The 281,411-nt window shown below is 53.9% G+C and overlaps 4 protein-coding genes across 13 annotated transcripts; 3 read left to right on the forward strand and 1 right to left on the reverse strand.

Moving 5' to 3' along the window:
- The first annotated feature begins 3,001 nt into the window (after nucleotides 1–3,001).
- On the forward strand, nucleotides 3,002–100,085 carry RGS12 (regulator of G protein signaling 12). Of its 7 annotated transcripts, XM_063107569.1 has the most exons (17): nucleotides 3,002–4,893; nucleotides 19,209–19,325; nucleotides 48,139–48,160; nucleotides 76,122–76,291; nucleotides 76,920–77,012; nucleotides 78,041–78,184; nucleotides 79,401–79,580; nucleotides 79,929–80,082; nucleotides 82,045–82,121; nucleotides 83,782–83,976; nucleotides 84,262–84,335; nucleotides 84,868–84,994; nucleotides 87,809–87,922; nucleotides 89,678–89,740; nucleotides 90,114–90,267; nucleotides 91,729–92,253; nucleotides 99,859–100,085. In XM_063107569.1, exons 1-17 carry the CDS (start codon nucleotides 3,016–3,018, stop codon nucleotides 100,083–100,085), a joined length of 4,314 nt encoding a protein of 1,437 aa, XP_062963639.1. In that variant the 5' UTR covers nucleotides 3,002–3,015. The 7 variants fall into 7 exon arrangements, with proteins under 7 accessions (XP_062963639.1, XP_062963641.1, XP_062963640.1 ...); XM_063107571.1 differs by lacking the exon at nucleotides 99,859–100,085 and having other exon boundaries at nucleotides 87,809–87,905; nucleotides 89,661–89,740; nucleotides 91,729–93,302; XM_063107570.1 differs by lacking the exon at nucleotides 99,859–100,085 and having other exon boundaries at nucleotides 87,809–87,905; nucleotides 89,670–89,740; nucleotides 91,729–93,302.
- Nucleotides 100,086–102,469: 2,384 nt separating this feature from the next.
- Nucleotides 102,470–110,759, forward strand: HGFAC (HGF activator). Its single transcript, XM_063108740.1, has 14 exons — nucleotides 102,470–102,577; nucleotides 103,032–103,218; nucleotides 103,325–103,421; nucleotides 103,530–103,609; nucleotides 104,268–104,390; nucleotides 104,562–104,693; nucleotides 104,909–105,019; nucleotides 105,138–105,312; nucleotides 105,612–105,697; nucleotides 106,338–106,593; nucleotides 108,673–108,812; nucleotides 109,042–109,182; nucleotides 109,280–109,428; nucleotides 110,577–110,759. The coding sequence occupies exons 1-14, from the start codon at nucleotides 102,470–102,472 to the stop codon at nucleotides 110,757–110,759; spliced, it is 1,968 nt and encodes a 655-aa protein (XP_062964810.1).
- A 6,297-nt stretch (nucleotides 110,760–117,056) lies between these two features.
- On the forward strand, nucleotides 117,057–155,040 carry DOK7 (docking protein 7). Of its 4 annotated transcripts, none has more exons than XM_063107969.1 (10): nucleotides 117,057–117,140; nucleotides 117,234–117,279; nucleotides 128,025–128,255; nucleotides 128,670–128,870; nucleotides 139,765–139,884; nucleotides 144,467–144,586; nucleotides 146,247–146,950; nucleotides 150,360–150,402; nucleotides 153,617–153,745; nucleotides 154,069–155,040. In XM_063107969.1, exons 1-10 carry the CDS (start codon nucleotides 117,111–117,113, stop codon nucleotides 154,203–154,205), a joined length of 1,761 nt encoding a protein of 586 aa, XP_062964039.1. In that variant the 5' UTR covers nucleotides 117,057–117,110; the 3' UTR covers nucleotides 154,206–155,040. The 4 variants fall into 4 exon arrangements, with proteins under 4 accessions (XP_062964039.1, XP_062964038.1, XP_062964042.1 ...); XM_063107968.1 differs by having other exon boundaries at nucleotides 117,062–117,164; XM_063107972.1 differs by lacking the exon at nucleotides 153,617–153,745 and having other exon boundaries at nucleotides 117,062–117,164; nucleotides 154,069–155,039.
- Nucleotides 155,041–164,734: 9,694 nt separating this feature from the next.
- LRPAP1 (LDL receptor related protein associated protein 1) lies at nucleotides 164,735–179,121 on the reverse strand. Its single transcript, XM_063108212.1, has 8 exons — nucleotides 178,890–179,121; nucleotides 173,913–174,057; nucleotides 172,006–172,130; nucleotides 170,668–170,788; nucleotides 169,905–170,063; nucleotides 168,071–168,153; nucleotides 166,716–166,892; nucleotides 164,735–165,205 (listed from the first exon to the last, which is right to left on the reverse strand). The coding sequence occupies exons 1-8, from the start codon at nucleotides 179,088–179,090 to the stop codon at nucleotides 165,143–165,145; spliced, it is 1,074 nt and encodes a 357-aa protein (XP_062964282.1). The 5' UTR covers nucleotides 179,091–179,121; the 3' UTR covers nucleotides 164,735–165,142.
- Between the last annotated feature and the right edge of the window lie 102,290 nt (nucleotides 179,122–281,411).

A 281,411-nucleotide genomic window follows, 5' to 3' on the forward strand; every position in this document is an offset into this window, starting at 1 on the left:
AGTGAAGAGAAGGTATTGATTGTTGGTGGCAATAAAATGTCCTGGAAGTGGCCCTGGTGATTCACGGATCTGCCAGGTCATTCCCTTTCGTGTTGTGTCCTGCTGTGTCCTGGGAGGGCAGGTCCAGTGTAGGTCAGTGGCCGGGGACCCAGGAGGGCTCTAGAGGGTGGGCCTGTGGGGTTGGTGTCAGGCTGCTGGAGTGGGTTGAGGAGGGCTAGGGGCCAGACAGGGACGTCAGCGTGGGTCTGCGTGGTTGGGTCTTCTGGGGTGTGTGTGTTTCTGGTGTGGGTGTTGGGGAGACATGGTGCCTGGTGGGTGTTTGGCAGCCATGGGCATTGCTGGGGTGGTTGGGAGGAAGCTGTTGGAACATGATGGCTATGGGAAGGGTGTGGGTGGGCAGGGGTCTGCTGGGAGGGGGGTGTCCCAGTTGGAGAAGGTGGCAGGGCGTTCTCTGCACTGATGGGGGCCAGGCTGATGGGGTGTCCCCAGCTTTGGGGGACCGTCGGTGTGGACAGTGCCCTGCTGTTTGAGGACAGTGCTTCTCTGCCTAATCAACCTCCTCCTTCTTCTAAGAGTCCATGTAAGTGGGTAAGCCAGGAGGCAGATGGCCTAGGGTCAAGTCCCCCTCTTTTGGTAACTAGCTGTGTGATGGTAGAAAAGTCACTTGACTTCTCCATCTCCATTTCCTCATCTGCAAAGCAGGAATAATAATAGTACTACCTTGGAGTGACATTTGTGATGACATTGGTCATGTGTGTCAGGTCCTGGAGGAGCACTGGCCGCAGGAAGCTGTGCAGCCGCCATGTTACTGTGATTGCTCTTGCTGGACTTCCCTCTCCTCCGCAGTGTGTCGGGGCTCTCTGCCTTCGGGGGCTCCGCTTCTTTCCCTCATGGCACATTTTTGTGTGCCACCAGTGCTGTGTTTTATTGTTTTGGTCTTCATCCCTATGCTTAGCACAGACCTCACCCCCATCTTTGGATGTGGAGCACCACCTGGCACAGGGTCAATGCTCACTCAGTGCATGAGTGGAGGGATTCATCAGAATAGGACAAATTTTATATCAAGTTTAAACTCTGGAAAGGAGCAGGGAAGTGTCAGGGCACCTAGTGCTTGCTTCTTGACCACCCCGGTTTCAAGAGTGAGTGAGTGCAGGTGTGACAGTGTCACATGGTGGCAGCTGTGGGCTGCAGTGAGACACAGTGGGTGCGGTTTTTGTGTTGCACCCCATCTGTGCTTCCAGGAAGCTTTGTGACTTGATGTGGGTGGGTTGTTTCTTTCATCAAGGCAGCATCTCTTGCTGTTGGGAAAGAAAGCTGAGAGGTTTTCTGTTGCGGAGGAGACTGGCAGGGTCTGGCTGACCTCTGTCCTGGAGGAGTTTGTAGTGATGGCTATGCTTGCGGTAACATCGCACAGCAGCACCTCCAATGTGTTGTGTCTACCTCAAGCCAGATATGGTTCTGCGCATGTTTCAGACAGATGATTTCTTGCGTGCACTGTGTTCTCTTCTTGCACCCTCAGTAAGGTGACTTCCCCTTGTATTCCTTTCCTGTGGCTGCTGACACAGGTCACCACAAACTAGGTGACTTAAAACATGGCATGGTTACCCTCCTGCAGTTTCGGAGGTCAGATGGCTGGTATCACTGTGAGAGGGCTAACATTGAGGTGTCGGCAGGGCTGCGTCCTTCTCCTTGACTTCCGCAGCTCTAGGGGCACTGGCCTGCCTTGGCTCATGGCCTTGTCTTCCTGTCTGTGTAAGCCATATGGCTCGTGCTGAACACCTGCCTTCCCTCTGGGAGTCTGGAGTCTTGGTATATGCCAGGCAGAGGGTGCCCATGTGACCTGAAAGCCCTGCGCACTGGGAATCTAATGGGCTTCCCTGGCTGGCAGCATTTCTCAGGTATTGTTGTAACTAGATGCTGGAGGAATTCTGCGTGTCCCTTGCAGCTCTGCTGGGAGAAGATTCTGGAAGCTCCTGTCTGGTTTCCTCTGTTCTTTGCTACTGTGCCTTTTCCCTGTGGTGATTTTACTTTGAATCCAGTCACTGTCATAAGTCTTAGCTCTGAGTGTGCCTATGTTCTGAGTCCTATGTGTCCTCCTACGGGATCATCGAACCTGTGGGTGATTTAGGGGGTCCCTGACAGACTTCTTTTCAGTGACAACCAATACTTTTAATTACAAAGTAATACCCCCGGGATAATTAAATCAGTATTACATTTCTTTGCTTTATTTTGGTGGTGTTTTTGTCTCTGACCTCTGCAGTGTTATTGCTTGAGGTTGTTTCAGACTATGTGTTTCCCCACACATACTTTGTTCAACATAAATGAGCTGCGAGAGGGTAAGGTGACCCCTCTCCTTAAAGAGAACTTTCGGTAGCAGCGACTGGTGGGGGGTTGGACTAGGTCATCTGCAGGTGCCTTTGGACCTGAAGTCTGTAGCAGGCCCTGCTTTTCACACTCGGACTCTGCACATCCTGTTAAATGCAGATGTGGATGCACTTGGTCTGCGGTGGAGCCTGAGATCCACATTTCTGACAGGCTGCCAATCCATGGACCATAATTTGAGTAGTAAAGGTCTCTTTTCATCGGAACAGGGTGTTGAAACAGTGTCAGGAAGCCACTGTTGCTAGAGTTCATATTGTCAATTCCAAGGTGGATTAGTCTGATAGGAATCGGTGTTGTAACAAGACAGCAAACCCACAACACGTCTTCTACTTTGAAAAGATGTTTCTTAGCCTGACTTTAAGATTTATCGTATATAGACTCTACTTCTCCTTTACTTTGACATTTATGTGGTAAGTAGAGACTCGTTTTCTGTGATGGTTTTTTGTTATGAATTATCTTTTGGTGTTTAAATCTTACCAGTAAACAGTAGAAATGTGGATCTTTAGTAACGAGCTATTTATTTTTCTTCCTTAGGGCATTATTTTAAGAAAAAACATGTAGCATCAAGTATTCCCTGAAATATGGATCCACTGGAATAAGGAAATATGTGCGTGGTCTTGGAAGCACAGCAGAATGTATAGAGTGGGGGAGCCAGGGCGGCGGCCACTTCATGGGCCAGCACCCCCTCGCCTGCGGAGCGTGGAGGTGGCCCGCGGGCGAGCTGGCTATGGATTCACTTTGACTGGACAGGCGCCATGTGTGCTGAGCTGCGTCATGCGAGGGAGTCCTGCAGATTTTGTTGGCCTCCGTGCTGGAGACCAGATATTTGCTGTCAATGAAATCAACGTGAAGAAAGCTTCCCATGAAGACGTAGTGAAATTAATTGGGAAATGCTCTGGTGTCCTGCACATGGTGATTGGGGAAGGCATCGGCCACTTAGAGTCCTGCTCCAGTGACGAAGAAGGTGGATTGTATGAAGGAAAAGGCTGGCTGAAGCCCAAACTTGATTCCAAAGCTTTAGGTATAAACAGAGCAGAGAGAGTGGTAGAAGAAATGCAGTCTGGCGGAATTTTTAATATGATTTTTGAAAATCCTAGCCTTTGCACAAGCAGTTCAGAACCCTCGAAATTGAAACAGAGATCCCTTTCAGAGTCAGCTGCTGCTCAATTTGAGGTTGGACATGAAAGTATAAATGATCCAAATCCCAATGGGCTTTCTAAGAAGGAAATATCAAAAGTTATTCATGATGATTCGGTTTTCAGTATTGGGCTAGAAAATCATGAGGATTTTGGGTTGGATGCAAGTATTTTAAACGTTGCCATGGTCGTGGGCTATTTGGGTTCTATTGAGCTTCCTTCCACAAGCTGCAGCCTGGAGTGTGACAGTTTGCAAGCGATCCGTGGCTGTATGCGGCGCCTGCGGGCGGAACAGAAGATCCATTCGCTGGTGACGATGAAGATCGCGCATGATCGGGTGCAGCTGTGTACCGACAAAGCTGGCGTTGTGGCCGAGTACCCCGCCGAGAAGCTGGCCTTCAGCGCTGTGTGCCCAGATGACAGGCGCTTTTTTGGGCTGGTGACCATGCAGACAAATGACGACGGGAGCGTAGTGCAGGAGGAGGAAGGTGCCTTGCGGACTTCCTGCCACGTGTTTATGGTGGATCCAGACTTATTTAGCCACAAGATCCACCAGGGCATTGCTCGGCGGTTTGGGTTTGAGTGCACGGCCGATCCTGACACCAATGGCTGTTTAGAATTCCCTGCATCCTCTCTCCCTGTCCTTCAGTTCATCTCGGTCCTGTACCGAGACATGGGTGAGCTGATTGAGGGGGTGCGGGCCCGTGCCTTTCTGGATGGGGATGCTGACGCCCACCAGAACAACAGCACTAGCAGCAACAGTGATAGTGGCATTGGAAATTTCAACCAGGAGGAGAAGAGCAACCGGGTCCTCGTGGTCGACCTGGGTGGGAGCTCAAGCAGGCACTGCCCCAGCAGCAGCACTGGGTGGGAGGGTGCAGGCGGGAGGGGCCCACAGCCCTGGGGAGCCCCCTGGAATGGGGCCTTCTGCTCTGACCCTGAGGGGAGCTCCCCATTGGAGGCCACTTCCCAGACTGACAGGTTCCGTGACATAAACAAGCATTTAGGACCAGCCTCTCAGGTGGAGGTTGCTCCGGCTGCCTTGCGGAGTTCAGTCCCTCCTTCAAAGAGGGGCACTGCGGGCTGTGGTTTCAACCAGCGATGGCTCCCAGTTCACGTGCTCCAGGAGTGGCAGTGCGGACACGCCAGCGACCAGGAGTCATACACAGATTCCACCGATGGGTGGTCCAGCGTCAACTGTGGCACACTGCCCCCTCCTATGAGCAAGATTCCTGCCGACCGCTACAGGGTCGAGGGCAGCTTCGCGCAGCCCCCGCTGAACACCCAGAAAAGGGACTGGTCCAAGAAGGCTTTTGGAATGCAAAATGTTTTTGGTCCCCATCGAAATGTTAGAAAGACTAAAGAAGACAAAAAGGTAAGCTGTTAGGAGTAGTGCAGTACAAATACACTGACTTTATACCTTAGCCAGTTACTGATGGAATGACATGGTAATTGCAAAATTTGCAGTCCTAGTTTCCTCTGGCTGACCTTGTGGCCTCTGTCTGCTTTGCTTCTGTGCCACAGACTCTGTCTTGCCCGGAAGCCTCACCCTCACTCCCTGCCGGCCCTGGGGCTGGCCCTGGCTCTGGCAGTTGTCTCGGCTGGTGTGGGCAGAATGTCTGGGCAGGACAGGTGGTAATGAGAGGGCAGTTGACTTCTCATGGCCCAGGTCAGGCCTTCTACCCTCTGCCCACTCCTCCCAACTGCAGCAGTAGGGGCTCCTCTTGCAGCCCCTTCGAAGCCCATTTTGTTTCTGACCCCACAGTCTTTGTCTCAGTGTCTGAGACAACATGTCCTTTTTGAGGTGAGAAAATTCTTGGAGTGCAGAGAACTGGGTCACTTCAGGAAAGGGGGCTTGCCCACAGCGTAAATCCTTGTGCTGCTTCCTTCAGGGACAAAATCCTGCTGGAAGAAAATGCAGCTGAAGTCCAAGCTGGGCCCAGTGGCTCAGACTCCTTGCCTGCCTGCTGATGGTGGACCCCACTGAGCACACACCCTAGGACCCAGACCCAGAAGCGTCACTTTGGGGCTGTGCCTTCCCATAGGAGCTAAGTTTGGAGAATGAGAGAAAGAATGAGAAAACCAGGGAGCCCTTGACAGGGACTTGGTTTAGCAGAAGGTGACGGGGCTTCGAGGCCAGGCGAGCCTCTGTTCAGAGTAGTGTGTGTTGGTGACCGGCGAGGGGAGGTTGGCCACTTAGCTCCGTTTGTTTCAAAGAAACTTCTCAGAGTATGTTTATGATTTTAGAATACCTTTTCTGTGTTTGGTCACATTTTCATTCTCGATGGCTGAAAATATCCTGAGAAAACCCTCCAAAGGCTACCGGCTGGTCAGGGCAGGGTCAGGGAGGGAGCAGAAGCCGTGGGGCAGGGCTGAGTGCTGGATGGGTGTTTTCACTCAGGACCCCCTACCCAATTCTTAGTGTTGTTTCATCATGAAATACATTAAAGAAAATTTAAAGATGGGGGAAAGGACAGATCTTCCATAGTTTTCCTCCCCAAGTGACCACGGGCAACATTTGGTTGTCTCTAAGCGTAGAATTTTTTTTTTACATGGTTGTAATTGTGTGGGTTTTCAACCTAATTCTTAACCAGGTCGTCTAGTGGGAGGTCTGCAGTGGTGTGGCCACCCGCCCCGTCTTGTCTTCTATGGCGGCTCTGAACCTGGGGCTGGATTCTTGGGGCACTGCCCCTCCTGCCCTCCTGGTGGTATCGCCTCTGTTCCTGCAGAGCCCCCTGTGGTGTGGTCAGGACGCAGCAAGCTGGCCACAGTGTGGGCTGTCCTTGTTGGGTGGGGCACGGAGGTGAAGGGCCCTGAAATGTGGCTAAAATGTTATTTGAAATTGGGAAATTCATCAGCTCTTTGAATACATATTCAGAAATGTGTTTATCTGTTGCTGTTGCATAAGTGATTTATTTCACTGTTAGAAATAAATAGTACGTGTGTGTGTCTTTGTAGATTACAGTGCACTTTGACATACATTCTCACTGAAGTTGAACATGATTTACACACTGCAGAGCATCGTGCTATTTTAGATGATTAACAGTGGTAGTTGTGAACATCAGGATACCCAGGAGACAGATAATTTTACAAGTGCAGTGACTGATCCTCGAGGGGTTAGTGACTTGAGAAAGGCTCAGAGGGATCATGACCCAAACCTTGGCCTTCTTTTTAATGGTCTCTCACTTTGATCAAAAATGTATTGAAAATGAGGGTATTGGCTGTTACTGTATACACTGGAACAAAACAGAAGAACGGAATACTTTTGTAGAATTGATATGTCTCTAGCGTTAGAAAATAATAGTTCCATGTTCGCCATGTTACAAAGTGCTTTATTACCTTGATAGCAATTCTGTGAGATCACCAGGCCCGGTGCTTTATTTTCATTTTACTGACAAGGAAACTAAGGTTATGCGTCTTAAGTGACTTGCCTACAGTCCATGGGAAGTCAGTACTGAGACAAAGACAGACCTCCTGCAGGGAGACTCCTGTATGTGACTCATGGTCGCTGTTGTCATGTGAGGGGCTACCTGTTTTTCCAGAAGTGAATAGTAACAACTTGTGTTTCATTGGGTTCCTGCTGTAATCTCTCGAAGTTTATCTGCTGCCTTTACTTTGCTGAATGGGTTTCTCTGTATTATTAGTTCATTCTTATCCCACACTCCCCCCCACTGGAGTGGCACAAACACGCAGTGGTCATGAGGTGGATGAAGGGGTGGGTCCCGATGTCCCTGCTGGCAGGTTTGTTGGCCGAGCAGGTGGCAGTGACTGTCCCACAGCAATTGGGGCCATCACCCGGGCACTGGCTTTTGTGGGGCCAGAGGCTTGTCAGGAAAAGCAGAGGAGAGGCCAGAGGGATGCGGGAGGTGCCTGGAGATGGGGAGAGGAAGAGGATACAGTAGGGGCTGCAGAGAGAGGAGTGGTTGAGACTCATGTCACTCTAAATTCTTCTCAGTGGCAGCAGTGGCCTAAATGCCTTACTGTGCACAGCTCAGGCTGGTCAGCCAGCATCGGCCAGGAGGCAGAGAGCTTTCTTAATTCTGTATGCAAAAGGGCTGACACTAGAAGAAATACATTGCTGCATTAGTTACGGGTTGGTCTCTAAGTCCTATCGGTTCTGTGTCCCAGCCGTCACTAGATGCATCTCTTCATTACTCTTCTTTGCCAGTGCTTTTGTCCTGCCTCCTCAGACCCCTGCCCCCCAAGCTCAATGTGCATTTTGACTTCCAATACCAGCTGCTCCCGTGGAAGCCCACTTTTCCCACTCCTCCCTGCTCAGGGGGGCGCCTCTCTGCCTAGGCCTCGTTATTATAACTGCCCAGTGGGAGGGTGCAGAAATGGACCTGCCCCTCCGCTTAGCATTTTGACCTCTACCTGGTGATGTCAGAAGGTTTAACTCCCCATACATGGACCCAGTAATGTTCTTGAATCAACTCATCCTCCTCAGTGTTCTTGCTCCTTTGGGGAGGAATGAGGAGTTGGGAGCTCAGTCCTCTCTGACTTAGCCAAGTGTATGAACTTCTTGAAGTGAATTAAATAATGTTCACAAATAGATGCTTTTCCATTTTGTTTACTTTGCCTTTTCTTCTTGCTTAATGTCTGTAACCAGCAGAAGCTGATACTAGTGGAGATAAATTTTAAAGTCTATGACTAACAAAAGGGATTGATATGAGAGAGAGAAAGTCTGTGATCCTGAAATACTGTCTGTATCATCAAAAATATTTAATTTGAGGTCAGGCTATTTAATTCTGCTTCTTTAAAAACAGATATTCTAAGAATAATGTTAATTAAAATATTTGGTTAAGTAGCAAAATCCAAATTTTTAAACTTTCCATATAGTGGATTTTGGAAAACTTTAAAATGAAAATGTTATTTATGATAACTTGTAAAGGGTTTATTGTTGTTGTCTGGAAATGAATGAATAAATATCTAAAAATTTCTCAGTTTGATTTCTGTGGAAAATATCAACAGATGAAACCCAGAAAGACAAAAGCTCTGAGGGTGCTCAGTGGTTTTTCAGGGCTTGCAGGTGTCCTGAGGCCGCAGCGTGTGACACTGCTGCCACGGAGGGCCTCTCGCGGGTCACAGATGCATCGATGGACATCCAGGAGGGAGTCGGCTCCAAACCGTTTCTTTCTAAGAATAAGACCCATTAACAGGAGAGTGGGAGAACAGATTATGGGGCGCACTTGAATACCAAAGAATTACATCTGTCGTCAGGGCGTCAGGGCCGGGCTGGAGGCAGACTCGGTCGGTTCCTACGCTCCTGTGTTCCTGAGGGCGGGTGTGCACACGGGCTCATCACCTTGCTCTCTATTGCTTATGTGCAGCAAAAATACCTAAAAGTTGAGTATGATTCTGAGAATGAGAGAAACAAACCGCGAGGAAGCGTGAACCGAGCGTGCTGTGTCCGCCTCTCCTCCCCCTGATGCCTGAGCTCACTGCAGCCACGGCTCCCAGTCTCCTCCGCGGACTTGCCATGTCAGGTGACCTCCCACATCCTCTCCCTCTTCCCTGCTGTCTCCTAGGACAGCTGCTCATGCACGCGGCTGTGCATCTGTTCACACAGCTGTGCCTCATTCGTTAGGTGGCACATCGTGTTACGCTGCATACCTGTGCCACCTTTCATTTAACCCGTCGCCACTTGATGGGCGCTTTAGGTTGTTTCCAGACTTCATTATAAACTGTGCTGCAGTAAAAATCTTTAAGTTAATATCTTTGCGTATATGTGAGTATATCTTTGGGGTAAATTCTAGATGTGGAATGGCTGTTTTTAAAAGCATAAGTGCATTTTTAATTTTGCCAAATTGCCCATCAAAGAGGTTTTCCAATTTATATTTCTATCAGTAGTGTGTGTGCGAGAATGCCCATTTCTTTTTTCTTTTTTTAAGGAGAATTTTTATTATTTTTAAGTACAGGAAACTCAACAGTGTACATTTAAGCCAGTTCAGTGGTGAGTTCTTTGGCTGTTGCCTTTTCCAACTTGGCTGTGCAAGCTGGAGTCTGGACACAGAATGTCACTTCCCCAGCGATGGTGTGTCTTGTCATTTCCTCCATTGCAGGTGGTCCTGACAGCTTCTACCAGCCCAGCCAGCGTGCCACTGTCTCCGAGTTAACCTGTGTGAAGGCCCTGGTGGAGAAATATGCCAAAAGAAAGGGGCAACAGGTCCCAAAGAAGCTCAAAACCCAGCAGGGCAGGCATCAAACCTCAGAGCTGAAGAATGACCTCTCTTGACTCCCCATCCAGCATCTTCTGCACACTGGTGTGGGGGTTGGGCCTCCATGTCCTCAGGCCGCCCTGCTGAAATTAGATGTAAATGAGAGGAGCTTAGTGGGAACTGGGTTATCCTTGTTATGAACTGGCAAAGAACTTGGCTGAGAAGAACCTGAACAGACAGGCCTTGCTGGGTTTCCCCATCTAGTTTGTTAGTGTTAGATCAGACCCTTTTTGTCCAACTGCATCTATACACAGTTGTCCATGCTTCAATCCTGCCTACGTAATAAAGCTTCCATAAAAACCCAAGAGCACAGGGTTTAGGGAGCTTCCGGATAGCTGAACACATGGAGGTTCCTGGAGGGTGGTGCACCTGGGGAGGCCTGGAAGCTCTGCACCGTTCCCCTATGCCTTGCACTCTGCATCCCTTTATCTCTATCCTCTGTAATATCCGTTATAATAAACTCGTAAATATATGTATGTGTTTCTCTGAGTTGTGTGAGCCGCTATAGCAAACTAATCAAACCCAGAAAAGGGTTCGTGGCAGCCCTGATTTATAGCTGGTGGGTCAGAAGTTCCAGAGACCTGACTTACAACTGGCCTCTGAAAGGTGGGGGGGCAGTCTAGGGGACTAAGCCCTCACCCTGTTGGATTTGATGCTATCTACAGGTCGACAGTGTTGGAATTGAATTGGAGGACACCCAGCTGGTGTCCACTGTGGAACTGCTGGCTTGCTTGCTAGCGTGGAGAAATCCCCACACATTTGGTTACAGAAGTCAGAAGTCGGTCTTCTGTGTTTTTTGTTGTTGAATAAGACAACAGAAAAAAACAGTTGTGTTTTGTTTTACCCATACAGTTAGAAAATGAAATTGGGTTATATAAAATAAGGGTACATTTTAAAGTTAAATTCTTTGTATGCCTGAATCTACGAATGCAAAATTTTAGTCTGTCACATTTAATCAAGTAGAGAGTGAGAGAATGAGTTCCTTTGCCTTTTTTTCCCTTAATTTAAGAGAACACATAAGATTGTTTGATCAAACTAAGAATCACAGATGTTATTGAATATCAAGTTTCCTAACAATTTTCCGGATATATGTAATTGGGAGGCACAAGAGAAGCAGGGAGAAGTCGTCTGCCAGTGCCACTGCCTGGTTCTCTGTTACTCCCTGAGGATGTGCTTTGGCCCACATTTCACATGGGAGGTCTCTGAGCTACGTATGTGCTCACATCACTCACACAGAAGGGAGCTGATGACCACAAAACATCTCATTTTATTATACTCTGAGAGCTGTGTAGTTTAGGTGACACTTTTCAGGGAGCCATATAACCTATAACTCCTAGGGTTCCAAGTTTATTTGTAATGAGCAATCACAGAAACACCAGGTGTATCCTGCTGAAAGTATTCCATAGATTCTCCCACTAGCAAATAACCACAATTGTGTTTGCCAAGAGGTCTTTCATTAGCAAGTTCACAAGGAGGTTTGGTCAGGACACCTTTCTTCTCCATGGAAGCCCCAGGTAGAGGGAGGGGATGGAGTGGAGGCCACTGCTCCTTCCCTCCCTCCTGCTCAGCAGTTCTGCTTTAGACATCTGTCCTAGGGAGGCACAGTCATGATCCAGGATATTTACTGCAGCATTGTTTGCAATCATAGAACAGCGCTTGATGGTCGGTAGGCACTTAATGAATAAAAAATGCTTATTGACAATGGAGTAAACAGAAACATGGTATTTCCATACTATCGAACACATGTACTCATTTAAAAGTAATACTAGTTTCAATATTGTGACAGCAGAACTTAAAATAGTGGTCTAAGCAAGGTGGAGGCACAGTTCTCCCTCCCATGACAGCTGGGGCAGGCCATCCAGGGCTAGTATGGAGGTTCTGCCTCATCAGGAACCTTCTGTTTTGCCTTCTGTGTGTTGTCACCAACCCCCATGTGGGGCTTCCGTCCTGAACTTTAATATAGCTGCCCTCGCTCACTTCCCCACTGCAACCAGCAGGAACCAGAAAAGGGAGGTGGAGTCACATCCATCAGTGGCAGACGTCATTTCTGCCCGCGTCCCTTTAGTCACATGACTGCACCTGGTGCAGGGGAGACTGGGGATTCAGGCTTTAGCTGGGCAGCCAGGTGTCTGGTGGGAGTTTCTGTTACTGTGTAAGATGGGAGAGTGGCACTTGCAGGATCAGTGGGCAATCTGCCGTGTGAGGTGCATCAATGTGTGGCTGATGCAGAAAGCTCCCCAACGCATATTAGGTGAAAAAGCAGGTCACAATGCACTTGTTTAATATGATCCCGTTTTTGTGTAAAAAATTTCAACACCCCTTGAACCTATACATTTAAAAGTGTACGTATGTTTATATGTAAATACAGAGAAAAATACAAAGGAAACAGTCCAAACTGATAGCAGCAGTTGCCTCAGGAGCAGTAAGGGAAAACCGGGAAGGGTCCAAGAAGGTATCTTGTGTTGTTTCAATTTTTTATGATGAAAATGTGAACATTTTACATACTAAAGAAATTCCTTTGGAGAAAAATCTAAAAATAATTTTTTCTTTTAATTCTTCTAATAAAGACGAAGTAAATGAGACGTAGCATTGGAAACCACAAGCTGTATTTATCTGGCGCAGCTGATTCCAGGCTCATCAGATACTAAGTCAGGAGTCTTGGGTTCAAGAAACAGACTTCTGTGCGGTTTTTCCAGGACAATGAGAAAAAGTTTTGAAATAGATTGTAAAAAGGTGTCTGGAGAGTTCTGGAAAGAACGCCACTACGGTGCCCTGTGGGACAAGGCAGCGCCGATCGCCGGCCTGTGTGCACGTGGTCCCCGGCCGAGCGCTGCGGGCCTGTGGGAGGGCGCAAGCTGGGGGTAGTGTGGGAGCGGCTGGAGGGCTCCGGGGCTCCCGGGCCAAGAGTTGGAGCCCCAGCAATGGCGCGGCCGGCTGCAGGAGAGGGGCTTGATGGCACCCACACCAAAGGCCAGGGCTGGGACCCCGCCGGCCTCCCGCCAAAAAATAAAAAAGGCTGGTGACATTCAGTGTGGCCTCAAAGATTCGTCCATGGTGCATCTGTGGCTGCAGCTCACTCATTCTAACAACATGCATGTTGTGTGTGTGGACACACCACTACCCACACACACAGGTGTACAAACACACACACACACACACGGTGCATCTATAGCTGCAGCTCACTCATTCTAACTCCACCCATGTTCTGTGTGTGGATACACCACTATCCCCCCACATGCACACACATGCACACACACACACACACACACACACACACGCACGGCCATTAAAAACTACCAGGATTGCTACTGTGGATGTTCTTGTAGACGTCTCCAGGTGTGATCGTCAGCGTTGCTGTTTTGCCAGCCTTGTAGCTGAAAATGGTATCTCACTATGGTTTTAATTTGCATTCCCTTGATTATAGAGATTTGTTGCAGTGCTTGCTTTTCACCCTGTTTCTTTTGGGTGATCTTTTTCTCATGGATTTGTAGGAAGCAGATACTGGCTATTATCCCTTTGCTGATTATTGGTATGGCATGTGTCCCTTCCCTCTCCGGGGCTGGTGTCTTTTGATTAACCAGAGTTCCTAACTTTAATGTAGCCAGATGAGTAATCTTTTCTCTTATGGTTTACGCTTTTGTGTCTTGTGTAATAAGTTTATTATTACCCCAAGATCAGAAAGATTTTCTCCTTAAAGTTTCTTGGAGTTGATTTTTATGAATAGCGTTAGGTGGGATGAAAGTTAATTGTTTTCCTCTGTGGATTACCAGTTGTTCCAGCACTAAATTCACCGCTTCCTGTGGATTAGTAGTGCCCCTCTGTCATGGATCATGTGTTCATGTATGTGTGGGTCTGTTTCTCTGTTCTCTGTTCTCTCCCATTGTCAATACCCCCAATAATACTTTACTTTAAAAAGTTATTTTAACCCGATAATAAGTCTTTATGTCTGATAAAGCAAGTCCCCTTACATTACCTTGGCTGTGCTTGGGCCTTGCTCTTTTCTATAGATTTTACAATCAGTTTATAAATTCCCCCAAATGCTGTTGATATTTTCATGGCAGTTTCATTTCCACCTGCCAATGGATTTGGGAGAATTGACCTCTTTAGAATATTGAGATTTCCTATTTGTGATGATGGTTATCTTTTTCTATGTGTTTAGGTTTTATTTTCGTTCAGTAAAATTTTATAGTTCCCTTCATAAACATCTTTAATTAGATTAATTATTTAGTTAGATTTATTCCTTGTATAATTTTGTTGCTATTATAAATGGTACCTTTTTAAAATTATAAATGCTAGCCCTTGAGATGTACAGAAGTATAATTATTTGTTGCTCTTTTTATGGAGCTGCCCTGTTAAGGCTAAGAAGTTTCCTTTTTATTCCTATTTGTTAATTTCTTATCATGTATGGGTGTTAAATTTTAACTTTTCTTTTTTGGTCATTTTATATTCATTGAGAAGATCATGTGGGTTTCTTCCTTTTGATGCTAACCTGGCAAGTTACAGTGACAGAGCTCTGTGTGTTGGCTGTGCTTGGGTTCCCCAGGTAAACCTCACTTACCGTGATTATCTTTTTACACATTGATGTGCGTGATTTGCTAATACTTTTGTAGAATTTTAGAGTCTGTGGTTATGTGTGAGACTGTCTTATAATTTTCCCTTCTCTCATTGTCTCCGTCTGGTTTTGGTATCAAGAGTCCTCTAGTCTCATAAAATTATAAAATTAATAATAGAGTTTGTCTCCCTCTTTTTCTTTTCTTCCTCCTTTTCTTCTTCTATTTTATTACATCTTAAATTTAAAAAATTCTTACTATGGATAAAGTCTGTTTTGTCTGTTATTAATATAGTTCAACCAGCTTTCTCTGAGTCAGTCCTTTCTGTCCTTTTATTTAAGCTTTTCCATTTCTCCCTGTTTTAGGATTATTACTGTAAGTGGTAGATAGTTGGATTTTTTCCTAATCCAATTTGAGATTCTCTTGACAGTTTAAGAATAAGATCAAAATAAATTGGCAAATTTAGTCCATTTATACATTACGATGACTGGCATATTGACTCTTGGTTCCAGCGTATTGGTCTCTGCTTCCTGTAAACCTGGTTTTTCCTAGGCTTTCCCTCCCTGCTTTCTTGCCTTCATTTTTAGTTCATGATAGAGTTTGGATGTGTTGTACCACCAAAACTCATGGAAATCTGATCCCCAATGTGGCGATGTTGGGAGCGGTTTGGGTTGTGGGGCAGATCCCTCATAAATGGATTAGAGCTTGCCCTGGGGTGGGGTAGTGAGTGAGTTCTCCCTCTATTAGTTCTGTGAGTGCTGGTTGTTTAAAAGACCCTGCCCCCCACCCCCCATACACACACACCTCTTGCTTTCTCTCGCCATTTGATTTGCTCGTTGGCTGCCCGCCGCTTTCCACCATGAGTAGAAGCAGCCTGAGGCCCACACCAGATGCAGCTGTCCCAGAATCGTAAGCCAAATACACCTCTGTTCTTTATAAATTACCCAGTCTCGGTTATTCTGTTATAGCAACACAAACGGACTAATAGAGTTCAGTTTTGTTTTCAAGGCTATTTGGTTTGTTTCTTTGCTCCATTTCTCCTCCTTTATTGGTGTGGAAATCACAAGCTTTGTCTCTGTCTAGTTCTAGTCCTAGCTGCTTGCTTGGCCCTTAGATATTCGTTGAATAATTTAATTTACTGTCTCAAATATCCCTTTCTTATGTATTCATCCTTTTCTTTTTCTTTTTTTGAATGGGAGACCCAGTCTTTGTACATTTTTGTCTTTCCTTTCTCCCTATGGCGAGTCACCCTAACCAGGCCACCTTTCTTCTGCTCCTTACATATGACTCCATAGCTACTGCTACAAGTTTGTCCACTTTTATGTTTGGAATGGGATTTTCTTGACTCTAAAATTGTTTTGATTTTGGGCTGAGAAATCTTCCCGGCATATGGGGTTTTGTTGTAACAGAATTTGACCAGAGGTGCAGCTGCTGCCTCTAGCTCGAGCCTCGCTTCTGCACCAGCGAGTCCCTGCTGGCCCTGCGCCTTCTTCTGCAGCCCCCGAGTCCCGTTTGCTGTTCCCCTCACACACCGAGCCAACCCTGTGGCCCCTCAGAGACAACAGATGTGGCCCCACGCCCCCTCTGATGTCTGGGTCCCTATGCTGAGTTTCGGGGTCCCTCTTCTTTCCAGGGTCTCCCCGCCCGAGGGGCAGCTGCTGGCCACATGGCTGCCTCCACCGCAGCCTCATCTCTTCTTGCCTTTGTGGTCCTTCTGGACCTGGGTAATGCTTCTCTGCGCTGACTTCTCTCTTTAAAACTACGGCGTGGTTTCTGTTGTCTGACTAGACCTTTACTAATATGTCAGGAGAAGTAAATATGTGAGCTGGAAATCTCACTCCTCATAATTCTTTATATTACCGCTCTTTGGAAAAACCTTCATATGATCTGGTCCCTATTTTAAGCTAAATAGTCTCTTGCTTAGAATTTATTTGTTCGGGAAATATTTGTAGAGTACTTACGATGTACCAAGCCCTGTGGGAGGGAGCGGGTACAGTGGTGACCAGGACAGACACAGTTCTTGCCCTGCTGATGCTTATGTTCTAGTGTGTAGACTGTTTGGGCTAGGAATTTTTAGTTCTAGTAGTGTGGACAACACAAGAAAAATATACTTAAGTTGTATTAGATCAAATCAACAGACTGAAAAGTCACCCCACAGAATGGGAGAAAATATTTGCAAACCATATATCTGATAAGGGGTTAATATCCAGAATATATGAAGAACTCCTCCAGCTCAACAACAAAAAAGCAAACAACTCAATTAAAAAATGGGCAAAGGACTTGAGTAGACATTTCTACAAGGAAAATATACAAATGCACAACAAGCACATGAAAAGGTGCTCAACATCCCTAGTCATTAGGGAGATGCAAATACCAACTAGAATGGCTTACCCCTTGTACCATTAGGATGGCTACTATCAAAAACAAAAAACAACAAAAACCAGAAAACCAGAAAGTAACAAGTGTGGGCCAGGACGTGGAGAAAGTGGAACGCTTGTGTACTGTTGGTGCAGCTGCTATGGAAGACAGATGGTGGTTCCCCCCAAAATTAAAAATAGAATTACGATATGATCCAGGAATTCCACTTCTGGGTATATACCCAAAGAATGGAAAGCAGAGACTTGAGCAGATATCTGTACACCTGTGCAGCATTATTCACAATGCCCAAAAGGTAGAAGTAACCCAAGTGTCCATCTATAGATGAACAGATAAGCAAACAGTGGTATATCCATACAGTAGGATAGTATTCAGCCTTGAAAAGGAAGGAAATTCTGACACATGCTACAACATGGATGAACCATGGCCTGGTCTCCCCAGCAGCTGGCTCTTCTGTTGCGCCGTGGTCAGCACCCCCAGTGAGGCCCCAGGGTCTCCAGGTTCTTCCTGTGAGCAAAATACATGGCTCCGGGCCTTCATTCCCCTCACCAGGAGCCTCCAGGGGCGAGTGTGGAGCCTAGGAGATGCTTGTGGGGAACACAGCGGCGTGGGGCGTTGAGCGATCGGCTATGGTGGGCACCTGCCTGTGTGTTCACAATAGTCAGGGCCGAACCACTGTGCTCTTGGCCCCGCTGCATGACCCAGCAATTCTGGGGAGAGGCTGAGGCCTCCAGCAAAGGAGAGTGATGGGCGTAGCTGTGGGGCCAGGAAGAGGGGAGAGGATACGACCAGCAGGTCAGGATGCCCCGGGCACCCTACCCCTGCCTAACAGGAGCAGGGAGAGGGCAGGAGGGACTTGTGATGAGGAGCATGGTTGTCCTTTGCTGTTAGGAATGACCGCAGATGGCATGCTGTCCTGAGCAGGTGAGGGGATGCTCTTGGGCTCAGTGCAGCTGGGTGGGGAGATGCTGGTCGGGGTGGATCTAATGGTGGGAGCACATGGAACTCCCTTCTAGTAATGTCCATTTATTAATGACATAATCAAAGATTATTAACTGAGAGGAGGGGGCATTGGAGATGTGGCGGCTTGGTGGAGAAGAGGCTGAAGTGATCTGGGGTGAGTGAGGGAAAGGTAGTCACATTGCTGGGGTTGGTGTCAGAATGGTCAAGTGGGAGGAGCCCCCTGGCTGTTTGTCCACCAGACACATGGCTTGGGTGAAGGTGCAGACGAGGCGGAGAGTTTAATTTAAGGGCCAGGCTTTACCAGGCACGTGCATGAGGAGAGGGACGGGTGCTGCAAGTGCATACAAGGGTGGGTTTCATGATGATCTGTGCGTGGCCCTAGGTTGGCTGAGGGGGCTGTGAGGACAGGCGCCATCAGTGGACTGGAGTCCTGGTAAAGAGGGTTGGGGCAGGGACACCAGAAGGATTAGGCTGGGAAGTTGGAGGTGTGGGGTGGAGGGGCACTTGGCAGAGGGCCAGGAATGAGCATGGGAGGATTTTGAAATTGGAGGAGGTTCCTGGAGGGATGTGGATCTGAGGAGACTTGGAGTTGGGGAGGGGCGTCCACACAGCAGGGAGCTGGGAAGGAAGAGGTGGGCTGGAGCTGGAGGGTAGTGTGAGAGTGGGCTGGTGGCTGTGAGCGCAAGTGCCTCTCTGGACTCTGGAAGCCTGGTGGTGTCCTCCTTCACAATCCCAGTTGTGGGCAGGGACTGCCCAAGTTTAAAAGCTCCTAGAGTTCAACGAAGAATCGCTGCAGGGTCTTCTACAAGATGCACAGGATTCTTAGTCAGGTGGAGACACAGAGGAAGTCAAAGAGCCACGCAACCTTTAGATAAACACGTTAGCTTCCTTTATGCCCAAACTGGTCACATAGGATTCCAAGTAGTCAGAAAATCAGAGCTTGCCAGCTGTGATGCTTTTTATTTTTAAGATGAGATGATTTATTTGCTGGAACCAACATTGTATTTGGGGAAGTGTCTGGCATAATAATAGGCACAAAATAGATGTTTGGTGAATTGAATTAATTCTGGTCATTTCCTGGAGGAAGAACACAGGGTGTTTTAATAGCCAGTTATTTTATGCATCAGGGTTGGTTTGGTCTTCAGACACCAGCTGCATGTTTAGGCATTCTTTCATTTCCTAAAATGCTCATAAAATTACGTAACAGCACGACCTTGCTGAACACCAGCCTTTATATTAATAACGATTACTCTTACTGTACACTGCATGCTTTCCAAACATTCGCATTCGCACGTGTTATTTTATTTGATCTTGGTAACAGCCGCTCAAGGTAGGCTGTAGTCATCCTGTGTTGTGATTACGGAGACCGAGGCCGGAGACGTTGTCTAGAGTGCACGGTTGGCAGAGCCAGTAAGTGAAGATCCTGGCATGACTCTTTTCTTCAGTTTTGCATTGTTTTGTTGTGTGAAACATGCCTGACAGACGTGCACGGTCCCCTCGGCTCTCTCCCGTGCAGTGCGTCGGGCAAAGCCACGCATCTCTGCCCAAGAGGATAATGGATACATTTTTTTCTTTGTGTTTAGGGCTCAAAATTTGGGCGGGGAATTGGACCCGTGCACACTTCTCAACGCGCCTCTGCCCGGAGATCGTTTGGAAGATCCAAGAGATTCAGTATCACCCGCTCCCTTGATGATCTGGAGGTAATTTTAGTTTAGTTTTTCTTCTTCAAGGTTTTAAAAATGGAAACCACAGATGTGCCCGACTCTCCTTCAGGTTCCACCTGAGTCCCCCTCCCCTCTGCAGTGTCACCACTCCTTCCCAGGCAGCTCCGCCGCACAGTTCTGTGCCTTCTCTGCCCCTCGGTGCATCTGTAGACCACCGTGGTGCGCAGCGCTCTCTTTGGCGCACCAGGTGCTGTCGTAAACACTTGCAGAAATGAACCTGTTTAATCCTCAGAAGATCTACCGAGGCAGGTCCTATCTTGTCCCTTTTTGCAGATATGGTTTTGAGCCACAGACGCAGAGTATCATTTTGTGTGCTCTTTTTTTTGTTTGTTAAATCTATATTCCTTTTAAAATATGAATAGATTTTATTTTTTTAGAGCAGTTTCAGGTTTAAGAAAACTTGGGCAGAAAGTACAGAGAGTTCCCATATACTCCCTCTCCTCTCGTCCCACCAATAAGAATGCACCGGTTATTACCATCTTGCATTAGTGCGATAATTTGTTACAAGAGATGGGTCGGTATGGATACACTATGAGTAACTAAAGCCCATAGTTTACGTGAGGGCTCCTGCTCTGTGTTGCACTGACCACAGGTTTGCAGAAGTGTACAACACTGCATCCACCACTATAGTGTCGTACAGAGTAGAGTCACTGCCCTAAAGTCCTGTGTGTCCTGCCTATTCGGTTCCATCATCTTACTTGCTATATGGAATCCCATTATGAGTATATGACAATTTTTAATCCATTCTGCTATTGACAGACACTCAGTGGAAAATTGGAAATAGTCAACTCTGGAGGGAACTTCAGGTACATTCCAGTGCATGCCTCTGTGAGCACATGCGTGGACTGCAAGAATGTTCCTGGATGTGAAGGAGCTACCCGGCATGTATTTGTGGGTGTGGCAAACACTCCTCTGTAGTAGCTGTCCCTCCTCGCACTCTTCAAGGAGAAGAGAGGTGGCAGGGCACAGGGGAGGGCGAGGGATGTGGTGGCTGGGAAGAGGAATCGGCTATTGGACACTGTGCCTGCTTGGTCTCAAGCTAGCTCAAGGGCACGTCAGGCCAGGCAGCAGTTGGGATTGCTGCCCATGCTGTTGCTGCTGCGACAGAAGGTGTGTGCTGTGCTACCTGCTTGCAGACAGGGCGACCCTCACAGCAGTGGTGGTCCCAGCTGGAAAGCTGCACCACGGCCCTCTCCGTGTAGGGTTTTGCCAAGTAGGGTGAATCTGCAGCTGGGTGAAGGTCTCTGCAGGGGTCTGAGCCCCCAAGAGATGGGGAGCCCTGTGTGTGCCGTTCAGCTCAGCTTCTGTTGATCTTTGACTTGTCTTCACCTTGGGCACCTGCTGGGACATCTGCCTACAAAAAGCCAGGGGTTGTGCCATATCAGTTGTGAGCAACTTAATGCAGGCTGGCACTTTATGTCTTTTATCTGCAGTCGTCCGAGGAGTCCAGCAAGGCGATGTCACTATCTCCATTTTATAGACTAGAAAACCGAGATGCAGAAGGTTCAGTAGTACTTTTTAGGCCACGTTGGGCTGTGCAGCATGTGATCTTTCTGTCATGTACACAGCCTCTTACTTTTCTAAGAACAGCACATTAGGGACTGGGGATGGGATCTTTCCTAATTTTTTGCCTGAAGATTTCAAAATGTGGAAGCTACAGATAACTCGAACGCTTACTCGTTGGTAGGGCTGTTGAAGGGAAGCCTGTGGAAAGCTTGCCCGACTGAACTTCTCTTTTCTACTCTGGGGCAGGTGTGCTAGGCAGCCTGAAGATGCCTGTGACCTGCACCCTGGTCTTCACATCCTGTGGGATCCCCTCCCCTTGGATGTGGGCTGCACCTAGTGACTTGGTTCTTACCGATGGAATATGTCACACTAATGGGATGTCACTTCCAAGATGAGGTTATAAGAAGACTGTAAAGAGACTCGTCTCTCCACCTGGAGCCTCACTCTGGGGGACAGTGGCCAGGTTGTGAGTGGCCCTGTGGAGAGGCCTGTGTGGCAAGCAGCCAGTGTCTCTGACAGGTCCTAAGCCCACCAAGATGTGGGGCTGCATGGCTGCTCTGTTCCTGCACCTCTGGGCTAGGTGGTCTGTGCCTGGTCCTCCTGACAACTTGGCTGCATGGCGCCCCTTCTGTGGGGGATGTCCCTGGAGGGTGTGGGCATATGGGGCCGGCACTTCCGCATCCTGCTCACGTCCTATGGGTCCAGCCTCTTGCCTCTTTGTGAGGCCTTCCTGTCCCTCATCTTCCACCTGCCTCCTTCTGGGCCCTTGGCCCACCAGCCAGGCCATTTGCCCTGGACTGTGAGTCCTTGTGTATTGCTACCTTGGGCCACTTCTCTTTCCACATAGAGTAGACGACCAGGCACTGTCTCGGGCTCTGGCCGCTGTCTTTCAGGGTGTCCATTTCTGACTCACACTGTCACACTGAACTGACCCTCCTATGTCCGATCTCCTTCATTTCCTCCTCTTTCAGCTGGCGATGAGGAATCCCTGTGTGGCCCTTGGTGTGAGCTGACAGAGTGGTGTGGGGGCCCTGGTGGTGACTGACATGGGTCTAGATGTGCAGCTTCTGTCTTGCAGTGGGTTGCTGTGAGGTTTGGTCTACAACAGGACCAAGCCCACACTCATGACAGACAGTTCATGTCTGGTGACTGAATGTCCCCACCAGGGAACAGTAGCAGCCCATGGGGGCTGCTTTTCCGGTGATGTGAGTTCCCCACTGCCTTTGGCATGGCCTTGCTCCAGACCCTAAACTTCTTGGCTGTGAGCTCTTACTGAGGCTTGCCATCAACTCTATGGTATCTTTCCCACTGCAGATGTCTCTGGTATTACACGTTCTGCCAAGTAGGACAGCCCCAGTAGCAGGGCTGCCTGCCTCTTCCTGCCTGACCCTGCTCAGTGCTGGCAGCCTTCCACGATGCCTGGGGTAGGGATCTGAGTGGCATTCCCAAGTGAGGGACAGTCTGCTTCTGGAACCCAAAGAGGCCTACCAAGAATTGGCTTCTCTCTGTGATGAAGAGTTGTGATTTATAATAATTTGTCCTTTTCCATGGAAGGGATGTCCTGTTCTTAAAAACTTCACTGATGGGCAGACTCCTGAGTCTCCGTAGGGTCTGTCTCCTGCCCTCCGAGGTCTTGTGCCATCGAAGGCTCCCGTGCACTTGCCACTTCTTGCTCATCTGGTCTCATTAGTGAGCCTGCTGCTAAAGCTGTAATGAACCACTGCAATCTTCTGAGGTGAACTAGATCCTATGGGTCCTCTCTAATCCTGCTGTGGCAGAGGATGGAAGGGTTAACGTAGGCCTGGGGCGAGACTGTAAACCCATACTGTTGCCTGACCTGTGTGAATGCAAGGTGCATTTCATATTCTTTCTGATAGGATGGAAAAGAAGACATTCCCAGACAGTGTGTGCATGCCGCGTGCTGGGGGACGTCACTCTGCTCTGGCAAAGGCCCCGCATCTGGCACAGCAGCAGTGATTGGCACTGCTCTTTAGTTAAGTTTGTGGTAGCTCATGGTCATTGCTGTGATCCATCTGGGCTTTGTAGGACCAGACTGGTGTGAATGACAGGGGCCACCACTCTCTCACTTTTTGAAGTCTTTGAGGATGGCACTAACCTGCGCTGCCCCCTGGGTGTGACATTGTTTCTCATTAACTCTCTTGGCTGGGGCTGGGGAAGGAGACAGTTTCAGAGTCGTTTTCTTGGCCTTCCCCACCTCAGTATCTCTTGCCCCCTGGGTCAAGGGGCCAATGCAAGGGTTCTGCCAGCCATCAAATGCATCCATTCCATTTGTACAGTTGGGAACCAGGGAAGTGACCACGGGTGGGGCCGTGGATTTGCTGTGGGCTGGGCTGCGGCCAGGACTCCCTTCATAACCTAGCTCCTGTATTTACCCTCTTTAACAGGGAGGACATGGTGGCACTTTGGATACCCAAGTAGCAATGTCAATTCAGACTCTGAGTTCAACAAAACCAGAAAGGTCTGGCCATTTCCCTTTCCCTAATATACCATTTCCCAAGTAGACAATAGTCCCTGTGGGAAAGACCAGGGAATTTCTATTGATGGCACTTGCCTTGGTGTTATAAGGACCTTCCTAATTGTTTTCTGGCCTCTTCTCTAATCAGTGGCTTCCAGGTTTGAGAAATGGCTTAAGTTTGCAAATTGGTCAAAGGATCATGACTTTATTGGGGTGGCTGCCCTTGGCCTCCTGATTATCCATCCTTGATTTCTTTTAATTGTGTAAATTAAACCATATCTTCTTTGGCTGCCCAGCCAGCGTTCCTCAGGAACACCTCACTTTCTTCCTTTGACATGGAAAACCTGTTGCAGTTCAATGTTAAAGTTATTGGGATTCTAATGGGATTGCATTAAATCTGTAGATTGCTTTGGGTAGTACTGACATCTTAATATTAAGACTTCCAATCCATGAATGTGGGATGTGTTTCCATTTACCTATGTCTTCTTTAATTTCTTTCAGCAATGTTTTATAGTTTGTACTATATAGGTCTTTTACCTCCTTGGTCAATTCCTAACTATTTTATTCTTTTTTATACTATTGTAAATGGAATTGTTTTTGTAATTTCCTTTTCAGATTGTTCATTGTTAGTGTATAGAAATGCAACTTGTTTTTGTGTGTTGACTTTGTATTCTGCTACTTTGCTGAATTTATTTATTAGTTCTAATAGGTTTTTATGGAATCTTTAGGGTTTTCTACACATAAGATCTTACTGTTTGTAAACAGATATAGTTTTACTTCTTCCTTTCCAATTTGGATGCCTTTTCTTTCTTTTTCCTGCCTAATTGCTCTGGCTAGGATCTCCAGTGCTGTGCTGGATAGCAGTGGTGAGAGTGGGCATCCTCGTCTTGTCCCTCATCTTAAAGAAAAAACTTTGAGTCATTTGCCATTGAATGTGATGTTTTCTATGATCTTTTCATATATGGCTTTTGCTATGTTTAGGTAGTTTCTTCCTATTCCTAGTTTGTTGAGTGTTTTTGTCATGAAATGGTGCTGAATTTTGTGAAATGCTTTTTCTGCATCAATTGTGATAATCATGTGGGTTTTTCCCTTCATTCCATTAATGAGGTGTGATTACATTGATTGATTTTCATGTGTTGAACCATTCTTGCATTCCAGGAGTGAATCCCACTTGGTCGTGGTGTATACTCCTTTTAAGATGCTGCTGAATTTGATTTGATAGTATTTTGTTGAGCATTTTTGCATCAGTGTTTATAAGGGATATTGGTCTGTAGTTTTCTTTTCATGTAGTATCTTTGTCTGCCTGTGGTATCAGGGTAGTGCTGGTCTCACAGAGTAGGTTTGGAAGTATTCCCTCCTTTCCAATTTTTTGGAAGAGTTTGAGAAGGATTGGTATTAGTTCTTCTTTAAATGTGTGGTAGCATTCAGTGAAGCCATCAGGTCATTGTTGGAAGATGTTTGATTACCGATTTAGTCTCCCTACTAGTCTGTTCTGATTTGCTATTTCGTCATGATTTAGTCTTGGTGGATTTTGTGTTTCTAGGAATTTGTCCATTTCATCTAGGTTGTACAATTTGTTGGTTTACAATTGTTCATGGTACTCTCTGATAATCTTTTCTGGGATGGCCAGTTAACTCAGTTGGTTATAGCGTGGTGCTGATAATACCAAGGTCCAGGGTTTGATCCCTGTATGGCCAGCTGCCCGAAAGAAAGAAAACGCTTTTTATTTCTGTAGAACTGGTAGTACAGCCCCCATTTTAATTTCTGTTTTGGTAATTTGAGTCCTCTCTCTCTCTCTCTTTTTTTTAATAGTCTATCTAGCTAAAGGTTTGTCAAATCTGTTGATCTTTTCAAAAAAATAACTTTTGGTTTCACTCATTTACTGATTTTTCTCGTTTTTCTATTTTCTATGTCATTGATCTCTGCTACCTTTGGGTTTAGTTTGTCCTTTTTCTAGTTCCTTAAGTTGGAAGATTAGGTTGTTGATTTGAGATCTTTCTTATTTCTTAATGTAAACATTTATAGCTGTAAATTTCCTTCTCAGTAGTGCTTTGGCTGAATCCCATAAGTTTTGGTATGTTGTGTTTACAGTTTCACTTGTCTCTGGTATTTTCTAATTTCATTTGTGATTTCTTCACTGACCCATTGTAGTCAGAGAAGATATTCTGTATGTTATCTGCCTTTTAAATCTATTGAGAATTAATTTGTGGACTAACAACATATGATCTCTTCTGGAAAATGTCCCATGTACACTTGAGAAGAATGTGTATGTTGCTGTTATTGGTAGCGTGTTCTGTATATATCTGTTAGATCTAATGAAGAGATTCTTGAAGAGGGTAAGGCAGGAGGACTTCCTCCAAAACTCATTGTACAGCACCGTAAGACTGTGTAAATGTCGGCACGTGGACCGACAGTGGAGGAGGAGAGAGAGCACAGAAGCTGGTCCAGTGCCCGCAGACGCACGGGCTGTGTGTGCAGCACGCGGGGTGTGGTCTTCTCAGTGAGGCTGGAGCAAGTAAAGGTCTACGTGGAAACAGACAGAGAGAAGGCATCCTGGCTCTCCTTGTGTGGGGATTTGACTATGAGGGCGATAGGAGGAGGCCACAGACACATGTCTTCATGAGGCTGGGGTGGGGAGGCATGTTAAACCAGATACAGAAAGCACTAACCATGAAGGCAAAGACTGATGATTTTGATTAAATGAATATCAGGAACCCACATTCATCAAAACACCATTCCTAGAGAGAACCGGGAGAAGACCCCTGCCATGTGCATGACCCACCAGGCCCACGCATCCTGAGAATGCAGACGCCTCCGTTAGAAAATGACGGACAGCCCGAAAGCAAGGCAGAGATTTGCGTAGGCATTTTACCAAAGGTGTTGTCCCAACGGCAAGTCAGCACGAGAAGTTTTCTAACATGTTAGTCATTGGGGAAGTGCAAATTATAGCCATGGAGAGGTCTGAGCGCCAGGACAGCTAAACAGAAAAAGGCTGACAATGTCGGATGCCGGCATGGGTGTGCAGCACCAGAACCCTTGTGAGCTCCTAGGGGAGTGTTTGACATCACGGGTTACATTTCAAGGTACGGGAGCCTGTGATTCAGTGGTTCCATTCCTGCAATATCCATGATGTGTATCAGAGACACGTACAAGATTTCAAAACAGCATTATTCATAACATTCCTAAGCTGAGGCAATCTTACTGTCCACCAGCAGTGGAGGGATAAATAAATTGTGCTTTATTTACACTGTGGAATGCTCTATGGCTGTGCAAGTTAACGGACTGTGGGTATCTTCACAACACATATAAATATCACAGAAAGGAGGCAGACACGAAAGCAAGCACCTGTATGATTCCATTTATATAAATCTGAAACAGGCAAAACTGTTGAAAACCATGGTTTTTAGGTTGTGTGCTTCAGTGGTAGCACCATAAAGAAAAGCTGGAACCTTGCTAAGTTTTTCATTTGAACTGGGTGGGGGCTATGTGGGCTTCACTTTGAGATAAATCACTAAGCTTTCTACATATTTCTGTTTTGTACTCTTCTCTAAATTTGGGTTACAGTTGATAACAAAAAATAGCAGACGATTGTGTATATTTTTTCTAGACTTGTTGAGCTGCTGGAACATAGGCTTGGAGCCAGCAGCGCAAACGGCCAGGATTGGGTTTTGCAAAGGATCCTGAGAGGAAGATAGGGCCGAGGGCCTGAGCTGCCTGGGGAGGAAATTGAGGAGGAGAGCTGGTGGCAGGTGGTGGGAAGGAGAGAAGGGCCTTACGGTTAGAATACTTGTTGGAGGAGCTCTTGAGGCAGGAGGTGAATGTCAGCCACCATGGGAATTTCAGAGGCGAGTTTTTATTTTGGTTATGACCATGGCAACAGTGACCCTAGAGGGTTGTCCAGGAAGGATGCAGTCAGAGGGAAGTTCTCTGCCCTCTAGGTGTTAAAGTCAGGTGCAGAACAAGAGGTGTGAATCAATGGTCTTAAGTGTTTGTGAAATACCTTCCAGGTACACGGAGGGCCGGAAGAGGAAAGGCGCCTGTGCAGTGGTTCCGAACTGAATGCTTGTAAATGCTTCTCATAGGCCAGGCCCCTGGTGGGACCATGCTGTGTCCTTGCTCAAGACTGAGGCTTAAAAGGGAACAGTGCTCCACCAGTGTGGGAAGGTAAATATTGGGCGACAGGAGCCAGCATGTAGGAGTTCTCCCTCCCTTGTCACCCACTGCGGGCTCTTGACCCACGGGAACCCGGAGCAGCCTGCTGCATGTGTCTGGAGCTGGGCTCGTCCACGTGGGATTCTGTTCGCAGACCTTTCTCTACAAATGCTCCCTTGTTCACATGGTGGTGCAGCGAGTGGGCAGGATGCTGTGACTGAGGTGGAGGAAGTTGGGGGGGGTCCCCAGGCCCCACCTGAGACAGGCAGGAGTGGGTCTGCAGCACCTCCTGGGAGCCCAGGTTGGGGGCATTTTTCCTTAGCTGCCCTAACCAACATATGGGGCCTCAGGTCACGGAGCACACGGGAGTGGGTGGAGAGGGTAGGTGTGGCTAGCAGCTCTCTCCCTCTTCTTACCCCATCCTAAATCCAGTGTCTGCGGGGCAGGAGTACTCCTGCTGAGTTGCACCGCGTGAAAATGGAAAGTGCAGCCAGCAATTACTGTTATTCCCTGCTCTTTGCTCTTGCCCTCACCAGCGAGCTTCAGCTGTTTTCAAGAGCACTAACAATAAAAAGGAATAATTCTAGGTCAAGGCCGGCTTCATGGTTTCTGTTTTTTTGAATTCTGTTTCAATTCTCAGAGTTCCCCAGAGCCCCCTGTATTGCAGTGCACTGACTCCTGGTCAGCAGCCTATGGAGGCTGGCTGGCAGCTCGCTGGCTAGGGACAAGTGGGATGGCGAGTCCACCTGGGAACCCAAGGGCTGCCCCGCTGTGGCAGTGGTGGTAGCACTGGCCTGGGGTGGCTGACTCTGACTCACTCTTCTAGGAGCGTGGGCGAGGTTGGGTGCTGTCCCCGGGTGTGCTGGGACACGCCGACATTCTCAACAGCTTGGGCATTAATTAATGCTGCAAATAGTTTTTATTCATACCTGTCCTGCTTTCAAAAAAAAGGGAAGATTCAAGGCAGCAGAGGTACAAGAGTACTTCAAAAAGTGCATGGAAAGACAGAATTACAAGATAATACGAATCTTTACACGAAGACCCTAAGCCATTAAAACAACAGAAATATAAAAGCTGAATTGTAAAGGGAAAGGGGGTGGGGTAAATTTTCTCTCAAATCCTGGTTGAGGCAAACCATACCTGTTAGTCCTGGCCCCCAGCAGCTGGGCAGGAAGAGAACACAGGAATGGCTGCTGCTTCTGTCTGTCTAGAGGTATCTTCCTGAGAAACATACTGCCTGGCTCCAGGAGCACAGACTGTGCTGATTCATAGTGGTTGAAATGATGGAAAATGGCCTTTTCAGACATTTTACCTAATTTCATATCGAAACATCAAGACTTGCTTTTTTGCTGCTGTTTGTTCTGTTGTGAATACTTTCAGCCACTTGAGCATGCTGGTGCTGGGCTCCGCCCATGCTGCGGGCCGGGCAGCGCTGGGTCTCCTCACTTCCTGCACCCACACATGCCCACGCAGAGGGCCCGTGGTTAATGTCTGAGGTCACATGGCTGCAACAGCACGATGCAAGTCTGTGGAGTCCACAGCCGTTGCCACTGTTGCAGACACAACAAACCCTGCACAGCAGGAACTGTTATTTCTGTTTTGCGGAGTGGTCAACGGAGGCAAGGTGCCAGGCTGAGCAGTTTGTCCAAGGCCAGAAAGAGTGTGAGGGCTGCAGCCGGGACGTTTCCCTGGTAGGCTCCTGGGCATACACTTTCCTGCCGCACCTCCCAGGACACCCTGAGCTCCATGGGGTGGGGCCATGGGTGTTGTCCTTCCAGCCCTCCATCGTCCTGCACGGTTCCTGGTATGGCATGATTGACCCAGGTGAGGTCCTGCTGTCTGGGAACTTGCTGTCCACTTGGGAGAGATGAATAAACAAATAATCAACAGGGAAATGCTAGGCAGGGTGATGGCGGTGGTAAATAAGGCCAAGTGCTGTTCGGGAGCAGCAGGGTTGGCCTTTCTGAGGGGGGGACATTCACACCAGCCCTTGATGCTGAAAGGGAGCCAGCCACATGGTGGTCTTGGGACAAAGTACAACTGCCCAGGAGACAGCTGGCATATCTGAGGGACACAGGGAGGGAGGGCCAGGCTGAGACCTTGGATTTTATTCTAAGACTGATGGGTCTTTGGTTAGATTTACAAGAGGGAGCTGAGGGAGAGTGACTGTCCTTGTGCTCAGCATGGAGGACTTGGGGTCTTTTTGCTTACCTATCATCGCCTGACTTTGTGGGCCCTAACGGGGATGCTGGGGCGAGGTCCACCTGCAGGAGGAGGCTTAGTGTGTAGAAGGGCACTTCTGGAAGCAAGAGGCTGGGCAGGGTCTGCAGACCAGCCAGGAGAGCAGTGCAGGAGGGACACCCAGAGCTCCCACGAAGCAGCTGGGGTCCAAGTAGCCACTACCCGGAGCAGGAGCCCTTGAAATGCAGTTGGGGAGGAAGTGATGATGCTTCCACATGACCAGGAGGGGCCACTGCTGATAGGAGATTGCAGGAGGTGGGAGCCTGGGCTGGAGCCCAGGAGAGAGACTGGGGCAGGGACTAGGCAGAGAGAGACAATCAGGGTCAGGGACGCAATCCATGGCCCCCGGCCAGACCCGCTTCCTGTTCTCATAAATAAAGCTTTGTGGAACACAGGCATGCCCCTGAGGACTGGCTGTCTGCTGTTTCCACTGCAACAGCAGAGTTGAGAGTGTGGTATTGCCCCCAAATGTGCTCTTGGCCCTTCACAGAGGAGCTGGAGCCACAGCAGCGTTTCCGAGCATCTCCAGTGGTCAGTGGTCAGAGACCCTCCTCCAATTCATGCCTCCTATCATCCACTCGCCAAGCCCTGGGCAAGTCTGACACAGCTGTGAGCAGGGGCCTGCCCCATGCCTTGTCCCCCTCGTGGTGGGGGAGATGGAGCCTGCTCCTGAGGCCCCCGGTTGTCTCATCATCTGCTGCTTCCTGTGCTCACCACCTTTTGTTATCTCAAAGCCTTTAGTAGGGCACATGTTCCCATTACCCCCAGACCCAGCCGTGCCCCAAGAATGGGTGGCAGACTTGGGAGTTCTGACCAGGCATTAAGGGGACGTGCCTCCCGTCAAAGGCTGGCATGGGAGAGGAGGCAGTAACTTGTGAGGGGCGCTTGGGGAGGCAGGTGACTGTGAGGAGGCCCAGAATCAAGGAGGAGCTCCTGGGCAGGCCCTGAAGACCCTGTACCACCCATAGCCCCTTCACCTTCACTGGAGCTTTCCAGATGGCCAGGCCTCCTCCTGGCCCTGGGACACACATCACGTGGGCTGTCACTTCTGCCCCGGCTGGCCTCTCTTCTCATTGGAACGTCCTCCATGCCCCTCTTCACCCCACTGTTATGGCTGGACACTTCGCTCACATCCCCAACCCTGTCATTCCCAAGTGCTTCCCAGCTGAGGAGGCAAGGGGCACCCGGAATAAAGGGCCTCTCTGCTTCCTCTAGGTGCTCAACAAGTACTTCCTGTCATCCACCCAGGCGACAGTGTGCCGGGTGCTCCCGGGGCCATAACACCTCACAGGCTCCGCAGCTGGTTCCAGGCTTGCAGGCTCTCTTGTTATGTGCCCTGTGTGGTGGCTTTTGCTTTGCTCTGGAACCCCAGGCAGGCTTGAGTGGGGGGTTGAGGACTCGCCCTGCTGAGGCAGTGCTTTCCACCCCCCACGGTTGTCCAGGCCATGCCTGGGCAGCATCACGTGCTGCTGCTGCCACCTGGCAGCGTTCTTCCTCTCGTGCCGAGACTGGGTGGTGGTCTGTGTTTGTGACGGGCTGTGCTGGGGTTTGCGGGCCAGGGTCTGCACCCAGCCCCACCAGGCATGGAGTACACACATCCATCTGAGCAACAGAGCAGAGGCAGGCTGCTGCTCAGGCCTCCTGAGGCCTCATTATCCACGGCTCCTAGCTCTTTGATAACCTGGCAGATGCTGACCTCTCCTTGCCCAGAGCACGTGCCTCAGGGAGCCAGGAAACGACACAACACGGTGGTGCCCGGGCCCTTGGGAGTCTGCCTGGTGCTCCTCAACCAACAGAGGGTAGGGGAGGGGGTGGGTGAACTCGCCAGCTCCAGAAAAGGACAGGCTCATAGCAAGAGAGGAAGTGGAGAAAGCCTCAAAAAAGACAGAAGAACCTGGAAGGGCCAAGTGTAAGTGGCAGAGTGGCCATGCACAGACCTGAGAGGCCCGAGAATGCTTTTTGGGCCAAAAGCGATAAACCACATGGACAAGGTCAAGTCACGTTTCTTCCTTTTCAGTCCTTGATTGAACATGCTGAGACAGATATTTCTGTCTGAAATGATTAAAATGAAAATAAGTTTGGTACTTTAGTGATAAAGGTCCCGCCACGCACACTCACTGTGCGCCCTATCCACGTGGGTGAGGCCTGCCCTGCGGCCGCTTTAGCTTCCTCATCACTGGTGGCTGCTGCCAGGTTTGGCAAGCCTGTGGGGCCAGGTTCTGATGTCCTCTGCTCTGGCCTGGAGGCCATCATCTCCTTTAAAACTCTGTAAATTAGTACAGGCCCTGGGGTGCCAGGGAGGGAAGCAGCCCGATCACAGAATCCCGGTCAGCTGCTGCTGCAAGAACTGACAGCTATCTTTCCAGAACCCTTTGGCGTGTGTTCTTTGAAAGTGTGTGTGCATCGGGGTGCTCGTGTGTGTGTGTTGAGGGTGAAATTGGACAGGGGGAACAGGGGAGTGGAAGGGAAGATTGCTCACTGGAGGACTAGCTGTAGTACCCTGGGCTCGGCCTGGCCGTGGGCCGCCATCCGTGGCTCTCAGCCAGGTCCCATGTCTTAGCCATGGGCCACTCTTGGGGGGGGGGGGCGCTGTGGCATTGTGGATCTATAGTATATATCTGACAGATAAGGTTTAGCCTAAGGTGACATTGTCCGAGTGTCTGGGGACCTGGTGTGAAAGTGATGGCCCCCCAGATACTCTGTCACACTGCCTGACTGTTGAGCTTGATTTAGACCCTTTGGTGAAGTGGGTGGAGTGATGGGACTTAACAGGTGAGGCCCTGCCAAGGAACAGGGCTTCTGAGGCAAGGCCAGGCTGGAGGACTGACCACAGGTCCTAGTAGCCCAGCCTGGACTTGAGCCACTTGCAGAGCTGAGGACAGGAGTGGAGGAGCAGCAGTTATGCAGGAGAGTTGCGGCTGCCTGGGCCATTCCCACCCCACGCCAGCGTCTGGCAGAGAGCAAGCCCAGCTGGTGTGGGTTGCTCCCATCTGCCTCTCTCCCCCACAAGTCTCAGCACACTAATCCCCAGCCTGGAGTGTGGGCACCTCCACGGTGCTGGTGAGTTGGCGAAGGCGAGTCCCCCCTTCCCTGCTCTTGCTCACGCATTTCATACCTTTATGTGTGTGCAGATCTCTTGAGAAAAGCTGTCTAAGGAAGCTTGAGCTGATGCTGTCTGTGGTCGGTGAGCTTTCACCTTTGCAGGCAACCATCGTACGTTTCTGCATGAGACACGGCCATGTGCCTGGTGCTGCGGATTCTGTTCACTGAATATTCTTGCTGGGAATGCTCATGTTTCTCCCATGGACAAGCAGAAGGCTGGTTCAGCACGTTCCCAGCTGGTGGCCTGACCCCAGACCCAAGGGCCATGGTCCCAGTCCACCGGCCCCTTGCACTGATAAGAAGCTTGCTCAGTTGGCTCCAGCCTGAGCATTCCCAGAGCCCCTTCTGAGGAGACCCTTGATGTCCAATGCTGTAAGGCTTTGGCAGTGAGGACACACTTTGGGGTGAGCGGTTTACCCCTAAATCTCCAGAAAATTAACAGGGAATTTTGCAATGGTGCCTAGGTTCTAGAAACGGTTTTCTTTTACTTTCCTTCTCCCTTTTTAAAGCAAGGACCCATCAAGGTTCACTCACTGTCTGGTTGGTTCAGATGTGAAAAGCAGAGCAGAGCATGGAATACAGATGGCACCAAGAGGGTTTTTCAGGAATAAGCCAGATCCTGTGGCTGGCACTGAGTAAGCTTGCACACATGGAGGCTTATAATAGAATCGTCAGCAACTGTAATTAAGGTTGTGATCTGCATCATGCTGCTAGAAAAACAAATTCTCTGCAGCTGCTGTACTGACTGAGAAATTGCCCCTATCAGCCTAAGTTTTATTCTTCTGATTTGGTAGAGGAAATACTTTAAAAATGATCTCACAGCGTGATTTACGTAACGGCTTTTTTTCTTTGTAAGAGATAATCGAGATAGAGTCTGAATCCCTGGCAGACCACAGCTTGCTGAAGTGTCCTGTCGCTATGGCTACAAAGGGAGCAAAATGGAACGTCACCTGAAATGTCTTTAAACTTTTCTGACACATACAGGCATGCTGCGGCGTTAAATGGCATGTCTTAGATCTGGGTGCCTGGCGTGGTATGGAGCTTTTCTTGTGTTAAGATGAATTTGGGGAAAGGGTCATCAGACGAAACACACATTTGTAATGACCAGCAGGTAAGTTATTCCAGCTGTTTCTTGTCATTTAAACAATTGCTATAAGAAAACTTGGCATCCTGGTTACTGCTTTATCTTCAGCCTGTTTAGTGAATTGTAGCTGTGGAATTTCCAAATGCTTTTAGTATAAACTTTGAAAATGCTTCTCTTGTGTCTGCATCATGGAGCTTGAAGCGAGTGCTGCAGAGGCAGGTGCCGAGGCTGCTGGGCCACAGCACTGACGTCCAGAGCTGGGTTGGTGTCCGGAGTCAGTCACCAGGGTCCAGCCTCAACCACTCGGGAGCCCAAGCTGCCAGGTTTTAAGTCAGCCCTACAGAAAGCATCAAATGTTTTGTTTTTCTTTCCCTTACCATAGTAATTCTAATAGATTTTAAAGATGTGAGTGAATTAATTTTGTTGAAACACTAAATTTCAACTAAATATATTAAAATCTATCATACTCTTTAAATTACTACCTTATATAGCTTACATTTTTTAAAGCGATGAGTTGATTCTCTACATGTACATACATATGTAACAATCGCATTTAATGATTATTGTATCAGCTTATAAAGTTGAACTTACTGTAAAATGTTTTTTAAAAAGGTTTGAGATTAATTAAAAAGAATAATTTTTGTTTTCCTCTTGTGGCTGTGCCACGTTGATGTAAAGGTAAAAATAAATATAAATTATGTACAGAAGATTGTCACTAATTACTGGGTACCAGTTTTAAACTCATTAATTTTTGGTAATTATTTAATCTTAATAGTTTTTCTGCAATATCTAATTAAAATCTCCTGTAGAGAACTGAAGTAGAAGCTGCTAGTTCAGGAGTGACCGGCACGGATGCCCGGTGTAGGAACACGAAACGCATCCGTCCTTTTAGGAAAAGGAGCAAACAGAAACAGGTCTGCTGGACAGGCCGAGAATTAGCCTTGTGGTAGGAGGGTACCTGACACGGTTGTGGAACGATGTGCGTTCTCTTCTTGATTCCATTTTCAACGAGTTTCCCGAGGCATCCGGAGAGCCGCGGGCACCGGCAGCGGCCTCCGGAGGTGGGAGGGGCAGCTTCTTTCCTGGGCGTGGTCGCTGCTCGGCGCCGCCGCCTGTGTGCGCGGAAAGGGCCGTCTCCGGTCGGTCCCGCGTGGAAGGACGCGTTTTAGAGCTGTCCCTAATGCACCGACTAGTCACTTGGCTGTTTGCACATGTACATAGGCAGCACTTTCATTTCAACAGCACCTTAAGGCAAGTTTCAGAAAATTTTGTTCTTTATTGAGTAAAAAGAAATGACACCAGAAATCTGCCTTTGTACTTGCCCGTCTAAAGAATTTGGGTCCCTTTTGAAATTTTTGCAGAAGGTTAGTCTGTCAAGTAAGCGGCTCACGTGAGCGTGATGACCTGCGGTCTGAGCAGCAGGCAGCGGGCGGCCCGCCCTGGGGGCGGCGGGGAGAGGGCGCGCTGGAGAGCGCAGACGTCAGCCGCCGCTTCCCCCAAATGGGCTGTCGCGGCCCGTGCACGCCGCACGTGCCCAGGGAAAGCCCTGCCTGCCGCTGCGCTTCACAAGCCCGCAAGGCCCCTGCGTGTGTGCGGAGGCCCCTTCGTGCTTCCCGGGCCGCGCGGAGGCGCGCTGGGGGACCGGAGGCGGCCGCCGCGTCGTGGTCAGGGACGCAGCCCGAAAGAAGTGCGCGTGGCCACGGGAAAAAGCTCTCGTAGAGCCCGCCCAGCGCCCGCGGCGGCCCGGGGCTGCGCGGGAGGTGCCCTCGGCTGCGGCCCGCCCGCGTCCCGCCGCCCGGCGTGGGTTCTGCGCGCGGGGCTCGTCTGGGGCGCCGGGACGCGCGTCGGGAGCCGCGGCCGCTGGAGCGCCAGGGCAGCACCCTCTGGAGACCGCGCGGGCTCTGTGGCATGTGCGCGTCGCGGGAGAGCCACCGCACAGACGCACGGCCAGCCTTCGGCGCGGGGGCGCGGGGGCGCGGGGGCGCGGGACCCCGGTGGCTGTCGCGGGGTTGCTCTGCATTTGAGTGAGTTTCTCTTTCTCAGCCCACACTGGCGAGCGTCCCCGGTCAGTCCGACCCCGGGTGTGCGGGGCATAAGGCCTCTCTCCACGGGCTCCCCACCTCCGCCGCTGCCCCACCCTGTCGCCCCCCAAACGGGGTGGGACCCTCTGCTTATCTCGCTCGTGCGTTGGGGGCACGGACTGTTTTCTCATATGGTAACGCTCTCACCCCTGGAAGCCGTATAAAAAGACCTCAGCACGTGGGAGGGAAACTATTGGCATTTCTTCTTTCACATCACTGGGAGATTGGCGACCTTGAGCTACAGGCACCTGCCCTACCAGGTAGGAGCTGGGAGGTGGGTCCTGTTTCCTCCTCGCTCTCGGTCCTGCAGAGCGGAGCGGCCACACCCGTGCTGAGACCCCGACCCGGGTCGGAGAGGGAGGGCAGTGACAAGTGGACAGACATTTCAGAGTCAGCTGTCCACACAGACTCAGTGCTGTCAGTGTGCCAGCTGCACGCCCCGCATCAGGGTTCTACGGTGAATTATCTTAGGCTTCGCCAAGGGTAGGAGAGGAATGTCAGCTCTTCAATTATTTGGAAGATGCTGTCCTTGTCGTTTTCGCCCTGATTCGTTTTCTTCTGGTTTACTGAAGGTCAAGCTCCTTGGGACACACACACGCGCCCGGGCACATTTTAAGAAGAGAAGGAGATTTTCCCTGCTGGGTTGGTCGGCCTGTCCCAGGCAGGCTCTGACCCCACCCCGGTCTCTAGCCGCACCCCTCTCTCCAGCTGTCCTGTTTGTCCCTGGGCACATGGAACAGCCCTGTGGTGCTGGCACTGCATGTCTTCCCTGTCTCTTGCATCACAGATTCTTGACAGTCCACAGTGTGGGTCTAGCACGGTGCACCTCTGCTTTGCCTCCACGTAGGCCCTGTCTCCAGTGTCTCTGGTTGAACCTGCTAGTTTGTTAAAATTAAAAAAAAAAAAAGAAACTGTGCATTTGCATGTGTATGTGTGTGTGTGTGCAAGAGCAGAAAAAAAGCTGGTGGCACCTCCTGGTTATCGGCTGGAAACCCTCTCACATGTCCTGGTGCCAGGATCAGCCGGGGTGCAGGCCTATTTGGGGTCCATGGAGTGGTACTTTCCTGTGTCCCAAAGCCTGGGAAACTGTGGCTGTTCTGCGAGGACAGTCATCATGGCTATGGCTGGGCCTGTCCCGGGGACCAGGCCTGGGCAGAGGGTAGCAAGGAAGGCTTGCCAGGGAAAGTGTTCATGAGACTGAACTCAGGTGGGCAAGCCCTAAGTGAGGTCGCAGATGAGATTTGGGGCATAGACAGGGGTGTTCCACTGGAGGGCTGGAGATGCAGACAGAGCACAAAGGGATCAGGCTCCTCCTTGGTGCGGCCAGCCGGGCCCTTGGACTACCACACACCTGGTGACACACACACACATGCACACACTTAGACATGCAGCGTGGATGCCAAGTCCAAGAACAGCATAGACCCTGGGATGTATTTCATATTTCTCTTTCTTGTTCTGTTCCACTTTCATCTTTTAACAAATGCTGGTCACGACTGGGTCTGAAGACTGTGTTAGCAGAGCAGGGAGCAGGCCCGAGCTCAGGAGTGCAAGGAGCAGGTGCCCCTGTCCCCAGGCGAAGGAGATGGGTATCCAAGGCAGGTCATCAGCTCCTGGAGGGTCACAGGGGTGGCAGAGTCCTGTGTGCCACCAGTGTAGCCCTTGGCCTGGACACCCCAAGCCCTGCCCCTCAGAGGTCTGCAGTACCCTGCATGGATCCTGCTCTCCCTACAGTGGGTCCAGCAAGGAACTGTCTTATAAACGGTAAAGTTTTGAATGGTAAGATAAATATATATTAGATGTGATTGGATTGTTAAATTCTTAATGTTTTTAAAATTAAATTATTTGTATTTCTTCACTTAGTATGCAGAACGTTTAATACATTTGAGCAACTTACAGGCCTCTGGTCTTTTATTTAGGAATATTATGTTATTGTTTAATATTTTCTATGTCCAAGGTAGGAAACTTTGTCAGTGGCTCAAAATGAAAAGTTTATGCTACTGTATATAATTGTATGCCAATGTAGTTTGGAAGTTATTTTTTGTAATAATTCCTTTTGTTTAATGTTACTCACCCAGTCAACCCTGACAAAGATTAGATTCATCATATAACATTCTATAAAAATTATTTAAAACTTTCAAAAACATTAATTCAAAATAAAATATACATGGAAGATGTGTAGTTCAGACAGTTTTCTTGCCCAGGATAAATTCAAATTAATTTCCACTGAACTATCAAGTTTAAGAGACTGACTCCAAGAAATGAAGATTGTTTGAACTTAAATTACTTATCTAAAATAATTTGTTTCTTTAAAACAGAAATATATTTAGTGTAAAATTCCAATCTTGGAGGCATGTTATAGAAATTTTTAGAGCTGTTTAATTATGGTATGTGTTTAAATTGTAAGTACAGAAAAATGCCAGTGACTGGGACCTTTTTTCACTGGTGGCTTTGTTTTTGTGGCTGCCCTTTTTTGGTAAGTATAACAAGTAGATATGGAAATTTGGGAAGAATTCAAGATAGGCTAACAAAAACAAGTTATTAATACAAATAGTACTGGGTCTCAGAGTAAATGTTAGGAAAATGTTATGTTTTAATTTATAAAAAATCTTATAGTGGTTCAAGTATGCCATGAAAGTTGGCAATGCCTAACTTTAAAAGTCATGTTGAGAAATTCGATCCTTATCTTATACCTTAGACAAAAATCAACTCGAAATGGATTAAAGACTGAACTGTAAGATGGAAACCATAAATCTCCTAGAAGGAAACATAGTGGAAAAGCTCAATTATGTTGGTCCTGGTGGTGACGTTCTGGGACACAACAAAAGTGAAAAGATACAATGGGATTACATCAAATGAAAAGTTTCTGCGTGGCAGAGGAGACCCCAGAATGAGAGACAGCCTGTGGGTGTGAGAAATACTTGCAAACCATATATCCACTTAGGGGTTAATATCCAAAATATATTAGAAACTCATATAACTCAATAGCAAAAAAACAAATAATCCGACTAAAAAATGGCCGAGTAGACATTTTTCAGAGAAGACATACAAATGGCCAACAGGTCTATGAAAAGGTGCTCCACATGGCCAATGATCAGACAAATGCAGTCAGAACCAGGATGAGGTGTCCCCTTTCCCCTGTTGGCATGGCTGTTATCAAAAAGATAAATTGTAACAAGCGTTGGTGAGGATGTGGAGAAAAGGAAGTCCTGCACACTGTTGGTGGGCATGTAAATTAGGGTAGCCGTTCTGGAAAACGGTATGGAGGTTCCCTGAAAAATTAAATATGGAACTACCATGTGATCCAGTGATCCCGCTTCTGGTATACATCCGAAAGGAAATGAAGTCAGCATCTCTACGAGCTGGCTACGCGCTGTGTTTGTTCAAGCATTATTTGCAATAGTCGAGATATGGGAACAATCTAAGTGTCTGTTGACAGATGAATGGATAAAGAAAATGTGATGTGTATATTTATATATACAAGAGAATATGGTTCTCCCTTAAAAAAGAAGGAAATCCTGTCATTTGCAACAACATGGATGAATCTGGAGCGCATTATGTTAAGTGAAATAGGCCAGACACAAAAAGACGAATACGACATGATCTCCCTTATATGTGGAAACATCAGATTTAGAGAAGTGCAGAGTAGAAGAGTGGCTCCAGAGGCTGGCTGTGTCGTGGGGGAAACGGGGGGCTGTGGTTGAAGGGTGCATGGTTTCAGTTAAGGATGAATCGTTCTTGAGATCTAATGTACAGCATGGTGACTATAGTTAATAATACTGTAATGTGCAGATGAAATTTTCTAAGTAGATTTTCATCACACAAAGAAAACTGATAGGATTGTGTTAATCATATTATAGCATATATGTATATCAGAATATCACATTGTACACCTAAAATATATTCAATTTTTATTCATCAAAAAAAAAAAATTCATAACCCCATCATCCAAGGGCAGTTGACAGCTGTTACCTTTTGATGTTGTTCCTCTGTGGATAGTTATGTCTTTTCAGTATTTGAAAGTGTTTTATATTTCACATATTTTAAAAATCTTTTACAAAAATTTTACATATTTGTGCTCAAAATATAGAAGTCATTTTGCATTTTTTTCCAGTTATATTGATGACATAACTTAAAATTTCTCATCAGAGATAGAATGTAACTCTTTCAAGTTAAAAATGGAACCACAAGGTGTTCCCTGCCCCCTGGGGCCATGAGGCAGGGCCTTCAGTTATTCTGGTGCCACCTCATGTTGCTCCTGAACACAGGCGAGTCCAGTCGTGGTCCTGATAATTAATAGAAGAGTGACGTGAACCAGCATGTGCTAACCCATTGTGTGAATGATCTCTCGGTTCCCGCAGCCATCACAGGAGATGTATGTTATGGGAATCACATTTAAAAAGAAAATTGTCAAGTTGAACTGCTGTTAGTCTTACTTGTTTGTGAATGATGTTCTTTGGGAATTATCTGTGGTGATTTCTGAATCTTTGCCATCTTGGACTGCTTCCTTCTCTGTCAGCCAGGATGTGCTTGAAAAAATGCAAACCAGGCTCTGAGGGTAATTTGGTCAGAATAGGGCATGTCATTAATCTCAAGGCAAACAAATGATTTGGAAGTTACCTGCTTCTTCCATTCCCTCCCCTGTGGTCAGAAGGTTGCCTCATCCCCACCATCACCTGCCCCTGCCCCCTGTACACACACCTCCCTCTAGCTCTGGTCCTGCCCCTGCCTGCACCTGTGGCCTGCAGCAGTGCCCAGTGCCTCACCTGCTTTACTTCTTACCACCTTTAGTTACTTGTGCTTTTGAGGTCTTATTCATAAAGTCTTTGCCCAGTTCAACTTTCTGAATTGTTTCTCCTATGTTTTCTTTTAGTAACTTCATGGTTTCGGTCTTATACCCAAGTCTTTAATCTATTTTGAGTTGATTTTGGTATATGGCAAGAGGTACAGGTCTAGTTTCATTCTTCTACATATAGGAGTCCAATTTTCCTGGCACCATTTATTGAAGAGGCAGTCTTTTTCCCAATGTAGATTCTTGTTGCCTTTGTCAAAGATCAGTTGGCTGTAGGTATGTGGGTTGGTTTCTGGGTTTTCTATTCTGTTCCATTGGTCCAAGTGTCTGTTTTTATGCCAAATGGGATTATATCAAACTACAAAGCTTCTGCACAGCAAAGGAAACAACAGAGTTGAAAAAGAAAACCTACAGAATGGGAGAAAATATTTGCAAACTATACACCTGACAAGGGATTAATATCCAGAATATATAAGGAACTCAAACAACTTCACAGTAAAAAACCAAATATTCCAATTAAAAAATGAGCAAAGGAATTGAATAGACGTTTTTCAAAGGAAGATATACAAATGGCCAACAGGTACATGAAAAAATGTTCAACATCACTAATCATTCGAGAAATGCAAATCAAAATCACATTGAGATATCATCTCATGCCAGTTAGACTGGCCAGTATTAAAAAGACCGAGAGGGCCAGCCTGTGGCTCACTTGGGAGAGTGTGGTGCTGATAACACCAAGGCCACGGGTTCGGATCCCATATAGGGATGGCTGGTTGGCTCACTTGGGAGGGTGTGGTGCTGACAACACCAGGTCAAGGGTTGAGATCCCCTTACTGGTCATCTTAAAAAAAAAAAAAAAAAGACAGAATAACAAGTGCTGGTGAGGATGTGGAGAAAGGGGGAACCCTCCTACCTACACTGTTGGTGGGACTGTAAATTAGTGCAGCCATTATGGAAAACAGTATGGAGGTTCCTCAAACAACTACAGACAGAACTACCGTACGATCCAGCAATCCCACTGCTGGGTATATACCCAGAGGAATGGAAATCTTCATGTTGAAGGGATACCTGCACCCCCATGTTCATGGCAGCTCTGTTTACAATAGCCAAAATATGGAACCAACATAAATGTCCATCAACAGATGACTGGATAAGGAAACTGTGGCATATATACACAATGGAATACTACTCAGCCATAAAAAGAATGAAATTCTGCCATTTGCAGCAACATGGATGAGCTTGGAGAAAATTATGTTAAGCGAAATAAGCCAGACACTGAAAGAGAAATACCACATGTTCTCACTCATAAGTGGGTGCTAAGAAAGAAGGAAAGAAAAAGAAAGAAAAGACCACAATATCACATTGATCTTTCAGAAGGAGAGAACAAACCTATGGTTACTAGAGGTTGGACAGGGGAGAGAGAGGGGGGAGAGGAGAGATTAGGTAAGGGGCATAGAGAATAATTACGATTTGTAGTAGTTAACGTGCAAATAATATTGATTGGATCAACACATGTTGTACACAGGTGATGGTAGTCAACGTTGTACCCCCCAAATACATATAATCGATCATGCTTCAATTAAAAAAAAATTCTTCCCTCCTGTGAGAGCAAAGCCCCTCAGAGAGAGGCTCCTCAGCTGCTGTGTCGTGTCCTTGTCAAAGGGCGAGGAGCTGGCAGCTGACGAGGGAGGTGAGGCTCTGTCACCCTCGGGTGTGTTCCTATAAATAGATGTCAGACATTAACAAAAGTAATTTTATTAATGGTCATTATAAATTGTTTCTTTGCGAATTAAGTAATCTCGTCCGGAAACGTTGTCACCTGTTTCTCTGTAAGTATGTAAACTTGGAGTGTGGTGGTTTTTATGTCCAGGCAGTGTTAAACTATGTTCCTGTTGGTCTTTACTTCTCGGTTGATGTTTGGTTGGGATATAAACAGTTGTCAGGGTAAAAAGTGGTGAGCAGAGAAGATGGAAAACCGTGAGTGAAAAGGGCTGTGTGATGAGTTTTCACGTGATCTGCTTCATGTTAATATGCGTTAGGAGCAATTCCAGTGGGAATCACCTTTCATCAAGCATTTATATGCAGAATGTAGGGGCCTTGAGAAGAAATGTGCTGGGTGGGGGTTGTTTGTGACCTTCCAGTCCTTACTGGCCCCCCAGGTGAACCCTCAGAGCACAGAGCCCACCAGCCCGTGGGTCCCCAGATGCTTGCAGCTTTGTTTAGAGTTTGGGTTAGGACTTCAGGAAATAGGACTGGGCACAGACTTCATGAATACGACCCCAAAAGCACGGGCAACCAAAGGAAAAATAAACAAATGGGATTATATCAAACTAAAAAGCTTCTGCACAGCAAAAGAAACAATTAACAGAGTTAAAAGACAACCAACAGAGTGGGAGAAAATATTTGCAAAATATACATCTGACAAAGGATTAATATCCAGAATATATAAGGAACTCAAACAACTTTACAAGAAGAAAACAAGCAACCCAATTAAAAAATGGGCAAAAGAGCTAAGTAGGCATTTCTCTAAGGAAGATATACAAATGGCCAACAGACATATGAAAAAATGCTCAACATCACTCAGCATCCGGGAAATGCAAATCAAAACCACATTGAGATACCATCTAACCCCAGTTAGGATGGCTAAAATCCAAAAGACTCTGAACGATAAATGCTGGCGAGGTTGCGGAGAAAAAGGAACTCTCATACATTGCTGGTGGGACTGCAAAATGGTGCAGCCTCTATGGAAAATGGTATGGAGGTTCCTCAAACAATTGCAGATAGATCTACCATATGACCCAGCTATCCCACTGTTGGGAATATACCCAGAGGAATGGAAATCATCAAGTCGAAGGTATACCTGTTCCCCAGTGTTCATCACAGCACTCTTTACAATAGCCAAGAGTTGGAACCAGCCCAAATGTCCATCATCAGATGAGTGGATACGGAAAATGTGGTACATCTACACAGTGGAATACTACTCAGCTATAAAAACGAATGAAATACTGCCATTTGCAACAACATGGATGGACCTTGAGAGAATTATATTAAGTGAAACAAGTCAGGCACAGAAAGAGAAATACCACATGTTCTCACTGATTGGTGGGAGCTAAAAATTAATATATAAATTCACACACACACACACACACACACACACACACACACACACACACACACACACACACACACACACACACACACACACACACACACACACAAACCGGGGGGGGGGAAGAAGATATAACAACCACAACTACTTGAAGTTGATACGACAAGCAAACAGAAAGGACATTGTTGTGGGGGAGGGGGGGAGGGAGAAGGGAGGGAGGTTTTGGTGATGAGGAGCAATAATCAGCCACAATGTATATCGACAAAATAAAACTTAAAAAAAAAAAAAAAAAAGTTTCAATCACAAATAAAAAAATAAATAAAGATACTGAGAAATTGCTATATGGAAAAAAAAAAAAAAAAGTTTGGGTTAGGAAAGTGTGTTTTTGGAACAGCTACCCGAACTGGCAGCGGGGATGGAAATACCAGAGTCCCCTTATCCGAGGTTGTGCTCTCCTAAGTTTCAGGTACCCAGGGTCAAGTACTGCCTGCAAGTGTTCCAGAGATAAACATTCACGTAGATCTTATTCTAGTGTATTGTTATAATTGTTGTTTTTTCTAGTTGTTGCTGTTAATCTCTCACTATGCCTAATTCATAAATTAAACTTTTTCACAGGTATTTATGTGTAGGAAAACATCATATATATGAGATCCTGTGCTCTCCGTGGTTTCAGGCATCCACTGGGGGTCTTGGAATGTGCTCCCTGTGGACAAGGGGAGACTGCTGTAGTCACTTGAGGCAATGGCTCAGAGACTTTGAGTCCCTCTTGGAAATTGCTGGATAATAGAGACACAGATGGAACCCCTGGGGAGCCTCTTAACTCAGAGTCTGGGTCATGGGCCTCTTCCTGGTGGTGTCCTCAAGAAGTTCCCGGGATGGCCTGTGGGGCAAGCTCTTTCCAGGCGGCTGTGTGACTACGTGCTGCCCAGGCCGTCTCTGTTCGCCCTGCTGTTTTCTGTGCCCTGTCTCTGAGCCTCAAGCAGTGGGTTTCTTGGTTCTGTCTTCTAATTTCCAAATTCTCTCCACCCTCTAATCTCGGTGTCACTCCTCTGTGGGGTCTTCAACATCTGTGTTTCTCACTGCCAGACATTCCATACAGTAAGTTTTCAAATCCGCCGCCTTACTTCCTCTTTTTTCCCAACTTTTACTGCTGTACGATTTCATAGACAGTCACTTGACATTCCGTATCACACCTTCCCTGTGTCTGAGAGTCTGTCACTTGTTGTCTCCACTGACTCTTACTTTGGGTGGTTTCCCTTGAGTTTTTGCTGGTGAGCTCATATTTGGGTGGGCTCGCTTTTTGGAGCTCCTGAGGGCCTCAGTTGGGCACTTTCTTCCAGAAGGATTTGTGATTGCTGTTGCCTGGAGGTGGGGCACTTGGCCCCTGGACGGCGCCATCCCCTTGGAGGCCTCGGCTGGACTGGAGGGTGTCAGGTCGGGGATGGCACACTGTGGCCGAGGCGGCCTGGGTTCCTGGCTCTGGCAGCCTTGGCATTTGCTGGCTGCTCACGGTTCCCTTCCCTTCTTGTCTCTTTCAGGGACTCCCCTTACGATCATGGAGCAGCTGTATGTTAAAAAGCGTGTTTGACTCTGTATTGTCTTTTTTCCATATATATTTTCTGTAAGTCTAAAACTGAAAAATTAAGTTTACTTTAAGAAAAGCGTGCTGTGGAACTTTACCTGGATCCAGCAGTACTGCCCTGAAGGGCCTCCCAGAGCCTCTGTCCAGCAGCCCTGCCCGTTTGCCCCTCAGCCGCGCCCTCCTCAGATGGGTATGGCTCTGTCCCTCTCCCCACCTTCTTCAGCCTCGTGGTGCACCACACACTCAATGGCCACCTTCTCCTTAGTTCTCTCTTTGGCTTCTGGGACACCCCCTCTTCCGGGTCTTGAGTTTAGTTTGTTTGGGGTGTAAATGCTGCATCGTAGAGACCTTCTGGTGCACTTTGTTCTGTCTGCCGCACTCTGAGATTGTAGTTTCAATTATGAGTATGCCGTGAAGTGAGCCCTCCTTCATACTTCTGAAGTTTGCATTTTGTGATTTATTTTTCCGACCTTATTACGGGCAGTATATTTGATTTTGTTTATGGCCTTGCAGATTTACCTCTCATAATCTCAAGGGAATAATTTGCTTTTATTTAGCTTTTTAACAAGGTCGTAGATGATTTATTGTGGGTGTGGAAAGAATAGCAGCTTTCCAAGGTGTGTTTATGGCGCCTGCGAAGGAGACCCATGCCTCAGCTTCTGCAATAAAAATCAGAGCCTTGCGGGTGCGGTCTCCTGGCCAGGCGCTGGCTTGCTAGCCGTCTGCTCTTTCACTTCCCGTCTGACAAGATGAGAGTGAAAAGTGGACGCACAGCTGTGCACGTTTTTACTATTGGAAAATGTGTCAAGGTGCCAGGCTACTCTGAAACTGGGTTTTTATGTTTCTGGACTCAGGACCCATGGTGGTTTGAAACTGACTGTTTGTCTGGGCGGAGAAGGATGGTCACTTAGGTGGGCTCTCTCAGTCCTGCAGGTGTGAGTCAGCCAGGTGAGGGCTGAAGCGGGGCTCCATGACAACACCAAGTCTGCTTGGAATGCAGAGGGTCACTGTCTTCCGTGGCGGGCGGGGGCCAGGGTTTGCGGCCCTGGTGCTGGGGGGTGGATGGTCACACTGGAAGTACAAAATACCAGTTTATATGTGTCACTTGTTTTAAAATTTGAATTGCATATGTATCCTTTTGCTCCTTGGGGTGGAGGGTGGATGGTGCCTCCATGGCAGTAGGCAAGGGAGGCTTTAGCTGGAAGTCCTGGCTCCTCCTTTCCTTGGTCACCTCCCCCTCAGCCTTGCTTATTTGGATTTTGGTCTTAACCCCTAATGACTTCCAATTTTGGGGGATGGCCTGGGATTTAGGAGGAGGCGTTGGTTGTAGCCTCACGCTGAAGAGGCACAGCTCTGCTTTGTGAACCAGGTTGTCTGGTTATGGTGCTGTCCCCTGGCAGCCTGTGCCTATGGCACAGAGAGAGGATATGAGGGCGAGCCCTTCCTGGGCCTGGGAGGCCTCGGTGAGGATCAGGTCCTGGGGAGACAGGTCCTGGGGTACGAGCCCTGGGAGGCTTCCCCATAGCCAACCAGAAGCAGAAGATTCGTTCTTACTTACGACATCATGGTCCTGTGCTGTGGACATCAGTCACCTGCTTGTCCGGCACAGCTGCTTGCGGGGCTTTTACCTGTGCAGTCTCTCAGGTCTGCCACACACCTGCTCTCAGAGCAGGGGCCTATGTGGGGGCCAGCATGCCTGAGCAAAGGCGTAGGTCCCTTGGCCCCTCACCTGCCCCCCAGCCCCTCAGCTTCCCCCACCCCCCTGGCCTGTGCTCCCTGGATGCCTGCACATCCCAGCTCCTTCTCTGGATTCCCCTCCCTCCTGGCCTCAGTCCCGGGGCTATCACCATATCCCCAACTGACTGCCTTGGAACTGGCGTCCCTGATGGGTTCAAGTGCCCCCCAGATAGTCTTTCCCAGACACTTCTAACGCACGATTCCCCTTAAGGAACTACCTGTGGCTTTTTTTTATTCTGCTTGTCCATGTCAGCAAAGCTGCAAGCTCCCCAGCCTCCTCCTCACCACCAGCCTGCCTTCCGGAACCACCTGCGTCTCTGCTGCAGGGCTTGTCTGTTCTTGTCCCTGTGCCTTAGACCAGCCACCTCATCTCCTTCAGCCTCTTGTGCTCTTCCAGGCTTCCCCCTGGAAGCTTCTCCCTGACCTGTTTCTTGTGGCTGCTCCTCCACCACCTGGGTGGGCAGGTGTGGAGTCCAGATCTGGGTCCAGGCTTGACTCCCTCTCTGCCATCACCTCAGGGTCATCTGGCTTCTCTGGGCCTGGTGAGTGCTGAGGCCTGTGCGTGATCGCCTCCTCCTGGATGTGGTGTGTCACATGCAGAGTGGGAGACATCTGCTCATCCTGAAGTTTATGAATTTGTTTTCATTGAGGCTGTTACTAAGACTGTGATGTCAGACATGCTGGGATTTGTTCTTTTCAAATGAAAATGACGATGACTTCCTCATGGGTGTCACCCAGTCTGGGTGGAGCTTGCCCGGGCATTGGGGCCACGGCGCCTACCTCACTGCCCGTCCGGCTGTCCTCAGACACCTGCACCTGGATGGCATCTCTTAAGAGCCTTCCCAAGTGCCTTCCCATTTTGTCCCGTCCGTCTTCCTGAGTTTTGTCATGAGGCTTAATTAACTCATGTCTCTCTCTCTTTTCTTTCAGTCTGCAACTGTGTCTGATGGTGGTAAGTCACAATTTCTGATGTATATTTTTAATGTTTTAAATGAAGTTTTTGATTGTGAAAATGTATTTGCCATTTGATGCACTCAAAAAAGATGTTTCTTTGCCTTTTCCTATCCTCTTGTGGGAGGGTTTTAGTTGGAGATAACTTGGGGGGAGCTCCCTGGTGGCTGCAACGTGTGCTTTGGAGTCTGTTCGTTGCAGAGAGATTTTATGAACCTACACTTCGGAGTGACAGAGTGTCTGTGTGTCCAGGTGCGGCAGTGTGCTTGGGCCGCAGCACATCCTGTGGTGTGTGACAAGTTAAAGCATGTTTCTGCTATTCCTGTGTTGTATAACCAGCTTTTAAACCAGCAAGTTCAGATTTCAAAGCACTTGCTGAATCTGAGCAACTCTGGAAATTTGGGCGAGACTCTCAGTTGCTAAGTTTTTCTTTTCTTAGGAAAAGTGTAGCAGATGAGTCAAGCGTGTGGGATGACGAGGAATCAAAAACTTTCTGTCTTTTAAGTCATTTTATGTGCAGGAATTCTTTTAACAGGACTGATCCAAAAGGACATAGTCAGAAATGTCTTATTTCACTTAAGGTTTCTCTGATGTAATCCTTATCATTTTAGTTCAATGATATTTTTTAAACTCCAAAATGATTTGGAGAGTTTTTTCCAAATATTCCTCATTTCTTATAATACTCATAAAGTCCTTATGATCCCAAGTTTTGTTGTTGTTTTCTACAGCCTTAACCTATTCCCCTGTCTTTGAGAGTTGGGTTATACGGTGTCTTAAGGGGCACCAGCTCTTCATTTTCTTTTACATACTGGGTATGGTCTGGATCCAGACAATAGCTGCAGAGGCTGCTGGGCTGGGGCAGGAGTGAGGTCCAAGGCTGCCCTCTTTTATAGTGAGTTAAAGAGACACAAAGTGCAGTTTTCTGTAAACTTTCTATTGTCCCACACCTGCCGACCTCAGTCCTTGGCCTTAGAAAGAGCCGCTTTCGCCTGGCGGAACGTGGAGCATTAAGGCCTTGCACACGGAGGTGCCGGCCACCACGCTCTGCTGGGCTGGGCGTCTCCACGGGAAGCTCGGGAAGGGTTACATCCTGCGGTACACCAGGCTGCTTCCTAACGCTGCGACCAGAACGACCCTAAAGCTTCTGTGTTTGGGGTGCATTTCTTTGGATAAAAGGAATTATATTTCCTATATTGTGTACAATCATCATCATGTCATTTAATCAGTCTGAGGCTGGGAGTGGGAGGAACTTCCTTTATGAAAAGAAATAGCCCCTGTAACCAAATCCAAGATAAAAGCGAATGGTCTTTATAATATTCTGTTCATGCTTACCCTTTCCACTGTGTTCTAACTTCTCTTTTCTGGTAGGAGACATTGATCTCTATAGGAAATTTATAAATTCGAGAGGTTTACTTAATATGTTCAGTTTAATCATATTAATAATCTTTATTCACCTCTAAAAGTTTTTTTCTGTCAGCAGTGAATGCAGGAACCCCAGGGACCTTCGTTACGTAGACCATTTTATAATTTTTTAAAAAGCTACACTTTCCGAGTGTGGGAAGTCCCTGGCTCCCAGCCCTCGCCAGCTCTGCGTGTCCTTTTTGAGGAAGTGGTGCTGGCTGGGTGGCGGTGACTCCCCTGCCTCTGGGGGCTTTCCATCCCAGCCCTTCCCACTCTTCTCCAGTGCAGACCCTGGGGCCACTAGGGACAGGCCCGCCCCTTCTGTGTGGAGTCCCACTGAGGCAGAGAGGGAAGCAGGGAGGAGATAGTGTTTCATGAGCACATCCTGCCTGTCAGGAACTGCACCAGGTGGCTTGTTTGTGTTTTATTCGGTAACGTTTCATGTCTTATTATTTTTCCATCTTCAGTTTCTTTTCTGACTATAAGAGTAAAAGCAGCAAGTTCTCTTGTTTAGTTAGTGTGTTAATTCTGGAAGGTCTGTGTTATATTCTGCCATTATTGCAGGTAGGGCACTGAGGCAGAGCAAGGAGAAATCGATCCCAATCATATAGACACCAGGTGGAGTGACCAGGGCTCAGGCCTGGCTGCAGGGCTCACTGTACTCTGCACCCCTCCCTGCCCTGGCCCTCCAAATCCCCACCTCGCCTGTGACCACCAGCCCCATCTTACGGGGGAGTTCCAGCTCCAGACCTGGACACTCAGTTCCTGGAGCCCCCTGCCCCATCCCTTCTGACGCCCCCTTCCCCTGCGACTCCTGCTTCAGGTAGAAATGGGACCCCACCCTGCCTCCACAGCAGTGGGCAGGAGCTTGTTGAGAGGGTCTTGCTGGAAACTTGGAATGCGTTTCCACACAGCAATGTTTTTATAGTCCGTGGTGAGTAGCAGGTTCACGCTCACCAAGGGGGGCCTGGGAACTCCAGCAGCACAGTTTCCGTGGGAAGAATGCACTCTGAGTTCCACATGGGGACTTAGGAACCAGCTTTGGAAAGCAACCTGTTCACACATTGGGGGCTGTCTCTACCTAGCCGTCCAGTCTGGTTTGGTGATCAATAAATCATCCTTTCAGAAGTATTTCATGTTTATTTAACCATTCCAGTGAGGTAACACGGACTCATTTAACTGTTCCCGTGTCATGTATTATACTTTTATTGTATATGTCCTAACCGTACAGTTTTGTGGCTTTAAGGAAATTGGACAAAGCTATTTTTGCAATCGTTGTCAACCTGAAGTGTGTTTTTTCACTTTCTCAGAAGGAAAGGACCTATCATGGCTGCCCACCCGTGGCCTCAGATCACCCGATGAAAGACGGATTAGTGGTTGGTACCTGTAGAGGGCAAACCAGGGCCCCAGGGTTAGGGGCAGGGAGCAGATTCTGGCTCGAGAGGAAGAAGAACATTCTAGCATTACAGAGAATCTTGATGTGTAATGATCTGCCTTGTGGGAAATTATTGAAACATACGTTCAAACAGAATACCAACAGTGTTCAAAAGCAGTGTGATGTCGACCTGCCGAGGAGATTGTAACTTGTTGAGAAATGTGTAAAAGTAAGACCTTCTGATTGTTAGTGGAAGAAAGAACCTTCCAGTTCTCTGGTTCTGGGTGTTTGCTGGGTGCTGTTTTCTGGTGATAAGTGCGTATTCTCTGATTTGGGTCCGTTGTTGATAGCTCTGTGCCAAGCAGCTCTGCCAGGTTTTCCCTCCCACCCACCTCGACATGCTCAAAAGGGGATGTTTCCTGCCATTGCTGGGTATGTTTTTTGAAGTCGAGAAGTTCAGTTGAGGAGTTACGTCCATGTCCTTAGCACCTGTCAGTCTGTGACAGGAGGACAGTCAGTGGATGAGTGTGGCTTGGCTCTGGGGGACGGTGGCGCATCCCCGTGGCACCTGCACTTTGGTTGCTTCGCATGTGCTCTGCACTGGCCGGCCTCACTCCTGGCTTTCCCCTCCAGACTCTGGTCCCGAGTCTCCCCCTCCCTTTGTCCTCCTCAGGCTGGATGCCTTGACTGCCCAGTCCCACTCTGTCCATGCAGTCAGCGCGTCCATCTATTCCTCCAGGTTCCTGGGCCTCCCCGTCCCTGCGGCCGTCTCTCCCGCTCCCGTGCCCTAGTGCCTGCCCCTTTATCACTTCCCCAAGGCAGCAGCTGCAATCTGGTTGGCACTTGCTCAGAGCCACTGGGCCCAGTCACCCCCTCTCCAACATGCTGTCACACAACGATCTGTCCAAGGAGAGTTGTGGCAATTGGGATGCCCAACAGACACCAGCCAGAGCCTGGAGTAAGACGGGTCAGGACAGTGGCCTTCCAAGTTTTTTCTGTCAAGTAGTGACGCCCTCTCAAAAAACAAGTAAACACTTAGTGGGATCCCCTTATGAAGCACACCAGTGCAGAAGTGTCTGGTTGAACCCCGACCACTTGGCCAGAGCCCCAACGTCCCACCTATCCGTGGGACGCTCCGGACTGCGGGCTCCCCTTTCTCCCCCGGCCTGTGTGCGGGGACTCAGGGTGGTCCAGACGCAGACCCTGTCAGAACCTTTCTTTCACCTTGGCTTCTTTTTCCCTTTTGTCTTTTTCTTATTTGAGGCTTGTGGTGTGAGATTGCGCCCTCTTCTTTGGTTGCGTTTGCAAAGTTTGTGGCTGGTTTTAATCCTGCCGCCCCACCGCCATCTGCAGCGTGATGGGAAAGGAAGGCCCGTGTCCCTCTCCACTTACCCATGCTTACTTGAGTGGCCATCACCTTTGGGGTGTGTTTGGTTCTGTTTGAAACGGGACTTTATTAGGAAGTGAAATGGGAAATAGCTGGCTGAAGCGAGGCCGCAGCCAGGGCTCTCCGGGGCTCAGCAGCGGCTCTGCTCCCACAACCTGAACAGGGCTGGCTAGGGCTGAGCAGGGCTCCCTGCGAGTGGCTGCCGGGCCATCTCTCCCCTGTTTCTGCCCCTGCATCAGCCAGCTGGACACTAGTGACCAGTGGTGGGCCTGGGTCTAGCTCAGATCTGAAGAATCCCCAATTCCCACTTTAAGGCGTGGGATCCTCCTCCCACCTGAAGTCCAGCCCCCAGCTCTGTCTGGACCTGCTTGCAACTCTACTTTCCATGCCTTTGCATTGCACCTTAAATTTGCTTCCTAGAAGGGACTCTTGCTGTTCCAGGTGTTTGATATTTAGAAGGCCTCCTCTGTGACACCCATCCCTGACTGTGCAAGTGACAGACCATCAGTGTGCCTTGACTGATTCTCCCCTGGGCTCTACTCCCACAAGTGGAACGCTGGCATGGGGTGGAGCCCTGGTTCTGCCCACAGTTCTCAGGCTGAGCTCATCTCTACTGCAGGATGAACAGGGTCTCCTCAGCCTGTCTGGTGGGATCATTGCTGGGCAGCGGCACTGAGGGTGTAGCCTCGGTGAGCTGTTACTAGCGGCTGCCTCACGGTGAAGGGTTGCTAGTATTGCTAGATTAATTTGGGGAAAACTAAACTGCATTCGTCTTTAAAATATAAAGTATTATAATTGTTAATATTTTTGGCAAATGAATTTGTATTCTATAAATACAAATTGAGTAATGCCATGGGTATTTATACAGAATTATTTGGTAAATTCACATTTTTCTCATCAGAAAAACGGTATAGCCTAATTGCACATTTTTCAAAAATGTTTACTAAATAGCAGAAACAGGATGTTAATTTGCAATGTGCTGTGTGAGAACTGTTGTTTTAACCAGAACCCTTTACTTTGGTTTAAAGTATCACATTCTTTATAGTTTGCTTTTGGACCTAAAAATTATACCAAGAATAACATTGTGTATTTTTGTAGGATATGGAATAATGTTTTAGTATTTGTAAACGTGAGTCAGATTGTAGATTTTCCTTTTTGGAAGCATGGAGACTTTTGATTTCTGCCAAGATGTCTTCCAACATACTTATTTCTTTCCAGTTCTACAAGATTTTTGGAGCGAGTTTTTATTAGTAATTATTTATACTGTGAAAATTTTTTTAAGCAAACAGAAGTTCAAAAGTAATAAATCTAACCACATTCCTACCTCCCCAAATTAGCACATGTTACATCTGGGCATATTTGCTTCAAAACTTTATTCTGAAGCGTAGAGTGAGAGTGGACGTCTGCCTTGGACCCCTCCTGCCTCCACTTCTTCTCCTCCTCAGATTCCAAGGGTATTTATTAGTTTGATTCTTGGGGGGAAAAACGAAACAAAAAGAAACCTCTCTTATGAAACCTCAGGCATGAGAAACAGTGTAGGTACTGGTTTAGTAATCCACGATGTTGCAATCAGAGAGCAGTTACCTGGCGGGGGCTTCTGGGAGCTGCTGCCGTTCTGCTTCTCCATCTGGGAGCTGATTACATGCGTGCGTTTGCTTGTGAAAATCTGTGGAGCTGTACCCGTATGATTTGTGCACTTTTTATGTGCTATGCCTTAATAAAGAGTTTACTAAAATAATATATATTGTTTCAAACTTAGGAAACATTTTACCCAAGAACTTTCAAAATGGTCTGAAAACTAATAGATTCACTCTCAGGAGAATATGTACAAAGGTGTTGAACGAAAGCATTATACAGATTGGGTTAAAAGTATGAGTGGCCAAAATAATTCAAGGACAAGGTCTAGAAGCAGATCCTGAGGTTGGGGTGGGCTCAGTGGGTTTCCTCAAGGGCTCTGCCTGGGTAGACTTTGTGCCACTGAGGCAAAGCCCTTCCCAACCCTGAAGCTAGAGAACCGCAGGAAGGTGTCGCCTCTTGGCATACCACTTAGAAGAGAGCTTAAGATTCCTCTCTGTCATTGGTGTTCGGCGATTTGATCGTGAGGAGTCCTGCGTTAGCTGGGTCTGTGTGCATGCTCTCTGGGGTTGTTGAGGCTCAGCTGTTTTTTCCTCATTTCCTGTTTTGGGGACTAATCACAAGTACATTCAACCACTTGATTTTTCCTGCAAGTTATTGAGCGCTCTCATTTTCAGTCTTTTTTTTTTTCCTGTATGGGCTTCATGTTTTGTAGTTTTGCTTTGTCTTTATGTTCACTGATCTTGATCCTCTGCAGTGTTAAATATGTTGTTGATTCTGTCCTGTGAACTCTTCATTTCAGAGACTGTGTGTTTATCTCCAGCAGTTCCTCCTGCTCTTTCATCTCTTTCCTCATTGTCTTCATGCTTTCCTTTAAATCCTTGAGTGTGCTGTAATATTTGTAAGCCTTTTAAAGTCCTCGTATGCCACTTCCTTCATCTCTGTCATTCTGGGTCCACTCATTGGCTGGTCTTTCTCCTGGTTCTGGGTCACATTTTCCGTGTCTTTGTTTGTCTGGTGACTGACCAGGTGCTGGATTCTGTTTTCTTCCTTCAAAGATTTAGAGGTTTGTTTTGATAGGCAGTTTAGCTACTTGTGGGTTGGCTTGATCCCTTTAAGGCTTTTTTTCCCCTTTAACAGCAAATCTAAAGCACATCCTAGCTTTTACTCTAGGGCTAGCTTAGCCCTGCTACTTAGCACACAGCCTGACACAGGTATGGACTCCTTTGGAGGCCTGGCTATCCAGCAGAAGCTGGGTAGAATCAAAAACCTTCCAACCCTGTGTGAGCTCTGGCAGCTGCTCAGCCTGCGGCTTCCTGACTGTTTTGCAGCGTCATGGGGTTCACCTGTGTTGCACAACTTAGAATTCAGTAGCAGACCCATGGGGCTCCCAGGAGGTCTCTGGAGCTCTTTCATGAGCTCTCTTCTGCATCCGCAGATTCCAGTGGCTCTGGCCTTCCCTCATTCAGATCCCTGGCTCTTTAGTTCAGTGACAAGTCATCATCTACTTGTGGCCCCTTCCCTGTGCTGCAGGTCATAAAGTGCCTCCTGGCAGACAGCTGGGGCATCAGAAGGCTCACTTCATTGATTTCATTTCCAACAGGAATTACAGTCTGTGGTGACTGTGGTCCAGTGGTTGAGAATCCTTGCTTCATATATTTTGTCTAGTTTTCTAGTACTATATGCAGGAAGGGAAGTCCAGACAGAATTCTGTGATATGTTTTTTTACTGTGCTGTGGGGTATGGTCTATAAAACTCAGAACAAAACTCAGGTCATGACAGTGCCTTGCATAAGAGCTTCAGTGACTTCCCACAACCTACAGGATAAATGTTGTCTTAACAGTGTAGACAGAGTTGGGCTCTCAGCCCTCTGAGCCCATCTCTGGAGTATCTGGTACCTACGTGGTCTCAGGTGCGGGAGGGAGTCAGCAGTCAGTGAATAAACAAACACCTCCTTCTGGAACCAGTGACTCTGGCTGCCTTCTCACTCCTGCAGCATTCTGGCAGTGTCTACAGAGCACTCTGTTGTGAAAAGCTGGCGTCAGATGAAGTGGTGAAAGGAAGTAATGAGGCACTGCCCTGAGTGCACCAGTGACTGACCTCCCCCAGTCGCCTCATGTCATGCTGGTGCTGGGGGATGTCAAGCCTTTCAGGTCCTCAGAAGCACCCCGGTTCTTGCCAGGAGACAGTGTAGGGCCCCGACTATTGCCCTCCTGCCAATCGGAGAACCTGTGGGTGGCTGACCTCCCTGGGAGAGACTTGTGGCCCATCCAGCACCTGTGGAGGAGCACCAGAGAAACAACTGTAGATTATTTAGTGTATTCCTCAGCCTGAGAGAGACTGGATGCCACTGCTGGCACATGTGGCCAGTGCTCCACGTGCTTCCTTCATCCAGTCCTATGCAGCCCGGCCAGCTGGGTGCTGTGGGCGCCTGTCCACAGTTAGAGCTCAGGCACCACGAGGTCAGGAGGGGCCAGGGTTCCGGTCCCCAGGAGCTGGCGCTGGCCATGCGTTCACCCAGTGCACAGTGTGTTGGTATTAATGCCACTGTTTGCTCAAACAAGAGCTCTGTGTGTGGCCCCTGGCAGCGCAGGGACCTGGATGGAGCATGGACAGGAACTCAGGAGTAGCTGAGGTCTGTCACTGCTGCCAAACATGTAACTTAGGTCACCTTTGTCGCCACTGTCTACATGTTGGCTTCTTGTCCACGGGGCTCTTCCTCCGGGGGCACTTGAGCCGCCAGGTCTGCACTTACTCGTTATGTCAGGAGGGGGTTGGGATCTTGGTGAATGAGTGGGAGGTGAACAGAAGTGACCTGGGTTAGCTCTAGCCTCCTTGAAGTGTTCCTACCACTAACAGCAAATCTCTGTGATCATCCTTAGTCCTGGTTTTGCGGTGATGAAAAGCTTTCACATAAATGTTTCAAAATGCCAGGAATACCCAAATCTGAGAATTCTGACATAAGGTACTGTTTTCCCAGCTTTAGAAAGGCATCCTTTGAGTTAGTTCACATCGATTGAGCTCGAGGTGATCTGGTCCAGGGTGATCTGTCTTTGAGAGCGTACCATGGAGAGACGGTTAGAGTGTGGGAGGAAGGTGTCCATCCCAGGCTGCACTTGGCCTGGCTCTCTGTGTGTGTCTTGCCTGTGGCCAGGAAGCAGAAGGGGCAGACACTAAGCCTCTGCCCAGTCCCCAGGGTGCTGGTGACCCTTCCTGCCAGCTTTGCTCTGAACTTGGTCTTCCATCCTCAGATGACTGCCCTTTCGTGGCGTTTCACTGTCCACTCATTCAGTGGGTCTTTTTTGTGTTGGTCACTTTCCCAGGTACTGGGTAAGGACACAAGCACAAGTGCACACCCTTCCCTACCACGTGCCCGATCCGCCTGGACACGCTGGTGCCATCACTTTTTGACATAGGACAGTCCTTATTTTCTTCCAATGACAAGCCCCCAAAACTCAATCTCAGCCAATTTGAATATGTAAAATGTAGACAACAAATCTGGAAAGGAGTGCAGGCAGCACGTCTAATTAGAATACTTTATTTCATTATGCAAAATTCCATTTTGTATAAAATGATACTAACTTAGGAAGGCCATTCTTTCCTTCTTTTCTCATATTTCATGATGCTATTTTGTTCAAACACTGCAGATGCATTTTTATTACAAGTTTTCTTCAAGTAATGAAAAACTTTATTGGAGAATAACTACACACCAACAAGTACACACACTGTCAATGAACTGTTTGAGGGGTTTTCACAAAATGAACACACCTGTGTTACTGGCACCTTTGACCAAGAAACAGAACATTTCTGGCACCCCAAAAGCCCCGTGGGCACCCTCAGTCACCACCCCACAAAGGGGACCACTAACCTGACTGCTGCCGCACTGGTGAGATGTGTGCAGGGCACACTCTAGGGTCTGGCCTCTTTGACCTAACGTCAAGTGTGTGAGCTTTGTGCCTGGTGAGTGTGTCAGCTGTGTACTCTCATTGCCACGTATGTTTCCACTGCATAAATGTGTCACTGTTCATCCATCTTGTTGATGACATCTGAGCTGGTTTTGACTTTCAGCTGCTACATATGGTGCTGCCGTATAACATGCTTGTATGGGTCTTTTGGTGGACATCAGTATCCATTTCTGCTGGGATAGGCTGGGCCACAGGATTTGTGTACATTCAGCTATAGTGAATACTGCTGATTTTCTAAAACGGTTTGACATTGTATGCGCTGAGCAGCAGTGTATGAGAATTCTAGGTGTTCCGCATCCTCTCAGCACTTGATATTGTCTGTTTTCATTTTTGCCATGCAAATGTGTTTATGGGCATGGATTGTAGCTTTGGTTTGCAGCCTCTTATGGGTAGTGGATTGAGCACCTTTTCATGTGTGTTTGGCCATTTGAATATTGTCTTTTGTGAAGTGTCTGTTCAAGACTTTTGCATACTTTTCTATTAGCTTATTTGCCTTTCCTTATTGATTTACAGAACACTAAAAAATGTATATTGTGGAAATGATTTTTGTGTTGGATTTATGTATGTAGCTTATTTTGGATTTACATAGTTATGTTGGATTTATGTATGCAGGTAAACTCTTCTGTAGCTTACCTGTTCATTCTCTTAGTGATGTATTTTGATGACTAAAAGTTCTTAATATAATCCCATCTATCATTTTCACTTTAGGGTAAGGCTTTTTGCCCTTCCCAGGATCATGAAGGTAAAACCATTATTGTTTTATCTTTCACATTTAAATCTCTGATCCACCTGCAATTGATTTTTTTTGTGTATGGTGTAAGGTAGGGGTAAAGTTCATTTTTTTCCATGTGGTATCCAGTTGTACCAGCTCCATTTATTGAAAAGACTGACTTGAAGCACCACCTTTATCAGGTAGTCATATATTTGCAGGTCTGTTTCTGGCCTCTCTATTCTGTTCCATTGGACTTCATGTTGTAATTACTGTCACTTTGTAGTACATTTGGATATCTGGAAGTATAGTCCTCATTTTGCTTGTCTTTAAGACTGCCTTGGTTATTCCAGGCCTTTGCATTTTCTTATATGTTTTAAAGCTAAGTTTTAAGTCACTGGAAGCTTTCCAGAGTTATCTTCATTTCTGTCTAAGCTGGTTGAGATATAGCACTTTTGGACTCTGTGTATGATGCTTTCACTAGAAATGTTATCACAAGCCACAAATAGCCATTGACATTAGGACAACTGGGTTTTTAAGATTGTTGTAATTGTACAATTGTGATCTTTGTGATGTAGCCACTTACTAATTTGCTCTTAAAGTCTTGAGGCCATTTCCCCAGGAATAAATACTAGATCTGGTTTGTTTGCCTTTCAAAAAAAGTCTCTCTTAGATGAATGATCTCTGTAATTATCTAAAACCAGCATTAATTGAGATTATTCAGGCTAATGTGTCACCCACCCTCAAGTAGACTCTGTTGTTCAGAAGAAGGTGAGGGAGAAGCTGTAATATACCAAACTTTGCAAGGGCTTGAGAGTAAGGGGACCTGTCACATTGGAGAGAAGCCAGTGGAAAGGCCATGCATGCTTCTGGGTAACTGTGGCACGTTGTAGTAGCTGTGATGCTAGTTCTGGTGTGTGACAAGGCCTAATCCAGCCTAGTGCTCAGGGCAGCCAAGCGAGCTGAGCCCTGAAAGGTGAGTTGAGGTTAACACTGTTATGAGTTTGGGGAGATAGGAGGAACCAGGAAAAACTGAGAACAAGCAGAAACAAGCAGCTGAGAGAGAGCGGTTGTGAGTGTGTGTCTGTGGTGAGGGCAGCCTAAGTGAAGTGAGAGGGGTCCCAAAAGTGACCTCGGGTTTTTGGCTTGGGCAACTGGGGATGATAATGGTGTTTGCAGATTTGGGAAAGACTAGGGTGGAGAGAAACAGATAATGGGGCAATAACTAAGAATTCTGCTGGGACATGTGATTTTTGAGATGCTTATTCAAAATCCAAGTGGAGATGTTATGTAAACAGACAGTTGGATAAGTGAGTATGGAATGTAGAAAAAGTAGTTGGGCTTGGAGGTATAAATTCTGGGATCAACAGTATATTATCGAAATTTAATGCCTTGGTAAACTTGTGTAATTGGACATCATGCAGAAGAGATGAGTCACAAACCCACGAGATACATGGGAAATCAGAAGAGGACTGGAGAATTGATCTGGGAGGTGATAGGAAGTATAATAAGTAAGAGCTTGGATTCTGGGGCCAGACTACATGGGTTTAAATCCTGATTCTGCTGCTAGCTCGCTGCAGGGCTCAGTTCTGTCATCTGTAAAACGGACATAATAATAAGACAGTTCTTTTAGAGTTATTGTGAGAATTAGATGAATTAATATGAGAAATACTTAGCTCAATACCTGGTAATAAGGAGCTATATAAATGATAGCTATTATTAGTATCACTACTATTGCTTTAATTGTGTTTCCAAAAAATAAAATTACCTAGAGGGACTGGGTGGGGAAAAGAGCCTAGGACAAGTCCTGAAGAAGATTATAAGATCAATGGAAAAGAAAGAGTATCCAAGGCGAAAAACCTTCTACTTAGATTGTTAAAAATCCAATTATAAAACAAAGCAACACAGGAGGACTGAAAATAATTAAATGAAAGAAGATATAACAAGCAACATTAAGAAAAAAGAAAACTGGTAAAGTAATATTAATATCAGACAAAGTAATTCAAAGTGAAAAAACAGTAAAAACAACGAGGACAGTGTGTACATTTGTGAAGCAGAATTAGATAGAGCTATGAGCACCCCAGGGGAGACTATTGTATACCTTTTTCAAAAACCGAGAGATCAAGCTGATGAAAAAGTAAAATTACAGAGTATTTGAATGACCAAATGAACAAATTAAATCTAACAGATATACAATATACAGAACTTTACACCCAATAGAGAATATACTTTTTTTCAAAGGTACATTGAACATTTACCTAAGTTGTGCCATATCCTATGTCACAAGTGCAGTTGCTACAAATTAAAAAAAAATTTTATAGCATACAAACAGCAGTGTAATTAAATAGAAGTCAATCACAAAAAGTTAACAAAAAATAATCCATACATTTGAAAGTTTAAAACTATACTTCAAAATAACCCGTGGGTCAAGGAACAAATTAAAGTGGAAATTCTAATATAATTTAGAACTGTTTAGCAACTATAGTTTTATATACCAACACCAGTGGAATATAGCCAAAGTAGTTTTCAGAGAAAATTTTGTAGCATTAACTGTATGTATAAGACAAAAAGTTTGAAAATACAGGAAATAAGTTTTTAATATAAGAAAGTTGGGGAAAAACTAGAACAAAATAAATGCAAGTTAGGTTTAAGGAAAAATGAGAATTAGAGCAGAAATTAAAATGGAAAGTAAAACAAATAGTATATAATTAATTAATAAAACCAAAAGATAAGTCTTTGGAAAGTATGATCAAGAAAAGGAGAGAAAAGAGAAAGATAACATCAAGAATAAAATAACTATAGTTAGAGAATAAGAAGTGAAGCTATATGAAAATTCTATGAATAACTTTATATTAATATGTACATTTGATTACCCATATCAATTGGACAACTTTTGGGAAAATATAAATTACCAATGTGGCCTGAGAAGAAGTAGAAACTTTGATTTGATAGATCAACATAGACAAAAAATGATTTGTAAGTCAGAGATCTCCCATAAGACACCATGCCCAAACAAATTTGTAGGTGAGTGTATTAGTCAGCTTAGGTTAAGTAGTGCTGCAATAAAAAATAACATCAAAATCCTAGTGAATTTAACAAAGCAAAAGTCTAGTTTTTACTTACGTTACATTACATACCCACTGCTATTTGGCTTTGTTTTTGTTCAAAGTGTTTTTCCTCCAGGAGCCAGGCTATTGGAGCAGGTCCTATATGGGACACTGCGGGCCTTGTGGCAGAGGGAAAAGATAACACGGCAGAACCAGGTGATGCCCCAAAGCTTCTCCTCTGAAGGGGCACATGTCATACTCTCTCACATTCACTGACAACAGGAGATCACACGGCCAATCCTGATATCAGTGCAGAGGGCATGAATAATCTGCCCTCAGGGAGAGGCAGCAGATATTTTGAACTTAATATTGTCTCCCACACAGGGTATAGAAGATGAGAAGCTACTCAGCTCATTTTGCAAGACTAGCATATCCTTGATACTAAAATTGAACACACATGGTACAAGAAGCAAATTATTGGCCAGTTTCACTTACGAACAAGTATAGAAAATTCCTAAATGAAATATGAGTAAATTAAATCTACCAGGGTTTTTTTTTTTTTTTTAAAAATCCATCCTTAAGAAGTGTAGTTTATGCAAGGAATGCAAGGATGGTTCAACATTAGGGACCTTCCCATTCAAGTCACTGTTCATTCAACAATTTTTTTTTTTTTTTTTTGAGTTCCCACTTTCTTCAAAAAACTGTTCTAGGCACCAGAGATACATTGGTGAACAAAACAAAGTCCCCGCCTTCTAGAGCTTTCTTTTCAGTAGAGGAATTTTACAGGAATAAGCAGTTTGTGTTATATCAATAGATTAAAAGAGTAAAACCATATGAATATCACAAGAGAGGCGAAAGTAGCATCTAATAAAATTAAGTACTCATTCAGTTTTTGTTGTTGTTGTTGTTTTTAAGTTATACAGAAAACCCTGGGACCACACAGATTTGAACTGCATGGGTCCACTTATATGTGGATTTTTTTTTTCAGTGACTATATTGGAAAATTTTTGGTTAGCATGTCATGAGTGCAGTGTGGCATGGCTGTGACCTGGGGGGAGTGTACAATGTACCTACATTGTAGTAGCTAAGTTTTGGGGGAGTCAAAAGTTATACACAGATTTTCAACTGTGTAGGAGTTGCAGCTCCTAACCCCTGCATTGTTCAAGGATTGACTGTACTTAATAGTCAAACATTAGAAGCATTCCTATTAGAACCAGGAAGAAGACAAGGGCATTCCCTATTTCAGCAACTGTTTAATATTGTATTGTAGATTCTGGCCAACACTGTAAGACAAGAAAAATAAATTTCAAAATTTGGAAAGAAAGAAACCAAATAATCATTGTTTGCAAATGATATTATCATTTAGCTATAAAACTCAAAGCATATCATATGGCCAGACCTAACTTTTAGAACTAATGGCGTTCAGTAAGATAAAAATTGTGGCTTTTCTAAAACAATATGCAGTTTCTATGAGCGTATATATATGTTGGTAAAAGTGTAAAAATGTATGGAAGGATCAATGCCAAATTAATAAGTTGGGTTATCTGTGGCAGGGGTGGATAGGACCTGGATTTTAGGTAATAATCAATAGGGATTTTAGATTTATGTTTACATTTTTTAAAGGATAAAATACTTTGTGAATTGTGCATTAAAACTTCAAGATATAAATAATTTGAAGTTATATGCCTTTCAACCTGTACTATTTTATTAGCTTGTATTTGGGATGAATGATCCACTCATTCAACCAGTATTATTGAATGACTACTGTGTACCTAATAGTGTTTGTCACAATATTCCTATGATGTCAGCCTATAATAATTACTACCACAGTTTTATAAAAAGGCTAAGTGACATTAAGTTACTTAGTAAGGAGTGGAGTTCTCACAATATCCCTGTGGAGTCAGTGTACTATTATTACCACTTGGTCCTTGCAGAAGCCCTATAAAGTCAGTATACTATTATTACGACAGTTTTACAGAAAGGTGGAGTATCTTGCCTAGCTACGAAGGAGTGGAGCTGGGATTCGAATCCAGGTGGTGTGACTCAGCACCCACACAGTGAGCCACCACATTTTGGCCCAGGCGAGGCTGGGCTGGAGAATCCAGCTGCTGGAACAGGGCTTGCTGTCGAGTGACACTCGGCCAGTTTCTGCTGAGTTAACGAGAGTGAGGCGGTGGCCCCACTTGCCACTCACTCTCTTAAGCCTCTTGTATTAGTCCATTTTGTGTTGCTATAACAGAAATACCCGAAACTGGGTAGTTTATAAAGAACAGAGGTTTATTTGTCTTACGATTCTGGGACAGCTGCGTCTGGCACGGGCCTCAGGCTGCTTCTATTCATGGTGGAAAGTGTCAGGCAGTCAGCGGGTACAAGCAGATCACATGGCGAGAGGAAGCAAGAGAGAGAGAGAGAGGAGATGACAGGGTCTTTTAAACAATCAGCTCTGGTGGGAACTAACAGAGCAAGATCTCATTCATTAATTCCCCGTCTCCCAGGGAGAGCATTGATCCATTCATGAGGGATCCGCCCCCATGACTCAATCAGTTTCCAACACTGCCGCATTGGGGATCAAATTTCCACATGAGTTTTGCGGGGACAACACATCCAAATTCCATCACCTCCCCACTCAGTTTTAGGGAGCACATGGAGGGCATGGCTGGCTTCCCCCGTGTAACCTCACCTGCTTTCTCCACTGACAGGCCAAGGCTTTGCAGATCCCTATGGCAAGCGGGAGGGAGAGAGATCGAGCCCATTGGGGTGAGTGCCCCATACCTCCCCTCCACCTGGGGGACACCAGACCCACAGCAGCAGGCATGGAGCAGGCCAGGGAACGCAGGACCCCAGTTATGGCAAACGACTTTTAAAACTTGACTGTTTTCTGTCAGAAGTCATATAAAAGGTACAAACATTACATTGTGTTTACTTTAACATCTAACATATTATCTTTACTATTAAAATTATGTGAAATCATAACCGTCACAGAAAACCTGGCTATATAGTTATCATAGCTAAAAATTTCCAGTTTATACCCGATATATAAAGTCGGTCTTTGTCTCATTTTACCTCTTTTCCACTTAAAGGGGTGGCCTCTGCATGTCATCCTTAATGAAGGAGGCACCTTCCCCATGAATCCTTTACAATTTTGTGCACTCAGCTCCCTTTTCCTTCCCCAATGGCGGGTCCTGCAGCTCCTGTCCTGCGGTGGAAGGTGCCCTTCCCTTGTCTTCATCCCAGCGCAGGGCTCAGGGCTGTGTCTTTAGTTTCCGGTGGCGGTGGTCCCACCTTGGCTTTGGGGGAGGGCTTAGGACCATTTATGAGTCTTCCTCGTGAGCCTAGAATTTTGGCCCTTTGGCCTCTGCACTGGGCAGTGTTCTCTAGAAGGAGCCAGGCCACAGCTGGAGGGTCTAAACTTCATATGTGTCCACTGGCACAAGAAAAGAAGAAGGATATCTTCATAAAGTGTAAATATTTTATTCCTTGAAATGGATAAACCAGTTCCAGAAAGGAATTGACCGGTAAATGAATAATGTAAATTTTTTTCAGTTCAAGTTAGCATAATAAATGAATTCAGTTACGGCTGACCTTTGAAAAATGTCCTGTGTTCCTTTTTGGTGAGTCCTGGGGGCTCCCTGTGATCAGATGTGACCTTTAGTCTAGCAGCCACTTATGGTCATGGTTGACAGCTCTAAGCTTGGAATCCCAAAAATTCAGTGTGACAAGTGACAGAACTCACTCGTCTCCCCTCATCACTGAACACTTCCCACACTGACCCTTTTTGGTTGCAGTTCTGCCCACTCACGTGGCCTCGTGGCTCGTCCAGCATTTTACCCCATCTGCTTGGCATTTCACTCTGCAAAAGGACTTTGTGTCATTTCAGATGTAGAAAGTTTTTTTTTGCTGTGCTCTGCCAGAACAGCTATAAATCTGACTTTCTAGTACTGACTCCAGGAAAGACCCAGATTTAGATTTCTCCTGTTGAGGCCACATTTCTTCTGGCCCTCTGAAGTCTCCAGAAGTCTACTGTGCATTGGGGGCTTCAACCAGTGTTGTTGGGCATGGTGCCTCCTCTGCAGGGCTGTGAAGTCTGGCTGTGGGGGCCAGACTCACCGTGAGCATGGGAAGAACAGAAGGGGCACTGGGACCCTCACCATGGAGACAGTCGAGTCTGGGCCCAGCTCAGTCACTGATGTGATCTCAGGCAGATCATGGCATGTCTTTAGATCTCAGCAAGTTTATCTATAAAATGGACAGATGGTATTGGATCAGTGGTATCTAAACTCTGTTCTGAGGAGGTGCTGTAGATTTCCAAAAACATTTTATTGTAATGATCAATAGGGCTCTGTAATTAGTGGCAGATTTTTGCTAAGATGAGGAGCCAGGCTGGCCTCCCTCAGGCCTGTGCTGGTTGGAGCAGAGAAGGGACCTGTGGTCTGTGTTACCTCTTCCTGTCCTGTGCCCTCATCCTTCCCAGCGAGCCAGCCCACTAGAGGATACTCCTAAGATTTCTTTGGAGTTAAAGGCCTCACTGCTTTAAATTTGAAGAGCATTCCCCAGTCGATAACTGGGGAGTGAAGTAGATACTTACAGGCCCAAAGGGTGGCTGTGGGGGGTAGGGGTGATGCTCCAGAATTTGGACATGCAGCTTATGAGAATGGAGCTGGGTGCAAAGCGCAGGGGCTGGGGGTGGGCTGTGCGCCAAGGCAGCCCTTCCCGTGCCCTCTCCGTCCAGCGCCAATTCAGCAAGTTCCAGGATTCTGAATTCGAACCTGGACTTCCAGGTTGCTCGAAGGTAGGAAGATAGAATATATCTTATTTCACAGAATGTTAGCTTCTGTTATAATTTTCCAACATTAGATATATACTATGAGATCCTTCATTTGTATTCTGGCCCCAAGCCTTGCAAATGTTAGTTTTTCCCCCATGAGAAAACCCAGGCACAAAGATGCTCAAGCCATGTGATCTGTCACGTCACATCACCCAAAGATAGAAGAATCATCCTAGGGCCTGAGTCTCCACCTGGGTTTTCCCCCAGAACTGAAGTTTGTCATTATGGAGAGTGACCTTATGGCAGATATTCACAAGGTCTGCCTGTTTTGAAGGGTGAACAAGTTCACTTTGGTGAAAAGTGCAGGCTTTAAGAAGTAGATGGGTCTGGCCGGTTGTCTTGGTTAGAGCATGTTGTTACAACACTAGTGTCCAGGATTCGATCCTGGTACTGGCAAGACACAGACACACATGCATACACACACACAAAGTAGTAGATGATATGATTTTAAAACTCAGTGAGCTGTGCACTTAAGACTGCATTTCACTCTGTGAATTTTATCTGGAAGAGAACTGTGGATAAATACGGAACTCCAGTTGGTAGGTTGGTTTTTGCAGTGGTATGGGTTGGTAAGTTCTAAAACTTCTTTCTGTGTAGGCTAGGATCGAGCAGATGAACAAGTACCTCAGGGCCCTGGGAGCCAGACCCCACTGCTGGGAGAGAGCTCCATGCACGAAGAGGAGCGGGTGAGAACGTATGAGCTCACGGTTTTCAATAGGTGTATAGAGGTAGAAATAGATGCATGAGCACCCACATTTCCTGGCTCCATCCATGGGGAGGGCTGGAGGCAGTGGCCGTCCAGTGGCAGTGAGCAACCGCAGGTCCAGATCGTGGTGTCTGTCACCACTCTTCAGTAAAAGGAATCGGGCTTCTTGGAGCAGGGACTAGGTCCTGGGCTGGAGCAGGGCAAGCACAAGATGAACCTGGATCTTCTTTCACACCAGAAGATAAGCTGTGCGCAACGCATGGTGAGGACTTGTCAGAAGGACCCTGGTGGAGCCTGTGGAGCCTGAAGGAGCCTGTGGAGCGTAAGCCATTGACTAAAACAAAGATCCGTGGGGTCCACGTTGATGTAGACAATGAACTGATAACAGCGGGTGGAGGCGTTGGGATGTCATTGGTGGTGCTCACCGAAATAGTGGCACAGGCTTGATGAGGAACAGATGTTTCCAAAGTCTTGAGGAGTTCCCCCACAAATGTCACTGTGACGAGAGAGGGACAGAAGCTCTGCAGTGGAACACCTGGTGTCCTAACAGATGTCAGAGCAGATGTCACCAACGTTGCCATAAACTGACATCCTGCACATCCTTGGAGGATGCAGCGTCACTTCCGGGGTGTTCCTGCCAGATCACAAAGAAACGTCAAACAAACCCAAATGGAGGGATAGTCTTAAAAAATAACTGGCTTCCTTTAAAGTCTAGAAACACAAAGAAAGGCTGAGAACATCCCAGATTAAAGGATACTGAAGAGACAGTACAACCAAGTAATCCTGAGTTCGATCCTGGATTGGAAGAAAAATAGCTGTAAAGGACATGACTAATGAAATTGAAATAGGGACTGTGTTAAATTTCCTATGTTAATAACTGTACAAGGTTATAAAAGAGAATGTTCTTGTTCTTAGGAAACACACACTGACATATTTAGGGGCAAAGAGGCATGCTGGCTCCAAATTGATCTCAGATTGTTTGGGAAAAATCATGCGTGTGTGGGAGTGAGTGTTCAGAGAGAGCAGGAGGAAGGTGGGGAGACAGAAGGTCACAGCAAGCAGAGCAGAGTGCAGACCCTTGGTGGATCTGAGTAAAGGGATTGGGGTTCCTTTCACTATACTTATAACTCTTCTGCGAGTTTGAAATAATATCAAAATAAAAATTTGCCCCCCAAAAGGATGGTGCCAATTACCAAAGAAAAGGGCCATTTTAGTGCAAATGAGGGTCTCACGCATGTCACTGACATGGACCCTGCCCCCATCTGGTCTCATAACCAACAGGCCCCCTCATTGGGCGCTGCTGGCTGGGCCAGTGATGGCTCCCATGACTTAGGCATCTTCACTCAAGCCATCCTCACAGCAGTCCCATGAACGCCCAGCGAGCCTCGGACACAGGGACTGAGGCCCCAGAGGACATGGCCAGAGAGGAACAGAGCAGGACACAGGCCCAGCTGGTGGCCCCAGGCCTCAGGATCCATGCTGCCTGCCTCCTGCCGCCTCGGATGGGTTCTGTGAGGTGTCTGCCTGTGCCTCAGAAAGTACGTTCAGGGCAGGGGAGGCCCAGTTGAGGCCAAGCTTCATCTTTAAACACTTTTCGTGTATCTTTTTTCCTTGGGAAATGTTGAAATTGGTTTAATACCTTTTTAATAGAACCACAAAGTTGTGATTGTTGATGCAGCAGTGTCCGTCCAAGAATCTGCTGCAGGGTCAAACCCAACCCCTGGCCAATTTTGGTAAATAAGGCTTTATTGGAATACAGGCATGCCCATTCCTTTACAAATTGGCTAAGACTGCTTCTGAAATTGCTCCGGAGACTGTAATTGGCCCAGAAAACTGAGAGTATTTATTGCCTGGCCCTTTACAGAAGAAAGTTGCAGAGCCCTTACCTGTGGTGTTTGTAGGAAATTTCCTAACCCTTGAAAACCCTAGAGATGGGTGCAGGGATCAGTCTGTGGGCAAGAAGAGCAGCGGCTGGGCGAGATGGACTTGGTGTCCTCTCTCCGCAAAGGGCCAGGCCCTACAGCATGGCACCGGCCTCCGGAACACCGCGGGGTCTCCAGAAATGTCTGCAATTGATTTGGCGTGTTTTGCGTTGACATAAAAATGCTCCTTATGATTCAAAAATGGTTCCATTTGGTATAGCTGCTTCTTACCTAGCTAAATGTGTTCCTTATGCCACGGAGTTTTTATTGATCACCTTCTCATTTAAAAAGACAGGTTTTGTGTTTATGGGATTTAAAAACTTTTAATTTAGACATGTATGGAACTAAGAGTTTAAAAAGCTCATAATGTTATAAAAAGTCACCTGTACTTATTTTTCCTCCACAAGGCTAGCTTAGCAAAGAACCAGCTGCCAAAGGAGGGTGGCGTGTCAGGAGGCCCCGGGCTTCATCTTTGGCCTGTGCCCGAGTCTTCCTGACTGAATAATTCACCTCCGCTGGCAACAGCAGCTGCAGGTCTTCGCTGTGAATTATGCATGCATCTTCTGCAGGGCTCTGTGTGCGCGTCCTGTTGGCTTCCTCTCCCTGAGAGCAGGCAGGGCAGAGCTGCCTTTGTCAAGCTGTGTGCTGGATCACTGGAGAAACTGCAGTAATTTGCCCTCCTGGGAAGCGTGAGCTAAGGAACAATGTCCCGGTGTGTGGCCCGAACCTTTGCCCGGGGCTGCCTGGGCTGTGCCGACTGACCCTGGTATGGATTCAGAGGGGTGGTTTACAGTGAATGGTTGGAAGTATTTGGTTAAATGGCATCACAGTGGCTCTTATCAGCTCTACCCAGGTAAAGTCCCTCATTCCGGTCCGTGCTCCTTGTCATGGTTGTCAGGGGCAGACTGACTTGTGCAGTCTTCAGGTATGTTTGCTGGGGGGGCATCAGGTCAGCAGAGTGGGAGGACCCTGCAGGGGTGCCTGTGCCGTGACCAGCTCCACACCCCGACTGGGAGTCGTGACTCCAGTATTTAAAGTGTTTGACATTCTGACTTGGATGAGATATTCTGCTGAGATAATAATGGAATAAGGCCACGTGTTACAGAATTAACTACAAACTTTTAATTTTAAGGTATTCTTAAAACTTGTAATATGTAGTCTACATGTTTAATCAACCAATATAAATGTGGTGGCTTTTTGAGTTTTCAGCAAATCTGAAACAGGCTTTAAAAAACTTTCTCACCAGGAAGGATTTCTTTGTCTCAAACTGGTCAATTGAAAAGAAAGACCCCATGACAGTAATAGAAACTAGGAAATGTTTTCTATAGTGATGATTTAACTCGGGTGTGTTTCATGGGTTTCTTTTTTTCTCTGGCTTACAATACAAGTGTGTGGGTTTCCCACAGACATGTAACACTGGAGAATCAGGCAGATAATTCCAAGCAGGCCAATGACTTACAGGCACATTGGCGTGTTCGTCTCACTGCCTCATGGTCTGGCCTTGTGTTTGAGGTGGGAATTGTGGCTTTTGCAAAGCAGGCAAATGCTGCTTTGTGTCCAAGGTCAGGCTTACATAAAGGTGCACTGTTTTCCTGAGACAAGAATAGTTCCGGAGCACACTGAGGTGTTGTGAATCATGAAATTCATCATTGAAAATGGGTGTCAAAGAGGAGAAGACTTGCCGTGTGTGCTGAACCAAATTGAGAGGAAGACTGCTAAGATTTTGTGACCCATATGAGCGTCCCCTGCCCCAGCCTCCCTCGCTCTTCTGTATTCTGCAAGTCATGTGCACATATTTTGTCCAAATAGAATCATAAAAAGTCATCAGGAGATCTTATGATTTAAAGGAATTCTGTATTGACATTTTTTATGTAGCTAACAACTGTCTCTAATTTTCCCACTTTGAAGAACGTGTGTGTTCCTAGAGATTTGACTGTCATAAGGGAAATGGCTGGAATCAGATAGGAAGGCATGTGCGCCTGCATGTTCCGCCTGTGCCCTTGGGGAGCTGGGGGGCCAGGTCATGAGGCGCCTCCCCATCCTCAGGCAGACAGTCACCCAGAGCATCTTTTTACTGTCTCCTTCACCTCCTGTGTCCTCGTCCTTCACTCTAAGTCCCTAGTGCTTGAGTCAAGACCCACATCCTGGTTGTGGTCTCAGCTGTCAGGGGGGAGTTACTGGGGAGTCATCTGTTCCTTGCATCGTCGTCCGAAGGAGATAGATGGGGTTGTGTGAGGATGCTGTGCTCACCCCGGCAGTGCTGATGTGCTGTCAGGCAAGAGCAGGCCCCAGCCCTTGCATGGATGTGGTTTATTTGCAGCTAGAGTGACTCGTCTCTTCATTTCCTGAGGGTCCCACCTGAGCGGGTCCCTGAACCTGGGCTAGACCCAAGAGAGGGTCTGGTGGGCACGCAGCCCCCGCGCCCCCCGGCCCCTCCCTGTGTCTGCTCTCTGCAGTTCTCCTCAGCACTGGAGGCTGCGCCTGCTCAGGCACTGGTGTGATCTGTCTGTACACAACGTCCATGCCTGCAAGAGCCAGGGCAGAGCTGACATGCACCTAAGAATACACGCAGAGGCCAGCGTGAGGACACTTGGTGGTCACAAGAGCCTAATGCGTTGGGCCGGTCAGTCATTTGCTTTCTTTAAAAGGTTAAAGTTTCTTTTTTGATTAGACCTTTAAAGTGTCAGTTGTTGATTTTTGAGTCTTAGAAAATATTTAGTTTTTGGCAAACCTTATAAAAATGAGTTTAGGGGCCGAGCCCGTGGCGCACTCGGGAGAGTGCAGCGCTGGGAGCGCGGCGATGCTCCTGCCGTGGGTTCGGATCCTATGTAAGAATGGCCGGTGCACTCACTGGCTGAGTGCCGGTCACGAAAATGACAAAAAACAAACAAACAAACAAAAAAAAAAAAAAAAAAATGAGTTTAGTCAACATACGAATCATCTTTCACTTGAAATTTATATTCAGTCGGCATTCATTCATTCATTCCTTCCACAAACGCGTGGCACCTCCCGCAGCCAGCGCTGGGGGAGCAGCGAGCACAGCCCTATGCACAGCTGGCCCTATGCACAGCTGGCCCGTAGTTGAGCGGGGCTGTGGGGCGGGAGGCCGGCCTGGTGAGTTTGTAGCTGCACAGTGGGGAGGCCCCGCTCTCCTCCCCACAGCCTGCGTGCCCTGGCAGCAAGGGAGGCAGGGGGTTCACATCACTGTACGGAGCCGCCTCGACTTATGGTGGGCTCGTGTCCTGATAAACCCAGCGCAAGTCGAGAAGTTGTAAGCTGAACCATTGTAAGTTGGGGACCATCTGTACTAATGTTGTTGGAATCCAGACACCTTTTACTTGAGAAACGACAGACCTCAGCACACTGGGTAGGGGCAGCTGTGCTGTCTATACTTTGTAGTGGGTCAGCCCCCGTGCCACCTGCCCTGCCCACACACCCAGGCCCCTTCACCCCTCAGCTGGGCCCCCAGTGGCAGCCAGAGGGACCTGTGGGGAACTCAAGGCCCTTCTCACCTTTCCTGTGCTTGTCACTGCCCCAGGGGTAAAAGCCACACTGCTCGGGTGCCTGTGGCCCTACCAGCTCTCCCTTGTGTTGGCTAGCTGTGTGCTGTGCATCTGCTGCCACAGGCCCCTTGCGTGTGCTCATCCTGTTGCAGAAGACGCTTCCCTGCTCCCTGCACTTGGCTAACATCTGCTCATCCTGAGAAGAGTCTGGAGCAGCAGTGTTGTAGTGCTCATATTTTACAGGGCATTTTAAAAACATTATTATGTTTTGTAAGCATCACCTTCAGTTATCAACATAAAGTGCAGGAAGGCTGGAGATATCGTTACCCTCACTTGGGGAAACCGGAGTCCCCGAAGGCCACACCCAGAAAGTGTGTGAATTCCGTCCCCCCACCGCCCTTGCTTTTTTGTTCCAGTTACCTCCCCGCAGCCTGGCACTCAAGGAGCCCAGCAGAGCCTGGACGCCACCTGGCCTCTAGTCCTGTGTGGGTTTCCCATGGGCGGGAGTCAGGCGGAATAGCTGTTGCCACCCGTCAGGGACATGATCTCAGCCACTTAGATGCAACAGGACAGTTCGCAGCTTTTTTTTTTTTCCTGGCGGCTGGCCAGTACGGGGGTCCAGACCCTTGACCTTGGTGTTACAACACCGTGCTCTAACCATCGGACTAAACGGCCAGCCCCTAGCTTAAATTCGGTTTAGCTGACTGTAGGGGAGGCTGAACATGCCTGCTCCATCCAGGCCTCCTCCTCGCTGACGGCTCACAGCCTCTGCTTGCGTTACTGACTGCTTTTACACCGATGTGCAGTGCTCTTACGTAGAAAGACCAGCCCTTGGTCTGTGTGAAGTGTTAGGTGTACTCTCCCCAGTTCCTTGTCTTTGGACTTGGCATGTGGTGCTTCTAACAGATTTAAATCTCTGTGCTGCCTGCTGTATCCATGTTGTACTTCTGGCTCTCGGCTTGTGTCTTCCTGAGGCTTTCGCACTCAGATACCTCGAGACGTTATCTTGCATTTTCTTCCAGCATTTCTCCAGTTTCATTTTTTACATTTAAATCTTTGATCCAAGTGTGATTTATTTCGGTATGTGTTGGAAAGGAGGGGTCCAACTTGATTATTTTTCAGATGTAATCTGGCCCTGCCCCCTACTCTCTTAATCATGAAGTAAACATTTTGGGGTCTGTTTCTGCAGCAGCTCTGCCATCCCACCGTGAGGACTGTGGGTTGTCGCATGCTGGGATGTCGGGTCGAGCTGGCCCTGCCTTGGTGCTCTCTGTGTTTTGTTTCTCTGTTATTTCGTGTTTGCTCTTCCACGTGGACTTTCACACTCAGCTAGTCCGGTCCTAACAGAGCGTCTGTTGGAAAGCATGTAGGGATTATATGTTCATTTAGGGGAATTAATATCTGTGATGTTCTGCCCCTAAGTGCTCAGTTACTGGACACATGTCACACATAAAGAGCTGCCCCTCCGAGGAACCCAGCCCCAGAGCCAGCAGGAGCAGGACTGAGCAAGCGAACACATGTGAGAGTGTGTTTCTACCTGCACACGTGTGAAATGGGGGCACTTTCCACATGGGGAAGTCTTGTATGTTGTGATTCTTTCAGCTAGGCATTTCCAGAAGGTTCCGTCACACGGCAGAGTTGCTGCGTTCGGTGGAAGCTTCATAGCCTCTCATTCTGGCTCCGAGTGGCTCCCTGACAGTGGCCGTGTGCCCTGTGTTTGCTCGTGGCGAGTTCAGCCAGCTCCTGTGTGACATCCCCCTGCCCCCGCAGCCTCCCCTGGGCCTCAGCGAGAGCTGGTGGCCGACGCTGTGCCAGTGCTTTATCTCAGAAAGAGCAAGTACCGCGTGGTGGATCCAAAAGGAAAAGGAAAGTTGTGCTTTCCTGGTTCTGTCGTATCACTTCCTTTGAGTCTTATTTTAATTTTTTCTATAGCACTTTAAATTGTTTGATTGCTCTTTGACTTATTCCTTTCTTTTTTAATCTAAATGTTTTTTGAGCTTTGAGTGATTCCTGCTGAGTGCGGCCTCTGGTTGCCACATGGTGCAAAAGTTTTCTCATGGCCTGTGGAAGTCCGCTCTTCTCTCCTGGAGGTCTGCTCTTCTCTCTGGGAGGCCCACTCTTCTCTGGATGAGTGGTGTCAGCACTGGGGCCTCCTTGGAAGCCCTTTGGGCTCCGGCCTGGGTTGCAGGCATGGAGGATGTCGGCCAGCCTCTGCCTGCTGCTCTCAGTGAGTGTCTATGGCCTGGGCTTATTCTGGAAGATTTAGCATCACCTCTGTCCCTAGAGGGATTGATGTGCTTCACTGACCCCCTGATCAGTCTCCTCCCAGCACTGGTCCTTTGTAGCTAATAAGACACATTTTAATGGTTGTCCCGGAGCTGGAGCCAGTTAACTAGTCCACTGAGATTAGTCCTATGACCCTGACTTTGCAGCATGGCCAGCCCAGATGGCTTGTCCTGTGCACTGCGCCATGAGTCAAGGCCATTTAGTGCTTGAAACAGATGAGGGGCAAAACAGGAAGATTTGAGATGATTTTTCATTAGGCTGCTGAAAACATTTTGTCAAGTGACTGTATTAGTCAGCTTTGCCACAGAGAGTGCAGTAGCAGACCAAACCCAAATCCCAGAGCCTTCTGACGGCACAGAGTTAGTGGCGGCTCCTGTCCTGCCTCATCTGTGGCTGGTGCCCATGTGGGATGTGCTGTGGCTCACTGTGGCAGCATGTAGGACGGCTCTTCAAACTGCAGCTCTGGCTGTGTCCCGGCCTCTCAGGCTTCGGTGGCTAGGCTGCCCTCTGGGGGACAGGGACACCCACTGTGCTGCTCACAGCATGGAGACAAGGGGTGTCCTGGGTACTTCCCCTTCTCTTTGAGAGTTTACTTAGAAGATAGTGGAATCAATGGCTGTTTAGTGCCATTTTGTAGATAACTCAGGAGCAAGCCTTCTGGAGTACGTGTCATGATGTAATTGCACATTGGGATCACCTACAAATGATCTGACGAGCTCACACGTGTGATTTAGTCCTCAAATGTGGACACTGCACCTGAACACTTTGTATTGAGAAGTAGCCACATGCAGAAAGCGCACGTCTCGCTCCGTGTTGAGGAGGGTGCCTTGTCTGCAGCCTCTGTTCACAGGGCTCGGCCTGCCCCGCCACCAGCACTGGGTGCACTGGAGCCGTGGTCCTTCGTGCTTGCTGCCTGTGTGTGCACTTCTATTCAAGGCCACGTGCTTCTCCCGTCCTTCTCCATGACCACAGCCTGTCTCTGCCTGAGTGACAGTGTGTGTGTGAGAGCATGTGCATGCATGCGCATGTGGGCATGAGTGTATGGAGCTATACAAGACCGTGCTTGGCATGCTCACAGCTCTGTCCCTGTGTCCCCTGCATGCTGAGCAGGTTGCAGGTGTGTGGTGCCTGTGCTGACTGAGCAGGTTGTAGAGAACAACTTGGCGTGGGTGCCCCAGGGGCCTCCCATCGGGCGGACAGGGTGCCAGCTGGGTGGGAGTGGAGGGCAGGGGTGCAGGTGCGCTCTGTGCTGGTCCTGCAGAGTTGACCGGCGCTGACCTGAAGGACTGCGTGAGCAACAACAGCCTGAGCAGCAATGCCAGCCTCCCCAGTGTGCAGAGCTGCCGGCACCTGCGTGAGCGGAGGGTCGCCAGCTGGGCCGTGTCCTTCGAGCGCCTGCTGCAGGATCCCCTCGGAGTCCGCTACTTCTCTGTGAGTGGGAAAGAGCCTCAAGGCCAGCTGGGGGGTGGCGGTCTGCACTTGTTGCTGAGGCTGCTTGAGCAGGGTGTGTTGCTCACCCTAAAGCGGTGGTGCTCCGCAAGCCCCTCATGGGCTCAGCCAACCATTGCAGGCCTCTCATCCTCTTGCACCTGCTCTGAACCCTTGGGCCTGGGGGAGGAGGGCGCATTCTCAGCCCTACCTTCCTGCCCCACTCTCCACTCCACAGCCCACTGGGGAGAGACCTCTGGGCTCTCCCTGCTGTCTGCCTGAGAGCTCTCCAAAACAAGAAGCACTGGAGCTTCCTCAATGCTCAGAAGCCAGGTGCTTGCTGCCAAGTCCCGCTGTTGAAAAAAGATGTTTAGTTCTTAAGAAAACAACTGTGAATGCGGAGCAGTGGCCTTAAAGTGTTGGGTAGCTTTCAAGCTTATCTTTTAAGGCCCTTGGGTAAATCATCCAGAGGTACTTGTAACCTTGTGGTTTCTGCAGAAGGTAAAAACGAGAAAAAAGTAGGAATGAAGAAATAATCAGAGCTCAAGTAGAGGACAAGCCGCAATGAGTCACTACCAAGTTATTTTTTCTTGATCCTTTTATCTATGTTAATTGATGGTGTTTTTCCTAGGATTTTCTAAGGAAGGAATTCAGTGAAGAAAACATTTTATTCTGGCAGGCCTGTGAATATTTTAATCATGTTCCTGCACATGACAAAAAAGAGGTAAATTTCTTCATGCCTTGGAAGTGTAGGTTGTTAAAGAGCAGGATGGTTTCATTATCAGTTAGTTTAGCATGTGGTTAACATCTTGTACAGTCTGAAAAGTTGATGTAAAAATATTTTTACATGATTTGAGAAAAGTCATTTCTTTTTCAGAATACATTTTAAAATATATATGATATTTAATTTTGCCTAAATGTAGTCTGTGTAAAATGCCTTTAGCCACAGAACATTCATCAGCAGACGTGTTGCTACCCAGTATGTTGAAATTAAGAGGAAGGAACGTGTGCTTAAAGGGGAACTTAAAAGAAAGTCCAAGCAGAAGAGTCTCCCAAGAATCAGTTTTTGCAGCTCCTCCTCCATGCCACACATGGAATCCCGGCTGGTCCTGGTCCCCAGCTGCTCTTTTCTAAGGCGGACTGTGGTCCTCGGTTCCAGTCCACAAATAGATGAATGGTCACCCCCACCCTGGAGGCCTTCCCCATCTGCTCTTTAGGCTCAGAGGTTTCGCTTTCTTGTGCCCCACTTTACTAAGAGCAGGCGTGTGAACCACCATGCACAAGTGCTGCACATGTGCAGTTGCCTCTCCTGGGGTAGCAGCGCCTGAGTCTTCTGAACACCTAAAGTATCCACTTAAAACATTTGTGAAGGGGCTGAGTCAGTGAGATTTCAACCTGGCTTGTGCTTTGATTTATTTATTCAAGTAAGAAATTTTTTTTTTTTGAAGATGACCGGTAAGGAGATCTTAACCCTTGACTTGGTGTTGTCAGCACCACGCTCACCCAGTGAGCTAACCGGCCATCCCTATATAGGATCCAAACCCGTGGCCTTGGTGTTACCAGCACCGCACTCTCCCGAGTGAGCCACAGACCTGCCCTTCAAGTAAGAAATATTTATTGGGGCCCATGACAATATGTCTCCAGTGCCTGGAGCTGTTTTGGTCATGGGAGTACAGCCATGCAACAAGTAGGAGCGCATGTGTGGAGGAAGCTTGCAGGCCACATGCCTGCTCTGACATTTTTACCTGTCAGCTTTCCTACAGGGCCCGGGAGATTTTCAGTAAATTTCTGTGCAGCAAAGCCACCACCCCAGTCAACATCGACAGCCAGGCTCAGCTGGCTGATGACATTCTCAACGCCCCTCACCCTGACATGTTCAAGGAACAGCAGCTCCAGGTAACTCTGTGTGCCTCACCTTCTTTTGGGGAATCCCAGCTAGGGCTCGGGATGTGGGACCCATTGTGCAGGAGAGCTGCAGAGGCATGAGCCTACCTTGCCCCACTGGGCTCTGGCTCAGAGGGACACAGATGGAGTTTGAGGATTTCAGGAGGGCCGTGATCTAAGAGGTCCTGACCAACTGTATACTGTCTACAGATGGCCTGGCTGTTTACACTTTTACATGTATATATACATATGGATTTGTGCAAAGTCACATACTCATGGGAGACTGTAATAGTCCATTTCCGTTTCTTATAAATACCGAGACTGGGTAATTTGTAGAGAAACAATATTTATTGCTTACAGTTTCAGAGGCTGGGGAGTTCAAAGTCCAGGGAACACATCTGGTGAGGGCCTTGGTGATGGTGACTCTACAGCAATGCAGGGTGTCATGTGGCAGATGGTGGAGCTAGAGAGAGCGAGTTTCTTATGTGCTCTCCTTTTAAAGCCATCAGAACCACACACATGACCACCATTACACCATAAATGGATCAATCCATCCACTACAGCATGGTCCTCACAGTCAATCCAGTCACCTCTTCCAGGCCCCACCTTCAGTGTCTGTAGTAGGACTTCCCACACACTGTCTTAATGCTATCACAGTGGGGATTAAGTTTTTAATACATGAAAGTTTGGGGAACATGATTCAATCCATAGCAGTGGTGATGTAACTTCCTTTAATCTTAGGACATCACTGTGATGAACAACGTATGCTAGATTTAATCCTGTTTAGAGCACATGTTCCGCTGGCCTCTTCATAAACTATTCTGTTGCTAAGCCATACGAATAATGTCTTAATAAAATTGGTGGAGAGTATTTTCAAGGCCTTGCTTGCACGAGAGTTCCAGTTGCTCTCGGTTTCATTCTTGTACAACACAATAGAGGTCCCAGGACCGCACATCACCCTTCCTGCCTTTATGAATGCTCTCGGAGCCTGCGAACTGTAAGAGTGATGGGGGCAAGGCTGGCTCGTCATGAGGAACAGTAAGCAGGCAGAGGAGACCCTGGAAGACAACGCGAGACTGCTCTAGGGGCCCGTGGGTGGAGGAGGGGCTGAAATGGCATCCTCGTAAAAGAGGCCAGTTCATGCTGTAGGTCCCCACAAAACGTGTGCCTTCAGAGCCGAGCACTCCAGTTGCTTCTGTAACTATGTCGTGTTGCGTTTGCTCCCCAGATTTTCAATCTGATGAAGTTTGATAGCTACACTCGCTTCCTGAAATCCCAGCTGTACCAAGAGTGCATCCTGGCGGAAGTGGAGGGCCGGGCTCTCCCCGACTCGCAGCAGGTGCCCAGCAGCCCGGCCTCCAAGCACAGCATCAGCTCAGACCACTCCAACGTGTCCACGCCAAAAAAGGTGCCCTTCTGCTGAGACCCGCCTCGGCTGCTGCTGCGCCACGTTCCATCAGACGGAAGCTGCTCTGTGGGAAATGAGAGCACGCGCCCGTGTCAGTCTGTTCCTTCCCCAGCAGTGGGTGGGAGACGTGCCAGGGACACGGACGTCCCAGCTGTCCCATGCGAGGCCCACAGGGTGGAGGCTCTCAGTGTGGTTCGGTAGCCTTGTCAGGGCTGCCCCTTCGACCTGTTGGGGGGTCGCTTTCATTCCACAGAGGACTCGGGTTAACAGCTCAGTGTTCAGTCTCCATTTACATTTAATGTAACAGTAAAATAAATTGTTTTAACAAAGGTTTCCATTTGATGACAGTTAAGTGGAAAATCGAAATCAGGAAGGTCCCTGAACGAAGAACTGGGGGATGAGGACAGCGAGAAGAAACGAAAAGGAGCATTTTTCTCTTGGTCAAGGAATAGGAGCACGGGGAGGTCCCAGAAGAAGAAGGAACACGGCGACCATCCAAACGGTGTGTGGGGTCGGCCTGTTCCGTCATGGGCTGCTGTCCTGGGTGGCAGGGGAGTAGGTTGTGGGCAGGCCGTGCAGTGAGATGCGGCTCGAGGAGGTTCCCTGAGTGCACAGGAAATGCCACGAAGTCTGGGAGCCTGGCCCTTGGGGCCGGTGAGCCAGGGCGGAGCATGATGGCTCGAGTCTTCCGGAGAACATGCTGTGCATTCCAGCCAGCACCTGAGGCCCAGCCCCGCAGTGGTGGGCCGAGCGTCCATGTTCCTCTCCTGCTTGCTGCTTGCTATAAAGTGACAGGTGCTTTTGGTAGAAAATTTGGAATCAAGTAAAAAGAAGAAAATACAAATGTTCTATCAGTTGTCCACCTAGATGGCATCTTGTTTTTCCCCCTATATGTTTTTCTAGATACTTGTATATGCACATGTGCCCTTTACATTTTTTAAAAAATGTAACACCATAGTTTGCATATCAAGCATTTTAAAAGATATAATTCTTAAATACTGTAGATCTTAAAGGTGGGCCTAGCTTGGGTAGCTGTTGGGAAAATAGGATAGTTTAGTCAGGTCCCTCACCTCAGGTCCAGTTGGGGGTGGTTCAGTAAACAATTGGTGTGTATGTGGGTGGAGTTAGTGCACCTGCACGGCGCCACCACCTTGGCTGATTACTGCCTTGGGCGGCCACCGCCACAAGCAGCCATGCTTTCCAACCTATGGCTTCCGAGGTCCTGTTTGCTGGGTACCTAGCTCACAGACCTGCATGTGAGGGATCTGGTGACCCAGCCTGGCATGTAAAGAGTTCGTGACCCAGTCTGTGAATGGGCTTGAGGAGTCTGTGAGCTCCAGACCCAGCCCTAGCTCGACAGTTGGCTCAGTTGGCAGGATTACGGGCAAGTAGAAGAGCCCAACAACTGGCAACATCGGCAGGATTCTAACATTAGCCATAGCGCGACAGTGGCCTACACTCCTTGTTGTGCCGTGAGGTGATCTTTTCAAAGTGAAGGCAGCAGGCAGTTGTAGAACTCACCTTAGTGAAAAGCGAGGCCACCTGGGGGCTGGACTCTGTGCCATGAGATGGGGCCGGGCTTTCAAGTGCCTGGGAGCTGAGGTGAGTGTCTGCTCTACAGTCTGTCCATACGAGTAGGTCCCCATGCCTGGCAGATCTTTAGAGAGACATCTAGACGGGGCTTTCAGAGTCCTGATTGTAGGGTACTCTCCAGAATTCAGGTGTTCGGCCTCAGATGGGGTCTAGGAATCTCCCCCTTTGAGAAGGTGGGCCATGCCCCAACCCCAGAGACCATACACAGCAGCACGATTGGGGAGTAGGGCCTATGTTTTAAAAAGCCCTTTCTGTGTCAGAGTTTTTGGATTTTTAAATTAGTCTAAGGTTATGGTTAGTATGAGCAACAGCTTACAGTTGGTTGTTGGTTCACATTAGCACTTCAAAGGAAAAAGATGTGAATTAGTCGTGGACAAAGAGTAGCCACTGGCCCAGAGCGTTGCTGCTATCCACAGAGGAATGGTTTTCGTTTAGGCCCAGAAACTGCATCTTGAGATAAAAATTCTGGATTGAATGAGGGAGGGGCAGGCTGGCCTGGGCCTGTGTCTGTTCATGCTGTGTCGTAAGAGCATGCTGGTGCTGTCTGTCGAGCTGCTGCTGTGAGCCAGCACAGCTTAGGAGCTGGGATGTGGCGGTGACAGAGTGGGCAGGAGCTGCTCCGTGGTGGGCAGGGCCGGTTAACCCTCACCTTGGCATTTGCGCTTAGGAAGACGCAGCTCCATCTCGGTGAGGCGGGTGGTGCCTGGCAAGGGCTTTTGGATGTCTGTCTTCTGTCCTTCATGTCTGTCTGTTCAGCCTAAAGGGGGTGGGGGTGAGGAGTTGTGGCCACACAGATGGGATTTCTGTACTAAGTGAGGAAAATTGAAGCTGCCGCTTCCAATTCACCTGAGTTCCTGTATTTCCCGTCAAGACCCCCTTCACGCCAATGGAGGCCTGTGCCGCCGGGAGTCCCAGGGCTCTGTGTCCTCTGCAGGGAGCCTAGACCTGGTGAGTAGCCCCCCTCCTCTGGTCCCAGAGGTCACAGGGAAGAACCGACCTGTCTCTTATGAGAAACCCATGTTTACAAAGCCCAAAATTCACTTTGTAAGCATGGGGTACGAGGCCCGGGCCAGCAAGGGCCCCAGCCTTGTGGTCCCCCAGCTCAGGGTTGCTGAGACAGCATGAGAAAGTATTTCATGTATGGGAGAGGTGTGCTCCTTGAGTACTGAAAGTATCTCCGGATTTATTTCTTAATCCCTTTGTTCTAATTTAGTGAGCATTTTTTGAACTCACCCTAAGAGCAAACCAAACGCTGCAAATCCAGTGTGGTCTTTGCTGCGCCGTGTGAGCATCCCGCTAATCCAGCGATCTTGCATTTGTGCATCTGCTGCTCCCCCGACCCCCAGCCCAGCTGGGAGCCAGGGCATGAGCCCTGTGTCCTGCCTCGCCCAGTCTCCCCAGCACCCTGCCCCTGCTGGCTGACTGCTGGTTCTGGCCCCCATTTCCAGGCAGGCTTGGGGAGGGCCTGCTCGTGTGTTGACTGTGGTCTGATATGGATCATGGAAGACTGTATCGGCTGCCCACATCTTAGTTATGTGAAATTGTCCAGCAGCAATTAATGTAGAATGTTATTTCTTCTTCACTTCTACCAAACAGCCCTTAAAGCTGTAAGGATTCACCATGTACCAGTTAGCTATTGCTGCCTAAAATGCCCTCCCCACCCCCACAACTCTGTGGCTTAAACCAACAAATACTCACTGCTGCACTGGTGTCTGTGGGTCACTGGTGTCCTGCCCATCCTGGCTGTCCCGGGTCCCCTCACTTCCATGTCTGGCCCTTGGCCAGCTGTTGATGGGGGCGGTGAGGCTGGCTGGACCGCATGTTGTCACCCAGCAGGTGGCTGGTCCTGCTCCCACGGTGGTCTCAGGGACCAAGAGGGCCAGCAGAGCATGTGGCCTCCTGGGACCAGGCCCCAAGAGCCAGTATGAACCCTCCTGCCTCACCCTGCCAGCTAAGGCCTCAGGTCTGTGATGGACACTACTTCCTTAAGGGGGAGACTGTGGACACAGGGAAGGAAGTAGTCAGGCCACTTTTGTCTTTAGTCCACCACCCTGCAGACTAGTTCTCTGAAATGATGCTTGGGTGTGAGACTTGCAGACCATCAGGAAGAGACAGTGGTAGTGAAATGATGGTGAAGGAGTCTCAGTTAGAAATCACATGTGGGGAGCTGCTTCTAACCAGGACATGATAGTGTAGCCACGAGACTCAGGAGGACCACGTACCATGTTCAGGCGGCTCCTCCTCGTGGAGTAGCTGGCTGCTTCTGGTTGGAGAGGCCAGGTTGTGACCATGCACACAGCATGTGAAGGGCCATCCCGAGCAGGACTGGTAGCTGTGCTTAGATTAAGAGATTGAACAGCGCCCGCAGTTACAAGAGAGGTGATCGCTGTCCCCGTGATAACAGAAAATGATGGGATGGACTGTTTGTGCTAATAGTACTGTGTAGACAGACCCTGAGGTCGAGCACGTGAGGGGCTACATGGGGGTGGTGAGAGGGGTGTAGGTTTTCCCGAGCTCGTGCAGCTAGGGCTGGCCAGATCTTCTCCAGGAGGGCCCGGCACCCCCATAATGCTGCTGCCGCACAGCTGCTTACCTCCCTGCTCCCCAGCCGGAGGCCTGCAGAACCTTGGTGCCTGACAGGGACAAGACTGCAAAGCACTGCTGCATCCATCTCCCAGATGGGACGTCCTGTGTGGTGGCCGTCAAGCCGGGCTTCTCCATCAAGGAGATCCTGTCGGGACTCTGCGAGCGACACGGCATCAATGGGGCTGCTGTGGATCTCTTCCTGGTGGGCGGGGACAAGGTACGGGCTCACACAGGTCCCTGGGCCCCTGTCCGAGGCTGCTCCCCACGGCATTGTCGGCCTCAGCATGCCATCCTGCGCTCCCCACATGAGCACTGCGTTGGGGGCGGGCCCTCTAGTCACTCTGTGCTGTTGGCAGCAGTTTGCATGCTAACACCAGGCTGGTGTTGAGAGAGCCACAGCTGTCTCTTCTGTTCCGCATGGCTCTGCGCACCCTGCACATTGCTCTGCACTCCGAGGGTGCTTGCTTGTTCCTGCTTTAATTCCAGTCTTTTTGTTCCGAAGCCTCTAGTGCTGCATCAGGACAGCAGCATCTTGGAGTCAAGGGATCTGCGCCTAGAAAAGCGTGCTTTGTTTCGGTAAGAGAAAAATGCAGTCTCCATTTGTGTAAGGTTTCCGAGAGCCTCCCAGAGCCTCTGCACTCTGCTCCCAGCAACCCTGCTGTTCTCTCCCTTACAGAGTAGGTGGCAGGCATCCCAACACCCCTGTCAGGAGCTTGGCAACAGGGCACAGGGGGTGGGGGATGGCAGACATGAGGCAGCTCCCACGAACCCCTGAGCTAGAGGGGCACTCTTCCTTCCTGTCCCACAGCAGGGAGGGAGGCAGGAGCTAGGCACCCCATGTGGGGGGTCAGACCGCCCTGCAGGGCTCTTCCTGCCTGTGAAGGATGATGTCCACATCGTGGCTCAGCCCAGCCATGCATATGGGAACATCCCTGCAGACCGTCATCTGCTCACAGGAGAAAGGAGCTGAGCGACCAGAGGCTGGGCCAAACGGTGCGGCACAGCAGGCGTGAAGCGCCGCGCGCACTGTGGGGCTGTGGTCTGCCCTTGGGGCCAGTCTCCTACTGAAGAGCCATGTGTGTGTGGTCAATGTTTTCATGCCCTCCAGGCTGGACCTCGTTCCTATTAACCGGTCAGTGGGACTCAAGGCCAAGCCCACCAAGCCTGTGACGGAGGTGCTGCGGCCTGTGGTGGCCAAGTACGGCCTGGACCTGAGCAGCCTGCTGGTGCGGCTGGTGAGTGTCACTGCACCAGGAAGCAGCCTGTCACAGGCGGCTCGTCTTGGTGGCCTCCGTGTTCTCCAGGAAGGAGCTGGGGCTCACCCTCGCACTGTGTTCCTCCCTACGTCAGAGGACATGGCCTTTGGGTTCCGTCTTCTCCTTCTCTTGAGGGGAAGTGATCATTCTTCAGTTGTACCTGGTCATTTGAAAAAGGATTAACGTGTGACATGGTTTTTCTCCAGAAAAAACAAAATGAGAAACAAACAAACTCTGACCTGCCCCCCCCATTTGCAACTGATCAGACAACACAGAGCTGAAGGCCATCTTACTGCACGCCTGCCCGTGCCGTGTCCCCTCAGTACATGCCTGCCCGTGCCGTGTCCCCTCAGTACACACCTGCCCGTGCTGTGCTGTGTCCCCTTGGTACACGCCTGCCCATGCTGTGCCGTGTCCCCTCGGTACACGCCTGCCCCTGCTGTGCCGTGTCCCCTCAGTACACGCCTGCCCGTGCTGTGCCATGGCCCGTCAGTACACGCCTGCTCCTGCTGTGCCGTGTCCCCTCAGTACACGCCTGCCTGCTCGGTGCCGTGACCCCTCAGTACACGCCTGCCCGTGCTGTGCTGTGTCCCCTCGGTACACGCCTGCCCGTGCTGTGCTGTGTCCCCTCGGTACACGCCTGCCCCTGCTGTGCCGTGTCCCCTCAGTACACGCCTGCCTGCTCGGTGCCGTGACCCTTCAGTACACGTCTGCCCGTGCTGTGCTGTGTCCCCTCGGTACACGCCTGCCCGTGCTGTGCTGTGTCCCCTCAGTACACGCCTGCCCGTGCTGTGCCGTGACCCCTCAGTACACGCCTGCCCGTGCTGTGCCATGGCCTGTCAGTACACGCCTGCCCCTGCTGTGCCGTGTCCCCTCAGTACACGCCTGCCTGCTTGGTGCCGTGACCCTTCAGTACACGCCTGCCCGTGCTGTGCCGTGACCCCTTAGTACACGCCTGCCCGTGCTGTGCCGTGACCCCTCAGTACACGCCTGCCCGTGCTGTGTCCCCTCAGTACACGCCTGCCTGCTCGGTGCCGTGACCCCTCAGTACACGCCTGCCCGTGCTGTGCTGTGACCCCTCAGTACACGCCTGTCCCTGCTGTGCTGTGACCCCTCAGTACACGCCTGCCCGTGCTGTGACCCCTCAGTACACACCTGCCCGCGCTGTGCTCATGGCTCAGGTGCATTATCTCTGGTAAATTTCCTAATTCTCATCGGCACTCAGGGATTTAGAAATTAAATCTGGCATGTTCGAGCTGGTGCCCTCCATTACTATGTGAATGAAGGTTCGGAAGAAAAGTGTGTTTGAGGCAGAAGGACAGAGGGCGTGGGCCGGGCGGTCTCCTGTCCTTTCTCTATGCCTGTCCCCGGAGGGCATTTGTGGCCTGGCAAGCGACCCATGCTGCACTCTGTGCTCAGCCCAGGGCCCGGGCTTCAGGGCAGCTCTGGCCTTGCGTTCTCCTCCGTTCCTTATCAATGTCATTGGAGCTTGGGCTTCAGGTATTTTTAGGGTTTTGATTTCCTCTGAGACCGATGTCAGAACATCCTAGGACTTTGAGGTGAACAAGAGACTATTAAGTTATTTATGTCACCAGCTCTGAGGGGCCTGGAGCCTCCTGTCTCCCCGACTGCCCTCTCCCAGCAGGTTCATCCTAGAGTCCAGAAAAGTGCCAGGTGGGGACAGGCCTGGCTGGCCTCCAGATGTGCCCTCTACTCCTGCTCTACTGAGACCCTGAGTAATTGCTCCGCCCCTCCTCGCCTCAGTGTCCCTTTCTGTAGAAGGGCTAGTCCTGGTCGTGTGCCCATGGGGTTGTTGTGGGACTTGCAGTATGGGAGGGCTGGCTTTTTCTTGGCCTCTTCTGCGACCCTCTTCAGTGAGTTTTGTGGGCCCACCAACATCCAGGAATGCATGAGTGATGCGGACCCCGTTAGCAGGTCGCCCACGGCTTCAGCCAGCAGGTAGCCGTGCTCCTGCTGCTCAGCAGGCTCTACTGCGGCTCCCAGCTACAAGCGTGCCCTGGCCTGGCCCTGCCCTGCCTGCTGCAGGAGCCTGTGGTCATGCCGAGTCTGGCATGAGGTCACTTCTCCTGACTGACAGGGAATTTAAAATGCTAAACTACAAGTTCACATTTCTTGTTTTGAACTGTGATTGAGGTCCATGAATAGCAAGATTGTGTACCAAAGGAGAAGAGAGCTCCCCACAGAGCAGGAGCTCTGGTTCTGTAGCTAACGATACTTCGTTTGGATCTTGCACCTGTTCCTAAAATTCTCTCACTGCTTCCTTATTTACAAATGGGAACATTTTGCTCTCAATAGTCACCTAACAGTGTTCGAGGGCAGCAGAAGGATTTTTAGGTAAACCATTATCCCAGTCGTGAGCAACATTGAGAACTTTATGCCGACTTAAATTACTCTGAGTATTTTTACACCTATTTGATATTAAATTTGTGGGTTATGGTGTTTTCAGTGCTGTATTTACCCAGTGCTGTTCTGCCCCGGGTCTTTGATTCTGCACAGAGTAGGCCAGCAGAGAGAGCTGCCCTTGCAGATCTTTAGGTGCCGGCATGCCGCAGGCCTGGAATGCCTGTTCCTCCATGTCAGGAATCTGGCCAGGCCCCAAGCCCTTTGTGTGGGACCCACGTGCGTTGGCTGGACAGCTCTGATCCCAGGGCCTGCTGGTGTGTGATTCTGTCAAGCCCTGGACAGTCTTGCTCTCGGTGGCTAGATCACACGTAACTATCCCAGAAAGTGCCAATCTTGGTAAATTATTCAGTGTACCATCTCTGCCTCTAGAGTGGAGAGAAGGAGCCCCTGGACCTTGGTGCCCCTATATCCAGTCTGGATGGACAGCGGGTCATCTTGGAGGAGAAGGACCCTTCCAGAGGAAAAGGTGAGCGTGACCGGCATGTCACCCTGATCCTCCAGCCTCCGAGCCCTGCAGCCTGGTGTTGAGTACCTGCTGTCTTGTAACTGACAGACAAATGGCCTCCACTGGGGTTGGGGCCTCACTGGGGCTGGTCACCCCTGCATGGTAGAGTTTGACCCTTAATGCAGTGTTTCTCAAACTGGGTGTCTAGGGGCTAAGACCAGTCCAGCCCTCCTTGTGGAGGAGGAACCAGGACTGGAAGAATAAGGACCTTGACCTCCCAGAGTGTCTGCTCAGCTGTAAAAAGGGGTGATGGTCCCTGGCCCAGCCACTTCTAGGATTGCCCGGAGGCACTCATGTGCCCACGTGTCAGAGCATTTTAACTAGAAAGTGCTCGAAAGTGCCCTCTTCTTGGGAGGCCTTTGCATCACCTAACAATAGGGAAACAGGGACCCCAAGGGCCCATGGCAGCCCAGTCTGGGCCTACTGGTCCTTTGTCCAGTGTCCTGATCTGGTGCCCGTCCCTCTGGGCACAAAACAGGAGGTGAGGATGGTTGGCTGACTATGCTCCGCCCAGAAGGAGCTGTGGCTGTGGACTCAGTCAATGTGCCAGTTTTGTGGCTCATTGCGTGTGGTGAGTCTGGTGGGTTACAGAGCTATTGCCCCCACGGGCCTCGGTTGCCACAGTCCTGCCCTGGGAAGCTGGGGTCCGCACAGCTTGGAGCCTTGCACTGGGCCAGTGCACGCCAAGCTGTGCTCCAGGGCACTTGCGTCAGAACCCGTGTGGAAGGGTTCAGAGCAGGGGGCGAAGGTCCTGTTTTAGCTGCCACTGTGGGCTGGCAGCAGTGTCTCCCTGAAGACTGTCCAGGTGCAGGGACAGTAGGAAGTATGTCCCCTGGAGAGAGCTTTCTGGAAACCCACCTGTGGCTAACCTGGTGGAGAAGATCCTTCTCCTTCATAAGGAGCTACTTCAGGCAGTGCTGGGCCTTGTTCTTTTCGGCACTTCGGCCCAGGAGGGTTTCAGCCCAGATGGTTTCTGAGGGCTGGTTCCGAGGCACACAGCACAGAGCGTGGTGTTCAGGCAGAAGCCACTGCTGTGGCCCTTGGGGTTCCAGTCCCTGCTTCCCCTCCCCGCTTCCTCAGAGGGGAGACCCCTCCTTCCACTCTCCCTCTGCTCTAGGGAAGGCTGCGCTGTCACCCCAGGCCGGTAGCCAGGCAGGCTGAGCGTGTGCGGCCCAAGCAGGGTGGCCCGCAGGGTCAGGTCTGCTGAGCTTCCACCCGGTGGCTGTTTGTGCACGAGCCCTGCGGAGGGCCAGAGTGTGCAGCATGATCGCCACCCTCTAGTTGTGGAGAGGTGGTCTTAGCCTGTTAGTGCTGCCGAGGCCCCGACGGGGGGCAAAGGCCGGATTTGAAAACATGTAATAAACGTGAGACTGCTCTGCTTCCTAAAAAACATTCATGCCAACTAGCATATGGCACGAGCCTTTCAACACCACTCTTCCAAAAGTCTCCAGTTAAATTTTTGGAGAAACCGCTGGGCCTAGCATCACCGTCACACAGTGGCATGTCCCGCCCCAAAGGGCAGCGGCGGGAGCAGGGGCCTTGGGTCTGCACTGGGCAGGGGCCGCGCCTCCGTTACCTGGCATGGGTCAGTGTCGGGTAGCAGCACCATTTGGCTTCTCTGCAGCTTTGCTCTCGAGACAAGAAACAGGTTCTGCTCACCTGCTCAGATGGATTTGTGGTGCACTGTGATGATAAAGCTCATCTCACTATGTTTGATATCCACAGATAAACAGAAAGGGGCACCAGTGAGGCAGAGCACAGCTGTAAGCTCTAGCTCCAGAAGTCACTCGGCCACGGTAATCCCCTCACGCCTCGCCCGCTCGGCCCCCTGCTCCGCTCAGTGCAGCGCCACCTGCTCTGCCGTGGCGCCCTGGCCCTGGGCCCCCATGTGCCTTTGGGGGTTTCTCCTCAGTTCCCTCTGGCGTCTGGCCCCCACCTAGCTGTGAACGGCCAGCTCTCGGCTTTCTTCCCTCCTGTGGTGGGGGCGGTTGTGCCTTGAATGCTGCTCTTGTTTGTAATCTTCATTGTTGTGGTTGACGTTTCTGCAGTGCATGTGAATTCTATGTCAGTGCAATCTGTGTTTCATAGATCCTGTCTGTCTACACCTGATGAATTGTGTACTGTCCTGTGTTGAAACGAAAGTAGACTTTGACTTTCCTTCCAATGCAGGGAGAGGAAAGAACACTAGGCAAGTCTAATTCTATTAAAATAAGAGGAGAAAATGGAAAAAATGCTAGGGATCCCCGGCTTTCAAAGAGAGAAGAATCTATTGCAAAGATTGGGAAAAAAAAAAATCAGAGAATTAATTTGGACGAAGCAGAGGGTATGTGTACTTTTTAAAACTTCCACACTTTTTAGTAAATGCACTGTCAGTTTAGTAAATGCACTGTCAGCACCATCATTAAAATCTACTGTGACCTAATGACATCCAGGTGACCTCAGTTGCTGTCATGCCAAGGACGTGCTCCTCCCTGGTCAGTCTGTGGGCTGCTGGTATCACCTTTGCAACCCCCAGTTTTCAGGCTGAGCACCGGGCCTCCTGGGGAGTCAGGGAGCCCCCCGAGACAGCAGCCCTGTCTGCTGAGGTGCCGCAGGTCCTGCAGCTTCAGCCTGTCCTCTCCTGGCCCGCCGCCTGTCGTCAGTCAGGGTCCCCAGCTTGGTGGAGTCACAGTTAGTGTTGAAGAGTCCGCAGGCCTGAGGGTCCTCCTCAGGCAGAGCTGGAGCCAGGTGAGGGCCACGGGGCCTTGTTGGTCATGGGAGGCCCGGACGAAGGTCAGCCTGAAAGACGTGCCCGGGAGACAGAGGGAGAGGCGAGCCCTTTAGTGAAACTTCGTTTTCTTCCAAAAGCTTCTAACAAAGAGAAGCCTTGACAGCAGAGTCAGACAAACAGCTGTCACTGTGACCTGAACTTTAGTCCAGGCAGTGCTGGCTAGTTGCCGTCCTGGCCCAGCTCACTATGGAGTCCACTTCACAGTAAAACCACAGTACACGCCGCCTACAGCCCTTGATGTCCCCGAGCAGAAGTGAAACACACCCCTTCTTTGGAGCTTCTGTGTTTCTGAGAACCGTTAAAATCTGAGATTTTGGATTCCTCGTAGTTGTTTTAACACTCAGAGTATAATTTAAATACTACAGAAATCTCAGTTTTAGGCACATCTACTTTGAATGATCTTCTTGAGTTAGATAAAAAAAAACCCAGCACGGGTAAGAAAAGCATTCTGAAGCAGTCCTGGAAGAAGCAGGTCCTGGGCAGGCGGCAGCCCCAGGGGTCCCTGTCCTTCCCCGGGAGGTGTGGCGCTTCAGGTGGGAGCGAGTCCTCACGCTGCCTCCTCTCACACAGGCCTGAGAGGTGGTGTCCCCAAGAGGCAGTGCAGCCGGGACTCCCGGGCCTGTCGTGCCTCAGACCTCGTCCTAATAGGGGAGCCAGACTCAAGTATAAAAGGGCCCTGGGTGTTAAATGTAAAAACTGGGCCAAAGCACAGGCCGGCGCCCTCCTGGAATGCCATCGGCGCCCCGCCGTGCTGGCTCCGGGGCGTCGTTTTTCCAAGTGTGTACCTCACACGCTTTAACTTTCAGGGAGGTAGCCAGCTATTGCAGGCTCCTGAGAACAGTTGTTCTGTGGCTGAAGACAGCATAGAGTAAAGCCGCCCCTCCTTGGCCTGCCACCGTCAGTGCAAGGGAGTAGGACAGCCCGTGATGGGAGCTCTCCAGATAGAATTTTCTGCTGTGGCGTGCATCCACACGACTCTCTAATACATGATCGATGTGGGTTTTCTTCCACTAGAGTTTTTTGAGCTCATTTCCAAAGCTCAGAGCAACAGAGCAGACGACCAGCGTGGGCTGCTGAGGAAGGAAGACCTGGTGCTGCCGGAGTTTCTTCGCTTGCCCCCTGGTCCCACAGAACACGCCCTCGCCACCCCGGCTGCAGCCGTGGGAGGTAGGGGGAGAATCGCCACGAGTGTGATGTGGGAGCCAGCCCAGGACTGCAGCGACAGCTCGGCCACCAGCCCTGGCTCAGCCACCAGCCCTGGCTCGGCCCACAGCCCTCCCGGGATGGCCCCGCCCAGGCAGGAGCCTCCCAACGGGCCCTTCCACGCCCCCTTGCCCCCTGCCCCCCCCACACAGGAGGGTGCCGCGCAGGTCTGGAGGAGGCAGCCATGGGCAGCAGAGGCCGGGGGCGTCCAGACTGTGGAGGAGGAGCACGTGGCCGACCTGACCCTGGTGGGGGAGGGGGACATCAGCAGCCCCAACAGCACACTGCTGCCGCCACCCTCCAGCCCCCAGGACACACCGGGACCTCTGAGACCAGGTACCTCCCAATTCTGACCCCCACACCTTTGGCTCCGTCCAGCTCTGCTGCCCCTCAGCGTGGTCCACGTGGTTTTTAATAGACAAGAGCAGCTTTGTCGGTGGGCTGCCCTCAGGCCACCACTCGTTCAACGAGGCACTTCCATGGGATTCTCCTCCCCAGTACTGTGTTGTGGTTTCCTCTGCCTTTTCTGAAAGGAGGGGCTCAGGTGGCAGCCAAGGTCAGCTTTGCCAGGATGGGTCACTGAGGGCCCAGAGCAGGTGCACTGGCACCGTGTGCTCTCACAGGGCTGATGAGGGAGCAGCGCTGCCCCCACATTCCTAATGCCACTGAGCAAGACCTGGCAGGTTATGAAAACCTGGATAGCTAGCACCTTCTGTGTTTTAGTCTCAAGACTAAAAAAAAATAGTTTTTGGAGCAAGAAAGTAAAGGCCCTCTGACCTGTAGCAGAAGGCCAGGGTTCTGCTGCAGGAGGGTGTTAGGACCATGTCGTGAAAGCCACTTCAGTGCTGTCCCTGACTGCACATGTGTCTCAGGTGGCTCTCAGGTGCAGCCGTGACATTTCGTGTGTGTGAATGTGGATAGTGGGGACTGGCGGCAGTAACCTTCCCTTGAGACACAGGTGTTAGACACTGAAGCGAGGCTCCCCAGCAGCAGCCATGGGGAAGGTGTTTCCAGGACCCTGTTGGTGTGTGTCACACAGAGCTCGCCCAGCGGCGTGTGGGCACCAGTTATGATCTGCCACTGGGGGGACGAGAACACCCCTCTTTGCTCAGAGTCCTGTTGCAGGATCAGGTCTTGTTGGGCCTATAGCTTGGACCTGGTTGGGGGGCACGGATTTGCATTGCTCCACTACATTCTGTATTCCTGTACATAGCTGGGCACTGTGGAGGGCATGCGCAGGGTGGGCTGGGCTCCCTGTGCCCTTCCCAGTGAGGTGCCGCAGCATCTGCACGCATGCGCGGGCCGTGCGGGCTCCCACCGCGGCCTCAACCTCCCTTTCTGCTCTTTTCTGTAGATACCTGTGTGTACTTTCCACCTGTGTTTTGAGTCTGTTCTTCCGAGGGTAATAAACTCTAAATCTCATCACTGACTGGTTTAAAACTCTTTTCTTTTTCATTTAAAAATTTGTTTCCGCTTTAGAAAACTATACTCATGGGTATATTTTAATCTAGGGGAAACAATACACATCTTTAGGAAATTAAATGGGTTTATGTTAATATACTGGCTTTTAAAAAATATATCATTCACTCAACAAAATCCTAGAGCACCTTGTACACACCCGCCAAACACAGTTACACACCAGGGCAGTCACAGATGTTCCACTGGGAGCGGGCTCACCGGCTCGGCCTGGGGACAGAGATAGGGGTGCACCTCCATCTGAGGCAGCCCAGTGGGCGCTCTCCTTCCTTGGGGTGCTCAGGACAGAAGACCTGGCTGAAGCCGAGGTCAGCTGGCCGGGCTCGCTGGTGAGCCTGCACCCCGGCCCTGCCAGCTCTGGGCTGCTGGTGCTGGCTCTGCCTACCACATATGTGGCCTGTCAGGTGGGGGGGCACATCGGCTGCCCTGGGAGGACTAGTGTGGTTTACACATGTGAGACTCAGTTTCCCCACCAAAAAGGGCCTGGCCAAGTGACCTCTGCTGTGGCACCAGCCTTGTAGGAAGCAAGTCCTCCCTGCACCCTGGCAAGCTGCTCCTTACTGCCACTGGCCAGGACCAGTTCCAGGGCCCCAGAAGTTCCCCAACCCCCAGGGAGAGGGGGACCCTGAACCCTTGGTGCTCAGGCTCTGTCCTGGCAGGGGGAGGGTAGCAGGGTCTTTGGCCAAAGGTGTGTGTCCCTGGCGTCTCTGGACAGCTGCAGGTGCCATTGACCTGCCCCGTCCTCCTGGAGGTGATAGCCCCAGTCTGCTGGGAGGGCCTCAGGATGGAAATTCCTTTGTGCAGCCCACTTTCTGAAAACCCATAGTTAGGCTCCAGCAGGGATTCTCTAGATTGGCAATTCCATGTTGCATAAGCCTGGCTCGGTTGCCTGTGCATGGTGGTCCCTTGGCCGACGGGTGTCTTCCACACCCCCTGGCCACAGTGCGCCTGCACTGAACACCAGCACGCACTTCTCTGGGTCTGGAAGTTCAGATTTCATCCAGTTACTCTAACAGATCCTGACTGTTGCCATGTGCCATGACATATTTCTTAGTGACACGGTGGCCACTGTGGACCCACTGACCAGGGTGAGAAATAGAATGTGTGAGTGCAGCCAGGCTTGCCCTCCAGCCACGGCCAGCATGGGGGTGGCCCGCAGCATGCCCCAAAGTGGGGGGCCCTGAGAGCTGTGCTTGACCGCCTGCCTCCCACCTCAGCTCCCACGGCCGGGCAGCCCACCTGTGAGGGAGCCACTGGGGCTGGGGAGTCCGGTCCTGCAGAGCCTGAGTGACCACCTGCTGCCAAGCAGCCAGGCATGTCCTTCCTGGCCTCAGTGTTTCTGACACGTGAAGCAGAGATGTCAAATGAGAGCAGTATTGGAGCCTCTCGTGAGCGTCCAGGCGCTGAGGTGGTGTGCGTGTGGCCTGTGTCTGTGCAAACGTGCATGTGTGGGAAAGGCCAGATGGCCATCCTTGGTGGTGAAACCTTGCCTGGAGCGTCATTGTAAGCCCTGGACTGAAGCAGGAGTGCTTTGTTTTTCATCCTTGTTTGTACCAAGGAGAGGTTGTCCAAGGACCTGTGGACCCAGAACCAAGCTTTCCAATGCAAAGTGCTCCTTGAATGGCCTGGATCTCAAGACGCACCCTCTGGCTGTTTTGATAGCACTTCCTGCCTCATCCTGACCCTCACCTCTGTGGTTTCCAGCAGAGGCCAGGGCAGGGATTGCCTGGCTCTCCTGGGCCTGCAAAAAAGTGGATTTCCGCACATGGGGAGGGAGTGGTAACTGTGCCCTAAAGGACACCTTTCTCCTACTGAGGAAAATGGATTTGTGGAACTGAATTTGTGGTGAGCGCTCGGCCCGCAGCCAGTGCTGAGACAGGGTCGGCCACCTGCAGCCTGGCTCTCTAGCCGCCCTCCTCCCCTAACGACGGACAGGCAGCTGACCTGGCCCTCCTCTCCGGCCCAGCGCCTGGCCTGCCCTCACCATCTCCATGCACGGCTCATGGCTGCCCAGCCACACTGCCACCGGAGCTGGGGTGCCGGCCAAAGACAGGCTGAGCTCCCTGCCTTCCTCAGCTGACAGCTGTAGCCCCACAGGAGGCCCCCCAGGGGATGCAGGCTCTGGAGCTGCCAGCCTGGGCAAGGAACACACCTCTTGGGGAAGGGTCCTCACAAAGCCATCTAAGGGCTGGGGTCCATGGGGACAGCTCACTGGATGGGGGGCAGGGGTCGCCCAAGCCAGAAGCCTCGTGCCCCAGTGTCACAGCTGCCAGGGTCCCCAAAAGGCACATCCAGTCAGAGCCCACAGCTGGGCCTCCCACCAGCTCCCCATGCACACCCACTGAGTGGCCTTGGAACGTGGTTTCAGGGGCCATGCCCCTCCTCCTGGGGGTGAAGAGAGCCAGACCACTGCCCTTGTGTGGCAAGAGTCCCAGGAGCCTGTCTGCACTGGGCTGGCCTGGATCCTGGCACTGCCGTGGCATAGCACCTGCTGAGGCCCAGGGAAGGACACAGCCCTGCCTGGCCCCAGCTCTGCCAGAACAACACCCACCGATGAGGCCTCCTCGGCAGGTCCTGTGCAGCCCCAAGTGCCCCTCAAGTCTATGAGGAGAGACAGTGGGCACCTACAGGTGGCACCTTTTGGGGGCAGAAAGCCCAGCCCTTTCCAGGCACAAATGCAGCTCAGATTCCCTCCTCCAATGATGGGGGGTTTGGGGGATCCTGGCTTTCTCGGGGACATAGCCCCTGGGGCCTCTCGAGCCCCTTCTCCCCAGAGTGGGTCCTAGTGCCAAGTGGACCTCCACGGTGAGCACCATGTCCTGCTGATGCCGGAGGCCCTGCACCTGCCCAAGCCCTGCTTCCAGGCCCCAGCCCAGGTTGTGACAACTCTGTCTTCCAGCTGCTCCCACCATACGCCCAACCTCAGCTGCTCACCCTCAGCTGCCCACCTCGCCTGCAGCCTATCTCAGAGTGGAAGCCTCAGGCCTGCAGGTGGCCCCCCCGCATCCCCTCTCCCTGGCCTCCGCAGTCCCAAGCCTCTCTAGTCCCTGGCTCCCCATGCACCACACTGGGTGCCTGCGGGGTGTGCATGTTTTTGAGCTGCCACAGTCCTGATGCCTGGTAAATATTTGCTGAATGAGGAACCTTAATCCGGTGCCACCCCATCACAGACAGCCATGGTCCCGGGCTGGGGACCTGTGTGGAGGGGGCGACCTTGGGAGTCAGAGCCGGAACCAGAGCTTTGTCGGGGGCTCCCCCGTCAGCAGGTGCTCTCGGGCCTCGGGGATACCTGCAGAGAGGGCTGCAGTGGGGAGGCCTGGGGCGGCCGGAGGCCAGTGGCAGACGGCAGGGTCCCTGGCCTGTGTCCCCTCTGCTGCCCTGCACTCTGTGTTTCCTCAATCTCCTCATGCTCTTGAGCTTGAGAGGTGCTGGGGAGGCTTTGCAGGGGAGGTGGCAGGACCAGGCCTCGGGAAAGGCTCAGAGGTGGAAACCAAGCTTCGGAGGACAGAGTGTCCTCCTCAGGGCAGGAAGGGCCGAGGGGCAGGCAGCTGGGGCTGGACACTGAGGGGAGCTGGGGAGATGACGGAGGGGGTCAGCCCTGTTCCCCGCGGCCCTGCCCAGCCAGTGTGGCCAGGGGCTCAGTGCTCCTGCTACCCCCACGATGAGGGCCCTGACTCGACAGTGGCTTTCCCAGGATGTGGAGCCTTGAGGTCCAGGGCAGGGGGTGGGGGGCTTGAGCTCTGCTGGCCCAGGTCCAGCCCAGAGCAGACGGCAGAGGCTGGTGCTGGGAACGGTAGTGGGTGAGTGAAAGGGTCCTACGGGGCGAGGGCAGCGGCGAGGGCTGACCACAGGCAGAGGGAGGGTTTCAGGCTCCTGCCAAGGGGCTCGCATGGTTTGGATCCTGGTAGAGGCTCCAGCAGGGAGGGCCTGACAGCGTGGAGTCAGAACCAACAGAGAGACTGGTCACCGTGGGGCAGGAGCCGAGATCCTGGCGCATGCAGCCTGTGTCTGGGGCACTAGGGCCTGAGTGAGCTGGCACCAGGAGCAAGACCAGGCAGCGGGGCCCTACGGAGACAGCCGGAGCTCAATGGGGCACAGGCCCTGCCTGGGGAACGCTGAGGGAGCCTCAGAGGCCAGGCAGGCCCTGGCACGCAGGCCATGCCACTGAGTCACGGTGCTCAGGAGAGCGAGTCTGGGCTGGGCGGGCAGGAAGGATGACGTGCACATCCTTGGCCCTTCCCCAGAAGCAGGTGACCCACCCCATCCTGAGACACTGGGCTGCCCGGGGAACAGAGGGGCTGGCCAGGGACAGCGGGGCTCCCAGAACCAAATGAAAGCTCTAGGTCAATGCCCACGATGGTGACCCATGATCGGGGGCAAACTCCTGCCTCTCCCCACACCTCATCACCTCCTGGCCCTGCAGCCTGGCATTTGGAGCCATGGGGACCTGGTGACAAGAAGGGGACTGGTGGAGCTGCCCCCTGGCCACCACGTGGGGGCAAGGCCGGACTCCAGCCGGCCCTAGCAGAATGTTTGCTGTGTGACTAGAAGACTAACTGGGAGAAGCTTCTAGTGTCGGCCTCTCCATGTGGACCCAGTGGCAGCTTGGGCGGCATCTCCGCCGGATGTGCCCAGATAGGATGCCGTGGCCCGGCAGCGCCCCTCTGGGCCTTGCCATGTGCTGGCGGGTGCCCTGGCGCTGACGTGTCGTTGGGCTGGGCTGAGCGCCTCCTCCTGCCACCTCGGCCTGCCTGCCAGCGTGGGCTGGGTGCCCGGCGGGTCGCCCCACGTCTCCCACAGGCTGGGACTTGCTCCTTGATGCCTTGTGGAAGCAGCTTCTGAAGCTTGAGGCTGAGGTGGGGTGGGGGACTTCAGGGCCATGGCATGTGTGACGAATCTCCCCCTAGTCCCCACTCCTCTGGTCAGTGCTGTCACCTCCATGTGACAGATGGGAGAAAGAGCCGTGGGGGGGAAGGCTTGCCTGGGCCCCGGGTGGTCAGGGGGCTCCGTGGCAGCTGAGACGGACCCCGGATAGAATCATGAGCACCTGCTGGAGGCCCTGTGCTGGTCCCTGGGGACTCCACCCTGGCAAAGGATCTAGAAGCTTCCAGGGCACTTTTGGGCATCTGGGAACTCCAGGAGTTGAGTGGGGATTGGAGTCAGAGGTGGGGCCAATGTCACTGAGCAGCCCAGAGGAAGGGCCTCAGCAAGGGGGGTGGGGACCGTGGGTGGAGTGGAGGGCGCATGGCTGGAGGTGCTGTTGACACCACGAGCCCGGGGGGACCCTGAGTTTGTGAGGGTGAGGACATGGCCCCAGGCAGGTGACTGCCAAGAGGCCGGGATAGGGGGAGCAGCGGCGTCTGAGTGCGGGACTGAGGTCTGTGGGTGGAGGCGGCTTGTCCTCCCGGGAGGGCCTTTCCCGAGGGTCCAGCCCAGCCTGGAGCCACCCCACCCCAGTGTGTGTCCCAAGCCCAGGCAGGGGCGCCAACTCAACCTGGGCCCCTGGGCCTGAGGGGAGCCGTGCCATGGCCCCTCCAGGAGGGACTGGGGGCTGTTCCTGAGCTCAGTGCGGGGAAGGAGGGGCGTGGGGTGCTGGGGTGGGGGGTGGTTCTTGTGGACACGGCCCCCCCACTCTGCTTTCCAGAGGCCGGCTGGGTCCCAGTGCACTGTCCTGGAGCCCTCTAGGGGCCTGAGACCCCAGCCCTTGCCTCTCCCTCCATTTCCTCTGCCACCACAGCCCCCACCTGGGACAGAGGGACCTGGATGGGACACCACGTCCTTGTTTCCACATCATAAACCCTGTGCTGGACACACCCAACCCCTCCCCACTCACAGCTCCATCAGGGCTATTGGGAGCCCAGTCCAGTGGGGGACGGGTGTCCACATGTCACCGGGGAAGAGGAGGAGGTGGCAGGAGCAAGGCTGAGAAGAGCGTCGTGGGCAGAGGGGACAGCATGTGCAAAGGCTGGGAGTGAGAACAGGATGAGCGCCCCTGGTAGGTGCTGGGCGGGGGGCCCCGGTGCTGAGGGGGTGGGACATGATGGTGACCTGGCGCGTACTTGGAGGAGGGCCGTGTGTGTGCGTGACCACGATGCACCACAGCCCCGGTGACCCTGACATGAGTGGCCCCAGGGCAGGGGCTGCCAGGGCTCACCACCTAGCACCCCCGGGCCCCCACTTGACCCCTGGACCAGCCTCTCGTGACTCAGGGCAAGGCCCCCCGCACGCTGCCTACGCTATCACTGAAGAGCCCCAGATGCAGGTGGCTTGCTTAGCCAGAGGTGGCTGTCTGAGGACCGGGTGCCAAGGCTGGAGGTTGGCTGCCTCCAGAATGGGTTTGGGGTGTTTCAGAAAGCCCTCCCCAGCCAAGGGCCATGTGAGGGCCAGCGGGGGTGGGGGGGTGTCACAGAAGCAAAGCCCAGCACTGGGCAGACAGTGACAGCCTCTCTTTTCTCCCTGTGGCAGGAGGTGGGGCCCATGGCAGTCGAGGCCTCCTGGCCAGCAGCATCATTGACGTGGATCTCGTCGCTGGCTTGGAGTTGGGGCCTTGTGGCAGCGTCCTGGGGGCACGGTTGGGCCCCAGCAGGTTGAGGGCTGGTGGGCCCCCCCTGTCAGGCCTCCCCAGCCTGAGCCCTGTTCCAGGCAAGCCTGCCAAGCCCAAGGCCAGCACACACCATGCCACCTTCGTCTGAAGCCACCCTCCTGACCCCGTGTCCAAGCTGCTGTCTCCTGCGGACACGTGTCGAGGCCTGTGATCTCCTGGGGCAGCCCACGTTGCTCTCAAGGGAAGTGTCCTTCAGGGCCCTGGAGGGACCACCTTAGCTGCCACACCCCCAGGAGCCAACCGGGAGAGGGTGGGGGGACAACCAAATTGGAGAGACTGGCCTGAGGCCCTGCGGTTGGCCCCGGGCTCCTGGCCCAGCCCAGGGCTGCCGCTCGGCACTCGGCCTTTACTCAATAAAGTGTTTTTGAGGACCCACCAAGTGTCAGCCTCGTGCTGGGTGCCAGGGACAGGTCCCGTCTTTGGGGAGCCGCTGTTCCTGTGGGACACCATGAACGCACACGGGAGATCCTCCAGGTGCTAGAGAGAGGGCCCAGGAGAAGGCGGCACTTGGTGGCGAGGTCAAGGCGACGGTGAGGAGGGGGGCTGGGTTCCCGGGTGCCTGGGGGTCAGAAACCTCCTCCCACCCTCAGATGGGCAGAGGACAGGGAGGCGACTGAGTGGGGCTCGAGCCAACCCCGAGGGCAGCAGGGAGTGGGCCCTGCCGAGTCAGCTTCTGCTTGTCCACCTCACATCGTCCCCTACAGGTGGACACAGGGTCTTTTGGCCACCGCGCCCTGGCCCTGCCCTTGGCCTTATTTAGAAAGGTGCTCTGGGAAGGCTGCTCTGGGGAGGGACCATCCGAACTGAAACCTGAGTGCAGAGGGGGCTGGGCAAGAGTGTCAGGCATGTGTAAAAGCCCTGTGCATGAGCGAGTCTGCTGACACAGTGAGAAGTACCAGGGTGGCCACGGCCAGGCCAGAAAGGAAGTGGCAGCACAGCCAAGCCAGGGCGGGGGGTCCACAGTCACGTTGGCCTGAATCAGAGACAGCGCCATCGGCCAGGTTGCCTCAGTGGAACCCCCAAGGCTGCACTGAAGAGCCCACCCTGCACCCATGCCTAGAGGTGGGGCCGTCACGACAGGTACGTCCAGGAGCAGCATCCTGGAGGTCTGAGAGCACACGGCACGGCCTCGGGGGCGGCTCTGGACGAGACCAGAGGGGGACCTCAGAGAGAGCCACGGTGGCAGGGGCCCAGGGAGGTATCAGAATTGAAGACGGGCCCAGCACCCGCTGTCCCCCCCGCACCCGCTGTCCCCCTGCACCTGCTATAGTCCCAGCACGCGCTGTGCCAAGGTCGGTGCTCACTCAGTGCCCACTCTGTCTTCTCTACACAGATGGGAAATGGGAGCCCAGAGAGAGTGGGCTTGGGGTACACAGTGAGGCGGCTTTGTCACCAGCTGACCCCCAGGCCACAGTGGAGGGTTGGCCCCCCTTGCCACCCCTGTGCGGGCAGCCGAGCGAGCGGAGCTGCTGCTCACAGGGACAGGGGGCACACTGGCAGCTGCTCAGAAATCATAGGAGGCTCCTGAGGCAGCTCTGCCCGCAGCCCCAAGCCGTGCACTCCAGAGGGTGCAGGGGACTCCTACAGCTCTGTCCAGGGGAGGTGCCCCTATCCCAGGCCCCCGGATGCCTGGCCCAGGCCTGTGCTGGGGTCCAGAGAGAGATACCCAGAGACAGTGTGTGACCTATGACTCAGGCTGCGTGGGGAGGGCAGACCTGGACCAGGAGGGTGACAGCTCAGGTCATCCTGGCTGCGATAGGGGAGCCCAGGAGTTGGGAAGGCTCCCTGGAAGAGGTGTCTGAGCCCATCCAGGAGAGCAGAGGGAGGGAATACTGGATGCCAAAAGCACCCCAGAGTTAGGACAGACCATGGAAGGTCCCCATCCGGGCTCGCTGTCTGCAGCTCCTCTCTGTGCCCAGCCTTTCACTGGCTGTGGAGTCACTGAGAAGAGGCAGCACGACCCCCACAGGAGCCCTAGTGTAGCCACCTGTGGAGTTGGGCAATGCTATCTCCACCTCAGTTCCACGAGCCACTGTCTGCCAAGCAGAGACCCACTTAAGGGTTTAGTCCCTGTAGTGGCTCTTGTGATGACAGCTCTCCGACAGGTAGTGGCCAGGCGAGGACCAGAGGCTGGGCCTGGGAGTCCAGCCCTGACCTGTCCCTGTTACCCTGGAAGACTTCCTGGAAGTGGCTTCTAAGCTGAGACCCAATGACGTCATCCGATCTAGGACCAGTGCGGGCTGAGGCCAGAGTGGGACAGCTGGGCTCCCTGGGCAGGGACAGCATGAGCTGGGACAGCAGGTGTGGTAGTGGAAGGACACGGGGACTTCCTCCAGGGGGCCAGGCCTGCCCAGTGTGGGCCCGGCATGCAGGCAGCCAGGGTTAATCATTTCCACGTGGCCTTGACCCCCACCTGCCCTGGCCACCCTGTTCCCGCCTCCTGCTGCCCCTCACGCCAGCTCAGGAGGAGCCATGGGGCACTGGGCCTGGGTCCCCAGCCCCTGCCCCCTACCCGGGCTGTCTCTGCTCCTGCTGCTGCTGCTGCTGGTGCCTTGCGGGGCCCATCCCCAGGCTGGTAGGGTGAGCACTGACTCCCTTGCAGTGTGAACGAGGGCTCCGTCCCACGCTGGGTCCCGGGGATGAGGCCAGAGGGAGCGTCCCCCAGGGCAGGGGTGTGGCGTGAGCCAGGGCCCAGTGTGGGTGGCTCTGGTGGTGAAAGGTGGCTCTCGGGGTGAGGTGAGGGTGCTGGTCTTGTCTGGGGGGCTCCTAGCCCCCCATGACTTGACCCCCAGGCTTTGACCCTACAGGGACCGGAGTGCCTTGGTTTGGGCTATGACCCTGAGCCAACTCTGCTTAACCATGTGGACTCAGGCTGGGGGACAGGGACAAAGCCCAGTGAGGACTTGGGGCGTCCAGTGTCCTCCTGGACACTGCTCCCAGACCTGAGGCCTCCAATGTGGAAACTGAGGCTCAGGGCTCCACCTCCTCACCTGGCGGGGCCTGACCCCCTCACGGCCCTCTCGGCTCCTCGCAGAATCTCATGGAGCCCCCAGACCCTAATGCCACGGTGACTGCTGGGATCCCCAGGATCCCTGTGACCTCTGTGACCCCTGAGACCCCAGCAACAAGTGTTCCAGAGGCAGAGGCGGTGGGACCCCGAGGTGGGGGGCTCCTGCCCCCACGCAGGGCAGCTCCTTCAAGCAGCGGCCCCGGGGACCAAGGTGGGTCAGGTGGGCTCTGGGAAGAGGGAGCAGCCGCGTGGGCGTCGCTGGGGAGGGGCCGGGGGGTGGGCGCCCTGCGAAGCCCCTGACCGCCGCCCCCCGGCAGTGCTCACCGAGGACGGGCAGGCCTGCAGGTTCCCCTTCCGCCACGGTGGCCGCATGCTGCACGCCTGCACTTCGGAGGGAAGCGCCCACAAGAAGTGGTGGGTCCCGGTGGGGGTGGGGCGGGCCCAGCAGGCCTGGTGGGCGAGTGGGGGGAGCGCCAGGGGCTGGGCTGGGACCCCCGCGTCACTGCAGGCATTGCCCCCCAGGTGTGCCACGACTCACAACTATGACCGGGACAGGGCCTGGGGCTACTGCATGGAGGCCGCCTCACCTCCCCAGGGCCCAGGTGGGTGCCGGGGTTGTGGGTGTGGGGCCAGACTGCAGCCCAGGCTGGGGTCAAGGGGCTGAGTGGAGGTGGGGCCCAAGGAGACGGCGCTGACTGTGCAGGGTCCCACTTGGAGTGGAGCAGTGTTGTGCCCCCTGCAACCACGGGGGTGGGTGGGGACAGGGGAGCCATCAGCCTGGGGACAGCAGTGGAAGGACCCTCTCCTGGGCAGGACCCTACCCTCTTGGGGGCTGCACGGCTGCTGTGGCCATTGCTGGGGCGAAGGCGGCCCCTGGTGGTGAGGCTGGGCCCTGCAGCCACACAGGAGAGCCCTGGACAGGGGACCAGGCGGGCGAGGGGGCCGAGGGAGTGAGGGCTGTGGGGGTGGTCTGTGTTGGCAGCCCTGCGCACTCGGGTCCCGGGGCACACAAGAGACAACTGTGCGGTCTGACAGTGGGTAGGGGTCAGGCTCCTAGGGCTCCAAGTGCACAGCCCAGGGGCCACTTGCCCAGGAGGAAGGCAAGGCCTGAGTCCCTCCCAGGGACCTGTGCCTGGAAGAACCCAGAGGGGGTGGTTTGAATGCGGAGGGCCCAAGGAAGGCCTTTAGCAAGTGGGAGGGGTCATGGAGGGACCCCAAAGACTCCCACCCAGCCCTTCATGGCCCCTCGTGTGTCCCCAGCTGCCCTTGATCCCTGTGCCTCTGGCCCCTGCCTCAATGGGGGCTCCTGCTCCAACACCCAGGGCCCCGCATCCTACCACTGCACCTGCCCCGTGGCCTTCACAGGCAAAGACTGTGGCACAGGTGAGTGGGGGCCTTGGGGTCCTCAGGGGTCCACAGGCACAGGCAGGTCCTGGGAAGATAGGAGAGCAGTTGGTTGGCCCAAAGCTGGGTGGGAAAGTGCTGCCCGAGTGCAGGAGGGGACCTGTGTTGGGGCAGCTGGTGACTGGGGGGTGCTCACTGTACGGACCCCAGAGAAGTGCTTTGACGAGACCCGCTATGAGTACCTGGAGGCGGGCGACCGCTGGGCCCACGTGCGCCAGGGCCACGTGGAGCAGTGTGACTGTGTGAGGGGCCAGGCCCAGTGCAAAGACACCCGCCACACAGGTACGCCAGGACCACGGTGGGGGAGGCCAGGAGGGGGGGGACAGCCATGTCACTGAGCCCCCCAACCAGTGTCTCTCCATCTTCACCTGCGTGGAAGGGCCTTGCCTGAGGCCACCCAGCAATGAGGGCGCTTGGGAGGGATCGGCCCTGCCCCCACCTTCATGGGGCTCCTCCAGGCCTTGGCCTTGCTGTAGAGCCTCCCTGCCCTCCACCAGCCTGCCTGAGCAGCCCGTGCTTGAATGGGGGCACCTGCCACCTGATCGTGGCCACCGGGACCACTGTGTGTGCCTGCCCACCGGGCTACGTGGGGCGGCTCTGCAACATTGGTGAGTCACTTGGCCTCCTGAGCCATGAGGGTCAGCCCCCTGGCCAGGTGCCCTGGGGGACAGGGTCAGGGTGGACTCTGCTGTGGCCCGGCCTCACTGCCCATTGGTGTGCCCACAGTGCCCGCTGAGCGCTGCTTCTTGGGGAATGGCACTGGGTACCGTGGCGTGGCCAGCACCTCGGCCTCGGGCCTCAGCTGCCTGGCCTGGAACTCCGACCTGCTCTACCAGGAGCTGCATGTGGACTCGGTGGGCGCCGCGGCCCTGCTTGGCCTAGGTCCCCACGCCTACTGCCGGTCAGCACCTGTGGCCACTCCAGGTTGCCTCATCCGGGACAGGCAGGGTCTGTCCTGGGGAGAGGCCCTCCCTGACTCCCCAGGACCCCATTGAGACGGGCCCTGAGAGCCTCTGCCTGGGAGGCCGCCCGGAGGGAGGCCTGGTCATGGCTAGCCAGGGCCTGGGTCTGCAGAGCAAGCAACGCTGCGCTGGGTATCAGGAACCTCCTGCTGGGTGTCCCGAAGGCCCGTTTCTGCCCCCATCCTGTGACCTCTCTAAGGGGCAGTGTGACTCCCCCTCCGACTCTTGTTCACTCCAGGAACCCAGACAAGGACGAGAGGCCCTGGTGCTACGTGGTGAAGGACAGTGCGCTCTCCTGGGAGTACTGCCGCCTGGCCGCCTGCGGTGCGCAGCGCGGGGCACGTTGGGGGCAGTGGGGTGGGGCCAGACTGCCTCACACCCCACAGGGGTCACAGCAGTTTCCCCGTTGTCCTCCCATCCCACCCCATGCCTGGCCACTGCTCCATCTGAGAGATGGGGAAACTGAGGCTCTCGGGGGCCAGGGCAGGCTGGCACCAGGGGTCAGAGCAGGCCAAACTGCTGCTGCAGTGAGCAGGTTGCCAGCAGGCTCAGGGGGCTCCTGCCCAGGCTGCACCTGCCCGCCTCCGTGGGCACGCCTGGACGGCCCCCAGATGGGAGAGTAGGTGGGGTGTGGACAACGTGTGCAGGATGCCAGCCGATGCCCTGGAGTCAGGCCCAGGGCTCTCCCATGGGGCCTCTGACCGTCCCGGGTTGGCTGCCGGGAGCCAAGGTGGCTCTCACAAAGCCTTGTGGTTGGGACTGTTCTTCTCTCTGTTGGGCCGGAGTCCATGACCCCCTCTACCTGGGGCGGGTGGAGGTGGGCGGACCTCTGGGGCCCTGGGGAGGGTGGCCAGCGGGATCCAGCCAGGGCCCTCTGCCGTCTCCACCACCGTGGGACGGGGTGTGCACAAGGGGACGGGCTCTGTGAACCCTGCGGGGTGTGACCGGTGACCTTTGCTCCCAGAGTCCCTCACCAGAGTCCAGCCCCTGGCCCCTGAGGTCCTGGCGACCCTGCCCGAGCCGACCCCGGCCGGACGCCCGACCTGCGGCAAGAGGCACAAGAAGAGGACCTTCCTGCGGCCGCGCATCGTCGGGGGCTCGTCCTCGCTGCCCGGCTCCCACCCCTGGCTGGCCGCCATCTACATCGGGCACAGCTTCTGCGCCGGCAGCCTGGTGCACACCTGCTGGGTGCTGTCCGCGGCCCACTGCTTCTCCCACAGGTGAGCGCCCCTCCTGCCGGCACCCCCACCTGAGCGTCGCTGCGACCCCCACTTCCCACCTGCCCGTGCAACCCCCGTCCTCGGCCCCCGTCACCATTCCAGGGCTCCCCAGTCACCCCCTTGGACCCGGGTGGGACTCAGCACTCAGCCCCATGCTGGGCACGGAGGCTCCACGGATCCGGCCGTGTTGGGGGAACAGGGGCCCAGGGTCGGGGGCAGGTCCTGCAGAAGACTCGAGCGCGCGTGCGCAGAGGGAGCGGTGGGCGTGGTTCTGCCCTCCGCGCAGGCCCCGCCCCTCCCGGAGCCTCAGATCCAGATGGCAGGAGGGGGAGGGGGAAGGGGAGGGGCGGTGGGCAGTGGGGGGTGTGGGGCGGCAGTGCGGAGGGCTGGCGGCGGGGCCCTGTCGCCCGAACTGCCCGGGGTCCAGCGGGCACCCACCCTGGCTGGGCACCAGGGAATGGAGTGACAACTGGCCCAAGCCCAGGGGTCTCTGCACAGCCAGGGAAACTGAGGTCCAGCCAGCTCAGGCGGCACCCCGTGGGGCCCACCTGCGTTCTCACCCCGGGAGGAGCAGCCCAGAGACACTAAGCCTGCCCACTCCTTCCCAGCTCCTCCCCACCGTGACAAGGAAAGGGACAAGTCCGTGTCTGGAGGGGCTCCCACTGGAGTCGGGTGGGAGGGGACAGGCCTGGCAGTGTCACCCCAGCAATCAGAAGTTGGGAAGGCAGGAGTCTGGCCAGCAGGAGAGTGTGGCTTCCGCCCCCATCAGTCACTGCAGGGATGGCGGTGTCCAGGGTGGGAGGCTGTGGGCTCAGATTCCACATTGCACTGACCACTGTGGGACATGCTGCAGGTTCCTGGTGGGGCCTGTAATGGGGGGGCCACTAAATCCTCCCCAGTGTGAAATGAGATGGGGGCTAAGAGGCTGGGGGGCGGGAGCCGGCATCCACTCCCACATCCAGGGGGGAGTTGGGAAGGGGACAAGCTGGGTGGTAGGTACCCACCCACCAAGGGCCAGAGCGGGCAGCCTCACCCCTGCCTCAGCACATGGTCCTAAGCCCTCCCCCAAGGCTGGGCTGGAGTCTGGGCCAAGCAGAGCTGGTGGGGTTGTGGGAGCAGATGTGTGGAGAGGCTGGTGGGGGAGGGCTGGGGCAGGCTCAGAAGAGGGTCGTGCTCCTTTAGGCGGCCAACAGCAGAATTGGGTGCCCAGGAGCTAATGGACCAGGCACTGAAGCCTGTCCCACCTCCAGACAGCTCTTTCAGGCCAGAGCACCTACCCACCTGGTGCCCTGAGAGGCCTGGGTGTTTCAAGTCCCCAGCACATTGGATGTCCACCCCAGAGGCTGCCTAAGTCAAACCCAGGAGACCCCCAGGCTCTGGCCCTGGACTTGGGTTGCAGTTGTGCCCAAGGTCCAAGGAAGATGGGACATGGCACCAGGTATAGGCCGCCCACTCTGGAAGCCTATTTCCCAGATGGGTCAGAGGCCTGAGAGGGTCGAGGGGCTGAGTTCTCACAGTGACCTGGAGGTGGAGTCTAAGGCAGGGGGTTGGGGCAGGGCAGGAGTGACCTTCCATACAGGGCAGATAGGGAAACTGAGGCCCAGATCTGACAGAGGGGCTGACCAAGGGAGACCCAGGCTCTGTTATGGGTAAGAGTGAGGGACTGTATCTGGGGGACCCTGCAGGGAAGACATAGCTGGGGTGGGGGCCTCCAGGCAGGGCCGGGTCTCCACCCACTCAGGCCCAATCTAAGAGCAGACCCCATCGTGGCCTGGAGTGAGGCCCCTTGGGGCTTAACAGTGGAGCTGTCACTGAGCTAGGGTGGCTTCAGCTCCTGTGCCCAGGGTCTCGGGATGGCTGTAGCCCCGCCCTGCTCGGTGACTCTGTCTTCCTGCTATTGTGAAGGCCCACACCCAGGCACCAGCTCAGGCCTCTCCCCATGACTGCAGACCTCCTGGGCTGTGCTCATGATGCTGGGCCATGGGCCAGCAGGTGACCAGGCCAAGGGTGGGGGAGAGCTGACCTCAGTAGCCCGAGGGGAAGGCCAGGTCTGTGCTGCCACCAGCCCCCCTTGTACAGTCCCCCCAGGGAAAGCGTCTCGGTGGTGCTGGGCCAGCACTTCTTCAACCGCACAACGGATGTGACCCAGACGTTTGGCATTGAGAAGTACATTCCCTACCCCCTGTACTCGGTGTTCAACCCCAGCGACCATGACCTTGGTGAGCTGGGGGCGTGCTGGGGCAGCAGGTGGGGGGCGTGCCCTGCGCATGCCAAGCTGGGGCTGGCAGGAGGGGTGGGAGTGAGCTAGTCGGGTCTGCAGGGGCCTCGGCCTGGCCGGAGGAGACCCTGGCGGCTCCTTCCTGGACCTGTGCCCCGTGGGACTCACCAGCCATCCTGGCCATCGTGGCCCCCATGCCCCAGGGTAACCTATGGTCTCTTCCTGCACAGTCCTGATCCGGCTGAAGAAGAAGGGGGACCGCTGTGCCGTCCGCTCCCAGTTTGTCCAGCCCATCTGCCTGCCTGAGCCCAGCAGCCCCTTCCCCGCCGGACACAAGTGCCAGATTGCGGGCTGGGGCCATATGGGCGAGAGTGAGTCAGGGTGGGAGCAGCTCCCAGCGCCCTGCCCAGGGAGAGCTGTGGCTGGCCACAGCCAGCCCGCCCGCGCCTGACAGCATGTGTCCCCCAGACATGAGCGACTACTCCAGCTCCCTGCGGGAGGCGCTGGTCCCCCTCGTCGCTGACCACAAGTGCAGCAGCCCCGAGGTGTACGGTGCCGACATCAGCCCCAACATGCTCTGTGCCGGCTACTTCGACTGCAAATCCGACGCCTGCCAGGTGAGCCGGGCTCCAAGCCGGGGGGCTCAGTCGAATCCTGACTCTCAGATCTGCACACCCCTAGGAGCTCGGAGCTGGAGGGGACCCAGGCCCAGCAGGGCCAGCCAGCACCCCCGAGAGAAGGCGTGCCTGCTGGGGTGGCCAGCACCCCAGGACGGCCGCTCACTCCCCAGGCGAGGCTGCCCGGGGCCCTGCTGGAAGGGGCTCCTCACAGCAGGGGAGAGGAACCCCCTCCTCACGCACATGGCGAGACTGAGTCACAGAGAAGGGCCCGGGGCCACGCAGAGCCCCAACAGGTCCCAACTGTCAGCCAAAGGGGCAGGGCTTTCCACGTGACACCGAGGGCCAGACTCTTTGCTCAGAGTTCTCAGTGAGCTCATCAGTCGGACGGTCAATCCCAGTAGCTCGCGATCGCCAAGGGCTCCGCAGGCCTCACCACGCTGAGGCTGCAAGTCAGCCCTCACCGGAGGACCTGCTTTGTGCCTCAGGGAGGTCAAACCTGTCTGCCTTGTCACACAGCTCAGAAGTGGCAGGGTGGGTGGGGCTTGACACCGGACCACATGGTACAAGGCACATTGTAGGGGAAGTCAGGGATGGCTTCATGGAGGAGGGGGTCTTTGCACCTGCCCTGAGGGATGCATAGGAGTTTGCCAGGTGGCAAAGAAGCCATTTGAGGTGATAGGAGTGGCATGTACTGGAACATGGGGTGGCCACCTGGTCCACGTGGGGTGCATGCTGGAGGGCTGGAAAGGGGCACATGGGGGTGCATTGCTGGTTGTTGAGGGGAGAGGGAGTGGGGTGGGGCTTTAGGAAGGGGAGCGATGGGGCAGATGCCCTGGCCTGTGCTCCCCCAGCAGCCCGGGATCCCCGAGGAGCCTGGAAATGAGATGACTTCCTGTTCAATGAAGTCTGGGGAAAGTGGGACAGCTGCCTTACTCAGAAATACCTTCGTCATTTGTCTCCAGGCTCTCAGAGTCCTGTGTCCCTGGGGGAGTGTCTGAGACTCTTCTGGGCTTTCCACTCCTCAGGGCACTTTCGGGGTTGGAGTGAGGGACACTGGGGGTCGGGGGGACGGAGGAGCTGTTTCCGGGGTGTCCCTGAGGCAGGCCCTGGCTGCTGGTGGGGGCTCTGACCAGTGTCTGCTGCAGGGGGACTCGGGCGGGCCCCTCGCCTGCGAGAAGAATGGTGTGGCCTACCTGTATGGCATCATCAGCTGGGGCGACGGCTGTGGACGGCTCAACAAGCCAGGTGTCTACACCCGCGTGGCCAACTATGTGGACTGGATCAATGACCGGATACGGCCTTCCAGGCGGCCTGCGGCTCCCTCCTGAGACCCCCGGGGTGTCCCATCTTCACCCCATTCTCTGCCTCACCGACAATAAAAACAGTTCCGAGAACCTGGCCACACTGCCTGTCCCCCACCTCTGGCCCAGCCCATGTCCCTCCCATGGGAAGGGCCCGGATGACGTGGCCGTGGGGCAGGGGCTGCAGCCAGCAGTTTCTTAGTGGAGGTGAGCCCCTGCAACCCCACAGGGAGGGCCTGGACCACGGCCCAGGGAGGCGGCCGGGCGTGCAGTCTGGGGCTGGAGAGTGTCAGCCCACCCCCTCCTAGGCCCATCCCCAGGCAGGAGCACGGCTTGGGTCCAGGCACCCTGGTTGTCCCAGGGCACGATGTGGAAACCAAGTTCCGGCCACCAGGTCATAGACAGGGGCTGTGCCAACTAGTGTGTGGAGCATTGAAACTTGAAGAGGGCGGGCCGTCTGGGAATACCCGCTGGCTGTCATTTGGCTTCCCCGGCCACCAGCCAGGCAGGACACTTCACTTACTTGGGGAGCGTGATGGGGGTGGGGGGTGCAGAGAGGTGCTGTGGAGGCGGGAAACGGGCCAGGAGGTGCCCAGCACAGGCGGCCACAGCCTCACCTGCCAACGTCTTCTCTTCACACGACAGGCGAGAGCTTCCTCGTGTCTCTGCCACGCCTGGCCGTGCAGCCCGCCACATCTCTGTGTGGCTTTTCTCCACCCCTCACCCCCAGCCGCGCTCCAGCCAGGCGGCCTCCCCTCTGGTCCGGGAAGCCTCGTGTGGTTCCGCTCTCCTGGAGCAGCCTCCCCGCCACACACCCTCCATCGGTGCTTGTAGACACAGGTGGACGTGGGCCTTGCCTGACACCTCAGCCCCGGTCCTGTCCCGGTTAGGACTGCGCTCAGAAACCTGACTCGTGCAGCTTAAACAAGAGAGGGTGGCTTTCCTCGTGTCATGGGAAGTCCAGGGCCAGTGCTTGCTGGCACTGATTTTCTGGGCAGATCCGCTCCTTTGATCAGGGCAGCAGAAGTTTTCCCAGAACCCCCCTCTCCAGCAGATTTGCATTTAGCTGTCATTGGCCTGAATGGGGTCATGTGGCCATCCCTGGCTGCAGAGGGTCTGGAGGGCAGGGAACAGGGCTGTCACAATGGGCTCACACCAGCTGTGGGGGCATTGTTGGGGCTGGGCAGTCACTGTCCCACGAAAAGTGAGAATTCTGAGCAGAGGAAAGAGAGGCAGGCCCTTCCCCCCTCAAATGCTGGCCTCAGAGCCCTCACACTGACAAAACCACAGCTGAAGCCCCCACCATCTCCCTTGCTACCATGTTGGTCAAAGCCCAGGGCAGCAACAGGATCCTAGACGGGGAGCAGGTCCTCCTCGTGAGGGTGGAGACCCCTGCAGCCTTTCTGGGCTCAGACAACGGGGTAGCTTCAGTCCCACCGTAACCCACACCTGCTGTGAGCACTCCCGTGGGTGGGGGGAGTGTGTCCAAATGATTTCTCTGCGTCTGTTGGGATGAGCATTTGGATTTTCTCTTTGGATCCCTTAATGCAGTGACTTGCATTTGCAGCTTTTGTGTGTCGAGTCAGCCTTGCATTCCTGGCGTGAACAGGGTTGAGTCAGGATGTGAGCCGGTGTCTTCCACCTGCCCCTCCAGGTGCCCCCTCTCGCCTTGTGCTGTCCTCAGAGCTGATCTCTATAAACTGCATCGGTGGGCTCTGTGCCCTGCAGTTTCTTGTCGGCCACTGGGGAGCCCCAGGGGGAGATCACAGGGAGGGCAGATAGCGAGGCTGGGTTATTTAGTCTCCTTCTGGGGTCACCTCAGTGTGTGGGCTGAATTTTGACCTCTTAAAATCCCTATGTTGAAGTCCTAACCCCCAGTAGCACACACTGTGATTGTATTTGAACAAAGAATCCTTACGGAGGTAATCGAGTTAAAACGAGATCATTAGGGTGGGCCCTAACCCAATATGGCTGGTGTCCTCATAAGATTGCGAAACTTGGACACAGACACACACAGAGGGAACCAACCCTGCCCACACCTAGATTTTGCACTTCTGGCCTCTAAAACTGTGAGATGGTAAATTTCTGTCGTTTAAGCTCCAAGCCTGTAGTGCTTGGTTACAGCAGCTCCAGGAAACTTGTACACTTGGGTTGGCTGCGTCCTTCAGCTGAAAGTCCCTGTTCCTCTCAATATGTGGCTGGCTTTCTCCCTCTGAGCTTCTGGTGGCTGCTCCCGTGCCCTGGCCCTTCAGGTCTGGAGGTGGCATCTGCTCCTGTTCTACACCCAGCCAGGGCTGCTGAGCTGGCACCGTGGTCTCTGTCGTCTTGGCCACGCCTCCTCTGCATTGTCCTGCCAAATGTGTGCCAGCCCATGGGACCCTGGCTTCTACATGACGTATTTTTTTTTTTATCCTTTTAAAAATTTACTTGTATTTAGTTTAGGATTTTCCATTTATGCCTGTGAATGAGATTGGCCTGTAAGTTTCCCTTCTTATATTCTTAGAATGACTATTATGAAGGCTATATGCCTTATATAATTAGTCCAGAAGTATCCCTTCTTTCATTAAAACTCACTGGGAGACTCTGTATACAAAGATTGGAATGGCCTATTCTGTGGAAGTTTGGTAGATTGGATCTATAAATTACCTGGCCTGGCGTTTTCTTTACAGGATGATATTTAACTACTGATTCAGTGTCTTTAATAGTTATGGGACTAGTTAGGAATTTTATTTCTTCTTGAGCCCGTTATTAAAAGTCACACTTGTATGAATGTATCTAATTTTTCATGTTCGTTGCCATATGGCTCATCCTCTCATTTAATCTCAGACATATCAGTAGTTGTTTTCTTCAGCACTTGGAGGATATTCACTGTCTTCTGGCCTCCATTGCTACTGTTGGGAAATCTGTTCTCAATCTGACTGTTGCTCTTTTGTAGATATTTTTTCCTCTGGTGGTTGTGATGTCTGTGACTTCAGTCTGCTGCAGTGTTACTGTGACGCGTGTGGATGGTTCTTCTCTTTGTTCTGATTACTGCATGTGTACCCCATAGTCTTGCTCGGGCTGGGTGTTTGCAGGTGCCCTCCCCTTTGGTGACTTTTCTGTGTCACAAATGACCTCAAAACTCAGTGACATAACACAACAGTCATTTATTTAGCTCACAATTCCACGGGTTGGTAATCTGGGCTGGGCTCAGCTGGGTGGTTCTTCTGGGCTATTCTGGGCTCTCTCACATATGTGGAGTCATGAGTGGGTCTTAGGCTGTTCTGCTTCTGGGGCTTGGCTAGAGCCATAGAGTGACTAGGTCACACGTGTGTCATCCCCAGCAGGCTGGCTGGGCTTGTTCACATGGTGGGGGAAGGGCTCCAAAGAAAGAGTGGGTGTGAGCATTTCCATGCATTTCATTTATCAAAGAGAGCCAGAGTCAAGGGGTGGAGACGTAGACTCCATCTCTGAGTGGGAGGGGTGCATGGTCACATTTTAAGGGGTATGGGTTGGGCTGTCCTCTGTGCACACGAGAGAGAGAGAGAGAGAGAGAGAGAGAGACAGAGAGACAGAGAGACAGAGAGACAGAGACAGACAGAGACAGACAGAGAGACAGAGAGAGAGAGAGAGAGAGAGAGAGATCTCTGTTGTCATCTTATAAGGACACCAGTCCTATTGGATTAGGGCCCACCCTAATATCCTCCTTAAAGGCCCAGTCTCCAAATACAGTCACAATGGGGTAAGGGTTTCAATATATGAATTTGGGGGGGACACAATTCAGCCCATAACACTCTCCATCTCACCATGTGATGAGTGAAAAGAGTTTGGCAGGTGGCCACTGGGCAAGGAAGTGGTGGATGTCATTCCCACCCCACTCTACCAGCGATGTCATTCCTGCGCCTCACCTAGTGAGGGAAAGCTGGGGAAAGTGAAAGCAGGAAGGGGTTTGGCGAGCACAGGGCAAGGTGCTTGCTGCGGCCAGCCACACCGAGCCACCTGGGGATGAAGGACACGGCAGGTCACCCCATCCCCATCAACCCCGTGAGTTTGTAAAGCCCGTGATCACTCTGAAAGACCCTCAGCTACACTGTCTCACATGGGGGATCATCACAGTAACATCAGCAGAGATTACAAAGGTCATGTGATGGCTAAAATTCATTTTGCAGTGAGTGGCAGTGCAGTGTCTGGTGGCAGGTCTTGTGGTGGCAGAGCCACTGACAGGAGGCAGTGGCCTGCAGCCAGAGTCTAGTAGTGATCGTGGTACCCCTGTCCCTGAGGTCCAACAGCAGCAATGGCTGTGTGGTCATGGCGGCTGTGACTGTGGGCTTTGCAGGTGGCAGCCGTGCCTTGTGGCCGTGGTGTCCAGTGTGCAGTGGTGCTGGGTTGGGGTGCCGTCCTGTCTCAGGAGGTGACGGTGCTTTCTCGCTGCCCACCTCCAAGGGCCTGCTGGCTCTCCAGCACCCGCACCCTGGCTTCTTCTGGTGCCTGATGTTCTTCCAGTCATCTCCGTCTTGCTTCCCTTTACTGTCTCAGTCAGTTTACCACTTGCGAGCAGCAGCCCTGGCCGCAACAGCTGGGGAAACTGAGGGACAGAGAGAGGCAGGAGCCAACCCAGGGTCACAGAATTCTTGGCCAGTCTGGAGTAGGAGCTGGGTCACTCCTGCCTCCTGGCAGGAGGCTGTCCCTGCCTTTCAGCAGCCCTGGCAGGCCACACAGAATGGGAGGGGGCTGTCTGTCCCCACACAGCCTGCATTTTCCGGAGCTGGTGCAGGCGCAGGTGCAGCTGCCAGGCGTGGCAGGAGCCTGGGTCAGGGCCAGCACTTGGGAACGCAGCAGAGCACGGCCTCTCCCTGCAGGCATGAGCGAGGGCCAGGCGCCCGGGGTGGCGGATGTGTCCGCGGCTACAGCCCCCAACTGCCACCCGACTCCACACCGGCTGTCCCGGCCAGCCCCTGGGGGGGCCTCAGATGTGTGGGGAGCATGAATGGTGCTCTGTGGCCCGACAGCTGTTCAGGAGACGGCTGGTGGCTGGTGCACAAGTGATGGGGGATGGAGGGTAGCGCACAGAGCTGCTTCCTGGGCCTGGTGTCCCCCTCCTTGTGTTAGGCCCCAGCAAAACATCACCACAGCACCAGAATCAGCCCTGTGGCCCCCCCCGAGCCCTGCTTTCTCAGATCCCCAGGGCTGGGGGGGGGGTCGCCCAGGGCTCCCGATGCCTCTGAGACATGGGTCAGTCCTGGCTGCAAGATCTCACGCTTGCTGCTCTGAGCCTGACTTGTCTCCTCTGTACGAGGCAGACAGAGCCCAGCCTGAGGGGTCTCCAGGGAGGAAATGGAGACCCACACTCATGCCCCATTAATAAGACACCGACCGTCACCTCTTCTCCCCACTAGGACCATAAGCCCCTTGAGCACGGGTCCCTTGGGTGGGGTGTGTGGACAGAGCTTCACGGCTTGTCCAGGGTGCTTATTTTGCTGGGTTCAAACTGCCTCCACCTTCATGGCTGTCCCCTTATCTCTGTGAAGCTCTGGAGGCCATCCTGCAGATGGGGCGTTGATGCCCAGGGTGTAGACCTGCCAGGATCCCAAAGCACGTGGGCTCCAGAGGAACTGGGTTGGCATCTAAGGCTCAGGCCAGACCTTGGAGGTGGCTGTGCTGGAGCTACAGGGTCAAGAAGACACAATCCAGAAACCCAGTGAGATCACCCGGCTGGGAAGGGGGCTGTGGTGGGGTCTTTACAAAGCAGCCCAGCTCCTGTGTGCCCATCTGTGCCAGGCTGGCAGGAGCCAGCTCTCGGCTGGAGGTGGAAGGGAGACCAGACCCAGTGACCTGTGGTGCCGAGGTGGCACAGTGAGTGCTGGTCCCGCCCCTCACCCGGGAGCCACCTGCACTGGGGTTCACACTGCCAGGAGGGGCTCACAGCTCAAAGGGAACACAACTGGGTGAAGGCGCAGGTACCCAGAGCAGCCCCCGTGGTCCTCTGCCCCCACCCCCTGCCTGGGGAATGGTTGTTGGGGGCGGGAGGGCCACCTGGCCAGTCTGTTGTCAGGGCTGTCGGGTGACACCCCTGGGGTGGCAGGAGGGGCAGGTGCCAGGGCTGGAGCCAGGTTGGTGAAGACACACTGTAAAGCTGGGGTGCCCCTCTTCGGGGGGTCCTTTCTCTGCTTCGGGGAGAGAAGCGCCTGCTGCCGGGGTGGGCCGCCGGGCGCGGTGCCACCGCGGGGGACCGGGGACTGCCAGGCCGCGCCCCGCCCCCGCGCCGCCGGTCCCCGTGTCGCCGCCCCGCCCGCCCCGCCCCGCCCCCCGGCCCGGCCCGGCCCCGGAGCTATTTTGAAAGTGACCCTGGGCTCGGGCGCCCGCGGCGGCGACGGCGGCGCAGGGGAACCATGACAGAAGATGACCGAGGCGGCGCTGGTGGAGGGCCAGGTCAAGCTGCGGGACGGCAAGAAGGTCGGGGCGCGGCGCGGGCGGGCGGGCGGCGGGCGCGGGCGGCGGCTCACGGCTGTGTCTGTCCCGCAGTGGAGGAGCAGGTGGCTGGTGCTGCGCAAGCCGTCGCCGGTGGCAGGTGAGCGGGCCGCGGGGGGAGGGAGCCCGGAGCCGGCCGGCCCGCGACAGCCGGAGGGGACCCCGGACCCCAGCCCCGCAGACCGCCCCGGGCCGAGGGCCCTTCCCAGGAGGCCCAGAGGGAGCTGCGGGCCGGCCCGGGGGGCGAGGCGAAGCCAGCCGGGCCTCGCCATAAGCAGCCAGGGGCGTCCCAGAAGGTCACTGAGTTGTGCGGGTGCCCAGAGCGGGAGCCCCGGACCCGGCGACCCCGCCGTGCTGGCCGCTGGTGCCAAGCCCAGGAGGCCCCTTCCCATCTTCCCAGGTGGGATAGGGCTGGGCCGCGCGGGGAGCGGAGCACTGGCCCGGGCCGGGCAGGAGCGACACCTGCGTTGTTTGGGGACACATGTCTTCCGGGAGGAGAGGCTAGTCCCACCGCAGACCCCCCAGCCCGCAGCCCAGCGCGGTTCCAGAAGGCCCCCAGGAGCCCCCGAGGTTTGGCTCCAGTGATTTGGGCGCAGTTGGGAAGTTGTCGCCTGCACCCTGCAGCTGTTTCAGGGGACAGGTGCCCTGGAGCCGGCCAGGCACCCAGGGGTCTGTGTGGGATGTTGGGCGTGGGTGTGATCGTGGCTGCCTCATGCACATGGGCTGCCAGAGTGGCTTCCAGGTCACCCGGGTGTCTGTCACCAGCCCGGAGGGGGTTGGGGTGGGGACGCTGTCCTCGGACCCCTCTGCGGTGTGGTGCGGCTCTGGGTGTGCTGTGGGGCTGCGCACGGCGCCTGCTCCTGGCTGTGGACAGTGGCTTCCAGCCGGGCCTCAGCCTCCCCTGCAAGGGCCTGGCTCCTGGCTCCACACCGCCCATTTCTCCACTCCTGCTTCAGGCCTGGAGCCCAGAGGGCCAGGGTGTGAGGGTGGGAGGTGGCGAGAGGTAGCAGGAGGCGGTGGCGTGGGGTGCAAGAGGCTCTGGTCAGCAGTGGCGGAGGCAGGGGCCAGCTGCTTGGTGGGACGGGTGGCCCAGAGCCTCCAACGAGGCCAAGGGACCCAGCAGGGCACCTAGGAGAGGCGTCCCACTCACAAGAGCATCCCCAGGCTGTGGTCTTTCCCTCTCAGAGAGTTTTTCTCTCCAGGTCAAAGAGAGCTTATGAGGCAGGGCCAGCCTCAGAGACTCCCTGGGCCTGGCAGGCGCCACGGGGGAGTTTGCAGTGGTCCTCAGCACTGGAGAATGTGTGAGTCCGTAAGTGGACTTGGTGGCTGTCCAGCATCTGTTGGGTGTACTGCATGTGTGGGGGCAGGTGACAGAGCAGAAGGTCCAGAGGTAGGGCACTCACTCATAGGGCCAAGGGGCTCTGGGGCTGGGCTCAGGGACAGGGACAGGAGGTGATGTGGGGGTGGTGAAGGTACTCCTGCCCCTTCTGGGCTGATGTCCCTTCTGAGCCTGCAGCCAAAGCGTACCATGCACCCCCGTCTCAATGTCCTGGCACCCAACGGTCGCTTTAGCAGCCCTCTCGCTGAATCCTGACAGATGACAAGGCTGGACGGGACCAACCTCCTGGCCAGCCCCTCCCAGCGCACCCGGCCCTGTCCAGGCCAGCCCCCTCCTCTCTGGTCGGAGGCCTGACACCCCTCCCCTCGCCTCCCGGACCTTCATAAGCCAATCTGGATGGCGGCCCCCACCACAGCCCCCAGGGGAGCTTTGCCCAGCTGTCCCCTCCCCGTGGCGCTGAAGACTGCCTCCTTCGTGGGGACTCAGGAGTGGGGACTCAGGGTGGGGGAGCAGGTCCCTGCCGGAGGAGCTGCCGGCTCAGACCCCGCTGATCCTGGCTCGGAGGAGAGAGGAAGGGTCGACCCTGCTTTCTTATCATAACAAATCTACGGTTATTTTTTAAAATTGTGATCACCTTCCGGGAAGAGCCTGTGAGAGGCCCCTGAGAGGGACCGGGCAGTGGCGTGGGTGGCAGCAGGGGGCACTTCTTCGATTTGTGCTGACTCCTGTTTGCGTTTTTCCTCACCATGACCATTTATTCTTCTTATCGTAAAGTTCCGTTAGCAAAGGAGAGGAAAACAGCTTCTTTTTACCAAAGTGCACATTCAGAAGTGACGGATCTGTGTGACAGGTCGCACATGCTCACCGAAGAAAATGGAAAAGCAGAAAAGTAGAAAGGGCCAAAAGTCCCCCGTGGCCCCAGTGCCCAGCATGGCAGTGGGTGCCTGGTCCTCGTCCTGCCGGCCTGTCTCAGTGCGGGCTTCAGGGTGCTCCTAGCGGGGCTGTGTTCCTCGGGGTCTCAGCCTCTGGGATGGACCTGGGAGAGGAGGGTGGTCTGGGTCCAGTCCTGCCTGGGGACTCCCTGCTGGTCACCTGAGCAAGGTGGCTCCTGGTCTCAGCACCTCCCCACCCCAGCATGGTAAGGCTCGGGATGGTGAGAGGGGAGGCTGTTGACACCTGTGGCGGGTTTGGCCCGTTCCAGGCACTCAGAGGCGGTGACGGGGCAGCCAGGGCCGGCTCCCTGGCACGCCGTACTCCGGGGGTGGTAGGGCTGCTGTACTGCTTCCCATGTGGGCTGCTCCTGGTGGCTTTGTCCAACCTAAATAGTCACCAGGAGGGACCTTGAGTCCTGGAGCTGGCAGAGACTTTGGGATCATTTTAGGCAGGGAAGCTGAGGCCCAGAAATTTAAGGGGTCTGGCCCAAAGACACTGGACTGTTAGGGTGGGGCCCAGATTTCCTGCCCCTAGCCCGAACCTTGCCCCCCATGGCTGGCTGGAAGGTTGTCACCTACTCTCATTGCCGACAGGTGGGCATCTGCTCAGTCTCCCCCTGGGTCCCTGCTGTTGGTTCCTTTGCTGAGTTCCTGGAGGGCAGGGGTCTTCCAATGAGGCATCACCCCTCACAGGCAGCCTGGTGGGGTTGACACTTGCCTGGTGAGGTGCCCTGAGCCCTGCCTGCAGGAGGCTCCCTGTCCACGTGGTCACAGCAAAAGCACAGGAACACGAGCCTTGCAGCACGTGTCCCAGGAGCCCAGAGCCGCCCGTGCCACCTATGCCGTGCTTGGGACCCCGCAGCCTGTGCAGTTGGCAGCTCTGCTAAAGTGGGGCATGTTCCAGGAGGACAAGTGTCTTTGGGGGTGGTGACCAGGAGGGTCCCTTCCTGAGTTGTCACTTGCTGGCTTTGGACTGTCTGCGCCTCTGCTTCCTTCCCCACAGGCATGGGGTCACATCTTGGTGCTGGGCTGAGGACAGGGTGTGGGTGGTGGCCAGTTCTGCTCTCCCCATGGAAACATCACAGAATAGGGCTGGGCCCTGAGGGCCAAGCTTCCCACAGCCCCTGCACCAGGACAGGGCACCAGAGCGCCTGGGTTCAAATCGCAGTGCAGCTCATATGAGCTTTGTGACCTGGGGGGGGGGTGTCACTTCCCGACCCTGAACACCTTTGTCCTCAGTTGGACACTCTCCTGCTGGTCCTTGTCCTGCCCGCTCACCTCGCCCTGGGCCCAGCCTGCTGAGCCTTGTCTGCTCCAGTGGGTGTCTGTGTCATGGGTGGGGCCCCTGCACCTCTGGCCGCTCCCACATGTGCCTGTGTCAGGCAGGTGGCACGCCATAAACGTGTCCCCTTCCTGGATCAGATCGTGAGCAGGCTGAGGAGGCACGGGCAGGCCAGCGTGGTCAGTGGCCCCCCTGCCGCCACCCTGCCCGGCTGCTCAGGCTGCCCCCTGGCCACTGCACCCTGGCAGGTCCCTTCAAGCTCCTGCTACATGGCTGTGCTTAGGGCACCGCCTCAAGGTCACCGTGACCTCCCAGGCTAAGTCCAGAGCTGCTCCTGCGGTGCTCAGTGCGGGTGGGCACCCTCCGCCTCCTCCCGGCTGGGTCTCCGCGCCGCCCGCCCTCCACACCCGGCCACTCCAGCTTGTCTGCCGCCTGCTCCTGCTCCTCCACCACGCAGGAGGTTTGCCCTCCCGGGCCAGCCCTCGGCCCTGGCTGTAAAGGCCTCCGTGTGCTCATGACTCCATGGTTATTTTTACCTCTCTAGATGCCTGTGTCCAGCTGCCTGCCTGCAGCCTCATGGGTGTTGATGGGCTTCTCAGCCTCCTGTGTCCAGGAAAGACCCCCGATCCCAGCCCCCAGCCCGGAAACCCTCCCCAGGTGTCCCTCCCCGCACCCAGGTCTGAGGAGCTGTCTCCCTGCTCGTTTCCTCTTCCCCGCACGCCACCCACCAGGAGGCGCTGGGGTCTCCAGCTCAGAGCCTGGGACAGGTCCAGTGAGCCGATGCTGCGGGGTAGAGGGAGGGTCACCGTGCCCAGCAGCCCCCTGTCCCCACGCCCCAGCGGCCCAGGTGCACAGTGTCACCCAGACGGCTGCAGGAGCCTCCGAGTCTTCTGCTGAGACCCTGTGTCCCTTCTCCTCACAGTAGCCAAGGTGGGCTTTGAAAACCACACCAGGCTGGGTGCTCTTTGCTCAGAGCCCTTTAGAGCTCCCTGGCGCACTGGGATGAAGCTCTTTCCCTGGGTCATCAAGGCCACCTGACACACCCCTACACCTCAAACCACTTTTTGCCCCCTCCTTGTGCTGTCCTGGCCCTTTGGGTCCCTGAAGAGGCCTCCCTGCTCTGTCACTGGGCTTTGCACTGGCTGTTCCCTCTAATAATACTGTTCCCCATGGGGCTGCTTAGCTGGGTCCTTGTGTCCTTCAGCAGTTGGTCAGTTGTTCCCTCCTGGGAGACCTCTGAGCCCCACCCTCAGGTCATCCCCCACCCAGCCACTGTGACACAGTCACCTGTTCCCATTCCCACAGAGCCCTCAGATGAGTTTTCTTGTTCGTCGGCTTGTGTATGTGTCTCACCGTCTTCCCCTCTTGGGGTTAGCTCCATGGGAACGGGCTTTGTCCCTTGGGTCCTGGCTGCTCAGAGTCGCCCAGCAGTGGGCATTTGCAGAATGAGCTGGGCTGAGCGCTGCAAGGGGGGGGGGTGGTCAGCCTGCAACAGAGCCAGAGGGGTCCCCGTGGGGGTCTTGCTGTGCCCTTGAAGGTTGAGCAGGATTGCCATCAGTGCTAGTGGCCCACTGCCCCACTTGCCACTCACAGCAGTGCAGACAGAAGCTGCTGGAGGGTGGGGTGGGCTGACCCTGGGCGGCTGGTGGTTTACTGTCCAGCCCACATTCTTCTGAGATTTAATGATGGTGCTGGACACGGGCTGACACCAACTCTCCCGGGCCTGAGTCTGGGGCCCCTGCTGGCCACACTCTGTGCTTGCTGCAGCACAGCATTTGCAGCACATTCAGATCCTTGGGCTGGGTGTTTGCGCCCATTTCTCAGATGAAAAGCAGAGGCTGGGAGAGGCTGAGCGGGTCCCCAGTCACGGAGCCCATCGGGCAAATGTGGGGCTTGAACCCGGGTCAGCCTGTCACCACTGGGGCACCCGTGCACATAGAGGGCTGAGTGGCTGGGGAGGTGAGTGCAGGCTGAGTGTGCATGTATGCATGTATGCACATGTGAGCACGCACAGGTGAGCATTTGTGTGTGCACGAGTGAATTGCAAGTGTGTCCATAAGTGTGCGCATCACAGCGTGTGTGTGTGTGCACGTGCATGTATGTGAGGGTGTGAATGTGCGTGTATGCACACGTGAGTGTGAGTGTGAGTGGCCGTCTAGTCCATCCAGGCTGCGATGGCAACACCACAGCCTGGTGGCTTATAAGCGGTGGTTTTAGTTCTTGCCATTCCGGATGGAGGCTGGAAGTCTGAGACCGAGGCCGACTGGTGCCTGGTGGGGATGCATTTCCTGGTTCACAGACGGTGCCTCTGTACTGTGTCCTGGCGGGGAGGAAGGGGCAGGCAGTGCTCTGAGGCCCCTGTCACAAGGACACTAAACCCGTCATGAGGCTCCACCATCGTGACCTCATCACCTCCCCAAGTCCCCACCTCCTTATACCATCACCTCAGGGGTTAGGGTTTTAACATATGAATTTTGGGGTGATACAAACATTCAAAACATGGCAGTGAGTGTGAGTGTGCCAGTGAGCGTGTGAGCGTGTGTGCATGTCAGTGTGCACGGTGTGTGAACACGAGTGTGAGTGGGTGAGCGCATGCCAGTGTGCGTGTGTGAGTGCGTGTGAGTGTGCACTGTGTGTGAACACGAGTGTGAGTGTGTGTGTGCACGTGCCAGTGTGCATGTGTGAGTGCATGTGAGTGCACGTGCATGCCCCACGGGGGCCCTCCCTGCGTGGTTTCTGTCTTGTGGCGCTTTCCACCACGGACTCCTTGTCTCTTTCACCATAAGGACCCCAGTGCCCTCCTCCCAGAGCCCTCGGGAACCCCTCCCCGTCCTGGAGCAGCTCCATCTCCTGCCCCTGGAGCCGGGTTCAGTCCCGCTGAGGGGGGTAGCCCCGCGCGCTGGGTTTCCTCAGCTGCTGCCCAGGAGACCCCATGAGTGACCAGGCCTCCTGCCAGGGGCACCCTGGGCCTGGATCCCAGGGAGCTGGCTGGCGTGTGCAGGTCCCTGTGTCCCTCTGTGCGGCGTGCCTGGGCGTGCTGTGTCCCAGGAAGAGCCAGCGTTTTGCTGCTCCCTGGCCCTGACCTGGATTTGTTTCAGGCCCCAACCCCGGAATTTTTTAGCCTTGTGCTCAATGGCACTTGTCACAGAACGAGTTTTAAAAATAGGGTTGATTTATTGCTGGAGGGTGATGGGTGCAGGAGGGGGTTGGAGCAGCTGCTCCTAACTCAAGCCCTGCTGGGCCCCCACACGCGTCGCGCCCACTTGGGTCCCCTCCCCACAAGGGCTTCCCGTGAGACCAACGGAGCTGCACTGCTGGGGAGGCCTGAGGGTCGGGGGGTGAGGGGAGCTGCTTGTCACACGGCATTGACTTCCACCCTGTTCTGTTCATATTTAGGAAACAAAATCAGTGACTTGGGTGATGTGCTAGTGTCCCGGGGCTGCTGTAACAAAGCACCACAACCTGGGGACTTTGAACAACAGAAATTTATCCCGTCACTGTTCTGGAGGTCAGAGGTCTGAAATCCAGGGGTCTGCAGGGCCACCCTCCATCTGGGGCTCTCGGGGAAGGTCCTTCCTGCCTCTTCCAGCATCTGGTGGCCCAGGTGGCCTTGGCCATGGCCGGCGCACTCCAGTCTCTGCCTCGTCTTCATTTGCATGGCTCCCTCCCCACGTGTCTGTGCCTCCTCTTGTGCCTTATGAGGACACTTGCTATTGGGTTTAGGGCCCACCGGATAATCCAATGATCTTATCTTGAATCCTGAACTTTACATCTGCAAAGACCCTGTTCCCAAATAAGGTCACCCACACCCTTTGGCAACTGCAGACACATGAGGTGCTCATTGATTTGCAGGTGCAGGGCGTGGTGCATTCGTAGACACAGGGTCCAGAAAGATCAGGCTGAGGGGTGGTGGCAGCACATCAGGAAAGGGGTCCCAGGGACAAAAATGGGGTCCCACATTCAGGTCCCCCAAACCAGCCTTGCAAATGCAAACGCCCAGGCTGGGGAGGGCCTGCTCGGCAGCCGGAGGCTTAAGGACAGTGAGGAGCTGTCACAGCAAATCCAGCTCTAGGCCAGGAGTCGGCAAAGTACGGTCTCTGCACCAAGTCCGGCCCGCCGCCTGCGTCGTAAACAGTTTCACCGGCCACAGCCGTCCACGCAGGTGCTGTCCAGGCTGCTCGCCAGGGCAGTGGTTGTGCCTGTTACAGGAGAGTTTGCTGACACCTCTCGGCTGTGTTACCGGCCCCGTAACTTCTTGAACAAAGGAGGTGACGGTCTGGTGCTGCTGTGTCAGGCTGCTCCTAAAGCAGCGGCTTGCCTTTGACAGAGCGTCCCGGTCCTCCTCTGTGCTGACGCTGTGCCCGGCTTCACGTTGTCACTGGGCACGAGCAGAGGGGGACAGCCTTCAGGAGCTCAGAGCAGAGAGGCAAGGGGACAGATGGCTGCGTAGAAAACCGCCTGAGGGATGCTGCGGTGGAGGGAGTTGGGCTTGGCGGCCGGTCAGAGGGGCCTCTCGGTGGCCTCTAGGTGAGCTTCGAAGGAAGCTGGAGCCAAGAGAGGGTCTCAGCAGGGCCGGGCTGTGGCAGCCGGGGCCCGAGAGGGCAAAGTGGGAGGTGTGTGGTCCAGGGGGAGTGTGGGGGCAAGCGGGGCTGGGGACAACATACGTCAGGGTCCCCGAGGGCTGAAGAAAGAACTAGGCTTTGACGCCCAGTGAGGGGCACGGCACAGGGGGTCTTCGCAGGGTGGCTCATTTTCAGCGTCCTCTTGCTCTCAGGGGGTGAGCAGGGAGGCCTGTTGTAGGTCAGGAGAGAGGTAGGGGGCCTGGCCCGAGGGGGACAGCCCGGGAGAGAAAAGGGTTCATGGGGCAGGACCGAGGGGCACCCCATTGGCTACAAGGAGATGGCAGCGGGAGCGCCACAGCTGTGGAGTGGGGCCACGGGGTAGGAAGGGACCCCACCTGGGGCTCCGGGTGGCCGGTGGCCAAGGAGCCAAGAGAGCTGAGGTGCGGAGGTGAAAGGTGGCAGATGGCCTAGCAGGTGCCTGCCGTGGGCAGAGGCCATGGGAGAGCCACGAGTTGTCCTGGTCCCCTCGGTGCATGGGTGGCTGCATCCATGGGAAGCCAGCCTGGCAGCATTACAACCTGGTAACATGGACAGACGTGTAACTGAAGGTGACGTGCAGGAATATGGGAACAGGGACTGAGTGCTTGCTGCACGCGGGGACTACACACACCTTCCCGCATATGGTCATCCCGGCATTGCCACAGGTGTGGGTCCTATTGTCCCCGTGTTACCGATGAGAAAATCAAGGCCGCGAGCTCCAAAGGCCTCCGCAAGGCCGCACAGGTGGGAGGGCAGAGCAGGGGCTCCCACAGGGCCATACTGCTTTGGGGAGGACCCACGGTGTGGCACGGTGTAGTGTGGTCCATGCGGGGCATGATAGTCCTCACTGGAAGTTTCTTCTGCTGTCCTCGTGGGTGTGGCCAAGCTTTGTGGGTCTGTGGCCCCTGGAGGCAGACGCAGCCCAGGCCTGCCCCTGCAGCCCCCTGATGACACCCCTGGGCCACAGAGGGCCAGGACCCAGGTCGTGGAGCTCCCTGCCCAGGGCTGCCTTCAGTGTCTGCCCCCCAAGCTCAGTGGCTGTCCTTCGTCCCACGTGGAAGTCCTCTCAGTGCTCATGCATGTCCCTTAAGTTTTCACTTCTGGGGTGACATGTTTGGGGGCGCCACATCCTGTTTGGCTGCCTTGTCTATTTGTTCTCTCTGGGCCGGCTTCTTGCCTCTGCCCCGAGGTTCCAGAGGGAGTGGCTGTGCCGGCCGTGCTGGGACACCGTGCGGGAGCCCCCGGGTGGGCGGGTGCAGCTCTGTGGGTTCTGGGTGGTTTTTCTTTCTCAGGTTGGGAATGCCTTTGCTTTTTTCTAGTTATAAACATTTCAGACACTGCGGACAGGTTGTCAACAGGAAGTCAAAGCCCCCGTCCCCTGGGCCCCTGTTTTTGCAAATAAAGCTTTATTGGCATACTGTCTGTGGCTGCTTTCGTGCGGCAACGGCAGCATTCAGTAGTCACAGCAGAGACAGTGTGGCCCCTGTACCCTCTGGCCCCCACAGAGAAGCCTGCCGGCGGCTGGTCCCCAGGGCTGCGCAGGCCCCTCTTGCTTTCACGGGCTGGGTCTGGTCCTGGTGGGCTGGGCTGGGCAGGGCAGCAAACGTGGGACTCCATGGCCCTGTTCTGGATTCCGCTACACAGTTAATGTTTGAGTCAACTTCGGTTGGGATTCTGGTTCTCGCTTGGGTTTGCTGGTCCTGTTCGAAGAGACTTAGCATAGAGACCCCATTCTGTGGTCCTCTCTGGGGGTGTCCTTCACCCTCTGCTGCGTACAGACAAGGGCCTTGATTTACTGAGTTGCATGCAGGATTTGGGGGTGTCTCACAGTAAATGTTGGCAGTAGTCTGCCAACCTACACCCTCGTCAAAGACAAGGCATCTGGGGCCAGTGCTGCGGGGGGCCTGGGTGGGGAGGAGACCTGCTGTCAGGGCTGGGCCATCCGGGGAGGGCCAGGGGCTTTTCTCACATTGTCCCGCCTGTTCTCTTGGGCAGGTGTTCTGCGCCATCCACAGGGGTGTCTTCCGCGGCCACACAGGGGGCAGTGCATGCTGGGTTTTAACTATGCCCCCAGGGCTAGGTGAGCTGCACCGGCTGTGGCTTGCTCTGCCATGTTGGTGTGACAGTGATGACAATTATGATGCTGGAAAATGGGATCTTGGGGACAGAGACCTGAGCTGTCCCAGAGGGGCTGGGAGGCGAGAGTCAGACACGTTCCCTGCAGCCGGGGAAGAGACAGGGGCCTTCTGAACTGGACCGTGGCCGACAGTGACTGGACAAAAGGCGGCTGGAAGGCCCAATGACCCCTCCCCCACACCCCCTGGGGCTGGAGCTCAGGCCACAGCCTGGAAACCAGGAAAACTAGAGGCAAAAACACTGGGTGTAGCAGGGAGCGGGCCCAGACAGCAGGGCCGAGGCGGAAGGCCAAGCTGTTGGGCGGGATCCATGGCACCGAGCACAGCTCCTGCAGCCCTGAGTGTGGCCTGGGTGAGCTCCAGGGCCTGGGCAGGATCAGTCAGGTGGGCTGGGCTCATATCTGCTCCCGTGGCCTGTGCTCATGCAGGGTTGGGGGAAATCACGCTATGTTAGCACATGAGGAAACGGAGGCTTGGGAGGGTTGCACGGCTGGCCGGGGTCACGTCTCAAGCCCAGGTCTCCTACCAGTGTGCCTCGCCCCTCTTGCCTGCACAGACTGTCTGCTGATGCTGGCCTACAAGGACAAGTCAGAACGCACCAAGGGACTCCGGGAACGCAGCAGCCTGACCCTGGAGGACATCTGCGGCCTGGAGCCTGGTCTGCCCTACGAGGGCCTGGCCCACACGCTGGCCATCATCTGCCTGTCCCAGGCTGTCATGCTGGGCTTTGACAGCCGTGAGGCCATGTGTGCCTGGGACGCCCGGATCCGCTACGCGCTGGGCGAGGGTGAGTGCCCAGGGGCAGGGGTCCAGGTGAGGGCCACCCTCCTTAGGTGTCCTGGGCTGTGGGCGGGCGAGGCTCCTCCTCCGCTCTGTCCTGGGCTCTGTGCTCAGGACACGAAGTCAGGGGTGCCAAGGCCACTGGCTTTGTTGGGATGGGGAGGAGCGTGGCCAGCGGTCAGGCCCCTCAGTACTTGCTGGCGCCTGAAGCAAGGTAGCTCCTGAGAGGACGGGAGAGGAGGGAAAGCCGCCAGCATGGGCGGCCATCTACCCTGAGGCTGCGGCCCTCAGCCGTGCCGTGGGCAGCGCCACCTGCTCATTCGCTTCACAAGCGCCGGTGAGCAGCTGCCCAGGGCGGGGCCGGCGGCCACCAGGCCTTCTCCTGCGATGACACCCTTTTGCCCCCCGCCTGGCCCCTCAGTGCACAGGTTCCACGTGACGGTGGCACCGGGCACCAAGCTGGAGAGCGGCCCGGCCACCCTCCACCTCTGCAATGACATCCTCGTCTTGGCCAGGGACGTCCCTCCAGCCGTCACGGGGCAGTGGAAGCTGTCCGACCTCCGGCGCTACGGGGCCGTGCCCAACGGGTTCATCTTTGAAGGCGGGACCAGGTGTGGTTACTGTAAGTATGCCAGGGCGTGGGGACGGGAGTGGGGACCGGGGCGTGGGGACGGGGAGTGGGGCCAGGATGTAGGGGCGGGGGCGAGGGGGCCGGGGCTTTCCCCGAGGGCTCCCGGCTTCGAGCTGACAGCGCCTGCGTGCTCGCCAGGCCAGCGTCTCCGGAGCCCTGGGAGGTGGCTCTGGGTCCGCACAGCCCGGGGTGCACAGTCGCTGGGCCACCTCTGCTCTGCTGGAGGCAGGGAGGGGACTTGAGGCCGCTAGAAGGACGGAGGAGGGGTCCTCCTGGCATCTCCCAAGCGAGGCTTCAGGTCACAGCACACCCTGTACCCGAGGTCACAGAGCATCAGAGCCACTCATGTTTAGAGTTAATGGAAAAAAAGAAAACGAAAATAATAAATGTGTTAGCCAGGATGTGTGACTGCCCCTGTGGGCGCTGCGAGGAGAGAGCCGTGCTCATGGACCCAGAGTTCCTGACGGACACATCTGTCCTGTGAGTGCCGCAGCTGTTCCGGTGTCACGAGCTAGGTGGCAGGGCTGTGTGTGAGCCCCTTCTCCCCTCTCTCCAGAGTGGGAGCTGCTCGTCTGTGTGGGCCACCTGGGCTGAGCAGCCTCCTGGGGACCTGACCCCGTTGTGGGGACATGATGGCCTTGGGCAGTGTGCTGGGTTGGAGAGGACGGGCCTGGTGCTAAGAGGCACCTGGAGAAGTGCAGCCCGTTTCCTGACACTGGGCTCCCTGCCAGACCTGCGTGCGGATGAGCGGGTGGAGGCTCCGGCCATCTGGCTGGGACACAGGTAACCTCTCTCTACCTGCTGTCCCCGTAGAGGGGGCATTAACCCCGACCTGTAGGCTCAGCTCCGTGTGAGGATGACCTCAGCATGAGGATGTCCTGAGACCGGGATGGGAAGCGTGTTGCACGTGCGCTTGGTACGGACAGGGTTGGATGTGAGTCTGCTGGGCTCGGGGGCTTCAGCAGTGCCCTGGTCCCTCCGGGCAGAGCCAGTGCAGGTGAGGACGGGTCGTGCTGGACACTGGCCCAGCCCTCGGGCCCCTCCTCTTCAGCGGGTCAGAGGCTGCAGCACTCGGGCATCGGGAGCAGTGGGGACACGGGGTGACCTGCGGCTGGGTGTGTCGGGTCGGCCCCGCTTCTCCCTTCTCAGTCGTGTGGTGGTTGGGGGCTGCTGACCACGGCGCCCGGGCACGAGGTGGCCTGACCTCCTGGGGAGCTGCTCGACTTGGGGGCTCAAGGAGCTGCTTGGAGCACCTGGTGGAGGGGATCCTTGTCCTCTTTTCTCTCTCTGGCAGGCAGACAGCTGGAGTGGCACTGGCGTGCCTGTCCTGCGAGCTGGCGTGGGGTGGCAGTGCCCATTTATTCTGTCCCGGACATATGAAAGAAGCCCCCTGGATGGCTTCCTCCGAGGCCCCAGAGATAAAATCCCGCCTGCTGGTGCGGGTGGGCTGCTTTTCTGCTTGTGAACAATTCCGGGCACTGGTGCAGCGGCTCGGCTGCTGTGCTGTGTTCCCTGGGCTGCCAGAAAGCCAGGGTCAACTATCATAGGGCTGTCCCCTGCCTCTCCTGAGCAAGGTCCTAAATTAGCTCCATCCCACAAAGCTGGGGCTGGCCCAGCAGACTCCGTCTCTGAATGCAGCCCTCGGTGCCGAATATCCTTGGCCCACTGCTGTCGTGGGGTAAACACCCGCCGGTCCTCGTCTGTTGTGCATGCCAGCAGAGACACAAGGACAGGGCTTTGTGCTTGCAGCAGAAAGGAGTTCTACTTGGGTCGCACAAGCCAGGAGCAGGCCGTCTGCCAACCCAGACCGAGCCCCGAGCAGGCAGGGGTTTTGAGGACCCAGCTCCTGGAGCTCACACGTATCTCACAAGGGCATATTTACGTAGGGATGAGCGCGCACACGCAGTGCGGTGTCACGCATGCTACACGTGACCCATGTTCTCCTGGGGGTGGAGATTTAAGCATTTAAATGATGGTGGGTTGGCCGTGTGTCATCAGAAGATGAAATTTTGGGCAAAGGTGACACTAGTGTGCAAACTCACTGATTTGGTCAAAACTGGTTAGGACTAACTGGGGGTCTGTCCTGGGGTGTCATCGCCGGGAGGCTGTCTCACCAGAGCAGTCGAGAGAAGGGGAGGAGAGAGACTGATCGGGGAGGGGACGAAGGGTGGCTCCATCCACGGTGGCCGTGGCACCAGGCAGCAGGCGCCTTGGAGATTCTGTCTTCTCTCCAGCTCCAAGCCCTGCTCAGACCCACGCGGAGGCTGGGGACACCATGCAGGGTGAGCAGGTTCTGCTGCCTGTCCCTCTGTCCCCACAGGTCCCGCTGGGCTCCATTCTACCACAGGGACAAGAGCTGATTTAAACTGGCTTTTAGACTGTCATGGGAGCCTGCCTCAGCCCGGCAAGGGTGTCCTCCTTGCAGCGGGGTGGCAGGGCTGGGTGGCCAGAGGGACCATGGGTCCACTGCCCATGTGGTCACACCTAGGCCGTCCTGGGAGAGGGAGCCGCAGGTTAGTGTGGTCCAGGGAGCAGAGGGGATCCGTGTCCTGGGGCCGCTGTAACAAATTACCACAAACGGGGGCCCAAAGCAATTAGACTTTATTCCTTCACAGACTGGGACCAGTGGCCCTGCGCCCGTGGGTCAGCTGTCACTCACTCACTCTGGAGACTCTGGGGCACGGTCCTTTCTGCCTCTTCCAGCCCCTGGTGGCTCCAGGTGCACCTTGGCTTGTTGCTGTGTTGCTCCAGTCCCTGTCTCATGAGGACACTGTCACTGGATTTAGGACCCACCTGGCTGATCCAAGATGATATCATCTCCAGACCATTAACTTAATTACTTCTCCAAAGACCCTTTTTCACAGATTCTGGGATGTGAACATATCTTTTAGAGGCCACCACTCAGCCTATGACAGTGGCTGGGACTGTGAAGGTTCTAGAATATGGGTCATGATGAGGCTGTGGGCTTGGTCACATTTCATTTGAGGACAGATAGCTGGGTGGAGTCACTGGAAGGCCCTGGAAGGCCTGGGTGTGTACAATCAGCATTCTCTCCCTCCCTGGGGACAGGGGGTCGCCTGGCCCCTGGGCCTCTAGAGCCACCTCTTGGCACCTGCCCCCGCCAGCTCTCCAGTGAGCAGAGAGTGTGACCCTGATCTCAAACGCTGCTCTTCAGCCCCCCTTTGACCCCCCCAACATTTGGCATGACTGGGCAGCAGGGGTGCCCTGGTGGGCCTGGGGGCGGGGCCAGTGTCCTGGTGGACGTGGGAGCAGGGTGGCGTCCTGGTGGAGATAGTGGGTCGGTGTCCTGGTGGGCGTGGGGGTAGGGTTGTTGCCCTGGTGGACATGGGGGCGGGGTCAGGGCAGCATGGCCTGCGTGGTTTTGCACAGACCCCTCAGGTCCTGGCTGGGTGAAGGGGCTCGGCTGGTTTTCGTGCCTCATGGTGGATGCTTTGTCTCTGGACCCCAAGTGCACAGCCACCCACTGACAGGCGGAGAGAAGCGTGGTGGGTGTCAGGGAGCCTGGGCCCCCTCTGTGTGGCCGCATTCTCTGTCCCTCTGCTGGTCACGGGCCTATGTGTGGAGGCCGGGCCCACACAGGGGCACACGTGGGTGGTGGAGGGAGACACTGAGGACCCCTGCCCTGACAGGCTGAGCCACGGGCACAGAGAGCGTGGGCCTGGGAGGGGTGCACGGCCTGCAGTCGAGAAGGGAAGGCTCTGGGGCTGGGGGACGCCTGAGCTGGGCATGAAGATGAATGGGAGCTTCTGGGGGACAGGACCAGGGAGGAAGTCCCGTCCCCACATCTCCAGTCCGTGTGAGCCCGGCCATTCCTCAGAAGAACATCCTTGGGGCAGAGACCTCAGCGGGTGGCACAGAGTGGGTGGAACCAGCTGATGCCCGCGTCTCATCAGAGGCACATGGTGACCCCCCTTCGGGGACACCCCCACGCCCACCCTGATGCTGGCTGATCAGCGGAGCCCCCTCCCCAGAGGAGTCCCCGGGATGAGTTCTGTGGGGGAGTCAGGGTAAGGTTGTAAAGGACTGGGGTGAGGGACTGATTTCTCTTTGTTCCTCAGCATTGAACCCAGGCCCCGAGCACCACGTTGCTCAGGATCACAGCCACTTGAGGGGTTTGTGGCCCCTTTGGTGGCATGTTACAGGGATACAATTTGATACCCATGCCCATGTGTGATCTTGACACGCAAAATCAAAGTGCACATTTTCGTGGGTCTCCACAGGGACGGGGGTGTGGAAACTCAGGAGAAAGGGGACCAGAAGGCTGCCCGGGGACCCCAGGCCCTGCCACCGGGACAGCATCGGTGGCTGTCAGGACTACCCCAAGATTCTCCTCTCCCCAAAGGGGCCAGCCCCTCCCGGGGCAGCCTGGGACTTTGCATCTCCGCTGGCGCACGCTCCACCTCAGCCCCCATCCCCAGCCCCCATCCCTGTGACCCTGAGAGCCCCCTGCCCCCAGGTGCTGGGCCGCACGCACCGGCGGCTTCTCTTCCGCTCTCTGGTTCTCCCCTCTCTCTCCTGCTGGGTCCAGGCCAGGACCCACGTCCTCCAGCCTCTTGGGGCACAGGAGCGTTTTTCAATGATTTTGATTTTTTTTTTTAAGTGAGTAAAGAAGGAAAACCCCAGACCAGGAGACTCTTGTTACATGCAAAACGCTCGGCATCTCTTCAGTTCAGAGAAGCCCCCTGGTGCCTCCTTTGGACTTTAGACTTGCTGGGTGGCCTGGACAGAGCTGGCTGGCGCTCTGGTCTCTGACCCCGGGAAGCTGGGGGGCAGGAGGGGTGTGTCCCCCGGCTTCCCCTCACCAGGCACTGGGGTGCAGGGATCAGAGCCGGGGAGCCCGCAGTGGGGCTGGGATGACTCAGGGCCTGTGTGAGATGGAACGAGGCGTTTACAGCCCTCAGTGGGCGCGAGGGGAGCTGGGGAGGGGCACAGACCCCAGCCTGGGGGCGTCGGGGAAGCTCTGTGGGGAAGGGGAACCTGAGTGGGGCTTCTGCCGAGTGAACAGGAGTTAGCCCAGCTGTCACAGGCTATGGAGGGGAAGAGGAAAAAGAAAAGGGTGCTCCAGACACACGTCACGCACGGATCGGATGGGTGACCTGCAGGGCGTGTGCAGGATCCTGTTGGGGGGGTGGCAGGGGGCGAGGTGGGGAAGGAGGAAGCAGTGCCTGGTTGCAAAGAGCCCAGTAAACGGCACCAGAGTAGCAGGGAGCCATTGAAGGTGCTTGAGCAGGGGCGTGTTTTGGCCCAGGGGACAGATGGGGCTGAGGCGGGAGGGCCGTGGGAGGCTTCTGGCCGTAGCTGACCGACGGTAAGGCCAGCCCAAGCAGCCGCTGTGGGGGAGGACCCGGCGGGTTCCAGGAATGTTAACAAGGTGGTGGTCGACGGGGGGAGGGTGAGCCTGGGGCGGGGAGGAGGGGGTCTCCCTGCCAAGGTGAGGGTCCTGGGGGCCGGGGCGAGGGCAATTCGTTCTTGCGGAGCCATTGCCCTGGTGACAGGCCCCCTTCTTGTGCTTTGCCTATGGGGGGAGGGGATGTAGGTGGGACACGTGCCCCAGGCAGGAGCACCCTAAACAAAGGCCCTGTCCCCCGCGACTGGCGGCGCATCGAGTGACGTTTATGGACTGTGGTGCGTCCGCCTCGTCCCTGACACTGTGCGTCTGTTCCGTGCCCCACTCTCAGGTCTCCGCTGGGTCTTGCTCTGGGTGGGGTTGCTCTCCCTTTGCAGCGCACTCAGCAGCATCTACACGCAGGATGGGTCTGGCACCGCCAGTGTCTGGGGAGGTGACTGGAGCCAGCGGGCTGCAGGGTGGGGGCTCAGGCTGGGGCACGTTGGGCAGAGACACAGCCCCCCAGGATGACCCAGGGGCTCGCTTGTGCTAGCTCGTCACCCTCACCCCACCCCATGAGTCGTGTGCTGCCATGGCCATCTCACAGATGAGGAAACTGAGGCACAGCGTGGTCTGTCGGCCACTCTGGGTGTTCCCAGATTGGGGTGGGGAGGCTGTCCTCTGCAGTGACGATGACATGTCCAGGCCTTGCTGCTACCCATCTACATGGCTGCACCGAGAATGTCCCTGGGGTCTGAGAAGGGGCCATGGCTGCTGCCCCCTCCTCCCGAGTGGCCTGTCCCTGGTGTGCTGTGCGCTGGCACGGAGACCAGCCCTTCCTCCTCCTCTCGAGGAACAAAAGCCCCCTCTTGGGCAGAGGGGGCAGCAGGCAGCGTCCCCGGCGCAGGAGCAGCTGCTGGCTGATCCCGACACCCGCCAGCTGTCAGCAGTTTCCTCTTGGGGGCGGTTTTGCTCTGGAGTTTCCTTCCGAGCAGAAAAGCAGCTTGAGGGGCAGGCATGGCGTCCCCTGCCCTTTGAGACGTGCTGTGTGGCCTCGTTGGGGACCACCTGGACAGTGAGCCACATCTTACCCCTCTAAAGGGAGGTTCCTGGACATACGAGAAAATCTTGTTCGCGTCAGGATTTCAGTGATAAAATGTCACTTATTCGCACGTTCCTTAGACCTCTCTCAATCCCTCTGAGCCTCAGTTTCCTCACCTGTGCCATGGGGACCTTGCGTCCCTGTCACAGAGCCTGCTGTGGGGCCACCACGCTGTTTTCCGTGGCAGTCGCACCACGTCACCACCCCAGCAGCAGGTCACACGGCTTCCAGCTTGTCCACACCCGCCCAACGCCTGCTGTCTTCTGTTGGTGTTTTGGTCTTGGGTTTTTTCCCGCTTTGTTTTGATGATAATCCTCGGAGTGAGTGTGACGTGGTCGGATGAAATTTAGCTGCATATCAGATACGAACTTGTTCCGTTGAACTTTGCTTCTTTCTAACAAAATAAGGGCACAGAAAAACGAAATTTCAATTAGTTGACATTTTACTCTATTAGGAAACTTTGTGCAAAATAATGTCCCTAGGGGCTTGGTTAGCAGGGCTGACTTCAAGGCCAGGCAGTGCTGTCTGGATGGAAGCTTTCTAGAACCTTCTCAGCATGAAAGTCCTCCAGATGATTTCAGACGCTGTCCCCGACAAGACTTCTAGTGTGTGATTTTTGTCTGCAAAGGGTGACGCATCACTTTGTTTTCTGAGGAGCTGGGATACCGAACACTTAGTAAGATCAGGTGGCAGTGATCGGCGCCCTGGAGATTATTTCAAGACTGACTTCATGCAGAGACGTCAGCCCAGATCTAGTCGGGACTGTTGCAGGTCAGCCTGGAGAGTGGTTTCTTTCTGGCGGCTGGTGAGTCTTGGAGTTGGATGCACCTGCTTTTTCATGGGAGAGACTATTCCTGGGAAGTAATTGTATTTATGATGTGGGTGAGCTTTGCCTGCAACCCCAGCCTCTGTCTAGCAGGCAGGGTACCCGTCAGCCCGGGCAGGCAGCTGGCTCTGTGCTCAGCTCTGTGCAGAGTTCTCTCACCTTTTCCTCATTTTCCTTGTCTTATTTGCTGCTGCGGAACAAACACCCCCAAATGGTGTGGCTTTCAATTCTGTGGTCAAAGGTCTGGGTAGGGCTCAAGGGACGACTTGTGGCTGCTCCATGAGCTGTTGGCCAGAGTCACTCGACGGTGGCATCTGACTGGTGTCCTGGTGCCGGCTGGTGGCTGGGATGCTTGGGTCCCCCGGGGCCTCATTTGCCAGTGGGTTCGCAGGGGTCCCATCACGGCAGCTGGCTCCAGGAGGGCAAACGCGGAAGCCCCTTAGGTGTCAACCCACTGGAAGAGCGTCCCCTCTGCCACTTGATATCAGCCAGAGCAGGTCACAGGCTGGCCCGGATTCCAGGGGAGGGGAACGGACCTGCCTCTGGAGGAGTGGCAGCCTTCAGGGGCAGGCCAGGAGCAAGAGAAGCAGCCACACCTGTGTCCCCTGGCACAGCCGGGCAGGCTCTTTCTCCCCTCCCCAGAACAAACCAGAGGTGCCGGGAGTGCTTCCCTGGGGAGGGGACCAGGCTGGCAGCCTCCACAAACACATCTTTCTGTCCACAGCCGAGTGCTGGCTCAGACACTGGGGGCCCTGACCACTGAGACATGGCTTCTGCTCGCAGTGTGCTCGGGCCTGGCGGCTGGGACAGGGGACACATGGAGTACAGCCCCTCGGGGGTCTGGCCTGGGTGAGGCATCCTGTGAAAACATCACGGAGCGAACTGTTGGCTTCCTGGATGGAGGTTGGGGTCAGGGTCAGGAAAGGCATCCAAAAGGTGCCCGAGTCTTGAGCAGTCAAGGTGGCGGAGGGCAGGGACGGCCGCCTGCAGGTGGAGGTGTGTTGGGTGGCCGGCGTGCTTGGGGACTTTGGGCGTTCCCAATGGCCTGGCGGGTAGATGGGGTGGGGGCTTGCAGGGCAGGGGTGGGGCATACCCTGGGGAGAGGCTGTCTGAGGCCTGCAGACTGGCCCTTGGAGATGGGCGTCCTTTTCCAGGGCCCCCGGAGTCGGCTCCACTGGCAAAATGGGGTGGCCTGTCGGGGAGCTGGTCGGGGCCAGGGGCTGGCGGTCAGCTGCAGGCCCAGGCCTCGCCCGGCCACCGCGTCTCCCCGGGAGCCTGAGGCTCCGCCGCCGCCCCGGTGGAATGCAGGGCCGGCTCCACTCCCTGCGGTAATGTGGTTTTTTATAGTCGGGGGACTGGTTGTCCCTCGGCCTCTGCCAGCTGTCCGTAAGCTCAGGATTAGAGGCCGGCCTTTTGTGAGAGCTGGGGCCCAGCCGGCTGAGCCTTTCACACGGGTGGGGTGGCATCGGGCATGGGGAGTGGCCGCGAGGGAGCCGGCCCGCAGACAGCGGCCACACGGCGGGCCTGCACCTCCCGCCCCTCCCCTGCAGCCAAGGTCCCGGGTGCAGCTCTTGGCAGCCCCTCCAGCCTCACACGGGCCCATCCACCGGGGCCTTTCTGAGCCTCTCGGGTGCCCTCCTGCTGGGTGTGGAGGTGGTGCCAGCCCCCGCTCCACGCCCCACCTCTGCTCCTGGTCACTAGCAGCCCCTGGCCCAGAGCACGACCGGAAGCTCTGTGGTGCCAGGAAGAGCCCAGGTGGGCCTGGTGGCCTGGGCTGGCATCCGCTTCTGGGCTGTGTGATCAGGGACAAGTGGCTTGCCCTCTCTGGGCCTCGAGTGTCCTGCCTCTGAAGCGGGATGGGCTGTCATGTCGTCTGGCTGGGGGCGTTACAGGGAATGAACCGACAGCCGCCGGGTGCTGGGGCTCACTGCCTCGCCACGTGCCGGGGCTGGCCCGGGTCCTGGAATCCACCGTCCTGCATTCCGTGCCGGCGGAGCGTGACCGGGCGGCTGAGGCTCGAATGCGAGTCCCCGTGCCCGCCCCGTCCCGCCCGTGCTGGCGCCGCGCCTCCCCCGGGAGCGTGCCTTTCTTTGGGCAACGGGCAGAGGCTCCAGAACAGGGAGGGATTCTTGGGCGGTGACGCCAGGCTGAGCGTCCAGCCCCATGGGACCCGTGTCGGCGGCGGGCGCGGCCAGCCTGGCGTCCCCATTCAGCCGGAGGCCGAGGGATTTCATTCACCTTGGCCGGGGCTCGGGCCCAGCGGGAGGGCGGCCGGCGCTGCTGACTCACCACGCTGGGCTGCTCCCCGTGTGGACGGGACCCAGGCGCCTGCCCCGTCCCCCTGCCCAAGTGGCCCTGGCCTGATTCACCGGGCTCCTTTTTTCCGCCCAGTGGGGAGCAGGGGTGGGGCTGCCTGGGGACACGCTGCGCGACCTCAGGGTGTGTCTTTACGCTGTGAGCTTGTTTCCTCACCCAAAAGCCAATCAAGAAGGAGGATAACTGTAAGGTGGGGAGACCGCTCTGGCCACGAGGGGCAGCCCCGTTGTTTGAGGGGTGGTCACTGTGACACGTGGTTTACAAACATTCCTAAGTAACCCACACAAGAGCCCTTCAGGTAGTGAGGTTGGGGTCACCTAGAGCGGCTGAGGTCACGTGGTACCTGTCCTGGGGCAAGAACCCAGCACCTGGCAGCCCAGCTTCTGTCCCCTTATGTGCCGTGGGGACTGGATGTGGCTCTGGAGCTTCCTAGCTTGTCATCCTAGCTCAGAACAGCCCTGTGGGGTTGGGGTTGCTGGTCCCCTGGGGCTGTTGAGGAAATCAAGACTTGGAGGGCGGGCGAAGACTCATCACACAGCTGCCTGTTAGTGGAGCAGAGTCTGTGTGTCCACCTTTGGTCCCCAGTTAAGCCCTGGAGGGTGGGTGCACAGGTGGGTGCATAGTCCTCTGCCAGGGGGAGAACTCCAGGACCGTGCTTCTGGTGCCCCAGATGCAGGACCACTGTGTTCCTGCACACAGCGTGGCTGAGGACAGAGCGCTGGGCTGGCTTTCTGCAGAAGCCACCTTATCAGTTCCCCAGGCTCTGCACAAGGGGCTGTGCTCAACCCCAGCACCTGGGGCTCACGTTGCTCCAGGCGGGGGATGGGGTGGAGGGGGAGAGGTCAGCCTGACGAGGTGGCCTGGGCCAGCCGCCTTGACAAGCTGTGTGTGGTTTTGTTTTTTTTTTAAAAAGATGACTGGTAAGGGGATCTTAACATTTGTCTTGGTGTTGTCAGCACGAGCCTCTCCCAAGTGAGCCAACTGGCCATCCTTCTATAGGGATCCGAACCTGTGGCCTTGGTGTTATCAGCACCGCACTCTCCCGAGTGAGCCACAGGCCGGCCTAAGCTGTGTGTGTTTGAACAATGCAGTGGGGCTTGTTAGTGTGAGAAGAGACGAAGTCCAGGAGCTTTGGGGACACGGCTCCAATGGCTGAGTGACTCCGGTCGTGCAAACCGGAGTTTGCTCAGTTCTCCTGTGTTCCGCCACCTCACAGCACCCTGCCCACTCTGCAGGGGTTCCCCCACCCCATGCTGGGGCCCAGCTGACCCATGTCTCTGTCTTCCGTCTGCAGGGGCTGGAGTCTTCTTCCTGTCCTCGGCTGAGGGGGAGCAGATCAGCTTCTTGTTTGACTGCATCGTGCGGGGCGTCTCCCCGACCAAGGGCCCCTTTGGGCTGAGGCCGGTTCTCCCAGGTGCGTGTGGGAGCGTGGTTGGATCAGGCCAGACAGGGAGGGGGCAGTCTGGAGACCAGAGCCCTGTGGGGCCTGGGGCTGCAGCTGCGAACAGCTCACTGCCAGGGCACCCTGGGGCTTCTGAGGGGGACTGTCAGCGTGTCTTGGGACTGAGCTCACACCTGCAGGCGCTTCCTATGCAGGGTCTAATCTGTTGGGATGCTCAGGGCCTGAAGTCTTCTGGTGGGGACAGCTTAGCCATAGCTGCACCTGTCTGGGCAGTAAGAGGCCCATGATCTTGGAGACCTTCTGAGCCACCCCCGTCTCCCAGATCTGGAGCAGGGAGGGCCTGGCCTGAGGTTGCTGGTGCATTGGCAGCTGGCCTGACTCTGCGGCGGGGGCCAGGACTGGCTCCCTGGGAGCCTGGTGTCCAGGCCAGAAGCCACCTTGTGAGGCTGCCTGGCATGTGGGTCTCAGAACGCATCTGGGGTGGGTACCAAGGCTGTGCTGAGTGTGTCTCCTCTTGTCCCTGCCCTGCTTCCCTGGCTGTGGCCAGGCCACCATTCTTCAGGAGTGCTTGGCCAGGGATGTTCTGGACCTCAGAGGGCCACATTTCCCAGTCACTGTGGGCCCAGAGCAGGGCTGGGCTGTCTTAGGTTCTGGTAGGTCATGCGCTGGGCGCCGCGTATGGGCTGTCTCTGATGCTGCCCTTGCCGCAGTGCTTGTCCCATGGTCCAGGTGGGAGACCAAGGCCTGTGGCCACACCAGGGGCGGTCAGTGAGCTCACATCTACCACCTCCTCCCATCGCACCCAGCCTGGGCTGGCAGCAAGGCCAGCAAGGCCGTCCCACAGAGGGCACATGGGCCTTCCTCTCGCAGCTGCAGCTCTCAACCCCCGCTGCCCGCCCCCGGCACAGGCACAGGTGGGACGGTTACAGGGAGGAGGGAGGCAGCTCCTGTGGCCGGGTCCTGCCAGCTGCCCAGCGCTGCTGGACGGTGCGGCGGCACCCTCTGCTGGCGTCTTCCTGCCTTGCAGCCCGAGAGTGTGTGTGCATGGCGAGGACAGTGTGCGTGTGTGCGGCGAGGACAGTGTGCGTGGCGTGGACAGTGTGCTTGTGCGCGGCGAGGACAGTGTGCATGTGCATGGTGAGGACATGGTGAGGACAGTGTGCGTGTGCGTGGCGTGGACAGTGTGCATGTGCACGGTGAGGACACAGCGTGGACAGTGTGCGTGTGCACGACGAGGACAGTGTGCGTGTGCATGGCGTGGACAGTGTGCGTGGCGTGGATAGTGTGCATGGTGTGGGCAGTGTGCATGTGCACGGTGAGGACAGCGTGGACAGTGTGTGTGTGCACGACGAGGACAGTGTGAGTGTGCGTGGCGTGGACAGTGTGCGTGGCGTGGACAGTGTGCATGTGCACGGTGAGGACACAGCGTGGACAGTGTGCGTGTGCATGGCGTGGGCAGTGTGCGTGGCGTGGACAGTGTGCATGGTGTGGACAGTGTGCATGTGCACGGTGAGGACACAGCGTGGACAGTGTGTGTGTGCACGACGAGGACAGTGTGCGTGTGCATGGCGTGGGCAGTGTGCGTGGCGTGGACAGTGTGCATGGTGTGGACAGTGTGCATGTGCACGGTGAGAACACAGCGTGGACAGTGTGTGTGTGCACGACGAGGACAGTGTGCGTGTGCGTGGCGTGGACAGTGTGCGTGGCGTGGACAGTGTGCGTGTGCACGACGAGGACAGTGTGCATGTGCATGGCGTGGACAGTGTGCGTGTGCATGACGAGGACAGTGTGCGTGTGCATGGCGTGGACAGTGTGCGTGTGCACGACGAGGACAGTGTGCGCGTGCATGGCGTGGACAGTGTGCATGTGCACGGTGAGGACACAGCGTGGACAGTGTGCGTGTGTGCGGCGGGGGCATGTAGGGCGAGGACAGTGTGTTTCCCCCGGGCATGGTCCACCCACAGCTCCGCCCTGCTGTGCAGAGCTGGGGTGGAGGCAGGACTCATCCAGCAGCCCCCGGAGAGCCCAGGACCAGGGCCCCGGCCTGGGGAGCGGGAGACTCATGGAGGGTGGGGTGCTCTCTCCTGCTTCCTGTAGGGGTTCCTGGGCGAGGAGGGGGTGATGGGGCATAGCACTAGACAGAGGACGCCTCAGGGAGGCTCAGCCTGGGGGCAGAGCTGTCCGGCGACCTGATGGGCCCCACAGCAGGGGGCAAGCTGGCTGTCCCAGGCGGGGCTGGTGGGTGGCTGGGCTGACAAGAAGTGACAGACCCATTGCACAGACCATCCTCCTCGGAACCAGCTGGGAACTCTTAAAGCCTACTGCCGTCAGGGTCACCCTCCAGGTGTGGGGGCCTCAGGTCACCCTGATGCGCCAGCTGAGCAGGGCACTGAGCTAGTCAGCCTCTGGCCAGGAGTCGTGGGTCCCAGCCCCTGAGGGCTGGACTCTGGAAGGGTCTGGGGGCTGGTGGACTCCATTGTCTGTGCTTGGCCTGGGTCACATTGAAGCCCTGTGATTGCTGGGGGCTCCTGAGATGTGGCCTCTGCTGGGCAGCAGCCTCGAGTTCTGGGCTTTTGGGTGTCCTCTTGTGCATGTCCCCATCCTGGCCCCTGCCTCGACCGGGTGCGCTGCTGCTGCACCCCCACATTGCAGGCGGGGCGAGAGGCTTGGGGGTGAGGGGTGAGGCTGGGCATCCTTCAGTGTCCTGCTGCCCCTGCAGCTACCAGATGGGTATGGTCAGGAGGGTGTGTCCTACGTCCTGAGCCTGGTGTCACCAGAGGGCCTGAGATGAGTGCTCACAGGGCTGAGGTCGGGGTGCCGCCGCTGTCACTGTGCTTGTTTCCAGCCTGGACCCTGGGCCACGCCTGCCGCTGCTAGGTCTGTAGCCGGGAGTGGGCCTGCCGTCTGCTCACGTGGCAGGGTGTCTGCGAGAGCGCCTGGGGAAGCTGTCCCGTTTGGTGGGTTGTGCGGCCCGTGGCTGGGTCAGGAGGGGGATGGGCCTGAGTTGCACGGCTGTGACTGTCGTCGCCTTTCCCCTCCTCCCAGGCACAGATGGAGAGGAGACAGGAAGAGAGACTGTGCTGCCTGATCCCTGTCCCGGGCAGCGCTGCCCCTGGCTCACCTGGGCAGTGCCCCAGGGTGGCCAGAGTAGTGGATTGGGGGGCTGCTCCTTGAGGCCCTTCCAGTGTGTGTCTGGGTCCCAGCACCGTGAGCTCTCTCTGCCCTGGTCTGAGGCCCTGATGTGGTGGCCATGTGCTCAAGGATGTGGACACGCACTGTGTGGCCTGCAGGTGTCAGCAGTAGGACAATAGGCTGCCTGGACACGGACCCACCTGGGGAGGAGGAAGGACACTACTGTTCTCTCTTGAGACCGGCGGCACCAGCTGTGGGTCTGTTTTTCTGGAGCTTGGACTGTGCAGCCATGAGACTAGCTCTGGGCGGCTTGGTTCTGCCCTGCTCTGCCCATGGGGCTCTGCTCCAGGTGCCCCCAGCTACAGGCTGTGCTTTCTAGTCCTCTGTGTGCTGCAGGATTTGATAGGAACTTGTCACAACACCCCTGCTGCCAGATTCTAGGGAGAGTGGGTCCCACTGCCTTGCTCTGGGTCCCACTCCTGCAGGAGTCCTGGGCGGCAGCCAGCTGCTTGGCACAGGCCTTGCCAGCCACACACCCCTTGGGAGCTGATGGCAGTCGGGTGCCAACCCTGCCCCAGGCTGCCCAGAGGAGGCTGCTCTGAGCTGGAGGGGTCGTTGTGCATTAGTGGGTGGGGCCTGTGGCTCTCCACGTGGCCGTGGCTGTGTGTGCAGGGAATGTGGAAGGGCCAGGGCAGTGTTTGGGGCTGAATAGGCTCTCAGCTGAGTGCCCAGGACAAGCCAGCATGGCTGGGCACGGGGACAGCAGGGTGAGCTTCCTGCCCTCCAGGGCTGCTGCTGAGAGGAGAAAGACACAATTCACAAAAGTTAGGGCTCAGGACCGCAGGTGCTGAGGAGCTGCCGAAGGTCCCCCACCCAGCCTGGGTGGGATGAGGAGGTGTCCTGCCACCCAGCTCATGGGACGCATGGGTGATGACCAGAGAGGGTGGTGCTAGTGCTCTCTGGAGAGCAGTCATGAGGGAGGGACTGGGCGGGGGCCCGAGGGTCAGCGGGCTGTGTGCTCTGAGCCTCAGGTGACAGCTGAGGCTCCATCCAAGGGCCAGGGTGCAGCAGGGCACAGTGGGGTCAGGGTGGCACTTCATTTGGGTGGCAGGGGAGACCTGCAAGAAGTTGGCGTATAAGCCGGGGTGGGTGGCAGGGACGGTCATTTGGGAGATGGACAGTCCATAAACTTGGTGGTGAGAGGAAGGGAGTCTGCTGGCTTGGGGTCCTGGTGACTGGACAGACGGGGGACTTGTTTATGGGTGTAGGGACCCAAGCTGGGCAGATGAGGGCTGATCTGTGGGGAGCAGCTGGGGCACCACTCACGTGACCACTGCATTGGGGCCGGACCAGGGTGTGTGTGGTCCTGATGGCGCTGGACTCACCAGGACACCCAGGACAGTGTGTGGGCTGGGGGGCTGGAGGTGTGGGCCACCTCCTCATTCTCTCTCCTCTGCCACAGACCCGAGCCCCGGGGGGCCCTCGACTTTGGAGGAGCGAGTGGCCCAGGAGGCCCTGGAAGCCCTGCAGCTGGAGAAGCGGCTCAGCCTCCTCTCACATGCGGGCCGGCCGGGCAGCGGAGGTAGGGCAGGGCCACCCGGGCTGTCCGCCTCGCTCTCAGCCAGCGCCCAGCAGAGGGGCTGGCAGTGATCCGCGCCGCGTGGGGGCTGCAGACTCCATGCCGTTCACTCACTCATTCATTCATTCCTCTCCTGTCGACTCATTCATTCATTCTTCCTCTCCTGTCGACTCATTCCTTCATTCATTCGTCTCCTGTCGACTCATTCATTCATTCTTCCTCTCCTGTCGACTCTGCCTTCATTCATTCATTCCTCTTCTGTTGGCGCATTCATTCATTGTTCCTCACCTGTCGACTCATTCATTCTGCTCTTGTTCCTTCTTTCCTTCATTCATTCCCCTCCCGTTCATTCATTCATTCATTGCTCTCCTGTTCATTCTTTCATTCCCTCACTCACAATTCCACAAACATGTCCTAAACTCTGACCCGAAGCCCTGACAGGAAGCGTGGTGCTGGTCATGAGAGCTGGGTTTGACTTCTTTCCCTCTCACCAGCTGTGTGGCCCGGGCAAGGCCTGTGGCCTCCTGTGCCTCCGTTTTCCTGGCTGTGCTCAGACAGAAGGGCTCAGGGGCAGGGGGAGCTGCTGCCCAGGAGCCGAGGCCCCTCCCCAGGGCTGGTGACTCTGTCTTGGCTGCTCTTTGTGGGAAGATGGACGGGAGGGGCTGGCCACCCAGCGAGGGGCTGCTGCAGCTCTTGTGAGTGTGGCCAGCTTGGTGGGTGGGCTGCTCTGGGGTCTTCCCAGACCAGAGCGTGGGAGCTCTGCTGGTTCTGTCTGTAATTCTGGCTGCTGCCTGTCCTGTGGGGCACACAGAGGGGACAGAGGCCTTCTCCCCTCCCTTGAAGGCCCTCCCCAGAGAAGCAGGGGGTCTCAAGTATATTTGAGGTCTTACCTTGTTGGGTGCAGCTCATAGCTGGTTTCTCTGGAGCCCCAGAGGGCAGGCCAGGCGAGCGCTGAGAGATGAGAAAGCAGAGACTGGTTTTCCCATGGGCTCCAAGCGAGAGGGGGCAGGGCCTGGCAGGTGACAAGACAGGGGTTCATGTCCTCAGGGGGCTTAGGATCTATGGGGGAGGGGAGACCAGGACCGAGGCAGTGACGGCAGAACGTGGTGTGGGCCAGGTGGGTGAGTCAGTAGCTGTGGGTGTACCCAGGGCTTCATGTCCATGCTGGAAGGGCCTGGGAAGTCCCCAGGGAAGGCAGGATGGCTGTTCCAGGCATGGCTGAGAGCCAGAGCCACAGCTGGAAGGTGGTCAGGATGGCCAGACGCCTGGGGGGAGGAGGAGCCCAGAGGCCAGGCCGCAGGGCCCTAGAACGGGCTGGAAGCAAGAAGAGGGGTGTGCTCAAATCGTATTTTAGGAAGACCCCCTGCTGGGGGGGAAATCAGGGACAGGGATGGGGGTCAAGGAGGGACAGAGGGGACAGAGGGGTGGGGCAAAGTTCTAGAGGGAGCTGGAGATTGAAAGATAGGAGTGGGCTCAGGACCGGGTGAGGGGAGAGGAGCTTCTGCTCCAGCCTCCAGGTGCGGGGGCTGGGGAGGTGGCGGGAGCTGTCCCAGGATGTTGAAGAGACTGGAGAGTGCCCCTGAGGGCACTGGACGCAGCTCCACCCGCGCTCTCCACAGCCCCCCAGCCCCGCAGCGGCCTCAGCTCCCCACTCTCGTCTCAGGGGATGACCGCAGCCTGTCCAGCTCGTCCTCAGAAGCCAGCCACTCGGACATCAGCGCTGGCAGCCGGCTCACCGCGTGGCCAGAGCAGTCCTCGTCCTCGGCCAGCACGTCCCAGGAGGGGCCGGGCCTGGCGGCTGCCCAGGCCCCCAGGGATGCCACTCTGGGCGCCTCCAGGCTGCCCCCCACGTCGCTGCGGCCGCGGCAGCTGCGGGAGGTCGGTCGCCAGAGCTCCTCCGACAGCGGCATCGCCACGGGCAGCCGCTCCTCCTGCTCGGGCAGCTTATCGTCCTACGCGGGCAGCAGCCTGGACGTGTGGCGGGCCGGCGATGACTTCGGCTCGCTGCAGAGCCTGCCACCCCTGGCTGGGGCACCCGAGCCCAGCCTGTGCACCTGCCCGCCCGGTGCAGCGGAGTACCAGGTGCCCACCTCTCTGCGACACCACTATGACACGCCCCGCAGCCTGCGCTCGGCCCCCCAGGGTGGTCCCGACGACGGTGCTGCTGGGGACCTGGGCGGCCAGACGTCCGCCGGGTGTCCCTCTGGCTGGCTGGGCGCAAGACGGCGGGGACAGGCAACAGAGGCCCCAGGCAGCGAGGCAGCGCTGCCCAGCCCAGCCCCCGGCGAGCCCTGGGAGGCCGGCAGCCCCCACGCTGGGCCACCTCCAGCTTTCTTTTCAACATGTCCAGTCTGTGGAGGACTCAAGGTAAACCCTGCTCCCTGAGAGCCTCAGCCCAGGCCCCTCTGGATGGGAGAGGCGGCACCGGCCTCCTTGCAGAGAGGGTGCTTTTTGCACTGGGTTCCAGAAGCCGCCCAGCCGGCGGGGAGGGCTTGGTGGGCGGGGGCCACAACCCCAGCGGTGGGGCCGCCAGTGGAGGGGGCAGGGGGAGGCGTGCTCTGGAAGGTGGGGGCTCTGGCCAGGTGGGTCCGGTCAGCAGAGCCCCGAGGCCCAAGCCCTGGGGCTTGGGTGGGTGCTGCGCCCCGTCCGCTCGCGCCCTGTGCTGGGTACTGAGGGCTGGACACCGCCACTGGCCGGGGCTGGCCTGGGTGCTGGGCCCATCCTCCTCCTGCCCCACTGACCGCCTGGTGGGGGACCGATTCCTCCATCGCGTTCCCGGTCACCTCCTCACTGCGCAATCACGCACCGCTGAAAATTCAGGCCTCCGCAGCAGCAGCTCCCGACACCCCGAGCTCCGTGAACCCCAGCCAGAGACCAGGCTCCCTGGTCCGTGCGTGTGACCAGCTTTATGTAGTTACCCCGTGCCTCTTCCCCCAGCACCCCAGCGGGGCGCAGCCCGGTCCTCTGGGGAACTGAAGCTCAGGAGGCTCCGTGACTTGCGGGGTCCGTGCCTCTGTGGTCTGGACCCTTCCACGCTGCCCACCAGCCTTCTCCTGTGCCCGGGGGGCTCGATGCGGTGCGGGGGGCTGGGGGGCAGCCGCTCAGAGCGCTCCGCTTCGTCTTCCACTTGACCTGGGCTCCGAGGGTCAGCTCGCGGGAGGGTCCCTAAAAGCCCCCACCCGGCACTCCTGCACCCTCCGTGCTGGGACCACGAAGCTGGCGGTCAGGACCAGAGGGAGAGGTCAGGGCCCCCGGCCCACGGGCACGCGGAGGCTCCGGCTCCCCACACTGCCCGCTGTCTGTGCCTGGCGCAGCCTGACGCGTCTCAGCCAGCCCTGACCTGGGGCGCACGGCTCCTCGCGGCTGTCCTGCTTTGCACCTTCACTGTTGGCTGCCCGGGTCGCTCTTTTACATTTTAAAAATCTGACACTGTTTGTAATATGCGCTGAGACTGGAAATAAAACTCTTTTCTTACCGCCTTGTCCTTTTCCGTGTGGCTGGGCCCCTCTGCCTCCCTGCCCGCCCTCCTCACTAGCCCTTGACTGGGTCTGAAACCCCTGAGGCCTGGCCCCTGGGCCTGCAGGTCACAGAGCAGCCTGAGGCCTCGTTGGTCTTGTAGGCCGCGGCCTGAGTGCCATGGAGGTGTGGAGGAGACTGCTCGGACAGCGCACGGGCCCACGTGTGCGCACGTGTGTGCGTGCACGTGGCATGTTCCTGTGTGATCACTGGAGACCACAGTGAGGTCCTCGGTGGCCCCGCAGGCTCAGAGATCCCTGCGTCCAGGTGAGGGTGGACGTGCTGCCTCCTGGGCGGGCCAGTGAGGGTGCTGGCTCTGAGCCTGGAGCCGCCATCCCTGTCGCCCCTGCACGTCTCGTGCGGGGTGCCCCACCCTACCCTGCCTGTCTCCATGCTTGCCTGCCACCCCATGGGGACCGAGTCTGGGGGGTGCTCTGGGTCGGGTCCTGCAAACTGCTGCATTGTGGGGGGCCGGTGTTGGGAATTGAGCTTGGGGCACATCTACCTCCCACCGGCTGGATGGCCCAGTGCACCCGACCTTGCTGGGCTGCACTGGGGAGTCTGATGGGACAGTGTATGTAGGTGCTCAATAGATGCGCATTAGTGGAGCCGCCACTGTGATCTCTGCTGCTGTCACCTCCACTCATGGCAGCCCAGTCAGCCTCGCTGCAAGAGAAATCAGGCTGCAGCTCCCAGTGCTGGGGGCTGCTGGGGCCGTGGCTTCTTGTGTGATGGGTTGACTTGGGAGGAGGAGGGCCCGGCTCCCCCAGCAAGTGTGCCTCAGTCTCCCCTGGGGACCCCATGGTGTTCCCCCCAGGACACCTTTCCCTGTGGGGACGTGGCCAGGTCATCTGCCTTCACTCCTTTTTCTGGGGCACTCATGGGTGGGCTCTGGGCACCCGAAGCCTCCGCCCACTGCCTGCTGGGCAGCCCAGGGTCACCAGTCTCGGCTCCTCCTCCCCGAGTGGGGTGGGGGCTTCTCCTCAGGGCCAGGGGCAAGCAGACAGGGCAGACACTGGTCCCGTGTCCTTGCCTGCCCGGGGCCACGTGCTGCTCCTGCCCAGGGGTGGGGAGTGAGGTCACCTTGTTGTGCTCTGCCTCCCCCAGCGTTGGTGTGACCCAGCACCTGCAGGGATGGCCTTCCTGAGCAGGTGCCATCTGTGGGGGCCACCGAGCTGCTAGGATCAGCCCCCGCATGGTCACGGGGCTCCTGAGGGGCTGCTCCTGCATTAGAGGCGTGCGCAGAGGCCTGTGTTTACCATGGGCTCTGGGGTATCAGCCCCTTGTCCTGGGGGCTGCCACATGCCCTTCCCAGGTCCCCAAGTCTGCCTGCATGGGGCTTCGCTATGATGGTGATGAGGTTAGACCAGCTGGCTTGCTCAGGGCGTCTTTGTCTGGGGTCCCAGCCCCGCCATGTGACCATCTGCCCTCCAGTCTGGCCTGGACCAGTGTCCGGTGCTGAGCCCTGTTTCCAGCCTCCCAGCCCCCCCAGGAAGCCCCCTGCCAGGCGGCCCCTCAGACGTGCTAGGTGCTGGGGATGCTGGGCTCTTTCCAGTCACCTGCCCCAGGGTCGGGGACCTGGGCGGGGTCTTCTCCTCGGGGGGCTTGGGATGTTTCCAGTCCTAGGCCAGCTCAGCAGCAGTGGCCACTGTCCCTCCCTCCCCCACCTGCCTGCAGACCTGTCCCAGGCTCCCCCCGCCCAGTCTACCTGCACCTCCACTAAGGTGCTGCCTGTTTCAGGGCCAGGCAAAGGGGAGTCACTCTGCAGTTTGGGGTGACTGTGCTCATCTCACCTGCAGGGTCCTCCCCACAAGTGGCTTAGAGCAGGTCACGCCATGCACCGAAAGGCCGAGGAGGAGATACTGGGCCCTGTGGGCCACTCATGCTGTCTCAGTGGCTCAGCCTGGACAGTGCACATGTGCGGGCGTGGCTGTGTTCCAGCAACACCCTGCTAACAAAAATAATCGGGGTGACTTGGCCTAGTTTGCCGACCTGGCTCACAGCACCCCTGTGCCATACCCTGAGGCCTTCAGCATGTCCCATGGGCCGTGACGTGGAGCTGCTCCAGGCTGGGCGGTCAGGGCAGTGGGCCAAAGGGCCCTGGAGGAGGAGTCGGGGATCCCAGGCTGGTCTCCCCTGAGGTGGCCCAGGACACCATGCCTTGTGTCACTCTCAGGGTTACCATCCTGGTTTTCAGGCCCAGGGGGCAGGATGTGATTGACGTCGGATGGACACACTGACACGTGCTCTCTCTGTCTAGGGAGCAGCTGCCTTACCCCCTGGATCTGTGAGGACACATTCAGGTAGGCACCTGGCCCAAGAGCGTGGGCACAGTGATAGCCAGAAAGTCTGACCCATACAGGCAGGGAGGGGACAGTGGGGTGAGATGGGACAGCAGGATGACAGTGAGCAGTGCACAGCGGGGTGATGGGACAACAGGGTGCTGGGGGATTAGTGGGAGGTGGGGTGCTGGGGGTGGAGGGCCGGGGGTGGGGTGACAGTGGACAGTGGGGTGAGTCCTGGCCCAGGTGGGCGAGGTGGGATGGGCAGTGGGCCAAGGACAGGTGAGTGGCTCTGTGCAGCATGGCTGAATGTGGGCGAGCTTGCCTGGGAGAATGCAGGGGTGGGCCAGGCCGGGCCAGGGCAGTGGTCTGGAACCCCCAGTCTGGGAGGAGGACAGAGAGGTAGTGCCGGGGCAGGGGTGGCAGCTGCCCTGGGGAGAGGAGAAGGCCCATGGAAGGAGGGCGTGCAGGTGCCCGGGGCACTCAGCGTGGGACAGGCATTGGTGGCTGGGGAGGCTGGAGGCCAGGCAGGCTGCCCTTGGCAGGTGGGCTGGGGGTCGGGCCAGCTCTGTGCCCTATTTTCTCTGTGGAGGAGGGGCCGCCTTGGGCTGAGCCCGATTCCTGCTGCCACCTTCAGAGGCTGGTGGTGCCTGTTGGGAGCCGGGCCTGGCAAGTCCAGCATGGTTGGCACAGCAGCCACAGGACGGGTTCCTGGGTTGGGGTTCCCGGCTTGGATGCTGGGTCTGGGTGGGGCCACCATCCAGGGTGTCGATGCCATCCCCAAGAGGGGACAAGATGGGGTGGGCGGGGACAGCCCAGGAGGTACCTGAGGATGTGATTCTTTCCACTGGGGTTGGGGGCTCGGGAGGTGGGCACTGGAGGGGGATGCGTGGCTTTGCTCTTGTGAGGCCTGCCCTGGGTCAGGCTGCGGACAGACACGAGTTGGACTGTGACAGGCCCGGGGCTGCTCCATGTGACCTGAGCTGGGAGGACAGGTTCTCTGCTCTGTCCCAGTATTTGAGGCAGCTTGAAACGATGCTTCCAAGAAGCTAAAACAAAATGAACGTGACAGTAAAGGAGACGAGAGGTGGCGGGGGTGAGGGGTGAGGGGCGAAGGGTGAGGGGTGAGGGGGGCAGGTGGCTGTAGTGATGAGCCAGCCCCTTCCCAACCAGCAGCTGAGTCCCCTTGGGGACAGGAGAGCCAGGTGCAGGACAGTGAGGGTCTCAGCCAGAGGAGGGCGAGAAGCACGTTCTGGACACGGCACCCCTCCTGCCCTGCGCTGCTCAGAGCCCCCGTGTGCGAAGCGGGGATGCTGGGCTCTCCAGAACCTTCCGTCCCTCCCTCCTGCTTCCACCCCCCCATCCAGATGACCTTGGGAAACAGGACCAGCCCTAACACAAGGTCCGATGAGCTCTGCACCTCCTGTCCCTTCATTCTCCTCCCCAGCCGTGCCCCTTCTCCAGGCGGCCTGCTGTGACTCCCCTGTCCTCGCTGGCCCAGGTGCCTCCCCCACCACCTCTGCCTGTCATCCCGTCACTCGGAGAGGTCTTGTCTGACCCCTCTGTGTGCCAGGGTCTGCCCGGGCCTGGTCCAGGCTGTATGGACGGATGCGCAGAGCCCATGCGACACGGCGCGGCCCCGTCATTCCTCGCTGCCTGGGAGGCCCAGGGCACCAGCCAGGACGGGGCGCCGAGCCCTGGCAGGAAGCCCGTGGGGGCGCAGGCCGGCACCGGCTCTCCCTCTGCCCAGCTGCTGGGCCTCGTGGGAGGTTTACTGTTCCTGTGATGGGTTCTGTTTACTACAAAGGCAGCAGATCTACAGAAATCCCTCATCTCGGAGCAGAGACTTTCTGGGATTGAGCACGCTCCACCGTCTCTGCTTGGCCAGGGCACGGTGCTCTGCGAGCTGCCGCACAAGGCCAGCCCAGCTCTGCGGCCGTGGGCCCGAGGCCTCGCCACCGCCCTGCGGGCCCAGAGTCCAGAGCGCCCCTTCCCCGTGCCCCTGGAGGGCGGGTCTCCAGAGGGCCCCGAGGCGGACCGACTCATCCTGGTGGGACTGGGACTCTCCCTGTCTGTTGCTTATAACAAAATAACCAGAAACTGGGTGATTTATAGAGAAGATGAAATTTCTTGCTTACAGTTTCTGAGGCTGGGAAGTCCAAAGTCCAAGTAATACAGCTGGTGGTGGCGACAGGCACCCAGGGGTCTCACATTGCAAGATGGTGGAGCAGAGACAGAGACTAACCACCTCATTCACTCCTTTTAAAGCCCTCAGAACCACGCCCCTGACCACCATTTTTAACCCATTCACTACTGCAGGGTCCTACAATCCAATCACCTCTTCAAGGCTCCACCTTTAATTACCGTAATAGGATTTCCCACCCTCTTAACAGTCACAGTGGGGCTAAGCCTCAGTGAGGTTGGGGCATCCAGTCTACAGCACCTGGCTTGAGCACTAGCAAATTAGGATGGTGGTCACCCTATGTCCAGCAGAAGCCTCCCCTTCTGCCCCTGACTCCCAGGTCAGCTCCCAGTGGAGCCGCCTCTGGCCCCTGCCCCGGCCCCTTGGCACTGCACTGCTCACTGCGGCTCACATTGTGACCGCCTGCTCCGGGTCCTTGGGTGGGGCGGGGTGGGGTCTTTTCCCTGCCTCCCTTGTTGTCTGGCCCAGAGCCACATCAGAGTATGGTGGGGACGAGGGTCCAGCACCTCCTCATTGGAGACCAGGTCCTGGCTCTGAGGCTCCTGGAGGCCAGCGCAAGTGCTGTCTGTGACCTGAGACATGAGACCTGGAGGTGGGGACTGGGCCGTGGGGGCCTGGGACTCTGGGTGCTGCTCCTGGGATGACCCAGCAAGACAGAGAGGGGGAGGGCTAGGGAGAGGGACAGAGCAGGAGAGGAGGAGCTGAGCTGAGGGGGGTGGCCAGAGGGACAGCGGGGGAGACTGGATGAGGGTCACAGAGACAAACAGAAGAGTGGACCTTGGGAGGGCGCATGGGGGACAGGCAGCTGAGAGTGGCCCTGATGGCAGAGAGCGGAGGTGTGCACAGCTGGAGGACACAACTCTTTCCAGAGGCACTGCCGGTGCTAGACGGGGGCGGGGGGTGGGGTCTCAGGACGGGGCAGTGCTGGGCCAAAGACGGACAGCCCAGGAAAGTAGGGGAGTTGGGGGCCTCCACACCCCAGGAGAGGTGGAGGGTGGGAGGAGGGGGGACTCACAGCCCCTCTCCCCACAGGGTCCCCGGGGCCGGAGAGGACACTTGGCGAGGCACCCACCTACATGAACATCCCTGTCAGCCCCTCCTCCAAAAAGCAGCTGCACTACACGGGCCTGGAGCTCCCGGAGGCCAGCGCGGGGGTCCGAGGTGGGTGCCCAGGAGGCCCGGCAGGACAGCTGGGACCCCCAGCCCGGGGCCTTGACACCTACCTCAGCCCCTGGCCAGGGAGCCCTTCTTCCTGATAGGCAAGCGAGACTGTCCTCGGCTAGGCCACGTCCCTTGAGGGTGTCACCCCAACCCATACCCCCATGCGAGCACCTCCAAGAGCATGTGGTCCAGGTCCTCTCTGGGTGACTGGTGTGAGTCGGGGCGCAGTGGGAGGCGTCGCAGGGCCCTGGCCTCTGTCACACAGCAGGGACCGGCTCTCGCACCCCTGGCAGGTGCTGCCACTTACCACCCGCTGCTTTCAGGGGCCGGCACCTCCCGCTACGCACAGATTGACATTGCGGCCACCGAGACGGCGCACAGGGTGGGGACCCGGCACGCACAGACCCGGGAGGAGAGGCTGCCCGAGCTGGAGCAGCGGAGGAAGGGGCCGTCACCGTGAGGCCACAGCGCCAGGCCGGGGCTGGCAGACACCCACACAATGTGGCCAGGCACGCCACCCCCTTCTGTCAGCCATGGCTGCTGTCACGAGGGAGCCCTGGCCTCTCTACAGACATCTCTGCTCTGTCCTCCGGTGGTCTGGGTTCAAGTCTGAGATTCTTGACTTCCCAGCTGCAGGGGAGGGTGGGGCTGGTCTCCGTGCCCTGTGGGGGTGGGTGGAAGGTTCCAGGGCCCACACCGGCACATTCCAGCGTGGAGCCACTTGCAGGGCTCCCCTCTCCCTGCCCGGCCTCCCGCCTCACTGGTGCCCAGTGCTGACCCTTCCCTTGATCTGGACAAGCCATTCTGGATCTCAGGCGCTGAGAGGGGTCTGATTCCAGGAGTCGGGCAGCGTCCGGGACCTGACACCGCATCTCAGGCTGCGGGCCACCTGGGGGTGAACAGTTTCTGAGGCCTGGGATGCAAACTGCCCTCCCCATCCCTGGCAGAGGCGGCCACACAATGACAGCCATATCCCAGCAAAGAGCATGTCCCCAAACTGAGGCAGTGCAGCCCCTGCAGCAGAAGGAGCTGTGCCCCACACCGCCACGCCTGGCCCTCCTTCTGAGACTGCCAGCCAGGTCTTCTGGTGCCCCCCTTGCCACCTCCCTGCAGTGCCATCTCTGTGCCACCCGCTGCTGACTTGGAACGGGAACCTCGGCCAGCCAGGGTGGGAAGGACTGTCCACCTGTCAGCTGCCAGCGTTGCCGAGAGGCCAGGAATTGACCTGACCACTGGCTTCTTGGGACCCATTAGTCAGTCATGTACCTAGTTTATGTTGTTACTGTTCCGTTTTTAACAGCGCATAGTGTTTTCCTGAAGGCCTGAGGTCTGTTTCTTGTGTGGCTTCTGCCCCTGGTCGGGATCCCAGCCTTGACAGCGGGCAGGGCTCAGGGCTGGGCTGGTGTCGCTGCCTCCCCCTGGTGGATCTGGTTGGCGCCACGTGGGCGCTTCCTCTGAGTCATGTGGTGCTTCTGTGACTCAGTAAGCTGATGGGACAGTTCCAGTGGTGGTGGGCTTCCTGTCATGGCCCCAGTCTCTGCGGCATGAGCAAGCACTGGGGTGGGCTCTGCACGGTGGGGGCTCCAACCGTGGTCCACCCACATCGCTCCCTTTCTTCTATCTTCCAATCCCTCCTTCCCTCCCAGCTCCCCAAGGAGCCCACCAGGGGTCCAGTGAGTCCTGGAGAGCCTGCCTATGGTCCTTGGCTGGGGTCCCTCAGGTTGGCGGTCCCGGAACACCAGCCCTCGTTGCCCCACCAGCCCTACACAAGCTGACGAGGCATACAGGGGATGTGGCTGCTGGGGAGGCAGGGGTCAGCCCTGGGCCATCCAGGGGGCAGGACACACGTCCCTGCTTGGATGCAAGGGCCCTGGGAACTGTCCTAACAGACGAGGGCAAGTCAGGTTCTCAGCCTAGGAACCGCTAGATGCACAGCAGCAGAGTGCAGGAGAGTCCAAAGATTAGGTAGATGTGACTTTCATCTCAATTACTAGTGAGGTGAAAAGAAAGCTGCAAGATGCTGTTTTACACCCACCACGATGGCACATTTTCCTGTGCAGAAGCTACATGCAAACACTCCCTGGCTATCCAGACTTTCCTTGGAATGACCTGTCCACATCTTTTGCCTGTTTTATTTTCTGGTGCATTGCTTATCAAGACACAATAACTGATTTATAAAATGTGTTATTGGTGGTGTATTCCACATGATTTAAAGAGCCAAATAGTTCTCCAAGGTTTGTCACAGAAGGCACCCCACCCGCAGCCCTCACTGTCACCGCGTGAACACGTGTGTTCAGAGGCTCCATGGTCCCTCAGTTCCAGCCCCTCCGACTGACTTCCCACCGCAGATCACAAGCATTGCTGTCACTCACAGCCCGCCCTCCACCCCATCATCGCACACAGTGACCTGCCATCCCTGCGGCCCCACTGCCCGTGCTCTGCGATCCTGCCCGTGGCCGGCAGCGCACGCACCGTCCCCTTCCTCCCCCAGCCTCAGTCTTCCTGGGAAAGCTGTTCTCCATGTTCTCGTGTTGACACTGGGTCAGCGCTCCCCGAACTGCAGACATCTCCTCTCAAACGCAACAACATGTTAGGCTGCCAGTTCATTCTGTCTTGCGGAGTCTCTCCTGGAAGTTCTGACCTGCTCCAGCCGGGAGCCTCTTTACAGCAAAAGGCAGGGAGCTCCCAACCCCCCTCTCGGTGGCGGGATCCCTTTTTCAAGAGTCCTGCCTTCTTTCTCCATTTGCTCTTTCATTTGAAGGAGCACTTCCTCCAGAGGCAGCTGAAGAGTGGCATGGGGGGTAAATGTGAGATCTTCCATGCTTAGGAAAAAACCCACATTCTAGCTGGGTATAGCATTCTAGGTTGGAAGCTGTTTTCCTCCAAAATGTTGAAGCCATCGCTCTGGCGACCGTGCCTCTCGGTTTGTGCAGCCCAGTGCCATTCTGATGCTGAGTGGGAAAAACACAAAGCAAGTGTCTTACCGTACTCTCCCAGCAGCAATCGACATGGAAGACTTCTGCAGCCAAGTGTGTGGAGTGTTTCCCCACAAACCACGCAACCAGCTCTTCAGCAGACACCAGCGGGGTGTCCTTGAATTCAATCTATTCTGACACTCTCTACCTTGAGACAGCATCAGATCCCACAGGTTGAGGGCTCAGTCCCCAAGACTGCCGCACTTCAGACGCCAGTCACAGGTCTGGCCCCTGGAATTTACAGCTGGAACAGCTGTAAATCAGGGTCCCAACAACACCCTCCTCGGGTTCGACTGATTTGCTGAGCAGCTCACAGAACTCAGGGAAATACATTTGCTGGTTTATTACAAAGGATACTGGTGAAGAGATGCCCGGGGCGAGGTATAGGGAAGGGGTGTGGAACTTCCAGGCCCTCCCCAGGTGCACCACCCTCCAGAAACCTCCAGGTGTTCAGCTATCCAGAAGCTCCCCAAACCCTGTGCTCTTGGGTTGTGGAAGCTTCATGACGTAGGCATGATTCAAGCATGGACAGCCGTGTGGACGTGTGCTTGGACAAAAAGGGTCTGATCTAACCCTAACAGCCTGGCAGCCTGGGTGGGGAAGCCCAGCGAGGCCTGTCTGCTCAGGTTCTTCTCGGGCTCTCTGTGCAGCATTCCTTCCACCTGCGCATGTGGCAGGACCCCTTCTGGGATGGGGGTCTGTGACCTACAGTCAGACAAGGTAGGTTAGAGAATTTCTTTATGGCCAGTTCCAAGACGGAAAGGCAGATTAGAGCCTTGGGGAGCCAGAAATTGTAGACGAAAACCAATGTACATATATCATAGTATCACAGATACTTAACTCTGTCCATGAGATCTAGTCTTCCCTTCTCTTTGTATTATTTGGGAATCTTTTCTTCGCTGCCATCGCTTTTAATTTTTACGATTATTATTTTCACCTGTTATCTTATGGCCTTGCATTCCTCCTCAGTTATGAAAAACTTTCTTGAATCAATTGATTTCACTAGTCATTTTCTCTGATCTCTTCTGACATCCTATTACTCCAATTGTTGGACCACCTGGATTGTCCTTTATATTTTTATATTTTTTCCCTTTTATTTTTCCATCTGTTTCTGCAGTGCACTCTGTGTGATTTCCTCCCTTTCACCTTCCAGTCTTGGAGCGTTTCATTCTGCTACCATACATTTAATTTTCAAGAGCCCTTCTTCTGTCCTCAGCATTCCTAATGACATCCTACTCTAGTTTCATAGACGCACCCTTATCTGAGGATTTCCTTATAGTTTACAAACAGAAAAATACACAAATCTTAGGTGCACAGCCTGCTAAATGTCTGCACACGCACAAAGCACGTGACCACCACTGAAGTCAAGATGCAGAACGTTTCTCATCCCCAGAAAGTCCCTCCTGCTCTCCCCAGTCAGTACCTGAGGGAACTCTCCTGTTGACTTCTGTCACAGCAGATTAATTTGGTCTGATATGTAGCTTCTTTTGCTCAGCATAGTGTTGAGATTTGACATGTGTATTAACAGTTCACTCTTTTTTCCCCACTTGCTCCTGTCCCAGTACACAAACATACCACAGTGCCATCCAGTTATTTCCAGGTTGGGGCTATTATGGATAAAGTTGCTGACTGCTTCTGTCGACATCTGCATTTATTTCTCTCGAGGACAAGCGTGGTAATGGAACTGCCAGGTTATAGGGTAGGAAAATGCTTAATTTTAAAAAGAAAGTGCCAAATAGTTTTCCAGCTGGTTTCACCATTTTGCATCCTGCACCAGCAACCTAAGACAGTGCAGTAGCTACCTCTGCACCCACCCTTGGGGTGGGTCTGTCTTTTTAGCCATCCTAATGGGTGTGTAGTGGTGACTCATTGTAATCATTTCCATTTCCCTGATGACTAATGATGCTGGCTATTTTCTTTAGTGAAGGCCGTTTAAAAAACGAGTTTGCAGAATTCTTTATATAGTCCAGGTATGAGTTTTTTCTCAGACATACGCATTGTGAATATTTTCTCATTCTCCGGTTTGCTATTTTACTGTCTCTATGGTATCTTTTGATGAGCAGAAATCTGTAAATTTGATGAAATCCAATTTTTGTTTTTCTTTTATAATTAGATTTTTCTCTCATGATTCTTTTTGTGGCCTGTTTAAGAAATCTCTGCTCTATCTGGATTCTGTGATTAAAAACATAAAAAAAAATGAAACCTCCACCTATCCTCTGATAAAATAGATATTCTCCTGTTTTCTTCTAGGAGCTTTATAATTTTAGTTCTCACATTTAGGTCTATGATCCGTCTTGAATTCATTTTTGTGTAAGTAAAAGTTTAAACTTTTTATATAAGGTGCGAGGTAAGTTTAATTTCCCCCCAAACACAACAAGCTGCTCCAGCTCCATTTATGGAAAAGACGCTCTTTCCTCAATCCAGAGGTTTCTATTTCTTTCCTCTGGAACCTATAGGTGCTATTTGTTCTTCGGATCTGCCAGGTAATTCCACTGTTCCCAGTTCTTGAAGATATCTGAGTCTTTTATTTCTGTAAGGAACAGAGTGGCTCTCCCACCGCCTGTCACTGGTCATTCCAACGCCTGAAGTCCTTGCCAGTCTGTCAGCCACTGTCCCTGCCAGGCCCTCTCAGTCACGGGGCCTTGCTGTCTTCTGTGCTTGGTTGTTCTCCAGTGCAAGCCACTCAGTGTTCGTGAAGAACTGTTTTGGGTTTATTTGAGAACTGGGATACAGACAGTTCTTCCAGAGAGGGCTGTTTATGCGAACTGCTGCCATCTGCGCAGCACTGCCAGTCCCGGGCCGCCTCAGACCAGGTGTGTGGCTTGAGGGTTTCTGTTCCTGTGACACCAGGAATGGGACTTTCCCCCACTCCCCTGCTCCATTCAGTGCCCGGGGGGAGCGTGAGGGGTCTGGTACTGACTCGCCCTAAGAACGCAACTCTTGGGGTTCCAGCTTCCTATGCAGAAGTGTTTCCTTTAGACTCCCCACCTGAGGCCAGCGTGGAGCCTGACATCTGTCCCCAGCGCTGACAGGCCCGTCTGGATGTGAGCCCATGTAAGCTCGGACTGGCAAAGCCCTCGGTGCCCTGCATCGCGATGACCTTCTGGGCTCTGCGGTCCCTTTGTCTTTGTACCTTCACGGGCCGTCAGACTTCCACTGCCTTCAGGGAGATGTTTAATATTTTCTGTGGTATATTTAGTTTCAGTGTTTATTACTGGAATTGGAAATCCTTTTGTTCTTTCTTAAAGCAAATATCCAAGGTTATAAATTTCCCTCAAAGTATCCCACTTACCACATTTCCCCCAAGTTTTGGTGGGTGATATTTTCAATACCATTCTGCTCAAAATATTTTCTAATTTTGAATAGGATTTTGACCCATGTGTATTTTTAGGTTTCCGAATGTACTTATTTTAATTGTTTATTTTGTTGTTGTTACTGATTTCCTCCTTAATTGCACTGTGGCCAAAGAGTATGATCTGTATTGTTTATACATTTATCTGTTACAGATCTATCTATGTACTACTATCTTTTGAAAATTACTGACATTTGCTTTTTTCAGTCAATTTTTCAAATGCTCCATGTGTGCTTGAGAAGGTGTTTTCTCAGCTGGGCGTATGTACATCAAGCTTGTGAACCGCGTTCTTCCGTTCTTTCATATTCTTAATCAATGATCTAAGCTTCTTCCCCAAGAACCTAGGACGAGGAGAGCAAATTAAGCACAAATGAAGTAAAAGAAAAAATTTTAAAGAACAAAAAGAGCAGAAGTCAGTGAAAAAGAAAACAAACATTTGAGAAAAATCAATGAACCCCAATGCTGGTTTTTGCGGAACAAAAAATCTATAAAATTGATAAAACTTTAGCTAGAATGATGCAGGGGAAAAAAGAAAAACCACAAATTGCCAGCATCAGGAATAAAAAAGAGGAATATCCCTGTACAGACTACAGACATTAAGAAAAGGGGAACATTAGGAACAACTTTATGCAAATTATTTTGGTAACTATGAAGAAATTCTTTGGCAAATATATCTTTACAAAAATAACACATAAAACACCAAAAACAAACAAACAAAAAAAGTAAAGAAAAACAAACAAATAAATAAAAAAATAAAAGACACAGAAGGGCTGGGCCAGTTAGCTCAGTTGGTTAGAGTGTGATGTTGATAACACCAAGTTCAAGGGTTTGAATCCCTGTACTGGCCAGCCACCAGAAAAAAAAAAAAAAAAAAAAAAGACATAGAAAAAAATAGAAAATCTAAACAACCTCAAATCTATATTTAAAAATTGAGCTCTTAATAAAAAATCATAGCACAAAGAAAATGCCAGGCCTGGATGGCTTCACCCCTAAGTTCTGTATTTATGTAAGAAATAATGCCAGTACTATACAAGCTATGGCAGAACTTGTTTTAGGAGGCCAATTTAATGCCAATACCCAAACACGACAGAGACCTCCTACAACAAAATGACGAAAATCACAGACCAGCATCTCTTAGGAGCATGCATGCAGAAGCGTGTAAGCAAGTGCCAGCAAACTGAACCCAACTGTACGAAAAAAGGACAAAATGCCACGGCCAAATAGGATTTTTACCCAGGAACGCAAGGTGACTTGGCACATAAAAGTCAGTTTAACTCTCCACAGTAACTGAATAAAGAAGCAAATTTTTATGATCATCTCAATAGATGCACAAAAAGTACTTGAAAACATTCGACAGCCATTTGTGAAAAAACTCTCAGAACCCTAGGACAGAAGGGAATCTTTTCAGTCTGACAAATGCATCAGTAAAACCCTATGGCTAACGTTATGCTTACTTAACGTGAAAGAGCAGATGCATTTCCCTAGGACTGGGAGTAACGCAAGGGTGTGCGACTCTCACCATGGCTGTTCAGTGCGGTCCCCCCCCCCCCAGTGCGGTGAGAGATGCGAGGCTCAGAGATCGGAAAGGAAAAGTGGAACCACTGACGCTGACCGACGACGGAGGAAGCACGCAGAAGACCCCACGAGTCTATAAGGTCGCTAGAGCTAACACGTGAATTGAAAACGCACTATTCGCAATGGCACAACACATCTAATAACCAAGAATAAATCTAATGAGAAACATGCAAGACTTGTGCACAGAAACTCCAGCCCACTGCTGAGAGATCAAAGATGTAACATTGCACAACTGGAGCTGTGCACGGCCTTCAAAGCTCGGAAGACTCAGTATTTTCAGAATGCGAATTCGCCTCAAGGTGTATTCAAGGTATTAAAAAGTGTATTTAAAGTGTATCCAAGGTATTAAAAAATGTATTAAAAATGTATTCAAGGTAATTGCTATCAAAATTCTAGCAGGTTTTCTTTTTTTTTTGTCTTTGTTGTGACCGGTGGAGTGACCAGTAAGGGGATTGCAACCCTTGGCTTGGTGTTGTCCGCACCGCACTCAGCCAGTGAGCGCACCGGCCATCCCTACATAGGATCCGAACCCGCGGCAGGAGCACCGCTGCACTCCCAGCGCCGCACTCTCCCGAGTGTGCCACGGGGCCGGCCCAGGTTTTTGTTTTTTTGGTGGAAATTGAGAAGCTGATTCTGCGAGTATGTAAATGCAAAGGACCTAAACAGCCAAAAGAATCTCTGAAAAGAAGAACTTGGAAATGCTCACTACCTGATTTCAAGGTTTATTGTAAAGCCATCATAGTCAAGTCTGCGCAGCAACAGCATAAGGACAAAAAGAAACAGACCCAGACCTGTACAGTCCTTTCTCTTTTGACAAAGGCACCGAGTCAGTTTGTTGGGGGCGGGGGAGTCTATGTGACAAACAGCGTGGGAATACAAAGGAACAATGGACCTTGACTGCAACCAAAACTGGAAACCCGAATGCTCATCCGGAGGTGGCTGGATAAACAGACTGCGGTACATTCACAGGGTGGTCGCCCTTCAGCAATAAGGAACCAACCACTGACACATGCCATGGCCTGGACGAACCCCAGATGCCAAGTGACAGAAACTAGACACGCATGCAAATCCACAGTGCCTAATTCCTTCTACGTGAAATCCAAGAACGGGCGAAAGTAACCCAGGATGGCAGAAGCGAGAAAGAGGGGCCGCTGGGCGAAGGAAGGAATTGCCCATCGTATGCACCACCGTCCACACCCGCTGCGCTCCACACTTGCCCCGGGGGCTGTGTGTGCACGTGTTCCCCTCCACACCTCGTTCCCTCTCCCACACAAAATGACCTACTACACAACAAACTCTAGTGCACAATCAGATACCACCAAACACCAGGCAGAACGTCCATAACTAAATGACGGAGCACCAAGTTTGCAATCAGCTAGCGTTCTCGTGCCCCCTGTGGGCAGAAGCAAAAACTAGTACAGCCACTCTGGAAAACTGTCTGGAATCATCCACTAGATCTGAACAAACGCACACCACAGGATCTTCCAGTACACACACATGCACACACGAGTGCTCACCACAGCTATTTCCAACGGGTGTCCTTACTCCAGTGTGGAAACAACTCAAACACCCATCAAAATAAAACGAATTCAGAAACGAAGCATGCTGTGCGCACACATGGGACACCACAGAGCAGTGGCAAGAGCGTGTGCGCTGCAGACAACACTGCTGAGTCTCATGAGCACTGAGTACGAGAAGCCCCTACACACAGGTACACACGCTGTATTATCTCCTCTCCATGAAGTTCAGACAGGGAGCCCGGCCTGCTGTTACAGGCAGGAGAGAGGGGAGCTGTGGGGAAGGGGCCGGGGGCCGGGCTGGGGGGCTGGCGCTGTCTACTTCTGGACTAGGCGGTGGTTCCACACTATCCGCTTTGGGACGACTCGCTGAGCTGTGTGCACATTTTGTGTACCTTTACAAAATGCATGTTTTACTTCAATGCAACAATTTAGAAGCTAAAAAAACGAATGCAGCCACAGGCCCTGGGCTCAGGGTGCTGCCACCTGCCGCTGCCCATGAGCAAACCTCAGAGAAGGGCATCTGTTCTCTTGCCCACATCTGAAGGCCACGGGTTCCCTCTGTTGTCAGATCCTCAGATGGACACTGAGCCAAGTGTCTTCTGCATCCAGCCTCAGCCTAGGCCTTGTACCCCACTGGACAGGACTGTGCTCTGCACACAGGGCACTTGGTGGGTACCCAGGCTGTGGCTTGGAGCTCAGAGCCCTGACAAGAGCAGCATAGGGACCCTGGTAGACCAGCACTGCTCTGGTCTCAGACCCTGCACCCATGAATGGACAGTCACCCCAGCCCTGCCTGGGAGGGCCACACCCCAACCAGCCTGGTCAGTGGCAGATGCCATGTGGAGGCAACCATGTACCAAGGGGAGAGACAGAGGGGGTGACGTTGGAGCCACAGGGGTGAGGCCACTCCTTACCCAATGGCCCGTCCAGGAACAGGCCACCCACGCTGTGCGTGGCTACCTCCAACCCCCCATGCAAACCCCCAGCGTGGTGCCTTCAGCCTTGATCTTTCTCATAAACCAAGGCTAACTGGAAACTTGTGCTTGGCAGATCTCAACATTCAGGCTGAGACCCAGGGACTACCAGAACACGCCTGGCCAAGCCTCTTCCAGGCTCAAACTTGGGACCCTCAAGTCAGCTGGAGAGTCAGAGAAAGGCCTCTTGGTGAGAGACTGGGCACTCACACTGGACACGGGGGCCCTGCAAGCCCATCAGGGTCTTCCTGAGCCCCCCGAGCTGCAGAGGGGGGAGGAAAAGGGCACCACCCCCAGGCCACAGCCCCGGGCCCTCCACCAGGACGTGCTCTCACCCCTCTCCTGTCTCTACCCCAGCTGTACCCTCCACTCTAAACAGATCTTAGTTTTAAGCCAGGCCAGGCTGCTCCACTGTAAAGGGAGTCACTGCAAGCCATGGGGTTAGGGGGGACAGAGGAGAGGAGAGGACAAGGAGCCACCAGGGAGGGGCTCAGGCCAGCAGACGAATTAACATGGATCACCTCACCTCACCTCACCCCGTGTGCTGGCTCCAGCCAGAGCCGCCAGAACAACCGAGGCACCAGTCAGCAACCGATGGTTTCAATACTGCATGTATTTTTATGGACTTTGTACATAGTATTTCCAGGGAAAGGTGTACAAGATTTTGATGCAAACCATGTTGTCATAACATGGGGCCGTCAGGCCTGACCGGCAGCTGGATATCAAGGTCCTCAATGGGGTGGTCACTGCCACGTTTGTGTGAGAAAAGAAGCCCGTCAACCAGAGACGGGACGACACAGATCCAAGACATAACCACCACTGAGTCCTCCGTGGGGCATGGCAGCATCGAGACAGTCATTTAAAGAATGCTTCCTGCCCAACACGTGACCAGTCCCGGCCATTTTCATCACGCGTCTGTCCACGTAAATGCTGCTGCCCAACCCTTGGCCTGTAGGAGAATCACCAGGCCCAGGCAGCCCTCCTCTGCCCGGCCAATGCCTTTACAGCTCATTGTGCCGAGCTCGCGAGACCCTGCTGGACAGATCCTGCAGATGCTTCTTTACCTGCGGATGGAAAACAGCCTGTCAGCCGGGGGCAACACTGCATCAACTGCTTTGATTAGATCGCTGCTCCGGGTCAGGAGATGCGCACTCTAAACACGAGAACTTCTGAGCGCTGTTTATCTTACTCTACAATTACACATCACCCAGATGGCATCAGGAATAAACCACAGGAGCAGCTCCATACTAACTAGAAAACATCCGCCAAAGTGTATTAACAACAGCTAGAAGCTGATCACGCTGGAAGGGAAAATGGATGTTTTCTCTGTGTTATCTGCCCATATCGTTATTTTTAAAAGCAGTGACTGAAAAACTCTGACATGCAGCAGCTGGGGAAGGCACCTGTCTCCTCACAGGCCAGACAGGGAGCCTACAGGGGAGGTGGGAACAGCACTAACACCAAGAACCAGTGGGCTCTGCTGTGCTGGCCAGGCCTGGGCCAGGCTCGCTCTGCAGCCATTCCCCAAATTCTCACAAAACCCTGCCCGGCTGGCACTGCCTCCCTTTTACACATGGAAGCCTGGGGTGAAGGGTCAGGCACCTGCTGAAGGTCCCTCATCTAGGCCACCAGGCTCAGAACCCTGGCGTCCTCTGACCTCTGTCCCCAACTGTCCCAGGGCCTCAGACCCAATGCTACGCAGACATCTTAGGAACAGCGCACCCTGCTCCCAGGGTCAGGTGAGGGCAGGACCACACTTACATCCCACCTCTGCCTGTCACAAGGACTTCAGTGTCAAGCCCCACATCATGGCACTGATTTCAGGCTGCTGGTTGCACTCCGCCCTGCTAAACACAGGCGCAGATCCACACGGCCCTTCCCCAGGTCCTTCTGCTGTATTTTACCTTCTAGGTTTCATCTATTTTTGATTAGGTAATGCATCCCTGTAGTTCCAAATTCCAAAAGCACAGGAGAGGCTCCCTCCCACCTGGCCCCCAGTCCCCTCCAGAAGCAACCATTTCCAGCCATTTCTCCCGTTTCCGGAATTTTCTGTGCACTGGCATGACTGGCCTCGCTGGCTTGTCAGCAGCCCCCTGCGCTGTTCCTGCCTCTCCTCACCTCACCTCCCCAGAGGCCGTTCCATGGAAAAGGCTCCTGTGCCTTTCAAGGGCTGGAGTCACCAACTTGTGGGTTCACCTCAAGTGATGCACCCAGCGTGCCTGTGGGACACCTAGGCCAAGCCCCACCTTGGCCATGACAGAGGTTGGAGCAGTGGCCCTCCTAGGACTCGTGCTCCCAGCTCCGGGGGTCAGGAGACCAGACTGCATGCCCGAGGGGCTCCCGTGGTACAGCTCAGTCTTAGCTGTCCTGCACGTGTGGTCATCAGGCTCAGCTGTGACAGGGAGCTTCACAGACTGGAGCTGCCAGTGCCACGTGCGGAGCCAGGTCAGACGGAGCCCTAAGCCGTGCCCATGGCAACAGCTTCCTTGTGGGATGAGCCTGTGGTTCCCCCACAGCCCAGAACCCAGCACAGCCTGAGCGGGCAGAACCGGGAGGCCGGGGTGCGGCCCCCACCTTGTAGCCCAGCTCCTTGGTCTTCTCCTCCAGCACGGCGTACTTCTCCTTGCTCCGGCTGACGTGCTCGCGGTCGCCCACGCTCTCCACGTGCCTCAGCTTCTGATGCGAAATCTCCAGCTGCTTCTGATAGTGGTTGTGCTTTTCGATTTTGGCTTCAAAGTGCTTAAGTTCCTCCTAGAATAACGTTTAAACCACTTAATTTCCCTCCAACATGCTGTTAATGCCATTTGAGGGCCCCTGATAGAACTTCAGCTTTACTCCATGAGGATGCCCAGGGAGGCCCTCTTCTCTGGCGCAGGGACAGGTCTTGCTGGTGACACAGGCTCAGCCCGGGAGGCAGACCGGCTCCCAGCTCCGTCCAGCCCCTGGGTCCCCTTCCCATCCCTACGAATGTGCTGCTCTCAGCTGAGGGTCCCCAGCCCCAGAGGGAAGCCCTGACCCTTCTCCCTGTGTGGGCTAAGGACCCTTCCCAGGGCTATGAAAGCGCTAGGCTCCAGGAGGGTGGGACCACGTCTGCTCCGCTCAGGATAGATGCCCTGCACAGGGACCTCTCCCACAAGCCTCACGTCTCTCACAGGTCTCCCTGCTCCCACTGCTACTGTCCCCCCACCAGTCTCTTCCCACACGAGAGCTCGGCAGCATCCTCTGGCCCCACCCATCCCAGGTACCTCCAGCTACGCGTTAGAATGATCTGGAATTCCACAGGCCCAGACACCCCAGGGCCCAGCCCCTTCCCCAAAGCAAGCTCCTCCCCTCCCTGGGCTCCTGTCTCAGATGTGGCAACACTTCCAAACCACCCCAGTCACCCTTAGTGCCCCCATGCCCGTGGGGCTGTGAACTTCCTGATCCTTGACACTTCACGTGATGCACTGCCCATGCACAGCTGTCAGGACAGAACCCACAGTGAGGTGACACTCAAACATTATGAATAATCGAAGAACCCAAAGCCCCTTCCCTCCAGGACCACAGCCCAACCATGGAGCCTACTGTCTCTCCTCCTTAACCCATTGGCTTCCCACAGCCCCCTCCTCCCATGCAGCACTCAAGGCTGAGCAGAACCCACGATGCCAGGCGCCATTCACCCAAGGACACTGTCGAGCAGATGTCAAGGCCACAGCCCCACTTAGGAGGCGCCTGTGGATGAGGGCCACATGGCTGACAGCTAGTATGCTAGAGGGGCCCGGAGATGGGCAGGGGATGCAGAGGGCAAGACAGAAAAGGGTGTGCACAAAACTAACAACCTGTCCAGTGTGTGATGAAAAGAGAAGTAGCAAAAGCACCTCTGCCCCGTCGTCAGCGTTCAAAGGGAAGGATGGCTGCCTAACAACGTGTAGACACTGCCTCGTCCTTACCCGAAATGACTCCAGCTCCTTCTCAGTGAAGTTGGCCGACTTGGCCAGGTCCCACAGATCGATCACTCTGGGTTCTTCGAACTCTGTAGAAGAGCAAAAGTGGGCTCAGTTGTCCACACGGTGGCATGCATGCTGACACCACTGGGCCGCACGGCCTGCCCAGCTCGCATGAACATGTCAGCACGAGCACATGTGTGGGAGCGTGAGGGTGCACATGCCCGTGCGGTTACAGCAGGCAGCTCGCAGGGCCAGGATGAAACATGGCCTCGGTGAAGCTGTCACTGCCTGCTCCGTCCAAGTGACCACTTCTCTGTGTCCAAAAACAGTTGGCCTCAACTGTGGCCCGGAGCTGTGTGACAGGCATGCTCCTGGGTGCCTCTAATGAAGGCAAGACCCGCAGGAGTGGGGAGCTGGGTGTGCAGTTACTCAGGCACTTGGTTAGGGACTGTCCGTTTACCTACAGGTCCAGAGTGAGGCTCAAGCCAGCTACCTTTCTTTCTTCTAGCTCCTCAGCAAGGCAAAGCAAGCAGCGACAGCTCCTTGACCCCACTGGCACTCAGTGTGGACGTGGTGAACGACGCCCAGCTGGGTCCCCCATCTCCTGCCCCGCCGGGAGGAAACCAGGGCAAGCGGCCCGCAGCTGCCCGGCCTGTGAGCCCCACACAGCGGCTCCTGCTCCCTCTTCTCCACTGACCCTACCTGCCTGGGACCTGGAGGACCCCAGGCTTTTGAGGGGTTGCTGGAAGGACTAGGCAGACTGGCAGGAGATGGTCCAAAGGAGGTAGAGAGGTCTACATAGGGGGCAGCAGTCAGAGTTACCATTTCCTGCACTGAACACAGCCAGGCTTGCCTTTGATTAGCACAGTAACTCGGCAAGTCCTCACAATGGGCCTACGATGTGGCCTAACAGTCACCACCATGCAGGCCGAGTGAGCCCAGGCAGAGACAGGGCAATAGTCTCGCCCCAGGGCACATGCGTGGTAGAGGCAGAGCTGAAGAGTGGCACACCTGACAGCCATGCCAGAGCATTGCCTCTTGCAAGGCCTCCTGGGCACAGTCCCAGAGAGGATGAGATGGTTCTGCCTGGGGCTAGGGGACAGAAGCCAGCTGTGGTGTCTACACAACGCGAGGGCAGGAATTTTGTCCTGTTGGCTGCTGCATCCCCGAGTGTACAAAAAGACGTGGCACAAAGTCAGAGTCTGATCGACATTTGGAGGATAAATGAATGAATGGGTCATCAGAGCTGGGTAGAAGGACAGCCTGATGCACGTCTCGTAAGTCCTGCATCAGGCTCATGGGTCTAGGTCCTGGAGGGAAAAGAAACAGAGCCGAGGCAGTCCAGCCCAGTGTGGATGTATGGCGTGAACGAGGAAGAAACTTAGGTGTAAGCTGCTAAGATGGGCCGCCTGCTCCTGCAGTGTGGGCATCCTGAATGCTGTACGGGCCGGGGGGCCGGCCAGGGGCATATGAGACTGAAAATGAAGCTGCCCCTGGCCACCAAAGAGAGAAGGGCCTCATGTGTGCTTGAGCGGGAGGTGGGCTGTAAGGGGCCTGCCAGCCTGGACCACTGCTGTCACCTCCCCCAAGCGAGCGTCAGGTAACAGGGCTGTCAAGGGCAGGCAAAGAGAAATGCTCATGGGGCAGTTCCTAGAGGCAGGTCCTGGTCAGCCCTTCTCTAACCCCAGCAAGGAGTGCGTGCGACAAGAGTCTCCACCCTTGACGGGGCCATGCACCCGCCACGACACCAAACAAGCAACCAGAGACAGCCCTACCCTCAGGAGTCGGCAGCCCAGGGCAGAGCAGGACAGGGGTGGGGTGCAGGCATGGGGCTCACCCGTCTCCGGGCCGTAACCCTGGTGGCTGACTTTCCGCAGGCGGTCCAGGCCCTGGTTGATACTCCGCAGCTTGTCCTTTAGCTCGGCGTGTTTGCTGTGCAGGACCTCGCCCTTAACTTGGCTCAGGTCAGAGGGACTGATGACGTTCTCATGAATTTCTGTGGAAATGGAAGCAGAATGACTGATGAAGACCTCCTGTGAGGGTCTGGTGCTGGGGGACCCGCAGTAGCCAAGGCAGCCCCAAGCCCTTCCCGCCTGCAGCTTATAGACAGCAGATACTGTCACTTCCCTCCAAACACAAGACCCTAGAACATGCGTATCCAAGGCCACTCTGCAGAGGTGAACGGCAGTGCATCTGGCACCCTGGAAGTCGGCTGGGTTCCAGGCAGCCCCCAAAGGCCCTGTTCCCCGTCCCCCAATTCTGTTCAGTCTCCAGCCTCCAGTTTGCTCTTTCTCAGGGTAGGAAAATATTTGGGGAGGGTCTCGAGTCCAAAATGACGGAACCAGCAGAGAAGGTCACAGCAGCTGGTGATGACTAAAGAATGTCTCCTCTGACCAAACACATCTGTGCAATTACTATAAACACCCCTCCCTGAACAGTGAAATTCCCACCACAAAATTGGGTGGAAACCTGAGAAAAGGGCTTTGTATGCTTCCCTCCCCCGCCCCAGCTGTCACTGGCCAGAGCATTCTGGAACCAGGGCAGCCAATGGAGAAGGGCGACCCCGGGCGCACGAGGCTTGACCCAGAGGCAGGGAGCACCTTCAGTTCTGCTCAGAGTGTCCAGCAAGACATTGTACTCATGAACTTTCTCTTTGTGGTGCAAAAATTCCCGCCAGAGCTTGTCCAATTCTTCGCTCGAGAACTTCCCAGAGGTCTTTGCCTAAGAGAGAGACAGGAGGACTGCAAATGAACACCCCTTGCAGCCGTGTCAACAGTCCACGCCCTTGTGGCTCCCCTGGGGCTGTGAAACCCTGTCCATGCCCAAGGCCCTGGGGTGCCCATCAGCTGACTGTTCCCTCAGAGGTCAGGCAGGTCTTGCTTCTGTGTAAGGTGCTCAGGCCTAGCTCTTGGCCTTTACGACCCTATGACCCTCTACTAGGGTCATGCAGAGTAAGAAAACAGAACCTGAACTGTGGCGGAGAGCTGCTGATAGGCACCATCCCTGCTCCTGGATGTGCCCGGGCCTGGCGGGAGACGACTACAAATATGCCTAGATGTTGGGGGTGGAAGGACCCTGAGGAGGATGGGGCAGTGCCCCAGTGGCCCCCACATCTGCCCAACTCTCCTAAGGCTGTCTTCCTAGGAGGGACCTTGGGCTAGTCACCTGTCATCCCACCTGCCTCCCAGGTAACAGGTGGATAACACAGGTCCTGGGCTGGGTCTGGAGCAGCTGCACAGGAGACCACTCCAGCAGTCCTCCCTCTCTCTTCACCCCTCTGCCTGTTCCATGCCTCCTGACCAGGGACAATGGGCTGCCACAAGAATTCCAATTCTTGACCCCAAATCGTGATCTAGACACACTGTTCTGGACCAGGAGCTGAAGCAAGTGAACACCCACTGTGAGCTGACCCAGCCACGCCAGACCCCGCACTCTGAGGTTTGCACCTCACAAAAAAGCTGGGGCAAGCCCAGCACTGCCACCCTTCCTAGACACCATGGTGAGCCTGCCCCCAGGACACACCCGGCATCTCTCCTAGTCACAGAAGCAAGTCCACAGGGCCGAACCCTCACAGCTAAGTATTAGATACAAAGTGAAAATTGGGCCCACGCTACAGTGTGATCCTGTGCAATTTACTGCATACTACTAGGCACATTCTGCATACCTGCAGACCTAATAGCCAGAGCCAAGCAGAATTCCTTTCTTGAGAGAGCAAGGAATATTCTAAACAGGAAAGCTGAGCACACTCACAGAAAAAAGAAAAGGATCGTAGGTCAAGTGCTAACGGTTTCAGTAAGAAACCACCGTTTTCATGAGACTTCCCCCAAATTAACAGGCTCCCATGCAGCGCAGAGGCTGATGGCTTTGTAAAGTGACAGAAACAGCAGGTCCCTACGCAGCAGGACAAATGTCAGGATTGATGGAAAAAACGAGGCTACCTTGTGCCACAACTTCTCCAGCCTGGGGTCCTCCAGCCTGTCATCTTGGGCGCCGTCCCCGAGGGAGTTGCCACTCAGCAGCTGAGCGTCCTTCTTCCCATCCAGACCGTACTTGGCCAGGATGACTAGGAGAGAAGGCGGGTATTTAATAGTATCTAGTACGGTTTCCTTTGAAAGAAAGTCAGGCTACTCGAGTGGGACAGGGCTGCTTCCCACCATCTGGGAGACTCCTTTCTCCCGTCTTCTGGGTAAGCACTCAAGGTCTGGTGGGAACTATGAACAAGCTCGGGGAGGCAGGTCCCCAGCACCTCCCAGGACACCCCGGGACCCAATCGCTTCCCACTCTCCCACCGCAAACACATCCTGCATCACATGGCGCCTCTTAAGGCACAAGTGGCCCGAGGCCAGATGCAGCTAACCTAAGTCACTGATAAGTCACTGACCAACGGGATCACCTTCACAGACCAGGTGCACAGGTTTTCAAGAACAAATTTTGCAAGCCCAGCTCCTGATGCAGGGCAACTCCAGTGAGCACAGAACAGATGACAGTTCTCTGAGAGTACAGGTCGTGGCTGGGGGAAGCCTTTGAAGGCCCAAAACATATTTTTATTTTAAGAAAAACATCCTCTAAGGGAGAAACATGAGAGTTGGCAGCTTCTGATAAAAAGTTACTAGTGCAGCTGGGAGAACTTGTCCCCAGGGTGCACTGCCTGTGCAGCACAGGACGGCTCTAGAGGTCACATCTCAGTAATTCCTTGAGAGATGAGATCTGCCCATGCAGCCCTCCCTGCCGCAGCCCCGCTTTACAGGAGCCGCCCTGGCAGCTCATGACACAGGAGCAGGCACCAAGCGCCAGGCCCAGCACGGACGGGGACGACGCTGTGCACAGGTTTGGTGTGCAGGAAACACGGCCTGGAGGCTGGAGCCAACAGCCGGTGCCTCAGTCTTGAGGAGAAGGTGTCACAGCATCAGGCCTAAGCGAGGGACTCTAAATGGCAACTCAGTGCAAGGAAGCGAGTGATGGTGTGGACTCAGGCGCTGCGGGGGCTTGGGACCCTGCTCTGGATGGCAATGGCACCGCCTGCAGTCACAAACACCCCCAACACTCCAGCCGCCCCTGTGGGGAGCATCCCACGTGGTCTATGACCAGTCCCCTGAGACAGGATGAGGAGATGAATCCCGCGCGTGCCCACATCACGGGACAGGGGTACTGGTGCCCACAGTCACACCCCGGGCAGCAAAGAGCCAGGCTGTTATGACCGCGCCCCCAGCACTTCTGCATGGGATGTCAGGAGAGCTGCACAGTGTCCGTGACCTCCTGAAGTAGCGCTGGTCCCAGCCGGCCACGCAGCACACCCGGGCCTGCTCCCTTCCTGCAAGTGCCTTGCGGCCAAAGTGATTGTGACACGAGGACGGCAGAAAAGCGGGGCCCAGAAGGAACCATCACAACCTGTCTTGCAAATGCCTCTTGGCCCTGAGAACACAGATGCCTTTTGAACACTAGTCTCAGGGGAAGATGCCTGTTCCTCCTCTTCTTGAAACCCACAGTCCACTCTGTCTGTCAGAAAGTTGTTTTCCTAACATCTGAAATCCACCCCCGTACTGTCCATGTGCTGGGGACATACCTGCTTCCTATTCTGGATGCCGTCCCCCAGCCCCTTCCTCGGCCACACAGCTCCAGGGCCTTGGCTGCCTGTGTGTCCACGTGCCCAGGCCCCCTCCCTGGCACTGCCCCCCACCCCCACAAACAGCACAGGAGCCAAGGCACATCTGTCCTCGGAGCAAGCCACTGAGCAGGCTGCACCCAATGGCCCCTCCCTCATTGTGGCCAAGAGCTACCGAGTCAGAAGAAGCCAGTACCACTGAGGCTGGGTGGCTGCTTCTGTCCATATTAAAGCAAAAGGTACCGCTGAGACTGTGTGCAAGTCTTGCCTCCTTCACCCCGTCTTCGTCTAAGCCTTCAGCCTTCAGTTTCTTCCAGTTGAGTTCGTCCCTTTCTTGTATCTTCAGATCAGCATGGAGCTCGGCCAGCTTCACAGGGGAAAGGCGGAGCTGCCAAAGAGAACAGAGGACCATGGGACGACCAGCCCAACACCTGACCTAAGACAAAGTGGTGACTGGGAGATGAGGAGAGGACAGGGTTAGGGTCACTGCTGCATGTTCACATGTTCTTGGACTACTAGCTAGCTCCTCCACTGGAGGGCAGATTTGAAGACCTCAGGCTGGTGGACAAACCCGTTCCGTGGTCCTTCCTCCCAGCTCAAGTACAGGCGCTGTCACCTGCAACCTGTGGTCTTCACTAGCCCTTGACCATGTGGTCCTTTGATTCCTTCTCCACCTGTCTCCCCAGGACCCTCGGAGAATAAAATGAGTGAAGCCAGAAGTGCCCCATGAGCAGCAAAATCGGGAGCCCCAAGGGCTTGAATCCCATGCCATACACCTCACAAAATAAGTCGCAACCGGCTGCTACCTATGAGCTCAGGGCTGAGGGTGCCCGCCAGCAGCCACCACCTCACTCACAGAGGAGGGCAGGGAGTCACCTGCAAACACCACGAAACACCCACTTTCGGGATACTTTTTTCATCTTTTTAAGTTACCAGCTGACCCTTGAACACCGCGGTGTTAGGAGTGCCAACACCCCCCGCCCTGGCCCCAGGGAGTCAAAAATCTATATATAACTTTTGACTCCCCAAAAACTCAACTACTGATAGTCTACCGTGGACTGGAAGACTTACTGGTAACATAAAGTCAATTAACATGTGTTTTGTATGTTATATGTATTATATACCCTATATTCTTACAGTAAAGTAAACTAAAGAAAACGTTTAAGAAAACTATTATAAAGAACAGAAAATGCATTTACAGTATTGCATGCATTGAAAAAAATCTGTGTGTTGGGCTGGCCCGTGGCTCACTCGGGAGAGTGCGGTGCTGATAACACCAAGGCCATGGGTTTGGATCCCATATAGGGATGGCCAGTTAGCTCACCTGGGAGAGCGTGGTGCTGACACCACCAAGTTAAGGGTTAAGATCCCCTTACCGGTAATCTTTAAAAAAAAAAAAAAAAAAAAATCTGTGTGTAAGTGGACCTGTGTAGTTCAAGAGTCAACTATGAATATTAATGCATCAAGTTAGAAGAACTAGTTAATGGAAACCAAATGCAAAAAGGCCTCTGACAAATATTAAGTGGTAAAGTAAATCATCAGTAACTACGAGACAGGCAAATGTGCATACACTGGGAAGAAGGTGTTCCTCTGAAACACACACCTGCCAGAGCCTGAACACAACTGCGCTGGCCTTTTCAGACTTCTGGCTCCTGAAGACCCCAGGGGTGAGCACAAACTCTCTCTCTGGGGCTGCTTGGCTGCAAGCTGACCGTCACCCCGCTGAGGACCCAGTGCCCCTCCTGACCCTTAGCACCCACTCTTCCTGACCCACTGAGCAGCGTCCACATGCTTGTGGAGTGCTCTTCCCAACAACCCAGCTGCTGCCTTCTCAGAGTCCTCCCAGGAAACCCAGGCCCATAATACAGAGCTGAATGTCACTGGCATCCATCCAGGCCGCTGTCTCCCAGGCTGAGGCTCTGCACTCTGGCCAGGGTGGTGTACAGGCTGGCACCAGCAAGAGCCAGAGAACTACCAAAGAGGCCAGCACACCTGGCCTCCAGGTATGGACCAAAGTGTCCACATCAGACTGCACGGCACCCCTGCCTGACCAGTGGCCTGCAGCAGCAACCTGCCGTGGCTAGCTGGTATGCCATGCCCCTCCTGCCTGCATTCAGTGAGACATGCTGCATGGTCCCTTCCAGCCAAGTGACTGTGACCGAGCTCTTTCCACCTGAGCTCCCAGGACAAGAGTGTGGCCTCGTCTGCCTGGAACTACACAGGATGGGGCTTCCCTGGAAAGTTCTAGGTGCCCTGTGGAGGTAAAAAGGCCATGGCCCAGTCCCCTGGGTGTTCTTTTCTGAGTCTCTGGAGAAGCAAGAGCCTGTAGTGCCCTTCCCAGAGCACAGAGAACAAGGAAATGGAAACATGCAGAGACAGGGACGAGGTGTCTGAGGTCGTGGAGCTCTGCAGACGTCAGGCGAGCTCCACTACCCACGACCGCATGCCTGACCTCTGAGGACACGTCTCACATCTTTTGTGCCAGAAGGAAGAAGCCACTGATGAGGACTCTGAGCTCCCAGAGCGGCTTCTCCCAGGTCAAGGGTAACAAGGGCACTTCCATGGGCACTGAAGTAGCACCTGCGGGCCCGCTCGAGATGGCTCCTCTTGGTATCTCCACAATACATGGCAACTCTAAAGAGGGACAGAAGCCACCAGCAGATCTCCACGAGCACGTGGGTGCCCACAGCGGCACCCTTTGAGAAGCCCACACAGCTCCCCAGACCCTCCAGGCTCCAAAGACAGCCCTCGGCTCCCACAGCTGCTCAGAAGTCTTGCGACACACCGGACATGCCACAATGTCGTAAGGTGGGGCAGTGACCCTCGTTCTTACTACACAGTTCGTCTATGCAAGTACGAAACAGGAGCTGGGTAATTTCACAGAAAGACAAAATTTAAGATGCTAGGATGGAATGAACCAATAATCCCCTGATCCAGTCTCACCAGACAAGAGGTGAGTTAGTGTCTTCTCAGAGGCCAGAGGCCACCCCCATCCCCACCCCTGTACCCCACTGTGACACCAAGTCTCAGAATAGGTATCACCCCCCCCACACCAAGGCCATAAAAGGTGGGTTGGAAAGAATGGACGAGGCAAATAGCTTCACTGGACTCTTTCTCTTACCGAATATACAATCACTATATAATATTATATGCTATGACAGAATTTCACATTTAGAAAACAAAATGTTCTCATAAAGCAAATTATATAGGAAAGAACAAAACCTTCCTGGCTGGTAGGTAATGGTTACAAATGGCTGAGAACATTGGTTTACAAGGTGTGCTATGAAAAGCTTCCCTGTAAGATCAGTATTCACCTGACCCAGGTGAACACCTGCCCCCACATCTGGGACACAGCTCCCACCACCATCTCTACTTCCACTGTCTAGAAGGTAAATCGAGTCAGCGTGTTACCCAACTGGTCTGCCTACCAAAACACTAGGCTCTCTGAAGTGCTGAAGACATGCGAAATATCCTAAAACATAACCCCACCCTGGAAGCACTGCACATTCTGTTCAGCAGAAGACTCACACATATGATTGTAGAACTTCAGGCCTAGAAGGGACTGGAAAGGTATCCAGCCCAAGGCCTCGGTCCAAGGGGAGCGGTCACCCCAGCAGTTACTAGCAGACAGTGGAGATTCAGGAGGGCCAGGACCTGACACTGAAACAGGTCAGGTGTGCACTGAGCACGTGAGGATGCGGGGACTGTGCAGGTGCATCATGAGGGCAGGTGAGCCAGCAGAGGAGGTCAGAGGAAACCGCTCAGGCTGACAGACGCAGATGGCAGGCCTGGGAAGGCGCCCAGCAGGGCCAGCTCCCGAAGGCAAAGGGAGCCGCTCAGGTTCTTGGGCGCTAGAGTGCATAGTGTTCCCCAACACAACACCCAATTCAGTCAGACCAGACTCATCCTGTGGGAAACCCCACCCAGTCAACACAGGCTTGGGGCACCCATCACAGTGGGCACTGGAGGACAGCGGCGGGCAAGGCCCTGCACTCCAGCCTCTTGGAGGCTCTCACCACATCCAAGCCTAGCTGTGTCCCAGCCCCTCCAGAGCCCCTTTCTCCAGGAAGTCTCCCTGCCTCTTCGCAGGACAAGAGTGTGGCCTCGTCTGCCTGGAACTACACAGTATGGGGCTTCCCTGGAAAGCCCCATCAGGCTTGACACAGCAGGGACTGACGGCCACAAAGCCAGACCCAGAAGGGCGATCAGGGCCTGCAGCACTGTTGCCCCCGCAGTCTTCCCTCCAACTGTCCCTCCCCCACCTCCTTCTCCCCTGCCGAGGTTTCTCCTTTCTGCTCTTCAAAACTCAGTTCTTATTTTGCAAACTATTTACATTCCTTCTCAAAGACTCAGGAATGCTGAAAACTGGAATGCTTAACAGAGAATCTAATCTCACCATCTCTTTTTCACAGATGATACAGAGGCCCGGAGCATGGGTCGTGGTTCATAAATAGCCATGTCACTAAACACAAACCCAAGCCTCACAAATGGAGTAACTGTTATGTTAATGACAGGGGCTAGCCCAGGTCACAGACCCATTAACAATGGCAGTCCTAATTCAGCCCCCACTGGTTGAGGGACCTAGGGGACGACGCCCTTTTCCCTCTAGAGTGAAGGTCATACTGTATCATCTGCTGACTCTGACTTCGGCATTGCCCAAGTCCTGTGTTCCATGTGTTCTAAACTGATCCCATCTCCTCCAACCTCCCCATACCCGTCACCCAAATTAACCAGCCGCCCCTGGGATTTCTGCTGTTCCTGATCATGTCTTTGTGCCCCACATCACCTGCTTTTCTTCTCCATATAAGCACACAAAGGTGAGAGAAAGGCGAAGACCGGGACGCAGGGGACCTGACACCTAGCCTGGCTCTGCCCTAACTCTGGAGAAGGGACTCAGTGCAGCAGAGCGCAGGCCCGTGTGCCCGGCCAGCTGGGTCCGGTCACGCTAAACCTTCGGGGGTCTCGGCCTTCGCTGCCCTAAGCGGCACGGCAGCCCTCGGGAGCCTGCACCGAGGTCTCCGCAAGTCACCGCCGCGTCTGGGTCCCTTTCTTGCTGCAGGGGGGTCGGGGTGCCCCACCTGACACGCGAAAGGGGCTGCACGGAAGACAGGACTTGTGGGCCGCCCCCGGGCCCGCGCCCCCCGGACCCCTCCGGCCGCCCCCGGGCCCGCGTCCCGCCGCCCCCCGGACCCCTCCGGCCGCCCCCCGGCCCCCGCGCACCCGCTGGGCCTTCTCCCACAGTTGGTTCAGCTTCTCCATGCGGAACTCATCCACGAGCTCGCGCTTCGGGGCCGGCTCGGGCTCGTTCTTCTCCCGCGAGTACTTGCCGCCGTGGCCCGCCGCCGGCCGGGGCCCGAGCAGCAGCAGCAGCATCAGCAGCAGCAGCACCTGCGGCGGCGGCGCGACCCTCGGAGACGCCATCTTCCTCTGGGCCGCGAGCCCCGCGCACAGCAGAGCCCGCCGCTAAGCCCCGCCCACGGCCCGCCGCCAGCCCCCGCCCCTCCGCGCGGCCCCCTGGGAGTTGTAGTCACTCCCGGCGCGATCGGCAGAGGCGAGGCCGCCGGCGGACTACAAGGCCCGGGAAGCCATGCGCGGGCCCGTGGGCGTTTCCTAGGCGACCCCGCCGCGGCCTCGGCCCGGCGCAGCTGCGCTGGCTGGCTTGGCTGCAGTGGGCTGCGGCGGGGTTGGAGGGAGACCTGGGGCGGCCCAAGCCCAGCCCACCCCTCACCTGACGGAGTCGCGGACCCCCTCCCGGCGCTCTTCGTGTTAGAGGTGTGGCTAATTCATACAAGTGCACGTTGCCTCTCTCCCGTTTTGAACGTGAGCCGGTCTTCTTCACACCAGAAGCCGGGCTCAGTCACCCCTGGCAGAGTTTTAGGTGTACACCTGCTCCTCGACGTGGCGGATCCAGATCCGGACATCTGCCCTGTGCACCTTCCTCCCGGAGGCCGCCTCCCTATGGGACAGCTGCGCACAACCTACTTGTCTGGCCCCGCTGACTCTCACACCCCGCATGGACTGTGCAGATGTGCCGCAGTGACTGTCTCTAAGTCACAGCGTGGCCCCGTGCTTGCTTTAGACCCACCAGTTAAAACTCCCTGTGGGAAACCTGTTTGCTTAACGCCCTGAACCCAGTGAAGGTGTTAACCCGCAGGTCTGCCCAGGACACGTGTGCGAGTGCACGTGCGAGTGCATGTGTGAGCAAGTGTATGTGGGGCCTCTGGGCGTGCCCTGTGCCTGGAAGTAATAAAATATTTATTTCCATCTTGCGCGTCCTAATCATTGAAGGGGTGCCCTCCATCTTAAAGATCCTAAATTAAGACAGATATTTGGATGACTGTCTCCTTTCTACCCACCCTGCTATACTTCGGTAAATCCATGAGCAGAATTCGGCATAGACTACCTGTCAGGGGCTGGACCAGTGAGCTGGGCAGTGCCCTGGAGGCTGGGAAACAGGAAAGGAGAGACGCAGACTGTGCCCCCATGTCGGGTCTAGTAGAAGCACCAACAACGTGTGTTGGGGCTCACAGAAGAGTCAGGATGAGCCCCCCTCATAAGAATGACCTGAAAAGGCCTCCAGGGGTGGGTGGGATTGCACCTGGGAAGGGAGGGCATTCCAAGTGGAGGGACAATGAGAACAAAGGAAGGGGGTGGGGAAAGCCTGGGCATCTTAGGAGACAATATTTCTTTATTTCCTTTTAAGTTGTATCCTGTGTTATTCCAGAAAAGGTTTAAGGTGCCTGGAATCAAGATGATTTACTGTCCTTTGCTGCTTGATGTCCAGTATCTTAAGAGCCATTGTTTCGTTTATTTTGTCCAGCTGCTTCATTGTTTTTTTTTTTAAAGATGACCGGTAAGGGGATCTTAACCCCTGATTTGGTGTTGTCAGCACCACGCTCACCCATTGAACCAACCGGCCATCCCTGTATGGGATCCGAACTCGTGGCCTTGGTGTTACCAGCACTGCACTCTCCTGAGTGAGCCACGGGCCCACCCAGCTGCTTCGTTGTTTCAGGCAAGAAGATAAATTAAGTCTCTGTTACTCCATCTTAACCAGAAGCACAAGTTCCCAGCTGTCTGGCTGTTAATATTCAATGCACTTATTCTATTTATTAGTTAGGTTAGTCTAACTACTGTAACAGACCCACAAATGCATAATGGCCCCAAGAGGACAGATGTTTACTTTTTCCTCTTGTTCAAGTCTCAAAGGCAGGTGTTCCTGATCAGCATCAGTGTCCTCCAGGCAGTGAGTCCAGGATCCAGGCTGTCTTGTCTTCAACACAGAGTTTCCAAGATTGCTTCCCACAGACAGAAGGGGACAGAGCATTGAGGATGTGCCAGATGGAGGTGGACAGGCCTGTCCCGCGCTACCGTCTCGCCAGCAAGAACGACGCGGCACACAAAGGATCCTTCTGCAGATCAGCTTTAATGCATCTTGAGAGGGAGAGCATAAGCTTGCCAAAAATGGAGACCCCGAGCGAGGGAACCCGCGCCCTTTATATAGAGACTGCTCCTCGCCTAGGACGTGCTCCTACCTTATTGGTGGCTGCCTAATCGGCCCAGGCGTGTTACCGAGCAGCCCTGCCCTCCACCGGAAATCAGCGCCATCTTGTAATGGCAATTTCGGGCAGCTCCTCACACAGGCCTATTACTTCTGCTCACATCCGACTGCCTGAACCAGTCACACGGCCACACCTGACCACTAGGGAGGCTAGGAAGTGATCCAGCTGTTTACCGAGTGGACGGCATAATGAGTGTCGTGGACAGCCAGCCAGTCTTTTTCTCAGACTGAATGACTGAAGAGCTAATCCAGGATGACCATCGTACACGAGAGTATGCAGAGCTTCCAGTTACCTTTTGGAATCTCCCACTGCTTATCACCAACACTCAGCTAAGAATTCCTAAAAATCTAAGGAAAGCTCCTAATGGAAAAGAGAGAGAAATTGAACAAATAGACAACAACAAAAAAGCAACTAGAAGAAAACAAAATCATTCAGGGAAAAGGGGAAAAATGACTATCATTATTCTCACAGAGATAGGAAAAGCTATTAGGTCCATGGAATATACACACACACGATTATAGAGTTATATATAATGTATAATGTTATATATATTATGTAAGAAAACAATATATAGTTTGGAAAACAAAAAGAGCTATGGGAACCCAAAAATATGATAGCAGAAACAAAAAACCAAATAGAATGCTAGGAAGATAATTGAGGAAGTCTCTGAGAAAGTGGCTTGATGCAATGAAGAGATGGTAAATAAAAAAGAATAAATAAGAAAAAAATTAGATTTCCAGTTCAGGAGACCTATTATTTGATTAACAGGAGTTTCAGAAAAAAAGGGCAGAGGAAATGGGAGTAATAAACTATGAAAGAAATAATTTAAAACAAATATCCAGCCCCCAAGGACATGAATTGCCAGGTTCAAAGGACTGCCAAGGAACTCTCGCAATGAATATAAGTAGACCCACACCAAGGCACGTTAGTGTGAAAATTCAGAACACTGTAGGCAAAAAAGGTTTTACAAGCTTTTAAAGAGAGACATAAATAAATGGAAAGGGTATAAGGCATCTTCAGACTTCACAATAGCAACGGTGAAGTAAGACCACAGAACAATAACTTGAACATTTGGAGGGAAAATGACCTCCAATCTAGAATTCTATACCCAGCCAAACTATCAATAAAATAACTGTGTACTTAATGAGAGTATCTCAATAAAGACATTTCAGACACTCATGTGCTCCACCAAAATAAGAAAATAAACCATGGAAGAGGAAAGCAAGGATATAAGTACAAGGTCCAGTATGGGTTGTATGGGGGAGAAGGGTAAAAGGAGTCCCCAAGAGGAAGGCTAAGTGAGGATGAGATGATGGGAGGTGACTCAAGAGACAATCAAGTGCCATCATTGCCATTATTCCATATTTTTAAACCTCAAGACAGAATGCCCAGGTGAGCTTGGCCCAAGTTCGCACCTGCACTTATCCCCTCCATGTGCTCCCCAATTCCAGTTCTTTTATCCTCCTCCTGATGCCTGGAACTGCAGAGGTCACCCATTTTGCCCCACCTAAGTGTTGCCCGCCAACCCCACTCCTGAGAGCTACAGGTAGATCTTGGTGGGCTCAGAAGGAGACAGTCCAGATTAGCCCCTCCCCCCACGAGCACATTCCTATTGGCTGTCTGCTACGTGGTCCTCACCGGAGCCTGCAAATGTCCAGCTCTGATGAGCTCTGTTTTTTCCTTGGCCCCTGGTGCCTCCAGAAAAGACTCTTATAAACTCACAGGGAAATGAAAGGGAGACAGGAACCAGAGCTGTTTCCCAGGACCCTTCACTTTATGCTGGTACAAGGTCCTTTCCTTACACTGCTTGGTTTTCCAGAACTAAGCATATATGGGGATGCATAGATAGTTGATGAAACTGTAGAGAAAGGCAAGGGGATGATTAAAAGTTAGAATAGTGGGCACCTGGGCTGGAGGAAGAGGGGAGGGTGGGATGGGATAGACACAGAGCATCTTCTCACGTGTTATCCATGTTCTGTTTCTCCACCTGGGTGATGGGTGCCCAGGTGTGGGTTCTGTCATTGTTCTCCAAATTGGGTGAACACATTTTACACACTCCTCTGTATGCATTACATATTTCAAAACAATCTTTTAAAAAAAATGCACGAGTTAATGCAGTTGGTAGGGGTGCCTGGCTCACTGGGGTGCATCCTCCAGGGCCAGACATTGACTTGCAGCAACGGCCAACTTTCTTTCTCAGCTGAGCTCAGCAAGGCCCCCAGCAGCCACCATGTCCGGCCCACACTGGGTGCTGAGGACTCTGAGCTGGAAAGGACCGGTCTTTGTACGTGGTGAGGGAGAAGGTGCGTAAACAGAGGCAAATGCACCGGTGGGGGGGCCCAGAGGGGCACCCTCGACCTCCTGAGGATGGAGAGCGAGCCATGCATGTTGAAGGAAGAGGCCACACGTAGGCCAACTCAGTCGCTTGCTAGGGCAAAGGAGAGCTGGCAGTAGGCCCATCTCTCCGAGCTAAATGAATTGCTCCTCTTGGGGAGCATGGCCGGTGTCCGGGGTCGGCTGACTCACAGCAGCGAGAGGCTCAGGGGCTGGCTGCGTTCGCGTGTTGAAGGGTGCATGCCACGTGGGCCTGTTTTGCTAGGGTGGGCTGTCACTGACTGGCGGGCTTCTAGAAGCACACAATGTGATTGTCAATTGACTGGGATGGATGAAACTGGTTCTAGTTTCCATCCTACTGCAAAGAGTAATTTATTTTGTCCTTGAATTTGGAGTGTGTATTGCTATTCTCATCAGGCAGAGGCAGGGGCAGCATGAACAGGTGAGCGCTGGGGGACTGCAGCAGGTGTGTGGTGGAGCCTGGTGCAAGGACATGGAGAAAGAAACGAGGCCGGCTTCAGTTCATGAGGGCTGTGACCGCTGCTGGAAAGATTCCGCCCAAAGACAATGGAGAGCCATGGAGGGTCCTGGGCAAGAGGTGGCCAGGTCAGACTTACGTAGGAGACCCGTCCCAGGGAAGGCACAGAGACCAGTGAGAGCACAGGTGCTGTCAGCCAAGTCGGAGGTGACGGGGACCTGGACAAGACAGAGAGGCTGAAGTGGTGAGGATGGAGAGGCTACATGAAGGTAGAAGGGACAGACTTGGTCACCAAAGTCCAGACTGATGCCCAGGTTTCTACTCCAGGGGACCAGATGGTGGGTGGGGCCATCTCCAGAGCCAGCGATCCTAGGGGAAGAGCAGGGTCGGGAGGAAGATGGAGAATCCAGGGCTATACATTTTAGGTGGGAGCTCCCTGGGACATTTAGCTAAGTAGATCCGCGCTCAGAGGAAGAGCGGTGGAGGAGATGGAGAGACGGGAGCCACGTTGTCCACGAGGCCACCCAGGGAGGGTGCAGGGAGCGCAGGGAGAAGGTACTGGCAAGGGAAACTGAGGCAGCAGCCAGAGCAAGAGGAAGAGAACCAGCGAGGGATTGAGCTGCGGGCCAGGGATGAGGAGGCTTTGAGGAGGGCGCTGTCGAATGCCACAGCAGGACCACGCGGGGACTGCCAAGCCAGTCGCAGGTGGAGGCAACGGGGGCTCACGTGGACACCCATCGCTTTCGCCCATCCCCCAGCCAGTCCCTCTGTCTTGGGTCAGGCACACGGAGGTGATTTATGGAGGCAGTGCTCTGAGCAAGGCGCATGGTGGGGACAGAGCAGGTGGGGAGAGCTGAGCAAGGGTGTGGTCCCAGCAGAGGCTGCTTCAGCCTGACCCCAGGGGACCCCAGGACGGTCATTGGAGTAAGACCACCCTCAGCAGGCCTCCTCCACTGAGTTAGGGGAGCCCCTGGGCAAAAGCCATGGCCCTCGGCACTTCCCACCACGACCTGCCTTTGCAGGCCCTGGGGCTAATCTCGTTATGCTCCCCCAACTTCATATGGCAGGCTCCAGTCCCCCAAGCCACCCCTTGCCCCTCTGTGACCCCTTCCTCCCCACTGCTAATTCCCCAAACCCTCCCACTGTGCCCTCCTGAAACCAGGGCCAGCCATGAGCAGTACCCCACCTCCCAAGCCCTTGGCGGAATGTTCCCTTGACCTGGCTCTGACTGGAAGCAGACACCTCCTTGTCCCTCAAAGACGGCGTCCGTCTCCCTAACACTCCTCCCTTATAATCCCTCCACAGCCAAGTTTCAGGGCTCCCCCAAACGTGGATCCTAGACCAGGTGTCAGAGGAGTGGGTCTCTACTCACTGGTGGGCTGTGATCTTGAGTCCAGAGTCTCCCAGCTTCTTTCCTCATCTCTCAAGGGAGAGGCCGTCCGCCCAGGACTGCTCCAAGGTCATCTACGGGTCACCTAGGAGGAATGCCCTGAACACAGTTGGGCTAGGCTGGAGAGCTGGTTATCACCTTGACAGCACTGGAGTGCTTCTTTCTAATGCAGATACGATTCTGATGAAAGACTTGAGCCTGAAAGATAACTAAGGTAACTTTAATCTAGTATATTAGGAAGGTTGACTCACAGTTTGGGGCAAGAATTAGAGAGCTACAAATGCTGAGGTGCAATGGGGTGCAGCATCCATGAGAGACCCCCTTCATCCTGTGTGCCCTGTCCCCTTACCTCTTGTGCACAGCACAAGTCCCCAGGCAGGGACGTGGCTGGACATCTGGCTGGGGACTGGGCAGGCACCCTCCAGATGTGTCAGAGACCTGAGAATGGGTGAAGACCCTCTGCCAAGAGGCCTGAGCCTGGAGAGCCTTGGAGGAGTCTGCAGGGGTCTCTGTGGATAATACTGGGGGAACTCCGGCTTGTTGGGGTCCCAGAAGGCCTGGCACCTCATGCTCAGAGCTGCAGAGTGGCTATTTCTACATCTGAACATCAACAAAGTGAAGAGTTTTGGAAAAAATGAAGACCACAGCTGAGTGAGAGACGTCAGGATCGTCAGGGGACCCATCCAGGGGCCTCTTGCTGGGTCACAGAGTGACCTGTGTGGAAGGTTGGATTCTCACCGGAAGAACTGGTGACGTGGGCCTGGGAAGGGCTAGCAGGCAGGAGCCTTCCAGGGACTGTTAGAGAGCCACTGTCCTGCCCAAGGCTCACCCCTCTGTCTCGGTGAAATCTTGAGTCATTCGTGCATTCAGCAAGGGTTGAATGGACTCTGCAGTCCCCAGCCAGGCCAGGCCACCCAGGATGAGCCCATGGGGACTGTATGGGTGGCTTAGCCGCTGACCCAAAGGAGAGCTGCTCTAGCACGGAACACATCCATGACTGTGTTAGGTTTGAATCTTGAAGGTTTTAGTCTCAGACCTGGAGCAAAGAAAACCAGGAGCCAGGCAGGGTAGGCTTTAGGGTAGGCTTTAGGGTAGGCTTTAGGTAAATTTAGGGTAGGCTTTAATGGGGGCGCTCCCCGGCAAGGTTCCACAGCCCCGCAAGGGAGTGAGGCTGGGAAGTCGCGCCCGGGCAAAGGCAGGTGGGGTTTTTATAAGGGTGGGCCGCTGTTGACCAGCAGCCCATACATGGTCATAGCTGTGTAATAAGTCTCAGCTTCCTGCATAGGTTCTGTTTTCCCCGATGTGACGTGGCCCTGAGCTGTTGCTCTGATGGCAGGAGATCTCTTGGAAGGTGACCTTCTGGTTGGGTGGGAAAGTCCCAGGGGCGGGTCCAACAAGATGGAGGCCCCAGTGCCATTTTGCTGACATTCCTCTATTCCACCAGCCCAACAGACTGAAAAACATTTACTGTGAAATGTGACACAAGCGGAGAAGAGCACGTGGACACGTATGTATGGTTTGGTAAGTAGTTACAGGGCGTGTGCCTGTCTAACCAGCACCCAGGTTAAGCTGCAAACGTTATTGGCACCCCAGGGACTCCCTCCAAATCCCAGCCCCTTCCTTCCCCTTAGTGGTAATCACTATTCTAATTTTCATTGTAATCATTTCCTTTTCTTACAGAGCTCAGGTCTGGCTGCCTGGCGCCTTTCCAATAAAAACCACCCAAAAGTCAAGTGTTGATGAAAACGGAAGTCAGCTTTTACTCAGGAACACCGGTGACCTGCGGACAGATGTTGGGCTGACCCATCTCTTTGGTAAACCTGGAGGAGAACGGCCAGACTAAAGCATCTCAAAGACTCTGGTTCACAGACTTTTTTTTTTTTTTTTTTAAAAAAAAGATGACCGGTAAGGGGATCTTAACCCTTGACTTAGTGTTGTCAGCACCACGCTCTCCCTAGTGAGCCATGGGCCGGCCCCACACGGAGGGGTTTCTAAAGAGGGGGCCAAGGGAATGGAACGTGGGAAATGAAAAGCAGGAGGGAGGGGGATGCAACCTTCAGGGGCTCCCTGCAAGGAGCTGGGTGCAATTTCTCACCAAGTCTCTGTCTGGTTTCTACTCCCAACCTTGCTATTGTTTTGGGGACTGGGTAGTACATGCAAGTCTGCAGCTTTGGGTTGGCTGGAAAACAGTTTTACATTCATGTAAATAATGTCATCTCGCTCCATAACCAAGGTTCAAAATGTCAAATAACCATGGAAAAGGAGAGAACTCTGAGAAATACGTGCCGAGAAAACTGCGTCCCTTTAGAATTTGCTCACAGCCCATGCAGCTTTAGGTCCCAACGTGGCCTCAGTCCTGCTCACTCCAGCACTTCCTAGTTGCACGACTTTACACCCTAAACAACGTGGCTAGGTCTGAACTCCATACAAATGGCATCACGCCACACGTGTTCTTTGTGCCCTCTCCTGCCCATCAGTGCTGCACCTGTGAGACTCACCTGTGTTCCGCGCAGCTCTGGTTGGTGTGTGCTAATGCCGTGTGGTGTCCCCTGTGTGAACACACCGCACTCATCTACCTACTCTACTTAGGGTGGGCATTGGGCTTATTTCTGACTTTTGGCAACTGTCGACAATGATGCTAAGAACAGGTGTACACGTGCTCGTGTCTCTTTGGAGTATTTACCTGGCCATGGAGGTACAGATCTGATAATTCGCATTTCTTCAGTCTTGACAGAGAGAGAGGTCAGGGCTGTTTCCCCAAGTGGATGAGTGCCACAGGCAGAGTGCACAGGCAGAGTGCAGGGCAGCTGATGTCCGAGTTATCACCACCTGGTGTTCTGCAGAAGCACCTTGCTGTAGGGTTAATTCGCAATTGCTGACTTCCAAATCCACTATTAATGCAGGTGAGCACTTTTTCACCTGTACCAGCCATTTGAATTTCCTCATCTGTGAGGTTCCCCGTCAAGTTCTTTCACCCACTTTTCTGTCAGTTCCTGCCTTTTCCTACCGATTCATCAAAGTTCCTTGTATATTCTAAGTACTCCTGCTTGTCAGTTGCAAACATCTTCTCCTGTCTCATGGCTTGTTTTTCACTTTTAATGATTCCTTTCGATGTACAGACATTTCAGTGCACTTGAAATTGTCAACATTTTCCTTAAAATGTGTGTGCTTTTTGTGTCTCTATTAAGAAATCCTTCCCTACTTCAAGATCATGGACTTCAGGTACAGGTGGCCACTATTCTGATGAGACTGTTATACAGTACATGCATGTACTGAGATGACAACAACAGGTCATGAACATATTCTTCTGTGTTATCTTCTAAATGCTTTATGGCCTTGCCTTGCATGTTTGAGTCCTTAGTCCTCCTGGGATTGATTTTTGAGGACGGTTTTAGGTAGGAATATGTTTCACTTTTTCCCTTCATAAGAATAGCCTCTTGTTCCAGGACCACTTATTGAAGAGTCCAATCTTCCCTACAGCTGGGCCATGCCAGCTTTGTGATAAATCAGGTGTCCCGCTGGCTAGTTGGCTCAGTTGGAGCACGGTGTCAATTACACTAAGGTCAAAGGCTCGGATCCCCTTACCGGCCAGCCACCAAAAAACAAACAAACAAACAAAAAAACCTAAAAAACTCCAAAACAAAATTGTACCTTTGGGTTGGCTGGTTAGCTGAGTTGGTTAGAGCACAGCCTTGTAAGACCAAGGTAAGGGTTTGGATCTCCAGACCAGCCAGCCACCGAAAGTCATAAATAAGTGTCCACATAGACGAGGTCTGTTTCTGCGGTCTTTATATCCTGTTCTACTTACTCACTAACCTTCCCTATGCCAGCCCCATGCTGTCTGATTATGAAAGGTCTGTGACGTGCCCTGAGACCTGGTATCGCATGTCTTCCCACCTTTTGTCCCTTGGAGACATTTTAGCTGCTCTTGTGTCTTGCTAACATCACCTTGGATGAAGCCCGCCCTCGCCATCCTGCTAATTCTGCATCTGCCCCTTCCCTGCTACCAGAAGTCCTGGTGCCCCTCACCCCGCTGTACTCAAAGTATTTATCACCTTCTGCCCCGCAGGGTACTTGGCTTATTGATTCCGTCTCCCATTCGTGTGCATCTCTCCTGCGAGAACTTAAACTGCACAGGCAGCGTCTCTGTTGGTGGCACTGAGGCCGCCCACGTGCAAAGCAGCAGCCCCGGACTGTGCTCAGCTGCTCCATCAATATTCATCGACTTGAATTTGTATCTCCATATACATTTCAGAATAAGTATCTTAAATTTCACAAAAACTTGGTTAGGATTTGGAAATTTCTTTGGTTGTATAAATCGATTTGGAAATAATTAACTTGGAGAGAATCTGCAGTGTGTCTTCTAATACATGAACATATTTCCATTTATTTAGACCATCTTTAATGTCTGTTAATGACAGTTTATAGTTTTCCTTATAGTGACCTTGTAAATTATTCCTAGATTCTTGATGTTTTTTATATTATTATAAAAATATTTTTCAACGAAATTTTATCTTTCCAACGTTGTTGCTAATATATAGAAATCAAATTGAATCTTGCACGCGGATTTTGGATCCAACAGCTTTGCTAGACTCCTTATGGATTCTCCGCATTTCTCTGCAGATTCTTCAGACTCCTGCACACACGACCGTATCATCTGCGAACACAGACGGTTTTGTTTCTTTCTTCACAAACTGTACCCGACTTGCTGTGCTGTGTGCCGCAGCCAGGCGGGCATTGACAGCAGTGCGCCGATGGGCCTCGCGCTTCCTTGCCAGCCCCAGAAGGAAAGCTTCCCACGTTTTCCCATTAGCTGTGATTACTGCTCACGGTTTCTGGTAGCTTTTATCAGGTGAGCGATGTACCCTTCTCTTCCCAGACGGGAAGGCTTGTTCTCAACAGGAATTGAGGGGCTGGTTAGCACAGCTGGCTAGCCGATCACACCGAGAGCGGGGAACCGGCCGGCTGCCCCCAAACAGGGGAATCGAGGTGCATGGGGTGCTCTCTGCATCACTGAGATGGTCACACGATTTGTGTCTTGTGCTGGGTGAACGTGCAGACGCTCACTGGGTACCTGAGAGTACTTGTGGTGTTTGGTGGAGAAAAAACTATTTACTCCTGGGGAGGGAGAAGATGCAGGAACAAACACCCCAAGTTCACGCTCCCCCCACCGCCAGGCCTCCTGGGGGCTCCTTCCTGGCTCTGACTGTGTGTTTCTCAGATTTAGTATTTGTCCCTGTGGCATCTATTAGTTGCAGGCCTAACTAATGGCCAGGGCGGTGACGCTCTTGCCATCCGGAACCCACATTCTGAACCCCCTCCTTGTCTGACCCACAAGCCGGCTTTCGTGTCCCCTGCCCTAAATGAACCCAGGGCCAGGCCCCAGACAGCTAGGGACAGCCCCAGAGCCCAGAATGACCAGACTCTCCACTCCCACAGAAACCCCAATAAAGGCTCTGGCCTGGGCCTTCCTGTCGCTTCTTTCTGCTCCTGACCGACCCCGGTGCTTCCTCCTGGGGAGCCGGCGGAGGGGTGGTCGCACCTGTGCTGGCTGGGGGAGCTGTGACACTCAATTTTCCTTTCCAGGGCCTTGACCTCTCTCGGTCACCTTAATAGTGAGACCCAGGCACCGTCCTCCCCGCGACGTCGCGACCTGAAGGTGCGGGCTGAGAGTGTACGTGGGAGGCGAGCACCCTGCAGCCTGTAAGCTCGTGGGTGGCGGGTGGGACTCAAGGCACGAATCCCGGGCCCGGGCTCAGACCGCGCGGAGGTGACAGTCTCGGGCCTTCTGCGGGACACGCGCCGCGCACGGCTGCAAACGCCCCGGCGCCGCCTCCTGTCGCAGACGGGCGTCTGCAGACCCTGTCGTTCAGCACGCGACACCCTCGGCGACACCCTGGGCGACACCCTCGGCGGCTCCGCAACGCGGGCGCGGCGCTTTCTGAAGAAACTCATCGACCAGCCGGAGGGAGGACATTTCCGTTCGACCTGCAGGGACAAGTGCGAGGGCGACGGGCCGGCTGCGCTTCCGCACACACGTGGCCTTGTTCTCTGCATGTCGCACGTCTGTGGCGTTTGTGAGATGTATGTGCTGATTTCTTATGTTTTCCTTTATTATATTTTCACCTTCTGTGACGTTTGCGGAGCAGCTGGGAGGGAGGGGCAGAGGGGGACGTTTGTGGCATTTTCAAAGCTTAATTGGTCTTAATTTCTTACTCGTTTGATCAGCACCGCGCTCTCCCATCTTTTCTCGTTTTAAATAAATATCCACTGTCACGCCCAGTTTTGTTTCCGTGAGTTTGTGCTCTCGACGGTAAAGAGAGGCCCAGCCCGGGGCCGTGCGGTCCCCGCCCCTGTCCCCGCCCTCCCGTACGGTCCCCGCCCCTGTCCCGCCCTCCCGTGCGGTCCCCGCCCCTGTCCCGCTCTCCCGTGCGGTCCCCGCCCCTGTCCCGGCCCTCCCGTGCGGTCCCCGCCCCTGTCCCCGCCCCCCCGCGGTCCCCGCCCCTGTCCCGCCCCCGTCCCCGCCCTCCCGTGCGGTCCCCGCCCCTGTCCCGGCCCTCCCGTGCGGTCCCCGCCCCTGTCCCCGCCCCCCCGCGGTCCCCGCCCCTGTCCCGCCCCCGTCCCCGCCCTCCCGTGCGGTCCCCGCCCCTGTCCCGGCCCTCCCGTGCGGTCCCCGCCCCTGTCCCCGCCCCCCCGCGGTCCCCGCCCCTGTCCCCGCCCCCCCGCGGTCCCCGCCCCTGTCCCGCCCTCCCGTGCGGTCCCCGCCCCTGTCCCGCTCTCCCGTGCGGTCCCCGCCCCTGTCCCCGCCCCCCCGTGCGGTCCCCGCCCCTGTCCCGCCCTCCCGTGCGGTCCCCGCCCCTGTCCCGCCCTCCCGTGCGGTCCCCGCCCCTGTCCCGCCCCCCCGTGCGGTCCCCGCCCCTGTCCCGCCCTCCCGTGCGGTCCCCGCCCCTGTCCCGCCCTCCCGTGCGGTCCCCGCCCCTGTCCCGCCCCCCCGTGCGGTCCCCGCCCCTGTCCCCGCCCTCCCGCGGAGCCTCCCTGAGGTCCCCACCCCTGTCCTGGGTTCGTGGAGGCCTGTTGGGCTCTGAGTCGTGGAGTCCCGCGTGGGACTCAAACTCCTGTATGGCTTGAATATGGCTTGGTCCCCAAAGGAGCGGTGTCAGGCGGCGTGTGGGTCTGGGGACCGCCCTCCCTCGCTGCCCGCGCCGCCGCGTCCCCTCCCGCGGCTCCACGCTGTGACACAGCTGGGACCCTCACCGGAAGGCGCCAGCTGTCCCGGCCCAGGACCGCGCGCTGAGGAAGCCTGTCCCCCACGACGCGCCCCCGTCTCCGGCGTCCCGTTGCCGACCCCCTAACAAGCCGAGTCCCCGCGTCCGCGCGGCACTCTGGGCCCCTCCCCGGGGCATGCCCAGCCCCTACCCAGTGTCGCCGTGCAGGGGGCCCGGTGTGGGCAAGAAGGGAGAGGCGGCAACGCGACAGTCGAGACCCGGTCCTTGGTTGTGACGGGCGGTCTCGGCAACGTCTGGGTATAAGTTGGTTTTCACAACTAGCGCTACCGACGGCGAGTGGCGGGAGGTCGGGGCGCTGCAAGCCACCCCACGACGCAGGGGAGGCCGCACCGCAGTCGTCCAGCCCCGAATGAGGACAGTGCGACAGGGCGGCGCTGGGCAACCCTGGGGAGGGCCGCGGGGCCTGCAGGAGCTGCGGCTCTCGGGATTGTCTCGGCGTCGGGGATGGGGCTGGGCTCCACGGGGGTGGGGACGGGGGTCGGGGCAGCTGGGTGGACAGAGCCTGGAGGCGACGTGTCCACGGCAGTGGCCAGGCCAGCACCGTGGCTCAGAGGTTTGAACCCCAGAGACTTCATGTGTGCAGGGAGATTCTACCTGCCCAGATCATTTTTACGTTTTGTCTTCCCAACCCTTCAAGAGTTAAGAAGGAAAGATATTTTCTCCCCATTTTGCAGATGAAAAAAAGGGGTCCGGGCAGAGGCAAAGCCTGGAACTGCTACCCCCCAGGCCTGGGGGTTTCTCATGAACGTGTGGGAGCACGCACCTGGACCACGGGACCACCCGTCTGTGACTCCAGACCCCTGGCCCACCCGAGCTTATCTGGAATCTGCAGCTCAGATCCTGGAACCCTCCCAAGCCTGTCCAGCAAGACACCGATTCATCAACCGGCTTACGAAGGCCTAGCCTCTGGGGATCTCTTAGGATATATTATGCATCTAATTGGAAAGAAAATTACCTTAATGAGGCCTCAGGGCCTTCCTTCCATTTCCCTACAGGCTGCAGGAGGAGGCTGTGAGCTGCCTCCGTGGTTGGAGGGGTGGGGCAGGATTCGGGGTGTGGCAAGAGTCACCCAGCCCCCACATTCGCCCCCTGGGCTCACAGCACACTCAGAGGCCGGTGCCATCAAGCTCTCTTGTGAGGATGAAGGAGCTAGCTTCAGAAAGGTGCCCGTGGCTGTCCCAGGACCCTGAGGCTGGGCAGTGGCAAGTCTGAGATTTGAATCCCCTTCGTGGGGGATCTCTGTCCCCTGGTCTCCTAAGCACTGGCTACTTAGTTGGGATTTGTGTCTCCTTTGTTGAGAAGGCATCAGAGTGGCTTAGAGCCTGACAGTTGTGGGCTCAGGTCCTCGCTGCCATGCATCCTGGCTGTGCATCTGGGGCAGGTGGCTTAACCTCTCTGCTCACCTGGAATACTATCTTGGCTGCAAACATGTGGTAAGTGCTTGAAAATAAGCGGGAGTCAGGTGGTAGGTGGGTCTCCGCAGGTGTGGAGGCCAGCCAGAGTCGCTCCGGGTCAGGGAGTGACTGGAGCCAGGAACATGCAGCCCCCGGGCAGGGTGGGGGCCACAGGGTAGCACTGAGGGACTCTTCCCAGTGGATGAGGGTCTGCTCTTGCCCTGAACTAGAGAGAAGGAAGGGTCTGTGGACTGGCCAGAGAGAAGTGGTTTGGCCCAGGCCTGGGACTGCCGATGGAGGCTGTCCTGCTGTCCTGCTGTGGGTGCAGATTTTTTGTTCTGGGTCCACATCTGAGTTCATCTGGGGGTCGGCCCCCTACCTCCCGCCGCCCCTAGAAGCCTTGGGTTCTCGTGGCTCATGGCCCATGTTCTCTTCCTGGTACCAGGAAGACAATCCTCTGCCTCCCTTGCAGTGAGGGGCTGGTTCTGGGAGGAGGTGCCTGGGGGCCAGGGAGGGTGGGGTATGAAGCAATGATAGAGACGTTTCTGTAGAGGGAGTTAAGGTTTTTTTTTTTTTTTTTTTTTTTTTTTACAAAAGATGACCGGCAAGGGGATCTCAATCCTTGACTTGGTGCTGTCAGCAAGCGAGCACACTCTCCCAAGCGAGCCACAGCCGGCCCTGAGGGAGTTATGTTTTTGTCTTCTAACTTATTACAAAGTTTTCAAACTGAAATTCAAAGCTCAGTTCCACAGTGACAGCAGATCACGTGTCTCTTCCCAACTCCACACTGAGTGACGTCACCTCGCCCCTGAGGGGAGGCTCCACACGCAGCAAGTGGCAAGCACTACACACCACTACACACCGGGGCTGTTTTGTCCCGGGAGGCTGGCGGTCAAGCTTCTGGCAGCACCCGCTGCTGAGCACGCACACTCCTGGGCCTTCACAGCCCCACAGCCCGGGGCGAGGCCACCGCCCCCGCCTCCCTCCTGCTCCACCTGCGCTTCGCTCTTCCCGGTGGGGGCCGCTCAGAGAAGGTCAAGTGGACGTGGACATCCAGGCAGAGCACAAATCCCAAGGGAGAGGCAAACCTGGATCCAGATCTCCCTTGGGTGCCAGAGTTTGTTGTCAAAGGTGACCTGATCAGCTGCTGTGGCAGCAAGTGGGGGACCCCACGGGCCCATGTCTTCCTGCTGCTTCCTGGGGCTACGGTGGGAAACTGCAGGTCTCACCAGCTAAATCCAGGTTCTTGGTGTTTCGAACAAAGAACTGGACAAGACACGCCAGAGGTGAAAAGCAAAGCATGGTTTATTTAGTGAGAGAGAAAGAACACTCCAGACAGGACGGGGTGGCCCGAGCAATACTGCGGCTCAAGAGCACCGACAGGTACATTCCCTGGGGTTTAAGTCCTCCCAGCTGGATTTGTGTCATTTGGTCACTGGTCGAGCCCTGGGTGTAGTCTCTGGTTGGCACCATAGCTTGTGGGAGCTCATTGGTCCAATCAAATGGTGTCCTACGTGGGACAGAGCTCCCCGTCTTTCCTTATTTCCTGTGGCCCTGCATGCCTGTGTCCTCAGGGGACCGGCCGTACTGGCTGTCCTATTCCCAAACACCCAGGTTTCCTCTTCCTGCTCTTGTCCTCTAATTTCCCACAACATTTTCCCTGAGAGACATGATCTCCATAAATCTTTATGGGTTATAGAAGGACGATGGTCCGTCTTCCATAGTTGCTTCTTCACTGCAAAGGGGTGTTGGCCCTGCCTACTGGGGATCATGAAACTCTCGCCCTACCTGGTCTAAGTAGGAGAGCAGCATTAGAGGCACATGGTGGTGGTCAGTTCAAGGTATGTTAGTGGGTGAGCCCGTGCAGTGTGCGGTAGGGGCCAGTGGCGGTTCCAAGGGTTGACATCCTCGTTGCGTGATCATTGTGATGTGGAACTGCTGTAGCCGGGAAGGTCCAAGCTCCACTAACAGATTAAAAGACAGGGCTAGAATCCAATAGCAGGTGTACTATTGTTTCCTTTTGAATACTCGTAAATAGTTTAAACTCTTTTGTCCTTGGATAGCAATTTCACACACCCATCAGTTTCTTCATTAGAATTTTTGGAACTTCAGTCCAATGGAATGAACTCAAAGTTTGTCAGGAACCTGTACCTGTCAGGATTTTTTCCATGAAATTTTTGAAGACATAACATTTTAAAATTATAGTTGAACCAAGATTATGACTGATAGCATCTACATCAAGACACAGACCTCTAAGAGCCTCACACAATTTTACAACACATTTCAATGTGTCTATATAACTCAAAAAAAGTCAAACAACACTTCATGTTTTGACAATGCTTCCCATTTAATAGACAAGTCCAGTTAGTTTTGATATCTCTTTTATAGATCCTTTGAGAAGTTCCAGGGCCCTTGCAACATCTCAAAGTTACTTCAAGTCAAAAAGACTTAATTTTTAGCATTTGGTTTTGGGAAGTTTGTCAAACAAAGGTTTGAAACACCTAATCAAACAGGATCATAAATCATTATAAAATAAAACCAAAGCGACAAAGGATTTCAAAGACCGAGAGCACAAGAAATTGTCCTGATGAAACATGGAATACATTTCCTAGGCCAGCTACCGAAAAGATAAAAAAAAAAAAATTTTCTATTAAGAGCAATTAAGTGCCTTCAGGAAATCTGGCTGTTCCAATGTAGGAGAGCAAACGCTAACCTTGCATCAGAGTACTTTTAATATTAATACTCAATTTTTAGAAAAACTTATACATAATTTGCCTTCAATGTTAGCCAATTTTTCTAATTTCTTTTTTCTTTAATCCATGTTAAATTAACCTCATTTGATACAGAATGATCTTTGTTTTTGGCTGGGTTCACAAATTTAATCTTAAAAGCTTCTATCCATCCAGAAAAAGTGTCTATGAAAACCAGCAGATATTTACATCCCCTGTATGGAGGCATATGGGTAAAGTCAACTTGCCAGTCTTCCCCTGGACATGAACCCCTCCACTGGCCTGGCTGCAACAGTGGAGGCACCCTCGGTCCTGAGCTGCTGTAGGTGCACAGAGGACAGGCCCTCAAACCTGTTTAACTGTCTGTGCCAAACCCCAGCCTGTAGACAGACGAGTGACCATGGCCCAGGTTGCCTCTCTACCCAAACGAAAGGCACCGTGTAGAGCCTTGATCGCCTTCCACTGGATTGCCCGTGGGAGCAAGAGTCTGCCTTTTACCACCCACCGTGACGCTCATTTGTGGCGCCTCCAGTCTGGTCCTTCTGCTCTTGCACTTGGGCACACTGTGGGGTCATCGTTTCCCCTTTCAAGGGAAAGAGGACAGGGCGGTGTGTTTAGAGCTCGTCCTGCTGCCAGTTCAGCCTGTCTGTCGGCCCTTTGATTTCCTCTCGCTATGGGAGGATTTTCCCTTGGCTGCCCTCTGCAATGCGCAGCAGCTCCTTCCTTCGGTTCCCTTTAGGTTACCTGCTTCTGAGAGCTGTGAAATCTCAGGCCCGTGTTTGATGGGAGATGGTTTGGTGGTTAGTCATCCTCTCTCTTTCCAGACAGCTGCGTGGGCGTGAAGTACAAGGAATCCGTGTAGATATTCAGTCCTTGTCCTTTTCCCAAGGTCAGGGCTCGGGTGAGGGGAATAATTAAAGCCTTTTGTGCCGAGGTCCCCGGAGTCAGGGGCTGAGCCTCTGTAACTTGAGCTTCTCTCACTGCCGCACCGCGTGCTCTTTTCTCCCCATGGAGAGCGTGGCCGCTGCTCGGTAAACCGATTGTCTCCTGGGTTTAGTGAGGGCAGGTCTTTTAAGTCCAGCTGCTTGCATGGATTTGGGACACAGTATGTGTTCAAGAACGGATGGCAGAGGAGTCGGTCAGCATGAGAGAGACTGGGTTTCATAGACTGCAGGTCTTTACAGTCACCCCAGGGTTATCAATCAGACAACTGCCTGATGCTTGGTCCATCCCTCCCCCATCATGCATAAATGTCCCTTTACTTCAAGGACTGACTGAACCTGATGAGGGTCAGCACCTCCAGAGGCCGTCCCATAGTTATTTTTGCAGCCTCTTCCACCGATAGAGCAGTAGCTCCACGGCTTTAAGGCAGCTGGGCCAGCCTGGAGCAAGCAGTGCCGTCACGTTTCTTCGAAAGGAACATTGTCCAGTGCTCCAGGCAAGAGGACCAGCTTGTGTATCTACGCCTGAGTCTCAACTGCACAACGGTCCCCGGCTTTGCCAGGGCATCCCATCCCCAGAGAGGGGGAGGGCAGCTAGAGACCCTCAGAAATTCCCGTCTACACGGCAGGTCGAGGCAGCGGTGAAGTAGCCGATCTGGTTTTCTCCCTGCACACCCATAACAACTGCGCGTCGTGAGGAGCGTTTCCCTGCAAAGGTACAAGGACAGAGCAAGGTGCCCCCGTATCTAGAAAGAAGCGAGTTCGCTCACCCATGACATCCAGAGTCCCCGGGGTTCCTCCATGGCTATAACGATGTTCCTGGACAGGGGCGAGGATGACAGTCTCCTGCCTGTCCTTCCTGGCACTAGAGCTTTTGGGGGCCGTCCCCGCTTCGGGAGCGTGGGCAGTCATATCTCCAGGGCCAGGGCTCATCTTTAGAATGCTGGCAAAGGTGGCATGATTGGATACATTCCTTAGCCCAGTGTCCAGTCTTTCTGCACTTGAGGCAGAAACCTGTGGCCTTTTCTGTTTGGCCTTTAGGTATATCCTTGGATGGCCTCTGGTCACAAGGGCTTTGCCAATTGTGACAGCCATAATTTTGGCCTGTTGTTGTTCCTTCCCTCCTCAAGATCACCGTTGTTAAGTGCCATGAAGTCTGTACTGAGTCTCACGTCTAATATCAGGGGCCGAGTGACTTATGTCCTATCAGGGCTCGGCCTTCGGGTGAGGCTGGATCCAAATCGGTGAACCTCCCAAATCCTTCTTCTAATCTATCAGAGAAGGACGCAGGGTTTCCGTCCTTTCCCGGATGATTCCCCTCAACTTATCATAATTTACAGGAGTTTGTGTTCCTTTCTCATGCCTCCTAGCAGGGCTTCCGAGAACTTTGCCCTCCTGGTCATTCCCTCTGTGGTGTTGTAATCCCAGTCTGGGTAGGTCATGGGGACAGTGTCTCCTCCTGGACAGTTTCCCTGAGGGTTTCTAGCAGAGACTTCATCTGCTTCTTTTCGTGCCGCATCTAGGATGTGGTCTATTTCTATAGGTGTGAACTGGACGTCCCCTCAGGAGAGGTCAAAAGCCAAGGACAGGGTCTGGAACCTGTCTGCAAATTTATCAGAGTCCTCTGAATATTTTCCCAATTTTTCTTTACAATACTGTATATCTGTTATCACAAAGAGATCTTGAACCCTAATGGTGCCTTTAGCATTTGCCACTTCCCAGGACAAAGCAGGGTACAGAGTGCCACTTCTTGTACGGGAAGGACTCAGGAGGAGCTGCACGGGCACAGATGGTAGACGCTGGACTCATGGAGGGGTCTGTTTCCTCCCTGAGAGACAGGTGGATGTCGAAGCGGGGTCAGTTAGATCTGGGACTTGTTGTGGCTTTGAAATTTTGTCGCATAATGAGGGGTCCTCATGCAGAGCCATGAAGGCCTGGACATAAGGAACTTCTGACCATTTCCCTTGCCTCCTGTAGGGAAAGTGAAGGAAAATGGTCAGGGCCCCTTAGATGTTCAGAATCTTGACGAGCATTTGATGTAAATATGCACGTGCGCCCACATGTTCCTTGGTTATTGTCTAACGTAATTGCACATGTGCATCCAGGTGTCCTGGGTTATGGACTTAAGTATAAAGGACAAGTGGCTCTGATCCACAGGGTCCCCCACCCCCAGGACCCCCCCAGAGGGGCCACTGCTGCCACTGCCAAGGAAGCTGAGGACTAAAGACTGAGCTTGTGTCATCTGCCAGTGGCTCCCAGGATCTTTCCCAATGACCTAGAGGATGGACCTGTGAGGGGTCTGGTGACCCGGTCTGTACAACAGATTTGAAGGGTCTGTGGGCCCTAACCGCAGCCCAAACCATACAAATGGCGTAGTCACTTAGCAAGACTATTGGTTATGTTGGCAGGATTCTTTTTTTTTTTTTTTTTTTTTAAAGATGACCGGTAAGGAGATCTTAACCCTTGACTTGGTGTTGTCAGCACCACGCTCAGCCAGTGAGCGAACCGGCCATCCGTATATGGAATCCGAACCCGGGGCCTTGGTGTTATCAGCACCGCACTCTCCCGAGTGAGCCATGGGCCGGCCCATGTTGGCAGGATTCTGACAATGGCCCTAACCAGACAATTAGCGTAGCTATTGCTGTAACCTGACACCCTCCTGCAGAACAGATCTAGTTGGTAGATCGCGTTGTAATTTGTGCTCCCGTTTACAGGCCACAGCTCTTGGTCCCCAGGTTTATATGGAGGCCAGGCCTCATTACAAAAAGAGATCAAGCATTTTGTCTTCAGATTGTCTGGGTCAAACCTGGCTTTATGTCATGCCTTTGCTGCCATAACTCAGTGTAGGCCCTGTGATTGGCCCTGGGGCCTTTTCCTTTGCCTTCCCCTAGGACTGACTTTGGCTCCTTACTCTTGATCCTGTGCTTTATAAAAGCAACTTAACATAACAGTGCTTGCTATTGGCTCCTTACAGTGGATTAGTCCAAACCAACATGGGAGCAGGTTAACTTGTGCTGGGCCCTGAAGTGAAGGTGGGAAGCAAGATCTGTCCCTCCAAGTAGGAAGAAGGGAATGCAATTAATATCCCATTGATAACATGCTGTTCCACAAGTATAACAGTCCAGACTGTGGGATGAGTTGAAATCAAAAAAGTCTACCAAACAAATATAATTTTCTGGGAGACAGGTGGTGGCAGTTCCCTTAACGAGGAGTTTACAGGGTAATTGTGTATTTAATTGTAGTGGATTAAATTATGTCCCCCCCAAACTCATTGAAGCTTGAATTGTGTCCCCCAAGTTTTATGTATTAGAAACAACCCCACAGTGACTGTTAAGAGGGTGGGAAATCCTATTATGGGAATTGAAAGGTGGAGCCTTGAAGAGGTGATTGGATTGTAGGACCCTGCAGTAGTGAATGGATTAAAAATGGTGGTCAGGGGTGTGATGCTAAGGGCTTTAAAAGGAGAGGAGAGTCTGTCTCTCTTTCTGCTTTCTCTGCTTCCACCATCTTGCAGTGTGAGACCCCTGGGTCACTGTCACCATCACCAGATGGACTTTGGACTTCTCAGTCTCAGAAACTGTAAGCAATAAATGTCATTTTCTTTATAAATTACCCAGTTCCAAGTATTTTGTTATAAGCAACAGGAATGGACTAATACAGAAAACTGGTACCAGAGTGGGGTGTTGCTTATAACAGATACTGGAAAATGTGGAAATGGCTTTGGAACTGGGTGTTGAGGAAAGGTTGGAGGACTTTGGAGGACTCAGAAGAAGATAAAAAAATGAGGGAAAGTTTGGAATGTCTTAGAGACTTATTTGGTGGCGAGCAGAATGCTGATAGAAATACGGACAGTAAAGACCATTCTAAGAAGTTCTCAGACAGAAATAAAGAGGAGTTTATTGGAAACTGGGGCAAAGATCACCCTTGCTATGAATTGGAAAGGAGCTTCACTGCATTGTGTCCATGCCCTAGGACTCTGGAAGTTGGGACTTAGGAATGTGAACCAGAGTATTTGGCTGAAGAAAATTCTAAGCAGCAAAGTATTAAGGAAGCTGCATGGCTACTTGTAACAGCCTATACTGAGTTATGTTGGCAAAGGCATGACATAAAGCCAGAATTTAAAAGTTAATCAGAGCATAAAAATTTAGAAAATTTGTAGCCTGGACAAGTGGTAGAGAAGCAGAGAGCATTTTCAGAAGAAAAATTCATTGGTGTTAAGAAGATGAACACAAAAGTATGGGATTATCAAGAGAAGGGGAAATGGGCCCTGAAGACATTGCAGAAGCCTCTGGGGCCAACTCTTCCATTTCAGGCGCAGAGGTCAAGGGAGACAAAACGGTCTTGGAGAACAGGCCTGAGGAGCCCTCCACAGGCTCACTGCTCAGGACCACCTTGGGAAGCTTCTTCCAGCACCAGCACCCCAGCTGCTTTGGCTGCTCCAGCTGTGGGTAAATTGGCTCTGGGTGTGGCTGGATGTGCAGCTTTGGAAAATATAAGCTGGAAGCCTTGGCAGCATCCACGTGGTGTTAGGTCTGCAGGCTCTCAGAATGCTGGAGCTGTGGAGGCTTGGGAGCCTCCACCCCAATTTCAGAGGATGTATGGAAAAGTCTGGGGGCCCAGGAAGAGATCTGTCACAGGTGCAGAGTCACCGCAGACAACTTCCGCTAGAGCAATGCCAAGTGGAATCATGGAGTTGGAGTTGCAGCAGAGAAACCCCAACAGCGCCATGTCTAGTGGAGCCATGAGAGCGCGACCACCATGGAGACCCCAGACCTGTGGAGCAACCAGAGTGGAACACCAGCCTGGGAGAGCTATAGTGTGGCCTGAGACCAGGAAAGCCATAGGAGCGGAGCTGCTGAAGGACTTGGGGACCCAACTCCCATAGCAGGGTGCAGAGGACGTTGAACATGGAGTCAAGGTACATGATTCACCAGCTTTGAGACTGAATGCCTGCCCTGCTGGGTTTTGGACTTATTTGAGACCTATTACCCCTTTCTTTTGGACTATTTCTCTCTTTTGGAATGGGAATATGTACCCCATGTTTGTCCCACCATTGTATCTTGGAAGCAGATACTTGTTTTGAATTTCACAGATGGGACTTTGAACTTTGGATTTTTGAGTTGAAACAAGTTAAGACCCTGGGGATGAAATGAATGTGTTTGCATGTGAGAAGACATGAGTTTGGGGGGGCCAGGGCTGGAATGTAGTGGATTGAATTATGTCCCCCCAAAACTCATTGAGGATTGAATTATGTCCCCCAAGTTTTATGTATTAGAAACCTAGCCTCCCGTTGGACTGTTAAGAGGGTGGGAAATCCTATTATGGTAACTGAAAGTTGGAGCCTTGAAGAGGTGATTGGATTGTAGGACGGTGCAGTAGTGAATGGATTAAAAATGGTGGTCAGGGGCGTGGTTCTGAGGGCTTTAAAAGTAGAGAAGAGTCTGTCTGTCACTCTCTCCGCTCTCTCTGTTTCCACCATCTTGCAATGTGAGACCCCTGGGTCATTGTCACCACCACCAGATGGACTTTGGACTTCCCAGCCTCAGAAACTGTAAGCAATAAATGTTATTTTCTTTATTAATTACACAATTGCAAGTATTTTGTTATAAGCAACAGGAATGGACTAATGCATCAAACCTGTTTTTTTTTCATTAACCTTTTGCACCTGGGATCCCAAGGTGAGAGCAAGGCCAAATGGAGCACCCACCACCTGTGAGGGAGGTACCTGTGGGAGCACTCATCCAGGGACGGGGGAGCTGCAGGGGAACAGGGATCAGCTGCACACTCCACGCCAGTTCTAATGCACTCCAGATGGCACGGTTATATCCTTTCCTAATCATCACTAATGGATTTTACCCTAATTAAGATCCCACCTGTATTTTGCCTAAGTGATTTACAGGAGAAGATTTTAAGCTTTGCCGTTGGCCTGAAACTCTGCAATCTTTACTCTGATGTTTCCCAGGACTGCTGCTTCCCTGCTTTTAAAACCATGGAGTTGTTCATTAGGGGACAGCACTAGGCAGCATATTTAACCTCATACTTTCACAACAAGAAAGGCCGTGACAGCCCTTGCTGTCAGCTTCCACTGCTAGAACACGCTGCACCCCATTACTCATGATATCCCAAAGTGCCAAGGAAGCCCTCTACAAAATAGCAGAATTCATTTCACAAACACATCATAATCTTTTGGAAATACTTTTGTCATGACTGTGATGAGAAACTACGTGGTCAAGCCATCCTGATGGGCTTTGAGCATGGAATATACAAAGATGCTTAGCTTAGGGGCTGGCCCTTGGCTCACTAGGAGAGTGCGGTGCTGATAACACCAAGGCCATGGGTTCGGATCCCTATATAGGGATGGCCGGTTAGCTCACTTGGGAGGGTGTGGTGCTGACAACACCAGGTCAAGGGTTGAGATCCCCTTACTGGTCATCTTTTAAAAAACAAACAAGCAAACAAAAAGATACTTTGCTTATTTATTATTTCCACTTCATGCAACTGTGATTTTAAAGTTGACAGATGATAAATCATTGGCTTTCATAAGTCATTTCATAATGCAATTACATTGTTACTAGTTACCTCAGTGGACACTAGTTCCACTTTAAATGGTCCTGTTCCTCAACTTGGATTCTACTCAGGTATGTGATTTGGTAAGTTGTGTATTTATGTATAATTGGTGCCACCTCCATTAACGTATCCTCTATTGCTAAGCAACTGAGAGCCAGGCTGTGTTGACACCATTTTGATGATTTCTCAAGCTTTTTATTCAGAGGATCGCCAATGCATATTAATCAAACTTCCCCTTGCCAAAGTAAAGAAATGGACAAACCAAAAACAAGATAGAAGGGAAGGCAGGCTCTTCCCCATGATAGTTCAGAATAACCTCAAATAAGCCCCAAAGGAAGGGCTAGGTGTGAAAACCCTTTTCCTCTTCACAAGAACAGAACATAAAACATGTCATTATTGTCATTCTGATGAATATAGGGGTTAAAGATGACACTGAAATTCAAAATACAGGAGAAACTGCAGCTAAATTAAAGGGCTCTGATTCACTGCTCCCAGACTTCACTGCACGTTTCCATCCCATATCTATAAGCTGGTTAGTCAGACCTACGACCCATCAAGCAAGGGTGGAGGCTTTCTGCTTCCACTTTTCAGAAAAGTACGTGGCTTTCTCCTCACTAAGACCCAGAGTTATGAAGTCCACCTGGACCTGCTCAGCTGTGAGACCCTCCATCGAGGCACCATTTGGAACCAGGAGGAACCACCCAATTGCACACCAGATGCCCCGTGGTCTACCGACCCCCAGATGTGCCTCATGAAAACTGGTGGGCAGCACCCCACCACCACAGACACGGGGTGTGTAGAAATTGTCAGGGGGGACTCTCCGCCTGTGCCATATGGCTCTGAAACCAAAGCTCAGCCAGCAGAGCCTGAAGCGGATCACAAACGCAACAGGGCAGTCGGCAATGATCGCAATCATCAGGGAGGAAACGTGTAACGTGGTTTGGAAGGGTAACATTTCCCTAGGAGAGATAACCTCTGCAGCCCGGAAGGCATGGGTGGCGGAGGGGGCAGTGGGAGGAGGACGCCGGCGGGGAGAGGGCAGACCCACCTGTCTCACCTGCCCATGCCAGAGCCGAGCCCAGTGCGCTGGGCGCCATCCCGGCCAGTTGCGGCTCAGAGAGTGGTCAGAGGCGTGGACGGAGGAGGCAGAAAGAGGATGTGACAGGGAAGTAGAAACAGGAAAGCAGTTCCCTTTTGGTTTCCCAGCCAAAGCACCAGGATGTTATGGGAAGACGGCAGGTTCCACCAGCTAAGTCCGGGTTCTCGGTGTCTCGAACAAGGAATTGGATGAGACACGCCAGAGGTGAAAAGCAAAGGCCAGTTTACTTAGTGATAGAGAAAGAACACTCCAGAGAGGACGGAGCAGGCCAAGTGACAGCGTGGCCGAAGAGCCCCGACAGGTTCATTCCCGAGGGCTTAAGTCCTCCCAGCTGGATTCATGTCATTTGGTCATTAGTTGAGCCCTGGCAGTCTCTGTTGATTGGCACTTCAGCTGGTGGGAGCTCATTGGTCCAACCGGATGGTGTCCTACGTGGGGGCGGAGTTCCCTGTCTGTCTGTCTTGTTTTGTGGCCGTGCATGCCTGTGTCCTCAGGGGACCGGCCGTACTGGCTGTCCTACTCCCAAACACCTAGGTTTCCTCTGCCCGATCTTGTCCTGCTCTAATTTCCCACAACGGGGCCAGTCTACCGTCTGGGCTCTCCGGGTGCAGGCCTTGTGTCTCATCCCCCAGGCGCCATCCCCCAGGGCCTGAGACCTGCCACGATGAGTGTGCCCCTGGGTTCCTTCACCGTCTCTGCTCAGTCAAATCCTGAGGGTGCGTGGGGGTGGGGGGACCATGGCTGTGCTGGGGTTATCAAACCCTGGCCTGGGAAAGCGCAGTCTGCAGGTGGGGGTGACCCTTGGCCCTGCTCCGGTTTGGGGCAGAGACACCCTGAGTTTGTTGAGGTCCTTCCATGATGGGGGTCCTGGAGGTGTGAGAGGGTTTGGGGTGCTATATGAGAGAGGCCCCAGCCCGTTTGGTTCCCATGGGTCCCCCACTGCTGGGACATTACTTTCTGTAAGGGAGGTATTGGCGCCAGGCAGAGCCCAGGGTTAAAATGGGGGAAGGGATGTCTCTGGGCTGGAATCAGGGCCTCAGGTGGCATCGGAACGGGCTGGTGCAGGCTCTGTCCATGGCTGTGCTTGTCCAGCTGGTTTTCTGGACGTTTGTCTCACTCCCTAAGGAAGTTCTTGGGAAGCTCTCAAGTTCACCCCACCAGTGCTTGGGGCAGTGGCCTGCATGTCAGGGCTGAGGTCCAGCTGGCATCTTCTGAGCCCCCAGCCCCCTCTGCATCAGCCGCTTTGGTCGGCAGTGTTCTCCGCGGTGTTTGCCTCCGTGCTGCTGGACAGGCTGTCCTCTCCACCTTCGCTTGTCAGGTCCATCATCCCGTGGCTTCCGGCCGTTACAAAGTGGGCAGCGGGGCCGACCGCGCTCCCCTCCCACTCCCCATCCCTCCCGTGGTTCGAGCCTCACCACTGACTGCTACGCCGTCGGACCCTGCAACACTTGCATTCGCTGTCTATTGCACTCTTTGCATTTCTGCTTTAGACCATTTTTGGGGTCTGCAGTAGATCACATTTGATGCTCTCTGCCAATCCTCTGCCAAAGTTCTCTCTGTCGTACTTTGGAGGGTTGAGCTCATTCTACAGTTGTCCCTCGATATCTGCGGGGGATTGGTTCCAGGATCCTGTGGACACCGACCTCTATGAATCCTCGAGTCCCTTATTTGAAATGGCACAGCACGGGCATTTGCACGTGGTCTGTGCAATCCTCCCTAGACTTTGAATCCTCTTCAGATTACTAACAATACCTAATACAACGTAAACGTTATGTAGATAGTTGTTATACTACATTGCTTTTATTTGCATTATTTTTTATTGTTATATTGTTATTTATTTTTTGAATGTTTTTGATGTGCAGTTGGTTGAATCTTCAGATGCGGAGCCCACAGATACAGAGGCCGATGGTAATCCCTCCAAAAACACTCCTGCGCACCACACTTCCTCAGCTCTCGCATGTTCATGACTGTCGTGCAGCCTTTGCACTTGAGGACAGCTGAGCTGGGTGTGGATATAAAATCCTCAGCTTGCACTTTCTTCCCTTGAGTATTGTACTAATTTTCTAGGGCTGCCAGGACAAAGTACCCCAAACTGGGTACTGGGTGGCTACAAACAACAGACATTTATTCTCTTATATTTCTGGAGGCCAGAGGTCTGAAATTGAGGTGTCTTCAATGTCTAACAGACATTTCAGGTGACTTTAAATAACCAAGTAAAAAGACAGCTGTGTCAGGACAGGGGCTCCTCCTCTGTCAATGCAGTGAAGTCAGTGGGACACAACTCAGGTACTAGAACGAGAGAAAGACAAGTCCCTGGTGCAGAGTCAGCAGAAGAAAGATCTCCAGTCCTGCCCCCAGCCCAGAGCCTGCTTCCACTTTGGGGCCAGGAAGGGCAGCAATTTGGGAAGATGCTGCGCTCAGGTCTCTCTGCGAGAGTGTGGTCCTCTGTGGAGCCTGTCTCCTGCTGGGGGAGCGGCGGCTGCCCCACCTCCCCTCAGCCCTCTCAGGGTTTCCTCAGAGAGGGCCGGTGGGTGCCCTCCCAGGTGAGCTCTTCCCACCCCCCCAGCAGCTGCCAAGACTGTCCTCTGGCTGAGCTGACACCTGCCTCTGCAGGTCAGTCCTTTGCCCTGGGCTGCTCGGAGCAGGCTGGCCTGTCAGTTATTTCTCTCTGGAGGTGGTTGTTGTACCCTTGGCCCCCCGGCCCTGGGCTGTGGTGCAGGGAGGACCCCACCTGGGCTGGACACTGGAGGGAGGCTGGTGTGATGTGAGCCCCACAGACTTCCGAGCGAGGCTGTGCCAAGGCTGTTTGTGGGGATGCTCATGACGTCGGCCACAGCGGCTGCTCCTGTTTATTGTGGGTCTGCCTCGTACAAGCACCACGTTCTTCCTTCCTCCGTGGGATCGGAACCCTGGTTTTCAGCTGGGCATGTAGCTGGCCACAATACAGGGCAACATTTCCCAGCCTCCCTCTCTAACAGCCAAGTGGAACCAAGTGACTAAGTTAATGAGTTAAAAGCAGAAGTTTCATGTGAGACTTCCGGGAAGATTGCTTAGAAAGCAGCTGACTCAGCTGGGCCTCCTGCGAGGGGCCCTTTTTTGCCCTTGGGCTTTTCCATCTTTCTTCTGCTTGTCCTGTGGTCCTGATGGCTGGAGCTCCAGCAGCCGTCTTGGGCCATGGAGTGGCTTTGAGGGTGGACACCATGTGCTGAGGATGAGCAGGAGCAGGACTGCAGGTGTCAGGTCCCTGAGGACATTGTGCAGCTGCCTCACCACCCTGGATTGCTCGTCTCCAGATTTTTACTTATGAAAGAAAGACTCTTTGATCTTGTTTATGGCTCTTTTGTTGGAACTGCTCTGTTATGTACAGCCAAACCAAACCATGGTGGATACATTACTGCTAATATTCATCATAATCTTGCAAAGTATTATATGACCACTGTTCTTCAGAGGGTCAAGGTATTTGCTCAAGGTCACACAGCTGGAAGTGTCAGGTGAGCCTGGGGCTGCCTGGCTCAGATCCCTGCCATGGCATTTCTCAGATTACCTGAGTCACAGTGGCCAGTCTGTCCATGACAAGCCACTGAAGTCCAGCTGGAGGGGTGTGGGGGAAAGAGCACATGCTCTGGAGTCAGGCTCTCCTCTGCCTTCACTGGCGAGGGGGTTTTAGGAGGAAAATCACTTCCCTCCCTGCACTGTATTTGGACTGATTAGAAATGAAACACAGAAGGTGAATAGATGGAGAACAAATAGTAGTTTTATTACTGATGAGGGTGGACTCAGCATGGAGTGAAACCCCACCACAGATGGGCTCAGTGGTAACATGGCCTGCCCATGTGGAATCTTCCCTCCAGGTACTGGAATTGCTGGGCAGCCAGGGCTTACCTGGGCTTACCTGCCACCCAGCAGGTGGACAGCAGCCCAGACTGTGTGTGTTGAGGACAGCCATCTGCAGGGGTGGCCCTGAGAGCTGTGTGCATCGATGGGTGCAGTCTGATGGGTCAGTTCTCCCTCCTAGGACAACAACGGGTGAACTCACCTGTGGGCCCAGGTGGGGATGCCGGGAGGGGGCATGGCCATTCCCCTCCCAGCGGTGGCTGGGTCCTAGCTCCTGAGCCCCTGAGCCTCAAGTTCTCTGCCAGCAAAAGGAGAAGGGTGGTAGTCTGGGGGCCTGGTGGACAGTCCACTGCTCCCTCCACCTTGAGTGCAGAGAGGGCGCCTGAGACTCCCTTGTCAACCTAAATAACAAAGAGAGACAGACGCCAAAAGAAAACATTCGGGAACAGGGCACTGCAGTGGGAATGCATGTGCCATGTAAACTATGTGCGTATTCAGGGAGGTAAAGGAAGGCAGAGGTTTTAGGGAAAAACAAGGAGGATCACGTAGTTGTTTTCAGGTCATCATCCTTGGCTACCAGGATCAACAGGGAGGAGGTGCCAGTCCTAGACGGGGCGGATGCCCTGCAGCAGTACTTTTTGTGTAAGGTGGCGATAGCCTCTGGGCAAGGTGGTGGTTTTGCAGAGTCTTTTGCGGTATTTCTTATCATCAGGCTTTCGTGTGTGAGAACCTCCCTCATGGCCTTTGCCCACTCGTTTGCTGGGGTTTCAGCACACGTGAGTCCTTCCTGATCCTGACGACCTTCCCACCCCTGGGTTGGCTTCGTCCGTGGGCTCCTTCACGGAAGGCAGGTGGATGGCAGCAGACTCCAGATGTGCCCACCACTCGGCCCCAGCAGGCATCTGTGCCCTCTGCAGCACTGACCGCAGACTCAGCAGCTCTGACCCCGGCATCCTGGGGTGCAAATGACAGCCTCCCGGGCAAAGCTTCACACCAGTGGCACATGTTGGGGCAGAGCCATGGTGACACATCCTGTGAGTTCCTGTAGCTCAGAAGGGCTGGCTTGCTATTTCTGAATGCCAAGTGGAGGGAAGGCTGTTGAGGCAACGGGCTGTTCCTTGTGGCAAAATAATTCATGTCACTTTCTGGCCTCTGGAAGGAGAGGGCGGGGTGCACATTTAGGGGCACTTGCTCCGTCTCTATCACTCTATTTACATTGTTATTGTGAAGGCAAAGAGATTGGACCCACCTTGGCTCTGCACATGTCTGGGGACAAGTGCATGTGCCCTCGGCTGGCCCCTTCTCTTCCTAGTCCTTCTGGACCGAGGCAGCAATCCAGGAGCACTTCAGTCACGGTGTGAGTCTCCAGCTTTCTTGGGTAATTTCATTCAAGCACTGAGCTGGGCTCCACAGGAGGATGCTAGCTCCACTCACAGGCTGACAGTTTGGCAGCCCAGAGGGACATGAGAGGGTCTGGGAACACCAGGGGGAGGCACTGAACTCTCCTTGGCTTCCCAGGGGAGATGTTAATGCTGGGAAGATGTGGAACTGGCCAGAGTTCACGGATGACTGTGTAAATGGTGACAGGGAAGTGTGGAAGTGCAGCCCTGCCCGAGTCCCTTGGCCCCTGCATTTCCCCTTAGAATGGGAGGTGCCAGCAGGGGATAAGCCCTGTGAAGGTCATGCAGGAGGAGACTGGGGGGAGCCCCACTCCTGGCTAGGTTGCAGCAGTCAGAGCAGCTGGAGGTAGAGAGAGAGGATGGACTGCTGGGGGGCTGGTTGGGTGGGAGCTGGCCTAAGAGTGTCTCAATTTCTCTGATGCCTGGGCTGTCCCCTGGCAGCACTCAGCCCACTCCTCTGTGCTTGGCCTGGTGCTGGTGATGCAAGAATTGAGTCTGGCAGGCTGACCTGTGCAGCCCACGGCCAGTGTTGGTGATACCTGCCTGGGCTTATCACCAGCAAGCCTGACTCTGAACATCTGCAAGTCCTGAGTGGGTGGGGCTACCAGGCCAGGGTCCTAGCCTCCTAGAAACATGGGCAATGAGACCTGTCCTTGATCCTTCTTTCAGGGTGTGTGCTGGCTCCCTGTGAATCATTCAGTGTTGGCCAGGTTCTTGAATGCAGAGTTAAGCGACACAATCCCTGTGCCCCTGGTCTATTTGGGGGCGCTGCAGTCTGAGCCCATGGGAGCCTGGGTGGGAACCCCTTTTTCATGGCAGAACAGAGCACAAAGCATGGTGCTGTGCCACTCTTGTGGTGGGGCTTTACTCTATGATCCAGTCATTAACCCCATCATGTACTCGTCCACCCACCACCTCCACCCATCCACCCACCACCTCCACCCATCCACCCAACCACCTCCATACCCACTCACCCACCCACCCACTCACCCATCCACCCACCCACCTCCACCCACCCACCCACTCACCCATCCACCCACCTCCACTCACCCATCCACCCACCTCCACCCACCCATCCACCCACCTATTCACCCATCCACCCACCTATTCACCCATCCATCCACCCATCCACCCACCCATCCACCCATCCACCTCCATCCACCCACCATCCATCCATCTATCCATCCATCCACCTCCATCCACCCACCATCCATCCATCTATCCATCCACCCATTCACCCATCCACCCATCCACCCATCCACCTACCCATCCACCCATCCACCTACCCATCCACCCATCCACCTACCCATCCATCCATCCATCCATCCATCCATCCATCCATCCATCCATCCATCCATCCATCCATCCATCCATCCACCCATCCATCCACCCATCCATCCAACTCCATCCACTCACCATCCATCCATCCATCCATCTATCCATCCATGCACTTCTATCCATCCACCCATTCACCCATCCACCTACCCATCCACCCATCCATCCATCCATCCATCCACCCATCCACCTACCCATCCACCCATCCACCTACCCATCCACCCATCCATCCATCCATCCATCCATCCATCCATCCATCCATCCATCCATCCATCCATCCATCCATCCACCTCCATCCACCCGCCATCCATCCATCCATCCATCCATCCACCCACCCATCCACACACCCATCCACCCATCCACCCATCCATCCATCCATCCTTCCATCCATCCACCCATCCACCCATCCATCCATCCATCCTTCCATCCATCCACCCATCCATCCACCTCCATCCACCCGCCATCCATCCATCTATCCTCCATCCACCCACCCATCCACCCATCCACCCATCCATCCATCCACCCATCCATCCACCTCCATCCACCTACCCACCCACCTATCCACCCATCCATCCACCTCCACCCATCCATCCACCATCCACCCATCCATTGTCAACCCACCCAGCATTCATCTATCCATCTCCATCCTTCCGACGGTCATTTACAGAACTGCTGTGCTGAGCATTTCTTCAGGAGAGCCGTGGACACTGCACTGTGGGCTGTCCATGGCAGAGGGAAGCACTTGATGAACACCACCCTTTTCAGGGGGTGGTGAGTGCTGTAAAAGGGATAAGACAGTGAGAATGGTAGTTGCTAGGATTTCTGGGGGGCCCAATAAACAACTTACTCTTCTGTTTTGAGGCCTGAACCCACAGGGAAATAAGGCAAGGAGGCAGGTAGCTGGAATCCCAAAGCCAACTTTACCAGGGCTGATGTCTCCGTCAGGCACAGGAGGCTCAGTGCCAGGGTCCACGAGACTTAAGGGTCACAGAAATGTTTTAATTTCCTTTAAAATCAGAAGAAAAAACAATGCAGCTTGGAAGAGTGTAGGTGGGGGGATCCAGGACTGGAACCTGGGTCCCTGGAACCCTGAGCCCCTGCCCTGCACACCACACGTGGCTCTTGGTGGGTGCAGCCGGCTGATCCACCACTGCCCCAGGCCAGGGTGGCCCCTGCCAAGCACTGTCAGCACCAGCCAGCCCCTTGAGTCTCTTACACATTTCTGTGACGCTGCCTCTAAGTCTGTCAGGGAAACCACAGGGAGGCAGGGCTTGTGGGAGGGGGTCCCCATCCCGGCCTGCTTGGACAGCACATGTACACTGCACCCACCAGGGAGGTCGGCCTCATGATGAACGGCCCTGCCTGGCCCTTCACAGCCTTCAAAGCCTGTCGAGGTCCATGGCCTGGGCCAGCCAGCCCAACACTCCCAAGAAGAGATGCCAGTGTCTATTTCAGAGAGGGACCTGGAGCTCAGAGAAGGGCAGCGGTTCCTCCATGGTGGCCGAGCCGGGCCTGGCCCATGCTCCTGAATCCAGTGCAGCCCCTCCCTCCACCGTGGCTCACTGGCCCTTCCCCTGGAAGCCTACATGTCCCTGGTTCTCCCCTGGAGATGGCAGTGGCCTCCCCACTCCACACATGTCCCTGGCTGTGCCTGGTACCCAGCCCGCCTGGGTCAGAGAGTGCAGGCCTGAGGGAAGGGGCTGTGTCTGTGCAAGGAGGAGGGGCTGCCAGATCCCGGCCCTGGGACCACCTGAGCTATCCCGTGGGACATGTGGCTTCGTGACTCTGACCCAGCGAGTGCCCCTGCACAGTTTGGGTGGGAGGCAGGTGGCCGAGGTGGGAGGTGGGCTGTTTACATCTGTGTGCCCAGGGCCCAGAGCTCCTGTCCTCGGGCGGGCCTTCTCTGTGGGGACAGATGGCACTCCTCCCCTAACTGGCTCCAGGGCAGGAGCTGCTCTCTCGGATCCAAAGAGGGACAAGTGGGGAACTCGGCAAGAATGGGTGCAGCCCTGGTGGGCAGAGCAGCGCTGCAGCCAAGGAGAAGGCGGGGAGGGAAGAGCAGGAGGAGGAAAAGGCCCAGGCCTGGCGCGGGGCTCACGGCAGGCTGGGGGCAGAGAACGCTTGTGTAGAAGTGCAAAGAGGGGAGGTGAGGGGCGTCCTCAGTGGGGCCTCCTGGGGAAGGGGGTCTGAGCCTGGCCTTGAGCTTTGGAGTGGGCAAGAAGAGGCGGGCAGCGCTGGGTGATGTGGATAACATGGGTGGTGACAGGAGGTGGGCAGCGTGTGGGGCGGGGTTGTTGAGAGGCAGGCAGGCGGAGACTGCCCTGAGGGTGGGCTGCTCTGAGAGGTGGCTCAGTGTGGTGCAGCTTTTCCATGGCAGGAGTCAGCAGAGCGGGCCTGGTGAGGAAGGCCACCAGGAAGGACAAAGGGGTGCCGAGATCGCTCCAGGAGCTGAGGGACCCCAAATCATGAGGGGTCTTGGTGGGCCCTGGCCTGACCCAGGGGACTGGCTCCTGCCTTGCAGTGGAGGCTGGGGTCTGGCGGGGGGGGGGCTCTGGTCCCACCCTGTCGTTTTACAGCTGTGCCCAGGGTGAGAGGAGACATGGCCTCCTAAGGACCCATCCTGGGCTGTCTCCTGTCCTGATATTGAGTGGACATGGACAGGGCCAGCCTGGCTGCTACGTCACACTTGCTGGGGAGTCCTATGGCTCTGCCTGACCTCCCACCATCAGAAAGGTGTGTACCTCTCTGTGTTCAGTTCTGAGTGTTCCAGAATCCTCTTTTGACGTCAAGCGGCCTGATATGGGCAAAGAGGCTTGACCTGAAGGCCAGGGGACCCAGGGGTTGGGGGAGGGCAGAGGGCAGGGCCCTGGGCGGCTGGTGGTGGCCCTGTGGCCATGGCAGTGAGAGGAAGTTGGGCATCACAGCAGTGCTGTGGGACTCTGGGCCTCAGTTTCCCCATTGGTAAAATGAGGGGCCTGGGTCAGGAGGCCCAAGACCCCCTTCTAGGTTTGAAGTCTGTGCTTGGGGGAAGCAAACATAGATTGGATTTGGCAAAGAGCTACTGGGCTGGGCAGCCACAAGGACAGCAGTTCACAGCCCTGGGCTCTGTCCCTTCATTCTGTTCATTCATTCATTCACTCATTCACTCATTCATTAATTCATTCACTGACTCACTCATTCATTCATTCACTCACTCATTCCCTCAGTAAACCCCTGAGTCCCTTCTTGGTGGCAGTCCCTACCATCCTTGGGGACATAGATGTGGGCAGCAGGTTGTGAGTTGGTGTGAGGCTTTGGATGGGACCTGTCTTCCAGCCTGAGTTCTGTCCTGTCCTGGCCTTGGGATCCTGGGCTGCTGAGATGACTTGATTTCCTCACTTGTAACCCAAGGCTCTCTCCCTGCCCACGTGAGGCACAGATGCATGGCTGTCTGCTTGCCGGGCCTTCCAGGGCTGAGTCTCTTGTACCAAGGCTGAGCCTGGGGCAGTGGGGAGGACTCAGGCCTGACTCACTCCCATGTCTCCACAGCAGTGCCCATGACTAATTCTGGATTTACAGCCGGGAGGGAAGGCAGAGGCGCCCAAGTGCGTAAGCGGGCGTCTGGGGCCATGTCTGTAGTCTCAGCAGGGGCGCCTTCTCAAGAGCTCTCTGGCTTGGGCTGCAGGGTCAGTGCAGGTTTCACCTGCAGCTCCTGGTCCCCGGCACACTGATATTTCCACCCGGAGAGAGGTAGGGGCCAGGCTGGCTGCTGTGCTGGAAGCAGATGGGTGTTGCTGCCCACTCCCCACCCGCCTGGTCCCCAGAGCCCCCCAGAGCCTTGTGCTGGCTCCGTCCCCTCGTCCTTGGCCCTGTGGATTCTCACATCCTGGCTGCTCCCTAGCTGGTGCCCTTGTTACAGGCTCCAGGGGCCCTGTCCTCACTGTGCAGGTGAAGAGATGCTGGGTCCTACAGGGTGGGCCCACCCGGATCCCCCAGGGTGAGCCTGGATGAGGCTCTGCTGTTAAATGGTGGACCCCAGAGCAGCCCCTGGAGGCCCTGGGGGGCCTGCATACCCAGGATGCTCTGCTTCAGACCTGCACACACCTGCTGAGGTCTTAGGGGCCCCTGAGAGGACACCCCTCTTTTCCCTCAGTGCGATGTAGCCACAGGAGACCGGCAGAGGGACATGATTTCTGAGGAGGCTGGGCTGGAGGACTCGGTCTGGAGAGGTCCCTCCCATGTAAACCCCCAGCAGCTGGATGGCAGCCCCGCCCTGCCCTGGCAGAATCCCTGCTCAGCTGGGCATGTGCTGGAGAGCCGGCCAGAGCCCATGACTCTGGGGCTGTTGGGTCTGAAGGAGTGTCTGGACAGACTCAGCTCCCCCTGCCCCAAACTCACAGCCAGAGGGTCCTCAGGGCTGGCCGAGGGAGGTGAGGCGGTTAGAAGGAGCTGCTGTGCCGGCCTAGTCTGTCCTCCCTGAGGCCTGCCCAGGACCCTCCCTTGTGCTCAGGACGTGGCTGATGAGCTGTGGCCCACGCCAGGTGCCTCTCCTGCCGCTCACGGCTTTACCTCCCCAGCCCTTCCTGGAATTTACCAACTCGTCCTGCCTTGAGGCCTTTGCGAATGCTGTTTTCTGCCTCCCCCAGCTCTTTGCTGGACTGGCTCCCCTCATGCAGGTGTGGGCTGAGATGTCACCTCCTCCAGGGTGCCCTCCCTGACCAGCGCAGCTAACGTTGTCTCACCTCTTGACAAGACAGCGGCTGCTGGTTTTCAATCAGAAAGATCCCAGAATCCTGTAAGAGTGTCAGATTCACAGAAGCTCGGGGCTGGGGCATGAAGGGGTGGGGGTTTGCAGACTTTGTGGCCCCTGGGTCTCTGCCAGGTGGCTGCATAGCTTTGGCTTGCACACCTCCATGGACAAGGTGCTCACCACCTCCTGCAGTCATGGGTCCCAATGTCAGGAAGCCTGTTTTCTTGTGGTTTTCCCAGGGGTCCCCCCTGTGCTCTGGGGTCCCATGGAACAGGCTGTTCTCTGCCTGATTGTTAACATGATCCCTTTTGCTCCCTTTGCTCCCTTTGCTGTGTCTCCTGGGTCCTCAGCTCCCCTGAGACAGGACCCTGTTAAGGCTGAACTGCCTTGAGAGACCCGCATCAGTCTATTTGTGGCAGGAAAGGTTAGCTGGCTCTCAGGAAATGTCAGGGGATAAGTCAGAGCTGGCCAGAGGCGAGGCCCAGTGACGCGCTGTCGTTTTACGAGTCCCTTTCCTTAACCAGTGGAGTAGAAAACAAGCAATGGAAGGGTCCTCATGGCAGTGCCACAGGCACAGTGTGCTCTCCCTGCCCGAGCTCGTCCCAGGAGGACAGGTCTGGCCAGAGGCTGCTGCCTCTGGCCCCAAATGGCAGGCCCAAGTGTCCTGGAGTTTGATGCCCAGGCACCCAGGCATGGCTCGAGGACGGGAGCAGGAACAGCTAATCCAGTGCCGTCCACAGCTCATCCATCCAGTCCTTCACACGCATGGAGCAGATGGGGAAACTGAGCCCAGAGAGGGGCAAGTTAGAAAGCAAGTTTGTAGAACCCAGGACTTTTGAGAAATCTCTGTCTTCTAAACTGGAAACTTACTTATTCTTTAGCCACCCACCCATCAACCCCCAACCCACTTACCCACACACCCACCCACCCTCCCACCCATCCAGCCATCCACCATCCAATCATCTACCAACCAGCCATCCAGCCATCCAGCATCCAGCATCCAGCCATCCATCCACCATTCAGCCAACCAGTCATCCAGCATCCACCCTCCAGTCGTCCAGTCATCCAGCATCCACCCTCCAGCCGTCCAGTCATCCAGCATCCACCCTCCAGTCGTCCAGTCATCCAGCATCCACCCTCCAGTCGTCCAGTCGTCCATCCATCCACCCATCCACCCTCCAGTCGTCCACTCATCCAGCATCCACCCTCCAGTCATCCATCCATCCACCCTCCAGCCTCCAGTCATCCAGTCATCCAGCATCCACCCTCCAGTCGTCCAGTCATCCATCCATCCAACATCCACCCTCCAGTTGTCCAGCCATCCAGCATCCACACTCCACCCATCCATCCATGCACCCTCCACCCTCCAGTTGTCCAGTCATCCATCCATCCAGCATCCACCCTCCAGTTGTCCAGTCATCCATCCATCCAGCATCCACCCTCCAGTCGTCCAGTTGTCCAGCCATCCATCTTCCACCCTCCAGTCATCCATCCATCCAGCATCCACCCTCCAGTCGTCCAGTCATCCAACATCCACCCTCCAGTCGTCCAGCCATCCAGCATCCACACTCCACCCATCCATCCATGCACCCTCCACCCTCCAGTTGTCCAGTCATCCATCCATCCAGCATCCACCCTCCAGTCGTCCAGTCATCCATCCATCCAACATCCACCCTCCAGTCATCTACCCATCCAGCATCTACCCTCCAGTCATCCATCCATCCAGCATCCACCCTCCAGTCATCCATCCATCCACCCTCCAGCCTCCAGTCGTCCAGTCATCCAACATCCACCCTCCAGTCGTCCAGCCATCCAGCATCCACACTCCACCCATCCATCCATGCACCCTCCACCCTCCAGTTGTCCAGTCATCCATCCATCCAGCATCCACCCTCCAGTTGTCCAGTTGTCCAGCCATCCAGCTTCCACCCTCCAGTCATCTATCCATCCACCCTCCACCTTCCAGTTGTCCAGTCATCCATCCATCCATCCACCCTCCACCCTCCAGTCGTCCAGTCATCCATCCATCCACCTCCCACCCCACAGTCCGCCAGCATCCACCGTCCACCCTTCAGCCATCCACCATCTAACATCCACCCTCCAGCCATCCAGCATCCTGCATCCTCCATCCATCCAGCTTCCATCTCTACATCCGCCTCCTCACTCATCCATCCTCCCACAAACCTAACTTAACATTTTTCTTCCCATATATCCCAATACTCATCCACCCACCCATCCACCCACCTGTCTAACATCTCATCCACCCTTCCAGCTCTCAACCTACCTACCAACCCCTTGACAAACCCGCACATTGTCCCCTTACCCAACTATCTATCCATACACATGCCTGCTTACCTCCCTCCATCCACTCACCCACCCTGGGTTATCCTCCTGCACTTCCACCTACCTTCCCATTGACCCCTTCACCCATCATCCACTACTAACTACTCATCTACATGCTCATAAAGCTCCTGTCCATCCATTTATATACCTACTCACCAACCCACCTTCCCACCAGATCATGGACCACCCATCTGTCACCCACCCATCTATCCACCCGAGCAAACACCATAAATCAGCAGTGCTATCTTAGAAGCTTTCTGCAGATTCCAACTCAGCTTTGAGGTTTGCAGCATCCAGTAGGTGTCATTTTAACACCTCTGATGCCTGGTCTTACCAGGAAGACTATGCCATTCATGGAGGAGTTTGATAAATGCAAAATCCAGTTGAACACCCTGGGTGGGGTTCAGATGTGTGTGAGAGGCACAGAATGGTGTTCTACATGGGGTCCAGGGCTCAAGACAAAACTCTCAAATCTGAAGTCCTGTAACAAATCATCAATAGGTCTCTGCAAGTCCCCTCTGTGGGGTGATGAAAATAGTACACGACTGATAACGCTAGTATTCCACAACCACGGATAACCGAGATAATACCCTCCTTCAGTTCTCCTAAAAGAAGGTGCCAGAGGGAGGGGACTGATCCGGAGCTGCTGAGAGCTCTTCTGGTCCGGGGAGGTGTCCGGGCCAGACGGTGTCCGGGCCATGTTTCCTGAGGCATCGTGGGTGCTGCCTTGCTGTCCATGGCTCTGGGCTGGATCAGGGGCCTTCAAGGTGACTCTCAGCCCTTGTGCTTCCGGTCTCCTGGAAACTCCCACCTGGACCGCGGTTGCCCCACTGGTCATCTGCCCCTCTGGACCTGGACTCCCAGTCACTGGGCAGAGAGAGAGTCGTTGTAAACATTGGTTTCATTTTACTGTCATGAAGTAAGTTACAGACACTCAGGAGTGGTAATGGGAACCTCCAGGGTGACAAGCCATCGTCCCCACCCTAGAAGCTTCCTGGGTTTCCTCTCTGCAGCTCTCCTCCCTTCCCGTTTGGAACCACTCACCTGACGTGTGGCAATCATTTCCTGCCTTTAGGCCACAGTCTTACCACCCGTGTAGCACCCCTACATACATGCAGCTTAGTCTGGTTTTGCATGTTGCATCCATGGAATCACATCCTGGAACTCTTCAGTGACTTGCTGTCCTGCTCAGCCTTGTGTGTGGATGACGCACCTGGTTGGTGTGAGCAGCCGTCGGCCATTCATTGTCATTGCTGCATAGTGTTCCATGGCAGGACTGCACCGCGCTTTGAAAAAACACTGCTGTGAACATTTAAAAAGTCATCTTCTGGCACCTGCATAGCAAGCAGTTATTTACTGACAATACCCAGAAGTAGAACTACCTTGTCTGTGGTTGCACCACTGCGGCTTTGCCTGATGCTGCTGAATGATTTTCTAAAGTGCTGGCTCCAGTGTCCACGCCCAGCTGTGGACAGTAAAAGGAGCTCCTGTTCCACATCCTCTCCAGCACTTGGCTTTGTCAGATTTTAACATTTTTGACAATCTAGTAAAAGTGAAGTAGAATTTGCTGTGGTTTTAATTTGCATTTCCTTGAGTGCTAATGAGGTTCTGCATCTTTGCTTATGTTTATTTAACATTTTTTTTTTTTGGTGGCTGGCTGGTAGAGGGATCCAAACCCTGGACCTTGGCGTTATCAACATTGCGCTCCGACCCACTGAGAACCGGCCAGCCCTTATTTGCCATCTGAACTTCCTTTTTTTGTGAAGCACTGTTCAAATATTTTATCCATTTTTAAAGTGTCTTTCTTTGGTCTTCTCCTTAGTGAATAGGTACGAGTTCTTTATATAGTTCCTAAATGTGTCTTTGCCACTTACCTGTGCTGCTAACATCTTCTCCCAGGTATGGCTTGTTTTTCATTTTTGATTTGGTGTCTGATGAACAGAAGGAAGTACTAAATTTAATGTGGACCAGTGACTTCCTCTTTTTCTTTATGGTTTGTGTTCCCTGTGTTTTGCTTAAGAAATGTTTCCCTACCCTGAGTTTATAAGAGTTTTTCTTATATGACTTTCCAAAACACCTACGGATTATCTTTCATATTTAAGTCTTTAATCCACCAGCTATTGATTTTTATTTATTAATTATTTTTTCCCAGCATTGATTTCTGTGGACACTGCAAAGCAGGAGTCTAATTAATATTTTTTCCTCTATGGATAATCAATTCTCCAAACTAATTTTATTTTCTTTCTTTATTTTTTCTTTCCCCCAAACTGTCAGGCTGGGTCACAAACCCTTCAACCCCATCCTGTGCAGGTCATGAGTGAGGTAGTTGGAAAACGATTCTGGGAGATGTTGGCAAGATTGACATACTTTATTTGGATGTGAGCTCAGCCCACCAGTGGATCAGAGCTGTTGTCTTTTATTTATTTAAAAAAAAATTTTTTTTTGATCGGTAAGGGGATCGCATCCCTCGGCATGGTGTTGTCCGCACCACGCTCAGCCAGTGAGTGAACCGGCCATCCCTATATAGGATCAGAACCCACAGCTTTGGTGTTATCAGCACTGCACTCTCCCGAGTGAGCCATGGGCCGGCCCTAGAGCTGTTGTCTTTTATACTAGAGTCAGATAACCAAGGAACCCCTGGGTGCACATGCGTAGTTATACCACTCGTACATAATGTATTTACAACAGACATGCTGAGTCATGCTCCGCCGGATATGAGGTGAGGGAACCTGACCATTCTGTCTCCATTTTCCTCACACTCTACCCCTTCAGGGTCTCTGGCCATACAATCTATGCATCCAGAGTCTTCTCTGATGTTCCCTTAATGAGAATAGCTGACCCTTGCATCCATAAACCACAGCAGCAATATAGGCTGCAGCAACATGCTGCTAGGACACAGGCTCTCCCTCCCAGAATGGCCAATGTCCACCTCCATGAAGAAGGCATATTGGTCCACCATTCCTGGAGGGGGTCCCCTGTCTATTTTTGAACATTATGAATTTCACTTGTTAATTGTTGTAAGGCCTGAGTAACATTATGATGATAGTCAGGAATATATATCAGTTGTCATTGGGGTGATTTTCCATGGGAATCTTGAAGCCACATGGTGGGAAACTCGGTGCATATCTAGCAAGCAGACACATTGGCCACATGAACATATATATGTGCCCAGTTGACTATGGTGTTAGCAGCCACAAGTCTATGGGTGAAAAGACAGAAGAGTTACTGGTACCAATAGAGGGAGTTCTCACCCCTCTAGTAGAATGCATGCCAGTTTACCGTCCTGAGAAAGGATGGTTGCAGGAATAGGTGTCCTACCTGGTTTATGATACCATACATTATCCACTAACACTGCTGGATCTGTGGGTTCTACATGTAACAGTATAGGGCAACTCATGATTGGCCACAATGATAGTACAGTGTGCCCTTTAAAATAGAGTGTTTAGGGGCCAGCCCGTGGCTCACTTGGGAGAGTGCGGTGCTGATAACACCAAAGCCACAGGTTTGGATCCCTATATAGGGATGGCTGGTTGCTCACTTGGGAGAGCGTGGTGCTGACAACACCAAGTCAAGGGTTAAGATCCCCTTACTGGTCATCTTTAAAAAAATAAAATAGAGTGTTTACCTGTTCCAGGCCATGTTACGTTTACTCAGGGAGGCCAGGTACTTTTCACCCAAGGTGAGACTTGCAAGTCTTCTTCCAGTCCTTTCCCCAAAGGCTCAATTAGGCCTAACCAGTGTATATGGGGGGCTTCTATTTTCCAAGGCCATTTCCACTGTACTGCCTGCTGTAAACAGGTTAGGGCTGGTAAGAGGATATTTCCATTCTTACCATATACTGGAGATCATCCCTAGTAGTAACTTGTAATTGAATAGGTGCAGCTACCCTATGTGATAGAGCCTACACTAGAAGATGGTCTGCCCTTATGATGTTTCTCATTTAGGGTTCCAACTATTGGCCATAAATGTCATGTCTACCCCTTCAGGGATAGGGCGCTGGTGGGTAGCCTAAATCCCCTTTTCAGAAGACCATCGTACTGTTCAATCATTCCCGCTGCCTGGGGGTGATATGGTACATGTAATTTCTATTGTATTGACAGTTGTGAAGACCACTTCTGTACTTCCTGTCTAGTAAAGTGGGTTCTAATAGATCTGCAACATCACCAGCGCCACTTTAGACAAGCCCAAGTACAAAATGGCACCGCCCACCTCCTCCCCTCCCCTCCCCCCTTCCTTTTATGAGAAGCCTCCTGACTTAAACAGAAACCCCTTTTGCTTCTGCAAGGACGCACTTCTCCACCCAGATCCACATTAACATAATGCCCCTCCTTGATGGTATACCCAGCTCTTGGCGCCAACATACCAGTATAAGCTCTACCAACCCCACACCTGGTGCTGTCCCCTTTCCAGGGCAGCCCTGGGCCTTGTGCCACTCTGAGCACAGCCCAGCAGATTTCTTTCTTTAATAAAGCTTGAATGGTACCCGGCATCTCGGCTCACTTTCTTTCAGGTTCCTTATCACTTTCTGTGACCAGGGGTTGGCCGTACATGGCCATAAGGCTAGTCAATGCCTTAATAGTATGTACCTGGTCTGGGGCCTTGCAGGGCCACACAAACAGAAGTCCTATAGCCATATCTACAGCTGTGAAAATATACCCGAAATTCTCTGATGTGGGGAGTGGTCCCACAAAATCCACCTGCCATTGAGTAAGGGGCACCCTTCCTTGAGTTATTTTCCTATCAGTAAGCGGCACCCATAGGGGATGTGGACTTTCATAGGCGCATATCGGGCAAATGTGACAGGCGTTCACTACATCTTCCCATTTTATAGGCAGGGCCCATCTCTGACCCACCATCCTCATGGTTTTGCTGCCAGCATGCTGCATTTGTCGATGTAACCACTGGGCTACATCAGTAGCTGGGGCTCTCTCCAGCCATCTTACCTTAGCCAAGGCATCAGCTTCATCATTTCCTGGACTGGCTAAGGGGAAGGGTCCTGTGACATGGAAAAGAGTCATTTCCTTCTCATGTCCTCATTCCCATAACTCTTGCCACATGGCTTGTCCCCACAGGGGTTGGTGGCCTACCATCCACCGTCGGCATTTCTAGGTAGATACCCAAAGGGTAAGACCTTTATACACAGCCCAACGGTCTGTACGTGTAGTCAATGGCCCAGGCTCATTTTTAATCACCATCCATACTGCCTCAATTCAGCCCATTGACGGCTTTTCTCTGTGCCATTTTCATACCATGTGGTATCTGTTAAGGGCCGGACAGCAAGGGCCGTCCATGATGCTGAGGGGCCCATGCTGGAGCCATCTGTATACCAGGCTTGCTCCACGATAGGTCTCTGTCCCTCATGGGATGGTGTGACCTCTACCTCCAGGGGTAGGGGTTATGTCAAGGTCTCCTCCACTACTTCTACTGGTCTTAGTACAGTTTGTAGTTCATTTGATAGAGGGCTTGTAGATACAGTGCTCCTTTGTTCTATATACACTCTCCATTTGGACAGAGTGGGAGTTTGAGTTACATCTGTTTTGGGGGCAGTTGCCCATGTGCTCAACAAACCCAGTATGGGGTATGTCATCCTTACTAGGACCTTGGCAGTTCCTGTTATAGCCTCAGTGGCCGTCAGGGCAGAATACACAGCTGCTAGTTGTTTCTCTATCAGCGAGTAACACATTTCAGTGCCCCTCTAGAGCTGGGATCAAAATCCTATAGGTGTATGGAATCGGTCCTGCCTTTGCCGCAGACACCATCCTGACCCTTCTTGGGTTATATGCACATCTAGTTCAAAAGGCCGGGTGGAATCAGCCACTTGTAAGGCTTGTACGTGCTGTATTGCCCTCCGTGTAGCCCAGCAAGCCCATTCTACTTCCTCAGTCCAATCCCAAGGGGCTCCTTTCCTTGTTAGAGCATACAGCAGGTGGGCCATTTGGGCCACATGGGGCACAAAAGCCCTCCAATACCCCAGAAGTCTCAAATAGCCTGCAGCTGAGCTACTGTTGTGGGCTGAGGGTATGCTTTATTGCGTCTATAACAGCTTCTGGGATGACTTGCGTCTTACCTGACCAGACCACTCCCAAGAATTTGACTGACAGCCCAGGTCCTTGCACTTTGGCTGTGTTCACGGCCCACCCACATTGCTCCGAATGACCTAACAGTGTTGGGGCCGCCTGGGTTAAATCTGCAAGAGAATCAGAGGTTAGTAAGATATCATATAGGCATTACTTTGTTCAGTTCTCGATAATCCACAGTCATCCTCCAGGTACCATCAGGTTTTTTCACTGGCCATATGGGGCATTAAATGGGCTATGCACTGGACAAATAACACCCACTTTCTCTACCTCCAATATAGTGGCACCTATCTCCGCACGTGCTCCTGGTAGGCAATACTGCTTCACGTTGACTACACGTCTTGGCTTGGGTAACGCCTGTGGGTCATGTTTAGCATATCCCTGTAACACAGGCTTTACTGTCCATATTTGCATCCAGAATTCTCCAAATGTTGTTTGCAGGTGTAACCCATAAAGTACATGTATACCCAAGATGTATTCAGCTACTGGGGACACATACACAGTATATACATGGTGGGGGTGGTGGTGGCAATCATCCATGCCCAATGGCAATGACACAGCTTTGACTTTAATAGTATGTCCTCCATGGCCATCTATATGAACTGTGGCCCCTGGAAACTTATCTGAGTAGCCATGTGTCAGGATACATTCTGCACCATATCCACCAGTGCCAATACACGCGGCACATTTGTCTCTGACCAATGTATTGCCAGTTTAACATAGGCCTCTGGTCCTCACCTGCCCCCAAAAGGTGAGTACCTCAGCCTGTTCCCTAATCAAAATGGAGCAGCCCATCTGCCTCCGCAGAAGTAGCCAAAAAGTCTTTTAGATTCACTGGGCGTAGCTCGCCATCTGTTTCTTCTGGAGGTTTGGTGAAATTGTTCAGGGCACAATTGTTGCCACAAGGTAAACAGGACTGGGTTTGGCTGCTGGTCAGTTTTCTCCCTATCAAACCCTGCTGTGAGCAAGTCAAGCCACATCTGTGCACAGCTGGTCTCGCTCGGTCCCTCTGGGATGACATCCTGAGCATTTCTTCGGGCCTTGGTCTTCACCCCCTTTCGTGCCCCCTTTTCTTGTCTCCTCCCCTCTGCTTCACCTAGGCTGGCCGTCATGGTTGTCACCTCATGTACAGGATGACCAACATATGGGGCCAGTATGGCCATCAGTGACCCAAAGAGCATTGACGGAGCATTTTGCAGCACTTGCCACCTGTAAACATTCATCATGTGGACCACGGGTGTTCACATTAAACACGGACTGTTGCATCCCCAGCTCCTGAATTATTTGAGCCAGCTCAGCATACATTTGCCATGTACTCACAGTTTTGGGCAGTTCTCCAGCATTCATCGACACAGTCTGGACAGCTGCTTTCACCCATTCCATCATAGGGTGTTTACCCTGTCCCTGTGCATGTCTGTGGCTGTTCTGTAGCTGCTGCCATAGGGATGGGTGCGTGGTAATGGAGGCTAATTTTTCCACCTCTTCACCAGAGCACATCCCGCCATCCACCCCTAGGTCCCACAACCATAGGAGCCAGGCAGCCAGGGGTTCTCCCTGTTTCTGTTGAAACTGTTTCCCCAATCAACCAACTCGGCCTGGGTGTATGGGATATAAGTAGTGAACTGGGTCACTTGTGGTTTGCCTACTGGTTGTCCACCTGGTCGCATAGGCTGTCCATACTTCATTTTCTGATGAACAACAGGTCGTGCCAGGAAATGTACAGGTTCCCCCAACTCACCATTGGGTTCATCATTGTCCCTGGTGTCAAAAGCAGGAGTGACCTGTTGCTGTCCAGCCTCCAGAGCATGCACCCGTGCTTCCAACATGTCTGCCTTCTGTTTCAAATCTCAAAGCCATGCCACATCGTGAAGTGCCTGGCCCATGTTGGCTCACAGTACAGTGAGCAACTGCAGCCCCCGGTCAACAGGAAAGTGGCCACCAGGTACCACACACTCAAGGGTGGCCACATTTCCTCCCCTGCCAAGAGGCTAATGGCTCCCTTACCTGCTTGGAATCCTGCTGACTATGTCAATTGTCAGGCTGGGTTGCAGACCCTTCAAACCTGTCCTGTGCAGGTCACGAGCTGGATAGTTGGAAAAAGACTCTGGGAGCTATTGGCAAGGTTGACAGGCTTTATTCATACGCAAGCTCAGCCCCCCAGTGGATCAGAGTCATTGTCTTTTATACCAGAGTCAGATGACCGAGGAACACATGTGTGCACATGCACAGTCATGCCACTCTTACATTATGTATTTACAACAGACATGCTGAGTCATGCTCAGACAGATATGAGGTGAGGGGACCTGACCATTCTGTCTCCATTTTCCCCACACAAACTGATTTTAAATGTCTGTCCCATCTCCGCTGATCTGCCTGCCTTCAGCACATGGGCAAGGCCCTGTTCCCATCTGTGCACATGTTACCTGTGACCGATAACTCGCTGTCTGCTTTACTACAGCTTTAAAGTAGATCATGAGGTCTGCTAGGGGAGATTCTTCTACCTTTTTCTTCTTCAGGAGGATTGAGGCTGTTCCTGGTTCTGTAATTCTATGGAAATTTTAGAACCAGATTGTCAAATTCTGCACACACACGCACGCACACACGGGATTGTGACAGGCATTACATTGACTCTACAGATCATTCTGAGGAAAAATTAATATTTTTATATTATTGAGTCTTCCAATCCATATACTTAATTGTTTTTTAAAAAATTCCTGTTTGATCTCTCTATTTGTTTAGGTCTCCTTTAATGACGAACAATCAAGTTTCGTATTTTTTCTCTGCATGTCTTGCGTGTATTTTGTCCATGCCACTGTAAATGGCACCGGTGATGGCTAATTTTATGTGTCCACTTGGTCGGGTCGTGGTTTTTAGATACTTGATCAGGATGTTTCAGTGAGGGTGTTTTTTGGACGAGATTAACATTTAAGTCGGAGGACTTAGAGTACAGCAGGTGACTCCCCATGCTGCGGGTGGGCCTCCTCCAACGGCTGAAGGACTGCACGGAACGGTCTGACCTCCCCAGGGGACTTGGGATTCTGCCAGCAAACGGCCTCGGGACTCAAACTGTAGCTCTTTCCTGAGTCTCCAGCCTGCCCGCTTCCCTGCAGATTTTATACTTGCCCAGACTCCGCAATCGTGAGAGGCAGTCCCTACGCTCACTCTCTCTCTCCCTCTCTCTGTGCACACACACATTCTGTTGGCTCTGCTTCTCTGGAGATCCCTAACTAATACAGTATCTTCTTAAAAATTCCATTTTTGAATTGTTTGTTGTTGTTATGTAGCGACACAACTGCTGTTCGTGTTATGGTTTGTGTCCAGCAAACCTGCTGAACTTACTTAATAGCTCCGATGCTTTATTTGTAGATTCTCTCAACACAATCCCACAGACGTGTGCCCAGCCACCATCTTTTCAGATTTTGCTCCACATTGTCCCCTCCCTCTTTCTGGGGTCGAAGTAGACACATGCACACCAGGCCTTCGGCCTCTGCCTCACTGGGCTGCGTTGGGGACAACGTCCTCAGGCACCTTCAGCATTGCCCATTCTCGCCTCCGCTGTGTCTACTTTGCTGTCATTGACTGCAAATATTTTCATTCTAGGAGGTTTTTTTTTTTTTTTTTTTGGCAGGGTCATGGGGGGAGGTGGTCAAATTTTTTGGTGTTTTAGTTTTTTTTTTTTTTTTTTGGCAGCTGGCCGGCATAGGGAACGGAACCCTTGACCTCGGGGTTCCAGGACGTGCTCTAACTAACCGAGCTAACAGGCCAGCCCCGAGTTTCTTGTCCTCCATGTCAATAACGCCATTATCTGACGTCCCGGAGGGTCTACTTCGCTGTCTGTGTTTTCTTCCTCCTGCCGATTCTAGCTCAGAGGGCCTTTTCCCTGGCATGTTTAGGTGTTTTTGATCATGAGGCCCTCATAGAGTCGAAATTTTATTTGTGGGGATTCTTTGAAGTCTGGGATGAAGTGGGCTCGAGGGGCCGCACACAGCCGTGAGCGTGAGTGCCACGCGGAGGCGGTCCCGGCTGCACACGGGATCTGCGCTCGCTTCTGCTGGGTGCCTGGAGGCCCTGCCAGTTCCTGGGTAACATTAGCTAGAGCTCCTGGAGCACCTGAGTCTTGTGAGTTCAGCCTGCAAGCCCACCGTGAGGGCTGCCTGGGGTTCCAAGGCTCAGTGGTGGTCCCCACTCATCCACCGGTGACAAGGGTGAAGACAGGACATCCCCTCATCCTCCTGGTGGGAGTGGAGTGGTGGGGTGGGGGATTAGAAGCGTCATTACGCATTAGAAGCTTTTTCTCAGAGTAAAACCCACTCTTTGTAGTTGCTGGACTGAATGTGTGCTCCTCCCCAGTTCCTGTGAGGAGGCTGTAACCCCCAGTGTGGCTGTATTTGGAGACAGGGCCTTTATGGAGGCAATGAAAGTTAAATGAAGTTGTGATGGGGGGTCCCCAATCTGACAGGATTAGTGTCCTTATAAAAAGACACGCCAGACAGCTCTTGCTCTATCTCTGCCCTGTGATGACAAATGCGGCTGTTGGAAAGCCAAGACAAACAAGACCCTTGCCAGAGAGTCTGCCCAGACCTTGGTCTCAGACCTTCCAGCCTCCAGAACGGTGGACACGCCTGTCTGTTGTTTAAGCCCCCAGGCTGTGGGGTTTTGTTATGACAGCCCGAGCTGACGAAAGTGTGCTGTGTGGTTCTACGTGTGGTGACGAACACGTTGCATTGCGTTTCTACCCCCTCTGTGAAACACAGAAGAGTCCTGCTACCCCACATTCCCATGGGTCTGTTTTCTGTCACCCCGGCTTTGTCTTTTCCAGGATGTCCTGGGAATGGAACCATGTCACATGCAGATGTCGGGCCTGGCTGCCTTCACGCAGCATCAGGACGCCACGGGTCGTGGCACGAGTCAGTGGTCCGCGCCTTTGTATTCCCGAGTGGCACCCCACTGATGACGGGGAGGGTCGCGTCTCCACGCTCCTGTTGAAGCAACCCAGTTTTTGATGATTATGAATAAAGCTTCTTTGACAGTTTATCATTATTTGAAGGAAAATGTTCACATTTTACCCAGGATTCATTTTATCTTATTTTATTTTCTTATTTTGTGGTTTATTGTGTGGGAAGCATAGGGAGAGGTCCTGGCCTGCCCCAGCGCAGGAAGATGGAAGACACTGAAATTGTTTAAAAAGGAGCTAAGAGGTATCTCATGTGAACGGCCCCCTGTTCCTTAGATTGTGGGTGACCTTGTGCTCAGAACCGCCTGCACAGCTCTGTTAGACAGGGAGCCATGGCTTCACGGTCGCACTCTGTGCCCTGGGGTTCTGAGGTGATGATGACAACAACGAAAGGACCAGGCAGCAGCAGTAGCTGCGAGCGCCTGTACCGTGGCCTGTCACCCGCCTGCCTGAGACGCACGCGGCTGGAGCTACCACCACGGCCACTTTCCAAACGTGGGCATTGAGGTTAAGCAGCGTGTCGCAGTCCTCCAGGCCAGCGCACAGGGATCTGGGGGGCTCCACATGGGGCCCCTGCGGCTCTCCCTCTGCACCTGCCCACAGCCTGCCCTGAGGCACCAGGGACACCAGGCCTTTCCTGAATGTCCCAAAGCAGAAGAAACAAGGGGCAGAAAGTTCTCAGCAGGTTTGAGCAGCAAAGACATCACCCCCCCACTCTGGTCTTTGGAGACAGCCAGGGCCTCGCTCCCGTGGGGCTGGGCACTGCTCGGTTGGCCCCATTTGAAGGGAGTAGGGACAGAATCTGGGACAGGGCAGGGGCATGAGACCAAGGGAAGTGCTCAGAAAGTGAAAGCCCCTCAGAACAAGGGGCCCTCAGGTCCTCCCTGCAGGGGAGGAAGCCTGGCCCGGCCACTGCTGTCCCTCTAAACAGGCAACTCACGAGGCCTCAGCACACTGGTCCCAAGGCCTGGCACCTGTGCAGCTTCCCTGGCGGTCAGGATGGGCCCAGAGATCACTGCTGCCTCCTGTAGAGAAGAGGAGGCCCAGACTCAGGTGGGTGTGACTACCAGCCCACGCTCACTCCTCCATGCTTCCCTGCCATGGGGCAAAGAGGCACAGGTGTGCGTGGGGTGTGATGGAGTCATGACCTTAGAGCTGAGAGCCACTGGAGGTGTGGATTAATTCTGGCAGGCCTAGAAATGGAATTAGAAAGGGCCCAGGAGTGACCTTAGGAGAAATGTGCAGACTCCCTGTTGGGCCTGCACTTCCAGCTGCAGATTTCCAGGTGTACCGACACTTCCAGGTACAGATCCCAGGTGAATTTCCAGGTGAAAGGACCAAGGCTGCATTCCACAGGTGTCTGACTTTTTCTGCTCTTTGACCCTGAGCCACGTCTGGGAGGTAGGCTTTTCCAGGGTCAATGAGGAATGGGCTGGGTGGGCAGACACAGAAGTGGCAGATGCAGGGGAGGTACCTGCAAGAATTTGACATTGAAGGGTGCTATGTGCTGAATTGTGTTCCCCAAAGGTTCATGTATTAATCCCCACTGTAGCGGTATTGAGGGTGGGAAATCCTATTATGGTATTTGAAGGGTGGGTGGGGCCTTTAGGAGGTGATTAGATTGTGAGGATCATGCCCTAGCGAATGGATTGATTCATTCACAGAGTAATAAGCTGATGGTTTAATGGGTGGGCACGGCGTGGTTCTGATGGCTTTATAAGCAGAGAGAGTGAGGATGTTAGCCCCGTCTTCTGCTGAAGCCACTGGCCCTGTGACACCCTGCTTTGCCGTGAAGTCACCACCCACCAGCAAGGCCCTCACCAGTTGCGTTCCCTGGACTGTGCACTTCCCAGCCTCCAAAACTGTAAGGAATACATTTTATTTCTTTATAAATTGCCCAGTTTCAGGCATTCAGTTATGAGCAACAGGATGGACTAACAAAAAGGGGAAAAGGAATGAAATCACCTTCCAGAAGGCGTTCCCATTCTGAAGACAGCCAGGAAGCCAAGCAAATGGAGAGGTGAGCAGCTGCCCCCAGCAGTGCCTGCAGGGTCTCACCTCCCAGCCTGGCTCCAGTGGCCGAGCTGCCTTCCCACAGGGCCCGGGCATGGGGAGCAGGAGCCCTGGCCCAGCGGCGGGGTGTCTGGCCTGCTGGACAGCTCCTCCCTGGGGACAATTCATGCAGGACATCTGGCCCGGCGTGCTGATGTCCAGGGCGTGTGTCAGTGTGATTGAGCAGCCCCCTCCTTTAAGCAGACCCAGGACCTCAAGCAGTGACCCTGGGGGGCCCACCTGGCCACGCCTCAGCCACTCTGTCCCACTCTGTCCCATGGTGTCACTTCTGTAGATGTCCCCCCACCCCATGTGGACTCACTGGTTTTATTATTTTAGTTATTTTAGAGGGAACTCTCCCAAAACATGCCACATGCCCAGGATTCTGGATATCAGTTCACCTTTTCTTGACAACTCCAGGTAACCGTATTCGGTATGATAATGCTGGTTTTTAACTAGCAATCTTAGTCTATTTACATTTAGTGCAATTGCTGATGCATTGAAGTTTGAAGCTTCTGTTTTATTTTGTGTTTACTATTTGCTCACTGATTCTGTGTATATTTTTTATTCCTTTCTTGCCTTCTTTTGGACTATTGTTCCCCAGCTTATTTTTTGAGAATTTTCAAGAAGACAGGAAAGTTGAAAGAACAGAACAATGACCACTTGCATGCCCTCTGGTTCGATTCACCAGTTGTCAATATTTTGTCATATATGTATGCGTGTGCATGTCCGTATATACACACATGCACATACATATAAATACACATGCACAGGCATATGTATACATGTACACTGTATATACACACATGCATATACATATATACGTGCCAATTTGCTATCTAGAGTGGATTCTATAAATTTAGACTCTTACCAGCAGCATGTAATATTCTGTGTGTCATTCATCCTTGCTAGCACTTGATATTATCCTAGTTTTGAGCTCTTGCCAGCCTGGTGGGTGTGAAGTGTTATCTAGTGGTGGTTTTGATTTGCATTTCTCTGGTCATGCATGAGGGTGGGCGTCTGGGCTTCCTCTTGTGTGAAGAGCCCATCTGCTTGCACGCCACCAGCTCTCGCTGCTTGACGCTGTTGGCATGCCTGCCCTAGGCTGCCCTTTCCCATCCTGACTTGCAGGGTCTACACCCTCAGTTCTGGGAAACAAGATACAGACTTCAGAACTGTATGTGAACAGTGTGTACTGATTTAAGGCTATTCTCCTATAGAATTGTAAGACTTAGCAACTTTTTGCAAGCGACAGAAACACAGCTTCAGTGAATCTAGCAGCTTCTACAACAGGCCAATCTGGTGGTAGTAGGTGGCTTCAGGTTAGGCATGCTCTAGTGGTTCCATGATGTCACCAAAGACATTGTCCTTTAACCTCTGTGCACCACTGCTGTGGGATTGTCTTGTCACAGAGTGTCCTTACATTCCCAATGTGTTTGCCAGCAACTTCCGAAGCTATGGGCTTCTTTATTTGTGCCCACTCTGAAATGGCTGGACTGACTTAGATCACACAGGTGCCCTTGGATATCTGTGCAGACTAGGGTGGAGTCAGCACCTCCTAAACCACGAGGGTCCTGAAACAGAAATCAGAGCAGATGGGAAGGGGAGTGGATGCCGGGCTTGATCGATAAACACCTACTGTGGGAGCTGCAGCCTGGAGGGCTTGGTGGCTGCAGTGTGGTCTTCTCAACAGTCCTTCTTGCTTACTTTTGGGTGTTTGCCTGTGCACAGATGGTTGAGCTTCATGAAAGTCTGCTCTGTGGATAATTGACGATTTTTTAAAATTACGAACATTTTTATTATGGAAGGATAATTTGGGAGAAAAGCATAATGAACACCTGTATCTTCCCCACCTCGGTTCAACAGTTAATAACATATTGCCACGTATGTTTCTCTCCTTCCTTCCTCTAATTTTCACAATCAGTTTCAGACATTGTGATACTTTACTGTCCTAATCCTTCAGCTTGCATCGGTTAAAAATAAGAACATTTTCTACAGAACCACAATACCATGATCATACCTAAGAAAATTAACAATCTATTCTCAACTCTCATCTAGTATCCTGTCCAAACTAAAAGTGTCCAAAATGTCCCCAAATTACTTTCATGACTAAGAGTTTGAACCAAGATTTAATCAAGTTTCATGTACTTCTTTATCTCTTGAGTAGCTTTTAATCTAGAAGAGGTTCTGTTTCTTCCAGATTAAAAGTTGTATATTTAAAGTGTAATTTCTTATAGCACCAAGGTCAAGGGTTCGGATCCCTGTACCAGCCAGCTGCCAAAAAGTCCCCAAAACAAAAATGTAATTTCTCTACATTTCTTTTTCATGATGTTTATTCTTGAGGGGTCACATCGGTAGTTTGGATTTTGCAACACCAGCACTTTTTTGTTTCCTGTGGCATTATTAAACTTGTTCCTCTGTCCCCTGCCTCTTCTGTGAATTGAAACTTAGGTATCCTTCAAGTGAAGGTGTCACAAAAGTGAAGGATTCACTTTTATTTTCCATAAGTGAAGCTGTGTTCTTTATACTGCTATGTTTCAGTAGCATGTGACATGAGGTTCTTTATTACGTTTGCTTTTTGTCTCATGTTCCCTCTTTTTCTGCCTTTTCTGATCTTAATTGAGCATTTTAGATTATTCCATTATATCTCCTCTATTGACTTACTGATCCTCATTAAAAGCTTTTTAGAGATTTTCCTGTGATTCACAGAATGTGTTTTTAAATAATCTGAGCTTACCCTCAAATGATGTCACTCCTCTTCAAGTGCAGAGTACAGACCATAAATTTTATATACATAATTTCTCCTTCCTGTTCCTCATGTCATTGTTATTCCCCATTTCATGTTGACATATACTGCAAACACATAATAAATTATCATGATTTTCCCTTTAAACAGTAAATTATCTCTTAGAGAAATTTAAAAAGTGGTTTTATGTTACCTTCATTTACTCCATTTCCAATATCTTCCTTTCTTTGTTGAGATTCAAGTTTCTACCTATAGAGTATTCCTTCTGCCTGAAGAACTTTCACTGATATTCCTTGCAGAGCAGGTGTTCTGCTCATGAATTCTCTCAGTTTTTGTCTGAGGACATCTCCATTTACCTTCAGTTTTAAAAGGCATCTCCTCATTGTCTTCTTGCTGCATGGCTTCTGATGAGAAGTCTGTGGAAATTCTCACCCTTGTCCTCTGTGCATAATGTATCATTTTGCTCAGTGCTTTTCAAGATTTTCTTGGTCTTTGGTTTTCAGTGGTTTAAAGGTGATATGTCAAGGTATGGTTTTCTTGGTATTTATCCTTCCTGACATTGTCTGGATTTCTTGTATTTGTGATCTGGTGTCTGTCATTAATTTTGGAAAAATTTCAGCCATTATTTCTTCAAACATTTCTTCTGACCCCTTCTCTTTTCTTCTCCTTCTTGCACTCCAATTATACGTATGTTAGACCATTTAATGTTGTTCCGTGGCTCTTCCCCAGTGTCCCTGCCCTCTCAGATGTGATGCTGGGGTGGCATGTGTCCTGCCCCTCTCCCTGGGGCAGAGCTTTTGCTTCTTTCTGTTCCCTCTCTCAGCTGCAGTGGACTCCTGCTAGTGCCAGAGGCCCCAGTTTTGTTGTCTTTCCCTCACAGATTTTGCTTCATAGGGGAGATGGTGGAGATGGGTCTGGGGAAGGTTTTGGGAGTGGAAGCTATTCCCCTTTCCTGGGATCTTTCCTGTGAGCTGTGGGTGGGATTCCTGGAAGAAAAGCCTGCCATGCATCTGTGGCCCCGGAGGCTTCACACTCTCAAGCTTGCCCACACTTGGCCTTTCATAATTCCTTAAACATTTGTAGCTAGTTTTCTGACCAGCTTGGAGTGAATGTTGATCAGTGGCATCTGTCCCAGGTAGGAAAATGCTCAGATCCTGTTTCTCCCTCCACGTGTCTGTCTTTCTTCAGAGTTTGGCTTAGTTGTTTGTCCCATGACCTCGGTTCTCTGAAGGTCTTAAGAAAAATTCTTAATTTGCAGTTTTTTCAGCTTTTTTTCTTATTGTAAGGGTGGGAGTGATGTTCTTTCTGCTCTCTACATCTTCAGGCTGAAACTGAAAATTTGCTTTCATTTTTGAAAGGTCTTTTTGCTGGATATAGAATTCTAGAGTGACAGCTCCTTTCTTTCAGTACTTCAGAGATGTCATTCTACTGTCTTCAGTCTTACATGGTTTCTAGTGAGAAGCTAGTGGTATTTACTTTTCTCCTACATGTAATGTTTTTCTTTTCTTCTGAATGCTTTTAGGATTTTATTTTTATCTTTGCTTTCAGCATTTGCTTATCAAGTGTCATGTTGTGGTGTGGGGTGTGTGTGTGTGCATTCTGCTTAGAGTTTGTTGAACTTACTTCTTTCATCAAATTTGGAAACATTTTGGCCATATTTTTTCAAATTCATTTTTTTTTCTTATGCAATCTTTCTCTCTTCTCTTTCTGGGACTCCAGCAATGGTTCTGGTACACAATGAAGCTTATGTTAAATGATTTTTGATACTGATTCACTGAATCTGTTTATTGTTTCAATTCTTTTCTCTCGTTCCTTCAAATTAAATATTATTTCTATTACTCTGTCTTTACGTTCACTAACTCTTTCTTCTGCAGACTCAAATCTGTTGTAAAGCTCATCCAGGGATATTTTCATTCCAAATATTGTACTTTTCAGTGTTATAGATTCCATTTTGCTCTTTTTAGGGCATTCCATGTCTCTGCTTAGATCCTCCATCTGTTTGTGCATTATGACCATCTGTTCTTCCAAGTTATTGAACATATTTGTAACAGCTGTTTCCAAGTGCTTGTCTTCCAATTCCAACGTCTCTGAGTATGTTTCTATTGACTGTTCTTTCTTTTTATTTTTCCTGGTTGTGTGTCACATTTTCTTGATTCTTCATTTCTAGTCTTTTTATGTTGGCTGGGATTATGGATGGCATTTTGTTGAGTCTGGAGTTTGTTGAAGTTTGTCCTGGCTGGCACTTATTTCACTGGTGGGTCAGCTTGTTCCTTCTGAGGCTTGTTTGTAAGCATTGCTAGGGTGGATCTGGTGTTGTCCTTACCTTAGAGCCAGGAAGTCTACTCTACTCTTAATGCCTAGCCTTCTGGCTGAATGCCCAGGGTGCTCGATGAGGTCTCCCACTCTGGCTGGAAGGGCCAGCAACTTGCAGCCTCCAGACTGTCCCTGCAGCTCCCAGTCCCCCAGGAGCTGTTCTCTGTCAGGGCTCACCACGTCTTGCCTCCCACATGGGGAGCTCAGCATTCAGAAGACTTTAGGGGATGCTTAAATTTCTGAATCTCTTCTCTGTGGAGTTTTCTCCACTCTGATCCTCTTCCCCACAAATCCTAGCTGCCTCTGTCTCCCCAAACTCTGACAGAGCTCAGTGAGAACACCATGCTCTGCTTGGGCTACAGCTCCCCGTCCTGTGTTCTAGACAGTGCCTCCAGGCAGAAATCAGGGAGAATGTAGGGCTCACCTGGCCACCTCCCTTCCTTAGGGCCCAGTCCCGCACTGCCTGTTGTCCAGTGTCTGCAAACAGCACTTCATCTTTGTGTCCAGTTTTATAGTTGTGCATGGTAGGAGTGCTTGTCAGTTCCAGCTCATCTGTCTGGCAGAAGCAGAAGGTCAGATGCGTATTTTTTCTTGCATAGAAGGTAGCAATCTGTGCTCCCTGTTTCCATTGAATAATGTATCCTGGAGAGCGTGCTGTATAAGAACAGACAGCTGCCTGCTTTCTTTCACAACCGCCTAGGGCCCCATTGTGTGGCTGTAACATGGTGGATCCACCAGGCCCCCTGTCAAAGGACAGTGGAGCTGTCCCCATTGTCCTGATATTACTAACAGTGCCATGATGAAATTCTTGGGTATGTGGAGATGTGTCTTCAGGGAAGGTTGGAGATGGATGGGTCACAAGGTAACTGCACCTTTGCCTGTGTCACGTTGTGGAATTTCCCCTGCATTTTGCCCCCCATGGGATGGCTCCTTGTGGAAGCTCCCCAGCAGTGGGCCAGGGTGCTTGGTCCTCTGCATGCTGCCCACAGAGCGCCCAGTCAAGCTCTGGGAGTGTGCCCGGCTGCCTGGGAGGAAGTGGTGTCTCCAGGGAGCTGCCAGGTGCCTCCATCTCTCATGAGTAAGGGTCAGCCTGCTTCACGTGTGTGAGGGTCTCCTGCTGCTCTGCACTTTGCTTTCTGTGACCTGTCTGTTCACGTCCTTTGTCCTCCCTTTCTTCCTACTGGGTTTTGATCTTTTTCCCTTCTGTTCTGTCAAGAGCTCATTATATGTTGGGGAGATCAGCCCTTTGACTATGACACATGAAGTGATTCAAAATGTTCGTGGAAAATTGGAATGAAAAGTCAATATGAACTTTTCCATGAACTTTTTGAAGCCCCTGTAAACTGTAGACATTTCTCCAAGTTCATCGTGTGTGTTTCGACTTTGTTTATGTTTGTCCTTTTGTCATGCTCTCAACTGTTTAAACTTTATTTATCAGTGTTATCAGTATCCTTCTTTACTGATTCTGGCTTTTGAGCCATAGTTGGAAGGGCTTTCCTACTCCTAGATTGTAAGGAAATCCACCCACAACAAGTTCCTCAGGTTAACTTGTAGTTTTAGTTTTTACATTTCAATCTCTGATCCGGTTGGCGTTTACCCTGAGATACACCGGAAAGTCCAGATCCAGTTTTATCTTTGCTGAATGTTTATCCGTTGTTCTGACAATGTTGAACTTTACCTGAGCGCTGGGCTCCTGGAAAAGAGCCGAGGTTAAGGCAGCTCCCACCCTTTGTGTTTTGGGAAACAACTTACTGCAAAGAACCCCCTTCTCCTAGGCCTTAGACAAGACTCAGGTGCCCCCTTAGTTACCAAGGACAAGGCCACGCCCAGACCCCCAAGTTCCACTCTGTGCCTTGTAAACGATCAGCTGAACTGCTCGTCCCACAGAAATGGGAACAAAATGCTTGTGAACAGACTTTGGTCACGATCTGCTTCCCCAGGTCCCTGCACTTTGACCCACCCCCACCCTGAGGCAGCAGATAACTCCCTGCCCGGAGAAACCCCTGGTCTCCTTTCCCATCAGGCCCATTGCTCCATGTCCCCCATCTGGTTCCTTCTAGCCTCCTTTACTCCTCTCTAGAAAAGAAAAACCCATTTTCCTAACTCTGAGATGCTTGCAGATCCTGTGATCCAAGCATTTTCCCCACTGTGACAGCCCCTCCCCACTGTGACAGCCCCCTCCCCACTGTGACAGCCCCTCCCCACTGTGACAGCCCCCTCCCCCATTGTGATAGTCTCCTTCCCACTGTGACAGCCCCCTCCCCACTGTGACAGCCCCCTCCCCCATTGTGATAGTCCCCTTCCCACTGTGACAGCCCCCTCCCCACTGTGACAACCCCCTCCCCACTGTGACAGCCCCCTCCCCCATTGTGATAGTCCCCTTCCCACTGTGACAGCCCCCTCCCCACTGTGACAGCCCCCTCCCCCATTGTGATAGTCCCCTCCCCACTGTGACAGCCCCTCCCCAATGTGACAGCCCTCTCCGCCATTGTGATAGTCCCCTTCCCACTGTGACAGCCCCCTCCCCACTGTGACAGCCCCCTCCCCCATTGTGATAGTCCCCTTCCCACTGTGACAGTCCCCTCCCCACTGTGACAACCCCCTCCCCACTGTGACAGCCCCCTCCCCCATTGTGATAGTCCCCTTCCCACTGTGACAACCCCCTCCTCACTGTGACAGCCCCCTCCCCCATTGTGATAGTCCCCTCCCCACTGTGACAGCCTCCTCCCCACTGTGACAGTCCCTCCCCACTGCAATGCCCCTCTCCACCCTTCAAATAATTCCTTTGTACGAAGTCTCCAAGACCAGATTTGTTATTTTCGACAGTCCCAGCACCATTTATTACCTGAGGCGCCCCTCTATTGTATCGTAAATTTCCGTGTGTCTGTCCCCCTGATCTGGCTGTCTAGCACACTGCTGTAACAAGGTGACCCTACAGCACGGTTAGACACTAGCACCCCCACCCCATGCGCCATTCTTTATTAGGGTTCCCAGCTATTCTCACTTGTTTTTTCACATGAACTGTAGAATCAGCTCGTCTAGAAAAACAATTGTTGATATGCTCCGTGTGTACATCGATTTGCGGAGAATCGATACGTGATTCAACCGTGAGTCTTTTCACACCCGAATACAGGATTTCCTTTCCATGACTCAAAGCCTCCTCTTTCAGTTTCCCGAGGTTTTTAGAAGTTTTCTTCTGTTAAACAAAGTTTACGGGAGGCCACTGTTTTGGACTAGTCTGCACGAGGCCCTGAGGACCAGACCACAGCAGGGCAGAGTCACTTGTGCTGAGTGCCAGTGATCAGACCGAACCGTGTCAAGGGCCAGTTTGCCAAAAACAGGAGATTCTAGTGAACCCACCTTTACAAGGAACGTGCCTGTGAGCCGAGCCGCGTGCTTCTGTCCTGTCCTGCCTTGCTCAGCCCTCTCCCGCCACCACGAGCCTGGAGCCGGCCTCCTCTGTGCGGCTCGTGGGAGGCTCGTTGTGTTTCATGGGATGAGGCATTGCTAGATTCTAGAATGGCAGACAAATGCAATTAGATCTTTAAACTAAGTTTGGAGCAATTTCGGCGTCTCCTGCGGAGTCCGCTCCCCGCCAGCTGCAGGGACAGGCGTGCGCTCCTCGCGGGTCACGCATCCTGCTCTTCTCTGTGCACTGCGTCCCTTCCTCCCTCACTGGACTGGAATCGTGGACACCGTGCACCGCACCCGCAGGGCCGGCAGAGTCCTGATCTCACCTGTGGCCTCAGCTCCTGCCCCAGTCTTCCCTCTGGTGGTGAATGCTCTTGGCTCGCTGGACCTATCCTTGTCACCTAGGGGACCTGGAAGGTTTACTGAGCAGGGGAGTGGATGCACTGTTTCCTGGTTCATTCCCAGGGACAGGCAGGTCTAGGCCCAGCATCCCCTGTACATTCCTGCCTGGCTGTCGCGGTTGGTGCATGTCTTGTCTCAATGCAGACTGGAGCCCCAGGGCTGAGCTGCTCAGCTGGAACACCGTGGGGGCTGTGGCCTCCTTGCCCGTCACAGGAACCTTGTGTTGGGATATGTGCTGTCACTTCTGGGGCTTCCCATCAATAAGCCTGCAACCTCCCCTGGGTGTGGACTCTGCCCCAGGGAGGAGGCCCTGAGCTCAGTGACGCGCATGCACACGTTGTAGCTGGTCGCCAGTGGGGGGTTCCAGTCTTGCCTCTGACTCACTGCCCGGAGCACTCGACAAGTCACTTCACCTCCCAGTGCCTCAGTTTCCTCACCCGTGAAATGGAGCTGATACCACAGTCTCATGGGAGTGTCCTGAGGAGTAAGGGGACGCTCCGTGAAAAGTTCTGGAACAGGCCTGGCCACAGTAAGGGCTGTGAACAGGTTTGTGGCGGTGGTTATTGTGGGGGCTCCAGACCCTGCATGGGGTCCTGCCCCTCCCTCTCCAGCCCTCCTGAGGGAAGGGACCAGAGAGGGGCTTCAGGAAAGAGAAGTCCATGGGAGGTAGGATGGGGTCATCCGGGCAGGAGAGAGGCAGCTGAGGCAGGAGGTGCCTGTGGGAGAAACGAGGCCAGTGGCTGAGGTCACCCCGAGAGCCAGCCTGAGGCAGCCACAGCCAGAACAGGGGTCTGGAAGGCCCTGCAAAGACCAGTGGGGCGGCCGGGGTGGGGGCAGCATTGGTTGAGACCCTGAGCCGAGGAGGGGGGAGGGGCACCTGGGTCTGGGCTGGGTGGGGCAGCGGGCCGGGGATTGGACACTAAGGATGAGCTTTTTCAAGGACGTGGAAGGTGCTGGGGTAGGGGTGGTCCCTCGTGGCAACTGCCCTTTCCTGGGGTTCACTTTTTATCCCTTTTTTGTTAATTATGTTGGGAAGGGGGCGTCAGATGAGTCCAGCTTCCCTGCTCTGCTCAACCACCCCTCGGTGCTTCCCGACTGGCCCCTGCGTGGTTGAAGCCCTGAGGTCCGGGGCCTGATGTGGAACACGGGGGCTTGGGTGCCACGGAGACGTGCCACAGGCCAGGGGCTTCGACAGCAGAAGCCCACGATCCACAGCCTTGGGGCCCGAAGTCGAGAGCAGGTGGGCAGGTCTGGCTCCTCCTGGGGCAGGAAGGGGGCGGATCTGCTCCAGGCCTGTCGCGCAGCTCCTGGCGGTGACTGGCAGTCTGTGGCGGTCCTCGGCTTGTAGGAGAACCACCGCCTCCGCCTTCATTTGCACGCGGCGCTCTCCCTGTGTGCGTGTCTGTGTCCAGATTTCCCTTCTTGTAAGGACGCCAGTCATGTTGGAGTAGGGCCCACCCCAATGACCTCATCTTAATTATATCTGCAACAAACCTATTTCCAAATAACGTCACATTCTGAGGGATTGGGGGCCAGGACTTCAACACATGAATTTCTGGGGTACCCAGTTCTTCCCCTAATGGCCACATTGCTCCCCACTGGTGAGCACAGTCATGTAGCCACACTTCGGTGCTAGGGTGCTGGGACACATGGTCCAGCTGGTAGCCAGGAGGAGGCAGAGCCCACTGCAGTCACTACCACTAATGCCCACGACGTGCTGAGCACAGCAGGGAGCTGCCCACAGGCGGGAGGCAGGTGGCGGCTGGGGCAGCCTGTCCAGGGTAGCCTGTCCTGGGTGCTGACCAGGTCTCGGCCCTGTGCCAGGTGTAATCTGTGCCTCAGCCTCGTGAAGTGGGCGTCTTTTTTCCATTCTACAGACGAGGAGGCTGAAGGTCAGAGAGGTTAGTGCCCGAAGTTGCTCAGCTCACACACGCATGGCTGGGACGGAACCCAGGTCTCTGTCTCACTCGGGGCCTCCACCAGCCCAGGACCTTGTGTCACTGATGAAGAGGCAGAGGCCCAGCAGGGGATCTTCCTGGTTTGTGTGCTCATCTGAGAACTGAGGCGGCCCGCGGCTGGGGGCTGAGAGGCACGTCTCCACGCTGAGGTGTGTCAGGACACGTGGCATTCTCCCATGTAGTTCTGACCTGGGCGATGCTGCGGGGACTCCCCAGGGGCAGAGGCCGCTGTGGCATTTTGTGAATCCCATTCTGAGAAGGAGAACCCAGGTTGTATTGAGAGGAGATGGGTTGTCTCCCGTCCGATCCATCCGAGCCTGGATGCGCTGGCAGCTTCCTAGAGCAGAGGGCGGCCACAGTCCAGGGAGGTGACCCACCACTAAGCTGGGGCACCTGCCATTCTGTTGCCATAGATGGAGCGAGCCAATTCATGTGCCGTATTCATCTGTCCCTTGTGCTGCTCTGTGGAGTCCTTGTTTTTATTAGCCCCTGTCTACATGTGACATCGAGGCCCAGGAAGTTGAGCAGCTGCCCCGTCCACACAGAGAAGTGTTGGGGTGGGACTGGACCCCGGTCAGTCTGTCTGTCTGTACACCGGTGAGCCTCTGCTGGCTGGAGGCTTGTGGAAGCCAGAAGCCAGGACAGCCTCTCAGTTACGGGGGCTGCGGTGGCCACGCTGAGAAGGTGCCTGTGTGCAGAGCTCTGTGCATAGGGACAGAGGCCACGCCAGCCTTCAGGTCCCATAGCAGCGGGAGCACAGGTGTTTTTCATCAAGGTACGAAACAGAGGCAGATCAGACTGCCAAGTGCTGCCCCTTGGAGGCAGAGGGAGGCTGGGGTGCCAGGCAGGATGTACCAGTGCTGACCGGGGACAGTGCCCAGGCCCCATGCCATGGCTGCGGGTCTGGCCATTTGATTCACTAAGCCCACCATGACTGGCGGGGATCTCGGCTCCGGATGGGCAGTGAGTGGTGGGAGGGTGGGGGTCTTCCCTACCTTCCAGAAACTGATGTTCCGATGGGGAAGGGACAGCTGACGAGCACTCCAGTGAAGGGACGAGAGAGTGAGCAAGAAAGCAAGTGTCCAATGCTGCCGGGCGCCGTGGGCTGGGGTGGACCGGCTGGGTTTGTGTCGTGCAGGTCACTCTGGGAGTCTCTCTGTGGTGGCCTGCATCTGAGCAGAGACGCGGGGGCACCAGCCACATATGGCTTCAGGACAGCACTGGGACAGAGGGAAGGGCACGTGCCCAGGCCCTGCGGCGTGGCTGAGCAGGAGGGTCTGAGTTCAGGGAGCAGCTGGGATGGGGGAAAGGCCCTGACTCATGTCACAGAAGGTCCCCTGCGCTGAGTGGATGGTGGGTGGGCGAGGATGGTCCCATGCTGCCCTTGTTTGAGAAAGCTGAGCTGGGGCTGGACTGTGGCTCACTCGGGAGAGTGTGGTGCTGATAATACCAAGGCCACGGGTTTGGATCCCATATAGGGATGGCCGGTTAGCTCACTGGGTGAGTGTGGTGCTGACAACACCAAGCCAAGGGTTAAGATCCCCTTACTGGTCATCTTTAAAAAAAAAAAAAAAAAAAGAAAGCTGCGCTGTCCACAAAGCTGTCAGCCCTAGGGCCTTGGGCAGCTGGCTCTGCCTGGGCTCCTCTCTGCCCTGTGGGGCCACTGGGCCATGTGGCCCTGATGGGACAGGGCTACATCTGTGTCCCTTCCTGAGAGAGCAGGAGGGGCTGCAGAACAGGCCCCCTCTGCCAGCTCTGCCACGGCTCCCCTGCCACATCGACGTCTGGAGCAGCCCCTATTCTGGGGCCCCACACCCAATCCCGGTCACGTTGTTCTCCAAGCCACAGCCCTAGGCGTGGGATGGGCTGCCATCACCAACCACGTGTGCTGGGGCCTTTGAGACAGCAACATCGCTCCCCTGGCCCCAGGAGAAGTTGAGTTTCAGAGAGGCCAAGGCTCCCACAAGGTCGCACAGTGTTTTAGGCTCCAGGCAGGTTCAGGCCAGGTGGTTTGCTGCTGGCTCCCTTCCGAGCTGCGCCCCGCACAGCAGATCTCAGTGACCGAGTGTGGTGCAGAAAACCCTTCCCGAGATCTGTGTGTCAGCCCCGAGGAGTCTTCCCTTTAAGAGGTTACAGGTGTGGAGAGGGCTGTGCTCCTCCTTCTCACGGAGCTGCTGGCATCAAATGGAGTGCACGTGAGAGGTTGCCAAGGAAACCTGCAGAGGGCCACTGGTGACATTAACTCCTGTCACTTTCCACAAGCCTGCAGTGTGGAAGGCAGGGAGCCATGGAGTTGGGGCGTGTGGGCATGCATATGCATGTGTGTGCATGCACATGTTTGTGTGTGCTCATGCGTGTGGGGGCACAGTCATCCAGACACGTGTGTGAATGGAGCCCAGGGCAGAAGGCCCCCAGGGCTTGCTCCCCTCCCACAGATCGGGGCTGCCCCGAGCCTGACTGTCTTCTTTCTCCATGGGTGGAATGTGGGGAGGCAGGAAAAACAGTTTAAGCTGTGAAGGCTGCTAGTCCCAGCCAGAGGACAAGGACCCTCCCATAGGCGGGAGGCTACTAGTGGTGGTGACAGCTGCCCCGGGGGCCAGGGTCCGAGGGCACTGAGCGTCCACCCCTTGTCACCAGCACCTGCAGGGCCTCCCAGACACCTGGGATAAGTATGCAGTAGGTAGCCCATAAATGCTGCCCCTCATGGTTCTTTCAGGAGAAATCATGGGAGGCGGAGGGAGACTAGCCCAGGCCTCACACACAGAAGTGAAGAATTAGGCAGATCAAGGACTGGAGCTAAAGGGGCGTCTCTTCTATTTGAAGTGTGGACGCTCCTCCTAATGGGCCAGTCTGCTGCTCCTTTAAATGAATATTTGGTAGCCCGGCTCCCTAGAACTGCATCTCCGCCTTGTGTGGTTTGCACCTGCTTTTATGTGCGGGGCTTTGTTCCTCGGGCCAGGAGGGGACTGAGCCCATCCCCCACAACCTGTAACACAGCCTCAGTGCTCCCACCGGGTGCACCCACTCCCTGGAGGTGAGGTCGTGGGAGACTCTGGCTCTAACTTGTCTTGCTATCAGTTACTCAACATCAGTCAGTCCCGGCATGAAGAAGCCGCACTCTCTCCAGTTGGCAATTGTGGGTCTGATGAAGGATAGTTCCCAAGGGGGGAGCAGGACTTAGGGAAACCAGCAGGGGCTGAGGAAGCGCCCTAGAGGAGCACCCTCACCTGGAAGCATGGGGAGGAGCACCCTCACCTGGGAGCACCTGGATGAGTACACTTACTTGCCCTGGGCCTGGAGTGGAAAGAGCAGAGAAGGTCCCAGAACCTGGCGAACACTGAGCTGTTGGAGCTGCTGGACTCCTGGAGGAACCTGTGCCACCCTCCCATGGCCTGCGACAGGGAGCAGAGCCTCCCGCCTCTGAGCTGCCCCTCATCCCCAAGCCCCCTGCACTTGGGGTGGCGTCTGGGGGATGCAGTGCGTAGGGCCGGCCTGGGTTCAGGGCCGAGGCTTGTTCCTCCTGTCATTCTGTCCTTGTCGGCTCGTGGGGCCCTGAGAGGAAGTCGCTCAGCTTCATGCATATTCTTTCTTTTGTTTTTTGGACCCTGCGGCCCCATCTCTGCGTGTGAGTGAGGTCCCAGGCCTGGCCCACGTGAGCACTGACAGACCAGATGACAGCTGGTGATCCGAAAGGTGGATCCAGGCCCAAGCCTGGCTGCCTCCCAGGCCAAGGACCACGGAACCTGCTCTGCAGGCGGCCTCACTTCAGAAAGACCCCTTTGGCTGCCCTCTGGCTGCCACTAGGGGTCAGGCTCGGGGACAAGAGGAGGCTGCTGTGGGCATGGTAGGGCTGGAGCCAAGTGAACCTTTTATTTTATTTTCCAAATGGACCTTTTTGAGAAGTCCCATCCGTCCCAGGCAGGCAAGAGGGGGTTTGTACACTGTGAAGTGTGGTGGTCAATAGCACTGTTAGTCTGAATGCTCAGCAGAAGAGCTAAGGAGAAACCTGTCTCAAATCTCAGCAATTGTCCCAGATGCCTACGAGTAGTGCTGCAGGGGACTGCGAGCGCCTCCTGAATCCAGCTTCCAGGCCTGTCCTGCTGCCCTCCCCTCGCTCCTCCCCTCCCCCTCCCCACCAGGAACTGATCCTGCTGACTCCCCCCTCAGCCAGGCAGATCGCCCTTGCAGGGCCTTGGCAAGCCCTCCTCTGCCCTTCACTTATCAAGGGGGAGACAAGGAAGGAACAGAGAGAGCTGGAACAGACCCGATCCAGCTCCGTGTGCCGTGGATATCTCTAGTTGGCTGCCCGGGAGAGCTGCCCCCATCCCAGGCATCAGTGGGTCCCTATGCGGGTCACTGCAAGAGCAGCCAGCCAGAGCTGCAGGTGGCTGCACTCAGTCCCACCTTCTCTTCAGTGCAGCCATTGCTGTCTTTGTGGCAAATTCGTGCCAGGGTGGGCCTCTGAGTTCCAAACCCAGCCTCTGCTGCAGTGGCCCCTGCCTGGGGACGTCCCTCATCCAGGCCATCCCCTGTTGATCTGCCAGAGCCGCCTGCCTCCTCCTCATCCTCCGCAGCTGGCGAGGTGGGCAGGATCACCCCTGAGGGGCTCAGACCTTCCTGTCCAGAGCCCTGCTGAGCAGCAGGGCTGCCATCACCTCTTCTCGTTTGTTTCCCCTCCTGGCCTGGGAGCAGCTAGAACCTTCCAGGGCTTTATCTGATCCTTGTTGGAATCTCAGGACCTGGCACAGGATGGGGCCAGGGAGGATGGGCAGCGACTGCTCATCAGAGAATTGATGAACCGGGCGGACGAGCCTCTGACGCCTTGTGAGAACCCTGCCTGGCCAGCCCTACTGTGATTGTCCCATTCGACAGAGGAGGAGACTGAGTCTCCAGGTGCCTCAGATGCCCTTCCTGCCTCGGGGCTGGCATCCCCGCAGCAGCCCTGCTCGTCTTGTTCATCTGCTTTCTCCTGCTCATCCTGCAGAGCTCAGCTCAGGAGCCGTCTCCTACAGGAGGCCTTCCTGGGCTCCTCTTCGTGTCCCCATCCCCTTTTGTTACTCATCCCCAGCCCTCCACCCCTCCTAGCAGCCCCCTCTGCCCTGTGAATGTCCCAAGGGATGGGACTGCCTCCCCCTGGGATCCCAAACCCAGCCCAACCGGCACAGAGGAGCCACCAGAGGTGCCAGATGGTGCAGGCAGCTCTAATGCTCCCAGTTCTACCCAAAGAAGCCTTTGCTCTTAGGGGGAGGGGGTCTTCCTGGGCCTCCCCCCCATCTTTGGTTTGTCCCCAAGAGGTTAATCCGTGCCTCCTTCTCTTCCAGCTGCAGGGGCTCCCCCCATCCTGAGTCCCTCCTCTCTGAGAGCCCAGTGCAGCTGTGGGTGTGTGGGGGCCCCCAGCAGAGCTTCAGGGGTGTCTGAGTAGAAGAGCTGCTCACAGACATGCTGGGCCAAGAAAAGAAACAGGCCTGGGCTTTTTATTTTTGCACCTTCTTAAAAAGAAAACAACAGCCTCAATATGTTAAAAATAAACTGTTTTTACTTTGAAAGGGCAAAAATGGCCCAAACAAACCCAGAGCTAATGAAAAAATCTTGGCCGAAGCTGCTGGAGGCTTACTTGTAGCTGTCCAATGATGGAAATTATTCAGGCTGGGACACTTTAGCAGGGCCACCAGCAAAGTGCCACTGTACTGTGTGCTGGAGAATGGAGAGGCACGTGGTGTCTGCACAGAGTGTGCTGAATGAACCAACTGCACAGTGTCTGTCTTTGGAAGAGCTTCTGCCAGAGAGGGGACATCTACACAAGCAGCTGGTGGGGATGGAAGTCAGGGAAGGCTTCCTGGAGGAGGTGGCCACTCTGTGCTGAATTTTGAAGGGCATTCCAAGTCAAGGGGATGCCATGGAGAAGGAGCCAGTGAGGTGTGTGTGTTGGGGGGGGCTAGTGCCGTTACAGTGGGTATGAACAGTGTTTGCAAGCCAGGGAGTCCTGGGTTCAAGTCCCACTCTATCCCTTAGGAGCTGGGCTCTCAGGCAACCCTCTAACCCATCTAGTCCTGCCCTACTTTCTATGAAATGTGAGCAGGATGTATGTGTGAGGAAAAGCCCTCAGCACGGGGAGGCCCCGTGACTTCAGGGCTTGGGCATGTGGAGCATGGGGGGAGTGGTCCTGGTCAGCAGGGCCTCGGGGACCTCCCAGCCAGGGACACGGCCATGTCAGCCCAATCCTGACAATGCCCTGAACTGCTTGAGCTTCCACATGGGACAGACTGTCTGTTATCTCATTTGGCTCAAACGACCCTGGAGAATAAGTGGGGCTTTCAGAAGTGGAAAACTTCTCAGAGAGGGTGAGCTACTGTCCCAAGGGCACACAGCTGAAAAATGGGGATACTAGCCAGAGCTGCTCTGTCTCTGCCACTTTCATCTCTGATGTCTTTGATTGGAGAGTGGGGACATCAGGCCGGGAGGTGGGGCACGAGGGAGCCCTGAGCACTGAGGGGAAGAGGGACTTGGGCTGGGGGTCAACAGTCTCCCTCCAAGCCAACAGGAATTAGCCCCAGAGTGCTCGGGGAGTAGTGACGTTGGCTGAATCTGAAGGGTGTTCGAATTTGTTCATTCATTCATTCATTTGTTCATTCACCACCCCAGCTACTTACTCTGTGCTGTCTCTGTGCTGGGCACTGTGGGCATGGGGTCTGGTGGCTTCAGGGCTGTGCTTTGGAAGCAGCTGCTGCTGTGGTGGGGACAGGGCAAGGAAAGGGGCTCACGATGCCTGCTGCAGCCCCTGCTGCCTGATGGGGTTGTAGGACTGACACTCCCAGTTCATTGGGTTCCCTCTAAGAATGTCCTGGATTCTTAGACGAATGCAGATTTCCAGGCTCCAGTTGGAGATCTGGACTCAGAAAGTCAGGATAGAGTCTTGGAACCTGCATTTATCAACTCCCTGGCTGGTTTTGAGACTAGAGCCCGTTGACCGTACTTGGGAAACACCAAAGCTTGTCCTTTGGGTGGGCAGGTTGGGGTGAGGGGCCCGGGCAGGTCTGAGCTCAGGACCAGGTCACACCCTGCCCTGGGCTCTCATTTTAAGGGCTCTCCCAGATTCCAGGTCCAGGAGCCACACAGAATATCACGCATTGTGGGAGTGACAGGCTATCGCCAGCTGAGAATACTACACCAGCAGGGGCTGTGACTTTCATGAGTCGGAAGCCTCGCGAGGGGCTTCCTGCCTGCCCCCACTCCCCTTATGGGTCCTTGGGATGCCCAGAGAGGGAGGACATGGGAGGGGCTTGCCCCTGAGGACCAGAAGCAGGGTGGCTCGGCATATCTAGCTTAAGGGTGGGAGCTCTGGGCCAGCCTGGCCGTCCCACCAGGACCTGGCCCCCGGTAGTGAACTGGTACATTCTGGGCCTCCCTTTCTCCATCATCCTTGGTGAATGTTCGTGTGTCCCCCCACCCTGGGAGGGGATTGGAGCAGGAAGAAGTTGGGCTTTTGGCTCCCCAGCCATGGGGGCTCATAGCCCCTTTGTAGGAGACTGTTGGCCTCTCCAGCCTCAGTTACTGCATGTGAACCACGGGGATGTCACTTGTGGTCCCGTGGCTTGAGTGAGTCAAGGACAGAAGTGCTGGGCATGGCTGTGGCACTCAGTAGCTACTCCAAGGGCTTCCTGTTCCCACTGCCCCCGGGCCCTGCAGCCAGGAGGGACACCAGACAGGACCCCAGCTCTGATGTCTGTGGCCTCCCTGGTTGTCCTCTGTGGGGGTGGGGCTCCCTAGGACTTACTTTTCTGGTGAGGCTGGTGTCTGAGACCCCTGGGTGAACATGTCTCTAGCCCCTCCTGGTGCCCTCGTCCTGGCTGTTCACCCAGGCCAGGACACGCACCCCCCTCCCTTTCCCAATCTGCCTTGGTTCTGGAGACGCTGGCTCCAGATCCCAGCCAGAGGTCTGGCCTGGCCAGCCCCTGCCACCTCCATCTGCCTGAGGGGCTGCCAGGCTCAGCCAGCCCCTTTCCCATGCCTGTCTACTGGCCTGTCCAGCTCAGTGGTCAGCAGAGGTCTGGGGCTGGCTGAGATGGCAGGCAGGCTGTGTGCCATCACTGTAGGTCACTGTCAGGTGATTTCCTTCCTTCCTTGTCAGGGACGCAGGGCAGGGCATGGACAGCAGGAGACGTCAGCGTGTCCAGGCGGCCAAGGATGTGCAGATGGTGATATGCTTGCCAGGTGGGGGAGGCCATGGCAGAGTCCATCTGACATCACTAGATGCAGTTGAGTAAAGAGGGCCTCCTCCGTCTGTGCAGACACCAGGAGACTCCCTCAGATGCTGACAGGAATGCATAGTGTGGCCCTGAATGGTGGAAGGGTGGCCATCGCACCCAAGAGGGGAGTGCCAAAATTTGACTCCTGCCCAGGAGAGAGGCCTCCACTAGCTCGGCCATCCCTGGGCTTCCCCTACAGTTGTCCTTGTCGGTGTCCAGCCTGGAATGAGGAAGCGGTGGTGCATTTCAGCATCTTCAGCTCAGACCCAGGGAGTGGATGGGGCTAGACTGGACGTGTTGAATGAGTGAGTGAACGAGTGAGCGAGTGAACAAGTGAGCGAGCGAGCGAGCGAGTGAGTGACTGAATGAGCGAGCGAGTGAGTGAATGAGCGAGCGAGTGAGTGAGTGACTGAATGAGCGAGCGAGTGAGTGAATGAGCGAGTAAGTGAATGAGTGAGTGAATGAGCGAGTGAGTAAGTGAATGAGTGAGTGAGTGAGTGAGTGAGTGAGTGAATGAGTGAGTGAGTGAACAAGCGAGCGAGCGAGCGAGCGAGTGAGTGACTGAGCGAGTGAGTGAGTGAATGAGCGAGTGAGTGAGTGAATGAGTGAGTGAGTCAGTGAGTGAGTGACTGAGTAAGTGAATGAGTGAGTGAGTGAGTGAGTGACTGAGTAAGTGAATGAGTGAGTGAGTGAGTGAATGAGTGAGTGAGTAAGTGAATGAGTGAGTGAGTGAGTGAATGAGTGAGTGAGTGAGACCGTGAGTGAGTGAATGAGTGAGTGAGTGAGTGATTGAGTGAGTGAGTGAGTGAATGAACGAGTGAGTGAGTGAGTGAGTGAATGAGTGAGTGAGTGAGTGAATGAACGAGTGAGTGAATGAGTGAGTGAGCGAGTGAGTGAGTGAGTGAGCGAGTGAGTGAGTGAATGATTGAGTGAATGAGTGAGTGAGTGAGTGAACAAGTGAGCGAGTGAGCAAGTGAGTGAGTGAGTGAATGAGTGAGTGAATGGGTGAATGAGTTAGTGAGTGAGACAGTGAGTGAGTGAATGAATGAGTGAGTGAGTGAGTGAGTGAGTGAATGAGTGAGTGAGTGAATGAGTGAGTGAGTAAATGAGTGAGTGAGTAAATGAGTGAGTGAGTGAGCGAGTGAGTGAGTGAGTGAATGAGTGAGTGAGTGAGTGAGCGAGTGAGTGAGTGAGCGAGTGAGTGAGTGAGTGTGAGGCAGCATTTGGAGTGTCCAGGGGAAGGAAGCATGCACAGGCGTCCCCAGGACCTGGGCAGGGGGCAGAGCCAGGCCCGTGCCATGCCAGCAGTGAGGAATCACGTGCAGGGGGAGTCATGAAGGCTGCAGGCAAGGCCATGACAAGGTCACTCCTGGCTGGAGAAGGTGAGTGCTGGGGGTGGGGGTGGGGGTCGGGGCCAGTATGGGGCAAGCCCGGGACAGGCCCAGGGCAGGTGGAGGCACATAGCTGGTGGCCAAGAATGTGCAGATGGCGAGGTGCTTGCCAGGTGGGGAGGCCGTGGCAGAGGCCACCCACCCTCGCTGGACGCAGTGGAGTGAAGTGGACCTCCTCTGGCTGTGCAGACACCAGGCCACTCCTGCTCAGGGCGCCATCTGCTGTGGGCACGTGCCCTCCTGCCCTCCCTGCCAGGGGTGGGGCACTGTTTTCTGATCTCTGCACGCAGTCCTGGGCAGAGGGAGCCCAGAGCTCTGTTGTGCCCCCACAAGTGTGTGTGAGAGATGGGGGGCGGTGAGGAGGGATGGGGGGACTGCCTGATTCAGGGCTGCCCCTTGCAGAAGAAGTGGCCTGCCGGGGTGGTGAGCCACTGCCTGGAGAGGGATGTCCACCAAGTTGGGGGCCCACAGGGTATGGCGTGTGCAGACAGACAGCACTTAGCCATGGCAGGGGTGGGGCTCACTGACATGCACCTACTGGGTCGCCCAGGCCAGGTCAGGGCACGATCACCGAGGGAACAGATGTCATAGTGTCGGCTCATTCCTGGGCGATCTGGGATGCGCCTTGGTCTCTGTGCTCTTGGCGCCTGGCATGGTGCTTGGGACAGAGTGGAGAAGAGCAGACTTTTAGGAGTGGGTTAATAAATGTCGCCTGATAGATCCCAAGATGGCACCATTCCTGGGCTCTCTGAATCCATGTAGAACGTGTTCAAGGGGAGACATGTATGTGCTCTGCTGTCTGGAAAAATGAGAGGCTAATTGGGCATGGAGTGCTTCCTGGAGGCGGTGGAGAGGGCAGGGGTCATGGCCTTCTCACAGGCAAGGTGAGCTCCAGGGCTGTGACTGCAGCTGCTGATCTTGGGGGCTCCTGACCCTGCTCCTGGGACCCCTGTCTGGACTTATGCAGCCTGGTGTCAGAGCAGCAGCCCCAGGCACCGCGGGAGGTGCTTGGCCTGGGGACTCAGAGTGGAAAGGGGTGATGGGGGCTTTGTAGAAGGAGGAGTCAACCCAGTAGAGCGCTTGACACCAGCTCTTGCGAGCTGGCTGCGTGCAACTCTCTTCCCAGTGCTGCTCTCAGTGCCTGGGGGTTTGACGTCAGCCCTGTGGGTCTACACCACAGAAGTCAGCAAATGCTAACATCAAGGTGCTCTCAACCGCCGCCCCAGAACTGGTTGTTAAGCACTGACCAGCACAGCACACAGGGACCAGGCAGGGCACAAAGCAGGAAGGGGTCCCAGTCATGAGGTGCAGAGAGGACGGCCAACACACATAGGCACATGCAGACATGTGCACATGCAGACATGCAGACACACCCAGATACACAGTGCTGTGGGTTGGATGTCCCCCCAAAGCTCACTGAAGCTTGATCCTAACTGACAGTGTTAAGAGGGTGGGAAATCCTGTCATGGTAATTGAAAGGTGGGGACTTGGGGAGGTGGTTAGATTGTGAGGACTGTGCCCACATGAATGGACCCATCTGTTCATGGAGAGATGCGCCTGGTTCTGAGGGCTTTATAAGGAGAGTGCGTAAGAAGCTCCCTCTGTCTCTCTCTCTGTCTCTCTCTGCCTCTGTCTCTGTCTCTGTCTCTGTCTCTCTCTCACTCAGCCATTGCACCATGTGATACCTCCGTTCCTGAAGAGTCACCTACACCAGCAAAGCCCTCACCAGATGCGTTCCTTGGACTGTGGACTTCCCCGCCTCCAAACTGTAAGCAATACATATTGTTTCTTTACAAATTACCCAATTTCAGGCATTTCTATTATAAGCAACAGAAACAGACTAATACACATGGGAACACACACCAACACTCTCCCACAGACATATCCAGACAGACAGGTACACCTACACATCACAGGCACAGACCTGCCCCAACACACAGATACGCTCATGCTGATGTACAGATACACACGTGTGTACACACTCAAACATGTTTAATGCACACAGAGTCAGAAACTTACAAACTCTCAGACACACAAACCACATACAAACACACACACACACACACAGACACATGAACCTGGGCAGGTGAGATTCAGCTGCTTCCTCCTGCCTTTGGCTGTCTCTTTGGAGGGTATTTCTAACGGCTGCCCAGCCCTGCCCCAATTGGGCCCCTGCTCATTGGCCACACTGAGCTAGGACACACAGACCGAGCTGGGCGCCAAATGGGGCTTCGATGAACTCGTCGTGTGTCCCCTCCCTCACTCACTTGCCATCCATGTACCCACCCAGCCAGCCAGCCAGCTGACACTCTGTCTACCCACCTACCGCCCCCCATGCACCCACCCATCTACCCGTCCACCACCCACCCACCCACCTGTGACCCACCCATCTGCTACCCGTCCACCATCTACCCATCCACCCACATGTTCATCCATCCATCCACCCACCAACTGCCCACCCATCTGCTACTCGTCCACCATCTACCCATCCACACACATGTTCATCCATCCATCCACCCACCAACTGCCCACCCATCTGTCTACCCGTCCACCATCTACCCATCCACCCACATGTTCATCCATCCATCCACCCACCAACTGCCCACCCATCTGCTACCCATCCACCATCCACCCACCCGTGTATTCATCCATCCACATCCATCCATCTGTCCGTCTAAACACATCACTCCTCCCTCCCACTTGTCCCTGTCAAACTGTCAGTCCTTCATCCTAGGAATTTGCTCACCTGGGGCTACACTGCACTGTCTCTAGGAAGCCTGAGCTCACCTGGCTCAGGTGTGGTTGCCCTTAGGTGAGTGGTAACAAAATTGGCTGCAGGTTCCTCAGGTGAAGACTAAGCTGGAATTGATGCACCCAGTGTCAGTGTTGCCGAGGGGACACTGCCTGCTGGAGTTTTGCTCTGCCTGTGTGCGTTGTACTGTGTGTGTGTTGTGTATTGTGTGTGGTGTGCGGGTATGTTGTGTATTGAGTGATGTGTGTTGTGTATTGTGTGGTGTGTGTGTGTGTGTGTGTGTGTTGTATATCATGTGTGGCATGCATGTGTGTTCGTAGGGAAAATGAAATGGATAGATGGTCAGGATCCCTCAGATGTTCGAAATCTTGCCAGGCATGACCTAGCCTGTTAGTAAATGTTAACTGCACAGGTGCACTCAGGTGTTCCTTGGTTATTATCTGATGTAACTGCGCATGTGCACCCAGGCATTCTTTGGTTGTCTGACTCTACCCATGTGTTCCTGGGTTATTGGACTTAAGTGCAACGGACGAACGGCTCTGCTCCACAGTGCCCTCCCCACCTCTGGGATGCCCTGGTGTGGGGTGGTGGCCACGGGAGGCCACTACTGCTGCCGGAGGCTGTTGCTGCCACTGCCCCTGAGAGGCCACTGCTGCCATTGCTGCTGCTGCTGCTGAGGAAGCTGAGGACTGAGCTCTGAGCTTATGTTGGAATGAACCTGTCAACTCTGCAAAAGGCTCCTGGGATCTTTTCCAATTACCTAGCTTGTGACCTGTATGTGAGGGGTCTGTGACCCAGTCTGTACAATGGGTTTGTAGGGTTTGAGCCCTAGCCCAACACTGTTGTGTGTAGTGTATGTGTGGTGTTTGTGTGTGTTGTGTACTGTGTGTGGTGTGCGTGTGTGTTGTGTGTGGAGACACTCGTTATGTGGCAACAGCTGATGGGTCAGGCCCTGCATGACCTGGGCTCCCTGCCCATCGTGGACCCTGCCGCCCGCTCTCCGCCCGCATGCCCACCGCCGCCACCACATGTCCAGAGATGCTCATGAATGCCTCCTCCTTCTGCGTCTGTCCCTTCCGGAAGCAGGATCCCCACTGTAATGTGGTTGAACTCCACCCGTCTGGGGTATGTGAAACAGGCCCTCGCTTTGCTCCAGTGATTCAGGTCTCAGGAAGGTGCTGGTGTTCTTGGAGGAGTTCCATTCTCCCCTCACCTGGCTCAGCTCAGGACTTAATTGCAATGAGTCAGGAGGAAAACTGGAGCAGGCAGACTGATGCCAGGGCCCCAAAACTGTCCAATTTAATGGCCCCGGGCTGTCCAATTTAATGCAGAATTCCCAGGCTGGACTCTCTGCTGGAGTTCAGCGAGCTCCGTGCTGCTCTCTCCCTCCTTCCAGAACAGTCTCCAGATGGGAGCAGTTGCGATAGCCATGGCTGTGGCTCTGAGCAGAGCACCCAGGGCAAAGGAGCTGCCTTCACACCCTGCGCCTGGTTTCTCACCTGGAAGTGGGGAGGTTGTGCAAGTTGGAGAAAAGGGAACCAGTGTTCGCACAGCCCTCGGCACACTGAAGGTCCTGAGTTAGCGCTAGTTCTTTTCCCTCAGTGGCATATGAGCAATCGGGTTATCCGCGCCAACCTGAGAATAGCCAGCTGCTCTGTGGTCATTGCTGAGGGCGACAACCATGGCCCACACAGGCCAGCCAAGGGATACACGTGCAGCTGTCACCTGAGTACCTGGGAACTCAGCCTGGTCCCTGATGGCGGGCTGACAAGGCAGATGCTGCTTTATCTCTGTGGCCATTTGGGCTGTGGATTGTGAAGACAAGGGGCTGACACCTGCATGCTTGACCTCAGCCGGCAAGCAAAGCCTCCAACAGAGGATGCTCATGGCACAACTGGGCCACCGTGCTGAGACGTGTGTGTGCAGCCCTGGGTGGGCAGTTGCCCTTTCCTTGGTTTCTTTATGCAGACTGAATGTCCCTGTGGCTGGTCGTCCCTAGCAGAAGTAAGTGCCTGGAGGGGACTTACACAAGACACGCTCCAACGTCCCAATTTCCAGGTGGAAAAATTGAAAGCCGGAGGGGGACAGCAATGTGCACAGGGCCTCACAGAGGGGCTAGGATCTGGCTCCTGTGCTTCTGGTCTCTGAGCAGGGCTAGGGATGTCTCTGGGCCATCCTCTTCCTGGGACTTGTGCTCAATTTGCCTCCTTGGTGGGCCAGACCCTCCCTGGGGCAGGGGCTGGGCCTTATTTATCTGGGTCTGACCGTTGGTTCATCCTTCCATCCATCACGCATGGTGGCACCGTCAGGTCCCTGCACCTCGCACTCTGCCTTAGCCCTCTCCCTGTCTGTCTCTCTGCCCTGTCATCCTGGCCTCTCTGCTGCTCTTCTTTCCTGTTTGGAACATTCTTTTCCCAAATGGCCACCTGGACCATGTCACTCCCTGGTACTGAAATGCATGCATGTTACATGTTCTAGAGTGCTCTACAGTTTGCATGTACATATTTGGCCTTTGCCCCTGGCAGTCCCGGGGGGCAGACCAGGCACAGGTTATCTCCCATTTTTGGCAGATGAGGTTAAAGCTCAGAGAGGAGCAGTTTGCAAGGCTCACTTAATGAGGTGGCCAAGTGAGGGAACGGCCCCTTGGGGAGAAACCTGGGGGTGGGCTGGGGCTGCTGGGGGTGGGTTGGTGCTGCTGGGGATGGGTACTCCTGACGGGGCAGGGTACATCTTTCTGTACTTGCATGCCAGCCCTGCTGCCCCTTCGTGGGGTGGTTGGTCACCTCCTATCTCAAGTTCACGTGCTTGGAGTTCTTCTGATGGGGAGGGCTCTAAATTGCTGTGATTCCCCCAACTCCCATTACCAATAATTATGCTCTAATCCATCAGAGCAAACAACTAATCACTTTTCATTCTCTGGGTCCTTTTTGGTTCTTTGGTGAGACAGAAACCAGGGCCTGGTCTCAGCTTCATGTTCAAAAACACTGGCCGGGCAGGAGTCAAGGGTGATGAGGTTGAGACTGAGTATTGGCATGATGGTGGTGGTGGTGGTGGTGGGGCATCTGTAGGGAAAATAAAAAGTAAATGGTCAGGATCCCTGGTGGGGGTGGGGCATGGGGGCTTGGAATCTTGCCGAGCATTTGATGTAAATGATAACTATGCATGTGTTCCCAGGTGTTCCCTGGCTATTGTCTGTGGATGCGCATGGGCACCCAGGTGTTCCTGGGTTGTCTGACTCATGCCCAGGTGTTCCTGGGTTATTGGACTTAAGTATAAAGGATGAATGGCTCTGATCCACAGTGCCCTTGGGATGCCCTGGGAAGCCACTAGGGTGGCTGCTGCTAGCTACCTGAGCTTGCATCTGAATAAAGCCTATTAATTTTTACCCACAGCTCCCAGGATCTTTTTCCTATTACCTACCTCGTGGAACTGCAGGTGAGGGGTTTGTGACCCAGTCTGAACAACGGGTTTGAAGTGTCTGTGGGCCCAAGCTCTAGCAATACAGCATCTCTTTCCCTCTCTGGGCCTCAGTCTGCCCATCTGTGCTGCAGTGGGTGGTCATCTCAGTCCTGTGTCCTATATGGGATGGCTGTGGGTCAGATGGGCACATGTCCTCACATGCTGGGCATCAGCTTCTTGGGAAGCTCTCCACAAGCATCAGATACTTTACCCTTCCAACATCACCTGAGGTAGAGACTACTATTGCCCATTTATTTGGATGAGGAAACTGAGGCTTAGGGACCATGAGTGCCTGGGCCAGCGTCTCCCAGCTGAGAAGTGGCAGAGTCAGAAACAATGGGTTGGTCTCACCAAGACCATACTCTTACCGTAAGGCCATTGTTCTAGGGGTGCATGGTAGGAGATGTTGGGGGGTGGCATGTATTGGGGTGTGAACTCCTGTGGCTGAGGAATTCCAACTCCTGTGACTTCCTGCCCTCAGCGTCTAGCCTCAGCCTGGAGGGGATGAAGATTTTCAAACTGGATGCTGAGACTCTGGATTTAAGGGCACGAATCACCCTTCCCACCAGGAGCCCCTCTCTCCAGTTCCCTGGCACCCCCTTCCAACAGGTGAGGCCTCCCTGAGCTTCTCCTGGCCTGCCTGGGCCACAGGGGCCTGATGGCCATGCAGGAAGTGGACATGGGAGCTTCACGGGGGCCTCAGATGAACAAGACGTGGTTCTTAATGCTCAGAATTTGCAGAGGCTGGGAGGTGGCCAGTAAGACTTCTTTCACTCTTGGAGGTGAACAGCAGTGGGTTTCCCACATATTCCTGGGCCCAGCCTGCTCGCTGGAGGCTGCAGCCTCCTGGCAGTACAAGCCCGCTTGGCCCAAGCGGCTGCTGACATCGCGTCTACCCACATCGTGTCTGCACACATCGTGTCTGCACCTATCGTGTCTGCACACATCGTGTCTGCACATTGCCGACTCAGCAGCTGAAGCCGTCACTTACTGGGAGCATCCAGAGTGGCACTTGGCACACTGGGACCAGAGGGGTCTGGAGACTGCTCACAGCCCAGCATGGTCCTTAAATGCCCTCCTCTTCTGGAGCGTCCTGGTGCCAGGACCCCAGGGATCATCACACAGCCAGGGTCCTGGAGGTCCCTCTGCCTGCAGGTTCTGGAGGGCAGAGTCAGGTCCTGCCAATCCCCAAGGAAAGAACCAGGCTGTTCCTTCCTCCTGCTCCTGGGCCACGTTAGGCTCTGGCCTTTCAGTTTCACAATTAAACCCAGGACTGTCCCCTCTCTCCCTGGCCACCTGACTGTCCTTGTCCAAGCTGGCTGTATCTCCCCTGGTGGCTACACCCCCTCCTTGCCAGCCTTCCTACCACCCCAGTGCAGGCACCCAGAGTGGCCTAACTTTCAGATCTTCTCACTCCGTCCCATCCAAACAGTCTTTGAAGGCTCCCATGGGCCACAGAGTGAAGTTGAGTCCGACCTTTGCTGAGCCGAGCTGACCCGTGTACTGTCACTGTGCCTTCTCCAGCATGACTGCACCTCTGCAGCACCAGCTCTGAAGGTGGCCTCTGTGTTCCTGCCCCTGGGCCTTTGCTCATGCCGGTCCTTCCACCTGAAACCCCCTTTCCTCCCTTCTCTCTAGCTCTCTCCTTCCTACTCAGACTTCAAGACTCAGCTCAAATGTGGCCTCCTCCAGAAAGCCTTCCAAGGTGCCCCTCTGTCCTCCTGAGACTCCGACACTTCCCTCTGGTGTGGTGTTCCCACTGGGTTGTGGTGGAGTCCACTGGTCTCCCCTCTCTCAGCTTGGGCTGGGCCTGACCCATCTCTGGGCTCCCAGCCTCAGCCCGGGGGCTTGGTCAGGGGCTGAGCGCTCAGCTGAAATGAGAGGCGCTTCCTTTACAGAACTTAGCAGTAAAATGATGGTAATAAAACGCTGCAGAAAAAGTGTCTGAAGGTACCGATAAGCAGTTTCTCATTTTAAATAAGATCTAATGCACGGTGGTTGGTTTGACTAATTTCAGTGAGAGACAAGGGAAAGCAAGTATTTTTCCATGAGATGCTGAGGGCCCACGTGTGCTGATGCCCATGCTGCAGATGGCATGATGGCCCAGGTTTGCCGAGAGAACTCTGCTCTGCAGATCACTTTGTTTCCTCTGCAAGCATCCTGAGGCCAACGTCTTTGGTGCCTGACCCCCCACTGCCCGGACACCTGGTTCTTGACAAAGGGTCCTGGCCCACACCTGGGCTCTCTGTCACATGGCTGTGCACCTGGATGCTCTCCTCCTTTGCCCCACCCCCTTCTTGGCCCTGTTCCCACCAAAGCCCTGGTGTGTCTTCTGTCTGCTGCAGGCAGCTGCCTCACTGCCCACCCAGCCTCTCTGACTGTCCATGCTCCTAGAAACTACCTGCTTAGAGGGAAAGGTGGGCTCTAGAGGCAAACAGATATGCATCTGAGTCTTGGCAAATATGGGGTCAATCCACTTTCAGGCTCCTGTGAGAAGATGTGACAGGCGAGTGGAGTAGCCGGCATCAGTTCTGGTGCCTACAGGGTCTCAGCTAATTGAGACCCATTGCTGGGCTCACAATCCTGCTGTTTTACACTCTGTTTTATTTTTGGCTGGTCTCAGGTCTGGAGCCCTGATGAGAAATGTTCTTGATAAACAAACAAACAAACAAAGAAATAAAATGTTCTTGGATCTCTGCCTCTTGCTGAGAATGAGAAAAGCCAGGGAAGGACAACAGCAAAACAAAACACCATTTGTTAGAAGGTGCTGGATGCTGAGGCTTCCAGGGTTCTAAGCACAGAGAGCAGAATGGATAGAAAACACAGAGAAAGGCAGACAGCATTCGTGGGGAGAAGGTCTAACATACATGTAATTGGACTCTGGAAGAAGAGGAAAGAGCATGGAGCAGAAACATTTGGAGCGATGCTGGCTGAGAAAGTTTTGAAACTAATGAAATACATCAGTCCACAGATTCAAGAAGCATAGCGAATTACAAAAAACAGATATAAAGAAAATCACGTCTGGGGCATCATAGTAAGATTGCCGGAAACCAACACAAGGAGCATGTCAGCTGCAATGGGGGTGGAGGTGGTTTACACTCACCTCTTCAGTGGCAGGTGCCCGGCTCAAAGGGTGCAGGGTGCAGGGTGCAGGTGCAGGTGCAGGTGCAGGGAGGGGGAGGTGTTGCAGCCCTTGATGCAGCCAGCTCCTTTCACCACTCACAAAGGCGATGATGGGCGAGTCCCTGGAGGCCTGCCGGGTGGCCTGATTGCAGCAAGTGGGGGAGTGGGTGGAGAAACTGGGGGTTATAGCTACTCTGACAGATTTGTCCTCTGCCCGGTTTTCTACCTGCCTTGTGTAGTCAGCACTTCTTCCTTTGCTGGAATACTCCTTCCTGAAACAGCCACATGGCTCATGCCCTCACCTGCTTCCTTGCCCCAATCTCACCTTCTCAAGGAGCTTTACCTTGCCCACCCAGGTACAATTGCAACTGACCTCTTTCTGCTCCTACCCAGCCTTCAAGACTCAGGAGAAGCGTTGCCTTCTCCAGGAAGCCTTCCTGCATGCTCCTCTGTCCTCCTGCAGCTCTAGCACTTCTCTCAGATGTGGCATCTGCATGGAGTTTTCTGCAGCACTTATTACATGCTAACAACATGATGTATTTATCATGTGCATTGTTTTCACCTCCCCACGAAAATTAAGTTCCACAAAAGCAGGAGGTTGTTGTGTATTGTGTTCGATGCGGGGTCCTAAGGATTTGCCAGAGCGCCTGGTGTGTGGTAGATGCTCCCTTGTTTTGCTGAGCAGGCAAGTGAGGTTGTTCCCCACTTTCTCCCTCTCATGCAGGCCCTGCTCTGAGTCAGGCTGGGGCTTGTGCAAGGGAGGAGGCAGGAAGCACTGTAAACAGGTGGTAGTTAATGGCTGGGTAAACTCTGAGTGCTGTGGAGGGGCTGTGGATGGGAGGAAGGGGCAGGCAAGGCTTCTGGAGAGGCTGGAGGGGAGAGAACTCTCTATGTAGTAGAGCTCAGTGCCAGGAAATGGGGCTGTGGAGAAAGTGGGCTAATAACCTCTGAGATTCACTTTCTCCTGCAGCACAACCCCGTCATGCATGCTAGTGTGCCAGGGTTGGAATGCAGGTGTCCGTCCAGAATTCATGCATTGGAACTTAGCCCCCAAGGTGATGGTATTAAGAGATGGGCCCTTGAGATGTAATTAGGGATTAGCACCCTTCTAAAAGGGTTGAGGGACAGGGTTGGCCCTTTATGGCCCTTCTGCCAGGTGGGGACACAGCAACAAGGCACCATCGTGGAAGCAGAGAGCAGCTGTCCCCAGACACCGAATCTGCTTTGCTCTCGGACCTCCCAGCCTCCAGAACCGTGAGGACCGAATTGCTGTTATTGTAAATTGCCCAGCCTGTGGTGTGTTGTGATGGTGGCCTGCATGGACGAAGGCACCTCTTTTTCATTCTGCACTGTGTGCCTCGCTTTTTCCCAGCTTGCCTGCAACTGGGCTGGCCGTGGAGGAGAGGTGAGCCTGCCTCGTCGGCTGAAGGGCCCGCTGGGTGCCCGAGCAGTGAGTGAGGCGGGGCAGACGGGGCAGGAGCGCGAGCCCCCGTGGCCTCCCCGCAGTCAGAGTTGGGCTCGGCCGCTGCCGGCTTCCCCTGCACGCCGCGGGCTTCCAAACAACTGTCTACGTCACCTGGAGAGGACCCGCCATCGGAAGGACCGAGGGGCCCACTGGGGAGGGAACCAGGCCAGAGTCTGGTGGGGGCGGGGAGGTGGCAATTCTAACCATCTTCCTGACGTGTATTTTTTGATGATTCGATTAGTGCTGTGAAGTTTTGCTCATGTAATACCTCTTTCAAGAATTACTTTTGCTCTATCTATGTCTGTAGGAAAATCATACAAGAAGTTGTTAGGTTTATCTCAATGCTCAGCTGGCTCCAGGCTCCCTGGCTCCTCTTTTCATGCCACCCATGTCCCTCTTGCCACTCAGCTGTTCACTTTGATTCATGCTTGGTTGGCTGCGTTCAGCTTGAAGTGGTGTTTCACGGTGGGCACACGGGAGGTCGGTCCTCACGTCCTTGCCTGTGCGGGAACGTCTTGCCGGTGCTCTCTTGGCTGGTGCACCAGTTTCCTGGAGCCGCCATGACAAAGTTCCACAGACTGGGGGCTTGACTGACAGGAACTTATCCTCTCCTGGAGGCTGGAAGTCCGAGATCAAGGTGTGGCAGGGCTGCTTTCTCTCTCCTTGGCTTACAGATGGCAGCTTCTCCCTGTGTCCTTCTCACATGGTCATCCCCTCGCGTGTGTCTGTGTCCTAAGAAGGACCCCAGTCAGCTTGGTTAGGGCCCACCCCAACGACCTCATTTTATCTTAATTACCTCATAAAGGCCTTATTTCCAAATATAGTCACATTCTGAAGTCTTGGGGGTATGAACTTTACAGGGACACAGGTTAGCCCATAGCAGCTGAGAACAAAGGCCTTGGATCACAATGAAAGATGGACACGGGGCGAGGGCGTGAGAAGGGTCGTGTGATGGTCCCCCCAAAGGTGGTGCTGCTTCTGCTCGGAGCCCAGGTACAGGGAGGGTCTCCCGTTGGGCGGGTGGGCCTGAGCAGCCACAGAGGAGCCCCTTTCAGCCCGCTTTCCCCAGCTCAGTGGGCCGCTCTGCCAGCAGGAGGCGGTGGTGGAGCTCTGCCCTTTCTCTGCAGCGTCTCCAGCGGGACGACAGGGGAGTCTGTCAGGGCCACTTGCCAGGCACCCTGTTAAGCCAGAAGTACTCTTCTAACTCCCGGGGTGAGTGCCAAGTGTATTTCTTTCATCTGACTTTAAAATATTACATTAGCTGTTGGAGCTATGGATTTGTGTCTGATCACAGTTTTGGCTCTAGCTCATGTCTCACCATGTAGCATCCTTACATTTATTTTATTACCAATGATACATTATTTTGTGTCCTCTTTGCTCTAAAACTGTTACATTTCTAAGCGGTTGGCGTTTATTGTTTAAACTTTAATTATTTGTAGCTTCATTGCCTTGTACAAAAACAAGAACTGTGTGCATTTTGTATTTTAAACATTCATCGAGCTCTACTTTGCATCTGGATGAGGATGTGTCGTGTTGCTAGCGCCCGGTGGCTCCTTGTGGCGCTCCTTGCACCTGTCCCGCTGTCCCCACCCGCTTCATTTATTTCAGCCTTCAGAGCGGACCTAATCCCGTCCCGCTGTATTTACAATGATTTTCTATTTTTTTGGTGTTTTGTTGCTGTCTTGGTTAGCTCACACACACCATCAGCTCTCTGTCTTGATTTGCATATTTGGACGATATAAAATGATCCCCAGCGTAACACGGGTGCTTCTTGCTGTACGTTCAGTTTTGCAGAATTAATGTTGCGGCCCAGGGTCCTTGATCATTACTTCCATCTGTGCTGTTCTTCGTCTTTTCGTTTTAAACCTTTCCTTTCTGCGTTATTTTGTTTTACAATGTCCCTCATAAGTCATGAGACATTGGGGGATTTTGTTCTTGTTTTCTAGTAATAGGAAGTCCCTTACATTTAAATAACCCTCACTGGCATGTTTGGACTGAGCTGTGTCAATATCCATCGCCTGTCCCTTCCCTCCCTTCCTTCATTTTTCCTGGCCGAGTTATTTCTTCTATTCTGTCTTTTTCTGTTCACATCTTTTTTATTTTTTAACCTTCTCTAGTGATTTAGAAGGCAGACATTATGTTTTTATACTACCACTTAATTTTTTTTAAACAAACAGTCTTAAACTTATATTTATCTAATAATCAAAATCTGAGCAATAAGTTTTGACTCCCTTTTATGGGTAACAGAGAATTGAATGCTTTCCTTCTCTGTTTTTCTTCTTTTATCTGAGCGTATTAATTTTCTCAGAATCCACAAACATCATACTTATTGCTTTAAAACGTAAATCACTGAAAGGTTTTTTAAAATACATTCTATTTCGTTGGAATCGTCGTAATTTTAGTTTGAATTTGTGTCAGCCGCAGCTCTTCTCCCTGTGGTGGGGAGCACTTTCATTCTCTCTCACTCTTTTGTTTGGTGGCTGCTGGGTGCAGGGATCGAGCCCCGGACCTTGGTGTCATCAGCTCCGTGCTCTAACCAACTGAGCTGAGCAGAGGTCGGGGCATCCTTCTGGAGCTTTCACAAGTGGGCTGAGAGTTCTTAGGTCCCAATGTTTTCTACACAGATGTGCCAATGTTAGTTATTCTATGGTGTCTTGGCATCTTTTATTCCAGTGGGGAAATATGAGGATAACTTAATTTTAGCTTTTTTGAAGATATTCTTTTTTTTTTTCTCTTGGGAGCTTTTCCGATGCCTTGTTTTTTCTGGAACGGAAACACTTTATCACAATATCCTTTGGTATTGCTCTCTCTGCATTATCTTTTTCCCCCTGTGATTTCAATTTCTTGAGCTGGAAAGTTTTCTTCTATCTCGTTTTTGGTTGTTACTTCTGCTCCCTTCAGGAGTGCCTGTCTGTGCAGTATGACTGGCAAGACTCCCCGTCCTGCCTGCTTTTCTGTTCTGGGCTTGTCACTTCTGCATTTTTCATTTCATTTCTCCAGAGCTGTGGGGAGTGAACATGGGCTGCTGACACCCACAGTTTGGAAATGTTTCTCCCATCTTTCCTTTGTGCTGCATTTTGCTTTTCTCCGGCTTGAGTTCTGCCTGTGATTTCTCACAATGGAAGCTTCATGTGGCCTTCGCATTTCTGTGTGTCTGCAGAGGACGTGTGTGTCTCGCCTTGAGCTGGTGGGAGATCAGCAAATTGCAGCCTTGAATGTGTGAAGAAGAGGCAGCAGTGGCCTCGTGCTGGTGAGCAGCGCCCTGCTCCAGAGGCAGTTCTGCATCCTGACAAACCCACTGCTGTCCTGAGAAGGACACAGCAGCTGGGCCCGTGACCCCTCCACTTCTCTTATGGATCTCAGGAGCTGCTTTAGTCTGTCGGGGCTGCCACAGCAGAATGCCACACACTGTGGGTGTCAGCAGCCCATATTCACTCCTCACAGCTCTGGAGATCAGAAGCCCATGGTCGATTGGCTGCCTTCAGGGCTGGAGTCTGGTGAGGGCCCCCCCTCTGGCCACAGACGGCTACCTCCTCGCTGCATCCTCACGGGCCTTCCTCCGTGCGTGTGAGACTGAGAAGAGCCTTCGCAGCCACACAGCGGAACTGGAGAGAATGAGAAGAGAGCTTTCTGGTGACTCTTCTCACAAGGACACTAACCCTATCAGATCAGGGTCCCATCCTTCTGACCTCATTTAAACTTAATTACTTCCTTAGAGGCTCCATCTCTGAATATAGCCACTCTGGGGGTTAGGGCTCCAACATATGAATTTTGGGGGGACCCAAACATTCAGTCCATAATGAAAACTGGTGAGAAAGACGCATCTCAAGGACCAGAACAGGGAGGAGCGGGCCTTGGGCCCCTGTGCTGGGTGTGGCTGAGCCGGTCTTCTGTCTGGAGCAGGCCCTGAGGTCCATCCACCTGGCCTTTGGCCTTTCCCTGGGTTGGAGCCTGGTGGGTCACAGACATCACATCCTCTCAAGGGAAGCACCCAGGGCATGGGACTGTCTGCCTGGGATGGACGGCCTTCAGGCCCTTCCTTTCTCTCCACTGCACCCCAGATCTAGGCCTCCTTTCCAAGGATTGAGTGTATGGGGGGTGATGTGTGTGCAGCACCCAGAGCAGAGTCTGCTCACCGCAAACGTTTAGTACACATCAGCTTTTATTGTGAATCCAAACAAATGTCCATTAAAGTAAAATGTGCATTAGAGACATACATGGTTATGGGTTAATTGTGTCCCCCAAACAGATATGTTGAAATCTTAACCCCTAGAACCCCAGAATGTGACCTTATGTGGAAATAGGGTCCTTGCAGGTGTAATTTTAAGATAAGGTCACACTGGAGTAGGGTGGGCCCTGCTCCATCATGACTGGTGTTTTTATAAGAAGGGGAAATTTGGATGCAGACACGTACAGGCAAAATGCCATGTGAACCTGAAAGCAGAGATTGGGGTGATGCTTCCATAGGCCAAGGAGTGCCACAGACTGCGAGCAACCGCCAGGAGCTGGCGGAGAGGCCCGGAGCAGGTCCTCCTCACAGCCTCAGAAGGAACCAGCCGTACGACACTTCGATCTTGGGTTTCTGGCCTCCACAAATGGAAGAGCATAAATTTATGGTTTTTAAGCCACCCAGTTTGTAGTACTTTGTTATGGCAGGCCTAGGAAATGAAAGCACACACATGTCTGTACATAATTCACATCATGTCTGAGTTTTTACAAACTGTGCACAACTGTGCAACCGGTGTCCAGATCAAGAGCTAGAATATAACCAGCATCCAGAACGCCACAGCCTCACACCTCGGGTGATCACCGTCCCGACGGCTGACAGTGTGGGTTAATTTCGCCTGCTCTTGCCTGAAGGCTGTGCCCACCACCTCCTCTCCACGGGGTGCCTGAGTGTCTCCGGGTTGCTAGGCTTATTGCTTATGGGTTCACTTACACATTTTACTGCGGGCATTTGGAGCTGTTGCAATAGGTGCTGCTAGGAACACTCCAGCACGGGTCTTTGGGGAGCACATGCGTGCATTTCTCTCACATGTCCGCCAAGGAGTGGTGTGCATTTACTCTGCTTCTGCAGATCGTACCACACAGGTTTCCGAAGTGACCACCTCGACTCACTCTCCCACGAGCAGTCGTCAGGGAGCTCCGGTTGTTCCACACCCTCGCCGACACTTGGTATTTCCTGTCTTCATCTTAGTTACACTGGTGGGTGTGCAAGTGCATCACGCTATGGTTTGCATTTTCCTGATGATTGATGATGTCCAACCTTTTTCTGTGTTTCTCAGCCATCTAAATTCCCTCTTTTGTGAAGTGCCTGTTCAAGATTTTTGTCCCCTTTTCTGTGGCTATCAATCTTTTGCTTACTGATTCTGAGTTCTTTATATATTGTGGCTAAACGTTCTTTTTCAGATATATGAATTGAGGTACTCACAATGGTGTCTTTTGATGACAAGAAGTTGTTTTAATATGGTCCGGTGCATCGAATTTTTTGCAGTTAAAGTTTTTGGGTTTTGTTCGAGAACCCTTTGCTTCAGCTGAGGTCATGAAGACATTTTCTTGCGTTTTCGTCTAGGCGCTTCACTGTGTCACACTTTGCATTTAGCCCTCCAGTTCATCTGAAATTTGTTTTTGTGTATGTGTGCTATGGTGTGAGGGAGGGGTAAGTTGCTTTCAGTTTTCCATTTGGAAGCCCGATTGACTCATAGTCAAGAAGACCACCCCGCCCCCGACACCCACATGCTGCAGCGGTATGTTTGTTGTAAATCAGGTGAGTGCAGATGTGGCAGTTTCTGGGCTCCGTTGTGCTCCATCCATCAGCGTGTCCCTCCTTACACCAGTGCCACCCTGTCTTGACGCCTTGTTGCAGCTCAAGGTTCAGTCTGTCTGTTTGGTTCTCCTTGATGGGTCCGATGGTCTGGGATAAGCGATTCCTTTGGTTTTAGTCTCAAAGGCTTGAACCATTTTGACAGCTGTGCCACACACCAGTCATGAGACTTGGTCTCTGTTCATCTCACCTCACCCTCTTTAACTTAGAGGAAAAAATCCGTCTCTTACAGAATTATCGTGAGAATTAAATGAGATAGTATGCTGTTGATCTTGGCACGCAGGAAGCACTTCATAAATGTTGGTTCTTGTTTTATAGGTTAGTGGCCTCAAAGCACAGACCTGGAGCTAAACTGGCTGGCCACAGCTCCTGTCTCCTCTGCTGTGAACTGTGTGACTTTGGGAGAATTTCTGGATGTGGCCTCAATGTCTTTAAAATGGGAAGCTTGCATGTGTCTCTTGAGCTTATACTGTGGACTCATTAAGAGCACACAGCACTTCCCAGCCTCGGGCTCGTGAGGGCAGGCGAAGGCGATGATAACCTCCGCGCAGTGCCCTGGGTCACACCAGACCCGGCATCCCGCCCTGACACACCCACCGCAGTGCGCCGCCTGCTGGGAGGGGCTGCGCCCCGTGTGCGGTGTGACCTCGCTGCGTGGCACTAACGGTCGCTCTGCAGGTGCTGCTTTCTTGGCTCTTCCTCATGCGGGTCACAGTGCCCTGGTCTCTCTAAGCCTCATTTTTGTTTATGGAAGCTGCATCCCTCGTGGCTTATTGACAACACAGTAAATCTTTTGAAATATTTATTTTCTGTTCCACGAAGCGGATCTATCGGAGAGGGAGGCTCTCCCTCCAAGCCCTTGATCCCTCGCTCTGCCTGGGCTGCTCAGGCTTCGTAAGCTCAGGGCTGATTTCCATCTAAACTTCAGCCCCCTTGCGGGAAGGCGATGTCTCGCTACACGGGTGGTCTCGCTGTGTCCTGTGCCCCAGCACTGTGACCGTGACTGTGACCAGGATGCAGGCAGGTGGGAGCAGGGACGGAGCAGGACGGGGAGGAAGGAGCAGCGAGCGGGTGTTGGAGGGGCTGGCGAGTGCGGGGGTGTGGGGGGTGGGAGGTCAGGTTTCTTTGTGGCCTTCACGGAGGAAAGTGGCAGTGGAGAGCTGCAAGTCTTCAGGGCCCTGGGCTCAGTCCTGGCTCTCTGGAAGGGAATTCTGTGCACGACGGGCTGCCTGGAGCCCTGGAGGTATTTGGGTTCCAGGGTCCATGCCTGAGTTGAATCCCTGTTCCTCTGCCCACAGCCCCTCCCCAGCACCAGCTCCCGCGGGTCCCGGCATCTGTTCATCAGCATCGCCCCCGGCCTCCTCAATGCCCTCGCCCACCCGCCCCGGCCACAGCGACCCTGGCACCCGGCTCTGCTCTCCCTCGGCCCGCCCGCCTCCCGTGGGACTGCTGGACTGAGCAGGATCAAAGCCGTGTTGGGACCTGAAACTGCCCAGGCTGTGGGAAGACTTTAAAAGACAATTTTTTCCTCCTCTGTTTCTTCTCATCCCCTGACTCCCTTATCTTGCTTGCTGAGAAGAGAAGCAAGGCTGTTGAAAGCTAATCAGTACCTTGCAAAACTAACAGTTCTTTGAGGCTGGCAGCATTTCGAGAAATGATCAAGGCCGCCAGTGCCCTGCAAAGCTACATGGAGACTTTGCAGAGAAGCTGATTCGCCCCCCAAAGCAAATCAAAATCCTGCAGGACCCTCAGATAAGGTCATGGACGGGAGCAGAAGAAACCAGACGGAGCCTCGGCAACACCTTGCACCTGGTTCCTTGCACGGAGCCCACACGGCTCACGTCCCCTCCCTGCTGCTTTAGGCATCCTGCTTTTGACCCTGTGAACCCCTGGTTAACACTGAGCTTTTGAAAGGGGTTGGCTTACTATCTCCTCAGCTGAGTAAAGTTGACTTCCTGTTCCACCAACAATTTGACTTGAGTCCTTTGCTTCTGTTTTGGCGGCAGGCAGCTGGACTTGGGTTTGGTAACAGGACCAGCCTCCTCTTCCCTAGGCAGGGCATGGGAGGTGCCCTGTGTTCACTAATAACTAATCCCACCAGCAGCAGCTCGGGCCCTGCCTGCCCCTCCACCGTGGACATGAGCATCAATCGGATGAGACTAGGGGCTGCCCTGTCCCCCGGGGATCCCCATCCTTGGTCTTGCTGCTTGTGATCCCCATGGCACCTGACCAGGCTTCTTCTGTCCCTCGCAGAGTCAGGGGAGGGTGATGACGAGCCCAGTTGACTGGCCCCAAGCCCGTCCCCTTCAATCCAGGGCCCACCACGTGGGTGGCCCTCCATTCTGGGCCTGGATGCTGCTCACGCCCACAGGTGACAGGAGCTGGCTCCGGGCTGCTGAGGCCAGGTGGAGGCCCCAGGTCCCCCCTGGCCTAGGGTCCGTGTCGGGGTTGACACAGGGGCTCAGGTCCACAGCAGGGTCCGACCACTGAAAGGGGTGGTGGCAGCAAAAGGAACTGGGGTGTGTCTCAGCAGAGATGGAGTCAGCTGGGGCTGCTGTCACAAAGTAGGCAGACTGGGGCCTTCAGCAGCAGAAGTGTTTTTTCTCAAAGTTCTGGAGACTGGAAGTCCAAGATCAAGGTCTGTCAGGGTCAGTGTCTGGTGAGGCCTCTCTTCCCGCGTCATCAGCAGCAACAAGCTCACATGACCCCTTTCTTTGTGCTCATGTAAAAGGGGGAGAGACAGAAAGAGTGACACAGAGACACAGAGACACAGAGAGAGACTCAGAGAGAGTCAGAACAGAGTGACAGAGAGAGATTGAACTCTCTGGTATCTCTTCTGTAAGGACACTGGCCAGATCAGGGCCCACCTTCCTGACCTCACTGAACATCAACCATTTCCTTAGAGCCCCTGTCTCCAAATACAGTCACACTGGGAGTCAGGGCCTCAACATACGAATTCTGGGGGGACTCCAACATTTGGTCCATAACAGTAGGCACATATGGGACAGGACCGGCAGCCCCAGGCCTTTGCTTCGGGCTTTCTCTGCCCCAGTGTGGCTGCTCCCCGCTCTGCCTAACTGGCCACCTCCTCCAGGAAGCCTTCCCTGACTTCTCCGGGATCCAGGGTTACCTGACCCAGCGCGTAGGAGCAAGAGTTAGGAAAGGTTCCCGGGCACAGACCATCTGCCCATGCCACTGCTCATGTGGCCTTTGGACTGCCCTCTGTGCTTGTCCCTCTCTGCTCTGGCCTTCTCTCCCTAGTCAGACTGTGATTCCTGGAAGACATCACATGCCTTCCCGGCCTACGGGGTGAAGGAGGCCTCTCTTAGGGACTTTATGTTGGTGATGATGCCCCAGGGCTGCTGGCCTCGGCTGTCAACTTCACGAGGTTCATGGGGTGGGGGCTGGGGCTGGGGCACTTGGCCCTGGGAAGGCTGGTTATCGCCTGGAGGAGTGAGGTTGCCCTTGTCCCTCAGCCTCGGAGTCTGTCTGCAGGTGCTCCAGCAGCGACAGTGGGCACGCGTCAAGCACCCTCTGTGCACCCGCCCAGCATGAGGACACAGGATCTGAGATGAGCGCAGCTCTCAGCAGCCTTCTGGCAGCCAGGCCGGCGCTGCAGGGATAATTAGGACTGGTCTCATTAGAGGAGACAGCTAGCTTGGGTGACAATTTTGTGTTCACAGCTTTGTGTACTTTGTGAGAAGATGTAAGAGAAATACGAGGAGGAGAAAGCTCAACAGTGAGCGGGGGTTGGTGCACAGAACGGCCCCCGCGGCCTCACGAAGCCCTTTCTGAGCTCCACAGGAAGGGCCGTGATGCAGGCGGGGGGTGGGGGGGGGACACAGGGACAGTGAGGGGGCATTTTTGGTGACAACCAGAGGAGGGTGTAACATCCATCGAAAGTGAAAGACTGGGGCTTGGGCCAAAGTGTGGCATTACAAAATGTGGACCAACACTGGCCCGTGTCTCCTTGCTGGGACTGGGATGGGGGTGCCCGCACATGTGCACATGGGTGCAGGCACGCGGTTCCCAGGAGGAGAAAGAGGATCTGAGGAGGCAACACCGCAGCTGTCCACTGCAGCTGGACAGAAGGTTGGATGCATGTCGGGAGTTTAAATGGCTGTTCAGTGGTTGGATAGAAGGTGGATGGGTGTCAGCGGTTGGATGGAAGTCGGATGGGTGTCAGCGGTTGGATGGAAGTCGGATGGGTGTCAGCGGTTGGATGGAAGTCGGATGGGTGTCAGTGGCTGGATGGAAGGCAGATGGTGTCAGTGGTTGGATGGAAAGTTGGATGGATGTTAGTTCTTGGGTGCTAGTGTTTGAATGGAAGGCTGGATGGGTGTCAGTGGCTGAATGGAAGGCAGATGGGTGTCAGTGATTGGATGGAAGGCAGATGGGTGTCAGTGGCTAGATGGAAGGCTGGATGGGTGTCAGTGGTTGGATGGAAGGCTGGATGGGTGTCAGTGGTTGGATGGAAGGCTGGATGGGTGTCAGTGGTTGGATGGAAGGCTGGATGGGTGTCAGTGGCCGGATGGAAGGCTGGATGGGTGTCAGTGGTTGGATGAAAGTTGGATGGGTGTCAGTGGTTGGATGGAAGGCTGGATGGGTGTCAGTATTTGGATGGAAGGCTGGATGGGTGTCAGTGGTTGGATGGAAGGCTGGATGGGTGTCAGTGGTTGGATGGAAGGCTGGATGGGTGTCAGTGGTTGGATGAAAGTTGGATGGGTGTCAGTGGCCGGATGGAAGGCTGGATGGGTGTCAGTGGTTGGATGGAAGGCTGGATGGGTGTCAGTGGTTGGATGGAAGGCTGGATGGGTGTCAGTGGTTGGATGAAAGTTGGATGGGTGTCAGTGACCGGATGGAAGGCTGGATGGGTGTCAGTGGTTGGATGGAAGGCTGGATGGAAGGCTGGATGGGTGTCAGTGGTTGGATGGAAGGCTGGATGGGTGTCAGTGGTTGGATGGAAGGCTGGATGGGTGTCAGCGGTTGGATGGAAGGCTGGATGGGTGTCAGCGGTTGGATGGAAGGCTGGATGGGTGTCAGTGGTTGGATGGAAGGCTGGATGGGTGTCAGTGGTTGGATGAAAGGCTGGATGGGTGTCAGTGGTTGGATGGAAGGCTGGATGGGTGTCAGTGGTTGGATGGAAGGCTGGATGGGTGTCAGTGGTTGGATGAAAGACTGGATGGGTGTCAGTGGTTGGATGGAAGGCTGGATGGGTGTCAGTGGTTGGATGGAAGGCTGGATGGGTGTCAGTGGTTGGATGGAAGGCTGGATGGGTGTCAGTGGTTGGATGGAAGGCTGGATGGGTGTCAGTGGCCGGATGGAAGGCTGGATGGGTGTCAGTGGTTGGATGAAAGTTGGATGGGTGTCAGTGGTTGGATGGAAGGCTGGATGGGTGTCAGTGGTTGGATGAAAGTTGGATGGGTGTCAGTGGTTGGATGGAAGGCTGGATGGGTGTCAGTGGTTGGATGAAAGTTGGATGGGTGTCAGTGGTTGGATGGAAGGCTGGATGGGTGTCGGCGGTTGGATGGAAGGCTGGATGGAAGGCTGGATGGGTGTTAGTGGCTGGATGGAAGGGTGGATGGGTGTCAGTGGTTGGATGGCTGGCTGGATGGGTGTGAGTGGTTGGATGGAAGGCTGGATGGGTGTCAGTGGTTGGATGGAAGGCTGGATGGGTGTCAGTGGTTGGATGCAAGGCTGGATGGGTGTCAGTGGTTAAATGGAAGGCTGGATGGGTGTCAGTGGTTGGATGGAAGGCGGATGGAAGGCTGGATGGGTGTCAGTGGTTGGATGGAAGGCTGCATGGGTGTCAGTGGTTGGATGGAAGGCCGGATGGGTGTCAGTGGTTGGATGGAATGTTCGATGGGTGTCAGTGGTTGGATGGAAAGTTTGATGGGTGTCAGTGGTTGGATGGAAGGCAGATGGGTCCGGTCTTCCATCCAACCCTTGGGTAAGTAGAGGGGAAGGAGGCTGATGTGTGGATGGGGACGATGGCCGGAGAGTGCGTGGGTGGGAACGGGTAGATTGGCTGGTAGGTGTGCATGGATCATGGGGGTTGTGGGGAGAGAACTGAGTGCTCGCTGGTCCTTCGTAAGGCCCATCTCAACAGGGCATTGTATCCCACCCCTTCTGCACAGTGGAGGACTTTGTCCCTGAGACTTCATCCTTGTCCCGCATCACCAAGTTTTATGCGTCATCGCCCCTAGCATGCACTAAGTCTGTAAATCTTATAAAACAGTCCTCCTTTGATTTCATATTCCTCGTGACATTTTCTGGTCAGTCTCACTGCTCCCTCCTCTCCTCCTGCTCTTTGCCTCGGTCACTCCAGTGAGCCCTTTGTCTCCACCCCTGCACTGTAACTTTCCTTTAAGAGTCCCCAGCATGTCTGCATCAGGCACTGAGGTCACCTCCCGGCCCGTGGGCGCCCTCCCTGCGGAGCCCTTTCTTCCTTTGGTGGCTGATGAGGAGCCCCAGCCGCCACTCTGGACCTCCCTCTCAGTTTCCCTGGCTGGATCCTCCTGTCTTCCCATCTCTAGAGGCTAGAGTTCTGCAGGGCTTGGTCCTGGGACATCTCCTCTAGCCACACCTGTGTCCCGGAGGGCAAAGGCTATGTGTCGTTTATGCCCTAATGACCCCCAAACCGGTGCCTTCTGCTGCGACCTGTGCCTTGAATCCAGCCTCCCTGGCTGACCTTCTTCTCAGAGTTTCCACTCACTCCCACGTGGACAACGTGGCTGCATCTCAGGCCTAAGGTGCCTAAAGTCAAGCTGTCCCCACCACCTCTGCAGACCTGCTCCTGCGGGGTCCTCCCCGTGTCAGTAGGTAGTAGCACGGGTCCCGCAGGTGCTCATGACGAGGACGGTGGAGCAGCCTGGATCCCTCTTTCCTCTAACCCTGTCCCCGGCTGCACTCACAGATCCTTCCGACTCTCCCTTAGAAGAGTGGATGGAATCCGACCGTGTCTCACAGCTTCCACTTCCGCCACCTGCTCCGAGCTACCATCGTCTCCCACCTGGCCTGTCTGCTGGCCCGACATCGTGTCCTTCTCTTCTCACCTCCCTGTGATCCAGTCCCCACACAGAAGCCAGAGTGAGCCACTGAATAGGTAGGTGCATCACATCACTCACCTGCCCACAGCCCTCCAGTGGCTTCCACATGTCACCGTGAGTAACAGCCAAAGACCTTACACACCCGTAAAGGCGCCAACGATCCGGCTTCCCTCTCTACCTGTCACCTCATCTCCCAGCCAGCCCCCTTGCTCCAGCCGCTCCATGTCGTCCAACATTCAGAGCTCACTCCAGCCTCGGAACCTTCACACTTGCTGTGCCCCGTGCCCGGGACGCCCTTCCATGTTCCATGTCTTACTCCCAAACTTCAGCCCCACGTCTCCTCTGATGCCCCCTCCTCAGAGAGGCCTTTCTCACCGCCTCGTCTGAAACAGACGCCCTGCCTTTCTCCAGGACCTGGTTTTGCTTTACTAACGTTTAGCACGTGTCATCGCGTGGTCAAGCCGTCTCCGTTGATTCGGTCTCGTCTGCTCGCCCCATGAGAGAGCGTGCTCTGTGCAGGCAAGCCTCCGCCTCGCCCATTCCCGTGCTGTACCCAGCACTAGCGTGGTGCCTGGTATTGGAGGTGCTCAATAAGCATTTTGGGGTTTTTTTGGAGGCTGGCTGGTATGGGGATCCGACCCTTGACCTTGGTGTTAACACTGTGCTCTAACCAACTGAGCCAGCTGGCCAGACCCCTTGATAAGCATTTATTAGCGAATGAGTATTTGTTGAATAGATGAATGAATGGATTTGTGGGTGGACAGATATGTGGGTGGACGGAAGGAGGGTTTCAGAAAGATGAATGGGTGATTAGAAGGAGGGGTGGGTGTGTGACAAGTGGATGGATGAGTAGGATGGGTGGGCCGGATGCACACTTGCCTGGGTTGCTGCGTGGATGGGCAGATAAATGGAAAGGGAGGGCAGATGGTTGGGCAGGTGGGTAAGTGGTAGATGGATGGGTGACCAGGTCCTGCCAGGGCTGAGACGTTCGGCCTCCCCATTTCCTGTCCTGACTCCAAGGACACTTGTGGCTCTGAGGGTCTGTGGGATTCTCCAGGGTCTTCACTCTCTTCAGGATGTCCCCATTCAACACAGACCCTAAACGGCGTCTTCCTGAGCTGCAGCCTTGCCTGTGAGACGGGTCTGAGCTTCTGCTGTAGGAATTGCATGGGGCGGGGCAGCCGTCCTGGACCAGAGGTTCCTGGCAAGCCACTGAGGCTGGGCTGCCCCGCAGGGTCCTGACCTTCGCGACTGAGGAGTCAACACAGCGTTTCCTGGGGTGGACCCGCTCTCTGGATGCTATTGCTGCAGCCAGGCCCACCCGCAGAGATGCTGAGCTAGTGGAAAGGCGTGCCACCCACTGCCTGCTGGCACCTGCTCAGAAGTCAGGAGCTGAGACCGGTGCTGCCCTTAGATGGACACCAGCCTTAGCAATCGATTCTGACTGGCCCTGGCTTGTGCTGAGGCTCACCTTGCTGTGTCCCCACGGTGCGGGCTGTCACTGACCCTCCTTCCTCCCCATCCCCTCCCCTCCCATGGCATGGTTCCCCTGAGGTGACAATGCAGTTCTGGTCCTGCCTCCTCCCAGGCCATGTGGGCTGGCTGGGGTGGCAGGCTGGGGCTGAGGAGCTCCTGCCCCGGCAGGATGTCGGGGCTCGGGGGCTCAGGATGGTTCTTTCCGTGCCTTTTCCAGCTGGCTGAGCACCAGCCCTCTGTCTGAAGGGCAGCCCTCAGCTTACCAACACACAGAAGCTCTGGAGAGCTGGCACGTGCATGTGCGTGTGTGTGAGCATGTGCGCGTGTGTGAGCATGTGCGCGTGTGTGAGCATGTGCGCGTGTGTGAGCATGTGTGTGTGCCTTCCCCATCAGACCGCAGGCTCCTCGAGGTGGCTGGGAGTGTCTGTCAAGTGGAGGGATCCTGTCTCCACGACAGCCTCTGTGCTTGAGGATGACTCTCTCAACTGACAAGCATGCCTCCTTTATTGGGTTACTCCAGAGCTGTTTTCTCACCTGATCCTCCCAGCCACCCTGCAAGGGAGGTACAAATAACCCCAATTTGCAGTTGGGGAAACTGAGGCTTGGTGAGGAGATGTGACCATCCCAAGACAGACCAGTTGGCTGGTGGGAGAAGTGGCACTTGAGCCTGGCTCTCTCAGAATCCGGAGTCATTTCTAGGCTCTTAGCTTCGTGGCTGGCACCATGCTAACCACATGCGTTGTCTCATGTCCTCAAAACCAGCCCCACCTTACCACTGGGGAAACCGAGGCTCAGAGCGGTTAGTCACTTATCCCAGGCTGCAGAGGCAGGGCTGTCTGCTCCAGAGCCAGCTCTGGCCCCACATCGTGGCTGTGGGAGCTGGGGTGTGTGGAGGGGCCTTGGAACTAGGAGGGAGCAAGGAAGTGCCGGCCAGGCAGTGTGTGGGCGAGTCCCCTCCTGCTGCCGGCCACCAGCCTGCCCAGCCAGCCACTCTCAGAAAATCGCTCAGCAACTCTGCCCAGAAACCGCAAAGATAACTGGGTCACAGCAGAGGGAATTATTCCCTGGGGGAAAGTTTTAAAATGCATGAGCCTCTGGCAGAGGAGGGAGCCTGATTCAGCCTAGAGGCGGCCCTGGAATGGGAACCCGCAGAGGCAGGCCCTCTCAGGACCTGGGCCACGTGGGCTGGGGCTCTGGTTCGGGGCGACTCTCTCAGAGCCCTTTCCTGTGCCAGGCTTCCTCGGAGGCACAGCGAAGAGCCAGACATGACCCCCACCCCCAAGGAGCCCCCATTCTTGGGGGAGGGAGAGAGACCTAGACATGGGCAATAGCAATTTGGGGAGGTCAGAGCTGTGGCAGAGGGACGCACACGGGGCTGCAGGAGAAGCAGGGAGGGCCAGGGAGCACTCCACAGAGGAGGGATGAGAGAAGGGAGGGGCGGGTGGAGGGAATGGCCGGCTGAGGACAGGAGGCTTGAGATGCCCTGTAGTGGCCGGTGCCCTTTGAGGAGCCCCAAGGGAGTGTACGCCCGGCCCGTGCAGGGGACTGTGGGAGGCGGGGAGCGGCAGGGAGCCCACGTGACCGCAGGTGGCCTGAAAGTCAGGACAGGAGAGCTCCTACACGCCCTTTAAGGTCCTGCCCAAGTGTTCCAACTCCCTCCCGAAGGCTTGATGCTCCCAGACCCAAGACGTCTCTTTTGAGAAATGGGCTTCTGAGGCCTGGATGAGACATGCCCGACGGGGTGTCAGCCCAGGGCCTGGCTCGGAGGCTGTAGGGCTGGTTCCGCCCACTCCCACCCCCCAGCTGCCCTGCCGTACTCTGCTCGCCTGTTGCCCACCCTGCAACGGGCCTGGGGGTCCTGCAGGGCAGTGGCCTTAGTGTCCACACAGGAGGTGTGAATGACCGGAGATTTGCTCCAGGTGGCTCCTGGAGGCTGAGGTACAAAGCAGCCTTGTGAGAAGTCAGGGATGGAAGGTGGGGACACGTTGGTCCTGAAACCACGCGGTCCACAGCCTGGCTTTGACTTATGTCAGTGCTGGTCACTGTTTATCCAGGACAGAGCCTGGCAAGGCAGAGCACTGTGTGGTGTTCATGACGAGCCGTGGGCTGGTGTTTCCAGTGGGGTGCTGCAGCTGTAGAAGCAAAGCTGCTCACCAAGGCCAGAGCCCGGCCCGCAAGGATGAAGTCAGGACCTGACCGCCACCAGGTGCTTCTAAAGCTCAGCCTCCCACACGACACCACTGCAGTCCCCTGAAATCCCTGAGCCTTGCTTTGTGCACTGGGACAGGGCTGGTGAGGGGTGGCAGCCACCACGCCCTCCCGCCCTCCCACTGTCAATGCCTTCAAGGCCACGCAGACCCAGACGGATTAAACAAAGTCAGCTGGAGTTTCTTTAAGCTGAGGATGGAACTTGAGAAAACACTTTTCTTTGTTTGACAATTCGGTCTTTGCAGGGTTCCAAGACGTTTTCTTCTTGGAGAGAGAGGCCCCCCTTCCTCCCAGACATCCCGCCCACTCCTGCCAACACTCCTGCCTGCCATCCCCTGCCTGCTCCCGCTTTCAGAACAATGTCCCTACCCGGTCCCTGGCTCACCTGAAAAATGATAGTCATCTAGAACTTTCCACTGCAGGGTGAGGACCAGGAGAAGCAGAGAGGATGGGGAGGATAGGGACGAGGCAGCAGCCCCGGCCTCCCTGCTCACGCCCCTGCTGCCACAGGCCTGCGCCCCGGGACCCTGCCGGGGTCTGAGGCTGTATGGGGACCCAGGAAGCACAGAGGGCTGGAATCCAGATGGGGCTCAGCTCCTGTGGTGCCTCCTCCAAAAGCCACATGTTCTGGGTTGAATAGTGTCCCCAAATTCATGTGACCTTATTTGGAAATAGAGTCTTTGCAGATGTAATTAGTTAAAATGAGATATGCGGTAGGGTAGGCCCTAAACCCAGTGACTGGTGTCCTTACGAGAGGAAGGAATTTCAGATACAGACACACAGAGGAGGAGGAGGCCGTGTGAAGACAGAGGCAGACACTGGAGCGATGCGGCCACAAGCCAGGGAATGCCTGGAACACCAGGAGCTGGGAGAGGAAGGCAGGACCCTCCCCTGGAGCCTGCAGGGGACTGTGGTCCTGCTGACACCTGGATTCTGACTGCTGGAGAGAGCAGGACTGAAGCCACATTGGGACCTAAAACCACGTGGGCTCTAGAAGATTTTAAAAGGACACAGACGCTGGATGCATGTTCTTGTTCTTGGCGTGCATTTCTCTGAGTTTCCTTTTTCCCCATGGTTATTTGATATTTTGGACCTTGGTTATGGGGCCAGATGACAGTATTTACAGAAATGTAAAGTTGTTTTCCAGCCAGCCTGGAGCTGCAGACTCTCATGTACTATCTTGAGACAAGGATGGGAGCAGAAACCAGATGGAGCCTTGGTGAGACCTTGCACCTGACCCACACACACGGACCCCTCGTAACCCACGTGCCCTCCTTCCTGCTCTTCATCCCCACGGTCCATTCCCGCAGCCTCCTCTATAAAAACCCCTCAGTGGACTGGAGTCTCTGACATGCGTTAGCCTGGTCACTCTCCTCCAGGTTTACTGGAGAGATGGGTCAGTCCAGCATCTCTCT

This window comes from Cynocephalus volans, chromosome 9 (assembly GCF_027409185.1).
Source record: "Cynocephalus volans isolate mCynVol1 chromosome 9, mCynVol1.pri, whole genome shotgun sequence".
Classification (NCBI taxonomy): domain Eukaryota; kingdom Metazoa; phylum Chordata; class Mammalia; order Dermoptera; family Cynocephalidae; genus Cynocephalus; species Cynocephalus volans.

Excerpts from the sequence above, each read along its gene's own strand:
- LRPAP1 (XM_063108212.1), bottom strand. The coding sequence starts at position 179,090 with ATGGCGTCTCCGAGGGTCGCGCCGCCGCCGCAGGTGCTGCTGCTGCTG. Across the intron at positions 170,789-172,005 it reads TGGAGAAGTTGTGGCACAAG|GCAAAGACCTCTGGGAAGTT; the intron begins GTAGCCTCGTTT and ends TCTCTCTCTTAG. Across the intron at positions 165,206-166,715 it reads CCAAGGAGCTGGGCTACAAG|GTAAAGAAGCATCTGCAGGA; the intron begins GTGGGGGCCGCA and ends TTCCATCCGCAG.
- HGFAC (XM_063108740.1), top strand. The coding sequence starts at position 102,470 with ATGGGGCACTGGGCCTGGGTCCCCAGCCCCTGCCCCCTACCCGGGCTG. Across the intron at positions 103,610-104,267 it reads CTCACCTCCCCAGGGCCCAG|CTGCCCTTGATCCCTGTGCC; the intron begins GTGGGTGCCGGG and ends GTGTGTCCCCAG. Across the intron at positions 106,594-108,672 it reads GCCCACTGCTTCTCCCACAG|TCCCCCCAGGGAAAGCGTCT; the intron begins GTGAGCGCCCCT and ends CCCCTTGTACAG.
- RGS12 (XM_063107569.1), top strand. The coding sequence starts at position 3,016 with ATGTATAGAGTGGGGGAGCCAGGGCGGCGGCCACTTCATGGGCCAGCA. Across the intron at positions 4,894-19,208 it reads AGACTAAAGAAGACAAAAAG|GGCTCAAAATTTGGGCGGGG; the intron begins GTAAGCTGTTAG and ends CTTTGTGTTTAG. Across the intron at positions 84,995-87,808 it reads GCAGCCTGCTGGTGCGGCTG|AGTGGAGAGAAGGAGCCCCT; the intron begins GTGAGTGTCACT and ends CTCTGCCTCTAG.
- DOK7 (XM_063107968.1), top strand. The coding sequence starts at position 117,111 with ATGACCGAGGCGGCGCTGGTGGAGGGCCAGGTCAAGCTGCGGGACGGC. Across the intron at positions 139,885-144,466 it reads GCTGAGGCCGGTTCTCCCAG|ACCCGAGCCCCGGGGGGCCC; the intron begins GTGCGTGTGGGA and ends CCTCTGCCACAG. Across the intron at positions 146,951-150,359 it reads CAGTCTGTGGAGGACTCAAG|GGAGCAGCTGCCTTACCCCC; the intron begins GTAAACCCTGCT and ends CTCTCTGTCTAG.